The 234,093-nt window shown below is 39.0% G+C and overlaps 2 protein-coding genes and 1 non-coding gene across 3 annotated transcripts; 2 read left to right on the forward strand and 1 right to left on the reverse strand.

Annotated features, from left to right (window-relative positions):
- Nucleotides 1–733: 733 nt before the first annotated feature.
- NIBAN1 (niban apoptosis regulator 1) lies at nt 734–163,813 on the reverse strand. The gene is made up of 14 exons (XM_007166954.3): nt 163,582–163,813; nt 95,334–95,464; nt 91,085–91,216; nt 83,550–83,664; nt 78,776–78,943; nt 32,198–32,313; nt 25,074–25,178; nt 24,601–24,763; nt 18,469–18,656; nt 15,290–15,451; nt 13,598–13,708; nt 10,990–11,097; nt 7,024–7,135; nt 734–5,329 (listed from the first exon to the last, which is right to left on the reverse strand). Exons 1-14 carry the CDS (start codon nt 163,634–163,636, stop codon nt 4,194–4,196), a joined length of 2,802 nt encoding a protein of 933 aa, XP_007167016.2. The 5' UTR covers nt 163,637–163,813; the 3' UTR covers nt 734–4,193.
- Nucleotides 163,814–169,215: 5,402 nt separating this feature from the next.
- Nucleotides 169,216–169,449, forward strand: LOC103012060 (reactive oxygen species modulator 1-like). Its single transcript, XM_057526347.1, has one exon. It carries the CDS (start codon nt 169,216–169,218, stop codon nt 169,447–169,449), a length of 234 nt encoding a protein of 77 aa, XP_057382330.1.
- Nucleotides 169,450–220,602: 51,153 nt separating this feature from the next.
- LOC114235651 (U6 spliceosomal RNA) lies at nt 220,603–220,711 on the forward strand. Its single transcript, XR_003621770.1, has one exon. It is a non-coding gene; the product is annotated as a U6 spliceosomal RNA (small nuclear RNA).
- Nucleotides 220,712–234,093: the final 13,382 nt, after the last annotated feature.

Consider the following 234,093-nt stretch of genomic DNA (forward strand, 5'->3'; position numbering starts at 1 on the left):
TGAGACTGATTCTTGCATACCAGAATTTTGGCATGGAAGGAGGAGCGGGAGTGCTGAAGCTTGTGCTACAGTGTCCCCATCACCACCAAACTTGATTTCTCCAGTTCTTCATCCTCTCTTGCCTGAAGCTGTTGGTGTAGATAAAGTTAAAGCTGAGATCATAGACAACGCTTATGCCAGATGAGGAAGCAACCACCCATTCTGAGCTCTCCCTGGCCGTGTCCACCCTGAGAATTCGAGGTTACTGATACAGGGACCATGTCCACCATGTCCCCCTCTGTTTCTCCAGCACTCACTAGAGCGCCTGCATACACAATCATCGTTTTTTGGATGAATGAATTTATGGATGAATGAGCAACTGTGGATATTGGTGAGTAAATATTGTTTTAATTATAATTATAGAAAGAATAAATATTTTGCTCAGTGTTGCCCACTGAAAACAAATTTGTTTGAACAGCAGTTCAATTACATCAAGAATAATTGCCCATTGCGGTAATACAGACGTAATCCAATTCCTAGAGAAACTAGCATATGCATTTTAAAAGAATAATTACAACTGACATTAAGTGACTTCCCTGTGGCTTCTTTCCTGATGACAGAAAAGTAAAAGTTCCAGAATACAGCAACAGTGACTCACCTTTCTGTCTCTGAGGACTCTTCCTCTCAGCTCAAGTATGACATATGCTTAAAAGATGAAACCAGCCCCATTCCAAATAAATATGACATTGGACACTTCTTCAAGGACAAACATTTTATTGCAATATAGGCACTTGGCAGGGTAAATATGTCGTTACAAAGTGTTTTAAGTTTATATGCTTTCTATAGTGACCAGAAAAATCAATCCACAGTGTAGATTTCTCTGCTGAGGTTGCAGACTTCAGAAGGCAAATCGTAAAACCCATTTGTTTATGGTAAAGTAAGAAGGCACATGTAGCCAACTTTTTTACCTAGTGAAATTGTATTATTGTTTTAGTCAGTGATGTCCTTCTCTTCCCCAAATTAAAATGGCTATGTAGCATATATCACTTACCGCTTTTTATAAAGAAATAAAATCACTTGTCTGAGAGAATTTCGGAACCCTTTGAAATCAATGGCTCCAATCTGAGGGTTACAAAACCAGACTTGAGAATCTCTGTAATAAAATGTAGAAGATCGAGCCTGAAGACCTGTAGTTCTTCACACTCAGCCTCTTTATAAAGCTTTTGGACAAACTGGAATCTTATCCTTGTGCTCTCTAAAATACGTTTTTTTTTGAAAAGAGAGTTTACTCTGCATAATGCAAGGCACTACTGTCTTTAAGCTGCAAAGGAAAAAATGACAAGCTAATTATTTTTCAAGGAAAATATTCTTTCTTTGTGAAAAGTCAATAGTAACATAACTAAAGTCATGGAATTTTTGCTGAAGACCATGTCTTGAGGTTTTATGCATTTCAAACGATTTGCCCATAAGAGAGATCCCCAGAGCAGCCTGCAGAGGCTTTTCGTGCTGCTCATTTAAATCACAATAACCTTGCTCCAACAGGGAAACCACTGAAGCAATACAGATAAGTCTGTATTAAAAGCAAGACAAACTCATGGTAATATGAAGCTATTCCACTCAACATGTTAAAACAAATAAGGAAATTTTAATGCACTTTAATTTCCTGTTCCATCTTCAAATGGAACAATCATCGGACTTAATCTAGTGGACTTGTCTTTTGTGAAATATGTACAGAAAAATTCCTTGTGTTCTCAGCTACATCCTTGCACTTGGTGTCTGGTCGCCTCTGGTCTACGGATGGGTAAAGGGAGGGCACTGATTGATGTTCATCCATCCAATGAAGTGACAGGTACTCTCATTTAAGGTTGGAAAAAATCTCTTAGCTTTCCAAGGTGTGCCAAAAGCCCTGAAGTGAGCAAAGGGAGGAAGCTGGGAAGCTCCGGTGTGGGCTCAGCCTGGGCCCTGACCTCCTCGCTTGCTTGCCACAATTCTCCCGGAGAGAAGGGCAGTCCTTGGCGAGGCTGGGTACTGCTCCTTTGGCTCCTGGCCTTACTGGGCAGCACATCGGACCATCTGGCCACCTGCCCCTTGGACTTTGGACTTGATTTAAGAGAAGACTCCCCAAGGGCAGAAAGCCCAAGTGAAAACATCTCCTTGCCTGACAGCAAGCCCCAAATAGCCTCGGCACAGCGGTGTGGTGGGTGATCAGTTCTCACATTTCCTGAGCAGCCTGACACAAGCAGTTCCTTGTTAGGCACTAAGGATATTAAAGTGACTTGAGAAGGCAGGGAGCCATTATTCAAGGCTGTGTGTGCAGGAAGTACACAGGATGACTAAATCCTAGTGTCTGTCCTTGAAGGAAGGAGCCCCTGGAGAGACAGGAAGTAAACATAATTGTAATATTCTGAGCCAAACGCAAGGATATGAGTGAGCACGGGCACTGCAGGGACCAGGGGAGGAGTGACCTCCACCTTCCTTACCTACAATGAGATCCTTCACAAACGTGAGGATCTAAACACTAAAAAAAAAAGTTGAAACAATTCAATATGAAAGGATACTGATACTGATTATTTTTCATCCCTTATGACCTAGAAGTCCAAGCAATTCTTCATGGAGAGGTGGAGAGGGAGACATTTTAATTCCTGGTTAAATGGTCAAACTATGGGACAAATTCTTTAAAAAACTGATATAAACTACTTGCTGATGATGATCAAAACAAGCTCTTAGGACAATACGTTGGGATCTAATATTAAAATTTGTGGAAGGAAACTTCAAGATGTGGAACTGGGACTAAAGCTTTCAGGAAATAATCTGGTATTTTTCTGAAGGACAAGAGGACACATCTTTTTAATCTTTTACAAGTAAGTCCATTCCACCTTTAACATTAACAGGTAAAGGTCATGATCCATTTAGAAGACATATTTCCGTCTATTTCCATTAAAGTGTAAGTTCTGGGAGAAAGAAGCAGAGTCATTTTCACCACAGTATCCCAGCACCCGGGACATAAGACTCAACTTGCTGAACAACTGAACAAATAATTTCCATTTTTGGTAACATCTTTGGAACTTAATGATCTATAGCTTGGTTTTTCTCTCTCTCTTTCTTCCTTTCTCGTTCCCTTTTCTTTCCCTCTTTTCTTCTTTCTTTCTTTTTTAATTCATTTTATTCACTTCATTCCCTCCTGAGAATAAACCAGGACTGTTTCAATAGAAAGACAGAAATTTGTCATGGTTTGAAAATTGGCATATTTTTTCTTTTAGATTAAATTCCTTTGGGCCTTTTAATTTATACTAGACAAGCACCTTATCTTTTCATTTTTTTCTTTCTTTCTTTCGTTCTTTTTTTGTTGTTGTTGTGACTGTGCCTAACACAGCATATGGCCTAGAATAGCTGTTCAAATGATGTCTGTTTAATTGGTAGGCTTTATGCTCGATAATTCAGCTAAGTTCTTTCTCTGCACAGTCTAAGGCTAATTTGGAATGCTTTCAGGCTTAAACATGCCCAGGAAATTTCCTTGTCTCATCTGATTTTCTCCAAAAAGTGATTAATTTACAAGAATTAACAAGATTAATTAGTAAGAAATTGATAGCACAATTAGGAAGAGGCCCAGACAGCTGCACAGACCACAACCTCCCTCCGTTTCTGCTCAGCTTCCCCTGAGATGTCTCGGGCATGATCTCTCAGGCTCTGTGGGGCTGCACACATCAGGGGGGACTGACGTTCACCACCTCCCTTTCTTGCAGCCTGAATGTGGACTAATGCCGAGTCCTTAAGAGACCGTGAGGCTGGTATAGTAAGTAGACGGCGAAGCTGCATGTACAGTATGCCTTTGCATTCTTATAAAAAATGTAAAAGCCTTGAAGTGCATTAGAAGAGAATGTGCAGAGCGCTCCGACTGTCTTCTCCGCAGCGCCCTCCCTCCCGGGACACCCTCAGCTGCCTCTCACCCCACACACTCTGTTACCTTTGTGATTCCTGTCAAAATGCTAAAGCGGTAATTCATGGCAGAACAGTTCCACTGCACAAAGGTTTGCCTCAGCGCTCATGCTCTACGCCCATTCCCTCTAGCTTCATTACACAAATTAAGGAAGTACTTCATAATTTTTTTTCTTTTTTTTCTGGTAACAACTTGCAGGCAACCCCTAAGTGTATCCTTGAGCTGTATCCTTTTGGCTGAGTTTGTTCAAAGAAAGACTTTTGGCAAATTGTCCCTTTCACTCCTCCGAGGGCCGCTCTGGGGGATCTTCTCTCTGTGAATCTCGGCTATCGGTGTCGGCCTCACTCTCAACCACCCACTGACACTCGTAAACGCGGGCAGCCTTACTCTCCTTTGCCTCCACGCTAGCGGTCGCCTGGGCTGGACTGCGACTCCCTCCCACCGCCTCTTCTTCCAGAGAAACCTGGCTCTCACTGGGGCTGACGGGGTCACAACTTAACTTGCAACCTTCTTGGGGCATAGCCTCAGCCTCCGCAGCGCACCTGGGCCCTCCTCCTTCAAGGGCGTCCAGTCCGGAAGCCCCCGCCGTGAGCTCCCTCTCGGTGGGCTCCCCGACCTCTGCTGGCTCCTCTAAGGGGCCTGGGCCCCTGGCGCCTTCGCTGAGCCCCCCGCAGGCTGGCTGAGCCTCTGGAGACGCCCCCAACTCTACCCCACCAGCCTCAGCCTCCGGAGAGGGAGGATGGGCCTCCCTCTCACTGGCCTCACTTTCTTCGCCGTTGACCTGACTAGAGGCAGCTGCTTGATTGGTCTCTGTGTAGATTTGGGTCGTTTCCTCTTCTTTTTCAATTTCTTGGGGAACAAGGGTCTCCTTACTTGTATCTTTTTCAATCTCAGGCGCGGCAGATTCCACTGGTACTTCAATGGTCACCGCCAACAAATTTCTGAGCTCTTTCAAGGAGCCCAAGGTGGAGGTGGGCTCTGGCTTTTCCTGGGTGGGTTCTTGGCCCTCATGAGTCTCTCCAAACTCCAGCTCTGACGAGTGTTCGCCCAGGGCTCCTGCTGTGTCCTCTGCAGCCACAGGATTCACAACAGGGTCATCTGTGCTTGAAATGATGACCTGCCCGTCCCCATCTGGGGGCGGGCTGGGCACAGGGAAACAAAGGCTTTCTCCTTTGGCCAATGGACTAGGGACTCCCGGCTGTTTCTTTTCCCCTGACTCCTGGAATACCTCGTTACTCAAGATCTCACTATCTGGAACACCTGGCAGAATGGCCGAGGCTCTCCTGGCAGGGCTGGCCTGGTTTGACCCTGCAGGAGTTTTTAGATCAGTTAAGCTGGACACGCTTTCACTGGGCAAGGCCATGTTGTCTTCAAATAAATTGTGTTTCTTCAGGATAGCAGCTTCCTTTATCACTGAGGGATACCAGAAAACAAAACATAATGTTAATACTCTGCCCTGGCCAACCAGGATTTTCTGATTTTTATCCAGAAGCCAGACTCCCCTCTCAGCTTTTCTGGCCATCAGAATTTCCCAATTTCAAGTTCCAGCTTACATCCACCCTCTTCCAGGTAGTCTTCCCTGATGACCAGAGCCTACAAACTTGTTCCAAACCCTGAACCTCTGTAATGTTCATTCATTCATTCCTTCACTCATTTACTTCTTCAGACAGCCCACATTTACTGGACATCAACTATGGGACAGGCTCTGAGAATCCAAAGATGAATAAAATATGGCCTTGGCTTTCAAGGAGCTCAAATCTATAACAGCATGATCTGTATCAACCACGGAGGCCCCCATCACATTTCATTAGCTGCTAGTAGGTGCGGCTCCAGTTTGCCTACTTTGACTGAACTCCTTTAGGGCAGGACGGGCCTTAACTCTCTCTGCTTTTACTCAAAGTCCAGTCCTGAAAGTGTAATGGGTCCTCAGTACTGAGCATGCAGAGAGAGCTCTGTTGACCTGCAGTGTCCAAACCGAAGGCCTATGTACCTCTAACTCAGCCCTAGAGGCCTTGAGAGGAGTAAAATCAACAATCACCATCAGCAGCTGACATTTTTCACAATCAGCTCCACCTCTGGCTGTGCAGGGTGTACGGTGCCCAGTGATCTCACACCCAGGGGGTGCTATTCACATCAGAGACAGCATAGCTGTGGGTATTCAGCGTAGTAATTTTCCAGCAGGCAGCAGTGGCATGTCCTGCTCGAACCAAATCAGTATATCGTGACAATTTTTTGACAGAGAGCAGTCAGGTGTCTGGAGGAAGGGAGCCTTTTTCTAATTTGCCCGAAGGTGCTATGGAGGACTATCAGTGGCCTTGACTGAGCCCGTCCTTTGTGCAGATACTGTGCTGACGTCTTTATACTCCTCGTCTCACTGGATGAGCTCCTTGGCCCTGGGGCTTGTGCTTGGCCAGCTTTCTTTGTAGAGGGGTTTTGGTGATGCTCTTTGTGGAGACCAGGTATGTTTCAGGCCTATAGTTTTAGGGATGGCCCTCTCCAGCCTATTTCTATCACAGTTTTCCTATCTACACTCCTATCCCAAACAAGGGCTGATTCCTTGGGACACTGGGTGCTAGAGTCTTAACAAGACTCACAGAGGACGGAGTCATGGCCCAGTGTCTTTCTGTCCAGCTGAGCGGAGGTGAGGAATGTGCTGAGGGAGCAGAGCAGCTGGGAAGCCCTGCTACTGAATCACCCCCTCCAGGCTCGGGAGGGGTTGTGAGCCTGTGGCTAAGAAGAGCCCTTTTTCCTCTGTTCCGTCTGCAACAGCTGGAGGAAGATAGCTGTTCATGAGACACCCTGGGTTTAATCTCTCTAAGCCTCAGTTTTCTCATCTGAAAAATGAAGCTTAAAAAATCTCATCTCACAGAGTCCTTATGTGGATTGAAAGAGAAATAATACCTAACGGGCCAGTGGAGTGTGAGCCAAATCATGGCTGCTCAGGGGACGTCCCTTCCGTCCCTGTTCCCTGTCTCCCCAGCGCCTCGTGTCAATTTCCTCTTCCCCTTTCATTCCTGTTGATAAAACCTAGCTGGCCTCCCGGGGTCCACTCAGGAGTACTCCCCTCTATCTAGAGCTTTCTCCAGCACCAGGGAAACCTTCCTTACCTTTCAGAGTTTCATCAAGGAGGATCTGATGTAAAATCTCCTCATAGACATTTTCAACATGGATCATATTGGTGTGATCTGCAAAGATGAACTGCTCATACTTCTGAAGCTCCTGTAGAGGAAGAGATAAGAAGACAAAGGGGACAAGGCATGAGATGCCAGTTCTCTGAGGAGCTATGGAAAGGACGGCTGTCACTCACGATCCCCCCTTGGAGTGTGGTGCATTGGTCATTCCCCTTCCCTTTCCCCAGGCACCATTCCCTGTACTGCGGACGTGCTCTATGCCCTTCGAGGCGGCAGACACCAGAGATTCTGATCATCTCAAGGCCTTGTCAGTGGGTCTGGGGCCTTCCTTTTTTTCATCATAACCAAAACATTTCCTCCCTCTTCTGCTTCTGCTTTTTTTTTTTTAAATGCCAAAAGTACTTTACTAAAGTATAAGTTATACCCAGAAAAGTGCACACATTTTAAAAGTACAGCTCAATGATTTTAAATGTATAAATATACTCATGTAACCATAACCCAGATCAAGACAGAAAACACTTCCATTACCCTCATACCCTTTTCCAGTCTACACTCCTCCCACCCCAAGAGATAAGCACTGATCTTGTGTCTATCACAATAGATTAGTTTTTCTTGTTCTTTCAAATTATATAAATGGAATCCTGTATTCTTTTTTTGTGTTTGTTTTTTGAGATTCATCCATGTTTCCACATGTAGCAGTAGCTCATTCCTTTTTATTGATAAATGGCACTCATTATATGGGTAAACTAAAATTGCTTATCTATACTCCTATTGATGGATATTGACTGTTATGAACGTAACTGCTATGAATATTCTTGTGCATGATTTTGTGGATTTAGGACTTATTTATCTTGAGTGTACACCTAGAAGTGAGATTGCTGGGTCCTAGAGTAGAGGTATGTTTAACTCTCTTAGGATGGGACCCCTTTTCAGGTGTGGAGAATCTCTAGTCAAGTACTCTTCAGAAATGTTCTCCTCTTTCCCTCCAACTGGCCCTGGAACTCACTGATTCCATCTAAGGCAATCCAGGCATCATGCAAAATCCTTTAACACTTCTTGCTTTCCAAGAGTCTCCACATGGCTTGCCTGTTATTGGTATGAGGTCAAGGCATGGATCAAAATGAACTAAATCATATCCTAGTGATTAACTCAGTAATCCTTGCACCTGATGGTGCTGGAGGAGGGCTCCTGACACCTGGTTCTTAGAGAGCCAGCGACTTGGCAGTGGGATTCAAAGCCTTTTACCTGGAGGGAGAAGATTTACAGTAGGTGACCAGAAGCCACCACATTCAGACAACTCTCAGCGCTAGGACTTGGGGGTCTGTAGCCCAGGACCAGATCACAGTGGGTAATAATGGGACCCCTTTATACCCACCCTAGGGAAAGCCACAGGACTGAAGAGACATGAGCTTCCATGACCTCAGGAGGGTTTGTGAGACAGGACAGACACACAGAAAAGTGCCACATGGGAAGAGCACTGCCCAGGAACTGGACACTGCCCTGGACTAGCTGTGGGACCCTAGGCAAGCCAGGTCACCGCTCTGTGCCTCTCTCTACCTCTGCAAAACGAGGGGCACAGGCTCGTGTTTGCAACACCTTTCATCTCCCCATGTGGTCTTCCGCTCCTTAGTCCCCTGACTTGTTATTCATACCTCAGGACTGGGCGAAAACATGACTCTGGGAAGTCCTCTCTGCCCCCATAGGCAGAGTTGGGCACCCTCCTCTGAACTCTGCTATCACTCTTCCCCACAAGGCCTCTGCTGTGCTCATTGCAAAGTCCACTGTGTACCTGGCTCCTGCCGCTAGGCTGTGAACCCCAGGACAGCAGGGACACTGTCCTGGCACAGCGCCTGGATCGTGTTTGATACATACTTTATATATGTTTGCTGAATAAATAAACAGTAGACCTTTAAACTTTCAACCAGCTAAATAATTCTGCGGAGAGGAATCATTTCTTGGGGAACTTATTGTGATGCGTACAACTTTACAAAACAGGTCTTCTATACTGAATTGATCAAACCGTGACATATATTTAATTCCCTGGATCCATTAAATTGGAATCCCTGAGGGTGGGTCTGGGAGAATCAGAATTAAAAAAAAAATCTCCCCAGGCAATTCTAAGGTGCAGCTTGGGTTGAGTACCACAGATCTTGGAAGCTGTGACTTCAAGACCCAAGGGAAACACACTTTAGTAAAATAAAGAATCCTTCTCTGAAGCAGATGCTCCCCTAATTTATCCATTCTGTAAATCCAGATGTTTTTAAATTTCTTGACCCTGATACAATATCCTTCATTACTGAAAACGCTGGGCCTTTCTCTTGAAATCAGTCTCTCTTGATTGAAAATCACAAGAGCCTCTTACAGATTGGGTACAACTCTGCAGATTCCTGGAAAAAGGGGAGCAGACTGGAAAGGGGACTTTCCTTACTCTTCTCCCCTCATGGGAGGACATGGCTCCAAGGACCCCAAATTGCCTTTGGAATTGGAAAAGAAAAATAAGCAGAACATCTGCGTGCAGACATGTCCAAGGTGGACTGAGTCATCCTTTGGATGGCTGGACTTTTCCATCCACATCAGGCAAGAGACAATCATATAGACAGATTCTTTACTGCCTTGATTTGATCAAATCCTTTTCTATGGAAGAAATGTACCCTCAGAAATAAGTGCCAGGTACTAGAAATGCCCATGGTTTTCTGAAGAAAAAACAGCATTTACAGAATATAAACATGACCAAAGAAATTTCCGCAGTAAAATAACTCATGCAAAGGATTTTAATGTTCCAATGCTTGGAGACTCTCTAAGTTGCCAGAAAGCCCTTTTTAAATTCTAAAAAGCTCTTCATCATTTGTGCCAAGAGGGAGCTGGCCTTGCAAATGTCCCAGCTCATAGATCATGTAGCAGTAGTAAAGGTAGTAGTAAATACCATTTTCTGAGTACATACCATGTTATCAGTGAGTGGGATCTGGGTTCAAACTCTGGTGGTTCCCAGCTCTGTGACTTTGGGCCCATTACTTAGCCCCTCAGGCTTCCTCATTTGTGCAATGAGGATATAAATAGTACCTCCTCACAGGGCTGTCATGAGTATCTTAGAGACAATCCATAGAAAGTGCCAAGCACATGGCAAGCACTTATCAGATGTTCATTGTATCACCCTAGCCTTCTCAGTCTTAAGAAGGATACTGCAAAGTATTATAATCTCCATGTTCTTGATGAAATCTAGGCCAAGAGAGAGGAAAAGTGACTTGCCCGAGGCCCCAGAGCTCATACACAGAGGATCTGGGACTTGAACCCGGGTCTTGACCCAGCCTCCATAGTTGGCTCATCCACGACCCTGCTCTATAGACTAAGTCACATCTTCACAATCATGGCTGTCACTGGCTGCCTAGTGTTCGTGGCAGCTTTAAATGGTTTCAGTTTCATTGATTTCAGTAAGCATACATTACTGGATTTAACAGAACAAATAGCCTTCTGTAATCGTGTTACTTAAGGTCTCTTCATGGATGTAGAGGTCAAGTTTCAGAGGACACGTTGGACCTATGAGTCACACCATAATGAGGAAACCCTGGTATCCTCAGGCATTCTATGGCAACCTTTAACTTGGCTCAAACTCAGATTATTACCCTTTGAGATTCTGTCTTGTCCAAGGGTCAGCAAATCCAGCCAGCTGCTTGTTTTTGTAAATAAAGTATTATAGGAACACAGACTGCCCACTTGTTCATGTATCATCTATGGCTGCTTCAGTGCTACAACAGCAGAACTGAGTGATTGCAACAGAAACAGTATGGCCGTGAAGCCTAAAATATTTACTATCTGACTATTTATTGGAAAAGTTTGTTGACCCCTCCCTGGTCAAATACTGTTTGTAAGCACATCATGACCAAAAAAATTTGCTTGAACTTCATAGGCAACAACAGCAGGCTCTGGAGTAACCCGTCCCCTTACTGGTTTGCACACGGACGCCAGTGCCTTCTGCACAGTGGGAAGTGTGATTTGAACCAGCGCCTCTTGAAATATCCTCTTCCGGATGGTGCTGCTGTCATAATCATATTGCTGTCAATACAGAGATAGAAACATAGGCTAAATAGCAACATTACAATCTGTTCACTTTTGCTTAAACAAAAAACTCAGCTACTCACTTCATCTCCCTTTCCCCCCCTAATTTCTGAGGACCCTTGTAGCGTTCCAAGGTTTCAGAGATCTTTCTGTGCAATTCTCTCACACTCTAAGTAAAGGTTATGATTGATAACAACCCATCTGACCCTCCCCTCTTACACATGTGGAAACTGAGGTAAGATTTAAAAAAACAGAGTGACTTCTGTGTTAGAAAGTTGAAGACAGAACTGGGGGATGAGTTACTATTTCATCACCCATGTCCTGAGTTGGTCCACGGGAGTCGTAATCATCTCCTTCCTTCACTCTACATCCTGAAAGCAGGATTGGTAGGTTGTAACGATTTCCGCAAGGAAAGAGAGCATCTGGCTCACAGCTACATTAACACCATGGCATGTTAACCAAAGAAGTGCAGTATCTGGAACTGGAAAGATGATGATTCACTCTTTTCCACATGGAACATCCAAACCTAGAGACCAGGGTTTGGTTTTAGGTGTTGCTTTAAAGTGGGGAAGGCACAGACAAACTGGAGCAGAGTCACAGGCATGTGAGCAGAATGGTCAGGCCAAATAAAGAATGGTTAAAGAGATTTATACTGGAGATAATAACTTGGGGCAAAATCATAACTCTATTCAAACAACCAAAGGCTACCATGTGGCAGAAGGACATGAACAAAGAGGGTAGAACTAGAAATACCAGTGGTGAGAACTTTGGCTTAGCATTAGGAAGTATGTTCTTGTAGTTAAAAGTGTCCAGGGAAGAGATGGACTGTCCTGAGAGGTAAAAATTGTGTTGATGTGGGGCTTCCCTGGTGGCGCAGTGGTTGAGAATCTGCCTGCCAAGGCAGGGGACACGGGTTCGAGCCCTGGTCCGGGAAGATCCCACATGCCGCGGAGCAGCTGGGCCCGTGAGCCACAATCACCGAGCCTGCGCGTCTGGAGCCTGTGCTCCGCAACAAGAGAGGCCGCGATAGTGAGAGGCCCTCACACCGCGATGAAGAGTGGCCCCCGCTTGCCGCAACTAGAGAAAGCCCTCGCACAGAAACGAAGACCCAACACAGCCAAAAATAAATAAATAAATAAATAAATAAGTTCTGTTTAAAAATAAATAAATAAATAAAATAAAAGGGCATAATTAAAAAAAAATTGTGTTGATGTGGCAGGTGGCGTTGACATTGAGACTATCTTTTCTTTCTCAATGGCAGGTTCATTATTTTGTGTGTTACCGTGACAAATACTGCTTTTAATCTCAATGATTTGGTTGTCAGAGTTTCCTACTGCCTGTGAGGCATTAAGATCAGGTCTGAAATTCAGGGACCACCTCCTAGGCTCTGTGAGACTTTGATCTTCTGTTCCAAAGCCCTGCTTAGGGAAAGTAGGTAATAAAAAATTAGTGGACTAGGCTTAGGGATAGTTTTAGCTCTAAGCTCACCACGGACTAGCCTGTTGAGCTTACGTAAGTCATGTGATATCTTAGGAAGTCAGTTTCCTCATCTCTACAATGGAGACATATTCCAATGATCTCACAAGTTCTTGTGAAGATCAAATGAAACAGGTTTTTAAAAAAATTTATCTTGGCTGCGTTGGGTCTTTGTTGTTGCGCGCGGGCTTTCTGCAGTTGCGGCGAACGGGGCTACTCTCCGTTGCGGTGCGCGGGCTTCTCATTGCGGTGGCTTCTCTTGTTGCAGAGCACGGGCTCTAGGCACGCGGGCTTCAGTAGTTGTGGCACGTGGGCTCAGTAGCTGTGGCTCGCGGGCTCTAGAGCGCAGGCTCAGTAGTTGTGGCGCAGGGGTTTAGTTGTTCCGCAGCATGTGGGATCTTCCTGGGCCAGGGATCGAACCCGTGTCCCCTGCATTGGCAGGCGGATTCTTAACCACTGCGCCACCCGGGAAGTCCAGGTTGTTTTTAAAAAAGCTTAAAGATATGACCTATATATGTAAGCTCCTATTATTACAACCATTTTAATATACACTTATGCATGAAGCACATTTAAAACAATTTCATACAGCAGGTATCATGTTGGTTAATTTAAATAGGTTTTACTACACTGTAAACTCCTCGAAGAAAGAGGGTGTGCCTTGCCTATTTTTATATTCCATGCAATACCTATCACAATCCTTTGCTTATAGTGGATAGCCAATAAATATCAAGTCCAATTGCTATGCAAGTAAGCCTGGACACGTCACTTCTGGCTGAGGAAGCGACAATGATGCTGAGGACCTGTGGTCCCTAAAGCAGCCACTAGATGGCGGAATAGGCATGAAAGTCGTGGGGGAACTGCCGCTAGGTGATAGTCACAGGTGTCTCAGGGAGGAAAGAGAAGGGGAAAGATTTTTTAAAGGGGAGGCAAGTGAAACAGAGAACTTGGTATTTTCCACTTAACAAAACAAATGGGTCACATTCTTGCTTCGTGCTTCCCACAAATGAGAGAACAATTTTACCTTTAAAACTCGGAGCTTAACCTTCTCAATGACAACTGTGGTTTTGGAGGCCTCTCCTTGGAGATGTGGGGAAAGCAACTGCTCAAAAGTGAATACCGCACTCTCCATTAGCTAGAAACGAAAAGCAACACAGAAACAGACCGCAGTTACAGGCTGGGATCACTACCCTCTCCAAGTCTAAATCAACTTGGAGAGAAGGAGACGATGACCACCAAAGATGGTCACTACCCTGGGGATGACCCAGGGCAACAGGTCCTCATCCCACTACATGGATTGTGAAATGCACAGGCCCATGGCCACAGTGGGATCAGTAAGAGGCTGGGAAGTACACACACACACACACACACATCTATGCATGTATGTACACATGTGCGTATCTTTTCTTCTCATCTCTTCTCCTTCCACCCTTAACTGGGAAACCCAAGACCGTGGGGTTGAGGATATCATTTCCTGTGGTCATCCCCTTCCTCTGTTCTCTGGTGCCTGTGGTCAGGGCTTAATGAAATGAGGTGACTCCTTAGTTCTGCACCTCCACTTTCAGGTGGATGTAAACCATGCCAGCACATCTCTCGCTCCATTTTCCAGCCTCCCACCCTACTTCTCTTCCTTTCTCTGCCAGGCTTGGAAGGCAGGCAGGGTCAGAGCTCAGTGGAGACCGTGGCTGACATGCTCGTGGGTTAGGGAATGGAAGTAGTTCAGATTTCTTATTCTCTGCACTTGTGCCTGTACCTGTTTCACCAGGGCCCAGTACTATCAAAGGGACTTCAGTCAAACCATCGACCAATTTTGTTCCTTGTCTGTCTTTAATCCCTCACAACCCAGAGGTTAGATAATAAAGTGTGCCACTTAATCCTGCCTATAACTTTTAAGAAAAAAATCTCCTTTCTTCCCCAAGCCTGTGATCTGAAAGCATCCGACACAATACCTTTCTCTCAGCACTTTCAACGCTGTAGTGAATCTATCTAAGAATCTGTCTCACTATCAGCTCCCCAAAGTGGAATTTGGCACAGTGTCCAACCCACAGGAAGCTCCCTTCGAACATTTGTGAAGTAGAATTGTGCTCTTAACGGCTTCAATGATCACACCCTTCCTTCATTTAGAAAGCATTAGAATATGGAACGCGTTTGAGCTATTCACTGCTGCCCTGGAGAAAAAGTTCCTTGTGGGAAAAAAAGGAACCTATCAAGTAGACCCAAGAAATCCAAATTTAAAGCTGTGATTGACTGATTGATTGATTTACTTTTAACTAGGTTAGGGAATTTATTCAAGCCACTGGTTCTCCATCCTGGCTGCATATTAAAAGCAGTAGGGATGGGAGTGGAAGAAGTTTTTTTTTAATTACCAAGAAGATAATATCAAAATCACTGGGAGTGTGGCCTAGACATCAGTATTTCTTAAAAGCTCCCAGATGATTCTAATCTGCAGCCAACATTAATAGCACTGATTTGACAAATCAAGTAATTATCAATTAGTGCTACTTTATTTCCCTGAGATATCTCTTCTTTATGATGCTCATCAGCATGGAGGAAAGATAAGCCAGCTGGAACAGCACAAGATATGTCCTCTCTCAACATGGCGACTAAAGGAATGGGCCTCATTTCCCTGAGCTACACTAGTACACCTGTCTCATTTGCCGCACTTGTTTCTCTGCTCCCTCATCCTCATCCACGTGGATGACCTCACCGCCCCTACCTCTTGCATGTAGTTCTGCGTCCTCTGGACCACCAGATCGATGTGGGGGAATCTGAAGCGGCTCTTGAGATCCTGCAGGTGCTCCTGAAGCAGGTGGACTTTACTGTAACAAGGTTCCATCTTCACGGAATCCAATGGAAGATTCATAAGCCGGTCTAGATGCTGCATTTTGGTGAAGGGAAAAATTACACACCTTCAGACTCAGGAACTATATTACATGACTATTACATGATACATAAATTCTAAACAATCACATATGTTATTAGACTGAATCACTTCTCAGATCACTGTATCTGTGACATCTTCCTTGTCTTATTTCCATTCTTGGATGGGTTCCTAGGGCAGCTCTATTGCTAGGATAGAGATTGGTAGAAGAACCAACTGGACCATGGAAGCTCCCAGGGCTGCACTCAGTGGGGCTCAGTCTTCTCAAGCTCTTGATGGACTCCAAGTACCCACTTGCAGAGCTCAAGAGTGCAGGAAGGCTCTTTGGCACATGGAACTGCTGTTGGCTCACGAGCCTCCAAAGCCTTCTCTAATGAGTGACATCCCTCTCAGAAAATCCCAGGGCGTTCAGGATGCCCCCTGGACTCTAAGAGTAAAGCCAGAGTCCCCACAGTTCTCTGAGGCTCTGTCAGTGCCCAAGGGCTTCCCTCTGCTAGTGGATGGGGAGGTGGGTGAGATAGGAAGAGGCCTAGCCTAGAAGAGGTATCCAGTTTTAAAACCTGAGGTCCCCCCTCCTCTAGTTTGTACAAGTGATAACTTGATTGATGAGGCCATACAACTTCCAGCAAGAGGTCAGCAGCTGACCTCATCCACTAAAGACCTCAAGTACTATCAACATAGTCTTACACTATGAGTGTTTTTGCCAACAGAATGCATCTTATTTTCCAAGCTTATTTAAAAGTAATTTAAAAATTGAATATTGGAGATCTAGAATAAACAGGAGGGTGGGTGGAGAAAGAGAAGAGAGAAAGAAAGGTGCTGAAAATGGAGGCCTAGGGAGAACTGGGGAGTAACACAGTAACAGGGTGATTGTGAATAATACAGGATGTGCTGTCTGAGTTTCAGGTCACAGAAAAGAGATAAATCTAGAGTCCTAGATTTCTCTAAATAAGAATTTAACAAGGGGACTTCCCTGGTGGCTCAGTGGTTAAGAATCCGCCTGCCAATGCAGGGGACACGGGTTCGAGCCCTGGTCTGGGAAGATCCCACATGCCACGGAGCAACTAAGCCCGTGCGCCAGGACTACTAAGCCTGCCTGCTAGAGCCCGCGAGCCACAACTACAGAGCTTGCATGCCACAACTACTGAAGCTCGTGCGCCTAGAGCCCATGCTCTGCAACGAACAGTAGCCCCCGCTCACCGCAACTAGAGAAAGCCCGCGTGCAGCAACAAAGACCCAACACAGCCAAAAATAAATATTAATTAATTTTAAAAAGATACAGAAACTTGGTTATTTACTAACAAAAAAAAAAAAGAATTTAACAAGGGCCCACTTTCATTGCGCTTGAGAAAGGAAATTATTACTCCCTTTAAGAAGTGAGTTCTGGAGAACCTCACTGAAGTAGAATTAATGACCAAAAGCATGCTGTCAAACTTGCCCCTTGACATATAATTTGTAATGTGTCTATTTTTTTAAATATCAATTAAACAGACAGGAGAGGAAAAATCACTTGGTTACCACTTTGCTCCTGTAAGATTGGCAGAAGTTAAACAAGTGATTTCCTAATGCTGACAGGAATATAAAGGAGAAAGTCCTCTGTCATGTACAATTGGTAGAATTGTAAAATTTTAATTCTTTTTTTGGGAAGCAAATGGAAACATCAGTTAACATGAGAAATATTCCTACCTTTCAACCTAGCAATCCTGTCCTAGGCATCTATCCCATAGAAATAAAAGCATCAAAGTAAATGAATATATATAACAAGATTATTTATTGCAGCTGTGTTCATGGTGCTAGCGACATTTGGATGATTGAATAAATCATGGTGTATCGGTACATGAAATATTATGCAGTTATTACAAAAAATGATTTAGAGCTAGAACAGTTAACTTAAAAATTGTTTCATGAGGTAGTTTTGAATGAGAAAACTGAAAAGCAGAGCAGTATATATAACATAATCCCATTTTTCTAAGAGCAAACTACCTAAAAAAACATAGCCTACAAAATGTGTGTGTTTTATAGGCTATATGAGCATGGAGAAAAGCACAGAATAGCATATGCTAAGTTGTTAACACCAGTTGCTTGAGTGGAGGGAGGGGATATGGGGGGGAGGAGGGAGAGTAAAGTTAAGTTCAAAAAAAGGCTACAATAACCTCAAAATATTTACAAATGATCTTGTTTATATACAATTTTGTGTATGTATGCATTAAAGAAAAAAGAAAGGGAAAGAAACAGGTGTCCGGTTTTATCCACTGACTTGTAGGGATGTCCATCGTGATATGGCAAGTGTAAAACAAAGCTGCCCAGTTATGTCTGTCAGTGATTCTCAAGTTTTCGGATACATCAAGTCCTCTGGAGGTCTTGTGAAAACCGACTGCTGGGCCCTACCCCAGAGTTTCTGATCAGGTAAATCATCAGTGGGGCCTGAGAATTTGCATTTTTAGCAGCCATATGATGATGCTGGTCCAAGGACCATACTTTGGGAAACATTGGTTTTTATCATGAGTCCATACTTTTGGAAGCAAACAAACCAACAAACAAAATTTATATAAATGAGGATATACGTGTATATATTTGTATGAACAAGGAAAAAGCACGTGAAAACACATACTTAAGCTATTTATATTAGTTTAATTCAGGGAGTTGGAAGTGGAGATGGCTTAGGTGTTGGGGGTGGACTAAAATCAGGTGGGTATGGGTGATGGTGATTAATTTTGCCTTTATATTAGTATTTTTGTATATTGTTTACCTTATACAAGCATGTTATTATTTTTGCAACTTGAAAACCATTAATAAAGGAAAGCAGGTAGATAGATGGATGAATGGATGAATGAATAATGTGTTTGAATGAATCGCAGAAAGGCTAGATGGAAGGGCAGCTGAATGGAAGGACGGAAAGAAGGAAGGAAGGGAGAGAGGGAGGGAGGAAAGAATGAATGAATGCAGATAAAGACCCACAGAAAGGCAGTCCCAGGCAGACCATTCACACTCCACTCCCTGGCTTTGTATCCTACCTCCTTTAGCTGGGCACTGTCTTTGGTGGTCTGAAAGTTCTGGTTAAGTTCATCCACTTCTTTTTCAAAGAGTGAGCGTACTTCACTGAATCCTGAGCTCACCGGTCCCATGAGTTCCTCCAGAATGGATGCCAGGAATGGTTGCACACTCTCTGCACAACTTCTCTCTGCTGGCTGAGCCACCATCGCTGAGGTAGGAAATAGCCAGAAAACTGTGAGTGATGGCAAAATTGGATTCAGAGGCACTGGAGCGGGGCCAGGCTGGACAGTGCCCCACAGAGCCATTTAACAGCCAAGGCAAGTTCAAATGGGCAAGACAGACCAACACAGTGAATCCTGTGCCAGCACTCACCAGAATGGAAAACCATCAAAGAGAATCTCTCTTTGAGAATTGGAACAAGGAGAATCTCTCCCCTCCCCAAGATTACCTCTCCCCTGGGATGAAATGCATTTTTCTGCTTGGTCCCTATGAATATATAATGCCTATTACAAAAAAAAGAAAATGCCAATGACCCATCTATTTCCTATCAATCATCATCATTATAAATTCATAGTTTGTCTTCTAAAAACACAATTTATTAAGTTTAATTCATTTTTCTAAGAGTTAATCAGTTGATATAATTCAATTCCCCTCCCCGCTTCTCAAGGGCCTTTTTAAAAACTCAAGTACCATCTTTTTGTGGGGCAAATGGAAACAAATTCCAATTGGTTTGCCACCCCGCCTCCCATCCCCACCCCCAATTTTAAAACACACGCTATTTTTTCTGATAATCAAGGATGACATGCTTAGTGACAGAAACATAAAGAGTACAGAAAATCATAAAGAGGGATTAAAAAAAAAAAGTAACCATACTCTTACTTCCCAGAGGAAATATTGCCGTTTGATTGATTGATTGATTGATTGATTTTTAACATCTTTATTGGAGTATAATTGCTTTACAATGGTGTGTTAGTTTCTGCTTTATAACAAAGTGAATCAGTTATACATATACATATGTTCCCATATCTCTTCCCTCTTGCATCTCCCTCCCTCCCACCCTCCCTATCCCACCCCTCTAGGTGGTCACAAATCACCGAGCTGATCTCCCTGTGCTATGCGGCTGCTTCCCACTAGCTATGTATTTTACGTTTGGTAGTGTATATATGTCCATGCCACTCTCTCACTTTGTCACAGCTTAACCTTCCCCCTCCCCATATCCTCAAGTCCATTCTCTAGTAGGTCTGTGTCTTTATTCCCGTCTTGCCTCTAGGTTCTTCATGACCTTTTTTTTTTTTTTCTTAGATTCTATATATATATGTGTTAGCATACGGTATTTCTTTTTCTCTTTCTGACTTACTTCACTCTGTATGACAGACTCTAGGTCCATCCACCTCACTACAAATAACTCAGTTTCGTTTCTTTTTATGGCTGAGTAATATTCCATTGTATATATGTGCCACATCTTCTTTATCCATTCATCTGTCGATGGGCACTTATGTTGCTTCCATGTCCTGGCTATTGTAAATAGAGCTGCAATGAACATTTTGAATTCTCTTTTTGAATTCTGGTTTTCTCAGGGTATATGCCCAGTAGTGGGATTGCTGGGTCATATGGTAGTTCTATTTTTAGTTTTTTAAGGAACCTCCATACTGTTCTCCATAGTGGCTGTATCAATTTACATTCCCACCAACAGTGCAAGAGTGTTCCCTTTTCTCCATACCCTCTCCAGCATTTATTGTTTCTAGATTTTTTGATGATGGCCATTCTGACTGGTGTGAGGTTATACCTCATTGTAGTTTTGATTTGCATTTCTCTAATGATTAATGATGTTGAGCATTCTTTCATGTGTTTGTTGGCAATCTGTATATCTTCTTTGGAGAAATGTCTATTTAGGTCTTCTGCCTATTTTTGGATTGGGTTGTTTGTTTTTTTGATATTGAGCTGCATGAGCTGCTTGTAAATTTTGGAGATTAATCCTTTGTCAGTTGCTTCATTTGCAAATATTTTCTCCCATTCTGAGGGTTGTCTTTTGGTCTTGTTTATGGTTTCCTTTGCTGTGCAAAAGCTTTTAAGTTTCATTAGGTCCCATTTGTTTATTTTTGTTTTTATTTCCATTTCTCTAGGAGGTGGGTCAAAAAGAGGAGCGTAGTAAAGATCCCGATTCAGTAAGTCTGGATACAACATGGAAATCTACATTTCTTTTTAAGTGCTAAGGTGATTCTCATGATTAACCAGGTTTGGAAGCAGCAATGCAGTAAAGGAAGTCTGAGTTGGAAGAGGCTTGAGCTCACTCTGTGGATGGAAGTCTAGCTTTGTGGAACTCTTGAAGTCACCTAACCTTGTACGGGATCAAAGAAGTACAAACTCATCTCAGTGTCCAGGCCCTCATTTTACAGATGGGAAAAAGGGGGCCTGGAGATGTTAGCTGATTCAACCAAGGTCACACCCTAATTTTTAGATCCAGAATTATAATTCAAACATATTTCTTTATTTTTATTGGCAAATAACTTGCTTATGGTGAGACAAATGGCCACATTCTTATTTCAATTTGCAGAAACATTTCACAGAGTTACAGAGGATCAGACTGCCTCTTACTCTGAGAATCGGAGATGACCAATACTATTGATACTATGAGTAACTCATAAATATTTGATATATAAAATATTAACCAGGTCATACAATTACTAGGGAAAAACCCCTTTCTATTGTATGATTCAAATATGAAACAATCTATGACTCCTAAAAATAACTTACTTGATACCAAAATGCAAAATCGTTTGCCAGGAAGATAAATGAATTATTTATAAATTAACTCTAAGAGAAGAACTATTTGAAAAGTGTCTAACTGAAATTTCAGAATAATCATGAACACGGCTAATATACAGAAAAGATTTAGCAGCTGGCTGATGTCCCCTGCTGCATGGGGACAGAGAGAGGCACAGGGAGGGGTCATGGAAGGCCATGCTCCTCTCTGCCTGGTCCCCCCTTGCCTATATGTACCACCATGTGCTCCAGCCCCCTCTCTATGCCTTTATTCAGTGTTCCTTTCACCTGTGCCTTCCTTCCTCCACCTCTGCTTGTAAACATCCTACTCACCTCTTCAAGGCCAAGTTTAAATTTCACCTACTCAGGACAGCCTAATGCCCGGAACCACCACACAGCTCCCTGAACTATGGTCTGCTGGTGTTTCCTTAATGATCGAATAAATTTTACAACCCACACAGGTATGCTCTGCTAGTTTTCAAGGATGCAGAGATGCTGCTGTAATGATTCATGTGTTGTGACACATTAATTCAAGAGCCATACATTAATTCAGTTGAGCAGAGTGATTAAGAGAGAAAATGCTGGAGCTGGGGGCTGGGTTTGGCCTGACTGTCACACTCTACCTTTGGAATCTCAGGCAAATTACTTAATCTCTACCTCAGTCTTCTCATCTGTAAAATGGGGATCATAAGAGTAATTACTCTGAGGGTTATGGTGAGGATTAAATGAGTTCACTGTGTTCAAAGTGCTCAGAACCCTATGTGACCCTCTGGAAGTACTCAGTAACCGTTAGCTCTTACTATACCTGTTAGCATTACCATTCTTTCCCATCAACTGACACTAAAACAGTACTCTCATTGTGAGGAGCCCACATGGTTTTTTGAAGTCGAAATGGTTCCTGCTTAGGAACCACTGTGCTCTCTGTTCTTGCCTCTTTTATGGCATTTATAATATTTTTCCTTCTGTTTCAGTATCTGTGACATGCTTTTTATCCTCTTCTACTTGTAAAATCATGTCTTCTTCTTTGACTCTTCATAGACCTTGAATTCAGCAGTAGCAGAATAAATGCTTATTAAATAAGTCAGTGTTTGTGCGGCAGAACTTAAGCCAGTTGCTTCACTCTCAAGAGTCATATGGGAAGAAATGGAGAGATTGCTACTTTAATACTCCCAAAGTTTTTTTTTTTAAATCCAAAGTCCTTTATCAATGCAGCCTGATGTGCACTTTCTTGTTTTAAAGGGAGAGAACCAGAGGCCTGGTTACCATGTGTTTCTGATATTCCGTTTTAAAAAGACCTGATCACGATTTCCTTTCAAGGCTTCCTTTAGGAAACAAAAACTAGTCGAGGGCAGAATATTTCTCCATTTTATGTGAAATATACTGGAGCCACAGAGATTTAGGCAAGAGAGAAAGAGAGACCGGTTTAATTCAGGCCATGAGAATGGCCACTGTTAGGCTCAGCTCAGCTCCAGACAACAAGAATGTATCCGGGCACAGGAGTTGGGTGTTGACAGTTTTAAGCTGTATAAAGCATTTCAATATATAGTCAACTCTAGATCTGTTGAGCTAATAAAGGAATAAGAGACCTGGATAATAGGAAACAGAAAACACTCTGAAGTTAATTTATATCTGGCTTTAGAAGGCATCACCTGAACAGATAAACAACAGACTCAGACACACACTCCTTTGCTCTAGTTATGCCTCCTCCAACCTCCTCTCACGAGGACCTGTTAGAAGAGCCTGGAGCGAGCTGGGCTGCAGTATGAACAGGGCTTGAAGTGCAGAGGATAATCCACCAAGCAGAAAATCCCATTAGGTTCTCAGTCTCTTGAGCACAGGAACTGGGTCTTCCCTGTTCACTGCTAAAGCTCCATCGCCTTGCTCAGAAAGCACTTAGTGACTATTTTTTGAATGAATGAGTGAGTGAATAATTTGAAAACTGACTATATAAGAAGATTGCTGCTGATAAACAATCACAGATGAGCCGGCATGCTTTCCCTCTGAAATGATGTTCAGTGTGGTGTGCTTTCTGGGATGTAGGAATGCAGAACCATAGAATTTTATCCTGTAGGATTCCTCAGAGGTCATCTAAGTTCTCTTGTGTGGAAACACGCAAATTTCTTTCTTTCAAGGGCCAGATACTGAACATTTTCAGCTTTGCCGCCCCTAAGGTCTCAGTTCCAACAACTCAACAGTGCCTTTGTAGCATGAAAGCAGCCTCAGCCAGTACATAAAAGAGTGGGCACAGCTGTCTTCCAATAAAATGTTATTTACAAAAATAGGTGGCAGGCCAGCTTTGGCCCAAGGGCCACAGTTTGCTGACCCCAATCTCATGGGCCCTTGTGATTTCAGAGGAAGACACTGAGGCACATAGAAGTCGAGTGACCTCCCTGAGCACACGTGACCAGCTAACATTAGAGCTGGGACTACACACGGTTCCCTACTTAGGATAGTTTGACTTACAATTTTTCAAGTTTACAGTGGTGTGAAAGCAATTGGCATTCAGCAGAAACTGTACCTCAAATTTTGAATTTTGATCTTTTCTGGGGCTAGTGATAAGCAGTAAGATTCTCTCTCGTGATGCTGGGCAGGGTCAGCAGCCGCAGTTCCCCGTCAGCCACCGCATCACGAGGGTAAACAACCGATACACTGACAACCATTCTGTACCCAGACAACCTTCTGTTTTTCATCTTTGGTACGGTATTCAATAAATTAAATGAGATATTCAACACTTTTTTATAAAAGAGACTTTGTGTTAGATGATTTTTCCCAACTGTAGGCTAATATAAGTGTTCTGAGCGTGTTTAAGGTAACTAGGCTAAGCTATGGTATCTGGTAGGTTAGATGTATTAAATGCATTTTCAACTTATTTTATTGGCACTTAACCCCATCGTAAGTGGAGGAAGATCTGTAGGATCCAGATTTATCGACTCCAAGCCAAAAGTCTTTTTCTTGTTAAAGGAAAATCCATTATTCACTGATTCAAATATTCACTGTGAGTCTGCATATACCAGGCATGGTACTAGGCTCTGGGAATACCTGAGTGAACCAGAGCAGCATGGCCCTGCTCTTAGAGAGCTTACAGCAGGGAGAGGGCAGGAGCAGAGCCATTACAATTTGGTATAAGAAGTGCTACCACGGGAGAGGCGCAGGATCAGGATACACAGGCACCACTACAAGGCAAGCAGCAACGTTTCCTCCACCCTGTGTCGTTGAAGTTTCCATGCGGAGGCCCTTGAGAGCACCACCAGCACGCTCCTATTTCAAGTGTTATCATCTCCTTCCAAGTCCCTCGTTTAATTCTCTGAAACTAGGAATTCTCACTATGTGATGGAGCATCAGATACACAGCTTATTTAGTTTGTAGGAGTATGGATTATCTCCACTGACCTTTGATCTTTCCAATTAAAAAGTTCTTTGAGTTCACAATCTGATCCATATCTGAACGGATGGTGCCTTCCAGGCCTTTCGTCAGAGCCCTGCATTCCTCCTTCAATGCACTTAATCCTTCTGAAACTTGATGCCGAACCAGGTTGTAGGCCTCTTCGAGGAGCTGCAACAGACAACAACACATAAATCGGGGCTCTGTTGTGTGTCAGCACCTGAGGGAGTCAAGTAGAGGCGGGCGGGTTAATTGCAGACAATCGCAACATAAACAAAACGGCACACACATTCTAATTTGGCTTTCAAAGTTTGAGTCTGTTTGGATTAGTCCTCATGTAAGTGAGACTGAGCAGACTGGGCAGTTCTCCACCCAGGGAAGGAATTACGTATTAAAAAAAAAAAAAAAAATACCCTAACAAGAGAAGGGAAAGGAATGTTCATTTTGAGTAGCACAGCTGCAGAGCAAAATCATTGCTTACACCGAACCAGGCCCTCTTTCTGTCGTTCTTCTTCCCCTTCATTTTAGGCAGGATGTCTGTCTGAAGGGTTGGCATGAGCTCCTCCATCACCAGGTTACTCAGGATCTGTCAAGAGGAAGAGAGCCTCAGAGCTGGTTTAGTTGGTGACGCCAAAATCTCAGCATCAGGCTAACTGAAGGTGTCATAACTGGCCACCCCCGTCCTGGCTACATAAGATTGTCCTGTGCTACATGAAATCCGTTAGGTTAATAGTTTAACTCTGGGTCTGAGGCCACAGAAATCTCTAGGAAGACAATCCTAGATGGTAAACGTTCTTAAATATCTGCAAGGAACAGTCACGCCTGTTGACATTTTCCCATCGGAAAGGACAAATTCCTCAATTCAAACTTCTACTAGTCAAACTAGAAGAATCTAGCCCATTTAGGATAAGAGGGGGAACTTCAATTATAGATAAGGGTATCCTTAGCAAAACTGTGAAGGGGGTCAGCCTTGGTTTTGGTGGCTTGAGTTCTTGTCTGTATCCCCTGAGATCATTGTTTCCCCTGGAGCTTTCTTGGGATCTGCTCTTTGTCCCTACTGCACTCTAAATCCCACCTCCATCTTCTTTAAAGTTTAGAAAAAGAAGGGAATAACAAATACTTTGGAACAACTGGACATTGGTGGGATGAGTAGAATAGGGGCGGGGGTTGCCTACACTTTTCAGGGTGTTTTTTAAAAAATATTGGTCCCAAGTCTTTCCTAAAATTTTGCTTGGCTCAATGAAAATGTTTCTTTTGAATGTGAGCAGTGATCTACATGTCCACACATAATGCTCCAGGTAACACTGGTCCTTGCTCTTCATATTCATTCCCCCACAGGAATTGGAGCAGTTTTGTTGTTTAGATTTAGATCTACCATGAGTTTTGGGGCTCACAGCTCAGCTTTCAATATCAGGCTGCAACCCAAGATTTATAACAGAACAAGAGTAATTTGGGGAATGGAGGCAGGCAGAAAAGTAGAGACTCGTCTGACATCTGTTTAAAATAATATTTGTCCAAAATAATTGACCTTCTCATAAAAACGCAAATTAAGCTTTGGGCAAAACTTTCTTTGAGGTCACTGGTCAGCCTCATGCTAGTGGAAATACTCATGAGCTCACTAGATTTGCCTTTCACCAGGGTTCTGTTTACAGCGGGATGTAAGAGTCCAGCTGAACTGAACAGGGTGGAGGCGGGCGAGTCACCCAGTCTCCCTGTGGGCTCCTTGGAGAGAAGGCTGCAGGTCGGTGCAGCCAGTGGGGTTCCATCATCTGCGATGTGGAACTTCGGGTGTGACAAAGATTATAATAGGGGTAGGATTTCCACTAGTCCTAGTAATTCATTGTTGGGGGTGTTTTTACTTTTCTTAACCACTTTTGGGGGGCAGTCAAGAGGTGAACCAGCATTTCTGAGGAGTTTAAGAGGAACTTGACATGTGCAAACTCCATAGAAATCAGCAAGTCCAAAAATTAGGTTCAAGTACATAATCAATAATTCATGAACCTCATCTTGCCCAGTGGAGTAAATTCTTGTTTGGAACACATTTGCCCAAGAGTGATGGAAGTGCTGGCATGGGGAGAGTGGGCTGAGAGAGTAAGGACGCTGAAGCCAGAACTTCAAATCAATGGGAAATATTGTCTTAGTTTAAAAGTATTAAATTCAAGAATCATAATAATTGTCCAAATTCATCCTTTTGCAGAGATTGGCTTGAATCTGAGCATGAGTGTGAAAGGGATTTGAAAGATGAAAATGTTATACCGTCCAAAGAGAAAGAACATTCCATTTGGGTGGGCTTACAGTTTTCTTTTAGTCTTTCCCATACAATGTTCCAAGAAATTTGGTTCTATTTTATAACTTAAGGGATTGGAAAGGAAATATGTCTGGAAAAAAAAGGAGGGGGATGGGAGTGGGTTGAAGCGGGGGTAGGGGGTTGGTGATGAGGGAATAGCTCTGGGGCAGGCAGAGGCCAACTCTGTCTCATCCCAGCAGCTCTTCTTCCTGTAAACGTCAGCCCCACCACATCCTGACCTTGTGAGGATCCTCACCTGCCCAGGATCTGCTCTGAGATTCCCTACCTTGGTCAGCCCTCCGTGAGCAGGGTCCAAAGCCCTGGGGCTATCGGAAAGAAAGTAGCTAATCTAATAAAACCAATCATACTAATGAAGAAGTTTCCCCAACCTTCCCTCTTCAGAATAGAATCCACTGAGTTTTACCATAAGGAATCTAAAGATATCTCTCGTGCTTTAAAAAAGGGGGTGTGTGTAAATTTAATTGCTGGGATTTAACTGGGAGATTTTAAAATTCCACCACACATGTAAGAAACCAAACCTGGCATTAGGTTGATCGAAACCAAGAAACGCAGGCCCGCTCCCTGAAGGCCACACCACGTGTTACCTTCCAGATGCTGCAGCTGTGAGGAAGGTGTGAGGCCCAGAGAGACTGCCCTCCTTCCTGAGGGTGGCCCCATGGTCTGATCAGGTCGTTGGCCCTGTCCCCTTTGTGTTACTCAGCAACCATGGGTGAAAGAATCCATTTAAACGGGTCACATTCAAGGTCATTAGACAAAAGACAACCTATGGACAAGGCCTAAAAAAATGTAGATAGTCTTCTGGTCTTGAAACCACCCTGATCTGTGGGAATTTTGAGTTGTTCTCTTGGCCCATCTGGTTAATTTAAAGGCAAATAATAAGTATACCACATAGCTTGTACTTACATTTTACAAAATGCTTTCCCTCATGACTTCATTTGATACATTTTTTATTAAGTAGAAAATATATTGATGCTTTTACTGGTGTACAAATATTTTCACCTTAATAGTCTGTCAGGCAAGTTATTCTAAGATATTTGCTTTGCCTGGACACTTGCCTAAAATAACCATCACCACGAGGGCATGCCATACTTGCTGTGTGAGTCATTACTATGAAGATAATAATGTAACAATGCTGAAAATCTTCTAAATACAGTCCCCTAGGGTAGAAGGGGTTAGGACAATGTTATGATTAAGTTCTTAGCAGACATGAAAAAAAATGCAAATAAATTCAGTGCTTTAAACAAAAGATGTCATGTTCTCAAACTCAGCTATGCTACGCTATGCCCTTTTCTTTTTTTTTTTTTTTTAAATTTTATAGCTACTTTATTTATTTATTTATTTATTTTTGGCTGTGTTGGGTCTTCGGTTCGTGCGAGGGCTTTCTCTAGTTGCGGCAAGTGGGGGCCACTCTTCATCGCGGTGTGGGGACCGCTCTTCATCGCGGTGCGCGGGCCTTTCACTATTGCGGCCCCTCCCGTTGCGGGGCACAGGCTCCAGACGCGCAGGCTCAGTAGTTGTGGCTCACGGGCCCAGCTGCTCCGTGGCATGTGGGATCTTCCCAGACCAGGGCTCGAACCCGTGTCCCCTGCATTAGCAGGCAGATTCTCAACCACTGCGCCACCAGGGAAGCCCTATGCCCTTTTCTTTAACTACTTGGTAGCTTCTTTGGGGCGCTGACCTCTTTTTTCTGTGGGTCGTAGGACAGACACTGCTTCAGCTCCACGTGCAAGCGGTTACAGTGAAGCTTACCCTCACCAGGCCCCACACAGGAAAGTCTTGAAAGTTATTTCCTTTTACCAGCTTCTTAAAGGATCACCTGACATGGCTCAAAATGCATGTCTGTCACAGACTGGCTTTGTGACTTGGGCCAACTTCTCCGAATGTTCTTTCTCTCGCCTGAAGGGTCCTGGACAAATTATCCTGAAATGTCCTTCCAGTGCTCACATCTTATGAGCCCGTGATTTTCACCAAAGAAACTTAGATTCCTGGGGGAGCAAAACTCCATATTGGGTCACTTGATAACTCCAGATTTTACTGATTTCTTCTCTGGTTTTTGTTTTGTTTTGTTTTCCCCTTTAAGGTATTTTTTTATACAGCAAAATTAGCACCTTCCTGTGACTGCTTTGTGCTAATGCTTTATGATGTCCATATATGAACAGACCCACATATGTGCCCACACACAATTCTAAGGCTGCCTTGTTCTCTGGATGTTTCTAGGTATGTCCTGCTTCACTACCATGGCAAGGGATGAGTCATTTCATTCTTTGACACCTTACAGCAATTCACACCTATCAGCCCAAAGTAAAGAGCAGAAAGTCAACAAAAGAAAACAAACTCAATACTTAACTCCCAGAAAGGACTTAGTACCTGCTTTCAATGCAGTCGTGAAGGAATGTGAGCTGATGTGAGATTTCAAATGAAAGAAAAAATTAAGTACCCTAGCTAAACTCAAGGAGCTAAATAACTGTTTAACTTGGTATAGTCCCATGGTTGATGTTGATCTTTCACTGGACCAGAAGTCGGAAGCCATCATTTCCTTTGCCATTTATCCACTTAGCATGTGACCAAAACAATCAGCTTCACAAGGCAAGGACCATGCTGCCTTGTCCATCTCTGGTTCACTAGCACCCAGCATAGTGCCTGGAATATAGCAGCTCAATAAATAATTGTTGAATGAATAAAACTGGGCAAGTCACTTAATCGCTATATTCCTCCCTCAGTTTTCTCATTTACAAAATGGAAATAATAACTGCTTTACACATCTCATGAGACTGATACAACAAACAGAGTTAGGATCTGAACATAAAAAGTATCATACAATGGCATTTTAATACTGGTATATCTATTAAATATGCATGTTTATATAACAGGCCAATCAATGGCAAATGGTTCAGCCTCCCCTATGCTTTCATTTTTCTTTTTGGCATAAGTATGGCTAGTCCTTAATCCTCTCAGATGTATAAGTGGATGTGCTTCCTCCAAATATCAGAAACCAAGAATTGATTAAAATTCTTGAGTAAGTCTCAGGATGGGAAATAAATGAGTTTAGAATCCACCAAAAAAAAAAAAAAAAAAGAAAGAAAATAAACAAATGGGACCTAATGAAACTTAAAAGCTTTTGCACAGCAAAGGAAACCATAAACAAGACCAAAAGACAACCCTCAGAATGGGAGAAAATATTTGCAAACAAAGCAACTGACAAAGGATTAATCTCCAAAATTTACAAGCAGCTCATGCAGCTCAGTATCAAAAAAACAAACAACCCAATCCAAAAATGGGCAGAAGACCTAAATAGACATTTCTCCAAAGAAGATACACAGATTGCCAACACACACGTGAAAGGATGCTCAACATCACTAATCATTAGAGAAATGCAAATCAAAACAATGAGGTATCACCTCACACTGATCAGAATGGCCATGATCAAAAAATCTACAAATAAATGCTGGAGAGCATGTGGAGAAAAGGGAACCCTCTTGCACTGCTGGTGGGAAATGTAAACTGATACAGCCACTATGGAGAACAGTATGGAGGTTCCTTAAAAAGCTAAAAATAGAACTACCATACCACTCAGCAACCCCACTACTGGGCATATACCTGAGAAAACCATAATTCAAAAAGAGTCATGTACCACAATGTTCATTGCAGCTCTATTTACAATAGCCAGGACATGGAAGCAACCAAAGTGTCCATCAACAGATGAATGGATAAAGAAGATGTGGCACGTATATACAATGGAATATTACTCAGCCATAAAAAGAAATTGAATTGAGTTATTTGCAGTGAGGTGGATGGACCTAGAGTCTGTCATACAGAGTGAAGTAAGTCAGAAAGAGAAAAACAAGTACAGTATGCTAACACATATATATGGAATCTAAAAAGAAACAAAAAAAGGTTCTGAAGAACCTAGGGGCAGGACGGGAATAAAGATGCAGACCTGCTAGAGAATGGACTTGAGGACACAGGGAGGGGGAAGGGTAAGCTGGGACGAAGTGAGAGACTGGCATGGACATATATACACTACCAAATGTAAAATAGATAGCTAGTGGGAAGCAGCCGCATAGCACAGGGAGACCAGCTCGGTGCTTTGTGACCACCTAGAGGGGTGGGATAGGGATGATGGGAGGGAGACGCAAGAGGGAGGAGATATGGGGATATATGTATATGTATGGCTGATTCACTTTGTTATAAAGCAGAAACTAACAGACCATTGTAGAGCAATTATACTCCAATAAAGATGTTAAAAAAAAAAAGAAAAAGAAGGGGGAAAAGGAGGAGGAGAAGATTCTGAGTCATATGGTAAAACAGTAAAGAACAGCCCACTACCATGAGAAAATGTTTCTGGCTTTAGATGTTTAATGACCATACAAAGGCAAGACACCATCTGGCATCTTCCAAATATTGTTCCCTAATAACAAATTTCACACTTGTTATTCTGGGATATGAGGGGAAATTAAAGAATAGCATTCTTGAACCCTGTATGCCTTTAATTAAATAATGCCCATACCCAGCCTCCTCTTCCTGGCTGAATCAGCTGTGTGATTGGTGTCCTTATGGAGGATGAGATCACATCATGAAATACAGTCCCCTTGGAGATTTGTAACAAAGTGCCTGGTACCAAACCAACCAAGACACGTAGCCTATGACTGACATTTAATCAGGGTCTTGGGAAATTATACTGGACCACAGGGAATAGAGTACCAGAAAAGGTAAATGAAACATATAGAAAACTATCTAATGCTTTCAAAATTTGTTTCCTTTAATTACTTCATTTATAAATCATTCCATAGATAAAGACAGCTATTTGCCAAATACTTTTCCAACAACATCTCATTTAATTCTCACAACCCTGCAACACAAACATTGTCATTCCTATTTTTTTCAGAGGAGTAACCTGAGATTAAAAGAGGTTAAATAAGTTTGGCAGGTTTTAACCCAAGTCTTCTGACCTAAAGCCCCACCACACACTTTGCACTATGCCACACTGCTCACATTTGCTTCTAGTCTGGAAGCACGAGGTCATTTGAGAGAATATGCATTTGCCAGAAAGAAACTGGAAGTAGCTCTTCCATTGCAGTTGCAGTATTTTGGGCTGCCCTATTTAGTGCCTGGTCTGGAGGTCTTTAGAGAAGGTGTCCAATAGTTTGCTGATCAAACGCTTCTAGACAATGAGAGAAATGGCCTTTGGAACCACGTCCTCCATGCTTGCAACTTTTTAAATTTGCTTGTTTATTATGACCCTGACCTCCTACCACTCAGATGGAGAATAGGATCCAAAATTCTGAGCCCCATGTTACCTGGACTTCATCCCCAGTGATCATTTCCCACGAGCCATAGTGTCCCTTCTCCTGTCGGAAGAATTGCACAGCTTCTAAAAAGGCTTGGACTTCAAATGTCGTCTGCTTCATGTAATCTAAAAGAAAGAGGCAAGGGCATTTAGCAAACAAAAACACTTTATTTTATATTTTTCCATCGTTCAGAGACCTAGCATTACCTGAATATTACAAGGGATAGAATTATGAGACACAAAAAAGTTAAGCAAGTACTGAATTCCAAATTCATTTGCAGGTGTGTATCACATGACTTGCTCACTATACCAGCTGATTAATTCTATCAGTTACTAGACATGCTGGTTATGACCAGAAGCAAATCTATCCCCCTTTATCTCTCTTGTAAGTATTTCCCTCAGACACCCAGGCACTTAGTGGCTTTATGCCACCAACTGTAACACCTCAGTAAGGCAGACTATTCCTCAAAGTGCCTCATGTACCCAAGGTATCCCCTCCCAGTTACCCAAATAAAACTCCAATTTCTCTGTGACCTGATATCAACTTTCTGTCAAAAGGACATCAATATAATAGGCTGATTTATACAAATGAAGGATAATAATTGCTAACACATACAGCAAGATACTGTTCTTCTAAGCATGTTACATATTTCATTGAAAGCTCACAAAAACCTCTGAGGTGAGTATTATTATCATCTCCAGCTTGTAGATGAGGAGACAATAGCACAGAAAGCACAGAAAGGTGAATTAATTGCCAAAGATCATATACCAATAAGGGTATGAACCCAGATAGCTTGACACAAGAGCCTGCTTCTAAGCACTACACTATACTACCTCACATACTAGTTTTTTGATTTGCCTTTCCAAACATATTGGATTTTTAAAGGTGTTATATCTGAGAGGTAATATCCTACCACAAAGGAATGGATACCTAATGATATAGGATTTTTAAGTGTGCTAAATGGCCTTCCTAGAATTCCACAAATCATACCGTGCATGCATATATCTTCATTTCTGCAATGGACTGAATGCTTGTGTCTCCTAAAATTCATATGTTGAAACCCTAATCCCCAATGTGATGATATTTGGAGATGGAGGCTTTGGGAGGTAATTAGGTCATGAAGGTAGAGCCCTCATGTTGGACTTAGATCCCTTATAAGAAAAGCCTCGCTCTCTTGCTCTCTCTCTCTTCTCTCTCTCTGTCTCTGTCCAGACACTGGATCTGCCACTGCCTTGATCTTGGACTTCCAAGACTACGGTATTTTTGTCAGAGCAGCCCAAACTGACCAAGAGAATTTTCATCACATAAAACTAGCTCATGGAGGACACAGTAATAACCAAATTATAGAAATATTAGCAGGGAAATGAATTTTAGAAATAATCTAATCTAACAATAAAGAAATCAAATCTTAGAAAATGGAAATAAAGTAGGCAAAGTGAAGTGACTGAAAGGGTCAAGTCTCCTGCCTCCTGCTTCTCCCCCAATAGGACACAAAGTTCTCTTGCTAATAGCATATGATCTGTATTAATAGGGCAATATTAGATAGGTCAGTTGAAGGCAGCTGATTCACTGGGGGGGACCTTCAGAGCTTTAAGCCAGTGGGATTGCTCAGTCAAGGACTCAATGGTTGATTTGGGGACTGAGCAGAACTAAAAGAGGATTAATCTGCTCTAAAAGGGGACAATCAATTAATGGATTGTAGATGTATCTTTTGAGATTGGCTTACTAGGTCATAAGCCTCAGGAACTTGGAAAAGAGAAAATACAACTCAAGGAATAGCCTCTATAAGAGTACAAGCAAAATTCTTCACATTGAGGATACCATGAAGCCCAGAAGCTCCACCTTCAAAAATGTGGAACAGTAACTGACATTTCTAATATCAACATAAAGATTTAGTTAAAATCTAAATCAGAAAAAGGGCATGTCCCAAGAATCAGGTTTTCAAATTGAAGTGTTTTCTTCCTTGTCATTTATTTATTTATTTATTTGGTTAGGCAATTGATTTAGTGTTTAATCTTAGAGGTTTGGAAAACACAAGTTAAGGTCTTGGTATAAAATTGACAACAAGGGGGCTGTGATATGGGGCTCAATACACTGGGAGGAACTATACCAATTGAGATGGAAACTATAATTACTACATTGAGATTCAAAACTGACTCATGTGCTCTTATTTTTAACAGCTGTTTTCATTTCCAGCCTAAGGAAACAAAGAGATGGAAGAAAATGTGGTACTTAGATGGAGTGAGTATTGCCAGACCCATGAGCCTGGGAATGAGGTTTAAGTTCTTCAGGTCCTTACAAGAAGCATCAGTTTACTTCTTTCTTCCCTAGCTGACCTCAGTAACCGGAGGAGGTATCTGAAATCATGGCCATACCATCCATATCTATATACATATATATGTAAAGAAAACCATGACACTCCCCCTGATGGTTGCTTTTTCAAAGACCTTAGGAGAAAATAACTGAAGAAATGAGATTTGGAGGCAATGATATGGGAGCCAGAGAGAAGTCAAGGAAGAAGTGGAAGAGCTAGAATGCAGCAGTGGTGCAGGATGAGGCACCTTAATATAGGCGGAGAAGAAAAGTATTAGCAATCAAATGGACCATAAAGGAAATTATAGTCATTGAACAGCAGTAATGAAGCTTAAAAGAATAAGGGCATGAATCTCCATTCTGTACTCTACCATTAAGCCAGACTTACACTGGATTTTAACTACTCTTCTTCCATATGGTAAAAAGGACCTAATCACTGATTTCATCATTAGATTTTTAGATTATAAATGGATTAAAGTAATTTATATAAAACTTTTAGAACACTATCTGTCACATAATAAGTTGCTTTATGGATATTGGTTCTCATGATTATAAACAAATTCCAATAGAAACTGCCAGATCATTAAGGAAATAAAGACAAAGGTTTGCTTTGTAAAGGACAGAACTACATTGTAATGCTCATATGATCTTCACTTCTTCTAAGTTGTTTGCAAAGGCATTGCTGAACTCAGCCAGAATGTACAGGTGTTTGAAAGAAACCAGACTTTCAGTTATTTAATCTACTTCCTGCCACAGATCCCATGGGAATAAATTCTGGGATCATAATCACCCATGCTCCTGCCAACAAGAACTTGAGAGTTAGTTCCATGGCCCCCAGAATCAACAATGGTTTTTGGTCTTTCGGCCCTCTCCTGCAAGCTGACTTAGAAAAATGGCAGGCATCAGCTCAAACTCTACTTTTCCAACATGCTGTAGTTATGAGGATGATCAAGGAGACAGACGTGCTGGGGAGAACTTAGGCATCATTAAATCCAGCTCCTTCAATTTATGGATGAGGAAACTGGAAGAAGAAATGGTTAATTTCTTAGCTGAAGGTCACACAGCTGGTCAGAATCAGAGCCAAGAGTTGAAAAAGTGGCTCTGGCATGTCATAAGCAGCCTTGGCATTCATTCTTACTTAAATCATAGACTATGAGAGTTAGAACTGATCTCAAAGGTCACCCACCCCAAGCTCTTTTCAATGCTGGGAGCCTTCAGAATCCCTGAGACACTCGTCCAGCCTTAGCTTGAATATTTCCAGTGACAGGAGGCCCACAATTTAATGAAATAGTCTTTTTTGTCACTGAACTGTTGTAATTATTTGAAAATTTTTCCTTCTGTTGGGCCAAAATCTGTTTCCATGAACTCTCATTAACCCTGCTTCTGCCTTTCAGAGCAAAATAGACAAGTTTACTCTTCTTCCATATGGTAACTAAAAGATAGCTGAGTACCCTTATTTTCCTGCAATCATTCTTTAAACAATATAGTTTGGGGATTTTTAAAAACTTGGCCCTCCTTTTTCCTTCCTTCCCTTAGTGACCAATTTGAATCTGTCAATATCCTTCTTAAATTTGGACCTAGACTGAATACAACACAAAGAGTATTGTCTAACTAGTGCAAATTATGTAAAGTAGAAAGATTACTTTCCTTTTTCTGGTCCCTAACCTCTTTTTAAATCAACCATAGCATACTGTTGGCTCATACATTTCTTGTAGTCCAATAAATCCCTACAACTTTTTCATAAAAAACCCTTGTCAATCTAAGCCTTTTCTAACCTATACTTCTGCTTTTGATTTTGAAGTGCAGGCTTTAACATTACCCCTGTTAAATTACAACTTACCGTGATCAGTTCAGTGCCCTAGAGCCTGCCAAAATCATTAAAAAATTGTAATTCTGCCCCCAGACTCCCTTTTACCTCGGTATCATTCGAAAATTTGGTGGGCTTAACCTTCTGTGTTTCTATCCAACTCACTGACAAAAACATTCATCAGATCAAAGGTGAGGACAGAGCCCTGGGAAACTCTAAACATTTTAGGAGACATGTGGGGGACACATCTTGGCCATTCACTCAACAGTCACATCCTCGGGACCAAGACATGTCTATTTTCCTTAGTCCCTCCCTAGTCCTCATCTGTGCAGCTGCATGGAAAACTCATATTTGGGAGACATGATTAAGGACTTTTGCAAGGGAAAGAAAGCTTCTCTAGGACCCTTGGGGACAATTATTCAGGGGGCCAGCCAGAGAGAAATCGTTTTTGTTTTTTTTCCACTTATACGGATTTACTGCATGTCTGAGTCAACTGAAACGCCAAAGCTCCAAGGCCTATGTAGTCATTCTGGATTTTGACTCTGGCTGCTGTGTCGGGACTCCCTGACTCGGGCTGGGTTTGGAAGCTGCCTTGTTATTTTATTTTATTGGTAAACGGTGCCAAGCCATGTTAGCTGATCTGCCTGGTGATTTGTGAAAGTTATGTAACAGCATTACTCACTACACTGCTATGGGGTTCATCTCACTAATGTATGCTTCTAAACTGTCTTCAGCTTCAGGTCATATGTCGTCTCTTTTTAGGAGACCTGCAGCAAGGCTGTTTGTCCTATTTTCTCTTCCAGAGCAGAGAAGCAGCACTGGGGAAAGTAACCAACATTTACTGAATACTATCATGGAGTATGAACCATAAGAGATGTTTACACACACTATCTCATATAATCCTTCCAATAATCCCATTAGGTAGGAATTCATATTCCCACTTTAAGGCTGACAAAGAAACTGAGTTTCAGAAAGGTTAACTAATCCGTTTAAGCTAGTATATGGACAAGCAAGACCTATTTGCTTCCAATGTCCTGTTATAACACTCTATGGTTTTATTTTTTTAACTTTTTATTTTGGGATAATCATAGATTCACATTTTTATAAGAAATAATACAGAGATATCCAATATATCCTCACCCAGTTTTCCCTAATGGAAATATCTTGCAAAAACTATAGTACAATATCACAAGCAGGAAATTGACACTGATTCAATCTAGCCACCTTATTCAGATTTCATCAGTTTTACATGCACAGGTGTGGTGTGTGTGTGCGTGTGTGTGTGTGTGTGTGTGTTGTGGTTTAACTTTAAAATTATTTTATTTTTTTATATCTTTATTGGAATATATCTGCTTTACAATGTTGTGTTAGTTTCTGCTGTACAACAAAGTGAATCAGCTATATGTATACATATATCCCCATATCCCTCCCTCTTGAGCCTCCCTCCCACCCTCCCTATCCCACCCATCTAGGTCATCACAAAGCATCGAGCTGATCTCCCTGTGCTATGCGGCAGCTTCCCACTAGCCATCCATTTTATACAGTTATTTTAAATTTTATTTCCTTCTCAAAGTTTAGAATCATATAATTCTGGAATTTGACTATATCACAGGGATCATTTAGTCCAAACCACTCATTTAATTAGTGAGCAGATTGAGGGCAAGATAGAATGTGATATGCATTATTAAAAACAAAACAAAAGAAAACCCTCTCATTGGAATTAAAAATGAATGATGTCTGTTCTAATGAAATGGTAATAAAAGTTTTTATTTTTATTAAAAAACTTATTTATTCATGACCAACTTAAGCAAATATTTATTACCAAATTGTAAATAATAACTCTTATGAGAACTAGCCCCAGGTTTACTTAGAAGTCCCTGAATAGTACTCTGTGAACTGCCAGACGAAAATATTCATCTACTGGCCAAATCATGTCTGTGTTAGTGAGCACAGACCTACCAGGAAGAGAAGAGGAATAAGCCAAGAAAGAATGTACACCTCCTGAAGATCCAGGGACCCCAGAGTGAATTATAATGGTGTTACTCTAGGTGAAAATACAAAGATATGAGAACTCACTCTGAGGATATAAAAGACTTCCTAAATAAATGGAGAAAAGGTGTTTCTATTGTTTTGATAGAATGTTTTAACCACGCAGAAAAGCTGTATGCCTCATCTAGCTAAAAGTGGTACATCTCATGAATTTTTGACTTGTCAATAAATATTAAAAGGCTGTTTGTTAACACAGAAAATGAAGTGGGGATTACCAAAACAAGTGAAGACAAACTAACCTCATTTCCTTTAAATAAATTACATTGGTAGAATAGCTACCATTGACTTTGGAGACATCCTATATCTAGATTTTAGCAAGACAAATATTAGAGTTTTGCATAATTTTGACTGACACACTGAAGAAATTTAGATTAGTTGATAATGCAAATAAACATAATGAAGTGGGTAAACAGCCTAAATGATGGGTGCTGGTTAAAGGGCTGATGTTACTGACATCTTAGAGGAAAACATTTTCAATTACTTGGAAAAGGTAATATATAGACAGACAGACAGATAGAGATAGATAGGTAACCAGGGTTTCACTTAACTGTGAGCTCAGTACAAGTCAGTGGTGTGATACAGTTGTACATAAAGCAGGTGAGGTTGGACCACAGGAATGTGGAATATACCAAAGACAATGACGGTTATAGATAGATTCTGAGATACACTACTCTGAGCTTATCATTCATTATATACTTCCAGCTCATGCTGAGCAACAGAATATTTTACAAAAAATTTAAAAACAAAGAAAAAAAGGTGGAGTATTCTGAAGAAGACCAAGTAAATGAGGAATCTCACAGCCTTGGAAAGAAAAAACCTAAAGGGAAGAATTCTTTATCTGTGTGAAGATCTGCAATGTAAAAGAGGACTGGATTTGTTCCTTGTAGATTCCAGATACTAGAGTCAGGATAGCATGGTCCAAAGTAGAGTGTGGCAGATTTTGACTCAATATTTTGACTCAAAATTTCTAACATTTAGATTTATCTTAGAGTGAAATAGGCTCCAATGAGTTGTCAAAAGTTCCCCTCCAAGAGGAAGTGCTCCATCAGGGCTGAGTTACCTTGTAGAAGATGTACGGACTTGCTTAAATCTCTCTATTATACACTGTCATGACACTGTGTACCTCCTCACCACAGCACTTAGAACAATTATAATTTCATAGTTGTTAGTATAATCACTTAAATATGCCTTTTCCCTAGACTGTAAGCTCTAGGAAGACAGGAGACTGCTGTTTGCATTCATCACTGCATCCTCAATCCCTGGTCTAGTGTCTGGCACATAAGATAGAAAGAGAAAGAGGGAAAAGAAATGAGGGAAGGAAGGCGGAAAGAAAGAGAGGAAGGGAGAAAGGGAGGAAGGGAGGGATTCAAATACTAGAGAGAGGGCTGGATTAAATCTCTTTGTAAATTTCCTTCTAAACTGAGATTTCTTGATTACAAACAAAACCCAAGCACTGCAAATGAATCATATTCTCTTAATGAGTCTTTTCCCTACCGTTGTAAAGAATTTCTGAAGGAATGGATGTCCTCATCCCAATGCTTCTCAGACTTTGGCGAGCATCAGAATCTGCTGCATGGCTTGCCGAAGCAGACTGTTGGGCCCCACCCCAGAGTCTCTGATTCAGCAGGTCTGAACTAGGGCCCAAGAATGTGCATTTCTAACAAGTTCTTCAGGTGATTCTGTTGCAGGTGGTTTACAGACCAGATTTTGAGAAAACAAATTACAGAGAAGAAAGAGATACAGTAGAAGACCGTGGCTCTTGAATGCTTAGGGTCTTAATGAGGGCTTTCCCTCATTATCAGGTTAAGAAATGTCCCCTCTGTCAACTGTTCACCTATTTAACACAAATGAACCCTTCTACTTACTCAAAGTGATGTATAAAAATAGTCCTATGACGAAGGCTTATCAGAGATATGTGGATAAGGAGCCACTTTAGGCAGGTTCATAAGGACATCATCTCATGCAACTAGAACTCTACCTGTGGAAGGGAACTCCCACTCACTTCAGAGGCAATCATCATTGTCTGGACATAAATCCTCAGATGCAACCCTAGTTAAACCTCATTTTCCCTTTTTTGGTACTCAGTGGATATGTGGAGGATATCTTCTGTGGCAGCCTTCTTTTCTTCAGCATATATTATCTCACTTTCTTTATCTTAATTTTTTTCAAAGTCTCAAAGAGATAAAAATGACCTATGCTCTTATCTCTTCCAAAGGTAAGGATAGTGTAATCGAACTCCTGGTAAGGAAGGAGGAAATATTTTATTCTTTCCAAATACCGTGAAGATACTCTGTGCCCTGAAGCTAGGTTCATTGAATATGTCTTCCATGGCCCTGAAAGAGTTTGTCTATCACCCTATGTATCTAAGATACCTGGGCAGAGTCAGGCCAAGAGAACAATGACACAATCAGTCATCTCCCATCTGCCCAGGACAAACATATATGGCTTTATATGGGTGAGATTTATATTCTAAGACAGTGAGTGCAGAACTGTTTCCCAATCCTCTAATAACTATTTGTGGAGATGATGCTGAAATGCCTCAGGAGGAAAAAGTAATTACACCCAAAAACCTAAGCAAAACAAATGAAGACTATCTAATTTACTCTTTAAAGTGTGAATTTTAAAAGAGTTCCCTATGTAATGTTTATAGGCCGTTGGGGCAGTGCACACACTCGGGTAATCTTTCAGCTCAGACCATGGAAACTGGGTCAGGTGCCTCCCACTGAAATTGTGGGGAGTTGTGTGGCTTACTCCCTGCAGGCAAAAACCTAACCACACAACCTGGACACAATTTAAAGCAAGCTTGAGTGTTCAAATGCATAGGGAAGATGCTCCTCTAGCCACAGACTTGTCTTTCACTTTTGATAACACTGTCTCTTATTCCTGGAAATAACTGTTTACACATGGGTCTTGGTGTAATTTGTCACTGCAGAACACAAAAATATTAGGGAAATTCTTCCTGGCTGATTCTCTGGATGACCTTAATATCGTGAGTTCAGAACACCTTGCCTAGTCTGTGGAAGCATGCTTCTACAAGTAAAGGAAGAGGTTTACATTAGGGAACAAATCACTGGTGCTAACTGGCATCACTTCACCATATCCTAGCCTGACACACCCACAGAGTGTCCTGCTGTCTGATGATGTATCTGGGGATTTCTCACTCATCATCAACATTCACCATCACCAGTGATTAATAATAGCATCCACCTTGCACTTGTCAGAAGATTTTACAGTTTACATCTCATTTGATTCTCACAGCAATCTCACGAGACAGGTAAGCCAGATGTAATCATTCCCAGGTAGAAAATGGAAAGAAGTGAAAATCAAAGAAGTTTAAGTCATTGCCCAAGGTCAGATGAATACATAACTCCTTTTATCAGGTCATCAAATGAAAGTTAAAATAATCGGCAGAAAGAAAATCTCTACTCACATACAGACTCAATATCAAAAAGGACCTAAACTTACTTAAAACTTCTAACTACAACAGAAGTTGTAACTACTTTTATCTAGGATAAAATATCTCAGTTTCCTATATTATTTATAACAGTTTTCCAAAGACCTAAAAACTTAAGTTGACCCATGCGCCATTCCCTTCCTAAGTAGGGATGGCAGCCACAGACTCCTGGAACCCATTATCCTGCCCTGATTAAGAAAGTGAGCCTAGCTAATCCACGGCCTCCTCCTTAGGTTTGGGGGGGTCAGTATATAGTTTAGTCCTCAGATTCTTAGGGACCAGATCACTTTATAAAAACTAGGAACTTCAGCAGTCATGTACCAATAAAAAGTGTCCACATGCCTGACCTATTACAAGAAGGGGCAGTGCTGTCAACAGAGTTCTTTTTAATTTCTGGGTTAGCTGAGCCTATTATATGTACCAATTTTGCAAAATTGTTTTAAGCCAAAAGACACTTTGAAAGCATCTCGCTACTGGGGAGGTTGAAGGCCTATGACTCTACAGCAGCATATACTGTGCCGCTAAATGATCCACTGAATGTGCTTTATAGGGTAAGTATGTGTTTTATCATGAAAACTCTTAAGCATTCACAGTGATTTTCAGTAAAGTCCAAGGAGCATCTTGTTTAATAAGTTGGTTAACAACAAGTTTAAGCAAAACATGATCGGATTACTGAATGGAATATCATGCAGTCACTAAAATAACAATTATGATGACTTAGACAAACTGTGGAAAAGCAGTTTGGGGAAACTTTCAATTGCAAAATCCAGATTATAAAAATTACACATACATCCTGATTAAACCATGTAAAATATGCACCCATAGGAGCATTGACTGGAAGGGAATGCATAGGAAGTGGGAAGTGAGTTACGGGGACTTTGTATTTGTGACTCAAACTTTATGAAATGTATTATTATCCTTAGGAAGATTCGTGCTGACCTAATGACTTTGTTTTGTTTTGTTTTGTTTTACCAATCCTCTTATGACCATGAGCAATATTTGCCCCTCCAGAGTCCAAACAGTCCCGTGGCAGTTTGTCTCTTAAATCCTCAGAGCACCAGCAGTTGCCAAATCGTGGCACGTTCCATGATCCCAACATTCAGGGTCCATAATGAAGTGTCTGTCAATTAACTGATGTGAGTGGAACAGCCTTTCTCTCCCTCAGGACAGGTGGGACCCAAGTCTGGTTCCTCATTCAGTCCATCAAGCAGTTTCCAGTGTGATTGCAACTGAAGAGGTCATGCTTTTTGTCCTCTCCTTAACCATATTGTTTAGTGTGGTTCACTCAGAATAGGTCTCTGCTGACTCCTTCAAGTGTTTGTCTTCACAAATGGAGGGCAAACCCTTACATCTTGGAGCCCTTGGAGTTTGTGACAAATATCCTTTGAAGTATTCCTATCCTCAGCTTACCATGAAAATTGAACAGGGTCACAAGATGACATAATGTCCTTGAGGACGAGGACGGTCATATTCATCACTGTATCCTAAGGCCATAGCACAGTGCCTGGCACCAAATGTTCTTTTGAATAGACCAATGAACAAAGAAATGAATGACTCAGTAATTCAGAGGCAGCCTAGAATAGTGCGGACAACCGTCTAAAGGGAATAAAAACTGGATGCTATTTCTACTTCTGCCACTTTGGCTGTGGGACTTGAGGTGAGTTACTTTGCTACTTTGGGCCTAATTCATCTCACTTGAAATGAGAGGCTATCAGGTCTCCGTTTTTGGCTATGAAATAGTGTAATCCTATGATAAACTGCAAGTACAGCTAGTTTATCAACATTTGGATAGTGCTTTCCATGACAGTGTTCCAACTTGGGGATATAAAGTTCCAGCTGCAGGACCACTTCATCCTTTACTTCACACTAAACTTTCTCTCTCTCTCGCAAATAATGTCTTTCTCTGAGCAGCAGAAAGTAATCAGTGTGGCTATTAGAAAATATTAACTTACATATGTGGCTTTCATTACATATTCTATTGGCTAGCACTGATCTAAATTTCTTGGCCCTCGCCTTTCCCCTTTCATTAACCTAAATACCAGTTTAGTTTGTGGTTGTTATCACTGGGCTCCCCACCTGGGCTTTAATTTAATTAATTACGCCAATAAAATGGTGAAAATACTTGTTTGCCATTTCATGATCTATGACAAGATTATAGTAAAACTGATTTGTCTTATGTAGAACATTAAATCATTGACTTAAGTCATATAGGCTTGGTCTCTAAAATACCCGTATTTTTTCTTGAAAAAGTAGAATCTGCCTGATATCTCTTAACTTTTAACAAAAGCATCTTGATTTACAAAATCTTCCAGTTCTCCAGGAACACCATCATATTAGTTTGGGTGTTTATTTAAGTGTAAACTATAAGATCATATAGATCATATAGAAACTTCTCTTTTATAAAATGCTGTAGAATAGAACATATTATAGCCTTTATCCAAATCAGAACTATCAGGTGGGATACAGGTCGGTTCTTGATTACCTTTGTTGACTAAGGAAAGCGATGACAATGACCATTCTTAAAACTTTGTTTGCTTCTGTATTTTGTGTCTACATTTTAATTCAGAAGAGTCTGATGTCCCAGTGATTCACCCTCTATTAAAACAAAGAACAAAGTTGCCTAATGGGGAACTAAGTTGTGCTCGGCTCTTCCTCCTTCCTTACTTTAAGTGGTGGCGTCCCAGACCGATGCTGGTTGAAACTACTCCCTTCTTTTTCCTTCTTTTGCTCCTTATCCAGCTCCACCACCCCTACATATGCACTCACATGTATGCACATGTGTGTACACACACCCAGAAACAAATCTTTCCCTGGGCTGCGGGAAGTAATCAATACTGGCTCTAAAGGCTTCCCCCAGGGTAACAGAAGGGAAAGTGGGCGGGCAAAGAGACTCTAGACCAGCACTGCCCGGTAGGAATATAATGAAAGCCTCATACGCGATTTTAAATTTTATAGTAGCCACGTCATAAAAGTAAAAAGAAAGTTAAGATTAATAATATATTTTATTTAAACCAATATATCCAAAATGTGTAAGCAATATAAAAATTATTAATGAGATAGTTTACATTCTTTCTTTTCTTTTTTTTTTTTTTTTACTAAGTTTTCGAAATCTGGTGAGTATGTTACACTTTCAGCACATTTCACTTCGGACTATCCACGTTTCGAGTGATCAGCGGCCACATGCGGCTAGTGGCCACCATGTTAGACTGCACAGCTCTGAATGTTCATGGTTTAAGTTCTATTGTTTATCTGAGTGGGGGCAGAGGAAGGAGGCAATAAAAGAGGGCACGCCACTGCACGCCTGAACGGTATTCCAGCAGCATGATTGCAAAGGAGATGTATTCAGATGTATTCCTACTCTAGATCAATAAAAAAGGAAGAGACCTGACTTTATCTCTAATTCATCGTTACACACGTAGCACAGTTCATCTACTAGAAGAATCCTAGGAGCACAATAATGCACGAAAATCAGAAATAAGATGACTTGCAACAAGCCCTTATATGGATTAAGGTTAGAGTTTAAGACCCTTGACAACTGTATCTCACTCATAAGCCCCGCCCCATGGGCACTGAGGAATCCTTATGGCTTTAACTTGGAGGGCCCTCTAACAACAATGCCATATCAGAATAGTTCTGCTTCGTGTGGCTAACCACCAACGGACATATGAGATGAGATCATTTCCAAACAGGATACAGCCTTACAGCAATCTGCTATATTTGTAGCAGCAAATTGTTCACCCCTCTCTTATGTCCCACCAAAAAGAAAAAAACAGCTACAATGCTTGGTGGATTTAGGTGCCTCCTGTTCCTATTGTAGACAATCTCAGTAGTTGCTATAGACTTGAATTACATGATGTAATCAACTCGTTCCATGGAACTATTTGGAAGAATTGGCCTGATGAGCTAATTCTCTTATGGTAAAACAGAGAAAGAGGAAATAAAAAGAAAACCTCAATTCCTGTGTTGGAAGTATCAAAGCTTCTGAATGCATGAGAGAGAGAGAGAGAGAGAACATGTACGCACATCTCTTACCTTGATGTGTTAGTTATAAGCAAATACCTCTTGAGTGTTCACAGCTCTTAATGGTATTTTTACCACCAAGGAAGACATGATGGAATCATAGGACTAGAATGGACTTTTAATGTCTAGTTCATTTCTCTACTAGTAGGGGAGCATTTATTTATTTAATAACTGAAATAACACATAAATTATTCCAGACCTATGATCATTATTCATAATAGTAAAAGCTAATACTTATTAAGTAGTACATTCCGTGTGTGGGTTTACAAATCAAAATTAATCAAGTTTAAGTCATTCAGAGGACATTCTCTCGGTCTTTCCATACATCACATTTTAGAACACAAGAGTTTTTGTTCTCAGGCAGTTCTCCCTTGTGGGTGACCTACATTTCTCATGTTACAATTGAGAACATTTGTGCAAGTAGCATCTTCAATGGAGTTAGAAACACCATTGGAAAATCATTATTGTGTCTTCCCAGACCTTTTCTTTCAAGTTGAGTAATACAAGTATCTCTAAGAATCCTTACAGTTTTTATTTTTCAACCCCGTACTTACATTTTTGAATCTCCTCTGATAGCACTCTACAACTCCACATTTCTTAAGTTTTAGGCTGGGCGTAGTTCTCCCTATTTAATTTAATATTAACATAACCTTATTTAATATAACCTTATTATATTTAATATAACCTTATTTTATACTGCAGCCTGCCCTCACCCCTTCACTTCCAGCACCCTTAAAACCCCTTAATCTCCCCTACTATTTTTCCATAGTACTTATTACCTTTTATCATATTTCATAATTAGCTCATTTACTATATTTATGGTTTATTTGCTGTCTCCACCATCAGTCCCTAACTAGAATATAAGTGCACAAGAACAGGGATCTTTGTTTTGCTCATTGCTGTACCCTGAGTTCCTAGAATAGTCCTTGGCACGTAGTATATGCTCAATAAATATACACCTGATCAATGTAAATTCACACAGTTTCTAATTAAGTTAATGTATAAGTATTCATCTAGACACACATTTCTAGCTGATTGGTAAGTATATCGGGCAAGACACAATTAAATGTCTAAATTTAAAATAAATGTTTATTTTATTACAATAGAGAAGAAAACTTGGTTATACTGGAAGTACTCATTCTTTAAAAAGTTTGTTACTCTTCAGTAGCAAGGATTGGGAGTACTGATTATTTCTGTTTTATTCCCATATTTTTCTAATTATGAACACTAAGTCGACAAATCTAGAATATTCAGAGTTACATTCACTCACTTCTCAATTTAAATATAGATATCAAATATTAAATCTATTTTAGGCTCCTAACACCTTTACCTGTATTATAAGTTAGACCTCATAATTTTAGATTAAAAAATATTGTGCCTACGTGCTATCTGGAGAAAACAGACCCAACTTCCATTTTTTAAACAGCAATTTTATTGATGTGGGTTTATATTTGATCCCCATTTTATCCCCAATGTTTATTATGGTGCCTAAAATATAGTAGGGGGAATCTTAAATTATTTATTTATTTATTTTTTAAATGAAAAATAATTCTGGCAAACTAGGAAAAATTTGACCAAAGACATTTGGAGGAAAAGCAACAAATACAGTGTATTCTAAAAAATTTTAAAGTAGGGAAAAAGTGATAACTGATTGATGTAGAACTGAGAAAAATCATATTTCAACCAGAATCATTGCACCTGTGGCCTAATTCCTATCATATATTCACTCACTCACCAAACACTGGTTGAACATGTTCTATGTATGAGTCACTGTGAAGAATTCTCTGAATAGAAGGGAAAAAGATTTGGTTCATGGGCATGAAGTTTAGTGTAGGAAATAACGATAAATCCATCATCTCTTCACCATTGTATCCCCAGCACCCCAAACAACCACAGGGCAGATGTTCAACTTGGTAAAAGTGGTACAAAGAATGGCTAATTATCCATAAGACAATAAAGGGTGTAAAAAATGCTATCAGAGAAAGCGAAGGGCCATGGGAGTTAAGAAGGGAAAGGAGTCTCTCTGGTTTGGGATGGGAACGTTTTCCTGGAACAGGGATCTAAGTGGACAAGGATAGGTTGAGTTGTGGCAGGTGGCGGGTGTTCAGGGCAAACGGCGGAGCACGATGCAAAGCAATGAGGCAAACCACACAGAGCACATACGACCTGTCCTCGCCAAACAGCATTTCCTGTTTTCAGGTATCTGAGCTACGAAATCTTCAAACCTACCTGCAGAAAGGGGTTTTAATTTATATTAAGTGCAGATATAAAATTATGTGGTTATAAAGGCTTCCAAAAGAGTACAAGGCAGTGAGCTCTGGAGTCCAAGAGGCCTAGGGGCTTCCTAACTGTGACCAAGATGCTGTTGTGTTGGCACCGTGCAAAGGACTGAGGACAGAGACTGGCACTTGTGGCTTCTCTACAGCTGCTAGTAGCTTTCCTTCCTCTCCTTCACTCAGTGTCCTAACTGCAGCCTTGAGCTTACTTGGCAGGAAAAGCGCACATTACAGGCATACCTTGGAGATACTCCGGTTCGGTTCCAGACCGCTACAATAAAGCAAATATCCCAATAAAGGGAGTCACATGAATTTTTTGGTTTCCCAGTGCATATAAAAGTTATGTTTACACTATACTGTAGTCTATTAAGTGTGCAGTAACGTTATGTCTAAAAAACAATGTACATACCTTGATTAAAAAATATCTTATTGCTAAGAAATCCTAACCATCATGAGCCTTCAGTCAGTCATAATCTTTTTGCAATAGTAACAACGAAGACCACTGATCACAGATCACCATAACAATAATAATAATTAAAAAGCTTGAAATATTGCAAGACTTGCCCAAATGTGACACAGAGACATGAAGTGAGCAAATGCTGTTGGAAAAATGGCGCCAACAGACTTGCTTGATGAGGAAGAGCCACAAGCCTTCTACGTGTAAAAAATGCAGTATGCGCAAAGTGCAGTAAAGCAAAAGCACAACCAAACAAGGTTTGGTTCTAGTGTATCCCCATCAGTGTGAGTCTGGTCTTTAAAAAGAGTTTTTTAATCCTCCACTGAATATGACATGTAATAAGTTAATACTTTCTAAAGTAATTTATAAATTAATGCGATTGCATTGGAATTCCAGCAGGCATTAGGGGATACTTAGCTACAATGAGTGTGAATTCATAAAAAAGACTATATGCCTAAAGTAGTCAAGAAAAATATAACATGAATGAATTGTAAGGGGAAACTTCTCTTATCAGATATAAGAACATACAACAAAACTCTACCGTAATAGAATCAAAATCGCATTAACATGGGAATAAATAGATCAACGAAAAATAAAAGAGAATATTTAGATAACCTAAAGATTATATATATAATGTTATATGGCAAAGATAGTAGCTTATGCAAGTATTCAGTGGGGAAGGTTAGATTTAATAAATGGTGCTGGCACAACTGGTTATCCACTAATATACATATATACACGTGATTTTCAGGCAGACTAGAGATTTAAATATTAAAAATAAAGCAATATAAAAATTTCAAGAAAAATCAAGGGAAATTACATAATAAGCTAGGGGTAGGGGAAATCTTAACAAAGGCAGGAAATCCAAAAGCCATAAAACAAAAGATAGACACATTTGACTGTATAAAAATGAGACATCTTTGCATGGCAAAATATATCATACTTAAAGGTTAATGACAATATGATTAAATTGCTCCCAAAATTAGATTTTTTCATTTTTCTCTGGATTATCTGGGGGGGGGGGTTCCATTCCAGACACATGTGTGTCTCCTATTGTAATCATAGTTTGTAACTGTAAACTGACAGGTTCCTTTTGGTGTCTGTAATCCTGGTTCATTTAAGAAAGATTACTATTTAAAAAAAAAAAAAGAAAGATTACTATTACAGGAAGTGTAACATTTTCTCAAAAACTTTCCCTATGCCTCTGTAGAGAAAAACATCTTTAAATATATGTGAAATATTCTCATTTTTGAAATATGGGTGGCAAAAAACCCCAATATGATTAGCTAATGACAACAGATAAATGATGAATTTGAGAAAAATGTTTTTAATGAAGAGATAGAAAAGAGTTACTATCTGCAGATGAATGGATAAAGAAGATGTGGCACATATATACAATGGAATATTACTCAGCCATAAAAAGGAACGAAACTGAGTTATTTGTAGTGAGGTGGATGGACCTAGAGACTGTCATTCAGAGTGAAGTAAGTCAGAAAGAGAAAAACAAATACCGTATGCTAACACATATATATGGAATCTAAAAAAAAAAAGAAAAAAAATGGTCATGAAGAACCTAGGGGCAGGACAGGAATAAAGATGCAGATGTAGAGAATGGACTTGAGGATACGGGGAGGGGGAAGGGTAAGCTGGGATGAAGTGAGAGAGTGGCATGGACATATATACACTACCAAACGTAAAATAGATAGCTAGTGGGAAGCAGCTGCATAACACAGGGAGATCAGCTAGGTGCTTTGTGACCACGTAGAGGGGTGGGATAGGGAGGGTGGGAGGGAGGGAGATGCAAGAGGGAAGAGATATGGGGACATATGTGTATGTATAACTGATTCACTTTGTTATACAGCAGAAACTAACACACCATTGTAAAGCAATTCTACTCCAATAAAGATGTTTAAAAAAAAAAAAGTTACTATCTGAATTTTCACAGAGCTCTTACAAGAAAATAACCAAAATAGGGAGTGGGGGTAGAGAACAAAAGAATGAATGAATGAATGAAAATGGTCAAAGAACATCGATGGACAATTCACATAAAAGTAAATTCACAAGGCCAATAAATACTGGATAAGATGCTTGGACTCAATGATGGTAGTCAAAGAAAGGGCACTCTATGTATCAAGGAGATTCACTCCCCCCGCCCACTTAAGCTTGTCACAGCAGAAAAAAGAGCAAAAAGGCCTATTAGTGACAGGAATGCAGAAAAAAGAGTGCTCTCATACACTGTAGAAATGTGAAATTTTACAATTCATCAGAAAATTAATCTGGCAACATCTACTAAATTAAAAATACATTTACCTTTAAACTTAGTAATTCTACTTCCTGTTCACTGCCTCAGAGAAAAAAGAACATGAGGATACATGCACAAGGATATTTATTTCATCATGAATTATAGTGGTAAAGCAGGAAACAAAGTTAAGGCTGTCAATAAGAGAATGGTTGAATAATGCAGGACACAAACCATGAAATATTATATGGCCACTAACAAATGAATCATAACTATGTCAATTGACTTGGACAGATTTCCATGAGGCCCTATTGAGTAAGAAAAACAAAAATGCAGAAAAGTATGTATCACATACTTTTAATACAGTCTTATTAAAAAAAAAGTGACCACAAAAACCCCTATAATGTATGTATGTATATGGAGAAAAATATGGAAAGATACATATAGGGTTTTTAATATTGTTTACAGAGAAATGAAGAGAATAGGAAGGACAGAGCAAACAAAAAAGCCTAGAATTTATGATATGATCCAATTTATGCATTTATATAAACTTATATGTGTCTTTTATATATATATAGATAGATAGATGGATAGATGAGAGAATTTTAAATAAAATAAAACAAAAAGGAGGAAACAACATTTGTCTCAAAAGAATCATGTAGTTCACTAAAGCCCTCTGCTGCCTGCAAATTGGTCCTCCTCCCACCCATGTTTATCAATGCTGCTTTTCCTCCATGTGATCCTGGGTAAGGCACCCAGCCTCCCTGTGTCCTCATCTATCAAACGATGGCGGTGGAGCACATGATCTCAAGGTTCTCTCCAGCTTTGGCATCATCATCTGATGCCTCTGAAAACACAAGTCTATGTTTGTATTTCCCAGGGAACCATGTAGCCTACAGAAATAAACCAATAAGGGTCAGAAAGCAGAAGCAGACTATATCCCACTACCTGATTTCTGTTTTACCCATTCTCTTTTTAAATATTTTTCTTGACTAGGTAATCAGGCCAATGCTTATTTTCACGTTGCTGTGAAACCATCACCACGGTGTGCCAGCAGGCTCGCTTGCTGTACATCGCTGATGGGCTGTGCAGCGTTCACTGAATTTCTGTTGGATGACTTCTGGCCACCAAATAGGCATTTTAAGGGAAGCGCTGGGTGCCAGTTTCATGAACAGCATGGTGTGAACTCCGTTGCTCAGCAGGGAACTGAGGCCTGGAACAGGAGAAGGGACGGCTGAGCAGAGTGCGTGCAAGGCAGTCAGCTTTCACTGTTGTCACCCCATCACCTCACGGTTTTTCAGATGACAATCAATCAGCACCCATGTGCTCGGCACATCAGAGTCATGGGAAACTGGAACCAAAGCTGGAAATTTGGGGCAGAATGGGCTAGGGTGAGATGGGGGGTGGGAGGAGTGGACAGATCAGAACACGGACTATAGACAACAAATAGAGAGAGAGAGAGAGAGACAATAAGAAAAGGTTACAAGAATTGGCCCTCTCTTGAATAGCTGAAAACAAACCCAAGAACTGTGGTGTTGGGTGGGGTTGGACTTAAAGCTACAGGGTTAATACAGGCTGGAGTTGTAGACTGAGGAAGCAGTAGGGAGGAAGACGTTCCTCGATGGGCATTCACAGATCGCAAAGCTGCAGGCAGTTGGGAATACGCAGTGAAGTTCAGTAAGAAGCACACACCCCCTAAATATAGCACTGGGAGAGGGAGATGAGGGAGACATAGTAGGCAAAACCCTCAAATTTCCAGAGTTTAAAAAAAATTTAATTTTGTGAACTTGTGAACATGCTAAAAATTTCAAAATATTATAACATCAATTTCAATCATTGCAAAATTGTGACTTAGATGTCACCTCTTTTATTTATCCTCAGACATCATGAAAAAATGTGTTTATTAGAATAGAAAATAAAAGAAAAACTGTGAATACTGTTTATGGGATGACATTACAAACATTGACGTGTCATTTTATGAAAATGTTTTTGTATCTTAAAAATATTTATAATGTATGATATGTATTCAGCATTTACTGTATGTCAGTCATTGTACTAAGTACTCTCTTGCATTATTATCTCATGGAATTTTCACAGTAACTACATGAGGTCAGCACTATAAGTACCTCTCTCTTACTGATGAGAAAAGTGAAGAGTAATAAGCTTCACAAAAAATAACACAGCACATAAGTGAAGCTCCTAAGTGGTAAAGCCAGTATTTGAATTCAAAATAATCTGATTCCATGTAAAGCTCACAATCACCATGCCATAACACTCTCCACAAATAGAAAATCCACTTGAATTATGCAACATCAAGTTTCAGAGAAAGCTTTTTTGCTTAAAGCCTACTTCATGAAGAGACATACGCCATCACGTCCAAAAAAAAAAAAAAAAAAATTGTGCCCACAAACATTTCAGTCATGCAAAGTCTATGGCCCACATTGTCTGAAAATGCATGGGTCAAACTAAATATCATAGCTCTTATTTTCAAGTATTTTCTAGACCAGGGGTCAACAAACTTTTTCTGTAAAAGGCAAAATAGTAAATGTTTTAGGCTTTGAAGGCCATATGGTCTCTGTCACAACTACTCAACGCTACCGTAGTATTGCGAAAGCAGCCATCGGATCCCTAGGTGAACAGCGTGGCTGTGTTTTACACAAAAACAGGTGGCGGCCAAATCTGTCCTATAGACCATAGTTTGCCAACTCTTGCTTTAGCCCACACGTTCTTCAAGGCTAATTCGCCATGTTACTCCTTCAGACAATCTTTCCCTTGAACCAACCTAAATCAAGCCCTTCTATTAAAATGTTTGGGTGCATCTTTTACACACACATCTCAATCTGTAATTTTTTTCTTTATTATTACTAGTTTGTAACCTCTAAGAAGGCGGGGGTCATATCTGTTTTGTATACCATTGGATTCCCAGAACCTAGCAAGGGTTCAAAATAAAAAAGGTGCTCAGTGAGTATTTGTTGGCAGAAGGAAGGGAGGGAGAAAGAGAGGGAAGGAGGAAGGAAGGGAGGGAGGGAGGAAGGACGATGGCAGCTTCTCATACTTAACCTGCTTCTGCGTTCTGGAGTGGAATTAGTGTGCTTCAGAAAGCCACCTTCCCCTGCACCACTCTGACTAGCACTGTGCAGTCTTAATGGTACCATTAGATATCAAAGTGCCCCAGCATCCTTTTACATGAAAGAAAAACAAATTCTTACCCTTTTATCCACAGGTGCAAGGGCACCCACAGTTATTCTACCATTCAAGGAGAGGAAAGAATGATAAGATTCACCTGGTATTTCCATGCACCAAGCCAACATCAGGCCATGCCAAAGTACACAGTATTAGAAAACTGCAGACCTTCCCTTGGTGCTGCCTGTTTATCCTTAAATTATCCCCCTGCCCAGTTAACATCAGCCACTCTACTGTTATGGGAAGAGACTAGCCAACCCACCAGGCCAGCCAGCACTGGGTTTCTTGATCCTCTTCACATCACTTCCTAGTCAGGGCACAATCTGTCACCAGGTTTTATTCATTTAACATTACATGCCTCCTCTAATGAGCTCCAAGAACTTCATGTTTAGTGGTTGACTCTCACCTCAGCACCACAATATAGCAAGTGTTATTAGTTGACTTGTCCAATGTCCTCTGTCTTACGAAGGCTTCGAGCACTAAGGCGATTCTCCTTTCCTACCTCATCAGTTGACTTTATCTTCCTTTAGAACTATTGACACCTTATTCTTAGAAGGACAAAAAGAAGACAGATGAGATTATTTTTGTTTTCATTCTGGCAGATATGAAACAGACTTGAGGCTTTACCTCCGTCGTTCTGGAAGTCTTGTTCCTTCTAATATAAAAAAAATGTGATGGCATACTTAGCAGATGCATGTAATAGATGCCACTCAGAGCCTTTAACTGAGCTCAAATTTAATTTTTAGTAATTTTGAATTATAGATTCAATGCCTACTTTTAATTAAATAAAACTCCTAGAAGTGAGTAACCGCACTTGTGATTTCAGAATCTGGATTGCCTACATTTACAAGAGATGCTTTTGCCTTCTGGAACAAAACAAAATATGCCTGATCCTTCTTCTTCGTGACAGAAGATAGTTGAAGATTTTTTTCCTCTCCTCACTCATTGTGAGGCCACATACCCAGTTTTCTCATCACACAACCTGGTTTCCTGACCTCATACTATTCATCACCTCTCTGAACACACTCCAATACATTGCAGCAGCAAGAACACAGATCTATGCATGAATCAGGCTGAGCTATTTAATAGTCTTGTGACCTTAAACAAATTTCTTTGTTTTCCATGAGTCTCAGTTTCTTCATCTGCAAAATGGGGCTAAAAGTTAATTCTCCTTAGTATTGTCATGGGGACTGCAAGACCATGTATCAAGCACCCAGTACACTGTCTGGCCTAGCTGACATTATTCCACTAAAGCTTTATGGAGGGGATAGGGGTTCAGAAACTACTTCAGTGTGAGAGAAAAGTCTGTGCAGGTGAAGAAATGTTCTTTGTGTTCTTCTTTTGTTAAGTTACTTATTCAAAAGTGACTCTACCAATTACAATTACCAATGTAACTGTAAAGGATTATATGTAAAATGACCACCGATGTACAAAAATAATTTTTTTAAACAAAAAGAAGGAATATTTAATGGGGCACAACCAGCAAAACAATTAATTTAAATAACAGCACAATGCAACAAATTTCACTTTGCTTGGCCAGTCTTAGTAGTCAAGTAAGATAGATTTTCATGAATTATCCAAATAATAAGCCAAAAGTACTCCTCTATACCAAGAATAAAGACTAAACAGGAATCATAGGAAGTGATAAGGAGCATGAGAAAAAGTTGCAAAGTTGAGTCACCTTTGGAGAAATGGAAAATAAGCAAATAATTCATAGTCAAGTGGATAGTCAAGGAAGAAAGCTGAGTCTTCCAAGGAAATTGTCTTTGCTGTTAACACAAATAAAATGTACCTTCCCCCCAACACTCTGGATAGCTTTAATAGCTACTCATCATTTTCAGACACTTCTTCAAATAATGACCTCCTCCTTAAGGTCATTCATTCAGTTAAAAAAAAAAAGAAAATGTGTGCATGCTTATTATACCCTAGGCCTGGGGCTAGCGCTGGAATGCAATAGTAGATGGGCACTGGCCCAGCCTCCAGGAGCTTCTAATTTTGGGAGCCAGGCAAGTAAGCAGTCAGTGATGATATAATGTAGTTAGTACTGGGAGGAAAGAAGGAAGGACAGATGGATGGACAGACTGGAAGAAGGATATCAGAAGTGCTTTCATTTAGACTTTATAAATTAAGGAAGGCTTTCCAGGGGAAATAACACATAAGCTCAGGCCTTCAGAAAATGAAACTAAGGAATCCCAAGCGAGCTACTAGCCCAGGATTTATTCCTAAGGCAGAAAGAAGCAAAAGGCAGTGAAAATAGTGTTGTAATTCTAGGATATATTCTTTGGAGGAAAATAAGAAGACAAGAAATATAATTTCAAGATTATAATGTGTAACAGTCCATTTATTTCCAATTGTTAGCTCCCTATTATAATATTTCAATTTCAAATCTGCTCTTTTCTCTTCAGTTATGAAATTCACATTTCTAAGAACATCTTAACTAGACCATAAGTGACTTAGATTCCTAACCGGGTAAAAGGAAAATTGTTTGAATAGAGTAGTACCATGTTCATTTAAAATCACCAAATATGGAATTAGAAATCAGAAGAGGAGCCAGAAATGGAAAAACTTTAGACCACCTTCTCTATCCAATGGCAACTTACTCATCTCTGCTGGGAATTTCCCTATACTTCATCATGACCAAAGCCAGCTATAAATGTCAATCAACCTATCACAAAATTAATGATATTCATGATATTTAGAACTTTCTGGCAGTCCTAAGAAGGTTTTGTTTGCAAGGTAGCTATAGAAGAAATAATGGAAGTTTTGCACTTGTTTCAGCCAACAAGAATTCAATTTCTTTTCCATTTTAATGTTGCTCATTGACCAGCACAAATGCAGGTAAATTGATTTATTTTAAAGTCAAACACTAAATATGATGACCTGCATCTGCACAAAGGATACACAGTGCAGCACCTGTACTAAGGCAGCGACATCAGTGAGGCCAACCAGAAAGCTGGGATGTAGCCCCCACTACACACGGCACACACACACACACACACACACACACACATGCACGCACACACACACAGACTACACATATCAAAAGTGGCCCAGCTGTAATACTGAATGCGCTTAATGAATGGCCTTGTTGCAAAATGCTGCGGTTTCTGACTAGGGTACATAGTGCCAGGAAGTACGGCTCACTCTGTGTATGTTAAACTTCTGCTGACAAGAAGTGCTAGACGGATGCAAACTACCTATGTTCTCGGCAAGAATGACTCATTACAATTGTCAAAAGGAGTCTACAACTTTGTGGAAAGGCTTTTGGTTCTCAAAACTTGAAAATATCTAATTTGATGTCTTAACGAGTGGAGGAAAACAGAAGAGGGGAGACCTTCAACTATCATCCTCCTCACAAGGAAGTGAAGAAGGAAAGGACAATGGCTTAGACGTCTTACAAAAGCGCATTTGGGCTGATTCGCCATGTTCTCGGGAACCGAACCACTTCAAGTTGGGCAGGAGTGGCCTTGAAATGAGATGGAATGAGGTAAAATGATGTTCCTCGTCGACTTTCCAATTCTGTTATTCCACCTGTCCTTGACAGTCAGAAGAAAATAATTCCAAAACTCTCCACTATTGATTGAATGGGCTAGCCTTATAATGGAGTCTTGCTTATAAGCAGCAGCTGTATATTTTTGATTTGTTTCCTCCCACCAGCATCTAAGACAATGTTCTGGATATGGTAGGCACTTAATAAGGGTTTTTTGTTCCAATTTTTGCCTACCTCGTCACTTAAGGTGTCCTTTATCCCTGGCATATATGCACAAAACTAGAAGAAAATTGGTTATTCCAGTCCAGGCATTTGGGCAGTCCTCTACCTTCTATGGAAAGCTAGGGAAGGAACAGGGAAGTACAAATGAAGAGAAGTCTCGGTTCTTTTCTTAGTTGGTACTTGCATAGGTCATGCCCTGATCTCCCACAGGAAAGGGAACTTGGTAGGGAGTGGCTTGGTCAAAATGGGGTATTATGATGTCAGTGCTCCTCCCTGACTTCCTTCTCTTTCACTCCCTCTCTAAGCCCCTTAAAATAGGAATGTCCCACTAACAGGCAGATGGTGGTCACTTGAAGCATAATTTGTGGTCTCCAAAAGAAAACACTAAAAACATATCAGGTCAAGTCAGGACTTCCCTTCAGCAAAAGCCAATATAGGAATCCAGCTGGCATAAGAAGATGCTGAAAGGAAAAAAATATATAAAGGCTAAGTACTTAAAACATAAGGAGATGGTAATACAGAAGTACCATGAATTTTCATTTTCACCCCTGCACTATACCCCACAAAATTATTCTCAGCTGTATATTTGCATAAGCCAAGAAAATTCTGACTTTGGAAGAGCATTTTTATAGTACACAGTTTACCATGGGAACACCCATCTGGGTTAGGACACAACTTCATGCTTAAAAGCAGAGAAAAGACTGAACTTCTGTATCTCAATTGCCACCTGAATTTCAACAGATGGACAGAAGTTCACTTCCCTCTTGGACAGATATTAGGAAATTAACCATGCTGGTATGGTGCAGTGAGAAGTGACTAACCTCTAATCATCTGGGCCTGAATAAGGAATTGGACTAGATTTTTTAAATAGCAGCTAGTCAAATAATAAGCACACAATAGGTGCTTAATAAGTACGTGCTCACTGAGAAGCCACAATGGTACAGTGGCTGAGATAGAGCATGGACTTTGGAGTCAGATTGCCTGGGTTTAAAATCTTGTACTAATCACTAGCTGTCTTCCTGGCTGCCTCAGAATCCTCATCTATAAAATGGAGATGTGATGATAATGGTGTCTACCTCACAGGACTCTTGTGAGGGTTAAATGAGTTAATACAGTGGTTTTCCAAGTATGGTCACCACACCAGGAATATCAGCAATACCCAAGAACATGGTAGAAATGCAAATTCTTAGGACCTAAGAATTTGCAAATTCTTAGGACCCAATTCTTAGACCTATTGATTCGTGAACTTTGGAGGTGGGGCCCAGCAATCCGTGCTTTAACAGGCCTTCCAGGGGATTCTGATGCCACCAAAGTTGGAGAATCACTGAATTTATGCCTGTAAGCAAACAGCACAGTTCCCTTTGTTCCCAAGCTCACGGGAGCACTCGGGGAGCCCTCAAGACCATTAACTAAAATTTAAAGGCAACAACTAGGCTAACTCAAGTTTTCAAAACCCAAGGTTCCTCTCCTCTTGTGAGAGGTGCCTTCCCTATACCCGGAAGAAGGAACTTCCTTATCCCCAAAACAGGGGGACACCAAGAAGAATCCGAACAAACAGACCGTGCTAAGGTTCCCCCAGTTTACTGAACTTAGCTCATATCTTTTCATGACTTTCCATTCTTCATCACACTTAAAAACACTCAGGTTTAACTGTTTCTTCAGGTCTTCATTTCCTTATGAAGGCTCCCATGTCATCTAAAACTTATATTAAATAAATCTATAAGCTTTTCTCCTGTTAATCTGTCTTTGTCAGTCTAATATTCAGAGCCAGCCAGGGACCCTAAGAGGGTGGAGAAAAGCTTTTTCTCCCATACAGTAGTTAGAAGAAGACACAGGCAGAAGGGGAAAGAGTCCATCTTTTAAAGGAGATCATCCATACACACATACTCAAGGTACAACTTGGCAGAGGGAGCTTTCATGTAAAATTAGATAATTCAGTAGAAAAGAAAAAGGCTCACATTGGGAATGTAAAACTCAGTAAGTAAATAAAACACATCCCAGTTTTACTTGCTGTTAGATTTAAGATAATTTTCAAAAAGTAAATTCTATGAAGTTGTAGTACCCTAACTGAAATATTATAAATGGTTCAATTTTATCACATAATTGCTAAGCACATTGTGGCCCTTCTCTGCTTTTTAACTATTAATTGAATGTCACTTCAAACACTGATTTCATATTATAAAAATCCTAACTATCAGGAATGTAATTTAAGAAAAACAAAAATTAAGCTGCTTAAAGCAAAATATCTTACATTTTAGAGGAGACCCTAGGCAGTAACCATTCTCTAACTTTGAGGGGATGCTGGTTTAGAATACAGATTTCTGGGCTCCACTCCTCAGAGATTCTCATTTAGTAGGTGTGGGGTAAAGCCAGGGAATCTGAAGTTTTAAGTCTCTTCACCTCCACCCTGATCCCATACCAGGTCATTCAGGGACAAGTGGTTCACAGACCACATTTTGAAAAACATGGCTAAAAATCCTTGTCTACAGATAACCCTAAACAAATAAGAGCTTCAGATTAAGAAAAGCTTTCAGAGCTGAGACTTAACCCTTTAGATACAGGAAAGGTTTGAACTATTTTTAATGGAAAGCTTCGTAAGATGTAGCCCACATTTTTCTGTCATCTTACCCATAGCATATAGGGTATAATTTAATCTTGATGACAGAAGACTTTATGATTATTGTCATGGCTGATATGTGCTATAGTTGCAGACAGCATTCAACATAGAGTTGACCAAAACACTGATTCCTAAAGTGGCCCTAGAACTTGAAAATGTTCTAAGTGTCAGCTTTAGCTTTAAAGTTAGCTACACTAACTTTAAAAAGAAAGTTAGTGTAGCTACATCAATATCAGACAAAATAAACTTGAAGGCAAAAAGCATTAAGATAAAATGGGTCATTTCATAATGATAAAAGGTTCAGTTCACTAGGAAGATAAAACAATGTCAAATATGTATTCATCTAGTTATATATATATATGTTACAAAATATGTAACAAAATATAATTCAACCGTTAATAGAAATGAAAAAAAATCTACCATCATAGTGGCAAATTTTAACATACCTCTCCTAGTAACTGATAAACTTTGCATAATAAAAGATAATTAGTAAAAATACAGAAGATTTGAATGACACAATTGACACACTTTAGCTAACGGGCGTATGCAACTGTTGAATATATATTATTTTCAATTACCTATGGAGCTTTTATAAAAATTGACCACATACAGGGCCATAAAGTAAGGTGCAACAAATTTTAAAGGATTATATCATATAGACTATATTTTCTGTTCAAAATGCAGCTAAACTAGAAATCAATAACAAATACACAATATATATTTAGAAATTATGAAACATAATTCTAAGTTACTTATAAGTCAAAGAAGAAGAAATAATGTAAATTAGAAAATATTTAAATCTTAATGATAATGAAAAATACTGCCTATCCAAATTTGTGGGATTTAGTTAAAACAATATGTAGAGGGAAATTTATAGCATTTAAATGCTTATGTCAGGGTAGAAGGGCTGGTGATTAATGAATATATTATAATAGTTTCTACTGTTGCAAGACGAATTACACCAAAAGCTAATGGTGTAGAACAACAATAAATATCTATCCTCTCTCATAGTTTTTGTGGGTCAGGATTTCAAAAGCATGGCTACGTGGTTCTGGCTTGAGGTGTCTCGTGAGGTTGCAGTCACATCATCTGAAGGCTTGAATGAAACAGAAGCATCCACTTCCAAGGTTGTTAGCTGGCAAGCTGGTGCTGGCTGTTGGCAGGGAGGCCTCAGTTTCTCTCCACGTGGCCCTTCACAGAGGGCTGCTTGTGTGTTCTCACTAGATGGTGGCTAGGTTCTCCCAAGTGGGTGATGCAAAAGAGAAAAAGCCAGGCAGAAGCTATTCTTTTTGTGACCTATTCTTGGAAGCCACATACCATCATTTTTGCCACATTCTATTTGTGAGAAGTGAGTCACTAAGTCTTGTTCACAAGAGGAGGAAAATCAGGTCCCATTTTTTTTTTTTTTTAAGGAAAGGGTGTCAAAGCATTTTAAAACAGTCACAGTGAGCTGAGCACCTATTCATTGTAGAGGTGAGAAAAAAACTCTAGCAAAATAAGCCCAAGGAAACAGAAAAAAGGCAATTTTAAATGACAACATCAGAAATTAACAAAATAGAAAACAGATACACAATGATGTGCAAAGTCCAAATTTGGTTTTTTGAAAAAGTTGACAAAATTGACAAACTTCTAGTGAGACTGAATAAGAAAAAAAGAGAGGAGGTACAAATAAACAACATGAAAAATAAGGAAGGAACAAGTACAGATGCTACAGAGAATAACGGGGGCACTGTGAGTATATTCTTTAAAAACAAGAGGATATGATACATAACTTTATGCCACTAATTTTTTAAAATCATAAACAAAATGTATACATTTCTAGAAAACTGTAACCTACTAAAACAGACTTAAGAAACAGAAAAACTGAATAATCCTATAACAATTTAAAAATCTATCAGTAGTTTAAAATCCTCCCTCAAAAAGCACACTAAATTAAGAAGGTCTTACAGGCAAGCTCTACCAAATGGAAAAATACACTAGTAATTCCAGTCTTAAACAAACTATTCCAGATTATATAAAAGGGAAAAGAAGAGGTAGGAACACTCTAACTCCTTTTCCAAAGCAAGAATAACCTTGATAGCAAAAACTAAAAATGTCAGTGCAAAATAGGAAAATTACAGGTCAAATACACGATGTGAACATTCCTTAAGACGTTAGCAAATCAAATCAAAAGTAAATTTCTATAAACGAGCAGCAAACAGAAAGTGTTCACAGCAGCACTGCTAATAATAAATAATGAAACCAGCCCAAATGCCTATCAACAGTAAAATAGATACTAGAAATTATAGCATATTAACATAATGGAATGTACTCAGCAATGAAAATCAATGAAATACAGCTACAAGCAATAACATGGGTGAATCACTGGCATATAATATTGAAAAAAAGAAGCCATGAAAGAAGATGTAATAAAATTCCATAGGATTAAGTCTAAAAACATGCAAAATGATTAAACACATATGATAAAACTGCAAAATCCAGGATGCTGCTCTCTCAAAGGGAAAAGAAGTTAATAGGATCAGGGAGAGGCACATAAGAAATAACAGAGGTAACAGCAATGTTCTTTATATCTTCTGTAAGCTTCATAAGCTTTCTTTTATAGCTACTCAATATTTAATTTAAAAACCTCAAAACAACTAACAGAATGAACAATAGCTCCTAGGATGGTCTCTTCCATCTCATATGCTCTAAATTTCTTTACAGTATAGGAAGGAGTACTGCAGCTCACCATTCTATAACAATAGGTGAGAATTTTCTCCAAGCTCTCCTGAATGTGGATTTTTAAAAGAAATTTGGAATACATGCCAAATAGAACTCTTTCATAATGTTGATTATCTAGCCACATATTAAAGCAACCACACCATTTGCTCTGTCATTTTAATAAGTGTGTTTCAGTCTTAACCATATTCCAGCTACAAGTAAAAAAACTGGAAAGCTATTCCAGCTTTCAGTCATAATAACGTCAAAAACTGTCCTGTGGTTTTTGAATTTACCCAATCCAAATGGCACAGACAAAAAATTTTTGCTTGAATTCACTTTAACTCTCTGGTTGTTTAATCTTTTCTATTATTGTTCCAATTTGTCACCCTTAACTACCATAATAACACAATTTTTAGACCTTCATACCAAAATAACTACTTGGTTCCTTGAAAGTGGAGGGGGAAGGTGGGCAGGAATCCGTGGTTTCACTGAAACTATAGCGTGTGTTTGACAGGCCAAAAGAAATATTCAAGAGTAGTTCCATGGCAACCTAGCTTTAGACAACAAATGAACCAAAGACTATATATGTACTGGTGGTGATAAATGCTAAATGGCTGAGAGGACCAGTTCTACTTTTTCTGGTCTCTGATGGAAACCTGTTCTTTCAGGTCCAACCCTTAGACTGTTTTGAGAGCTTCAAGTAATTTAAGTAAATCCAAAAGTATAGACACTATGAATAAAACATGTTTAGACCTATTATTTCAGCTTTATTGAGGTATAATTGACATAAAATTACAAGACGTTTAAAATGTACATTGTGGTGATTTGATGTATGTGTACATTGTGAAAGGATTCCACCCATCTCGTTAATTAACACATCCACCACCTCACGTATTTATCCTTTTTGGGGGGAGGTAAAAACATTTAAGTTCTCCTCTTTCAGCAAATTTCAGTTATACAATACAGTGTTATCACTACAGTCACCATGTTTTTCGTTAGATCCTCAGACCTTATTCATCTTATAACTGAAACTCTGTACCCTATTACCAACCTCTCCTTATTTCCCCCGAACCACACCCTGGCAACCACTTTTCTGCTCTGTTTCTAGCCTTCGACTTTTTTTTTTTTTTTTAAGATTTCACATATAAGTGATTCTCTGCAGTATTTGTCTTCCTCTGCCTGGTTTATTTTAGGTTAATTACATTTTTAAAGTATTCCAACCCATGTCCTCAAAAGCTGTAAAATCTTCCTTTACAAATCAGAGTTTTTATTTAAATTGTATAAAAACCATATATGGTTTGCATTTTTCTTATTAGTCATCCATTTTATACACATCAGTGTATACATGTCAATCCCAGTCTCCCAATTCATCCCACCACCACCCCCACCCCGCCACTTTCCCCCCTTGGTGTCCATACGTCTGTTCTCTACATCTGTGTCTCAACTTCTGCCCTGCAAACCGGCTCATCTGTACCATTTTTCTAGGTTCCACATACATGCGTTAATATACGATATTTGTTTTGCTCTTTCTGACTTACTTCACTCCGTATGACAGTCTCTAGATCCATCCACATCTCAACAAATGACCCAATTTCGTTCCTTTTTATGGCTGAGTAATATTCCATTGTATATATGTACCACATCTTCTTTATCCATTCGTCTGTCGACGGGCATTTAGGTTGCTTCCATGACCTGGCTATTGTAAATAGTGCTGCAATGAACACTGGGGTGCATGTGTCTTTTTGAATTATGGTTTTCTCTGGGTATATGCCCAGTAGTGGGGTTGCTGGGTCATATGGTAATTCTATTTTTAGTTTTTTAAGGAACCTCCATACTGTTCTCCATAGTGGCTGTATCAATTTACATTCCCACCAACAGTGCAAGAGGGTTCCCTTTTCTCCACACCCTCTCCAGCATTTGTTGTTTGTAGATTTTCAGATGATGCCCATTCTAACTGGTGTGAGGTGATACCTCATTGTAGTCTTGATTTGCATTTCTCTAATAATTAGTGATGTTGAGCAGCTTTGCATGTGCTTCTTGGCCATCTGTATGTCTTCTTTGGAGAAATGTCTATTTAGGTCTTCTGCCCATTTTTGGATTGGGGTGTTTGTTTCTTTAATATTGAGCTGCATGAGCTGTTTATATATTTTGGAGATTAATCCTTTGTCAGTTGCTTTGTTTGCAAATACTTTCTCCCATTCTGAGGGTTGTCTTTTCATCTTGTTTATGGTTTCCTTTGCTGTGCAAAAGATTTGAAGTTTCATTAGGTCTCATTTGTTTATTTGTGTTTTTATTTCCATTACTCTAGGAGGTGGATCAAAAAAGATCTTGCTGTGATTTATGTCAAAGAGTGTCCTTCCTATGTTTTCCTCTAAGAGTTTTAGAGTGTCCGGTCTCACATTTAGGTCTCTAATCAATTTTGAGTTTATTTTTGTGTATGGTGTTAGGGAGTGTTCTAATTTCATTCTTTTACATGTAGCTGTCCAGTTTTCCCAGCACCACTTATTGAAGAGACTGTCTTTTCTCCATTGTATATCCTTGCCTCTTTGTCATAGATTAGTTGACCATAGGTGCGTGGGTTTATCTCTGGGCTTTCTACCTTGTTCCATTGATCTATATTTCTGTTTTTGTGCCAGTACCATATTGCCTTGATTAATGTAGCTTTGTAGTATAGTCTGAAGTTAGGGAGCCTGATTCCTCCAGCTCTGTTTTTTTCCCTCAAGACTGCTTTGGCTATTTGCGGTATTTTGTGTATCATATAAATTTAGAGATTTTTTGTTCTAGTTCTGTAAAAAATGCCATTGGTAATTTGATAGGAATTGCATTGAATCTGTAGATTGCTTTGGGTAGTATAGTCATTTTCACAATATTGATTCTTCCAATACAAGAACATGGTATATCTCTCCATTTGTTGGTATCATCTTTAATTTCTTTCATCAGTGTCTTATAGTTTTCTGCATACAGGTCTTTTGTCTCCCTAGGTAGGTTTATTCCTAGGTATTTTATTCTTTTTGTTGCAATGGTAAATGGGAGTGTTTCCTTAATTTCTCTTTCACATTTTTCATCATTAGTGTATAGGAATGCAAGAGATTTCTGTGCACTAATTTTGTATCCTGCAACTTTACCAAATTCATTGATTACTCTAGTAGTTTTCTGGTGGCATCTTTAGGATTCTCGATGTATAGTATCATGTCATCTGCAAACAGTGACAGTTTTACTTCTTCTTTTCCAATTTGGATTCTTTTTATTTCTTTTTCTTCTCTGATTGCCGTGGCTAGGACTTCCAAAACTATGTTGAATAATAGTGGTGAGAGTGGACATCCTTGTCTTGTTCCTGATCTTAGAGGAAATGCTTTCAGTTTTTCACCATTGAGAATGATGTTTGCTGTGGGTTTGTCATATATGGCCTTTATTATGTTGAGGTAGGTTCCCTCTATGCCCACTTTCTGGAGAGTTTTTACCATAAATGGGTGTTGAATTTTGTCAAAAGCTTTTTCTGCATCTATTGAGATGATCATATGGGTTTTCTTCTTCAGTTTGTTAATATGGTGTATCACATTGATTGATTTGCATATGTTGAAGAATCCTTGCATCCCTGGGATAAATCCCACTTGATCATGGTGTATGACTCTTTTAATGTATTGTTGGATTTTGTCTACTAGTATTTTGCTGAGGATTTTTCCATCTATATTCATGAGTGATATTGGTCTGTAATTTTCTTTTTTTGTAGTATCTTTGTCTGGTTTTGGTGTCAGGGTGATGGTGGCCTCATAAAATGAGTTTGGGAGTGTTCCTTCCTCCGCAAATTTTTGGAAGAGTTTGAGAAGGATGGGTGTTAGCTCTTCTCTAAATGTTTGATAGAATTCACCTGTGAAGCCGTCTGGTCCTGGACTTTTGTTTGTTGGAAGATTTTTAATCACGGTTTCAATTTCACTCCTTGTGATTGGTCTGTACATATTTTCTATTTCTTCCTGGTTCAGTCTTGGAAGGTTATACCCTTCTAAAAATTTGTCCATTTCTTCCAGGTCGTCCATTTTATTGGCCTAGAGCTGCTTGTAGTAATCTCTTAGGATGCTTTGTATTTCTGCACTGTCTGTTGTAACTTCTCCTTTTTCATTTCTAATCTTATTGATTTGAGTCCTCTCCCTCTTTTTCTTGATAAGTTTGGCTAATGGTTTATCAATTTTGTTTACCTTCTGAAAGAACCAGCTTTTAGTTTTATTGATCTTTGCTATTGTTTTCTTTGTTTCTATTTCATTTATTTCTGCTCTGATCTTTATGATTTCTTTCCTTCTGCTAACTTTGGGTTTTGTTTGTTCTTCTTCCTCTAGTTCCTTTAGGTGTAAGGTTAGATTGTTTATTTGAGATTTTTCTTGTTTCTTGAGGTCAGCTAGTATAGCTATAAACTTCCCTCTTAGAACTGCTTTTGCTGCATCTCATAGGTTTTGGATCATTGTGTTTTCATTGTCATTTGTCTCTAGGTATTTTTCTATTTCCTCTTTGATTTCCTCAGTGATCTCTTGGTTATTTAGTAACGTATTATTTAGTCTCCGTGTGTTTGTGTTTTTTACGGTTTTTTCCGTGTAATTCATTTCTAATCTCATAGCGTTGTGGTCAGAAAAGACGCTGGATATGATTTCAATTTTCTTAAATTTACTGAGGCTTGATTTGTGACCCAAGATGTGATCTATCCTGGAGAATGTTCCATGCGCACTTGAGAAGAAAGTGTAATCTGCTGTTTATGGATGGAATATCCTATAAATATCAATTAAATCTATCCGGTCTATCGTGTCATTTAAAGTTTCTGTTTCCTTATTTATTTTCATTTTGGATGATCTGTCCATTGGTGTAAGTGAGGTGTTAAAGTCCCCCACTATTACTGTGTTACTGTCGATTTCCTCTTTTATAGCTGTTAGCAGTTGCCTTATGTATTTAGGTGCCCCTATGTTGGGTGCATATATATTTATAATTGTTATATCTTTTTCCTGGATTGATCCCTTGATCATTATGTAGTGTCCTTCCTTGTCTCTTGTAACATTCTTTATTTTAAAGTCTATTGTATCTGATATAAGTATTGCTACTCCAGCTTTCTTTTGATTTCCATTTGCATGGAATATCTTTTTCCATCCCCTCACTTTCAGTCTGTATGTGTCCCTAGGTCTGAAGTGGGTCTCTTGTAGACAGCATATATATGGGTCCTGTTTTTGTATCCATTCAGCGAGCCTGTTTCTTTTGTTTCTTTATTTTTTTATTTTTTAGTTAATTAATTAATTTATTTAAAATTTTTTTTTTTTTGGCTGTGTTGGGTCTTCGTTTCTGTGCGTGGGCTTTCTCAAATTGCGGCAAGTGGGGGCCACTCTTCATCACAGTGCGCGGGCCTCTCACTATCGCGGCCTCTCCTGTTGCGGAGCTCAAGCTCCAGACGCGCAGGCTCAGCAGTTGTGGCTCATGGGCCCAGCCGCTCTGCGGCATGTGGGATCTTCCCAGACCAGGGCTCGAACCCGTGTCCCCTGCATTGGCAGGCAGATTCTCAACCGCTGCGCCACCAGGGAAGCCCGAGCCTGTTTCTTTTGGTTGGAGCATTTAATCCATTCACGTTTAAGGCAATTATGTATGTTCCTATGACCATTTTCTTAATTGTTTTGGGTGTGTTTTTGTAGGTCCTTTTCTTCTCTTCTGTTTCCCACTTAGAGAATTTTCTTTAGCATTTGTTGTAGAGCTGGTTTGGTGGTGCTGAATTCTCTTAGCTTTTGCATGTCTGTAAAGCTTCAGATTTCTCCATCGAATCTGAATGAGATCCTTGCTGGGTAGAGTAATCTTGGTTGTAGGTTCTTCCCTTTCATCGCTTTAAGTATATCATGCCACTCCCTTCTGGCTTGTAGAGTTTCTGTTGAGAAATCAGCTGTTAACCTTATGGGAGTTCCCTTCTATGTTATTTGTCATTTTTCCCTTGCTGCTTTCAATAATTTTTCTTTGTCTTTAATTTTTGCCAATTTGATTACCATGTGTCTCGGCGTGTTTCTCCTTGGGTTTATCCTGTATGAGAATCTCTGTGCTTCCTGGACTTGAGTGGCTATTTCCTTTCCCATGTTAGGGAAGTTTTCGACTATAATCTCTTCAAATATTTTCTCTGGTCCTTTCTCTCTCTCTCCTCCTTCTGGGACCCCTATAATGTGAATGTTGTTGCGTTTAATGTTGTCCCAGAGGTCTCTTAGGCTGTCTTCATTTCTTTTCATCCTTTTTTCCTTATTTTGTTCCACAGCAGTGAATTCCACCATTCTGTCTTCCAGGTCACTTATCCGTTCTTCTGCTTCAGTTATTCTCCTATTGATTCCTTCTAGTGTAGTTTTCATTTCAGTTATTATATTGTTCATCTCTATTTATTTGTTCTTTAGTTCTTCTAGGTCTTTGTTAAACATTTCTTGCATCTTCTCAATCTTTGCCTCCATTCTTTTTCTGAGGTCTTGGATCATCTTCAGTATCATTATTCTGAATCCTTTTGCTGGAAGGTTGCCTATCTCCACTTCATTTAGTTGTTTTTCTGGAGTTTTATCTTGTTCCTTCCTCTGGTACATAGCCCTGTGCCTTTTCATCTTGTCTATCTTTCTGTGAATGTGGTTTTTGTTCCGCAGGCTGCAGGATTGTAGTTCTTCTTGCTTCTGCTCTCTGCCCTCTGGTGGATGAGGCTATCTAAGAAGCTTGTGCAAGTTTCCTGATGGGAGGGACTGGTGGTGGGTAGAGCTGACTGTTGCTCTACTGAGAGCTCAGTAAAACTTTAATCCTCTTGAGTGTTGATGGGTGGGGCTGGGTTCACTCCCTGTTGGTTGTTTGGCCTGAGGCGACCCAACACTGGAGCCTACCTGGGCTCTTTGGTGGGGCTAATGGCTGACTCTGGGAGGGCTCACGCCAAGTAGTACTTCCCAGAACTTCTGCTGCCAGTGTCCTTATCCCCACAGTGAGCCACAGCCACCCCCGCCTCTGCAGGAGACCTTCCAACACTAGCTGGTAGGTCTGGTTCAGTCTCCCCTGGGGTCACTGCTCCTTTCCCTGGGTCCCGATGCACACACTACTTTGTGTGTGTCCTTCAAGAGTGGAGTCTCTGTTTCCCCCAGTCCTGTCGAAGTCCTGCAATCAAATCCCACTAGCCTTCAAAGTCTGATTCTCTAGGAATTCCTCCTCCCATTGCCGGACCCCCAGGTTGGGAAGCCTGACGTGGGGCTCAGAACCTTCACTCCAGTGGGTGGACTTCTATGTTATAAGTGTTCTGCAGTCTGTAAGTCACCCACCCAGCAGTTAAGGATTTGATTTTACTGTGATTGCACCCCTCCTACTGTCTCATTGTGGCTTCTCCTTTGTCTTTGGATGAGGGGTATGTTTTTTGGTGAGTTCCAGTGTCTTCCTGTCGATGATTGTCCAACAGCTAGTTGTGATTCTGGTGTTCTCACAAGAGCGAGTGAGAGCAAGTGCTTTTACTGTGCCATCTTGGTTCAGGCTCTATATGATAGCTTGCATTTTATACTACACAAAATTTAACCAGTAAACAGCTACATTACCAAATATTTTATTTCCTGAGCATATCTAAACTAAAAAATATAGTCATGTTTACCTGGTGGACAAAATACCAAGTTATCAGATGTTGCTACTTATGAAAAAAACAGACATATCCCAGGTCTCAGATGACCTCCAATGAATGGTACAGGTTTGCTTCACTTTAGATCATGCAAACGTATCACAAGAGTAACTTGATTAAATAGTAATGTGCTTTAATTGACCAAAAGATGAAAAATTCTTTTAAAAAGTAATGTTGAAAAGACAACATGGTAATGTATAACTGAAACAGAAGTCAAGGACTAGGTGTCAGGACAACTGGTCCTCTACCACTGACTAGCTGGGACCTTGGGCAAGTAAGTTACTATCTGAGCCTTATCATAAATAAACTCTGAGGAGATAGAGTAGGCTATCACTAAGATATCTTCCAAATTTAGATTTTTATGAACAGTAAAAAAGGGTCAGAAAGGGGAAAATGATCACTTCCTAAGAAAAAAAATGACATATTCATATACGTCACATATTTATAATGTGTCGAGTATTACCTGTGTGAGGCACAGAGTACACACTAAACTCAAAGAGAGACTAAACTCCAAGCAGAGAAAATCCTTTTAAAAATGTTTGTTTGGGACAGTTTATGAAAAGTAGAAATTGGTATCTAGTTATTTATTAAACAGTAATTAGCAAACATTTTTGTTTACAATGCATAGAGGTTTTAATGCATTGAAACAAACGTACACTATGAAATACCTTTTATAAGTAAAAGCATTCAAATAGATGTTTACAAAAATTGTATTTGTTTATCTATGTCCAGTCAAACGTTATTCATTTCCAGTAAAGCGTCCAAAAGAGCCCAAGCACTGTTAGCATTTTTTAATTCATAGATATGCGTGTGTATATAAATATAAGTATGTGCCATAAATTCAGAGATATGTTTTCATATATCACAAAAGAAAATTCATTGACTATTTTCAGTTAAAATTTATTGATGCCCACATCAGACACTTAGTCCCTCAAGTAATAAACTTGTTTCATAAATGGTAATGGGTGTTCAAATAAACACACCAAAAAGGATTTGCTCTAGCTAATTTGAATCATACGGCCCTTGTCTGGCTTTTTTTTTTTTTTTTTGACTTCATTTATTTATTTATTTTTTGGCTGCTGAGCGGGGGCTTTCTCTAGTTGCGGCGAGCGGGGGCTACTCTTCGTTGCGGTGCGTGGGCTTCTCATTGTGGCGGTTTCTCTTGTTGTGGAGCACGGGCTCTAGGCACGCAGGCTTCAGTAGCTGTGGCATGCAGGCTTCACCAGTCATGGCACATGGGCTTAGTTGCTCCGTGGCATGTGGAATCTTCCCGGACCAGGGCTCGAACCCGTGTCCCCTGCATTGGCGGGCAGATTCTTAACCACTGTGCCACCAGGGAAGTCCGACACTTTTCTGTTTTAAAATTCAATTTAGGGGCTTCCCTGGTGGCGCAGTGGTTAAGATTCTGCCTGTCAGTTCAGGAGACACGGGTTCCAGCCCTGGTCCGGGAAGATCTCACATGCTGCAGAGCAACTACGCCCGTGTGCCACAACTACTCAGCCTGAGCTCTAGAGCCCATGTGCCACAACTACTGAAGCCCGCACGCCTAGAATCCGTGCTCCGCAACAAGAGAAGCCACCAAAATGAGAAGCCTGCACACCGCAACAAAGAGTAGCCCCGCTCACTGCAACCAGAGAAAAGCCTGTGTGCAGCAACGAAGACCCAATGCAGCCAAAAATAAAATAAATAAATAAAATTCTATTTAATTCAGCAGCATTAATTGAACACCTAAAACGTGTAAGTGTCAAACTCCAATCTAATAAAGGCATTTGATTTGACATGGGATTTCTGGGATAAGAGCTCAAGGCATACAACCCTGACAGCAACCAATTCCAAAGCTTAACCATCTATTATAGCTCCACATTCAGCCTAACTCACTCCATCACATGCACCCTTGAATAACATAAATGTCATAGGTGATTGAACTAGTCCAAGTTAAAGCAGAAGTTTGCAAAGTGTCTTTACATGATTGTGTTCTCTTCATCAAGAAAGATGTGGGTTTTTTTATAGTATCTTTTCCAATGCACGTGCCCTTATGCTTCCCAGATGTTCTACTGTGCCCTATTTCTTAGTGTTCATGATGATGGGAACCACTGGGGTTTGCTTAGTGGCAGTCCTGACTGTCCTTCAAGCTAGCAGAGTACTGCTGAACAAAACTTTGCCATCATTCCACCTTCATTCCAGAATCACCTTCTTCTGGTGATGGATGCCTGACATGTGACTCCTTTATTCCTCAAATCCTTTACGCTTTGTATTGACAATTCTTTCCCTTACTCATGCCAGTGTGTTTATGAATTAGGCCAAACCACAGTTATAATTGTCATCTCTAAAATCACACTTAAATTCTGAAATCAGCTTTACTTTAGTACTAAGTTATTAATTCATTAGTGTCTTCGAACCATTTTATGAAACACAAGATATCTGTCTGAGCACTACAGAGGGACACAAAAGATGACACAAGATTCCCCTTCAGGAATTTGCAATAGAGTTGGAGAAACAGGACAACTAGACATGAAAATGAATAATGTAAGGCAGACTGTCGTGAGCATCCAATCAGTGGAACAGATAATAGGCACTAGTGAAGATATCCCTGTGGCCTTCATGGCAGGGGTCAGACTGAGGCTTGTTCTTAAGGAAATAAGAGAGAATTCGAATAGGTGAGGAGTGGGTGTTTCAGGTGTATGAGAAGGCCAAAAATGTCTAGGTAAAACTTTCATTAAAAGCAGGTGGGTGGGGTAGGGTAGCAAGGTTGGGGGAGAGGAGGCTTGTACTTGAGAATAGTAGGAAATCAGGCACACAATAGCCAGTCTCTTTGGAATTTTCATCTTTTTGAAAATGGCAGTGCCATTGAAGGATTTTAATCAAAAATTGTGTTTAAATATGATTTATCTGACTGTTACACATGGAAGGAGGTGGCAGTAATTGGGAAAAGTAAGATCAACTAAAAGCCTCTGGGAATGTTTTTTAGGAGTCCCAAAACAGATTGGTAGCAATGAACTTGAAATAAAATACAGAAGAGACACTGGCATTTGAGTATTATCTCTATGGAGAGGGTGAGTCAGAGACCCTGATTTACTGAATTTCACACAGACTTTGTATTCCTAGTGAACATGTTGTTTAAACATTCAACAGTAAAATCATAGGCCCATGTAGTGAGTGAAGTTAGTATTTAACACCAACCTATTTTACATTAATGCTTACAGATTTTGGATACAAACATCTTTAATCTACTTCAACGCACATGCCCCATGCTTCTCCCACATGGGCATATTTGCAACTATACATGAGGATGGAGGGTGGACATATGTACAGAGCCTGTACCAGATGCCAGGCCCTCAGCCAATGCCATGACCACTGACAGGTTGCTGACTTCCCATCTGTCTCTGCTCCAGACTGTGCTCCTGCCCTCCAGCCTTGTCCAGGCATCCGTCTCTGAGACTCCCTCACCTGGATGTCCCTAGACTTCTCCAGCTCAACATCTGCAACACTGAACACGTCGTTTCCTTTCCCTGGAGGCTGCTCCTCTTCACACAAGGTTCCCATCTCAAAGAACGGCAGAAACCTGGGCCTCTTCCTTGGGTTCTCCCACTGCCTCACTCCACACATGATCTATCCTTAAGTTCTGTTGATTCTACTTCCGGGATATCTCTCTTATTTAGCCACCTCTTGCCATTTCCAGCGTCACCTCTTTGGTGCAAGCTACCACCATCTGTTGCCTGCCAAAGCTTCCTAAGTTGGCCTCCTGGCATCCCAGCGGCTACCCTCCCATCCACTGCCCACACAGCAGCCAGTACGTGTGACCTTTCTAAAATGAAAATATGTTTGAATTGCTTATCTGCTTAAAACCCTTTAATGGTTTCCTATTGATGCTAGAATAAAGTGCAAACCCCCTCATGCTCCACAAAGCCCGTTATAGTCTGGCTCCTGCCCATCTCTCCATGCTTGCTTGGCATCTCTCTCCTCTCTAAGCACCAGCCACATGAAATTCGTTCAGTTCCTCTAACAGTCCATGCTCTGACTCTCTTCCTGGCCCCAACATATCCTATTTTTCCTGCCAGGAACACTTTTTCCCCTTCCTGAAAATTCTTATGCCAAGGAATGATTATCCTGAGCTGGAAGGACAGATTCACATTGATAATGATCATTATTCCGCATTGTATGTATACAGTCTTCTATATGTGTTAATAGTTTTAGCTATATCCCTGTAACTACAAGAACCATATTTTGCAAACTACAATTCTGAATAGGACTGAATTTTGGACAATAGGACTGTCTTAGAACATTTTGGCTTTAGATAAGTTCCATTTTTTGTAGAAGTGGACATTTAGAACCCTGGACTTCTCCCATCAGGGACAGGGGGCTGCAGTAAGATTCCAAAAGGACAGAGGACAGCAGCTGCTCTAGGTACACGGCACTTGATGGGGTTGAGGGCAGGCTACCCCAAGTCGTGCTACTCCAGCATGAGGATTATTTTGAGCTGAAAACAATCAAAGCCCAAAAGACTCAGGAAGAGCCTCTGAACTACCCCTTTACTGCCTAAAAGAATTTAAGGTAGGAGGACTGTCCCAGGAAGAAGCTATCACTATAGATAACTGTAATGAAGTATTGAAATTAGGACTGGTAGACAAGGAGAAGCCTAGCAAAGCTGTTTGATCAAAGGCTTCTCTGTGTCCCACTGTCTCTGGATGGCCCAGCAAACATTAACTCTTTCTGTCTTCCTGTGAATTATCTTACTTTCCCTCAAGGAAAAATAAGCCTCAGACTCCCAGCTCCTTCTCCTTGGTCCAGAATATATAAAAACCTCACCGTGCCTTGCTGTCTTTGAAATTCTTCATACTTAAGTGAATTCCCCATCCGCATGTAATAAATTTGATTTTTCTCCTGTTAACCTGCCTTGTGTCATTTTAATTGCCAGCCAAAAGAACCAAGGGGGGGAAGGGGAAATTCCCCCTCTCCTGCACACAATGGGCTTGATATTTAGTCCAGTGTGTTGCTAAAGATTAATCTTGTGGAGTTTTCTTATGCCTCAGTGAAGCGATGCCAAAAACAACACACACACACACACACACACACACACACCCCTCTATGCCCCTTATGAGTGTAAATCATCTTTGAGGCACCCAGAGGAAGATCTGTCACTTGAAGGAAGGAGGAGCAGAGAGCCCTCTACTTGCCCTTACCTACCTCAGGATATAGCCTTATTGTCCAAGAGCAGGGTGTAATTAAGCCCTTTGTCAGGGTTAAATAGGAAAAAACTCATTCCATAAGGAGGAACAGGAGAAGTGGTTCCAGCTTCAGAATGAATGGACAAGGATACCTAGACCGATTTGAACCCAGAACTCCTGGGGCAAGTGGCCTGGGCTTTGTGGTGGGATTTGAGCACCTGGGAACCCCAAGTAACAGAAATCGTTGGCAGAACTTACCATGAAGGCAACGAGATGATCTTCCCTGAAAGATCCTTTAAGGGCATTATGCTAAGTGAAATAAGACAGACAGAGAAAAACAAATACCGTATGATCTCACTTATACGTGGAATCGTAAAAAAACAGACTCACAGAAACAGAGAACAGATTGGTCGTTGCCAGAGGAGGTGGGGGGAGGATGGGTTAAAGGGGTCAAACTTCCAGTTATAGGATAAATTAAGTCACAGGTTGTAATGTGCAGCATGGTGACTATCGTTAACAATACTGTACTGTGTATGAAAAGTTGCTAAGAGAGTACAGCTTAAAAGATCCCATCGTAAGAAAAAACTTTTGTTAACTGCGTGAGGTGATAGGTTAACTAAACTTATTGTGCTCATCACTTTGCAATGATCATACATTAAATCATTATGTTGTACACCTTAAACTAATACAATGTTATATGTCAATGATATCTTAATAAAAGTGGGGAAAAAAGATCCTGAGGACTTGTGAATGGACAGATCAATAGCGGCCCAGCATCAGCTGCTAGAATATCTTGGACCTAGTTGTCAACGGCGGCGCATGCTGGCCTGAGAGCCAATGGGGCAATGACAAAGGCATACAGCCCTGGCTCTGGTCGCCTGGGGATGGAAGTCAGCAGCCTCTCCAAAGCCCCCTCAGGGTTTCTGGCCCTTATCACAGCGCTAATTTTACACCTATTTCTAAACTCTTCTGGTTATTATGGAAACAATAATGGTTAACTGGGAGTTTGTGAAACCTCTTACTGGTTTAGTCAAGATCCCACAACGAATAACAGGCAGAGATTGAAACCAAAAAAAAAAAAAAGCGACACAGTAAAGATGGGTGGTAGATTGTGCCGTCAAAAACAAAGAAATAGAGGTGAGAAAGGAGAGACCCATGAGCTCATTGGCCCATGACAGTCAAAGACAGTTCCCTACAATGTTTTGATGGTCTCTGGTTCTGACTGTAGCCACTGGAAGCTATGCCAAATCACGTTAAGTCTGCATAAAGTGAGGTTTCTGGACAGAGGAATGTGACACAGAACCAGGGCAATGTGACTAGACCCCATTATCTCAGTGCCTTTGATAACATACTGGAGAGCAGAGTGGGGTTTTGAATCGACTGAAATCTTCCATAAATGGACTCTAAATGCAGGCTACATAACTTCCAAAAACTCCCTAGAGAAATTCCTATTATGTACACGGAAGGGGGAATGAAGCCAGTCCCATCTGGCTGGGTGGAGAACATTCTCTGCTTAGCGAAACTTCATGGTTCTTGTGTTTAGTGCCAAATGCATGTTCATACTAGACCAAGGCCCTGCCCACAGAGGTGTAAGTGTATGAGTTAGATGGCGCAGGCAGTGCTGGGGAATTCTTTGTCTCTAAAACATCAAAACCACAAGGCAAGATATTAATAAGGTTATCATTTTTATAAAGTCCCTAATGAGTTATGAGCCAATATTATGATGAACGTTGGTCAGGGTTGCTAGAGCAAAATAGAGTGACATTATCTTTTTCCATTAGCCTTCTATCATTACACAAGCTAAAATCAAGAACAGACTGAGATGCATCACGAGTGACTTTTGCTCAGTGGCACTGACACTCTCAGGGAAACCTCAGAACTTTAAAGTAAATGCACAATGAAATTATTAGGAAATACAGTAAAGGCACAAATGGATGAGGTGACTCAACTCAAACGTCACCTGCCCAGAAAGGCCTCCCCTGACAAGCCTTCTCCCTTCTTCCCTACGTAGTAACCTCTAGTTACTCTGTAACACATAGCTTTGATAACTATCAAGTTATCTTGTGAATTTGTACGTGTGTTTGCCCCTCTTTCCTGTTTGAATGTAGACCCCAAAGAGGGGTACTTTGCATGGCTCATTACTCTGTTCCTAATACCTTTATAGGTTGGCACAGAGTAAGTCCTCAATAACATTTGACTGGTTACCTTTCCAACTGCCAAATGACAAAGAGCTCAATTATCTGTACCTGAAGGTTTTTCAGAGTCCAGAAAAACCAGCATTCACATCAATTTATCAAAAACATCACGTACTGGAATGAGAAATCTTTTTTATTATGGACCCAACAGTAATTAAATCGGTACGTAGAGGCAACATGGTCTGAAGCAATGCAACTCCAAGTGTGGTCCACGGGCTAATGGCATCAGTATCCCTTGGCAGTTTGTTAGAAAACCAAAATCAGGGCCCCAGTATCAGTATATCTGAAGGTGGATCCAAAAAAAAAAAAAATCTGTTTAGCAAGTTTTCCAGGCGATTCTTATGTGCCCTAAAGTTTTGAGTAACTTCTTCAGAAATCAAGGTGAAAATAAACAAGAAATGTCATAAGGACTAGGATTTTGCCAGGGACAATTGGTACATTCTTGCTGTCACTGAGATCTTTAAAAATCAGGAAAAAGGAAGAGGAGGAATTATACTCAAAATTCTATGCATGAATATGGTGCTCCGTCTACATGTGCCATCAGATACCTACTCCACGTCCCGTTGCGCTAAGGCTTCCCTGCCCTGACTAAACAACCAGCAAGCTGGCCACGCTCTTTGTGTACAAAACCCTCCCTTCGTTCGATTTCCCTCTCCTTCCAGAGGCAGCACCATCCGTGGCTCTTTCTAGGAATCATTCTAACAGATGACTGAGCAGACCAACTGAGAAAAGGCAGCCTAACTGGGGACCAGAGGGCAGCCGTGCTATACCGTGATTTAGATGTCTGATGCAGTCACTCAGGAGGGCACTGAACTTCTTCTGGTCAGCGGCATCCTGGAAGCAGAAGTAGCCATGTCTGAGGAATGGCTGCCACAGGTACACCGGGAATTCCTTGGGCAGGACCACAAAGGGTTGCGCGTTCTCCTTCTCACTGGACGCTGAAGAAACATGGAAAACGCAAAGATGTTTTAAAACGTGTATCTCTCATTTAAAATATTTATTTCAGGCTGTGAAGGTTTATTTCCGGCTGGCGGGCAGCCAGTGCGATGGAAAGGTGGTGTGAGATGTCTTCACAGGGTGGGGGAAAAGAAGAGTTCCGCTTCACCTGTCTCACTCCAGCAGGTGGCCTCACCTCCTATCCACAGGGACAACCAAGGCCATCAGACATAATCTATCTCAATTTCCTCACCAGGAATGAGCCACAAACAGAGCTCACTCCTCCCTACCCATCCTCAGCAGTTGATGCGTCTACCTGTCAGGCACTCACCCTACTCTCCCCCAGGCTCCCATCCCACCAGGTCTGCTCTCTGCCCTGCACTCTCTCCCGCCTTCTTGTCACTGCTACACTAGCATTTGCTGCTTTGATGCCATCAACCTCTATTCTCACCCTAGTCTTGTTCCTGCCCCACCAGTCCCAAAACCAAATTGCCTGTTACTAATGTCATCCTGACTGCCGGCCTATGGCTTCTTCATTACCCACCCTCTCAACCCGATTGGAAACATCTGCTGCTGTCAATTACCCCTTCTTTTGAAAACATTCTCTTGACTTCCAGGGGCCCCTCTCTCCTCGTGTCCTTCATGCTTTTTAAAAATTGTTTCCCCTTTTCAGCTTTATTGGTTCCTCTGCCCCTTCTCCCCATCTCCCTCTTTAAGTGTCGGTATTTACCCTGTTCTGTGCTGGTTTTTGCTCCCTTCTCACCTCTACTCTCCTGAGGTGTCATCATTCTTCCCGTGACTTTGCATATTGCTTCTGCAATTCATATTTCCTTTTCCTCCTTCCTTTCCACCATGCTTTTGCATGGAAAACTCTCATTCGTCCTTCAAAAGTCAGTTCAAAAGCCACCTCCTCTGGGGTGCCTTTGTCGGCAGCACCCTCTGCCACCAGAGACAGAGCTGGGTGCTCCCTACCTTGTTCTCCCAAAGTAATGTAATGATCTGTTTTCGTGTCTGGTACCCACACTCAGAGTGAGAGACATAAAGTGAGATAAGCCTCCCCAGCCAAATAATTTTCCCTGGGAAGCAGAACCACTGCCCCGGAGCTCCTAGAGGATGGAGGCCTCACCTTACTTATCTTTGTATGCTCAGCCCATAGCAGAGCCATGGGACCTAGTAGATGTTCTACTACAGTTTGCTGAATGAATAAACGTGCTGTGTTGTCCTAGGAAATTTTAAAAGCCTTAAACAATGGGACTTTCACCTCTTCCCTCAAAATCAATTCCAAGAAACTCATGTTAACCCATTATCATTCAGATCCCCTGTCTAAACTTGATTCCCCTCCATGCATTCCAATTCTATGATATTGCACTCGGTTAAATGAGCCCCAGCTTATTTCCAGAGTCACGGAAAACAAGCAGAAGAAAAAATGAGTTCTGTGCTCTCAGCCTACATAATGGGCACAATCTCAAGGAAAGCAAGGGAAGAGGGACCCAGTAAGAGGCAACTGAAAGCACCGGACATACCAAGAAACTGATCATAACCATAAGGAAGGCTCCAGAACTGAGTCTTGCTACGGGCAAATGAATAAATCAAGATTGGCTTCGATAAAGAATAGATTTCCTGGGGCATACATTGGAATTCTGTTTCTGAAGGTAACAGAGTCAAATGCACTGGGAGCACAAACTTTGGCCCACCAGTCCCTAGCAAAATGCCTGGCACGTGATAACATAAGAATGAATCAACACATGAATGACAACAAATGAATAAATGATTGAATGCTGTAGTAGAGACCTCTCAGTTGTAACACATCTCTATTCTCTCCTCTTTCTCAGTAATAAAACCCCTGATTTTTTAGTTGAGCAAGTGCCTGCATACAATAAAGACTACATTTCCAGCCTCCATTGCAGTTTGGTGTGTCACAGCCACTAAGTTTTGGCCAATGAAATGTAACCTGAAGTGGCAGTGAGACTTCCTAGAAGCATCCTTAAGGAGAGGGAATGTGCCTGCCTCCTCATCTTTTCTCCTTCCTCCTGTCTGGAATGAGAAAGCCATGGCTGGAGTTCCAGCAGCCACCTTGGACTATGTAAATCTGGGCCACAACCCAGAGATAAAGGGGCAGAAAGCTAAAAAGTGTCCCTGACATTTATGGAACTGCCACACCAGCCTGTACTGCTAATATCCAAGTATTTTTAGCAAGAAAATAAAAACATGTATTTAATTTGAGCTTTTTGTTGTGTGCAACAAAGTAGATTCTAGCTAATAAAATGCCAAACAAGGGAATCATTTTAGCAAAACACGGGACCATTTTTGAACATCATCTTAGCACACTACTGTGTAAAGAAGACCTATATATATATATTTTTAACATCTTTATTGGAGTATAATTGCTTTACAATGCTGTGTTAGTTTCTGCTTTATAACAAAGTGAATCAGCTATACATATACATGTATCCGCATATCTCCTCCCTCTTGTGTCTCCCTCCCACCCTCCCTATCCCACCCTCCCTATCCCACCCCTCTAGGTGGTCACAAAGCACCGAGCTGATCTCCCTGTGCTATGCAGCTGCTTCCCACTAGCTATCTATTTTACATTTGGTAGTGTATATATGTCCATGCCACTCTCTCACTTTGTCACAGCTTACCCTTCCCTCTCCCCATATCCTCAAGTCCATTCTCTAGTAGGTCTGTGTCTTTATTCCCGTCTTACCACTAGGTTAAGAAGACCTATATTGATAAACCTCCAGTGATTTACCTCTAGTGAGGTTAATTTCTCCCATCTTTATTGTGCCTTTATTCTTTCCAATAAAATTAGAATCACACTGCTGTTAACAGTGTGATTCCTGTTAACATAGTTTTGTGAAAACACTCTCCTTGCCCTTTCCAAGATGTCACAATTTTGTACAAACAATTAAAAGCAACATTCACCACTTATATTTAAAAAAGCCTTCGTAAGCCCCATAAAATTCATTCCTATTAGCTAGCCTCTTGTTATCACTCATTTAACATTTTACAACAATTTTCCAGATACCATTAGTCTGCATTTTTTCTGAGTTGAGTTATAAGGATATCACAAATGATCTACTGTAGAATATTCTATTTTTAAAACTGAGAAGGGCACAACATACAATTTTAAAAGTCTTTGAAATGTCCAGTCTGAAGCCCTGGGCCAAATGGCACTAGTCACACAGGACTTGTGTTTTTTATTCCTTTTCATTCCTTCTGATATATTTCATCAATAAATCAATAAACATATTGTCAGTTCTGATTTCATTGGAAAGTTCTTTTGAAGTGGTTCTAAAGAGTCAGCGTGTTGGCATCCCCATTTCTAAGTGGCAGCTCCAAAGCCAAGATAACACGTGATTAGATGTTAAAATATAATAATATGTATAGTGTACATAAAGTGTTGTTTTAGCTTGAATTACTTAGTAAGAGTTTGTTAATCTAGGTTTATGGTTCATGTACTAATCCTATAACAGTGTCATTAAAAACACTATGCTAAGCATTCTGCACTGAAATAACAATTGATAAAATAATTTTATATTTTCCCCATAAATTCCAGTGAAATGATTATACCTATTAATAAGAACCAGGGCTCTCTTCAAGAAACTAAGTAATTACTGTGCAGTGTGATTCACACAAAGCCAGATGGTGTTATTACATTATCCACAGTTCATGAATCTCTATGAAATGCTCTATTTCATCTGAATATTATCCAACACACTCTCTACATGGAAAAAGTGAAATGAATGAGAATCAGAGTATGTTAGAGCCGGTAATATTCTTCTAGATTTTCAATTTCAAGGCCCTAGAACTGGGAGAAACAGAAATCAGAGAGGTTCAGCAATAGCTGGGGAAAATGCTTGATAAGCATCACAGATAAAACTAGATAAAAATCCAGCCTTCAAATTCTCAGTTCAATGCTCTTTCCACGGCAGCATTCAGCTATTATTAAAGATATGCTAATTAATGCAATGCTTTTTTACACAGTAGCTATGAGTCACTGTAATGCTTGTTAAAAATGTTTTGTTGATTTAGGATATTTTATTGCATATCATCCTAAAATTAGAAAAATAATATTCTCTGACAGGTCTTACTGAAAGATGGGATTATACATTTCACAGACTGGGCCCTACATATTTATTTCTGCTGTCTTGTGTAAAGCTTGCAATATATGCCAAAGCTTCAAGATGCCTGACCAATGGTATATTTTCCATGTGCTAGAAGCACAGTGACTGACTTGTATACTACCAAATATGATTTAAAGTAACAGAATTGTTACAATGTTTACCTGAATTAGAGAAATTATATCTTCCATTTGCCTATGGAGAATGTGTGTCTAGCCCGGGGTTTCTCAACCTTGGCAACTACTGATATTTAATGCCAGATAATTCTTCATTGTCAGGGGTTGTTTAGCAAGCATCACTGGCCTCTACCCATTAAATGCCTGTAGCACGATCCTCCCAAGTTGTGACAACCAAAAATGTCTCCAGACACAGCCAACTGTCCCTGGAGAGTGAAATCATCACCCCTCCCCTTGAGAAGCACTGATCTAGCTAAACAAAACATGTTTAGGAATTTTGTCTTGGGAAGGAATGCTCAGCAACTCACCAATGGGGTCTGGGAAATGCCGATCAGATAATAAACCATATTCATCTTCTGAGGTTAACACCTTGCCACCAGCTGGAAGAATTCGGCTTTTAGGGGGAGCTCCTCTCTGATAGGCCTGGGAAAGGAAAGGCATAAATGAGTGGATTTTTTCCTCATTTGGATTTTTGGAAAATATCAGGAATATTAGAAATAGACAAATATACTCAGAGATAGAAATTCCCACACTATGTCAACGAGTAAGAGCCATTTATTCAAAAACTATGTTTTGCACTGGAAGCCTCTGTCAGAGAGAGCATCAGGACTTGCTCCAGGACCAAAAGGAAGAAAGGCTATTACACTTGCCACTGGCTATGTTTTAGCTGCAGTGATTGGGTCAGGGAAGGTCACATGACCTCAGCATGTCCAATCAGAGTGAGTGTTAGGGTTTGTCCCAGGGGCAGCGAGAAAAGCTCTTATAGTTTCTACTGGCTATATCCTGGCTGCAGTGATTGGGTCAGGGTCAGTCACATGACCTGATTCAATCCAATCAGAGTGAGCTTCAGGCCTTGCAAGAGGGGCTGACAGAAAAGCTCTGCGAGGAGGTGAGGACAGGACACCACCACCATTTTGTTACTGTGGAGGACTCTGAAGGAGCCTGACAATGGAGATTGTGGCCTGTTAGGGAAGTCAGGCTGAATGAAGGCAAAGATTTGAGATGGAAGAAAGAACAAACTGAGTTCTGATATCACTGGAGCCGTGGATCCAAATGCACCTGAAACCAGACCTGTGCTGTGGAGATTTCAAGTCAGGAGCCACCAAGCCCAGCCCCTTTTTCTTTTTCTTTTTTTATCTTAAGAAAAAAAATTTTTTATTGAAGTATAGTTGATTTACAATGTTGTGTTAGTTTCAGATGTACAGCAAAGTGATTCAGTTACATATATATATATTCTTTTTCAGATTCTTTTCCATCATAGGTTATTATAAGATACTGAATACAGTTCCCTGTGCTATACAGTCGGTCCTCGTTGATTATCTATTTTATGTATAGTAGTGTGTATCTGTTAATCCCAAACTCCTAATTTATCCGTCCCTTCCCCTTTCCTCCTTTGGTAACCATAATTTGTTTTCTATGTCTGTGAGTCTATTTCTGTTCTGTAAATATGTTCATTTGTATCATTTTTTTTAGATTCCTCATATAAGTGATATTGTGTATTTATCTTTCTCTAACTTACTTCACTTAGTATGATAATCTCTAGGTCCATCCATGTTGCTGCAAATGGCATTACTTCATTCTTTTTTATGGCTGAGTAATATTCCATTGTATATATACACCACATCTTCTTTATCCATTCATCTGTCATGGACATTTAGGTTGCTTTCGTGTCCTGGCTATTTAAATAGCGCTGCTATGAACACTGGAGTGCATGTATCTTTTCAAATTAGAGATTCTCTGGATATGTGCCCAGGAGTGGATTGCTGGATCATATGATAACTTTATTTTTAGTTTTGTAAGGAACCTCCATACTGTTCTCCATAGTGGCTGCACCAATTTACATTCCCACCAACAGTGTAGGAGGATTCCCTTTTCTCCATACCCTCTCCAGCATTTATAATTTATAGACTTTTTGATGATGGCCATTCTGATTGGTGTGAGGTGATACCTCATTGTAGATTTGATTTGCATTTCTCTAATAATCAGCAATGCTGAGCATCTTTTCATGTGCCTTTTGGCCACCTGCATGTCTTCTTTGGAGAAATGTCTATTTAGATATTTTGCCCATATTTTGATTGTTTTTTTTTCTTTTTTTGATATTGAGCTATATGAGCTGTTTGTATATTTTGGAAATTAATCCCTTGTCAGTTGCATCATTTGCAAATATTTTCTCCCACTCTACAGGTTGTTTTTTCGTTTTGCTTATGGTTTCCTTTGCTGTGCTAAAGCTTATAAGTTTGATTCAGTCCCATTTGTTCATTTTTGCTTTTGTTTCTATTGCCTTGAGAGACTGACCTAAGAAAACATTGGTATGATCTATGTCAGAGAATGTTTTGCCTATTTTCTCTTCTAGGAGTTTTATGGTGTTCGGTCTTATAATTAAGTCTTTAAGCCATTTTGAGTTTATTTTTATGTATGGTGTGAGGGTGTGTTCTAACTTCATTGATTTAAATGTGGCTGTCCAATTTCCCCAACACCACTTGCTGAAGAGAATAACTTTTCTCCATTGTATATTCTTGCCTCCTTTGTTGAAGATTAATTGACTATAGGTGTGTGGGTTTATTTCTGGGCTCTCTATTCGATTCCATTGATCCATATGTCTGTTTTTGTGCCAATATCATGCTGTTTTGATTAATGTAGCTTTTTTTTTTTTTTTTTTGGCTGTGATCGTGTGACCAGCTCTGGACTAGACCAATCACTTCAGTCAGGGTAGAGCTTTACTTGACCTGATGTGGGTCACAGCCCCTCCTGGCCCCAAGGGTGAAAAAAATGTTTTGCGTCCTTGCTACTTGTGGGTAGTACTTTAATACTTCTGTGTGACGGTCACAAGATGGTAAATCAGAGTCCCTAATCTCAGGGAGATTCACTGTAGATATGTTTCTCAAAGGGGGTGAAACATAATCTCAGTAACTTCAGAAATTCTGCACCACACTTATCATTTCAGATGCTAGCGCCTGACTCATTCTAATAACCAAAAGGATGATGACGCATACAGACATTTACCGCACAAAATGCTTGGAGACTAATGACAAATGAGACTGTGGGACATGTAGCTTCAATTATGGTTGCCAAGGACTTTTACCAAAAACATAAAAATGTAACCATGATAAAATATGCCACCACTTTGCCCTCAGGCGTGAAACTGTTTCGCAGTAAAATGATCTGGGATGGAAGGGTAATATCATGACATCAGAACAAATTCCGGCCAGCAGACAAAAAGCTCTGCTGTTTGAGAAATGTAAAAGGGGTGCAGAGCGTCGCTAAAGCAGTGAAACAGTTGGTTAAACACATATACTCACATGGACATGCAGATAAGATAAAATGTAAGTATGTGCATCTGATGGGAGGGCAGAAGTCAAGGGAAAATTTTGAGACTAACAAGCTAAAAGCAAGTTGAGAACTGAAACCACGAAACTGTGGGACCCAAAATCTGGAGTGTACTCTTGGGAATAACTAAAATAATGTTGATCAGGGCCATAAAATCAGAGTAACAATAACACATTCTGCATCAATAAGATAGCGACTGAAGAAACCCAAACAAAACAAACTCTTGTATACCTAAGAAGGTTGTTTTCATTCTTGTAAGAACTACTAATCAACTGCTCAAGCACATCAGGACCCAGAGCAGAAGAGAGAAGAATCCAAAACGATGTGATTTTTTTTTTTTCAAACATCTTTATTGAAGTATAATTGCCTTACAATAGTGTGTTAGCATCTGCTTTATAACAAAGTGAATCTGTTATACATATACAATATGTTCCCATTTCTCTTCCCTCTTGCATCTCCCTCCCTCCCACCCTCCCCATCCCACCCCTCTAGGTGGTCACAAAGCACCGAGCTGATCTCCCTGTGCTATGCGGCTGCTTCCCACTAGCTATCTATTTTACATTTGGTAGTGTATATATGTCCATGACACTCTCTTACCCTGTCACATCTCACCCCACCCCCTCCCCCTATCCTCAAGTCCATTCTCTAGTAGGTCTGTGTCTTTATTCCCGTCTTGCCACTAGGTTCTTCATGGCCTTTTTTTTTTTTTTCCCTTAGATTCCATATATATGTGTTAGCATACTGTATTTGTTTTTCTCTTTCTGACTTACTTCACTCTGTATGACAGACTCTAACTCCATCCACCTCATTACAAATACCTCCATTTCATTTCTTTTTATGGCTGAGTAATATTCCATTGTATATATGTGCCACATCTGCTTTATCCATTCATCTGTCGATGGACATTTAGGTTGCTTCCATGTCCTGGCTATTGTAAATAGAGCTGCAATGAACATTTTGGTACATGACTCTTTTTGACCTATGGTTTTCTCAGGGTATATGCCCAGTAGTGGGACTGCTGGGTCGTATGGTAGTTCTATTTGTAGTTTTTTAAGGAACCTCCATACTGTTCTCCATAGTGGCTGTATCAATTTACATTCCCACCAACAGTGCAAGAGTGTTCCCTTTCCTCCACACCCTCTCCAGCATTTATTGTTTCTAGATTTTTTGATGATGGCCATTCTGACCGGTGTGAGATGATATCTCATTGTAGTTTTGATTTGCATTTCTCTAATGATTAATGATGTTGAGCATTCTTTCATGTGTCTGTAGGCCATCTGTATATCTTCTTTGGAGAAATGTCTATTTAGATCTTCTGCCCATTTTTGGATTGGGTTGTTCGTTTTTTTGTTATTGAGCTGCATGAGCTGCTTGTAAATCTTGGAGATTAATCCTTTGTCAGTTGCTTCATTTGCAAATATTTTCTCCCATTCTGAGGGTTGTCTTTTGGTCTTGTTTATGGTTTCCTTTGCTGTGCAAAAGCTTTTCAGTTTCATTAGGTCCCATTTGTTTATTTGTGTTCTTATTTCCATTTCTCTGGGAGCTGGGTCAAAAAGAATCTTGCTGTGATGTATGTCATAGAGTGTTCTGCCTATGTTTTCCTCTAAGAGTTTGATAGTGTCTGCCCTTACACTTAGGTCTTTAATCCATTTTGAGTTTATTTTTGTGCATGGTGTCAGGGAGTGTTCTAATTTCATACTTTTACATGTTCCTGTCCAATTTTCCCAGCACCACTTATTGAAGAGGCTGTCTTTTCTCCACTGTATATGCTTGCCTCCTTTATCAAAGATAAGTTGACCATATGTGTGTGGGTTTATCTCTGGGCTTTCTATCCTGTTCCATTGATCTATATTTCTGTTTTTGTGCCAATACCAAACTGTCTTGATTACTGAAGCTTTGTAATATAGTCTGAAGTCAGGGAGCCTGATTCCCCCAGCTCCATTTTTCGTTCTCAAGATGGCTTTGGCTATTCGGGGTCTTTTGTGTTTCCATACAAATTGTGAAATTTTTTGTTCTAGTTCTGTGAAAAATGCCAGTGGTAGTTTGATAGGGATTGCATTGAATCTGTAGATTGCTTTGGGTAGTAGAGACATTTTCACAATGTTGATTCTTCCAATCCAGGAACATGGTATATCTCTCCATCTATTTGTATCATCTTTAATTTCTTTCATCAGTGTCTTATAATTTTCTGCATACAGGTCTTTTGTCTCCTTAGGTAGGTTTATTCCTAGATATTTTATTCTTTTTGTTGCAATGGTAAATGGGAGTGCAAAACGATGTGATTTTGAGAAAGTCTGGGAACAGGTTGATTCAGACCGGCCTCAAATCTGAATTGTGTTATCTGTGAAAACAGGCCTAATCTAGGCTTTAATAAACATTATATAATATATTACTTAATCCTCAAAACAGCATTGTGAATTAGACATTATCTCCATTTTATAAACGAGAAAAATGAAGCTCAGAGAGGTTAAATAACTTGCCAATGACCCAGTGGTGAGTAGGTGACAAATCCAGGATTCATACCTGGGTTTGTCCAGCCCCAGAGCAAGTGTATAGGAAGTAGGAAGTGAGAATGAGAATGCTCATTTTTTTCCTCCTCAATTACCAGCCAAAACTGGATTCTCAATAAAAGAATAGGCAGTTTATAGATAGATACTTAATGTATATGTATAACTCTTAGGTGTAATTTTTTTTAAAACCTTCTGTAATTAAAAAACAGGATATCATTAAAACTTTAAGGAATTACGGCACACTGCAAGGGCATTTTTTTCCAAGTTAAAAAAAAAAATTGGTTATTACCAAATTCAGTGACCATATCTTAACAATCGGAACAAGTTCACCTGAAAATGATGAGCAAAGTAAAGAGAGCAATATAGTCCATAAATTGCAAGTTGAGGGAGCAAGCGTAAAAAAATGAAAAGGGGAAAAAAAACACAAAAATTTGATTCAAAGTGAAACTTCCGTTAGTGCCAAATATGGTGAAAACCTTAATAAATACAAGAGTGAGTTCTATGAGTGCTTCCTCCACATTAGTTAGTTGTCATACTGGCAACTGCTCTATATTGGGCTCTGCCAGCACTTGGCCATATGCTAAGGGCTTCAATGCATTCATGTCTTTAATTCTCACAACAACATTGTGATGAAGGAATCATGCTCACCATTTTACAGATGAGAAAACTGAGGCTCAAGGAGATTTATAACTTATGCAAGGACACATATCTGGTAACCGGTAGAGGTGTGATTCAAAGTGCATAATGTTAACCATTAGGCTATACTGCCTCTTCTCAAGCTTCCCTGAGAGGACAGTATAACGGGACGTATGAAATCTAAAGTGATTTGTTATTATTATCATTATTTGTACTGTATTGATCATTTGCTTCAGAGAGCAAATCAAATGTTGACTAAAATCCTAAAATAGATAAAGCAGAGAAGATATTGGCTTAACAAATGTTGGAAAGAATAAGACTACCCAAGAAAGCACTTGAGTACTGCCTGGTAGGTGGTATAATAAGTTTGTATTATATTTTATTTCTATTTTCCATCAAAAATTGGAAGGAGACACATTATCTGTCAGCCTGAAGCCTCTTCCTAAAGGTTTAGCATCAAGGGTAATTACTCAGAGTATCTGCAGAGGACGTCCTGACTAGTTTTGAACTTAGAGTGAAGAGTGCAGAGTTTTAAATATGTTACTAACTTTAACCCATAAATAGTAACTATTCATTTCAAAGGGAGCTTGAGAATCTATGTAGACTGAATATGTGTACAGTATGAGATCTGGAAGGAGTCAGTGGGATCATTCAGCCTCACACTCTAGTTTAATGGAGGCCTGACCTCAACTTTAGTTTTCCAAATTCTCTGCCCAATGTTCTTTCATTTATACCATATTACCTCCCTTGATGGGGAAAGAAATGGGAACCAATAAAAACTAAGGTCCTCTCAGGTGCTAGGCACTGTACATATGCTATCTCATCTCTCCACATTTTACAGACAAGGGAAAAAATGAGATAACCAGGAAAGAGCTAGTTAAAAAAATTCATATGTATAAGTGAAATATAGTATGTGAAAAGTTCTGAATTTTTAGGAACCCATGCAAATCCAATCACAATCTTAACAAATAACTCCTCTGCCACAGAGGAGGCTTAAGAGTGGGAAGACATGGAGACACAGAGCAGAGAGGGAGAGATATCAGGGAGGTGACTAAGACAGACCTCGAGGCCCAATGATCATAGGAAAGGCTCCCGCACTGGCCACTCAGTATAACCTTCTATCTTCACACTCACTTGCAATTACTTGTTCGAAGTCTACGTTGCCCACTAGACTGCAAGCATCTGTCTAATCTACAGTGATATACCTAGAACCTACTATAACCCACAATAAATATCTGTTAACTGAAATGAATACCTGAATCTGTTAGTGCTCATTGAATCAGTCAGTCTCAAAGGAGAGAGCTTGCCAGTCAACCCAGCCAACATTTAAGAAAACGGCAAGAATCAGTGGTAACAAGGAAATGTCTTACCTCTTTGTTCTCATAGCTTTCCACAGCAAAGTCATTTTTAACCACAATATATCTCTCCTTCCATTTCTTTATGTCCTCAGCAAACTGTGATAGCTCTGCTTCATACAAAACAGTTCCAGGCTCCAATGGTGGCTTAAAGAAGATGAATGCAATTAACTGTCACAACAAAAGATAGCATATCATGCTACCACTAAGTCTATTCACGGTATTTCAAGGAATATTTTCAGAAACTATCTTGTGCTGAGATCCTGGGGAAATTGTTGCTTCCCCCCACCTCCCTCCACATTTCCCTTTCCTACCTCTCCTGACCAAATGCAAATATTTGTCTTATTGATATTTTTGTGATTTGCATTCCCTTCATTATGCTACAAGAACAGAAGCATATGCTAGAAGGGATTATAGTAGCAAGGTTATGCCTTGCATACCTGTGGCACTTAATAAATCCTTGGTAAACTCTGTGGAAGAGAGGGAGTGAGCCAGTTAACTGCAAGTTGTGGACATCTATCCCAACACCCTGAATATACCTCAGGGTTAATTCCTGAAAAAACAGGGGAGTTAACAGGCTGCTCCCCTCTTTGTCAACCTTCAGGGGCTGCCTCAAGAGTCAGTGTTCAGTGGTTTCCCCAGACCCAAAGCTCTGGGGACCAAGGCTAAAAACACTTAACCCACCTTTGTGCTCTTCAAGGAGACTTTGTTTACTCTCTAGTTAAAGAACAAGCAGGCAAGCCAGCAAACCTTCATTCTACCTCTTCCACTTAAAGGTCTAGGGATTTCTCGTTCATAACCCCAGCTAAAAGCCAAGTCATCACTGATTTCTCTGTTCTATTATTTGTGCTGTAGGGAAGTCTCTGTTAGATACCTAGTTAGGTCTTCTATTGGGCTAACCGTGTAAGGGGGAATTCCCATCCTGCCTCATGTATTATCTCAAAATATAGGAATGGGCCTCCTGTCTTTCACGTGTCACTGACTTTACATTGATGTTATTCAAACACTATAGTGCCTTTAACACAATATTGTAAACCAACTATACTTCAATCAAAAAAAAACCATAGTCCCTTTAGAAACTCATGCCTCCCCTTTCAAGCAAAATTTACATGAACCATACAGAGAAGAGTGATATGCTAATCTTTTTAAGAATCTGCTAAGGGTTGAAATAAATAGCCTTATAAATTCCAGGGCTTAATACTGAGGCAGATAATGAGGCACTCTCCTATATGGACTCATTAACACGTAAAAGAGGACCTCACTCTCCTCTTAAAATGAGACTGCAACCATATATAAGCTGAACTTTATAGTTCTTACGTAGAGCATTTCTTAAACCTGGGCCACTTTTTCTCTTTTATTTATTTATTTATTTATTTTTAGTGTTTTAATTAATTTATTTATTTACTTATTTATGGGTGCATTGGGTCTTCATTGCTGTGCACAGGCTTTCTCTAGTTGCGGCGAGCGGTGGTGGGGGCAGTGAGCGGGGACTACCCTTCTTTGCAGTGTGCGGGCTTCTCACTGCGGTGCACGGGCTCTAGGTGCGCAGGCGTCAGTAGTTGTGGCATGCGGGCTTCAGTAGTTGTGGCTCACGGGCTCTAGAGTGCAGGCTCAGTAGTTATGGCTCATGGGCTTAGTTGCTCCGCGGCATGTGGGATCTTCCCAGACCAGGGCTCGAACCCGTGTCCCCTGCATTGGCAGGCAGATTCTTAACCACTGCGCCATCAGGGAAGCCCAAACCTGGGCCACTTAGATCAACTGATACGCTTGTTAAAAATGCCGCCTCACCAACCATCCAGATAGTGGAGACTTGGTCAAACTGTGTCCCTGAGTGAGGACCCTGAGCAGCAGAGCAGCCCTCTGCAATCTACGCAGTGGACACGTAGGGCATGTAATATGAGGGAAAAACAAACTACTGTTTTTAAGCCAGTGAGATTTTGGTGTTGTCTTTTTACCATACCATATATTACTGTATCCTGATAGGTTTAATCTTATTAATTTAAGTCCTTCATTATACTGAGTATTTTTTATTGTGGTAAAATACACATGAACACAGGATGCTTTTCCATTTATTTATGGGTTTAATTTCTTTCAGCAACATTTTGTTTTCAGTGTACAATTCTTTCATCTACATGGTTAAGTTAATCCCTAAGTATTGTATTTTTTTTTCCTTATGTTATTTTTTATTGTGGTAAAATAAATACACATGGCATAAAGTTTACCGTTTTAACCATTTTTAAGTGTACAGTTCAGTGGCATTAATTATATTCACATTGTTGTGCAACCATCACCACTATCTATCTCCAGAACTTTTTATCACCACAAACTGAAATTCTGTGCCAATTAAATAATAACTCTCTATTTCCCTCACCCCCACTGCCTTGTTACTACTATTCTACTTTTTGTCTATATGAATTTGACTACTCTGGGAAATTCATGTAACAGGAGTCATACAATATTTTTCAAAAAAAAATGCAGCCTCACCCTAGACTTATATACTATATACTATACTATACTGATACTATATCAGAATCTCTGGGGGTACAGGCCAGAATTTGCATTTTTATCAAACTCCCAAAATTTTGTCAATCATTGTTTTATGGGGATGACAATCAGTTATCCCTACAAAGCCATGCTGCTAAATCTATTGGTCAACTTTCAGCAATATCTGACCTATTTATCACTCCCTCTTTCTTGAAACCCCTTCTTTATTTGACTCTGGCACATTGTACTTTCCTGATTTTTTTTTTCCTACTCCACAGGCTATTTTTTTCGCAGTCCATCTTGCTGAATCTTTCTCCTTTTTCTGATCTCCAAATGTTGGAGGGGCCAGGACTTGGTCATGGAAGCTCTCCTTTTCTCTGTTTATACTTTCCCTTGATTATGTCCCATGACTTTAATACCAGTTATGAGCTAAGAACTCCCAAATTTCTATTCCCTAGCCTCAACCTCTCCACTGAGCTCCAAATCAGAGCATTCAACTACCTAGTCAGTATTTCCATGGGTGTATGTGAAATAAGTATCTTAAACATAACGTGGCCAAAAGTGAAATGATTCCCATCCACCTCTGACTCTTCTGAGTAAAAGACAAGTCCATCTGCTTATTTGCTCAAGCTAAAAGCCAAGTCATCACTGATTTCTCTCTTCTTCTATTATCTCATACCCAACCCATCAACAAGTTCTGTCAGCTCTGACTTGGACTCTTCTCACAACTGTTTCCACTACCACCCTAGTCCAATTGGCCATCATCCTTCTCTTGGACTGCTACAGTGTCTTCCTTGCCAGTTTCCAGTTTCTTCTCATGTCCCTCCCCATAGTCTATTCTCTATAGAAAGGCCAGAAAGATCACTTAAAATTATAAGTCACTCTGTATTCAATACCCTCCAATAACTTCCCATCACACTTAAAAACCTTTATTGTGGTCTATGGGCCTACACGATCTGGTCCCTATTTGTCACTCTGCGTTCCTTTTTCAGCTCTCCTCCCTTGCTTATATGGCTCTCAGCACACTAGCCTTCCTGCTATGCTTCTGACTGCTGCAAGGTCTTTGCACTTCTGTTCCATATGCCTGGAACACTCTTCCCACAGATATTCACACAGCCTACTCTCTTATTTCACTCTAGTTTCTGCTCAGATGTCATCTCCACAGAAGGCTTCACTGACCACCTTCTCTGAAATAAGACTCCTGCTTTATTTTACTTTGTAGCATTTCTTATTACCTGATATTCATTTGTTTATTTGTTTATTGTCTGTCTTCTATTTGAATATTAACAGGAAAGCAGAGAATTTGTCTTGTTCTCAAGTTCTTAGACTAGGGCCTGGCACATAGTGCCAATAAATATTTGTTTAGGTTGTGGATAATTATTAAAATGGAGCAAAGGAGACAGAATAAGTTACAGGTTTAGAAGATAAAATCACATTCGATCAATGATCAAAATAAAAACACCCATAGTATGAGGCACTGAAATTATGACTTTTTTTTTTACTGTATTTCACCACAGCAAGTCAGATTTCTGACGTCAAAGCATCAATGTGGGAAAAACATAGTAAAACTGAAATCATGCTAGTTTTCTTTTTATGTGGATTACACCATCAACAAGAAATCATATGCTCTAACTTCCAGGCAAATAGTTTTTTGAGCATGAAATGATTAGAGAACAGATTTTTTAAACTGTCATTCACATTTTTGTTTATATCAGAAATATTATGAGTTATAAACCATTCTTCAGTGGGAGAAATATGGAAACCAAATTCCATGGGTTACCTTGGTCTTCAAAAATTGTGATGTTAAATCTCTTTGCTGTTCTACTTCACTGCGTACATAATTGCAGAAAGCCACAGAGTATTGGCGACTGTAGTAGGGACTGAAGTTTTTGACAGCAGCCTCAGTTTTCCCTGGAAAAATATGAAAATTAAGAATTTAGAAATGTAGCATCTGTCTCCATAATTCTATATATACCCCTCTAGGCTCCCCAACCCCTCTGCTTCCTAGGGATTCGTTATTAGCCCACAGGCCCTGAGAACTTTGATACCTGCTGCCATGACTTCCTCCCGCTCTGGCATCATCCTGAGAGACTTGGAGGTCCTTAAGGACCATCTATCCAGTAACCAACTTTCTTCATTTTACATTAACAACCCATTGCCATGACCATAAACCCAACCATCCTCCTAGTTCTTCTACAACCACCATTCTACCTCACCCTGTTCTCCACTTCAACTTGCTCTTCATTATCTTCTACCTCCAGTCATTCAACTTCTCCTACACAGCAATGCAACAATAATCCCAGGGTTCACCATTTCAACTCTGCACACACGTCACTCCGTTTGTCTTCAGATCCTGAGGCTCCACTTCTAGCCCTGCTGATCCACAGCCCTGGATAAAATCAACAAACTGTTTCTTCTAGTTCTGCTCCTACGCTTCTGGTTTAAAAAATTTTTTATTTTATTTTATTTATTTATATATCTTTTGGCTGGGTTGGGTCTTCGTTGCTGCATGCGGGCTTTCTCTAGTTGTGGCGAGTTGGGGCTACTCTTCGTTGCGGTGTGTGGGCTTCTCATTGCGGTGGCTTCCATTGTTGCGGAGCATGGGCTCTAGGCGCGTGAGCTTCAGTAGTTGTGGCACGTGGGCTCAGTAGTTGTGGCTTGCGAGCTCTAGGGCACAGGCTAAGTAGTTGTGGCGCACGGGCTTAGTTGCTCCACAGCATGTGGGATCTTCCCGGACCAGGGTTCGAACCTGTGTCCCCTGCATTGGCAGGGGGATTCTTAACCACTGCGCCACCAGGGAAGTCCCTAAAATTTTTTATGATTCAAAGAATGATATAACTACCATGGGGTAGAGGTAAAAACTTTGGATAAAGAGTCTCGAGACCTAAATTCTGGTCCCAATTCTAGAAGACAGAGAAGTGAACCAGCTTTATGACGTCAGTTGTCACTCATTCTCTCTAGGCTCCAGCATCCTAACTGTAAAGGAAGATGCTCACTAGTCCACACTTTTCCTGGAATCTACGTGACAGTGAAATATAACCATGGAAGTACAGCTGCCTCACAACTGTGACCAGCAACTACAATATGACCTCTTAGCACCAGAAGAAAATAAATCTGAGGAATAATCATGTGGGAGGAGCTTGAGGACTCGAGATGGAGGGAGAGGGAGAGTCAAGCACCGGAATACTCTTGAGCTTTTCCAACCTATGCTTAACTTCAGAAAGTAGGGAAATTGCAAAGGCAGGAAAGGAGAAGGAGAAATAGGGGAGAAAGGGCAAAGCAGCATTCTGAAGCAGATGAGAAATCCTCACAACATTTCAAGGACTTGCCACAGAGTATACAAATATATACAGGTCACACTGACTGTGCTTACAAGCTATTAGTCCTTGGAATAAGATATTAGTTTGAGAAAAAATAAACCTGATATAACATTCCAAAATATTTTAAAATACTCTCATGTGAACTTGGCATAATTTTTGTTTTCAAATTTGATATTATAGTCAACAGAGAAATATTAAAATATAATGTACATAGCTACTTATAGCTCTGTATGTTATATTTTATACTTATATTTATTTATAGCTGTTTAGAGCTATTACACATGTAAAATTTCAAAAATAAGTGAAGGGTTCTAACCACATAGATCAAGATACTCAATATGAGAAACTTGAATCCATAGCTGCCAACTTCTATGCCTATGGAATCATTGCCCCAAACACCCACAGTGTATAAATACTCTCTCTATAAGGAAAATCCTTCTTTAGTTCAGGCATTTAGATCTCATAATACATATGAGGTAAAGGGGAATTCTTGCTTATTCCCTCAATAAAATGACATTTTCTGGTTGTATTTATGAGCTTTAATAATTATTACTTGTAAGGTGCTTTGATACCCACTAATAATAGGTTCTGTAGAGATGCAAATAAAAGTTCCTATAATTTGAATCAGGTATACTTTTGCTTGCTTTGTGAGTTTATGGTATTACTATTAATCAGTATTTGCATAATACTTTAATATACTCAGGCTTTATGTGTCTAATTGGTTATTTTCTCTTAGCTTTTATACAGTGCATAAGGAATAAAATTCTATATACTTGTCTATAATTTTCTTGTATAGGCGTGGGACATCTTTGAGAATCCCCACAATGAGAATGAGTCTCACCTCACTGAAACATATAAATGATTAACAAAATTGGCCGTTTAGATCCAAGTAACCACTATTTAGTCTAGCAGGAGAGCAGCCGGTTAATTTCTGATTAATTTTGGCACTCTTGCAAGCAATTGGATTTAAATAAAAGGAGGTGGATGTCATTTTATGACGAGCTCTACAAAGCCTTGAAACCTGACATCCTGCCACATCACCAAGCCCCCTCAAGGATGCCCTGCTTCTACTGAGATGCTGCAATGCCACCACTCCCTCCCAATGTATGAGAAAAATGTTTCTGTGATTTGAATATCTGCATATACTGTCAGCACAGCATCCACCAGGGAGCACTCATAAAAAAGAGGTTACAGCTTCCTAGGGGAATTAACCTAAAGACTGGTTCGAAATGTAAATAAAACAGCTAACAACATCACAAGTTCTAGGAGGAAAAGAACCTAAAGTGATTCCCAAAATGTATCTAGATTTTAGATCAAGCTGATCTAAACCCAAATAAAGGAATGCCCAGTGTAGGGATCTTGACAATTTGAGAAAAGCCTGGTGTTGGGGCAAAATACCACTGTAGTTAGGAGGATGGACTCTGGAGTCAGACAGACATGGGCTGACTCTAAAGAGTCCCATCTCTGCTACTTACTAGTAGTGGGACTTCACACCAGTTACTTTCCCTCATATAAAATCAAGCCAACAAGAGTAGCAATCTCATGGATATTACTCAATCATAAAAAAGAAAGAAATACTGCCATTAGCAGCAACGTGGTTGGAACTAGAGAGTATTATTCTTAGTGAAATGTCAGACTGACAAATACTGTATGATATCACTTATATGTGGAATCTAAAAAGTAATACAAATGAATGTATATGCAAAACAGAAAGACTCACAGATATAGAAAACAAACTTGTGGTTACCAAAGGGGAGAGGGAAGGGGGAAGGACAAATTAGGGGTATGGTATTAACAGGTACAAACTACTATATATACAATAGATAAGCAACAAGGACATACTGTGCAGAAGAGGGAATTATACCCATTATCTTATAATAACCTATAATGGAATATAATCTGCAAAAATACTGAATCACTTTGCTGTACACCTGAAACTAACACAATATTGTAAATCAACTATACTTCAATTAAAAAAAAAAGAGTAGCAATCTCATAGTGTTGTCATAATCACATGAAGCAACACAGTAAAATAAAAGTGCTCAGCACTGCATTTGGCACATAGAAAGTTTTTGGTAATCCCTAGTAATTAAATTGATGATGAAGCACCCAAGCCAACCACCCAGGGAAGGTCCTTAAACTAAACTGAGGAATCAAGGAGAAGCCAAAAGCAAGTTGTCTATTGTAACTCATTAACTGGGGCCATCCTGCCCTGCTGCTTGCAGAACAGCCGTCCTACTCACTGCAAGCTCAAGACAAACATAACCTACATTTTCACAGATGTTTAGGAATGCTTACCAGCACGTAAGCGGCCCTCAGTGCAACCTGAATTAAAACCAACTAAATCAAACGTTAGCCTTAATGAGTCAAAGTGAAAAGCGAGTTAGTAGCTGTGTTACATTGAGCTCCTCTCTCCGAGCCTCAATTTTTTTATACTGAGGTATAGTTGATTTACAGTGTTGTGTTAATTACTGCTGTACAGCAAAGTGATTCAGTTATACATATATATATATACATTCTTTTTTTTCTATTTTCCATTATGGTTTATCATAAGAGATTGAACATAGTTCTCTGTGCCGTACAGTAGGAACTTGCTGCTTATCCATTCCATATATAAAAGCCTACATCTGCTAACCCCATCCTCCCACTCCATCCCTCCCCCAATCCCTTCCCCCTTGGCAACCACCAGCCTGTTCTCTATGTCTGTGATTCTCTTTCTGTTTCACAGATAAGTTCATTTGTGCCATATTTTAGATTCCACATGTAAGTGATATCTATGGTATTTGTCTTTCTCTGTCTGACTTATTTCACTTAGTATGATAATCTCTAGTTGCATCCATGTTGCTGTTGCTGCAAATGGCATTATTTCATTCTTTTTTATGGCAGAGTAATATTCCACTGTCTATATGTACCACATCTTCTTTATTCATTCATCTGTCAATGGACATTTAGGTTGTTTCCATGTCTTGGCTATTGTGAATAGTGCTGCTATGAACATAAGGGTGCATGCATCTTTCTGAATTATAGTTTTGTCCAGATATATGCCCAGGAGTGGGATTGCTGGATCATATGGTAATTCCATTGTTAGTTTTCTGAGGAGCCTCCACACTGTTTTCCACGGTGGCTGCACCAAGTTACATTCCCACCAACAGTGTAGAGGGTCCCCTTTTCTCCACACCTTCTCCAGCATTTGTTAATTGTAGACCTTTTGATGATGGCCATTCTGACTGGTGTGAGGTGATACCTCATTGCAGTTTTGATTGCATTTCTCTAATAATTAGTGGTGTTGAGCATCTTTTCATGTGCCTATTGGCCATCTGTATGTCTTCTTTGGAGAAATGTCTATTTAGGTCTTCTGCCCATTTTTGGGTAGGATTGCTTTGTTTTTTTGTTGTTGAGTTGTATGAGCTGTTTGTATATTTTGGAAATTAATCCCTTGTCAGTTACATCATTTGCAAATATTTTCTCCCATTCTGTAGGTTGTCTTTTTGTTTTGTTTATGGTTTCCTTTGCTGTGCAAAAGCTTGTAAGTTTGATTAGGTCCCATTTGTTTATTTTTGTTTTTATCTATTGCCTTTGGAGACTGACCTAAGAAAACATTGGTACTATTTATGTCAGGGAATGTTTTGTCTATGTTCTCTTCTAGGAGTTTTATGGTGTCATGTCTTATGTTTAAGTCTCTAAGCCATTTTTAGTTTATATTTGTTTATAGTGAGGAGAGGGTGTGTTCTAACTTCACTGATTTAAATGTGGCTGTCCAATTTTCCCAACACCACTTGCTGAGGAGACGGTCTTTTCTCCATTGTATATTCTTGCCTCCTTTGTCAAAGAATAATTGACCATAGGTGTGTGGGTTTATTTCTGGGCTCTCTATTCTGTTCCATTGATCTATATGTCTGTTTTTGTGCCAGTACTACGCTGTTTTGATTACTACAGCTTTGTAGTATTGTCTGAAGTTTGGGAGGGTTATGCCTCCTGCTTTGGTCTTTTTTTTCAGGATTGCTTTGGCGATTCCAGGTCTTTTATGGTTTCATATGAATTTTAGGATTATCTGTTCTAGTTCTGTGAAAAATGTCTGAGCCTTAATTTTGTCACCTGTAAAATGCGGATTATAAGACACCCATTTTCATAGCATTTTGTGAAGATTCAATGGGATACTCTACAGGTTAAAAAGTACCTGTAGCAGTGTCAGACACTTTAGTTACTCAATAAATTTTGAGTATTATTACTATTATTTAATATTCCACCATGAGAGCATTCAAATAAGTGGATCAGCCCACAGGCACCACACAAAATAACTTCAGCTTAAACCAGCTTGTTTCCACAGTTTTCAAGATGCTTGAGTATTGAATTGCCACTATTTAGTATCACATTCCCTTTCTTAAATTGTTTGTAAAACACAGTGCCAGGTCTTTCTCTAAAAGGAAGTTACTCAATAATATAAAGACTAGAGCCACAAAGGGCTTCTTCTGCATTTTCTTACACCAGCGTTTTTGGCACAGGCATATTTCTTCTAATCCTACTCAATTATTGCAGCATACTATGCTGGGTGCGGTGCTGCTACCATTTACTTGACCAGCCTGCTCTCAACACCCTTCAGGGTGATCATCACTAAAGTTAAAAGAAGCCTCCGTGACAGGTCTGTCCACAACACTTAGCTTCAGTTCAACTTTGTAAAAGTAAGAAAAGTATCTTCTGGACCTTTTAAAACCATTTGAATTCATACAGACTCCAAAACTCAGCACTATTATTTGATTCCTTTTCCCTTGCTCCCATATTCAGTCATCAGGTATTGTCACTTCTACTTCCATAGAATTTCTTGAATCCATCTCCTTTTCCCCATCCCAACCCCCATGCCTTCAATCAAGTCTTTATTATCTTGAAACAACATTGTAAAAGTCTCTTAATCTGCCCTATCTCTGAATCACAGCGGGAGCAAAAATGCAAAACAAAACATAGCAAACAAACCAGTAAAACCTTTTAGCTCTCAGTTCTAAAAGAGGAACAAAAAAGTCAAAGCCAGAGTGGGAGGGGGCAGTGCCACTGCCGATACATAAATCCTGGAGGATTATGGGAGAAAGACAAAGCTTGGTCTGTGTTGCAAAGGCAGATTCTAGGAAGTGGCCAGAGTGAGTCCAGAGTTGATGGAGCAGAACAGGAAAGGCTGAATCCTATCTGGCCACCATGTTTCCACTCAAGAGAAAGCTGACACGAGTTATCAAGGCCCAGATGTTAGACTGGGGAACTGGCCTTCAGAACCAAGTCTTGCCATTAATGCTCCCAGGAAACTCTTTTGAAAGCCTTAAGAGACACACCTCATAGTCGTAGAGCCATAATCCTCTGCATCCCGGCCTGACAAGTTTCATTTGACATGTTGTTGCAAGATCACGTTAATTCCTTTGTAAAAACCTTCAACGTTCCCCATTGCCTAGAAAAGTAACCACTTAGCCTGGCAACAAAGGCCCTGTGATCTGGCTCCAACTATCTTTTATTTCCCACCTCTCTACTCAGACTAACCCTCCTCGTCCCCTGTACATGGCCACGACTTCTCCCTCCCTTCAAGCCCAGGTGGCAATCCCAACCCAAGAAGAAGCCTTTTTTGGCTCTCCCCAGCTGGAAACACTCACCTTCTTTCCTATCCTCCCAAAACTGCACCACTTTTGCTACAGCTGTTTAAATATAGTTTATCTCTCCTCCAGGGGTATAGTGTATTTATGTACTCAGCAAATATTTGTTGAATGAATGAAAGAATGGCTAAGTAAATATTTAAGAGTAAAGCAAATTACAGTGCATCAGAATCATGAAACCCATGCTAGTACCCCAAGAAAGGAGAAAGGTCCAGTTCTCAGCTTGACTATTTATTATTAAAACTATGCACTCTCATAGCACAATTCTTTTATTTAAAAAAAAAATCTGACTCTCACAGGTGAACTCCGTTTAAGCTTTTAGATGAATTTTGTCCCTGAAATTATAGGTGGGGAATTATTTACAAACAAAAGCTTTTCTTGGTTTGTTTGTTTTTCTTGACCAGTTCATAGACATGGGAAATATATCAGGGCCTAGGTAAAACATATACAAAGTCCGAAGAACCTGACAGATTTGTATATTTTCTCATTCTAGAAGGTTGTTTGTCAATATTCCAGTCCTTCAGTAGTTTATCTCAATTCTACACTTTATCAATAGTTTTCTTCCTTGAAAGATACTGCTTCTAGTGGATTATTCCTAGTTCCTCCATTATTCCCAGGGTCAAAACAACTATGGTATATTAAAAACTCTTCTCCAAAATATTCAGATTCTATGCTGTTTCAATCACTTTTAGAAATGTAGCTCATAAGTACAGCAAGATACAAAAAATCCAAGCACTATTTTTGCTATATATCCTTCTTATCTTTTTTCAATTATTTTTTAAATAGTTGAGATTATTACATTTTGTATCCAGTTTTATTTACTTCACATTTCACCTTTGGTTTTTCCTATGATATTACAAAAAACAAAAAAATCACATTTTTCAGATGTTACATTTCTATTGTTACTATGAAGGAGAAAAATACAGAAATTAAAAAAAAAAAATAGGTTCCTTTTAACAAAGTGGCTGTTTCCTGAAAACTGAGGCAAATTCACACATGAGAAGAGGGTTAACTAGGCCTTTGGCACACTATCCTTTTTTTTTTTTAACATCTTTATTGGAGTATAATTGCTTTACGATGTTGTGTTAGTTTCTGCTGTATAACAAAGTGAATCAGCTATACATATACATATAGCCCCATATCTCCTCCCTCTTGTGTCTCCCTCCCACCCTCCCTATCCCACCCCTCTAGGTGGTCACAAAGCACCGAGCTGATCTCCCTGTGCTATGCGGCTGCTTCCCACTAGCTATCTATTTTACATTTGGTAGTGTATATATGTCCATGCCACTCTCTCACTTCGTCCCAGCTTACCCTTCCCCCTCCCTGTGTCCTCAAGTCCATTCTCTAGTATGTCTGCATCTTTATTCCTGTCCTGCCCCTAGGTTCATCAGAACCATTTTTTTTTTAGATTCCATATATATGTGTTAGCATACGGTACTTGTTTTTCTCTTTCTGACTTACTTCACTCTGTATGACAGACTCTAGGTCCATCCTGGCACAATATCTTAAAATCTTTCGAGGTTTCAGGTGAAGATTAATTTGGGAGAATGACAGAAGTAGCTCTGAAAATAAAACATTTTTAATATTTATAGAAGAGTATAATAATATCCACTATTGTTTATTTTCCCCAGAGTTTCTCAGATTATAAAAGTTTAAAATTCCTGATGAGTTATAACATCAGCTTTAGTTTCAGGTTTCTAAGCACCATTACTTTGCACCTCAGGGTGGAGATATCAGAAATCCCAATTCACAATACAGAAGGTGCAAAAATCTAATAACACAAAATACTGCCCAAGGGCTCTCTCTTTCTTCTAGTAAATGCCTTAGAGAATGGGGATAAATTGGATTCTCCATAACTGAACTAAATGATGTTTTATTTTTTAAAGCACATTTATTATTGGTGCTTGAGTGACAGGTTTTCTTTTCTTTTTTTTTTTTTAATTATTTGCTTTATTTTTTTATTTAATTTAATTAATTTATTTATTTATGGCTGTGTTGGGTCTTCGTTTCTGCGTGAGGGCTTTCTCCAGCTGTGGCAAGTGGGGGCCACTCTTCATCGCAGTGCACGGGACTCTCACTATCGTGGCCTCTCCCGTTGCGGAACACAGGCTCCAGACGCGCAGGCTCAGTAGTTGCAGCTCACGGGCCCAGCCACTCCGCGGCACGCGGGATCCTCCCAGACCAGGGCTCGAACCCGTGTCCCCTGCATCAGCAGGCAGATTCCCAACCACTGCGCCACCAGGGAAGCCCCGTGACAGGTTTTCTTAACAGACTCTACTACAAACATTCTTCGTGGGCAGCATCGATGCCAGCAGGTCCCTGCGTCCTAGCTGGCAGGAACTCCACTTTGAGTTAAAAATGAGACCTATAAACCAACTGAAGTTCTCTGTGATTTACTTCAGATAGTAATCCACAGAAGAGAAACACACACTTATGCTCCCAAGAGCTTCTATTTAATATATCAGAGTCATGCCAGGACCCTCCCCAGACTCAGAAAGCATTTCCTCGTTTCCAAAACTTACACTCATAGAAATCCTAAACTCTGAGTGTATTTGCTCTTGGACTGTTAGAGACCCTTATTTTTTTCCAATCCCTATTCTAAAAGCAGATGCATTATCTTCAATATAGCCACAAAGCTTAGTCCATTAAGGCATTCAGGGAGTCCACATGTACTTACAGATGCTATGTAAGGGGCCAGGCACCAGCTCCAGTTGGTGAGGCAGAAGCAAAAACAGTGTTTTCTACAAATGATCACAGCCACTGAAATGAATTAAGGTTCCCATCTGCACTACATATTTAGTAGAACAATACTTTGACAGGTTAATATAAGAGAAATGGGAGGAGCTATCTATGGGAGGAAAAACACACTACCATATTATGTTACAATCCTCACTACCTTGACTCTATGGAAAAATAAAACTCCTACTGTGGTCAGCTATTCAAGAGAACAGATTTTTAGAACCTGTAGGATCTTAAGTCTGGTTTCCTCTTTTTTAGGGGAAGAAACCAACTGCAGTGTTAGAAAAATACATATGCCTGTAATTTTATGCACACATTTTTCTTTAGCCATAATTAGATGGAAGCTAACTTTAAATGTTCTTCCATTTCATTTGGGAAAAGTGCTTGGAAATTTTCAAGATTATTTTGCCATTACTTCACAGCATGCCTCCAATTTCCTCATGACACATTTGATGAGAATAAATCATGTTTATTTTGCTACTTCTCTAAATTGTCTAATTTCCCCTAAGAAAGTTGCAGATTGGCTGCCTTTTTTTATTTTTACAAAAAGGAGAGGGAAGAGTGTGAAAAAGAAAATTAAACCAATCTGATACAGCTACTTTTTCAGAAAGCATCACAAGAACTGTGAATTTAGGAAGAATACTAATATTTTGCCCGTTAAACAATCTTTTTTGGTTTTGAAGAAAATATAAAACTGAAATGCAGAAACTGAAAAAATGAAATTCCCTTTGCTGTTTTTGAGTCTAATTATGGTTATTAAAGTTTTTGCACATATTTTATCAGAGGCTCTCAGATTATTCCAAAATCCTGAAGATAATCTTTGCTTTGAGATTGCAGCCATGCAAATGAATACAACATGCACATTAATAGAAGTCAGGCCAGACTTAAACGAAGCAACAAGCTTAGGAATGTTAAAGTGATTCCCCTTTCAACATAATAGGTTCTCTGGTGTCTCCTTCAGATTCTCTTTTATTTTCCTAACTATGTCCTTTCTTTTTTCTTATCTTATTCCACTTTTCTTTTTTCTGCACAGAAGTATGTTTGTCTGAAATGCTTTCTGTTACAGTTTTTACTTCTTCTCTTCAAGAATTTATGCTATTAATGTAAAAAAAAAAAAAAAGAAAAAATTCAAGAAAACTATGTTTGGGACCCAGATATGCTTGTGCTTTGTTAGTCTGGGGAGACAGGTAACAATAAGAAGGAGTGGACTTTGCTATAAAATGAAAGGTGGCAGTGCTAGGTTTGGGAAAGTCCAGGAAAACTTCATAAACTATTCAACATTTCTGCAGGCCAGCTAACTTTCTGAAACCATTTACAAGGTAGATAAAGTACTCATTAGGGAAAATTATTTTAGCATGCTCTAACTTATCCTCACATGAATTTCAGAACTGCCAAAATGGTTCTGACTCCTGTCCACTTGATTCAGTCAGGCACTGAGTCCTCTGAATACAATTTTCTTGATGATAACTCAAACACCTGCAATTTTGCTTTTTTGACAACCTAATGATTGCCAGCCAGTATATCAGTTAATCACTAAATTTAAAAATTCTTGAGTAATGTACGTTAGTGAAAAATGAACTAAAAGCTATTGTATGTGATGCTCTAAAAACAGAAACAGAAAAAACCCCACCAAAAACCCCAACAGTACTATCTAAATAGTACCAGGTTATTTAAAGTCACACATTTTTACTATGGGAATTGCTCTTCCATAAAGTGAATTCTCAAGGCACTTAATAAATGTGCTAGAACCTCAGACGATTAGCTCTGCTTGGAGTCCAAGCCTCACAGGTAATTCACTTACTCTAAACTAGCATTATATGCACCAAGGGGGTTAACTATGAAGTAGAACTGTAAATAACTGAGACTATCTTCCACAATACACGTACAAAAGCAACTTGAGTTCATCTGGACAGTAGCACAGACATGCCAATGTCAATCACATTCCAACTTCCATATATTGATGAAAAGACCAAAGATTACAGACTTCTAGAGCTGGATGGGATCATAAGGGTCATTTCCAACCTTTTCCTATTTTCAGATCAAGAAATTAATTGGCCCATGGTCACAAAACTAGTTTGTAATAGAACATTTATGAAAATTTTTTTTTTAAATGTCAATTTCTTATTAATTTATTTATTTTTATATTAATTTTTGGCTGTGTTGGGTCTTCGTTTCTGTGCGAGGGCTTTCTCCAGTTGTGGCAAGCGGGGGCCACTCTTCATCGCGGTGCGCGGACCTCTCACTATGGCTGCCTCTCCCGTTGCGGAGCACAGGCTCCAGACGCGCAGGCTCAGTAGTTGTGGCTCACGGGCCCAGCCGCTCCGCGGCATGTGGGATCTTCCCAGACCAGGGCTCGAACCCGCGTCCCCTGCACCGGCAGGCAGACTCTCAACCACTGCGCCACCAGGGAAGCCCGAAAATTTTTAAAAATCATTGTCAATGTTTTTAACAAAGTTTTTCTCTCTACTAAGACTACACTGATTTTTATGGAGGAATTCAAGCACTCCCTTTTTATTAATGGAGGAATGTAAGTATTCTTTCGTAATAAAAACCACATTGTCAAGAAGCCTTGTGAAATGCTCTTAAATTTAGGTAAAAAGATGTTGTTATGGTTAATCTTATGTGTCTATTTTAGTGGGCCATGTGATGCCCAGATATATGCTCACACATTATTCAGGAGGGTGTCTTTGAGGGTGTTTCTGGGTGAGGTTAGTATCTGAATAGGTAAACTGAGTAATGAATATTGTCCTCCCCAATGTGGGTGGACCTTATCCAATCAGTTAAAGGCCTAAATAGAACAAAAAGGCTGCGTAAGAGGGAATTTCCTCCTGCCTGACTTTCTTGAGCTTGGACATTTGTCTTTGCTGGCCCCTGGACTTAGACTGAAACGGCTTTTCCTGGATCTCTAGGCTGCCAGCTTTCAAACTGGAGCTACAATATCAGCTCTTCTGGGTGTCCAGTTTGCTGCCCTCAGATCTTGGGACTCGTTAGTCTCCAGAATTGTGTGAGTCGATTCCTTATTTAAAACATCTCTCCTGTGTCTCTCTCTTTCTCACCCTAATACAGATATAATCAATTGAAATACATTATTGAATCCTCACAAAAGTATCAATTTATTTCATTAAATGTATATTAAATTGTTGGGTCAACAAGTTAAAAGTAATGAGAATGTCTAGGGCTTCAATGTAATGAGTTCTAAATTTGTCAGTAGAATCTGCAAGCCAGTGTGTTTCAGAATACTCTCTGAAACACATGGAATCTGTATTTAAAACATTCCATTAAGTGATTTATGAAGGACAGTAAAAGCATTTGACTCAGCTTCATCCAATTGGCAGAGGTTGCCAGCAAGAAGGCAGAGACCCAGCAAAGCTCTGGGTACAGGGGGAACAAGCTGACCTTATCTGAGTACCCCTTAATCTCATTCAGGTGTTCCAATTAAGTAGTATCACTGTCTCAATTAAAGCTGCAGTCTCTATTGGCTAATACCATAAAGCTCCCTGGGAAATACACTAATTAGGTAGATTTTCTTATCTGCTGATTAAGAATCTGTTTTGCACCAAATCAAGGTTAAAACTTACTGCTATGGACCAACCCCATCATCTGTAGGATATTCGAAATGTCTTTAACAAAGTTTCTCTCATCTCTTCTCTATATTCTACTTTATCTGAGCCAAGAGATGAGGTATGTTGAATCATAGACCACTAATAACAAGGGTTTTGTATATGTGTATATTTCAATTATGAACCATTTCAACATAATGAACAATAAAGTGAGTAACATATATTCCCACTATCCATCTAAATAAATTTTACCATTACCCCATATTTACCTCAAAAAAATTTTAAACAAAACACTACAGCTAGAGAAAAACAAATACTGTATGCTAACACATATATATGGAATCTAAAAAAAAAAAAAAGGTTCTGATGAACGTAGTGACAGGGCAGGAACAAAGATGCAGACGTAGAGAATGAACTTGAGGACATGGGAGTTGGAGGGGGAGGGGAAGCTGGGACGAAGTGAGAGAGTAGCACTGACATATATACACTACCAAATGTAAAATAGCTAGTGGGAAGCAGCCACATAGCACAGGGAGATCCGTTCAGTGATTTGTGACCACCTAGAGGCGTGGGATAGGGAGGGTGGGAGGGAGGCTCAAGAGGGAGGGGATAAGGGGACATATGTATACATATAGCTGATTCACTTTGTTATACAGCAGAAACTAACACAACATTATAAAGCAATTATACTCCAATAAAGATGTAAAATAAAAAGAGCATCAAGGATTGCCAGCAGCCACCAGAAGCTACGAAAGGCAAGGAAGGATTCTTCCCCAGAGCCTTCAAAGATCATAGCCCTATTGACACCTTGACTTTGGACTTCTAGCCTTCAGAACTGTAAGAGAATAAATTTCTGCTGTTGTATGACAAAAAAAAAAAAAAAAAGAAGAAAGAAAAGGGAGGAGAATCATAAAGTGCTTCCAGTAAAAGTAGAACATATGTCCAAGTACCTTATTAATTAACCGGAGTAGAGAAATTGGGTATTATCTATAGAGAGATATAAAATGAAGTGAAGGCATTTCTTTCTAACTCTTAAGACAGGGCATATTTGACCATATTTCCATGTTGATGAGAAAGATCCACACTGAGGAATGCTTGCAAATACATCCTTGCAACAGTAGTACACATTTTTCACAGTCTATGAAACATATATTTCACTGTGTCTTCAGTGAAATAAATGAAAAAAATTTAAGAGGTAAAAAGGGGTATGCTAATGACCTTACTTTGCAATTATTTCATTTCCCATGCATCTGAAAATATATGTAGATCTTTTAGCCATTTACTTTATCTCAAATTGTCTGAGTCCTTTGATTTACACAGTAGGATCAGAGAATTTTTACTCCTGATTTTGATTGCAAACTTTCAAACAAAGAATTGGAGTTTTTTAACAAAGTGGCTCTTTGCCTTTTCATTATTTTATGTATGTATAGATGTACTTGAGGAGAAATAAGAGTGTATATAATTTTGTGTGGTCAAATTTATAAATCAGTCATACTGTGTTCTCTCAAAAAAATACTAGGATCAGGGATTTATAAACTGAATTTTAATTGAATACCTACTACACAGTAAATGCTATAATGAATACACTTGATAATTTAAGCAACTTTATCTATGGTTTTTATTTATCTTTTTGAAATTTGGTACAGTTGTCAAAATATTACATCTTGAAATAAACCAGTAACCCTGAAAAATAACAAACAAACAAACAAACACTACAGCTACATTTGTAGCCCCCTTTACCCTGCCTTACAACACTACTAGGCACCACTATGCTCAAAGTGATGTTTATTCCTTTAAGGCATTTTAGACTGTTACAAACATGCGTAGGTATCCACATGAAACTAATAGCATTGTTATGCATATTTTCAAACTTGATTCCACCTGTCATTCTGCAGCTTGTTTTCTTCACCCATATTATGGCAGATAGATAGACATCATATGTCATATACATATATATAAGGTATTTAACTCTAGCTTATTCATTTTAACTGCTATCTATACTTCTAACATATACTACAATTTATATCCTTGTTGATGGACCTCTCACTTGTTTCCTCTTGCTTTGCTCTTATAATCAATGCTGGTGTGAATATTTATGGTGCAAATACACAAGAGTTTCTGTAGCGTTGAGTGTAGAATTCTGGAGCAAAATGTGAGCATCTTTACCTGAGTTGGTATTGCTAAATTTCTCTCCAAAGTGACTGTGGAATTCATATCCCACCAGCTGAGTACAAGAGTTTCCTCCTTGCACGTCATTAGAAACTCTAGGTATTGTCCCACTACACATCTTTGTCTATTTTGATATGTGAAAAAATGGTGCCTTAATTTACATTTATCAGATTACTAGTGAGTTGAGCATCTTTTCATACATTTATTGGCCATTCTTATTCTGTGAATTCACACCCTCTCTCCATATGTATTCTTACTGATGTGCAGGCATTGTTTATCAATTTTAGGTGTGAATCCTTCTCAGATATAAACATTGCAGTTGTTTTTTCCCAGTCTGTGGCTTGCCTTTTCCCATTGATTACAGTGTTGAACAAAAGTTTTAAAGTTTAATGAAGTCAAATTTAACTATCTTATCCTCTCTGGTTTGTAATTTTAGGGTCTGGTTTAAGAAATCTTTCCTTGGGCTTCCCTGGTGGCGCAGTGGTTGAGAATCTGCCTGCCAATGCATGGGACACGGGTTCGAGCCCTGGTCTGGGAAGATCCCACATGCCGCGGAGCAACTAGGCCCGTGAGCCACAACTGCTGAGCCTGCGCGTCTGGAGCCTGTGCTTCGCAACAGGAGAGGCCGCGATGATGAGAGGCCCGCGCACCGTGATGAGGAGTGGCCCCCACTTGCCACAACTGGAGAAAGCCCTCGCACAGAAGCGAGGACCCAACACAGACATAAATAAAAAATAAAAAAAATTAAAAAAAAAAGAAATCTTTCCTTACTATTTTCTTTGTAAGTATGTTTTCCTATATTTTCTTCTAAAAGTGCTTTAGCATTAAGCTTTTACAACCTGGAATTAATTTTTGTGTAGAACATGATTTAGGAATCCATACTTTTCCCTACAGATAACTAATTATTCCAGCACTGTTTATTGAATAGTCCACATTTCTCCCAATATGTATAACCACAAATGATATGTATCAAGCTCCCATACATATCATGGGTTGTTTTTGCACCCTCTACTCTGATCCATTTGTCTATTGTCTATCCCCGTATCATTAGGCTGAAGAGTAATTGCATTTTACACTTGCAATTGCCTTTCCAATTCAATCCGATAAATAATTAGCTCCTTTTATGCTCAAGGTCCTTCCCAGGTACAACTGTTAAAGCCAAGTAAGAGTCCAGGAGGTCAAGGAGCATACAGCCTAGAAAAGAGAAATAAGTTGTATTTAAATGACTATGACATAAGGAAGACTATGAGAAGCATTAAAAGAAAAGCATCAAAAACATGGTTTCTGGCTTCATAAAGGAGGGATATTTGACTGGACCATTTAAGAGTTTTTAGGTTTGGTCAGTGGAGAGGAGATGATGAGATTATCAGCTATGAACTTTGCACTCCCTTTGACATTATACGGAGTTCTAGGGCTTCTATTGTTGTACAACTAGATATCTCCCAAAATGAGATCCTTGAGCCTGGAGTGCCCCATAGAAGGGATCCTTGTTCTACCCTCCTAAGTGCAGAATGTATGACAGCCAGGTGCTTATGAGAGTGTGTAGGAAGAGCTAAAATCATGTTCAAAGAAGTATACGAGCGCTAAGGAAATAATAATAGTTAGCATCCTAAACCCTTTATGTTATTAACTTATCTAATATACCTATTTTACAGATGAGAACATTAAAGCAGAGAAGAAATGCTTATAGTTTGGGCAAAAGTAGAAATTGAATTGTTTTGAATCTTGCACATCTCAGAAATAGCAGAATTCTGAGGATCAAAGGAATAATTCATGGCAAAGTGCCTGGTACATTATAAGCCCTCAATAACTAGTAGCAAATATTTGAAAAAGTGCCATTAAAAAAATTGTGAAATGGCCCTTCTAGTCCCTATTGAGAATCATTGACCTTGAATGATTTCTTTTTTATCATTTTATTTTATTTTTAATTGTGTTTATTTTATTAAATAGGTAATATTCATATAGTTCAAAAATAAAAGTAATATAAAAAGATATACTTTGGGGCTTCCCTGGTGGCGCAGTGGTTGAGAATCCGCCTGCCAATGCAGGGGACACGGGTTCGAGCCCTGGTCTGGGAAGATCCCGCATGCCGCGGAGCAGCTGGGCCCGTGAGCCACAACTACTGAGCCTGCGCATCTGGAGCCTGTGCTCCGCGACAAGAGAGGCTGCGACAGTGACAGGCCCGCGCACCGTGATGAAGAGTGGCCCCCACTTGCCACAACTAGAGAAAGCCCTCGCACAGAAACGAAGACCCAACACAGCCATAAATAAATAAATAAATAAATAAATAAATAATTTTTTAAAAAAGATATACTTTGAGATATCTTCCTCCCACCCCATCCTTGTCCATTCCATTTCCACCTGTCTCTTAAATGCAATCACTTTTATTAGTTTCTTATATATCTTTCCTGTGTGTGTGTGTGTGTGTGTGTGTATTCTGATTTTTACCTATTTATTATGCAAAGATTAGCATATTTATACACTGCTTTGAAACTTGCTCTTTCATTTAATAGCATATCCTGAAGACTTTTCAATATCAATACACAGAAAGTGTCCTCATTCCTTTTTTTAACTTTTGCATGGTATTCCATTATATGGATAAACTAGTTATTTAATTTGATGATTCTTGAAGTGTGGGCCCTAGACCAGCCTCATCAACATCATTTAGAAACTTGTTAGAAATGCAAATTCTCAGGCCCAGCCCCAGACCTACTGAATCAGAAACTCAAGGGGTGAGGCCCAGCAAACTGTGTTTTAGCAAGTCCTACAAGTAATTCTGATACACAGTGAAGTTTAGAACCATCGGTCTATTCAGTCCTCTACTGATGGATACTTGGACAGTTTCCTCTGTCTAGTGTAAGCAATGTGGTAATGAATCATCTTATATGTGTCTTTTGTACCTGTGCAAGAATGTACATTAAAATGTACACTGTACAGTCTCACAAAAGAAGAGTGGTAAATGGTACGTATATGTAACTAACACTGTTTTTATACTTCCTTATTACAATTTTGGTGCATCCATTTCTTTTCTATACATTGCAGATTCTTGTAGGCCAGCCTGGAAACCAAACTAACAGTTATAACGTTGTTTCTACAGGAAAAGGCCTTCTTAAATCCAAATCACTGACTTATAATTGAAACATTTGGAGTACATGAAGGACTAACTAGATATGAGAAGAGAAACTGTTACTTCCACTTTGCAAAAGGGAAACACTTTAAAAGGAGATTCTCTCTTGAACAAGATGAACTTCTGTGGTTGACTGAATGTAGATCAGAGGTGGGCGGCTCCTATGGATGCAAATTTGACTTATTGTGTAATCAGATTAGTGGCTGTCATCTGTCCGCAGTCCCCTAAATATGTCACCATTTGAGGTTTACATCAAGCACTCAGAGGGCTCATTTGGTTTCAGAACTAACGCCCTAAATGAGAGACTTCTGGGGTTTCAGATACATCTGAAGAAAGCTGGCTCAGTCTCAGCACTGAACAGATCCTCAAGCCTTTCCCTTGGGCAGATTCTCCTGAACGAGGCTAGACTTACAGTGGCCAAAAATTCTGTTTCAGAGAGGTGTGCATCCAAATACCCATTAAGATGGTTCTACCACTTATTCATTATATGACCATAGGCAAGTTACTTTATCTCTAGGGCAGTGTCATTTAATAGAAATTTCTGCTACGATGAAGATGTCCTACATCTGTTCTACGTAGTATGGTAGCTACTAGTCACATGAGGCTACTGATTACTTGAAATGTGGCTAGTGTGACTGAGAAACTGAGTAATATTTCAGTTACCTATAGTTAACTTTAATTTGAATAACCGTGGCTAGTGGCTACCAAGAGTATTGCAGCTCTAGAAAACCTTCATGTCTTCATCTCAAAATGGGGATTAAAAACCACCCGTCTCAGTGTTTTCCTTCATCTTTCTGGTCATAAGATTCTCCTAGGCTGCCTGATTAAAACAACAACAAACAAACAAACAAACAGAAAATTCCATTTCCTACATCAGACCTACTGAATTGGAATGCACTCAAGAAAGGCTAGAGATCCTGTACCTTCAATATCTTCTTCCAGTTGATTCTTATGATCAGACGAGTTTGGTATTTAATAATAGCATTATAATGAAGAGTAGATATGGATGCCTGCACAGTACACATCCCAGAGAGAGAAGAATCCGGTTCTGGAGAAGTCAGTTTCTTGTGAAACACATGTGCTCGCTAATATCTACAGTACTAAAGGGGATCAGAATATGCAACAAAAAAATATGCTACTTTGACATAAGGATTATTTTGAGCTGAAAGCAATTAAGAAGCAGCAAACACAGAAAGAGCTCTTTTCCTTTCCCCTATCCGCCTAAAAGCAGGACATAAGTTTCCCTTTGTGAATGTGTTCCCCTTCGCATCTCCCACACAGAGGGAGAAGACAACCATTATCACTGGAGAAAGAAAGTTAGCACCAAAATGAGTCTTATACAAACAAACCTTACTAAGATAAACCTTGGGACTTCCCTGGTGGTGCAGTAGTTAAGAATGTGCCTGCCAATGCAGGGGACACAGGTTTGAGCCCTGGTCCAGGAAGATCCCACATGCCGCGGAGCAACCAAGACCATGCGCCACAACTACTGAGCCTGCGCTCTAGAGCCCACAAGCCTCAACTATTGAAGCTGGCGCACCGCAACGAAGAGTGGCCCCCGCTCGCCGCAACTAGAGAAAACCTGCGTCCAGAAACGAAGACCCAACGCAGCCAAAAATAAATAAATAAATAAATAAATTTATAAAAAATAAAATAAACCTTAATTTTCATTATTTTCCCCCATATATTTACCTTCCCACAATTTACTGCCCTAGAAGCCCAAATCCCTTTTCCTTTGTCTTGTCACTTCTCCACAAATTTATCACCCTTTGTTAAGGTAGTATAAAAGCCCCAAATTCTAACTACCCATCTGCTACTCAATACTGAGTTGAATGTATGTGAATTGCATGCTTAAATAAACTATTTTTTCTCCTGTTATTGTCTCTTGTCAGTTTAAATCATAGGCACCAGCCACCAAATTTAAGAGGGTAGAGGAAAGTTGCTGCTTTTTTTTTTCCTCCCCTACAGCACCCAATTCAAAGCTCTCTGACATATGGTAAGACAGTGTAGTACTTCTGGGGGTGGGGGATATTCCAGAAGGCTGTGAGCACTTTATCAGTTTTCCTTTGTTTGTTGTAATGGAAAGGAATAGAATAATATAAGCAATGAATCTCTTAATGGTAGCTTTAAGGCTGGATGATCTTGACACTATTTGATGGGGTAAATTATTTTGGAAATTTGGTGAAGGAAGTTGGAATGGGGAGGTAAGAGAAAACTAATATGTAATTATACCACCAAGATAATTTGAAAACCAGATGTAAAAGAGGGATGGGGGAGAGAGAAAAGTTGAAAGAAAAATCTTTTATAGCAAAAAGTTTCTTTAATGTCAAAGTTGTTAACTTCATGAAATAGAAAAAAGAAGGATCTCAGTAGGATTAAAGGATGGCTTTTTGTCAATTAGCCTGCATTCTAGTCCATTCCTAAGTTTGTTGCTGTTTCAATGAATATATTACATAACCACCAAAGGGAATTCTGAAATTTCAGTATAGTTCCAGAAATCTGTGAACATTCCCATTTTGCAGATGTGGAATTCATCTGCTCATTTACTTTCCTTAAGGGAACATAATGACATTCTTTCAGAGTACTTGAAGCTCTCCTTATAAAAGATACAAACAGTACAAGAAAGTTTGTTATTTGTAGAAGAAACAGCATAAGCTAATAAACGTGTCTATTATTGCTCTGTGGGCTCTTCTCATCAAGGAGACTGATCTGGAATAGTATAAATAGATACCATTGGGTCTGCTTTATAGTAGATATACAGAAACAGGAAAAAAAGATGGTATTTTGGGGAAGAAGAAAGCTGCAATGAGGTAAATAAATATATATGTGTAAAGCTAAAAGAAGCTCAGGTTGGGAACTTCACTTGAATTTCCATTTTAAATTTCACTTTAATTGTAACATGTAAATTATAATGTTAGGCTAACTGCAAATTTTGACTTTTACTACTACAGTAGATGGGAGATAACCTAGCTATGAGCAAAAATGTAAAAGAATTCATTAATTCTTCTTTATCCCTTTTAAATAATTGATTTATGTAAAAAAACCAAATAAATTATATATAATTTGGTCTAAAGCTTTAAAATGAGGCATTTTTTAAAGTAAAATATTTAATTTCCAAGATAAGATTGGAGGTTGTTTGTTCCATCTAATATAATAACAAAATATTAATATTTTATATTATAATAATATAACAAAAATAAATATTTGTATTGAATGAATGAACTGGCTAAGTATGAAAACACTACTCTTTTGCCCACAACATCCTCTCTTCCTTCTTCCTCATTCATATTCTCTTTCTGTCTCTCTCTCTTTCTTCTTTTAAACCTAATATTCTACTATTCACCTTCCACCCCTTAGGCACTTGCCTGTCCTGATTCTCCCAACCCCTAGGATGCCTCCAAGCTTTACTTCCTGCACTACCTATCCTAGCACTCTGGGATACCATGATTTATCCTTTAATACCACAGTCAGGAACACCTTTTATTTTCTTACCGCTTAACTATCTTCAAAATCTGCCACATCAGTTTCTAGCCCTGGATCAACTCCTCTGCCCACTTTCTCCGGCTGCTTCTTGCAGCCTTCCCAGCAGTACAGAAGACATCACAAAGCCGTGCATTTGGCTCCACTACAAACAAATGAGCTCCAGTCTGGGCCGGACGCATCACTATTCAGCAAACCTTTTCTCATCCTTGGTGACTGCCTCTTCCACTCTCCACAGCCCCTATTGCATCTTCATCAGTATCCTCACTCCCTCCTCCAATTTCCCTTTACTCTCAGACTTCCTTTTTTTAAGAAAATAGAGATAACAAGCGTCATTTCTCTCGTATCCACTTCCAAGTTCATCTCATTGTCAAATATACTTTCTTCCTTCCTGCCTGTCTCAAAGGAAGACATCCCAACTTCTTCCTCCAAACTCTTACTCCATCAACTATGTCCTTTTTCTTGCATTGTCATTATCTTCCTCTCCACTGGTTTTTACCTCTAAGCCCACAAATGTGCTCAAGTCCTGAAACAAAAACAAACCAAAGCAAAAAATCCACTTCCAAATCCCTCACCTCCTATCTACTTCTTAATCAGCCACTTTCCCCCTTAGAAACACAACCCCAAACCACAGGCTATACACCTTGATGACTCCCCCATGTATGTCTATCATCCCACCCTCTCCTGAGCACTGTCATATATTTCCAACTGTCTCCTCCTAAAGACGCCACATGGACGTCCTTAGAGGCACTTCAAACTTGCTTCCTATCTCACTTAACAGATCCACCATTACCTGGGTGCCTGCAGTAGAAATCTCAGTCATCCTTTCCTCCTTTCGGTGCTGCAGACACCAAATCCTTCCCATTTGACCTCAGGAATCACTCCCAATTGCAGCCCTGCTACCAATGATTGTTCAGACCCTCATCTCCTGCAAGAACAATTCCTGCGCTCCTATCTTGTCTCCTCCCTCTGACCTCTCCCTTTTCAAATCTGTTTTTCACACCACCAACAAAGGTAAGGTCATGAAAAGTGCGTGACTGATCAGACCCCTCCCCTGGTAAGAACTATCTTGGGCTCTTCAGGCCTTTCTCAAGTTGTCCCCAGCCCTCCTCTCCAGGCTCTCCTCTATCCACAGAGCACAGCGTGCACTGGCTATGCCACGTTCCCCACTACTGTTGAACATGCGCATCTCTGACCCTTTGGCTCTACCGTTCGCTCTTCTTGGAACCCGTAGGTCCAAACTCCTATTCATCTTCAAAGTCAAATTGAAAACCTACCCTGAAGCTTCTCCTGACTTTCCTTCACCCACCACCTCAGTCAGAATTAATTGTGCCCTTTTTTATATTTACAACCCAAATTGAACCCCCAGTTTGCCCCTTTCCACTGTAGTGTACTGTAGTGTAGTTAATTGTTTACATCCCCTCTTTCGCCAGTACAGTAGCTCAGTGAAAACTCCTGAGAGTCTAGAGAGGTCATCTTCTTCTCCTGAGAGCCTAGAGAGGTTAGTACCAGGCATGTAGTATGCCTCGATAAATATCTGAGGAATGGATATTGTAGATATCAGCTCTATTTTGAATGCATTTTCTGCCCATCCTCCCAACATCCACCACCACAGGACTAAGGAAAAAGCAAGTAGAAAATTAATTTGGCAAACAAATGGAACATTTACACCAACATTTAAACTTGTAAGTACCTCTAGAATTCTTTAGAAAGCTCCATTCCAAAACTGTTCTGTTTCTTGCATACTGTGGGCTTATTTTTCCTTCATTAGAGAACCAGGAAGCCTTCATTTAAATAATAATTTGTCAGAAAGAGTCATTCTAAAGCAATATGTTTAGCTATGCAGGGATTTAGTACGAGACAAATTGCAAACAAACAAACAAACGAAATCAGTAATCTTAAGTGTTTAGATAGCTGGTACAAACTGGACTGTCCTGACCTCCTGATGAATCAAGCTGATCTGCTCCCCACAGCCTGGGGCTCCAGAAGAGGAGCTCACAGAGGGAACATTTTATTCCTTTTCTCCAAATCTGATCTGAAGTTTACTGTTCTACTGGGAACAAATCATCAAAGCTACACATTTACAAAGAAAGTTGTGAGGTAGGAAATTAGATTAAGACCATGCTTAGGTGGCACAAAAATACTTAGTTGATTTAATCCCATTCAGCATGAAGTGGGGGGGGGCAATCAAGTTTAAACAGTGTGAATATTCGAAATTCACTTCTTATTGGAAAAACAAACCCAAATTTACGTTGGAAATAATTTTAAAAGAGAGACCTTTAAGAAGAAAAGAAGTGAGCTCCTCTGTCATCTGTTCTGCTGTTTTCCATGAAAGGTTTCTATGGTGCTTTGGACTTGTCTATATTTGGGTAATGGCAACAGGTGAGGAATAAAGAGCAGCTGCATATTGACTCCCTGGGGGAGAGGGAAATTCTGCAAACATCCTAGGTAATGAGTATAAAATATATCTCTATACACAATGCCTTCTATGAGTCACAGCCTCTTTAAAAATCTCCAGATAAACAAACAAATAAAACAAACACTAAACAATAACCAAAAAAAAAAATTAACCAAACATACTCAAAAATAATTTTCAGATTGAAGGAACTTCCCTTAGGAGGGAAAGAGATGAAAGTCTTCTCTCAGTTACCCAGGGCTAGAAAAAAATCTCTCTCTATATATTTGTTATTAAGGCTTTAAATAAATAACACCTGCCAACCAAAGCCAGGGAAATGAATGCACAGGAAATGAGGCAAACTTTAAAGAGGAAGTGATTTTGAGCTGTCAACTGGAGTGGATTAAGGAGTAGGAAACCCACAAGATGTGTAAAAGTGGTAAATCAAGGACCTCATCTTAAGAGAGAAACTCAAAGCCCAAGGCTACATTATCACAAAGATGAATAATACAACATATTAGACTTTTATGGCTATTTGAAGAGACTATAAGAAGAAAATCAAGAGACATCAAGAAGATAGAAGGTGTATTATATATAAAACCTTCTAAGTTTGCCATTAAAATGTATGTAAATCATCAAATCATTAAAAATCTAAAGGAAACATTTTAAAAGTGGAATAAGAACACCTCTTTTTGATTGTATAATCCTCCAGGATTATTTAAAATTCAGTAGTCTGAACTTAGATATCTTAATGTTATAAAACTTGGTAGTTTATCTGCTGCTTTAAAGTTATAATATAAAAGTTGAAGCAAATAAAAATTTTCTTCCATTGAAAAGCAGTGTATTTCCCTATCTAATTATGCATAATAAAGTATAAGAAAGTGGTACTGTCAGGGAAGTAAAGTATGGTATATTTTAAATTGAATGCAACCACTAAAAATATATTTGTGAAAGGGAACTAACATGTAAAAATGCATGTCATAAAAGTAAGCAACAATAACCAAAAAGTGAACATAGAGTTTTACAGAGAGAGAGTTCACAGAGAAGTAAACAAATGAAACAAAAACAAACAAAGAAACCCAGCTGGACAGAGGGGAAAAAAAGACTGAAAGAAACTACTAAAACGATAACAGTGATTATTATTGAATAATAAACTCATGGATGAGTTTTTTCCATCTATTTATATAAAGGGCTATGCTTGGTAGGTATATTTTATTTTTAAATGGGTAAGAAAGAAAACTTTCTCCAGAGAAACAGTACAAAGTAATAACCTGCTTAGTTAAGGTCTAAAAAACCAGATTAGAGAGCACACAATTGCCCAAATAAAACCATTACATATTATTAAATTAGTATTTGAAAATCAAGGTAAATGGGTGTCCCATTAACTGACAAAGCATGGCATAATCAATTCAATCATTTTAAGAGTAGCAGTAATCAACAGTAATCTCTCAAACAGCATCGATTCTGCCATCATTTTCAAGAATATTTATACAGTTGAAATAAGGGATTGATTTAGCTAAGCTATGATTCTGTGCTCTGGTTATTTTAAGCATGGAGTCCCAATTTTAAAGAACAAGTAATGACATAATAATAGCAATTTTAACTGCTTCTTCTATATTACAATTTTAACACATGATTCTTTCAAAATATATTAAATGTTTATTATATGCACATAATTATAGTAAGTGAATTGATAGGAGTAGAAGGAATGATTCTCCCCACTTTCTACCCTTTTTACCTTCTTCATTCTTTTCACATTTCTGTGAGGCACACCCACCACCCACTCCCTCATCCCCATCCCATTCCACCGCCAGACATACAAATGATTATAATGTCACTGGGGAAAGAGCTCAAACGTACTGGGAAGTATAATAAGCATGTAAAATACAATGGCACTAAATCATTTTTCTTAATAGTTTCATTACATTTGACTTCTAATTAAAATAATAATTTCTGTTGCCATCTATGACCTTGGTGTTATAGTTTATCCATAGAAACTCCCTTCCTTGGAATTCCAGCCAGTCCTTTTCTAATTCCCAAAATACTTAACTTTTTTGGTCAGCATTTTTAAAGTATAATTTGCATACCATAAAAGTTACCAATTTTATGCTTTGTGACCATCTAGAGGGGTGGGTTAGGGAGGGTGGGAGGGAGACGCAAGAGAGAGAGGATATGGGGATATATGTATACATATAGCTGATTCACTTTGTTATACAGCAGAAATGAACACAACATTGTAAAGCAATTATACTCCAATAAAGATGTTTAAAAAAAAAGCTACTAATTTTAAGAGTACAATTCAATGAGTTTTGACAAATGTTTATAATCATACAACTATCACATGATCATGATGTAAAATATTTTTATCGCCCCCAACGACTCAAATAAAAAAAAATTCAGGCCATCCATCTAACAAATAATAACATTTAGTCTCATTTAAATGTTGTAGTACTCTAAAATCATAATTTTAAATGATTCCAAACAGTGTTGTCCTTTGACTTTCTGAGATTTAGTAAGTCTGGTTTCTAAAAGTTTGAAAAGAAGGTCTATGCCACTTATTTTTTGTAAATAACAACCTACTAGAAGATTTCTTTTCAAAAAGAAGAAGAAATATTAAGTTTTAAAGCACTCATTTAGTTTTTAAGAAATCTCACTGATTTAAGAATTTCCTTCTGAAAGTGTAAGTCTTTTTCTCCACCAAACAGATTTTACACTTAAATTTACATTTTGGGGTTTTTCTTAATACAAAAAAAGCAAATGCTGGCTAATTGTATCAGCTCCATTAATGCTTAGTCAAAAATGTTAAAGTGTACTGGATGGATTAGATTATCATGAATGTGAATAGGAATAAGATTTGTCTAACTTTTACTGAACATTGTGCTTGGTGCTTTAAACATTATCACATGTCATCACTTAACCAGCCATAAGACCACACCCAGCAGGTTAGAGCACAAGCAACCCTCCAGAGATAGTAATAGGTATAAGATCAAAAACAGGAATCAAGAACCCCTCCACCCCAAGGGAACATCCAAAGGATCAGTAAAACCAGCTCCCAGCTGCAGTTGTCCTTTTCATGCTTCAGTGACCTTGGCTGCCAGAAACCAAAGCCACTACTGTGTTTTCCTTACACATTGTCTCTCACAGGCTTTACAGGACTATCCGGTTTACTGGTCTTTTCTTTATCCTCTTTCACAACTTCCTCCTCAGTGACTATTTTACCAGTAAGAGACTGGAGAAGAATCGATAGGGTAAAACTCAAACCTATTCATCTTTCAAATAATCAGCAATGAAATAAAAGTCTTTGGAGATTAAACTCCAGGTAGACTACTGAGAGGAAAGTTTGAAATCTGCTCAATTCAAAGTGAAGGCTGCTAAAACACATGTATCTATCAACCTTCAGCCTGGAAGACAGAGAGACTGACAGTCTGATTTCTTTTGGCAGATTTCCCACATATCTATCTGTGGGGCACACTCCTTAGTACAGAGATGGCCTGAAATGAGCATGCTCAGAATAATAAGAATGAAACTGACCCAAGAAGAGCAAATTATATGATTTCAACACACGCTTTCCTGTGTGTATATGAAAAGGTATGCTTTAGTAAATAAGGAATCATCAAGAAGTAAATCAGACAAGAAGTAAGTCAGACAGAAGCACAAAATCATCCATTAAATAACTGCTAACAGGTGCATATCATGGGTGGAAGGAAGCACGGGCAAATATGCCTATGATGACTCTACGTAAACATACAACCACCAACTTGGGAAGGAGAGCTCAGGAGTATGGAAGCTCAGTGCTTTGGCCTCCCTCCTGGAAGAGCCTTTGGTAAGATGACTGCACTCACAAATTTACATTATGGTTTTAGGACACGTGTTAGCACATTTCAAGAAACCAGAACCACAGAGGGATGTGGCTCAACTAATTTAGTCTTTAGTGATAGAGGCAATACTTCAGTAAGAGGTAGATTGGTCCCTGGCATGTTTTAAAGTAAGTGTATTTCATTGCTCCTAAAATGCACAGTTTCTTCATATTTTAACATCTCTAAATTGGGACTGTGTTTTATAATCAATGGGGTCTTATAATTGCCTTCCACGAAGTTGTTATCATGGCATGATTGCATGTACACAAACTTGGTCATAGCTGTTCACACTGCTGTCACTTTAACTGAACTTTGTTTATAGTTAGCATTAAATTTAATTGGCATTTTTATATGTCTTTAAAAGATTATACTGATTTGACATCAAAACAAAAATAATCATTGTACAAATAAAAAGGCATGGAAATGGAGTTGCAGGATAAATTTTAAGTTAGTGGGACAAATATTTACCTTTGGAGAAATGACCATAATTCCTTATTTTGTTGTGAAGCAACAATCAATTTTTAAATGAGATTTAAACAGGAAGTAGAGGAATTTGAGTTGCATGTTGTTACAATGATACAGGCAAAGGACTGTCCACCTCATGCCAAGCAATACAACTGAGAGCAGGTGGAAATGCCAAATATCTCAGAAGAGATGCAAGAAATGTCCAAGCAATGATAATCCAATACGGCCATATCATGTATAGTGCAGGATGATCGTTAAACATAATTGGCAGCACTTTTTTTTTCATAAAATTGTTGTGCACTCACAATTGAGATCATACACAAAGCAGTGAAATACTATAGTTAGATTTGGCTTCAGTACCCTCTCCATGGTTCTCCCCTTCTTCAGGTACCTCAATACACTCCCAGCTGTTCCTGCACATTAGTATTACCCCTCTGGGAGATACTAATATTTGAAACATAATATCTAATTATGAAATAAGTTATGGATACAGCTGGCTAAAGCTATAAACTATTTTGCATTATTCCTTGAAACAATCTAGAATACATGGAAAATCATAGGTTCAAATATATTTGATTCCCTTATTGGTGGTTCTAAGCAGAGTGCCAATTCAACCAAACATGATGAATTCTTCCCTTTTGTATGTTTGGTTTCTTTGACTTGAATTTATGATTTTCTAAAAGCTTGAAAGTTATTAATGTTTAGCACAGTATTTAAGAAAGACAAGGTTTGGGCATAATCAAAGAAAAACTTAACTGCCTCTCTACTCCTTTTCAGTACCAGTCTCTTTATATCTGTTTTCTTTAGCATATAGAAAAATTTTCTCTTTATCCCTACTAAGGACTACCTACAACCCTGCCAACAAAAGGTAGAAACACAACAGATGATCATTATAATGGTGAACTTTCAATAACCCAGAAAGCATGACCAAAAAAAAAAAAAAAAAAATCCCTCCCCCCAAATTTGACTGAAGACATTGAAATTAAAAAGTAACCAGACTGAATTAAGTACAAACTTCCCTCTTTAACATTGGAAACCCTTTAAATACCCATATAAATTCCCAGCTTACATTTTACTCTTACTTCTGCTACTTCCCTACACTCCCATCAAACTAGACCATGTTCTGCCAACAAGACTTGCACCTTCCCATGTCCATGCTGTGCCCTCTGTCTAGAATGCTCTTTCTTCAAGTCCAACTCAACCCTCCAGAAATCCTACCCATCCTTCAAAATCCATTCATTCAATATATATTAAGCACAATCTAAGTGTAGCACACTACGGATTTAAAAAAAAGTAATTTGGAAGGTTCCTGCCCTGAGGAGCCACCAGTCTGACTTATATTAAATGCTACATCATCCACAAAGCCCTTTTGGATCCACTCAACCACTTGCGATCTCTTCTTCCTTTAACTCCTCTTCTCTAGTATTATTTCAATTTAACAATCTCTTACTGATCTCCTGTTCTATACCAGAGATAATACTGGGCACTTGCACATGCATTTACATCATTTAATCCATATAACAGCCTAACTAAATAGTGTTACCACAGACCCACTGGTCATATGAAAAAAACTGATGCTCATAAATTCACATTCATGGCAAGTGTCCTATTAGGGACCAGAAGCAGGTTCTACAGACTTTTGTATCTGGCGCTATTTCCATCAATATTTCAGCAGCATTCACTTGATCTTATTATTTGCATAGTCATCTTACCTTCTCTATCACAATGACATCTTAAAACAAGAATTGAATCTTACTCATTCTAATGTGTAGCTTGACCCTATATGAAATATCTGACTTATAGTAGGCGCTCAAAATGTGTTTACAAGGAAAATTGTGTCCCAGGTATTCTGGTGAATGCCAATGATGGTTCATAATGATGCAAAGATGAGGGTCTTAGGCCAACTGATCTCCTTGACATTGTGAGGAGTGGGGACGTACCAAACCCTTATCAGAAGTTGGAATGAGAGGAAAGATGAGGGTTATGAAGAATCTCAGAGTGTATGTGGGAAAATCATTGGTTCACAAAAGGGAAAATATGTTGATCTGATTAAGACTGGAAGGTCTAAAGTAAGTAACATACTAGAAAAAGTATTAAAAGAAAAAAATGTGAACAAGAGAAGAAAGTTTGTGAGAATTCAGACTGGCTTCATCAAGCTCTGTTCACAGATGCTGAGTAAAATGTAGATCCTGGGGACCAAAGAAAGGCTAGTTGAATAAATTTCAAAGTCTGAATCCAGGGACACCAAATTAGTCAAGAGCTAAGGGTTTTTTAAGCCTTGACTAGGATTGACTAGACCCAGAAAAACAATCTTCCTTCTCTAGGAACTTAAGTAGCTGAGAGACATCTTAAGTTACTCCGAGAGCTCAACTTGAGTCAGGAGGTAGAAGAAGCTACACAGTGAGAAAGAGCTACAGGCTCATGGTTGAAAGCTAATGTAGACTAGGGAGAGACTGACAGGATTTTAGAGCTGGAAGGAACCATAACTGCTATCTAATCAAACCTATTCTTATGATAGACACAAAAACGAGAAAGTTGAGTCTATTTAAAGGTTTACACTTATGCTAAACTAAGTAAGTAACATGAGCTTGCCCACTTATAACTGATCTCATCTAAATATAGCTGTGCTCCCACATTCCATCACCAGGCAGTGAAAGCCATATGCACCCAGAAGGAATGCATATATGCCTTGCCTGAAATGTGATGGATACTGGGATCAGAGGATCACGAGAGAGAAAAGAACTACCGGAGAGCTCACAAAGTCCAGGAGTATAGTTCTGGAGGCAGACACTTTCCATTTTTGATCCCGTGGAAAGTGAAAGTAGAACACTTTCCAAGGGAAGTGGGATGGAGAGCCATCCAAAGGAGCTCTCTGTTGGGACTTCCCTGGTGGTCCAGTGGCTAAGACTCCGTGCTTCCACTGCAGGGAGTGTGGGTTCGATCCCTGATTGGGGAATTAAGATCCCACATGCCATGTGGTGTGACCAAAAAAAAAAAAAAGGAGCTCTCTATTTATGGGGGTCTCATGTTTATCACACTCCCAGATTGCTGCTTCCCAGTGTATACTAATTTCCTACGGCTGCTGTAAAAAATTACCACAAACTTAAAATAACAGAAACTTATTCTTTGCTTAAAATAACAGAAACTCATTCTCTCATAGTTCTAGAGGCCAGAAGTCTAAAATCGGTAGCATTGGGACAAAATCAAGATGTAGCAGGCTCCCCTCCCTCTGGCAGGGTCACACTCCCTCCAGAGGCTCTAGGGGAGAATTTGTTCCTTGCCTCTACCAGCTTCTGGTAGCTGCCGGCATTCCTTGGTTTGTGGCTGCATCACTCAAAACTCTGCCTCAGTCTTCACATTGCCTTCGTGTGCATGTGTATGTGTGTGTGTGTCTAATCTCCCTCTGCCTTTCTCTTATAAGGATACATGTGATTGCATTTAATCACCTCGTCTCAAGATAATTAATCACATCTGCAAAGACCCTTACTTTAAATAATTTAACATTACAGATTTCAGGAGTCAGGCCCTGATATCTTCTCTGAGGGACATTCTTCAGTCTACTACACCATGTTAACAAAAGTCACTCCCACTGTTAACATAAAAATATTTTCAAATAAAGAAACTGATGGTCTCATATGAAGCCACACTAAAGACTCCATCCTGTTTCTAATTCTCCTATGCCCCTTTGTTACTTGCACATTTCTTTGTAAGAATTAATTATAAGTTCATCTAAGGAAGCATGTTAGGCAGTATAAACATTCAAAGAATCTAATAAAATTATCTAGGTATTCATTCCAGACTTCTTTTAGCAGCTGATTTTTAAATCCGTCTTAAGATGCTTCTGGAGATTGTACAACCCTTCTGTTGTCCTCCAATAACCCTTCTACTCTAGAAAATGGCCCTTATTAGTTTTCCCCTTCTTCTGCTTCCCCATACCACCATACAGAAAAGATCAAGTTATATTTTCCTTCACAAATAGTTAAAATTTATATATTGTTTGTATGTTGTTTGTTTCATTCATTACCTCAGTAATGAATTCTTAACTTCCTACCATGATCCAGACACTGTGCTAATCCTTGCAGATACAAAGATGAAAGGCGGGCTGGTGTCCCCAGTGAATGTAGCAGATATGGAGAATTGCCAACACAGTAAACGTGATGAATGCCAGAATGAAAGTAAATACAGGTACCAGGGGAAGCTACAGCAAGGGAGCAACACATTGCAGAAAGAGCTCAGGTTCTTGAAACAGAAAGAACTGGATTCAAATCCCAGCTTACCACTTACTGCCTTACTCTGGGACCTTAGGCAAATTACTTAAGCTCTTTGAGCCTCACTTTTCTTACCTGTAAGATGGAAACAAAGACTACTCACTTTAAACAACTATCATGAGAACTAAATAGTATAATATATATAAGGCAAGGTGCAAGGAGCATCTAAGTGGCCTGAGGGAATTGGGGAAGCTTGACAGAGACGTAAGGCTTAAACTGAAACTCAACATGCATGTAAAGCTTTGTTGGGCCAGTTCAGGCAAAGACTAAAATCTCAAGGTAATTAGAAAGAAGGTTACAAGGTGAGGCTGGAGAGGTGGGCAGGAGTCAGTCATGAGGTTTACAAAGGGCCACTGGAGACCTTCTAAGGGGGAAGTGACATGCTCAGATTTATGCAGACATGTCAAGGATGGTTTGGGGTACACACAAAAATGAGAGTTGGGAAGATCAGTTACAATTTGGTGTAATAATCCTGGAAAAAGTTCATAAAGGCTTGAAGTTGGGCAGTGACATGGAAGAGGATAAGAGAGGAGGAATATTAAAGACACTTTGGAGGTAGAATTTACTATTTAGTGGGGGATTGTCCGTGACAGGTAACAGAGAGTAAGGAGATCAGGATGGCTCCAAGATTCTCAAGTGACATCTGCATATCTGTGTTTTTCTATGTTTTCTTTCTAATAAAATCAAACGAAATCTTTCTTTTTGAATCAAAGAAGAAATTCAAACTGAGATATAAATACAAAAGTATGTTGAACATACTTTTCAACTTTCAAGTGGTTTTGACAGCATGAAGCCACTATAAATGTATTTTTAAATCCCATTAAGCTTTCTTTTCAGAAATGAATTATTCTGATGGTTTTCTTTTTTTTTTCTTATTAGTCATCAATTTTATACACATCAGTGTATACATGTCAATCCCAATCGCCCAATTCATCACACCACCTCCACCACCCCCTGACGCGTTCCCCCCTTGGTGTCCATATGTTTGTTCTCTGCATCTGTGTCTCTATTTCTGCCCTGCAAACCGGTTCATCTGATGGAATTCTTCAGTTAAAGCATTCTCTTCACTAATGGGAATTATAGAGTGCTGAGAGGCTGTAGATGCCAAATGTAAATACAATATTAAAGGTAGAATTTTAGAGCTCACCCTAGTAATCACGACCAACATCCCATGGATGGCAGATAAACTGTAACTTTAAAAGTTAGCTTCAGCAGCTAAATCAAGTTACATTGTAGGTTACATTATCAAACATCCACTGGCTAATTTACTCCTGAACTAAATTGATTACCATTACATCTGGCAAGGATTATGGATTATTTTTGCTTTCCCAGTAATTTTACTTTTCTTGCCCTGATTAATATTCATTCAGTATTCAGTAAATGTGTATTGGGTTGCTATTACATGCAACCCCACAAGAAGCCACAGAATTATATAGAAAAACACAATTTGGTGCCAAGGTAGAGGTGAGATACAGCATGTTCTGTACAAGGCAGAATGCACTGGGCACCACGTAAGTGCCGTAAACAAGGTTCTGAGAGTTCAAAGGAGAGTTACACTTTCAGGGCAAATAACTGAAGGCAGAGACGAAGGAAGAAAAACTCTCAGGCAGAGAGAACCACAGAAACAAAAAGGCAGAAGGTAATAAGCCCAAGGCTTCTCCCCTATTCTTTCAGCTCCTCCAATAGAGCTTGCTCCTTCCCACTGAGGCTACTTTGCCTAAAATGCCTTCCTTCCTTCCTTTCTCCTTCTGCTGATCTCATTTCAAATGTTACTTCCTCTAGGAAGCCTTCTCTGACAATTTTAGGTAGAATTTAAAGTTTCCTTTATAACTCACAAGGCCCCTCCAAACACATTTTAAATGCAAGTATAAGGCATTATTTGAGAATGACTGCCTGATTTTAAGTCCCTCACTTTCGCCACTTGACATCCAAAGGACTTTGGGCAAATTACTCAGTCTTTCTGTGCTTTGATTTCCTCATGTATGAAATGGAGATACCTATATTATTGGTTAGGATTACACGGGGTAAATTATGTCAAGGGCTTAGCACCAAACCTACGAAGGTCAATGCTCAATAAGTGCTTTATCACATACTTATAACTGTCTCTGACACTAGATTGTAAACCTCTGATGGGTAGGGATATACCCTATTTGTCTTTGTAGTTCCAGACTCTTGCACAGCACTTGGAAAATGCTGAATAAATTAAAATTTTCAGTGACCAATACCTGATTCTGGGAGTGTCTCAAGAAGATCTTGAGGAGAAAATATCAAATAAGCAGATAGTGATTCAGAATAAGCACTCAAAAGAAAATCATCTACATTGATGTGTAGATTTGAGTTATGTACACAGTAGTGATATCAAGAGGTGGAATACAAAGACGGAAAGAAAAAGAGAGAATAGAAATCTCTTGCATTCCTATACGCCAATGATGAAAAATCTGAAAGAGAAATTATGGAAACACTCCCATTTACCATTGCAACAAAAAGAATAAAATACCTAGGAATAAACCTACCTAGGGAGACAAAAGACCTGTATGCAGAAAACTATAAGACACTGATGAAAGAAATTAAAGATGATACCAACAGGTGGAGAGATATACCATGTTCTTGGATTGGAAAAATCAGTATTGTGAAAATGACTATACTACCCAAAGCAATCTACAGATTCAATGCAATCCCTATCAAATTACCAATGGCATTTTTTACGGAACTAGAACAAATCATCTTAAAATTTGTATGGAGACACAAAAGACCCCGAAGAGCCAAAGAAGTCTTGAGGGAAAAAAACGGAGCTGGAGGAATCAGACTCCCTGACTTCAGACTATACTACAAAGCTACAGTAATCAAGACAATATGGTACTGGCACAAAAACAGAAACATAGATCAGTGGAACAGGATAGAAAGCCCAGAGATAAACCCACGCACCTATGGTCAACTTATCTATGACAAAGGAGGCAAAGATATACAATGGAGAAAAGACAGTCTCTTCAATAAGTGGTGCTGGGAAAACTGGACAGCTACATGTAAAAGAATGAAATTAGAACACTCCCTAACACCATACACAAAAATAAACTCAAAATGGATTCGAGACCTAAATGTAAGACCAGACACTATAAAACTCTTAGTGGAAAACATAGGAAGAACACTCTTTGACATAAATCACAGCAAGATCTTTTTTGATCCACCTCCTAGAGTAATGGAAATAAAACCAAAAATAAACAAATGGGACCTAATGAAACTTCAAAGCTTTTGCACAGCAAAGGAAACCATAAACAAGATGAAAAGACAACCCTCAGAATGGGAGAAAATATTTGCAAATGAATCAACGGACAAAGGATTAATCTCCAAAATATATAAACAGCTCATGCAGCTCAATATTAAAGAAACAAACAACCCAATCCAAAAATGGGCAGAAGACCTAAATAGACATTTCTCCGAAGAAGACATACAGATGGCCAAGAAGCACATGAAAAGATGCTCAACATCACTAATTATTAGAGAAATGCAAATCAAAACTACAATGAGGTATCACCTCACACCAGTTAGAATGGGCATCATCAGAAAATCTACAAACAACAAATGCTGGAGAGGGTGTGGAGAAAAGGGAACCCTCTTGCACTGTTGGTGGGAATGTAAATTGATACAGCCACTATGGAGAACAGTATGGAGGTTCCTAAAAAAACTAAAAATAGATTTACCATATGATCCAGCAATCCCACTACTGGGCATATACCCAGAGAAAACCGTAATTCAAAAAGACACATGCACCCGAATGTTCATTGCAGCACTATTTACAATAGCCAGGTCATGGAAGCAACCTAAATGCCCATCAACAGACGAATGGATAAAGAAGATGTGGTACATATATACAATGGAATATTACTCAGCCATAAAAAGGAACGAAACTGAGTCATTTGCTGAGATGTGGATAGATCTAGAGACTGTCATACAGAGTGAAGTAAGTCAAAAAGAGAAAAACAAATATCATATATTAACGCATGTATGTGGAACCTAGAAAAATGGTACAGATGAGCCGGTTTGCAGGGCAGAAGTTGAGACACAGATGTAGAGAACAGACGTATGGACACCAAGGGGGGAAAACTGCGGTGGGGTGGGGATGGTGGTGTGCTGAATTGGGCGATTGGGATTGACATGTATACACTGATGTGTATAAAATTGATGCCTAATAAGAACCTGCAGTATAAAAAAACAAACAAACAAAACAACTAATACTAAACTTTCATTGGGTTATTTGTATGGAAATATGTTAATATAAATGTTTCAGACATTACATGAAATTTCTAAAAATCTTATATATTCTGGTATAATGTTATAAGTCATAATTCTAGTTATTACTTTAAAATGTATATCTCAGAAATAAAAAATAAAGATTAAAAAAACAAAAGAAAAAGAAAAAGAGAGAATAGAGCCTAGAATAATCTCACATTTTCCAGTTTGGAGAAGAAAGAAAAAACAGGGATGGTGCAAGAAGGGAACTGACTAGGGAAAGAGGAAAACCATAGGACAGCCTTGTTCATGGAAACCAAGTTGAAAAAGAGATTCAAATGAAAGCAATTATCTCAACAGTGGGGAAGAGGAAAAGGAAGGCAAAAAAAAATGGATTTCATGAATAGAGGTCACTGATAATATGAAAGTAGTAGTTTTAGTAGACAAGTGAAGGTGGGAAGAGGAATATAGGGTGATAAGAAGTGAGAGTGAGAGAAAGCAATGAATACAAAATTCTACTCTTGAAAAAACGTTGGTGGTGAAGGAAAAGAGATTTATGGGATGGCAGCTCAAGGGATAACAACTCAAAAGGTCAAAGGAAGGATTTCCTGGTGGTAAAGGTGGAGGTGGTGATAATGGTGTGTGTGAGATAGGAAAGGCTTTAGCCGGTTTCCAAGATCAGAAGAAGAAACCAGTGAGGAGGGAAAGGCTCCGGACAGAGAGGAAGAGGGAATGGATGAGGAGGTCAGGTTCTAGGCTAACCTGAGATTAAAAGGAGACTCCTCTTGCCCTGAAAAAGGACAGTGTGGGTAAGTGGCCATTCAGAGATCATTATGACAAGAGACCCCAGAAGCCAAAGCCCCTGGATTACTAGATCAGCTCTTCCTGGTGCTGGCCCAACAGAACTGTAGCTGAGACTGTTCAGAGACTAAACAAGAATTCCCACATCCACTGCAGGACACCTGGTTTTGAAGATATCAGCAATTGTGCATGGTAGTAAGGAAGCAAATTTACTTTTGCAGACCTGGCAGTGACTTGGAACTTTGAAAGTTCCTCAAATCACGTAATACCACAGACTACCCCCATACCACTCAGCAGCAAGAAGCTTAAAAATATGGGAAAGAAAACAATTTATAATGTATTGCTTTAAAATGCTTTTCTGATGAAAGCATAGTGATAGGTATACAGGATCCTAATTAGTATAAATTTGGTATACCCTAATTTATTTTAGTAGAGGGCGAGCGAGAGGACTACTATTGTTCTATTGTCTGAAGACCATGTGACAGTAATACAGTTCATATTAACTTACTATTACAGCAGGTGTTTGGCAAGAGAGTTAAGCAAAATACTTGTACAATATTTTTTTATCTTGTCCTCATTAGTTCTGTGAGTAAAAATGCTCAGGCACATTCTGCATTCTAATAGACAAAATAGATAATCTTCGTTAAAATGTGAGAAGGCTCTTTCTATTTCTCAACGGAAAATAAGTGAAATCATCAACATTTTGTCACTTACTCTGCTTGAGATGTGTCGAATGGGTTACTTCCTACATCTCCTGGCTGCCTACATAGATACAACCGAAAAGGTACTGCACCCCCTTCAGTCTACCCTTTCTGTGTTCCAATTATTTCCTGGTTCACATTATGGAAAATGTGATAAACATTTTATTGACTCTGGACCTCACTTACCCAATATCCAAACCACTTTGGGATTTGGCAGACAGAAGAAGGAAGAGGAAAAAGGAGAATTTAAAGGAGAGAAGATATTGAGGCAAGTAAACTAAAGCCCACTGAAGCTCTTCGGCATTCCTTTCCCTCTCAATGCCAACAAGTCTTGTTCTAGATTATGAAAGTTAAACCTCTAAAATGTCAACACTTTTATTTAAAGAATCTGGGAGAGATTCCATGGACCTCCTGAATTCAGATGGGGGTGGGGACATAATACATATATCTTACAATACTAGTTACTTTACTGTGGTTACTTAAAACCAATTAGAAGTGCTTCCCTATGTCCCATGTTAAATGATATCATAGATTTGTGTCTGATGTCATGTTCCTGCAACATTCTCAGAGATGCATCTATAATTTGGCTTAAGGTCTGCTGCTGGGAGATGAAGGAGACTATATTTGCCCTAATTTGTAGCAAAGCTTCAACCATTCATTTTGCAGCTCTCTGACCTCCTCACTCCTAATTCAGGTCTTGTCTTCCCAATTCTATTTAAGAAAGAGGTTGTGTAAACATATTAGTCTCATCATGAATTGTGTCTCTAGGACCTAGAAAGGTGTACAATAGCGTAAGTGATGATAGCCAAGTCTGTAATTAAAGTGTTTGAGGTTACAGCTAGGTTTATGGGGTCAGCTGCTCAAACAGGGAAGTGCAGAGGGTGTGTGAGTCTCCGATAAGAAGGATGTTCATAGTTCTCAGGAGAAGGGGGAACTTTTGAAGTTTTTAACTTAAATTTTTAATAGGGAAGGATACAAAGACAGCTGAAATACAAGGATGTTAAAATAGAGGACCAATCTTGACTCAACTTCCCACAGCTCGCAGCCCAATAACAGAAGTTATATTAAGACAATGCATAGTACATACAAGGCCTTAAGTTTACAAAAACAAATTAAGTGGTACAATTTAGTCTCCTGAGGCCCCGAGTTATCATTGATTCAAATACACAAAAATTATTGATCTGTAGAATAATTTCTCAGGGAGCCTATAGAATTCATAATGAAAGCTGTGTAGGCCAAGAAATACAACAGTAAACTATCAGAAAGAGAACATAGTAACCACTGTATCTTTACACTTCCTGTGTGCATTAAAGTTACGCTTTTTAAAGTCCATTTGGCTGTTTTCAGCTTAAAAAAGGAGACACATTTTGCAGGTTATAAAATACAACAACACTTAGCTTTAGAGAAAATCTGTAGCACAGGAGGAAATAGACAGAAGCCTTGAATTTTATCACGTCTTTGAAGAAATCTTTACAAATAAATTTAATGAAACTTTAATCTCAGACATATGTGCAGTAAAAATATGTTTAAAAGTGCCATTTTTAAAAGAATCACATTTCTCCTGGATGCTATCCAGGGATATGGCTGACTAACTGTCCACATGTAGTACCAAGGTAATGGTTGGTGGGAGCAGTCTCTCATACTCAAACTCTGTAACTCTGTGCACTAACAAAACAGCCAGCCCCCGTGATTTGTCACATCAAATATGAGAAGGCACCTCCATGTGACTTGAAAATCAATGATGTTTTAGAAAAATCCTCAACCCAAAACAAGAAAAAGAAACGTGAAGATAAGAACATCAATGAGAATGTGAGCTGTTTTGTTTATTTTTGAGAGAAAGTGATACTTTTTGTTGTAATCTAACATGTCTAGAAAAATGGTTAAGCTTTTTGGGTCACAGGCCCATTTAACAGTATGCTGAAAGTTTTGGATACCAGAAAAAGGTATATAGACACAAAGTTATGCCACTTTAAATTCCCTGGCTCCAAATCAAGACATTTTGATTTAGATGTCTGAGAAGAATCCTTCTGAAGCTAGCAACACTAATATTCTCAGTTACAAAATTAGACCAGAATGAGTTCTGTGGGAAGCCTGCATTGGCCAACAAATGGAAGAATAATGGGCTTGTCCTGAAAGAGAAAAGGAAAAGAGATTACATCTAAATTTTATTAATATTTTAGCTCAGACTTAAATTCAATATTTAAAATGGTGACTCTCTGGAATTAATATAGGACCCAGACCACTGCAACTTGAATATAATACCAATGCATCAACGCCATTTCTTAGAGAGAAAATTCTATTTTCTTAATGGAAACAGAAAGGTTGTAGTTGAAGTTTGTTAATGAAGCTAGCAAATGTTACTGCTGAATGACACAGAAAAAACCATCCATGCTGTTTAGAAGTTGACCACATATCTTGAGGTTTGAATATTTGCAACCTGCTAAGAAAATGCAATGTAGCAAGGCAAAACCAATAACCCAGCAACTGCAAATAACTGTTCAAAAGTGGATTCCAGGGACTTCCCTGGTGGCGCAGTGGTTTAGAGTCTGCCTGCCAATGCAGGGGACGCGGGTTTGAGCCCTGGTCTGGGAAGATCCCACATGCCGCGGAACAACTGGGCCCGTGAGCCACAACTACTGAGCCTGCGCGTCTGGAGCCTGTGCTCCGCAACAAGAGAGGCCACGACAGTGAGAGGCCCGCGCTCCGCGATGAAGAGCGGCCCCAGCTCGGCGCAACTAGAGAAGGCCCTCGCACGGAAACGAAGACCCAACACAGCCAAAAAGAAAGAAAGAAAGAAAGAAGCTTTCATTTAAAAAAAAAAAAAAAAAAGTGGATCCCAAAATCTTTGCTCATATAGTTAGTGGGCTCTTTATGAATTAATTAACTTAAAAAATCTTTATTAAGTGCTAAATTATCTAGCACACTATGTTAAACAATGCGGGTGATACAAAAGAGTAGAGTTCACTGTGGAAGATTATGCTCCAAATGAAAAAAAGAAAGCTCAGCATTTGAAACTTACCACAAAAAGAGAGGTAGGGAGGGTAGGATGAAATTCCAAAAAGAAATATGCAAAAATCATTGACTACATTTATCTCTACCACATTGTATAGCAACTTCTATATAGTTACCTCTGCAGCCACTGCTGATTTCTGTCTTTGTGTATGTGCAGCATCGAGTCACATCCAGAAGATACCCAAGCACCACTAGAATAAAGAAACCTACTACCACCTTGGGAGGAAAAGGGTGGGTGATGGTTATCACTCTTTGTTGGGGGTATTAAAGGCTCTGTGCAGACAAGATAAAGTCAATCTTGTTTGCTGTCCATCTTTCTGGTGACTAGTTCTGAAATATAATAGTCTACTGAAACATACTAAGCCCCACTAACCCAGGATTCAGTCCTTGGATCTTCATGGGAATGAATGCTTGAAGACAGAGGGAACATCATCATCATCTAAGAAGTCCCAGGCTGGAGACTAAAAGACCCAAGAGTACAAGTGGGATTCTCACACATCTTTCTTTCAATGGTTAGGACTTTGGAAAAGTGAGAATATTAAGGAAGTGAACTTACTAGGAAGAGGTGTTTAGCAAACAGGATGCCATTTTCTGTTTGATGACTTTATGTAGTACAATGATGGACTTTGGGTAGGGCTGGAGTACCTCTCATGAGGACATGGAAGAAAGTCTTGGAGACTATTAAGTGGTCTTTAAATTGAATATGGAAGAAAAAAAGAAAGCAATATTCATGCAAAATCATGAAACCAGTTGCCAGAAATGTCTGCAGTCTTGTCACGGGAAAATGAAGAATAGTTCAGGAGGAGCCATGAGACTCCTATAAGAAAACAATAGGGAAAAGTTCCCAAAATGATACTCTCAAGGGTCTCATAGTTGTATGGGACCAGAACAGAGCATGGGAATTGGAGAGTAAGATGGTAAATACAATCTCATAATAATTCCTGGGAGTTGGTAGCATTCCAAAGAAATATCTGTAAGGAAGGGTGCTAAAGAAATATCACTTATCATCTGTGTGAAAATCCATGAACCTAGGCGGTAAGGGTGATGAAAAAGCATTTGAATGAGGATTAAATGAGAGGAAAAGATATCATCTTGCTGATGAAATCCATATTAACAGACTATCTGGCCAAATGGAAGAAATGGATGATGTGTTCCTAATTTAGTTTACAGTGCTGGCACAGAGGTACAAAAGAGATGTGATGGGAAACTTCAACTACCCAAACATTTGATTGGAGACTCTAAACTGAAAACAGAATGTCTGACAAGTTACTGCCTGTACTGGATAGCAACTTTATTTTTCTATAAAGAGAAGCAGTAACCAGGGGAATTGCTACTTGAATCTTATTCTAAACAACCAAGATATCAGCTAGTGAAGTAAAATAAATAAAGTTGGGTGAAAGCAATGATGTCATTGTATCACATGTAAAGCCCTCTTAACCATCCTTCACTCACCCGAGGCTTTTCACTCTCTTCATAAAACACACTTGCTGATTCACAGAATCCCAGGGCTCAGGTTTGATAGACTACACTCTAGTACCTCCACTTCACCTGCCAAGCTGTGTGCTTATCAAACATCTGTTGTGTTTCCTTCCAAACCTATTCATGCCAGTTGTACTGGCTATTGTGGACAAGTAATTTAAATTAAATATTATACAAACGACTAAATATTAGTACAAAAAGAAAAGAATTGTTGTTAACTAAGTTAAATGTTTGGGAAAGTTTTGATAGAGTTCTAATGAGAATTGTTGTTAAATTAGGTGTAAAGCAATTCAACAGTAAACATTGTTCGAAAACCTAAAAACCATAAAAAATGGACCTAGATGGATTTTGTGATCAGATTTCTTTACAAGATCTTGCCCAACTCAAAGGAACTCAAAATTGAAAATTATAAAAATTATAAATGATACAAAAATTATAGATGATAAAAAATTACTGATACAAAAAAAGACTTTTGCCCTATGTCAAAGATTGGTGAATGAATATATTTGTTTCATTAATATATTTTAAGTTAAAATACAATATTCAAAGTACATGTATCTTGTTATAATTTTCTATTTTAACTGTTTTTGATAATAGTTCCACTCCATTCCAACAGCAACAGATAAAAGGCATTCTGGATAGCCAGGCAGAGGGTGGTTGAAAATATAATGATAAAACCTGGACTTCTGTAAGGCAGACTTCAAAAGGCTCAAAAGAAACAGAACCAAGACTTTGGGGCAAGAGACTCTGAAAGAGGGTTGAGTGGCACCTACGTGTCCACATAGTCTGTAATTCTGTCTATACAATCACAGATAGTGATTCCACCAAGGGAAATGATGGGAGTTCCTACATAGTTCTATCATGACCTCTGATTTCGACAGCCTAGGATAAAAAAATAGATAGACTGAGACCTATAATTTATAAGAACAACAAAAAGGGTTCTTTTAGTTATGTTAGGAACAAAAGGAATATCAGGAAGAGATAAGCCTGATGTCTGGCACCAAGGCCGTGATGTTGCTGGAATAATAAAGAGAAACAACTGCTCCACTATTATTTTTGTCCTAGTCTTCTCTTCCAAGAAGAATGATTTTGGGACTTAAAATAGTAGACTAAATATGGTAAGAGAAAAAGAAAGCCCAAGATTGTTAAAGAGATTTAAAGTGAGCAGTGGAACACTATAAAATAACTACAATCCAGTGTACTGAGAAAATTCACAATTAAGATTGCTAAACTGTTGGAACTTCCCTGGCGGTCCAGTGGTTAAGATTCTGTCCTTCCACTGCAGGGGGCATGGGTTCGATGAAGATCCTGCATGCTAAATGGTGCGGCCAAAAACAAAAGAAACAAAAACAAAAACAAACAAACAAAAAAAGATTGCTAAACTGTTGCAGACCAGTAGAGGTGCTGGAAGAGTTGAATGGATAAATGTAGATCTGATTCTCAAAAAATGAAAAGAGGAAGAATGAATGCAGACTTTGCAATCTACAGGACTTTGAGCTTAATTTTAAAACCAGGAAAGCTAATAGACTCAATATTAATGGGATAGTTTGAAATTTCAAAATTAAAAAATAGATCATAAATAGTATCTGTTTCAAACTAAAAGCAACTATCAAATTTATTGGGGAAATAATAGAAGCACTTCTTTTAAAAAGCAGGATCAAAACCAGAATGACTGCTATGGGGGAGGGGGGTGCATTCTCTCCGTTCTTCATATTTTTATAAAAGGGAATCTCGTACAACAGAAAGGAGAAATTGCCTAAAGATGAGCTTAGAGTCCAAGACAAAGAAATGCATTGTTTCTCCTGCCCTGCTTTCTATTGGAGCAACTGACATGCAGTCAAAACTTTTGAGATCTTTGTAAAAATGCGGCAGCTCTCGGAATTAAATGAGTTTAAGAAAATTTATACAGGCAAAATGCATTAGTAATAGCAAATGATGCTATGAAGTTAGGTGCTGTAGTAAAAAGAAGTCTGGCTTTAGATACAGAAGGACAAATACTGTATGATTCCACTTCAGTGAGGTACCTAGAATAGGCAATTCATAGACAGAAAGTAGAATAAAGGTTATTATTTAATGGGCACAGAGTTTGCATTGGGAATGATGAAAAAGTTTTGGGTGTGTAGATAGGGGTGATAGTTACACAACATTGTGAATGTACTTAATGCCACTGAATTGTACACTTACAAATGTTTACAATGATAAATACTGTATTATGTATACTTTACCAAAATAAAAAAATAAAAGATGTCTGGCTTTGACCAGACAGACCTGGGTTTGAATCCTAGGTTCTTATAGATTGAGAGCTCCCTTCTTTTTGTTTTTTTTTCTTATCAAAGTATAGTTGATTTACAATATTATATGTGTCTGGTGTACAACATAGTGATTCAATATTTTTATATATTATACTCCATTTAAAGTTATTAAAAAATAATGAATAGGACTTCCTTGGTGGCGCAGTGGTTAAGAATCCGCCTGCCAATGCCGGGGACACGGGTTCGAGCCCTGGTCGGGGAAGATCCCACATGCTGTGGAGCAACTAAGTGTGTGCCACAACTACTGATCCTGCACTCTACAACCCGCGAGCCACAACTACGGAGCCCGTGTGCCACAACTACTGAAGCCCGTGTGCCTAGAGCCTGTGCTCTGCAACAAGAGAAGCCACCACAATGAGAAGCCCATGCACCGCCACGAAGAGTAGCCCCCGCTCGCCACAACTAGAGAAAGCCCACGTGCAGCAACGAAGACCCAACACAGCCAAAAATAAATAAATAAATTTATTTTTAAAAAAATAATGAATATATTTCTTTGTGCTATAATATATCCCTTCTTATATACACAGGAGCCTGACTGCTGACCAAAGGCCAAAGACCAGGGAGAACTGGCTGGGGCTGGGCAAAAGAGGTGACAGAGGGCCTGATCCAGGAGCTAAGTGTGAGCCAAGAGGCAGAGGGTGGAAACTAGGAAGAATTCAGTTCTAGCACAATTCACTAAGAAAATAATAATCCAAATATGCATAGATTGGCTTTAGGAGATAATGAGTTTCCTGTTACTGGAGGTATTGAAAGCTCCTCACAGCCTTATAAGGGCATTCAAGCATAAGATGACCCTTAATAACTTTTAAATTCCCTTCCAAAGGGGTAAGCAGGTGATGTTTATTCCTTTACCATAATCTCCTTAAACTATGGGACATATACAGTGATGCCCCCAAATAATGGTGAAGTGGAAAAATAATGGGGATGGAAAAAGAGCTCTCAGATTATTTGGTTATTCAACCTACTCCTGGATAAGTACAATCAAGATATTCAAGAATATGCAGCAAGAAGAAAATATCCTTAAAAATAAGAATTGCCAAATACAATAATTACTATTAAATATGCCTATGGAATTTTTTTTCAAGAGATCTTTAGGTATACATGGTGCTTAGAAAGGTGCTTAGAATGGTGCTTAGAATTCAGATACATTTCTGTCTGAAAAAGGTCTGGAGATTCAGTTAACTCCAGTTCAAAGCAATTATTTATTCATTTATTCATTTCATTCAATAAATAAGTTTTGAGGACATATCATGGAATACAAAGGGGGTAGGAAAATGCATAAGTAAAATTTCTCCTCCCAAGAGCTCGGATTACTTACTGCTAGAAATTCAGTGTGGGTGATACACTGTGCATCTATTATGCCTTTTGTTTTGTTTTGTTTAATTTATTTATTTATTTATCTTTGGCTGTGTTGGGTCTTCGTTTCTGTGCGAGGGCTTTCTCCAGTTGTGGCAAGCGGGGGCCACTCTTCACCGCGGTGCGCGGGCCTCTCACTATCGCGGCCTCTCTTGTTGCGGAGCACAGGCTCCAGACGCGCAGGCTCAGTAATTGTGGCTCACGGGCCCAGTTGCTCCGTGGCATGTGGGGTCTTCCCGGGCCAGGGCTCGAACCCGTGTCCCCTGCATTGGCAGGCAGACTCTCAACAACTGCGCCACCAGGGAAGCCCATGCCTTTTGTTTTAAAGCTATAATTTAAAATTTTTTTCACACTCTTTGACACCCAAGAAGTACTTCTAAGAGAATAATCAGAGATGCACATAAATATTAATGCATTAGGATGCTCACTAAAAATTTATTTTTTTTTTAAATTTATTTATTTATATTTATTTTTGGCTGTATTGGGTCTTCGTTTCTGTGCGAGGGCTTTCTCCAGTTGCGGCGAGCGGGGGTCACTCTTCATCGCGGTGCGCGGGCCTCTCACTGTCGCAGCCTCTCCCGTTGCGGAGCACAGGCTCCAGACAGGCAGACTCCAGACGCGCAGGCTCAGTAGTTGTGGCTCACGGGCCTAGTTGCTCCGCGGCATGTGGGATCTTCCCAGACCAGGGCTCGAACCCGTGTCCCCTGCATTGGCAGGCAGATTCTTAGCCACTGCGCCACCAGGGAAGCCCAAAAAATTATTTTTAATAATAAAAATTTGAAAATGACATGTCCCACAAGAGGAGAATGGTTAAATAAATTATAGGCTATAATTTACAGAAGCTGATATCATCCACAGCCAATAAAACATGCTTTAGAAGAACATTTGGTGATAGGAGAATTGTTTGTGGCATAATGTGGAGTAGCAGTACACAGACTTGCGTGCGCAATACGACCCACAGAGATGGCACACTGCACTTCTCTCTCAAAATGAAGCAGTAATTAATTTTGTGATAATGCTGTCCTTCAGAGTAACTATGAAAACTGAACTAGGATGGTACTAAGGGGCATGAATTGCACCTATTCAAGTGTAAAATCACAAGTTAGAATTTAAGTCTCAGTTCGTAATCTGGAAATTGGGGATGATAATATTTGTAGGAAATTATGTATAACTGAGTTTGGGTCCCTGCTCTGACACAGACCAGCCATATATACGGCTCTAGCACCACCAGGCAGACAGCACCATCACCATCACTACTGCCATCATCATTATTGAGTGGAGGCCAAAAAAGAAGCAATAAAGAGATAATTCAATGGAGTGTTTATTTAAAACAACTCAATCAAGACAATGATTTTTTTTTTTTTTGTAATTTATTTTATTTTTGGCTGCATTGGGTCTTCGTTGCTGTGCACGGGCTTTCTCTCATTGCGGCGAGTGGGGGCTACTCCTCATTGCGGTGTGCGGGCTTCTCACTGCAGTGGCTTCTCTTATTGCAGAGCGTGGGCTCTAGGCGCGTGGGCTTCAGTAGTTGTGGCACACGGACTCAGTAGTTGTGGCTCGCAGGCTCTAGAGCGCAGGCTCAGTAGTTGTGGCGCACAGACTTAGTTGCTCTGTGGCATGTGGGATCTTCCCAGACCAGGGCTCGAACCCGTGTCCCCTGCATTGGCAGGCAGATTCTTAACCACTGCGCCACCAGGGAAGTCCCCAAGAGAATGATTTTTTTATCTGCTTTATCTCCAAAATAGTTTTTTAAAATCAAGGGTTATAGGGGAGTGATCAAGGTTACCAGTGAAGAGGAATCTTCATTAATTTAGAAGTTGATGGTCTCATGATTGACTACCTATTAGCTTGATGCTGAACAAGGAATCTGAGCCTGTTGGTGAAAAGGTGCACAATTTTTTTTTCAGGTCATCCAGCACTGTTTAGCCTTGTAAGATGAAATTTGCAAAAGATAACTGAATAATAAGAAAGAGTAACGTAATTTATTCCCCACTGTAATTTACTCCACATTCTTAAGAAGGCAGGCCATGGACACACTGCCTTTTCACTCCATCATTCTCCTGATATGTACTAGGGGCCATTAACCTAGGTAAGAAGATGAATTACTAGACACGATTATGCATGCCTTCAGCAGCCCATGAAATGTACCCGAGAACAATAAAGATATCTGATGACCTGTCAGGGAGATGTTTATGGAAATGAGAACATCATGATTACACTTTTGCTTGTTCATCTAAAGGCTATCATGATATATAGATGGAAAAATTTCACTTGCTCAGTAACATCACAAATAAGAAGCTGGTTTCAGATTAGGATATGCTAGAAAGGAAAATTTATGACCGAATTCCTAGTTCAGCAGTAAAAGAGGACAATAATGGACATAAATCAGCATCCAAGCTTATTTCCGTGGAAAACAATAATTTCATTAGATGACAGTTCTTACTGCTCTTCTGAAATTATAGTATTTGGCACTAAAAATTATTTGTAATCTCGGAAGTAAAATATATTTAAATATATGTATCATCAGCAACTTTCTGCTCTTAAATAATAAATGATATTTCTGACTGGAATTCAACAACCTGCAAGGTATCCATGAGAATTAAGACAAAAAGAGGATGAAGCAACTGATATCAAGCCATAAAAAGCAAACTCCTTTTGGGAGCAGGAACTCAATTAGGTTATTCTGAAGCCCAGCCTCTTCCTCTCATGGCAATACAGTGACACTGTTAAGAGCAGGGCCTTGGCTTCAGAGGGAATTCCAACCACTAAATAACACACATGTGGCCTTAACCTCAGACATAATCTCCCTGGGCCTCAGTCTTACCATCTGCAAAATAAGCATGATAATAGTACCTTTCTCAGAAAGTTATTGTGACGATTCAAATGAGATAATGTGTATAAGTTCTTAACATAGTGCCTGGCAGGTAATTAAAGGCTTACAAAACAGAAACAGAGTCACAGACGTAGAAAACAAACTTATGGTTACCAGGAGGGTCAGGGGGGGAGGGATAAATTAGGAGATTGGGATTGACATATACACACTACTATATATAAAATAGGTAACTAATAAGGACCTACTGTAGAGCACAGGGAACCCTACTCAGTACTCTGCTAATGACCTATATGGGAAAAGAATCTAAAAAAGAGTGGATATATGCATATGTATAACTGATTCACTTTGCTGTACACCTGAAACTGACACAACATTGTAAATCAACTATACTCCAATAAGAATCTTAAAACAAACAAACAAAACAACAGTTATTATTAGAGGAGACATTCATTGTCTATCTGATATCTCCACTTGGATCTCAAACATAGCATGTCCAAAAATGAACTCTTCACTCTCAAATGTGTTTCCCTCAGTCTTCCCTGTTTCAGTAATTTGCAACTCCATTCTTTATGTTGCTCAGGTCAGAAATCTTGGAGGTGTCCTTGAAGCCACTTTCTTTTCCTCCTATACCATAGACCTCATCAGCAAATCCTAGCAGGTCTACCTTCAAAATGTACTTATAACGCAACTACTTCTCACTACCTCCAGCTACCCCCTAGTCCAAGCCTTCCCTAACCTGGATCACAGATCTAGCTTCCTAATTAACCTCCAGCTTTCTCCCTTTTCCCTCTTACAGTCTGTTCTCTACACAGGAGTCAGAAAAATCAGATTATTTCACCCTTCTGCTCAAAACTCCCCATGGTGTCTCTTCTCATTCAGAGTAAAAGCCCAAGTCCTTACAGTAGCCTGCAAGTCCCTCTGTGACGTTGCCCCACCTACCCCCTGCCCTCCATCTTCCATTAGCACTCATTGCTCATTCCTCTCTAACCACACTGGCTTCCCTGCTGTTCCTAAGGCAGGATAAGCTCCTTTCCAAATTCAAAGCTTTCGAACTTGCTCTTCCCGCTGCCCAGGATGTATCTCCCCGAGATATTCCTGTATCTCGCTCTAGCACTTCATTCAAATGTCAGAGAGGGCTTCCCTGGCCCCTTATCTGAAGTAGCACCCCTCATCACACCCTCCTCTTCTCTGTTCTTATGTTTCTCCAAAATACTCATTACCACATGCCATCTTATTATTTGTTTATTTTTCCCCACCAATACCTCCATGATGAAGTCCCTCAAGAGCAGTTTAGTGTGTTTTGTTCATCTCAGTTCATGAAACAGGGCACATTCTATTTGATGACTAAAAGGAAAGATACACAGTGAATGCCTCACCAGAAGAAATAGGTCTGTTCCGTGACATTTTATAAGTTCATCCTAAGTAAGATTCTTTAGCGAGACTTAATCAATTATATGACTTGTTTCACTAATAGGAAAACTGAGGCCTAAAGACAAGCCCAAAGTCACATGGTAAGTGTTAGAACCAGGACTCAAACAAGTTCTTCTGTACCAAGTGTCATGCACTTGTCCCTAAAGTCCATGCTTTCTATTGAGTATGGAGCATGCCGCAGTCTCAACTCCATGAATTATAGAAAATGTGCATCAGTTCAGTTCTGGTTCTAACTGGCTGACTAAGGATTTTAAGGGAAAAGACTTTATATGCTGTACAGTTTATTTAACACCTTTTACTTTGGTTTTAGAATAAATAAGATAAACTATTGTAAATGATAAAACAGCTAACAGTTCAGAGTCTAAGTCCCTAAGAGTGTTAAGTATTTTGCAAGGATTAGCACAGTGAATCCTTACAACCTCCATCTGGGGCAGTACTATGATCCCCATTTTACTGTTGAAGAAACGAAGGTCAGAGGAGGTTAGGTAACTTTAAAAGCTTGCACAGCTAGAAAGTGACAGGCCAGAAGCTGAACTAGTAGTCTGCCTGCAGAGCCAATGTTCTGTTGAATCACAAAAGTTGCAGAGGTAACATGTTTGATGAAAGTTTTATAAGGATTTATCTGCTCTGTAAGTTCATTTTATTTTATTTTCCTGAAAATGGAACAGATACATATTATAAATACCATTTTGAAAAATTTTATTACAAACTTAGTCTTACACTCATTTGCAAAATATATCATTTCTCCTTTTAATTCACAATGCAAAGTTGAAAAAATATCCCTAGAGAAACAATGAGTTTGGCTCTCAACACATCTCAAGACGTCAAATATTTTCATAAAAACTGTACAGAGACACTAAGAGTTTGTGCTCTCTTTCTCAGACATCCATTGATGTCAATAACTGTGATGATCTGAAATAAGCAAAGTAGTTACGGTGTGCCTCAAGAGTTTCTCATGAAAGTGCCACAGAACAATACTGAAGAGAGGAAGTGCCAAAACATGAAACATGTTGGTAAATGGGTCACCAAGTTGTCATGGGTCAAGAGGCATTCCTTACGGCTCTTCCAGAACTTACAATTCTAGGGACCACTGAAAATGCAGAGAAATGCAAGTTTAGAGACATCCCAGAGTCTAGGTGACATATAATACTTTCCAAAGAGTGTTGAGTAAGAGGACTATTTATTTCAATTGCAACAGCAAATTATATGATTCAAGAAGCACTTACATTTTCTTAAATTCCTAAAAGGGGAAAAAATGATTTATTGGCAATGCATCATTTAAGGTAAGGGTTTTTTGTCTAAACTCTTATCTTAAATATTATTTAAATACACAATGGCCCAAATGTGATCCTATGAAAACTGGTGCATCATAGAGGGAGAAGGAGCTGGAGGAAGGAAAAAACCCGGGGGAAGGAATATTCTGGAACAAAAAGGTCAGTAAAGACTCAAGACATCCTCTTAAATTTGGCTATAGAATCCACAGTGGGAGCCAAGAAGAGAAAACGGGAGAAAAGAAAATGAAGCCCACCATTTAGTTCTTTTAATTGCTCTCCACTGTGCTCCCTCCTGGCTGGAAGAAAGGGGTGATCATGTTAAGTACTAGGGTTCCACATGTTTCCATTCCTTTAACACAAAATCCAGAAGAGATGAGAATAGTGTAGCATTTCTTTATGAGCTTAAACATTCAACAGAGGGAAATACAGGGGGGAAGAATGATCTCAGGGCTCCTTTTATCTGGGATCATGAGGGAGGAAGTCAAGTATGAGCCAGTCTGTCTGCCCACCTGTGCCTGCAATTCTTCAGTAGCAAGAGGAAGCTGTACTTAAGGTTTAAACCTGGGGCTGAACAAGACATCAGATTGAAAGAAGAAACTTGCCATTTTCAGGATTTTATGTATAACTCTGAATTAGAGTGTATTCTGGTATGGACTGGAAACTTAGAGATTTTTGGATAGGTTTGGTTTGACTGAAATACCATGGACTATGAAAAGAGCTCTGTCCCAGGAGTGTGGGGACCTGAGTTCCAGCCCCACATCTGCCATTACTAGCTATGCAGATAGGAGCAACTCAGTCTCTCAGATCACAATAAAGTGATCGGGTTAGATGTTTGTCTCTAAGGTCCCTTGCAGTTCTGTGAATCTTTATTCAAGAGTAGGAGCCTAAAAGAATTATGTGAGCCATAAACATGAGTCTCAAATGTAATTTGAAGTTTTCTAGTAGCAGGTTAAAATTTTTAAACGGATTGGATTAATTTTACTTTATATTTAATGTATTTTATTTATATATGTATTTAACCCAGAAGGACCCAAATAGTATCACTTCAATATGTAATTGCTATTAAATAATATTACTAAGATATTTTACATTCTTTCCTTTGTACTAAGTCTTCAAAACTCGATGTGTATTTTGTACTTGCATCATATCTTTATTTGGACTAGCCATATTTCAAGTACTCAATAGTCAAGTTTAGAGGGCTTGAGCTTTTCTTACCTAAAGATAAAGATATAGCTTATCTTCAAAGTGAGATTACATTGAAAGTAGAAAAGCTATTCATTAAAATGTTAGGGTCAACATATTGAAGAGATGTAAGGGAAGATGTGACCAACAAAGGGATTGGACTTTTGATGGTAATTGCCAAATGGAAAGATACAGAAGGAGGCTGTGTCATGTGGAAATTCAAGGGTTAGACAGAAATGATGTATGCCACCTCCAGGCCTAATAAAATGTTTGCACCTAATTCACCACTGTCCCTCTTCTCTTATCTAGACATATGCAGGTGTTCCGTTAAGGTCTATGTGGACCTCCAGGCATAATAAAATGTTTGCACCTAATTCACCACTGTCCCTCTTCTCTTATCTAGACATATGCAGGTGCTCCGTTAAGGTCTATGTGGACCTCCAGGCATAATAAAATGTTTGCACCTAATTCACCACTGTCCCTCTTCTCTTATCTAGACATACGCAGGTGCTCCGTTAAGGTCTATGTGGCCATAAGAATAATGGAGCCACCAGATCAGGGGTTCCTAATCTGGGGTCTATGGATGTTTATGGGATCTTCAGATAGAATTCAGGGAGTCCAAAAGTTGAATGAGGGTAAATAACAGCTTTATTTTTATTAACTTTCAACTCAAATTCAGCATTTCCTTCAATTATGAATGTAGGCAAACCACAGTAGAATTTAACAGTACTTGTGACCTCATCCTCAACAGAGATCACAGATGTCTTCTTAGCACATTTCATTAACTGCATATCATACAATAGCACTTCATCAAAGTGACAGCAGTTATTAGACCCACCACGAGACCTTGTCATTGACTGCATTAATAAAGAAGCACATATATTATTATGTCACAGATTTTTAATGTATTTCGATATCTGTATTTCAATAAAATTGGTTTATTTTGTAAGCCTGTGTATTTTTTTTAATTTAAACATATTATTCTGAGAAGGGGTCCATAGGTTTCACCAGACTACCAAAAGGCTCCATGGCACAATGCACTAGAGGGAAAGACTCTGGGTCCTTGAATGACCCCAATCCCCTTCTCCATCCCACACCAAATCACACTGGATTGTGTAATGAGTGAGAAATAAATCGTTATCATGTCAAGCCACTGTGATTTGAGGAATGTTAGTTTCAGCAGTTAGCCCACTCTAATGTACAACTGAAATGTGGCTTCAGGCCAATGCCAACTGGTTACAACTGTGACCAGATTCCATACACTGAAGAGACAGGCACTGGCAGTTACAAGCTGGTAAACTGGGTCTCAAAAAAAAAAAAGAAGACCCTCCCATGGCTGATTGATTGATTGATTTTTGGCTGCTTGGGTCTTCGTTGCTGCGCGCAGGCTTCCTCTAGTTGCGGCGAGCGGGGGCTATTCTTTGCTGCAGTGCGCAGGATTCTCATTGCAGGGGCTTCTCTCGTTGCAGAGCACGGGCTCTAGGCACGCGGGCTTCGGTAGTTGTGGCACATGGGCTTAGTTGCTCCACGGCATGTGGGCTCTTCCTGGACCAGGGCTCGAACCCGTGTCCCCTGCATTGGCAGGCAGATTCTTAACCACTGCGCCACCAGGAAAGTACCCCCATGGCTGATTTTAAACTACCAATATGATGTCACTGAACTCTGAATTAGGAAGGATGCCCAGCCAGCGTGAGTTGACTCCTGGAACATCACTGGGACTACTCTCCCTATGACATTTCCTAGAACGGTGTCTTGCTATCACCCCCCCTGGTTGAAGGGGAGAGGTGTGTGCAGAATCTTGAGAATAGTTGTTTAAAGGCTCCTATTTAAATCATCGTATCTGACTTTTTCATGATGAATAAATAAAGCAGAATACCTTAGATGCAGTAATTTGTACATTCAACAAGCTGTTGAAAAGAATCTAATTAGTACTAATTACAATACTAGAGTGTCCCAACAAATTATAATGCCATTGTTTCTGTAGAGGCATTGTGTTTAAACACTCTGAAACATTAATTAGTCTACAGAACAAATGTGGGAGATAGGTATTATTCAGCAGTGTCTGAAAGCCAATTATTTACTCTGGGAAAGCCTGATGCTGTTCCTGATAGTAAAAAAAATTGATTATCATAATAGTAGGATCGGGAAATTCCATAATTATATGACCTTCATTTCTGACCTTCCTTTATTTCACTGGGCATTACTGCTGTCCCCATTTTACATATGAAAAACTGAACACTGCCAGTTGACAGATCCAAAATCTACAGAGAATCCAGCTTCAGATTCAGCAAGTCCTCAGGAGATTATCATGCCTATTTTTCAAATTTGAAAGCTCCATTTATGAGTCTTTTGTGCCTTACTTCCCAAATATAAATATTTTCTTTTATAATGAAGAAGTTGTTTAAAGGCACCATTTTATTACAGTTTTAAAGTGACCTACAATGCCTGCTTTCACCTATTTGTAAATTCCCTACTATGTTTTGCTAACATTTAGACAAATTTTACTTTCTGGATTAAGCTATTTATAATCTCATCCACTAAAAATATTCACTTCAAAAAAAAAGTCAAATCATTTGGGGTTAAGATATGGAATCAAGGGTTTAGTAAATGTTTCAAGGGATAAATTACTGGCTTATCTCATTTAAAGTTAATAAGTGACTGTTCAAATCTTATCAAGCTGATGCTCCTTTCCATCAGAAAGGAGCTATGTGGACAAGAAAAAGCTATGTGGACAAGATTTGTAATTTCTGGAAGAACATTTGATATTCCATTGCTTATTCTCTGAGAAATTTACTTGCCTGGAACATAGTAGGCACTCAATAAATATTAGTGTTTAATGCTGTTATTATTATTATCATTCCTCAGACCAGGAGTTATCATTTTTAGTTAAGAATTGACATCCCAGTTGATATGCACAGGTCTTAGTTATACTCTAAAATTATCTGCTTTAAATTTAAATAGTACAATATATGTATATGTATAGCTGATTCACTTTGTTATAAAGCAGAAACTAACATACACACAAAAAAGTTAATAAAAAAAAGTTAATAAGCATAAAAAAAATTTTAATAGTACATTTCAATTAATGTTACTAATTTAATTCTTCTTTACAATGAAACCATTTAAAATATTTATACTCCAGATATTACACAATATTATTACCATTGCTAGTAAAATTTACCTTTATTCTAACTCTAAGCCTACATCTGTTTTGTTTAGGCCATTATTCAGACATACCTAACTCACTCAGCATGACTTACATAGGAAATAATTTTTAAAACAAACATGTTCACTCGAAATTGGGAAAACTTCTGAGTTCTTTTGAGCTAATCATAGAAATTGTCACTTACCCTATGTGAGCCCCAGAGGTAATGGTACGTGACCACTACTAACAGTGTCCTTTTCAAAAGAAAATCCACAATTTCCCTTCATTTCTGAGTTGATCCTGCTCATCTGTCCCGGCCCCAGACCAGCACCATCTCAGCAGTTCTTCATGAATATCTGCTCTGCTCCTCTCCCAAATCTATTGAGAATGTTGGTAGCAGGTAGTACAGCTACATTCTCCAACAGATGTTCCAACAGACTTCAAAAACACAGTATACATATTGTTCTTTCCTAGAGACTGGAGACAGGAATTATTATTTCTATCTTCCATTTCTCTCCTCATTGTGTTCATGTTTTCCTCTACTTTAGGAAATGGAACATATTTATAAAAACTGTCTTAACATCCTTGTCTGCTAATTTCATCATGTCTGTAATTCCTAAATCCATTCTATTGAAGGATTTATTTCCTTTGAGTTATGAATATTTTCCCGCTTCTTCATTTGCCTGGTTATCTTTGATCAGATTCTGGGTATTGTGAATTTTACATTGTTGAACGTATATTTTATTGTATTCCTATAAAGAATGTTGGACTTTGTTCAGGCATGCAGTTAAGTTACTTAGGATCAGTCTGATCCTTCTGAGGTTTGCTTTTACATTTTTTATTAGACAGGTCCAGACAAGTGTTAACGTCTAGGGCTAATTTCTGTTCACTACTACAATGCCCTATGTAATAGAAGGTCTTTCTGTTTCATTTTGTTGTTGTTGTTGTTGTTGTTTTAAGGTCTTTTTGTTTTGGATGATGGGAACGTAAACTATTCCCAGCCCTGGATGAGCGCCACGAATTGACTCTATAAAACCAGATACACATGATCTTCTATTCTAGAAAATGGTCTTGTATTATTTTTTTGCTAATTTTCTCCTCTTCATTTTCTTTGTTCTCTATTTCCTAGGACTTCTGTGAGTCAGATATTGAAATTTTTGGAATGACCCTTGAATTTTTTTTATTATTGCCTCTTCTATTTTCCATATTTAGATCTTTTTGTTCTATTTTCTCCAAGATTTTCTCAACTTTGTTTTCCAGAGCAACGATTGGATTTTTAAATTTCTTGATCATTAGATTTTTAATTTCCAAGAGATATTTCTTATTCTATCATTGTCATTTCTTCATTGCATCCTGAACTTGTTTTCCAAACTCAATACTTCTCTTATTTTTTAGGATATTCACTATAGTAAAAATTTGTTTTTCTCCTTTCATTCATTTATTAAGCAAATATTTATTGGTAACAAACCATATACCAGACACTGATCTCTCAAAACAAAGACCCTGCTCTCGTGGAGGTGAAAGTGCTGATAGGCAGGCAATAAAAAACTAACAAATAAATATATTTTATGTCTGTTAGTAATAAGTGCTATGAGGAATCCCCTCCATCAAAAACCTTTCCCTCTTGCTCACTACATTCCATCCATACCACCCTTTCTTCAATTCCTTCAGGTTCCTTCTCCTCTTCCCTTTCTATACACTGTTCTCTCTACTCAAAATATTCTTCCCCATCCTCCTGAGCACTATATCTTAAGTATATCTCATCTCCTTGCTCTATCACTACCATCAGTTTTCTGTCTCAATACCCTTTTTACTCCGTTCATAACATTTATCAAAACTCGTAATGTTGGTTACTTACCATTTAATAGCCATTCATGCTTCTTCCTTGCCAAGTGAGCCTTATTTTGTTCAGGTGTCCCTATAGCCATGTGCTTCAGTGAGGATAGGGCCCAGCCCCAGGCAGGGGTGAATCTGGATTAGTCTAACCAAATCATGATAATTCCATACTCTTTCCAGTGATAACTTAGGAAGGAATGTGTGATGCTGTTCTGATCAGTGGGATATAAAGGCAAGTCTGCTTGTAAGGCATCTGGAGAAGGTTTGTTCTTATAAAGAGACTCACAGAATAGATAGTCCTCTTCTCGGCCTCTGGGACATTGCTTTACTTAAGAACGTGATATCTTTTGCTACTCTAGTCATCTTTCAACCATAGGAGAGCTAGCCCACAGAGAGTAGAAAGATAGAAATAAGCTGACCTTTGATGATATCGCTGAGCCACTAAAGTAGTCCTACCTTCATGTTTCTTTATGTTCCCACGAGCTCTACTTGAGAAATCTACTAGATAATGAGCTTCAAACACCAATGAGACATCAACATAAGGACTGATGTATTCAGTAATACTTACTTGGAAAACAAAGATTAAATGAGAAAAAAAGAATATAATATAATGGTTATATGCCCTGATATAGTAAAATCATAAAATAAAATTGGGGGAGAATTGGGATAGCATATACAAAAATTTTGTTACTAATTCTTAAATCAGCTTGTTCAACAGTTTTCTACAATCATAATTGATGGTGGTAGTATTCACATTATTCTCTGAAATAGTTGTATATATTAAGTGGGATAACATAGATAACAATTTGAGGATATTTAATTCTACCATCTATTGTGTCTTTGAGAACCAAGAAAAAGGAGATACAAATATAATGTAGGAGATATACCTTTTTTTCCACAGTTCTGTCCACTAAAAAGGTCCAGAAATGGTCCAGAATGGCCAATCCAGTCATAGCAATGAGCCTCTCTAGGCCCAAACTGTCTTCTTGAATACCATTTTCCACTAAAAGGAACCAGGGATTCTTGTAGATATTGCTTATTCCAAGTATGGAATAGGAAATAAATGTGATGAACCAAGAACATCTTGACCTACTGGAAGGCAAGGAAGCTATCAAATACTACTAGGGTAATTTCAAAAGGACTCAGGAGCCAACTTAAGAGGCTTTCATTGCCAATGATGGGAAATTTGGGCTTCAACAAGGATAAGAATTACAATGGAATTCATAAGTTTACAATGATATTTTTTAAGTTAATTGATCACCTTCAGGGGATGACAGGAAACCAACAAATTATCTTGAAAACTGGTAAATAAAATGAAAGGGTAAAGTTTTTATCCTGCCTTTCCTATATGAACTATCATATGAGGCAACCAAATAGTAAATAAGGAAAGTATCACTCTATAAAACTATTCCAGCTAATAAGTGAAAACAAAGTGACATAATTAGAATATCACCATTCTTCAATCCCAGTGAATTAATGGGTCCTGGCAATGAGCATCAATAACCGCTAACATAACAAAAAGAGACAACCAAATGTTAGGTGCCTCCAAATGAAGAACACAGCACCACCTATAGCCTTGACAAAAGTATTAATCCTCAGTCTGATCACATCTCAGTATCTCTCTGTCGATTTGTAGAAAATACAGGAGAAATGCGTGGAACTGCACCATGAACAAATTTCAGACTGTGGAAAACCCTACATGTCCAATAGCCCAGATCTGTCAACAGATCATTTGCAAGTAAAAGTCAGAGACGTAAGGGAAAACTGTAGATTAAAAGAAACTTAAAAAGATATTTTTATAATGGGCAAGACTAAACTATAGTGTTTAAAAATGCATTGTTGGATGATAAAACTATAGGAAATATAAGAAAGTCATTACTATAAAATCTAGGATGAGTAATGTGGTCATCTGTTACATTGGCAGCCCCTAACGAACCACAGCTCATGGTATTCATGACTTTGTGACTTTGTATTACTCTCCTCTTGCATCTGAACTGGCCCTGCGACTTGCTTTAACCAATAGAATGTGGCAGAGTAATGCTGTGCTGTCCTAAGGCTAAGCCATAAGAAGCTCTGGCAGCTTCTAGAAGCTTTTGCATTCTTGCAAACCCTGACCTAGCATTTTAAAAGTTTAGGACCCTACTGGAAAGACCATGTAGAAAGTCCACCTGGAGAGACAGCTTACCCAAGTTCAGACCAGCCACCAGCCAATCTGCCAGCTGAATGGACTCACAGGACTGACTACTAGGAAATAAGTAGAATCACCCAGTGGAATCCGAGGCAGATAGCAGAACTGCGAGGAAATAAATAGTTCTTTTAGGAACCAGTATCTTCAGGGGTAGTTTTTTTTGGAGAGACAAAGGGGTCTAAGATTGGGATGGGGTACATGGAGGCTTCTGGGATGGCTAGTAAAGTTCTTCCCATTTCTTGACCTGGGTGGTGGCTACAGGACATTTGCCTTGTAATGATGCACTAAGCTATGCATTTGTTTTGCATGGTTTTGAAGCCTATGTTTTATTTTTAAATAAAAGAAAAAAAAATCCACATGGTTTGGCATAGAAACTTTTACTCTTTTTCCAAAATTCCTTTAGACTATGGACCTTTTAAAAAGGACTTCAAGGCTCCTAGTAAAAAACTATTGATTTGTTCTGATCCTATCTACAGCAATATCCAAACAACATCAAGCATAGAAGTATAAACTGCTTTGGGTCTTAGACCTTGCAATTTGCAAAACTGAATTAATTTCTTTCATATATCTAAATCTTTTCTTCTCTCCTGTAAGTGAGAAAAAACATGTAGTACCAAAAAAAAAAAAAGAGGCACTTTTATAAGCTGGCCTGCAATTTCTTATTGGCAGCAACTTGCTAGTCTCTTTTTAAAATGAATTTTCCAGTTTCAAAGGAGAAAATCTGTATTGCATTTGGGACTGTGTGTGTGTGTGTGTGTGTGTGTGTGTGTGTGTGTGTGTGTGTTTTAGTTTGGAACTGTTAGAATTTCAGCCCTCATGTCATATGTCTTACTAAAGTGCTTTTAACAGACTGTGCCAGATGAATTGTGCTCTTTTATTCTTTTGTCTTCCTTTTCATTATTATCCTCACCTCTGACTTCATTTTCCATTTCACAAGGCAAACTGCTGCATGTACCTTTTTTCTTAAAATGGTGTTAGTTAGCTTCACTGACCAAAAATATTAAAATTTCTGATTAGGAGTTTAAAATTCACTGTCATAATGCACGTTGCATATTTTGTAAAACTTTCACAGTGCATTTGTTTTAATTAAATTAGAAACTACTGTCACAAATTGTGCTCCTCCTGTTGCACTTTTTACCTGGGAACCCAGTTCAGATCTTTCCAGAGAACAACAGAGTAAAACCATAATCAGTTCAGTAGTCCACAGCAAAAATAAATAAAAATCACTATTGTCATTTTAGGAGTTACTATTACTAAAGCACCGGTGATGAAGTGATCCTCTTGTAGCCAATGTCCATAGGCAAAAAAAAAGTGTTTTATCAAAACCAGATCTTGATTTAGCATCTGACTCTATGCGTCATCAAAACACAAATTGGGACCAAAGAGGGAAGATCAGTCTTTCTTCCAAAAGCACGGTAGAAAATATTGAATTGTCTCAGCCTAGGGTCTTTATTTTTGATGAATCTAAGAACCTCAATTCACATTAAATTCCCAAAGTCTTGATTTCCATTCGCAAAGACTAAAGGTAGTAAAAAGTAATAGTTGCCACCAGAAATTCCTAATCTGCAATAGTTTTCCTAATGCAAAACTCCTGCCAGCTTCATTAGTAGATTGTCATTTTTTAAATTAAAACATAATGTGGTCAATATACCTTTGTGCATTATTTACACTGGGCCCTCTCCTTCTTCTTTTCTCCCGTCCCTGCTGTTCCCACCTGAGGCACTGCAATTCCTCACTTCTTAGGAGAACCCATTTATTTCTACAAATTAGGAACTGAGACAAATACTAATGGTATAATTCTGACCCACTTCCTACTTTCTTTGGATTAATTTTTCTTGAGGGGGACCTAGTAAGGCAGCACTTAGTGTACTGGCTAGAATGCTTTGGGCCATAAATAACAGAAGAAAATTATATTAGTTAGGATAAGTTTGACTGTGGATAACAGTAATAGCACAGATAACACTAGCTTAAGTAAGATAGAAGTTTATTTCTCCCTTATTATGGTCCAGAGGTAAGTAGTCCAAAGCTGGTATGTAAGTTCTACTACATGAAGTCCTCAGGAACCTAGGCTCCTCTGTCCACTTATTCCACTTTGCATGAATTCCTTCTTAAAGGACAAGCCACAGTCCAAGATGGCTGCCCCAGTCACGTTCGCAATCTAGCCAGCAGTATGGAGGACAGGACAAAGAAAGGCACACCCTTTCCCTTTAAGGTCACTTTCTGGGGACTGCATACAGCACTTCTACCTACATCCCATTAGCCAAAACTCAGTTATATGACCCTATCTAGTTGCAAAGGAGGCTGGGAAATATCTTTATTCTAGGAATTCGTGTGGCCAGCTAACATTTGGAGGTTCTATTATTTTAAAAAGTAAGAGAGAATTATATTAGGGGATAACTAGCAGTCTCTAGCAGCCCAACTCAAAGAGGACTTAGTATCTATCATAACAAGAAGTACTCAAGAGTAGGGCAGGCAATCAGCGAGGTTTGTTGGGCTCCAGCTTCTCCTCTCTGAGACTGCCTCAGCCTGGCACTGCTCCCGGTGTTGCCTATGTCTTAAGCTAGTGCCCCTCCTGCTCATCAAGATAAAAACAGCAGTTCCAGGCATCACATTTCAGATGCAACAAAATCCAAAAGAAGGAGAGAAAGAATACATCTCTTCCCTTTGTCTCCTTTTGAAAAGGGAGGAAAGTTTTCTTAGAAGCAGCCAGCAAAGTTCCCTTCAAGCTTCAATGGACAGGGACTTCCCTGTTGACGCAGTGGTTAAGAATCCACCTGCCAATGCAGGGGACACAGGTTCGATTCCTGGTCCAGGAAGATCCTACATGCCGCAGAGCAACTAAGCCCATGTGCCACAACTACTGAAGCCCGCACGCCTACAGCCCCTGCTCCACAACAAGAGAAGCCACTGCAATGAGAAGCCCATGCACCACAACGCAACTAGAGAAAAGCCCACACGCAGCAACGAAGACCCAACGCAGCCAAAAAAAAAAAAAAAAGCTTCAGTGGCCAGATTTCATCACAATCCCATGCCTTGTATACAGTTGACCCTTGAACATCGGGGGGGGATGGGTGTGAGGAGCGCCCACCCTCTGCACAGTTGGCCCTCCATATATGCGTTCCTCAGTAACTGCAGTTCCTCCATATCTGTGGTTCCACATGCCCAGATTCAACCAACTGTGGATCATATAGTACTGCAGTATTTACTATTGAAAAAACCCTGCATATAAGTGGACCCATGCAGTTCAAATCCATGTTGTTCAAGGGTCAACTGCAATCACTGACAAGAACACACCACCATGATAGGCATGGACCAACCAGCACCCATCTCTCAGAAGCCATAAGTGGGGCTAGCCTCTCTGAAACAGAGGGCTGCCCTAAAAAAATTGGGGCTCTGTTATGAAAGAGGAATGGGGAAAGGATGCTGGGTTGGCATCTAATAGTGTCTACCACACTCCACATCCTAAAATTCCATTACAATATACAGTTGACCCTTGAACAACATATGGGTTTGAACTCTGTGGGTCCACTTACTTTTTTTAATAGTAAATACTACAGCACTACATGATCCACAGTTGGTTGAATCCGTGGATTTGGATCCATGGATAGCAAGGAACCGCAGTTATGGGCTTACTATAAGTTATACACAGATTTTCGACAGTAAAGGGGGTCAGCACCCCTAACCCCCATATTGTTCAAGGGTCAACTGTACTTTTACTAGAGATAAATTGAACTCTAAGATTACATCAGACCAGTTCTTTTGCCCATCTCCTACCAACAAATTACAGCTGAAGAACAAGCAAATGTGTGGACTAATAACTACGCATCTAGGTTGAGTAGACTGCAAACTCCCTATCTTCCATTCACCTGGTCTAGGGAGACTTCACTCCAGACACTATAATCAGCATATATTTCACATACAGCCACCTAAGTTAACCCTTATGGTATAAATATGAGAAAATTCCTCTGAGAGAAATACATGTTGTTTTTAAGCTGAAACTCATTTCTTACTTTATAAGCATCAGATCACTGATGAGTACTTCAGAGGAAGCCGCTTTACAGGTTAGGTGTGGCTGACAATGCGACAGTAAGTCTAGGAGAAGAACAGTTTTCCTGACTGCTATTTGCTGCCACCAGGCCTAGAGGTGTCCTCCAGCATCCCCCAGCCCACTCCAAGAACCCAAGTATCCCTCAGTTCTCAGCCGCAGCATTGATTTTCCAGTACTTTTCCGGCCCTCCACAGGACATATGTGAGAGTTTTCAAGTTTGTTTTCTTTTGATTCATCAACAGTTCAATGGTAATTTTTTAAAGGAAATAAAATTATTGCTTTAACAGGAAAACACTGTGTTTTTTGAAGCTGTAGTTCACTTTTAGGCATACCAAAAGTTTAAAAGGAAAAAAACACAGGGCAGAAAAAAGAGATAAGTGCCCTAAATTGACCACTGATGCCGGGATTGTATGAGCTTTCTTTCTCATTAAAGCAAGATCCTTTTAGGCCACTGCTAAAAGCATTCCTGACGGCTAACAGATGACACTACCCATGTGATTACAAGTTGGTCTTAGTATTGTTTATTAATAGCAACATCTCATCAAGGGAAGTTACCGAAAGACTTCTAGACACATCCCCAAAATGTATTCTGTTGTTAAGAAACATGAGCGCGGTACTAATTTTCAAAACTAACATCTTTAGAGATGAAGTAACTCCTTTAACACTTCTGATGCCCCTTTACCTAGAGATTTACCAAATCTTAAGAAATAATGTACTTTCAAAATATCCATGGGACAAAGATCACTATTAACACAAAGTTTTGAGGCACACAAACCAAATGGCAGCTGTTAAATGATTTGGCCAAAAGTAAGTGCTGATACAGAATCATTAGCCTACTAGAAATACAGCTGCTCATAACACGTACAAGATTAAGTTAGCAAAATTCACACCAAAGGTATTGACTAGTTATTCTCCATGTTGGCAAAGTTTATAAAGCTTGAAAGAAAGTAATTTTCTCAGCTACAGGAGCTTTCAAATCTATAATATTTCACTGGCGGCTGCTTTATGAGAAAGGTCATAAAATCGTGCTTAAACTTTACTGTCATACTTTCAATTGTTCTGCTTACAATTAAATCAAAGTTTGAGAATATTTGTGGGCTAACGGATGGGCAAAGCAGTGAAGACAGGGTTATGGTTTTTTTCAGGGATCTGGGGCTTCAAAACCATCAGGAAATCACAGCCTCATGAACTTCTTTTGCTCATGCACTAACAATTCACAACACCATGCATTTTTCCAGTGCTCTTTTCTCTTTTTGGCAAGACTAGTATTCTCAAATGAGGCAACTTCTCATTTTCTCTGGAGGTATTCTGACTTTAACTCTTCTCTTCCCTCCACCCCTACATACCTTGAAAGTGCCCTCCCAAACAAATAATGAGGAGATATAACTGAACAAGACTAGAGGATACAATGACTGTCACACAATCTGCTTATAGTATTATGCATTCGGAACGCATTTATTACAAGTCCTTCCTGCGTACTAGCTAGCTCATATTTTTGAATGTGTCATAATTTAATTTCAGAATGAAAAAGGTAACACATTTTCTTATCACATGAGTACAATGCTTGTGTCAGCAGCAACATCCATAATAACCATGAAGTCTTCTTCAAGCAAGTTAAACCCCTCACATTGTGGGACTTCCACTGATTACCGTATATGGCCCATGCTGCAACTTGATGTGTTTCTATGTTTTTCAGTGAAACAAAGTTTTATAAAATAAATGCCATAAACATATTTTGCTAATAATTAAATGCAAGTCCCTTCTCACAACGTTCTAGTACATTGTTCTTTCAGTCCCCTGCACATTGGTGTAAATAACAAGCATGTAGCCAAATTTGTAAGATTAAGGCAGACTTGGTTTAGCTCTTTTTCTAATACAAATAAGTCATCCATCTTTTCCCCATCTTAAATAAACGACAGCAAAGGGATACTTGACCAAGTTTTATTCCCTGACAGTATGGGTTGTTGATGATCTTCTACCTCTCAAAGCACCAGAGCAGAGGTCTGGAAAATCAGTTAAATTGCTCTCAAGTGCCCTAATTTGATATCCTTTTTAAATGGTTTTAAATGTTGTGGTGACTGAAAGCAAATTTGGAATAAGGACACTAAATAAATGCTTTCCTCTTAGGAAATGGTTCAGGGGCCAGAAAGAGGTACCAGAAAGAACTTTTTTTTTTTTTTTTTTGCAGAATTAGGGTAAAACCTAGAGTATAATACCTAGTTTAGAAGGTATTTCTAAAGCCAGAAAAACACTAAACTCACAAGATAACCAACTGTTAGGTAGTGGTTGTCGGCAAGGTTTGCGGGGGAGGGAAGAGAAAGAGGCCAGTTACACCTAGGAGATAAAGAATCATGATTTCCTGCAGTTTCAGCTCAGTTTGGGTTTTGTTTTCTTCTGCCCCACACTCTTTACTGTATCACTATATCCCAGAAAGGCTCTCGAATGAGTTTCTCCGCATCAACAACTTTAGCAACTGTTACCCAATATGCCAGTGTTCCTCTTTCAGTTTCCCCCAACCTCCCACCCCCGGGAAGAGAAGGGAACCGCACAACCTGGGAGCCTGATGACACTGTCCTTTCTGCCTCTGATGAAATCATCCCACAAGTGACACTATGAAGCTCAAGTAAAGCTGTGGCCGACGCTGCGTCTTACAAAACCAGGCCAGGGAAATTCTGCCTTATATGCCGGGAATCCCCAGGGGAATCTCTAGAAGCGAGGGGACATCCCCACTGTTCTCTCTGCGGCAAGTTCGGAAAGAGCTCAGAACTGAGTCCAATGCCAGGTACAGGACGGCGAGGTGTTGCTGGGCCGGGGGCGGGGTGTGCAGAACAGACACCGAGGCGGCCCGAGTGGAGGCAGCTGGGTGGTCCTCCTCTCCGCAACCTGCACCTGCGTCTCCCAACCGCCCGGCGGCGCTTCCCTAAGCACCCCCAGCCCCTTCGCCCTGGCTGCCCCGCACCCCACCCGGGGCAGGGCGCGCGGGCCGAGCTGCCGTCCGGTTGCGGGAACCCTGGCTGAGCGTCCGGTGCGCCCCTGTCATCCCCGCGCCCGCCGCTGGAGAGCGGGCCGTGGCGGGCAGGGGCGCCGCGGACGCCGCTCGGGTCGCCCCCTCTGGGGCCAGTGCCCGGGGGCCCAGCCTGGCCCAAGGCTCCGGGTGGACGGGCGTCGCGCTCCGGGAAGCCCCCGGCGGGCGTACCTCGGATGTAGGCGCACTTGCCCTCGTCCAGCTGACTGGAGGCCGAGCCGCCCATGGCGACGGTGCGGGAGAACGCTGAGCGCCGCGGCTGCCCGGCCCAGTCCCCGGGCGGGAGAGACTGACACTCCCGTCGGCGCCCGCTGCCCGCTCCTGGAAGTTGATGCGACGGAGATCTGAGCTCTGCAATTAAAGGGCAAACTTCCTCCAAGAGGCGCGGCCTGCTGGGGCGCCTCCTCCGGGTCCGCGCCCTCTGAGGATCTGTGGGCTGGCCCGGGGCTGTCTTCCCGCCTTCGCTTCACTGGGGAGCTCCGAGGGGATGTCTGGTCTGGAAGGACTACTTCCCGCTTCTTCTCTTCGCTGCCTTCTTATTTTCACCTTGGGGTAAGAGGTCAATTTCCCTAGTGACTGGAAACCTCTGTGAGCTGGAACCTTCCCCCTCACATCTCACGAGGTGGAGTTCCAGAGCTCCTTGCTTTGCACGCCCTCCTCTCCGGTACGGAAGCAACAGTTCTTCTCAAGTATAACCTAAGAACTTGTTAGTAACGCGAAATCTCCGGCACCTTTCCTCTCTACCCCTCTACACACACACACACACACACACACACACACACACACACAGAGCGCCCCAATTAGAAACTCTGGGTGTGGAGCCCAGCAATCTGTTTTCACAGGCACTCCAGGTAATTCTGATGCCTGTTGACGTTTGAGAAACCAGTGGTAAACTGTCCCTTCCTGCAGCCAAGAAGTTGGACCAAGGAGGGAGTGGGGGATGAAGGAGAGAAAAGAGAGAAATAGAAAAAGCTAGGGAGAACCGAAGGCTGGGACTTGATCAGAGTCTGCTCTTCACATGTTTAGGTTCGGTTCCTCCCCTCCGCAAACCAGAAATAGTTCATTAGAAAGGGCACTTGTTCTTTTCCCACAACCACTGTTTAGCTTGGCAGCTTCTCCCAAACAAGAACCAGCTTGGTAGAAGGGTCACCACTCATTTCTTCCTATTCTTAGCAGTCAGATTTTAGAGATTCCTGTTGACTTAACCTCCAAGGTCGAATGGTCTGTTCACACAAGAACCAGGCCTGTGGAGGACTTTGAAGGCTTTTCCCTCCAAGGTTAATTATCTAGCATTTTAGCACAAAGATTTCTCATACCTCACACCCAGTCTCTCACACCTTACGTTCCAATCCATCAGTAAATCCTTTCAAATCTACTTTCAAAATACATCCAATATCCAACCATTTCTCATCCCCTCCACTGCTATCAACCCCATCATTTCTCACCTGGATGATTACAATAGCCTCCTAACTGGTCTCCCTCCTTCAGAGAAAAAGCCACAAAGTCTATCACAGACACTCGGCGGGACTTCCTCTCTGCCCTCATCTACCACACACTCTCCCTTCCCCTTGCTCTCTCTATTCCAGCCCTACTGGCCTTTTTGCCTCTTCTAGGACACACCAAGCTCAGGGCCTTTATTGCATATGCTCTTTCTTCACCTAGATTTCTCTTCCCTCGGGTAATTCACATGGCTTACTCTCCAACTCTCTCACTTCATTCATATCTCTACTTAAATGCTAACACCTCCGAGAGGCTTTTCTTAACCCCCTATTTAAACACCAGCCTTCATCTCTCTGCCTCTTACCCTTTCTTATTTCTATTCATATCACCTAGCATCATCTGACATGTATTTCATTGTCTGTCTCTCCCCACTGAGATGGAAACTCCATGAGGTCAGGGACTGTCTTTGTTGATACTGTTGTTTCTTGGGGTTTTTAAAAAATTATTTCTTTTCTTTTTTATTATTATTATTTTTCTTTAAGGGCAGGGATTTTTATGTTCTCTGATATATCTTAAATGCCTAGAACAACACCTAGCACATAGTAGGTGCTCAGTGGATAGCTATTGAATAAGTGAATGCGTGAAATATAAAATGTAAGAATCTGCAGTCAATGAAAGCTGTGATCTCAATGAATAAAGAGCATTTCCAGATAACTATTCAATGATTTAACAATTCAATGTTCAACTCTGTTCTCAATATTCTAGTTGGCTCTATTAAGTATATTTTCTCAGAGTAGTAATTCCTTTCATTATATAAATTGCTATAATTATGCCTCAGAATACTGTTATTGTTATTAAAGAAAACTAGTTTGGATCTCCTGCCAGAGTATAGTTTTAGCTTGTCACCTCTTATTTGGGAATACACTGAGAAAAGACTGATTATACTGATCTATCATTCTTTGCTCATTTGTAGCATTCACAGAATGAACAAGGTACAAGGAAGGACTTTGTATGGTGTAGTTATTAACAAGCTTTGTAACCACACAGTTCCAGCTTGGAATCCTAACCTGATAGATAACTTAATAGCCATGTGACCTGGTCAAGTTTCTTAACTTACCTGTCTTAGTCTCCTTATCTGTTAAACGGAGCTAAGAACACTTACCTCATAGTATAGTCAAAATTAAATTTGACTGGGTCTGTGAAGCACTTAACATATTCCGAGGAACATAAGTGTTCAGTAAATGGAAACTAGGATTGTTATTATCAGTAAGGACAGAGTGGTCAAAAATGCAATTTTCTAGAGAAAGTGTATTTTAATTGGACCTTGAAAATCATTCATGTTACATTAAGCAAGAACTTCTGCTCCCTTTTTTCCCCAAATTAAAGCTCTTTTTCCCCAATCGGTTTACAGGAAAAATTAAGGAATTCATTATTTTAGTCATAGTATTTAATATTTGCAAATCCTATGTGGGAATCATTTTATTAATCACACACTAAAATGAGTCTCCAAGCAGTTCAATAACTTTATGAACCAGATTCAACTTCATATGATTCAAATCAGCTAGTTTAGAAAATTTCCTTTGCAATGTTAGCTTTTTGTATTGCATCAGTGTTTTTGGTCTTAAAATACTCTTGAGACCATTTCTTTCAGGTAAGTTTCACATACTATAATGATTACCTTTTTTTAACATCTTAATTGAGATATAATTCACCCATTTAAATTACTTTTAAAGGAACAAATTAGTTTAATAGACATTTAGCACGTTGAAAATGTGACTGTGTTTTGGGATTTCCTTGCATATCATAGAACTTTGAACCCCTTGTTTGCCATGTTCTCATTTGAGTTAGTAACATCTGTCTATTTGGGAATTTAACTGCCTACAGAGCAGGGACAATCTCAAACTGTGCATTTCCCCAAGTACCTTGTACTGCCCTATAATATCGGAGTAGAAACTCTGTAATTACTTGATTGACTGGTAAGTACAAACAGTAGGTCACATCAGCTGTCTAATTTAATCTTCACAAAAATCCGTTGAGGTAGGCACTATTATTATCACCATTTTACAGGTGAGGAAACCAAGATTAAGAAGTTTAAGGAACTTATCGAGGTCACCCATCACCTGGGCTTATCTGACTCCAGAGTTCATCCTCTTAACCACGATACTGCTTCTTTTATTTTGAATCTTGCTTTTGTTTATTTACATAAGTAACCAGGTTTTACTATAGAAAAATTAGACACTACTGATAAACAAAAAGAAAAAAGCTGGAAAATTCACCCAAATCCCAACATCAATATCTTTAGATAACCCCAACTACCAGTTTGATGTAGATTCCTACAAATTTACATACAAATGTATATGCAATTATAATTTATAACTATATATACATTTATTTATAATTACTTATTTATCAAAATGAAATGATGTTCTATATGTATTCTGTAATCTGTATCATAATTTTTCATCTGGAATATTTCCATCTAAATATTTAGATGTAGGTCCATGATAGTTCATTGTATAAATGTAAATTAATTCACCTATCTACTAGCACTGGATGCATACCTATTTCCCTACTCCTCAATCACATTGGACATTGTCATATCTTTTATTATTTATTATTATTATTTTCATTATTCCTTTTAATATTTGGCAATTTGGGGAGTTGAAATTGGTATAACGTTCTATTGTTTAATTTTGAAATTCTTAACGAGAAGGTTAATTATTTTTTCCATGGATTTTCTGGCCATATGTGTTCCTTTCTGAATTGGCTATTGTTATACTTTTCCATTTTCCTATTGATTTGTTATTCTTATTGATTTGTAAGAGCTTTATATATATTAAAGACATTTACCTGTTTAACACACACTGCAAATTAAACATATTTTGCTTATTAAAACATATTTCCTTATGTTCTTTATTGAATAATCTTCTTTGAAGGTTGTGCTAAACATAGGCAAATTGTTAAATCAATTTAATTTGTCTCTGACCCTCTCCCATCTTTACTTAACACTCTCTTCCCCTCTCCTCTTTATACAATTTCTAAAGAAGGCCTAATCTTATCAACAATATCTGTTATAGGTTGTTGTACAAAATAGGGTTAACTATTGAAAGTCATTTTATGAACTGTTTTTGTTTTTTTTAAATGAAGCTCCTTCACTTACTAACAAGATTGTTGCAGTACTCTAATATGTTCTGTCTTTTTCAGGGGTATAAGCTTTAGAAGTCCTCATTCTGATACTGACTTGCCACATGACTTGGGGAAATAGTTTTTAAGCTTTATATTTCTTTTCTTCAAATTGGGTATCTGAAAATTAAATGAGATCATATATGTAATGCACTTATTACATATGAATATGTCTAGCACATATTTAGCACTCTCTAAATGACGCTAGCATGGTAAGACGTAATAAATGAAAAGGTGTTTTACTAACTGTTTGGTTATTAATTGCTTTTATTAACATATCAATGTTAGTTCTTTTTATTCTTGTGCTTATTATAGTACCTTTAATTTGTGACCAGCAAATCACACTTTCCAGGAGGCAGGGCATTAGGATCAATTTTGAAAGGGAAAAAATGCCCATTATGTTTTAATTGTATATTTGAAAGACACAAAAACCTATTTTTGTAATACAAACTGTAGAAAATTAACTGGATAAAATCTTTTCTAGAAAGAATATGTAGAAGATGGAATCCAACTTCTCATCAGTGATTCTTTTTTTTTTTTTTATAAGTAACTGCATTTTTTTTTTAAAGAAATTCACGTTCTTTTATTTATTTATTTATTTATGACTGTGTTGGGTCTTCGTTTCTCTGCGAGGGCTTTCTCTAGTTGTGGCAAGTGGGGACCACTCTTCATCGCGGTGCGCGGGCCTCTCACTATCGCGGCCTCTCTTGTTGCTGAGCACAGGCTCCAGACGCGCAGGCTCAGTAATTGTGGCTCACGGGCCCAGTTGCTCCGTGGCATGTGGGATCTTCCCAGACCAGGGCTCGAACCCGTGTCCCCTGCATTGGCAGGCAGATTCTCAACCACTGCGCCACCAGGGAAGCCCTCATCAGTGATTCTTGAGGGGAAGTTTCAGAAGCTCCAAGGATGTGTGGAATTTTTATTAGAAAAATATATTTTTTTAATTGAGAAACATCACTTTTGCTCAACCTGCTTGTCAAATATGAATCATCACAATTTTACGTAGACCTCCAGCATTGTGCAAGACCTTAGACATAGAGTAGAAGTCAAAGTATTTTAACAGAAACTGATAAAGGCTTAAAACTAAGGATGACAAACTCTAGACCCAATGGGGCAGTTAGATGTGTATGGACCAATCTTCAAATCTGACAAAGACCAAAAGTGACCAAGGCCACAAGCGAGATGCTGGTGGCCTTGAGTCCCTACGCACAGTTCCAGCCAAGCTGCTTCCACCTCGTGAAGATGGGTTTTGTGATGGGTTACACCACGGGCATGGCGGCGGGGGCGCTCTTCAGCATCTTTTCCTGTCTCAGGATAGGAATACGGGGTCGGGGTTTGATGGGCGGTGTCAGGAAAACCATGATGCAGAGCGGTGGCACCTTTGGCACATTCATGGCCATTGGGATGGACATCTGATGCTAATCAGGGCAGTGGTTGCCCACTACATCCACCCCCTCACATCAGTCCCAGTCCGTGTACTATAATAAAACAAGTCTTTGATTTAAGAAAAAAAGTTGACAAAGACCAGACCAACATAGTTCCCCTTGTGAAATCTATGACCATATTATTGCCATAGATAAACAGATTATAGGGTTCTTCTGAAGGCAGGACTCTAAACTACCTTGTACTTGGCCAAGTTGTTAGTTTAGTACTAGTGCACAAAGAAAAGAGTGCCACCTGCTGGACCAGCAATGATACTCCCTCCTGAGCCAGGGCTACATGGCAAGGAAGACAGACACAGACTCTGATCCAAATCAAATTCATATGCTTGCCTTTAAATTAGTTTAACAGACATTTGGCATTATTCAGCTATTCCTTATAAGCTTCTTTTGCTCAGCTGACAAATGAATTGTTCTTCCAGAATAGACTTTTCCTGTCGAATATATTTGGGGGGCTAATTCAATTATTTTATATTTCAAGATTATACTTACTGCTTATAACACACAGTTTGACATTAAGTATAATCCATTTTGTAAAGCACTGTCTCTTGACTATTTCCTCTTGCAGTCTCAATTCACTCTTTTCTTTATAATGCAAGTCACCAATACATTAATTCCCCTAGTCATGTATCAATAGTTGTGAAAAGTAATATGCCAGGGCTCTGACTTCTATTCTGGCATGCTTGAATGGGGAGATGGGAGGAAGTATTGGCAAGGAACCCCAGGGGGATGCAGGAACAGTGGGACTGGTCCATCAAGGTGGGGATGGATATTATATCACTGATATTGTTTAGAATTTCTGCACATGATGATAAAAAAAAATGCAAGCTGACTTAGTTTTATTATTTCTTTTCTGTTCTCTACAATGTATCTCTTATTGCCTGAACCAAGGACAGACCATTCTCACAGCATCTTCCCAATACACCGCCAAATATTTGCACTCACAAATAGTGTGAGGAGTAGGGCAGAGATGTCCAGATTTCTATGCCTTGTGTATGAAAGAATGTATCCTTCTATATTGGCATGATTTAGTGAACCCGATTAAAACTGTCTTTATCCAAACTGACTTAAGTCCTTTTCTTATTGTGACATTGTACCAATTATCAGTTCATTTATTGATAAGTTGCAAATGATAAAGCTATCATTTTAAATACCTTAAGGTGAATCAATTTAACCAGATTACATTCTCCTAAAATTCAGCTAAGATCAGCTCACTGCAGGAATAACAGTTTTGAAGGAGAAAAAGAGTAATCTAGGAGTGTGAGGACCTTTGAAATACATTTTGTTAGTTTGTTTCCAAACTGGGCCAGTCAGAATCTTGCCTAGGATTTCTCTATTGTAGCTATTGAAGAAGAACCGTTTCTTTCCCCTTGGGTTGATAAACTGGTAGGATCTGAATTCTGAGCTGCTAGTGAACATTAGTTCACCAGGAGAGCCCCTGATTGAAAGAGAAGAATCCTCTGATGACATTACATTAGTTGAGTTCTGGCTTTCCCAGTTACATGAAACAATAAATATTCCCCATTTTTGTTTAAGTAAGTTTGAATTGGATTTCTGTCTTCCTTCCCAACCAAAAGCATTTTGACCAATATATAGTGCTTTAAATATAGTGCTTGTATGCAAGATTAAAACATTATATAGCTATTTATATATAGCTCTTTATATAATTGATTAAAGCAAATATAAGTAGACATTGCTTTCTATGAGTGATCTGTAGCCTATGCCAACAAATGGCAGTTAGCACAATATATAACAATTTGCTTTTCTTTTCTTAATCATTTTTCATTCTCTACAGTTTTGAAAGTGATTTATTTTCATTCTAGACATTTGATTAATGATTGGCTCTACATATACACTAATTCCAATTCAAATTTAAAACCAGCTGGCTCAAATTTTGACAAGAGAATTAGCAGTCCTCTGCACATCTCGACCTGAATATATACAAATTTAGTTCCTTATTAATCTCTTTTTTAAAAAATTAGATTCATAAAATTCAAAATTTTAGTTTAAGTCAAGGTGCAATTAAATTTGGAAGCATGGCAGAGTTTGGATTAAAACTAAATCAGATTGGCAGGAAATCTGCAGCCTTAATGGCTATGTTTTACATCATGTTATTAAAGTTATAGCCACATAAATTATGTTACTTTATCCTAGAATTCTTGAAAATTAACTATGGTAATAGCGATAATAACTTTAACTTAAAGGGAGCCCAGTGTAGATAAACTAAGCAAAATTGAGAAAACTGTTGTGAAAGTGAAGTATCAGTAGAAAATCAGCTGGAGAACAAGGATAGCATTAACCTTCTAGGTTTTCTGTTTGTTGAGACTGATGTGCTATAATCTTGATGGTGATGACTTGGCCTCCAGTGCCTAGAACGGTACCAGGCTATAGTCAGCACTCAGAAGAAGCTTGTTGAATGAATGAATGAATGAATGAATGCTCTTCATGGGACTTCCCTGGTAGTCCAGTGGGTAAGTCTCTGTGCTCCCAATGCAGGGGGCCTGGGTTAGATCCCTGGTCGGGGAACTAGATCCCGCATGCATGGTGTAACTAAGAGTCCACATGCCGCAACTAAGAAGTCCACATGCCGCAACGAAGATCCTGCATGCCACAACTAAGACCAGGAGCAGCCAAAATAAATAATTTTTTTAATTTTAAAAAAAGAATGTTCTTCAGTAGATACAAATCTTTGATGCAACAAGATTTTTCCTGTAATTACTGTAGGTTTTAAGACATAGTCATTGCAGACTGAGCCAGAAGGAATTTCAGGTATCCTTTTCTTCAGGCTTCCTCATCTTAATATTGAAGGAACTGAGATCAGAAGAGGTAAAGTGACTGCCCAGAACAAAGATGGGGTAATAAATCAGTTAACAAACATTTACCGAGTACCCACTACTTGATAAATATTTGGAACTGTTTCAAATAATGGGAATACAGCAGAGCATAAGACAGCCCAAGTCTCTGCCTTCAAAAGAATTTATATTCCAGTGGAGAATGATAATTAACATGTCAATGAATAAATAAGATTTCAGTTCCTGATAAATGATGCTTTGAAAATACTAAAATAGAATATTGTGGTGGAGAATGACAGAGGGTGGGGAAAGACACAAATGATTTAGTAGATTACTCAGCACAGGACTAAGAACTCTCATGTGAGCTGAGCCCTGAATGATGAGGACACACCCACACAAATGTAAGGAGGAAGATATTCCAAGGGCAAGTGCAAATGTCCTGAAATGGGAACAAGCTTGGTGTGCTTGATGGAAAGAAAAATAGCCATAGCGCTTCAGCTGGAATGAAGAGGGGATAAAATGGACAGAGATGAGGTTAGGTGGGCAAATACCACACATTGTAGAACCCTGAGTATCAGGAAAAGGAGTTGAGTTTTATCACAGAGGGTGATGAGACACCATTTAAAAAGTTTTGAGGAGGGACGTCATATAACTTAATTTTCATTTTAGAAAAATCACTGAGACTGCTGTGTGGAGAATGGACCAAGATGAAAAAGAGAGGAAGCTGGAGACTGATTAGACTATCCTAGTAATCCAGGCTGGATGGTGGCCACTTGGACTAGGATGTAGCAGTGGAGAAGGGAGAGCAGTAGCCAGACTAAAGACATATTTTGTAAGTACCTATAGGACTTGCTGATAATTGCATGTGGGCAGTTGGGCAAATGAAGATGCCATTTACTGAGATGGGGAAGACTCTGGGAAGAATAAATTGGGAGGAAGGGAAAAATAATTGGTTCTGCTTTAGACATGTTACGTTTGACATTTTTATTAAACACTTAAGTGGAAATGCCAAAAGGTAATTAGATAAATAAGTCTAGACCTCAGGATAGAGGAGAAGAGGTGTGGATTTGGAAGTCATCCATAAATAGATGATATTTAAAGCGTGGCTGTAGGAGAGAGTGCAGGTAGAGAGCCTGGAGCATTGCAAGAGGTCTGCTGGAGGAAGAGGAGCCAGAAAAGGTGCTGAGAAAGCTACCAGGCCAGTCATAGGAAAATCAGAAGAGTCCGACTGCATGGACATCTACACTGGCAGCCTTAATAGGAACTGTCTCTTATCAATGTGGTCATGGGAGAATGGAGTAATGAAAGCCTGACCGAAGTGTGTTGAGGTGGAATGGGAGGCAAGGACAAAAAGGTAGCAAGTTAAACTTGGCTTTCAGAAATTTTTCTGTGGAGTGGGGAAGAGAAATGGAGTGGTGATTGCAGGAGGCTGGAGGACCAAGAGACATGTTAGATTGCTAATGGAAAGAGTGCAGTAGAGAGAAAGAATCTGATGATAAATGAGAGCAAGGGAAGAACTGAAGATACACAGCCATGTGGGAGGATTGGCCTTTGGCCTTGGCTGGAGCAGGGATGCTTCTTTCACTGTAACTCAAGGGAAAAACAGATGCCTAAGTTCAGAGGCATGTGAGCTGCAGGATTTGGTAAGGAGCTGAGGCAGCTCTCAGCCAATTCCATCAGAGTTGCATCCAGTTTTCTCAAATCCCACTCCAGAGGGTAGCCACATACACAGCCTCCATTAGAATGATAATGTCATATTCCTTGTATTGGACACAATAGCTGAAACTTTTGATAGATGTGATTCCTACTTCAATTAATTTGCAGTGTGAAAAACATTTTGCAAATCTGATAATAATATGTTCACTGGTACAAAAGCGTCATTATTGACATAAATGGAATTCTTATAGCACTAACCTTGTTTTGAAAACAATGTAGAAGAGACAAAGCCCTCAATTTTTAGTTTGAATAAAGGAATGAAGTCAACGCACTGAAAATGTGGAAAGAATCTGGGTCCTTGAAATCATTGTTGAACCACTGAATTCACCAACTCTGAAACAACTGTACCCCAGATTTCTTGTTGTGTGACTTGGTAAATGTACCAACTGCTTAAGCTGTTTTTCGCTGGTTACAGGCACAGCTGAAAGCATTTTAACTGATACAGTATTTTATTGGGACAACTGGTAGCCATCTGGAAAAAAATAAAGCTCAAACTTTACACAAAATCCATTCCAGATAAATTAAAATATAATTTTAAAGGTACTGGACAAAACTATGAGGGAATTCTTCTATAATCCTGGATTAGCAAAAGCCTTTCCAAGCATAACACAAAATCTAGAGGCTCCACATGGATGGAATCATGATTGAATAAGCCATGATACTTTAAGATATGTTGCAATGTTTATGTGAACAAAAAAAAGAGTAAACAACATGTACAGAACATGTACACACTATATATACCTTATATAAGAATATGGCTCTATGTTCATTGGGTTCTTTTTTATTTTACTATAAAGTTTCTTAGATTTCTGATTTGTTTTAAAGATGTTGATTTAATTATCAATATAATGCCCCACCCCAAAAAAATCTAGAGTCCATACAAGGAAAGATTAATGTCCATATAAATATTTTTAATTCTTCATTTAAAAAAATTACAAGTCAAATCTAAAAAAAAATGGTTCTAATGAAACTAGGGGCAGGAGAGGAATAAAGATGCAGACGTACAGAATGGACTTGAGGACACGGGGAGAGGGAAGGGTAAGCTGGGACAAAGTGAGAATGTGGCGTGGACATATATACACTACCAAATGTAAAATAGGTAGCTAGTGGGAAGCAGCTGCATAGCACAGGGAGATCAGTTCGGTGCTTTGTGACCACCTAGAGGGGTGGGATAGGGAGGGTGGGAGGGAGACACAAGAGTGAGGGGATATGGGGATATATGTATAAATATAGCTGATTCACTTTGTTATACAGCAGAAACTAACACACCATTGTAAAGCAATTATACTCCAATAAAGACGTTAAAAAAAAATTACAAGTCAAAAGACAAATGAAAAGTTGGAAAAATTTGCAATGTGAACCAGAGATGAAAGGTTAATTTACCTAACATATGAGGAGTTCCTTTAAGTCTATTAGAAAAACACCACCACCAAAATAGAAAATGACAAAGGATATTGATAGAGCGTATGTCAAACAAATGGTTCTTTTCTTTCTTTTTTTTAAAAATTTATTTTATTTGTTTATTTTTGGCTGCATTGGGCCTTCGTTGCTGTGCGCGGGCTTTCTCTAGTTGTGGCGAGCAGGGGCTACTCTTCATTGCAGTGTGCGGTGTCTTCTCTTGTTGCAGAGCACGGGCTCTAGGCGTGTGGGCTTCAGTAGTTGTGGCTCGCAGGCTCAGTAGTTGTGGCACGGGCTCTAGAGTGCAGGCTCAGTAGTTTTGGCGCACTTAGTTACTCCGCAGCATGTGGGATCTTCCCAGACCAGGACTCGAACCCATGTCCCCTGCATCGGCAGGTGGATTCTTAACCACTGTGCCACCAGGGAAGCCCCACACAAATGGTTCTTAAATATAGGAAAAGATGTTCAACTTACTCATAAAAGATAACTTCACATTAAAACTATACTGAAATACTACTTCCCAGGTCATATCTTCTATTCAGGAAAGTATGGGAAACAGGCCCTTTCATAGGTTGCCGGCCAAAGTGTAAACTGATACAGCTGAAGGGTAATTTGGCAATACCCATCAGCATTACAAATGTGCATGCTCCCAGAGGTAGCAATTCCACTCTGGGAATGTGCCCTACGGAGTTATTTGTACACTTGTAAAATTATATATGATAAGGCTATTCTTTGTAGCATTATTTGTAAAAACAAAAGATTTGAAGACCAGGTAAAGGTCCATCAAGGAGCCAGTTAAATAAATTTTGGAGCAATTGTAAAATTGGACACTATTGTAGCTGCGAAAAAAAAAAGAATGAAATTTTCCTTTAAATTCTGGTATGGAAAGATCTTCATGATTTAGTGTTAAGTTAAAAAAAAACAACACAAGATATAGTATGTATAGTATGCTACCATTTGTATAAAAAGAGGGAGAAATATATGTACATACTTGCTTGCATATGCCTATCTGGAAGAATATACAAGAAACTAATAACGTAGACTGCCTATGGCAGAAATGTTGGAGACAGACAGGAAGGGGAAAAAGACCTTTTACAATATTTTTTTACATATTGGATTTTAAAGCATATAAATGTATTATATATTTTTAAAATAAATTTAAAGATGCTGTGCAGATTAGACAAACTAAATCTCTGTTATTAAATACTCATGATTTGAGAAATACAAAATTATTTTTGTTAAAACAAATGTTTGGAAAAAACTTAAATGTCCATTAATAGCAGACAGATTAAATAAATTATGGGACATTCATTCCATAGAAAACTAGGCAAGCATTAAAAGAGAAAGAGAAAGCACTTTATGTAAAAATATAGAAAGATCTCTAGGATGCATTTTTTAATATAAATTTATTTATTTATTCATTTATTTATTTTTGGCTGCATTGGGTCTTCGTTGCTGTGCGCGGGCTTTCTCTAGCTGCAGCGAGGGGGGCTACTCTTTGTCGCGGTGCGCGGGCTTCTCATTGTGGCAGCCTCTACTGTTGCGGAGCACGGGCTCCAGGTGCGCGTGCTTCAGTAGTTGTGGCTCGAAGGCTCTAGAGCGCAGGCTCCAGAATGCAGGCTCAGCAGCCATGGCGCACAGGCCCAGTTGCTCCGTGGCATGTGGGATCCTCCCGGACCAGGGCTCGAACCTGTGTTTCCTTCATTGGCAGGTGGATTCCCAACCATTGCGCCACCAAGGAAGGGAAGCCCCTCTAGGATACATTTTTAAGGGGGAAAATAAAGACATGAGGTACTTCCCTGGTGGTCCAGTGGCTGAGACTCCGTGCTCCCAATGCAGGGGGCCCAGGTTCGATCCCTGGTCAGGGAACTACAGGGATGCTGTAGAACTCACATGTCGCAACTAAGAGTTCGCATCCTGCAACTAAAGATTCCTCATGCCACAAGGAAGATCCTAAGTGCCGCAGCTAAGACCTGGCACAGCCAAGTAAATAATAAATTTTTTTTAAAAAAGAAAGAAAGATATGAAATGGGTCACATAGTAGCCTACCATTTATGTAAAAAGAGGGAAAAATTAATATATGCATGAAAGCTTATTGGTTGCCTGTGAGAAGGGGGAGTAGGTAGTTGGCAGATGAGGTTTGGAGCGAGCTTTTTTACTGCATATCCTTTTATACCTTTAAAATTTTGAACCACATAAGAGCATTGCCTACTTTTTTAAATAAAATAAAATGTGACTACATGCATGCTCATAGTGATGTCTCAGTATTTTAGGACAGTTAAAAAAAATTCCCTATAAGATGGTAGTTCAAAGGATTCTGGAGTCGGGTTTTCAGGGTTCAAACTCTGAACCTACCAGCGACCTTAAGTAAGCTACTTAAACTCTCTGTGCCTTAGCTTTTCCGTTTCCCAAGATGGGGATCATAAAGTCATTTTGAGGACTGAAGGACAGAATGCTTGCACTGCTTAGCACAATGCTAAACCCATCATAAGACCACACCAAAGGTTAGCTAGCACCATTCCTAATTTGCTGTGATTATCAAAGCAGCAGAAATTTTAAAGCAAAACCTGTTCTCCTAAGTCTTAATTTTGTTATTCTAAGTGATACTTAAGTAATTTAAACCGGTCCATTTAACAAATAGAACATAATGGATAATATAAATGCCAACACTAATTAATAACTGACAAATATTTTGTCATTAAGATATTTTTTCATCATCTATTGTTTTCTTTTTCTCTCTTTTAGTATGTGGTATTTTTCTTAAGCTATAAAATATTATTTACTGGATGTTTACAGAAGACAACATTATCCTTTCCACAATTAAATATGAAACTATCAGTAGACCCTAAACCTACCTCTTTCTGTCCTCTCTGGTTTTTTGTGTCAGCAATCCTGGTCACCCTATCATCTTCTGTGAGCCCCTGAAGAAAAAAGACCACAGTAAGTGATCAGTGTTGTATCCCCAGTACCTGTCATGATGCCTGGAGCATGAAGGCATTCAGTAAAGGTTTGTTGAGTGAATGGACAAATGAATGAATGCATACATGCATGCATGAGAGAAAATGGAGGGAAAGTAATCTTCTTTCTACTTCTGCAGCCTTGCAGAGTCAAAAGAAAGAGAATGAGATGTTGAGGGTTCATGGAAAGTTCAGCAACAGAGAAAGAGATTTCATCTTCTTAGCTAGTGCATGAGCTCAAGGAGCTGTTGCTCGGAGGTTCTCCCTGGTGGCAGTTATGAGAACTATTGTAGGACGAGTGAAGAAAACAATTATGGAGCACCGACTGTGTATGAGGCACTGTACTAGACACTTCAGTACATTGTTTAAACTTCTCAACAATAATACGAGGTAAATGTTATTCCTATTTTGTAGATAAGGAAGGTGTTATCTAAAGGAAGTACACAAACTATTCAACCATGGAAATTAGCAAATCCTAAAACATTCCATCTATAGCTCAATAGCCTGAACTCTGCCTATCTAAGTTCAAAATTAACTATCTTTCTCAAGCATATGTTCTAACTTGGAAGCCAAATTGTAGGGTAAGATAAAAATAATACAGCAATACCTTTTTAAATAAAAACATTATACAGCTCCAAGGTAGCTGCTCAAAGGGTACTTGTAACAAAGTAGTCAAAAATTCCACTAGGACTACCTTGGTAGACTTCTCTTTGAGTTTCTATCCAGCTGTTTTGTGGGAGAAATTAGAGACACAATGAATGATTATACTATGGCTTTTTGTCATCCTATGCTAATGAATATAACTACTAGGGTAGCTGTGATGGTTAAATTTTATGGATCAATTTGGCTAGGCTATGGTATCCAGCTGTTTGGTCAGACAGTCTAAATATTGCTGTGAAGTTATTCTGCAAATGTGATTAACATCAGTAGACTTAAGTAAAGGAGATTACGCTCAATGATGTGAGTGGGCCTCATTCAATTGAAAGCCTTAACAGCAAAACTTGAGGATTTCTGGAAAGGAAGGAATTCTGCCTCAAGACTGTAACATAGAAGTCTTTTTGGTGTTACCAGCCTGCTGGCCTGCCCTGTGAATTTTTTTTTTTTAATAAATTTATTTATTTATTTTTGGCTGCGTTGGGTCTTCGTTGCTGCACATGGGCTTTCTCTAGCTGCGGCGAGCGGGGGCTACTTTTCGTCGCAGTGTGCAGACTTCTCATTGCGGTGGCTTCTCTTGTTGCAGAGCATGGGCTCTAGGCGCCCGGGCTTCAGTAGTTGTGGCTCATGGGCTCAGTAGCTGTGGCTCGCGGGCTCTAGAGCTCAGGCTCAGTAGTTGTGGTGCACAGGCTTAGTTGCTCCGCGGCATGTGGGATCTTCCTGGCCCAGGGCTCGAACCCATGTCCCCTGCATTGGCAGGCGGATTCTTAACCACTGCGCCATAAGGGAAGCCCCTGTCCTGTGAATTTTAGACTTACCAGCACCCACAATCAATTCCTTAAAATGAATCTCTTTATATTTATTTACATATTTATGTATATATATATATTTATATATAAAATAATTTGGGAGAAGAGCATTCAAAATACTCAGCTGTAAGAATTAAAAGCATTCAAAAATTTTGTTTGTTTGTTTGTTTGTTTTTAGCCACACCTGGAGGCTTGTGGGATCTTAGTTCCCCGACTAGGGATTGAGTCCGGCCCGGCAGTGAAAGCGGGGAGTCCTAACCATTGGACCGCCAGGGAATTCCCTAAATACTTTCTCTTTTGATCAGAAGTTGCACTGATATTTTTTAAGCTTTGGGGGTAAAAATATTAATATGGAGGCTGTGACATTGTGATTTATAATAGGAAATATATATTTGGTCTTCATCCCCATTTCTGGCACAGAGCTCCTAAAACCCCTGGAATTTCCTAAGTGTGAGAATGATAAAGGTGTCTTTTTTATGTTAATGAGTGACTTTTGGAAAGCCCTAGGTAACCAAAGGAGGTGAGGGGGCAGGGGGCGGGGAGCTGGTTGCCAGGGAAGCCAGCTCTGTGATTAGAGGGTTGAAACTTTGAATCCCACCCCTCTGACCTCTGGGAGGGGAGAGGGGCTGGAGGTTGAATCAATTGCCAATGGCCAACGATTTAATCAGTCATGCCTAGGTAATGAAGCCTCCATAAAAAACCAAACAGACAGTGTTCAGAGAGCTTGGAGGTGCTGGGAGAATGGTGCTCAGAGGACATGGAAGCTTTGTGCCCTTACCACATGCCTTCCACCTGGCTGTTCCTGATTCGCATCCTTTTATAATACACCAATGATCTAGTAAGTAAAATGTTTCTGTGAGACACTCTGGCAAACTAATTGAATCCAAAGAGGGAATAGAGGGAGCCTATAATTTTTAGCGAGTTATTCAGAAGTACAGGTAACAACCTGGGCTTGACATCTGCATCTGAAGTGGCGGATGGGGACAGTCTTGTCAGACTGAGCCCTTAACCTGTGGAATCTGATTCTATCTCCAGGTAGATAGTGTCAGAATTAAGTTGAATTGTAGGACACCCTGCTGGTGTCCAAGATGTGTGGGGGACCCCCTGCCCACATTGAAACTGGGTCCCAGAGCACTCTTTAGGGGCAATCAGAAATAACAGTCAGGTGCCCCAACTATCTGGCACAAATATTGGGGGACCTTGGTCCTGTACATCCTGACTCCCTTTGCTCCAATTACTTATTTCTCTTGGATTCACTCCTGTTGTCTCTCCAGTCTCAGCAACTCTAAATGAAGCTGCCCTGCTCACACAAACATTATATAAATATACATATGTATTAGTTCTGAAATATATATTAATCGTGTTTCTCTGGAGAACCGTGACTGATATAGAAGCTATGCTATTTGCAACAGATCAAAAATAAACTAGTATTAAGAAGATTGAAGTAATTAGGAGTCTGTGTCTCTCTTTTGGTAGCATTTATTCAGAAACATTAACTCCAAATCTGCTTTGGAATCCTACAGTTTCTAATTGTAGTACAAAAAGACCCAAGATTAAAAAAAATAGAATTAATTGCAGGTCATTTTAATTTTTAAAACACGTGATTTATTGCCTTGATAAAGTGCTAAGGTCATCCTTAAATCAGACAATGAAAAAGTGATGCAACTTTAAACATCCTGAAGCACTCATTTTAGGGATCCCGTAGGATTTTTTTTCAGTCCTTACGTTGTATCCAGGTTGTGTTGCAATATCCATATTTAGATGTGCCCCTAAACTTTTAAACTTTCCTAAGTTTCAAACCACTAAAATATGAAATAAGAACTATCAGGAAAGCATCTGGAGCAGCCACAAAAAAACCGGAGGGAAGTACACTTACGAGAAGGCTCTGAGCGGTTAGGTGATAGTCACTTAGCAATATCTAACAGCAAAGAGAGAATAAAACATAAAATGGATTGACTTTTCTGAAAAGTGTTTGAATCTCAAGTGTTGAAAAAATGTCTAGTTCTCTCAAGTTTATAGAGGCAGACACTGTAGCTCTTTAAGGAGCACCTACCATGGACCAGGGTGCTGGCTGGGAGCTGGACACAATCCCCACCTCTAAAAAGATTAGAGTCTAGTGGAGGAGACTGTCAGACAAGTAAACAAGCAATTGCGATGAATTGCAACATGCTTTATAAAATTATTTCATGTACACTGATTTGAGAGAACACTTTTCCCAGGCAAGAAGAACAGAAAGATGATTGTGCTAGAGAGAAGGGGATTGCAAAGAGAAGATAACAGCCTTCGAGAGGAGAACTTTCACCCAGGTCTTGAAGTAGAAGGGGCAGAGAATTTGAGGGTGAAGAGAAAAGAGATCAAAGCAAGGAGAGTCATTCTAAAATAGTCCAGGCAGGAGATTTCCAAAGCACAGAATTCAGTTTGGGGCCAGGCTAGCAGCCTAGCCTTGCTGTAGGGTACGTGGTGGGACATTGCACAAGGTAGAATGAGAAAAATAGGGCTTAGTGAGAGACTGGAGGTGGGAAAAGGGGAGAAACACCTGAATGTCTGGTTTGGGAAACCGTGGCTGTAGAAAACAGAAGGCTAAAAACAGACAGAAGGATAAACTGCTCCGGGAGGAAGAGGATGAGTTGAGTGGGGGAACGATGAGATCGCAGAGCTAGTGGAATATCCAAGTGGAGATTTCAAGTAATCGTAGTAACCTGGGTCTGCCACTTGGGAGAGAGTTTAGGCTAAAAATTTAAGTTCAGTCCTCATTAGCAAACTGAATGAGATTCCCCAGAGGAAGAGGGCAGGACAATAAAAGGAGAGAACCAAGGAACAAAACTGCTGAATCCTAATATTTAAGAGGCAGACCAAAAGGGAGCAGCCCTGGAGAACACTGAAGAAGGTCAAGGAGATATTATTGTGCCTTTTTGTTTTATTGTGGCAAATTATACATGACATGAAACATATCGTTTTAACCAATGATAAGTGCACAATTCAGTGGCATTAATTACATCCACCATGTTGTACAACCATTAGCACTATTTATTTCTGAAACTTTTTCATTACTCCAAACAGAAACCCAGTAACCATGAAGCAATAATTCTCCATTGCCCCTAACCCAAGCCCTGGTAACTTCTAATCCACTTTCTGTCTCTATAAATTGGACTACTCTAGGTACCGCATATAAGTGGAATCATTCTTTTGTGTCTGGCTTATTTCACTTAGCTTAGTGTCTTCAAGTTTCATCCATGTTTTATCGTTCCTTTTTAACAATTTTTTTTTTTTACTAGCAGCCTTTTATTTATTTATTTATTTTTTAAATTTTATTTATTTATTTATTTATTTATTTATTTTTGGCTGTGCTGGGTCTTCGGTTCGTGCGAGGGCTTTCTCTAGTTGCGGCAAGTGGGGGCCACTCTTCATCGCGGTGCGGGGACCGCTCTTCATCGCGGCACGCGGGCCCCCCACCATCGCGGCCCCCCCCGTTGCGGGGCACAGGCTCCAGACGCGCAGGCTCAGCAGCCGTGGCTCACGGGCCCAGCCGCTCCGTGGCACGTGGGATCCTCCCAGACCAGGGCTCGAACCCGTGTCCCCTGCATTAGCAGGCAGATTCTCAACCACTGCGCCACCAGGGAAGCCCTATCGTTCCTTTTTATATATTGTGCCTTTCTAAAATCAGGAAATAGAAACAGGGAGAATAGTCATTATGGGTGTACTAGGACTGTTATTAAGGCTCACATGCTGGGGCTTGCCAGAGGGAGAAAGGAAGGAGATAAATCAACTGGGAGGCCAGAACTGAAAGTTGAGTGCAGAAACCATGATTCGTTAGCTAAGAACTCTGTGGTAGAGCAGACAGGCATCTGGGAGTCGGAGGTTGCTGGGTAAATCTTCATCTGAGAACCAGATAGCACAGTGTATTTGGACGGATGACTGAACCCAACACAATATTCCCCTCTTCTGATGGGAAGCCCTGGTGGAAATACTTCTGCCTGAACAGTTCCACAGGCCCTGGGTGGAGGGGGTAAGGGGTGGGGAGGGGGCTGTGACCTACAGTTACTGTCTGAAGGATGGTAAAGCGCATGAGCCAGAGAAGCACATCAAAAAACAGGTCACTAAAAAAAAAAAACAAAAAAACCGGTCACTGAGCAAAGTTAGACAGAGGAGCTGAAGGGCAGGCTCAACCCAGGTGAAAGAGGATAAGGAATATGCAGATGCAATGAGTGAAATACTCAGAAGCTAACATCAGAGGCTAAATTCTATTAACATAAACTTTGTGTGACCAGGGCAGCTTCATTTAGAAGTGCTAAGACTGGAGAGACACAGTGAATTCAAAAGAAATAAGTAATTGGATCAAAAGGAATCAAAATGTACAGGACCATGTTCTCCAAATATTTATGCCAGATAGTTGGGGCACCTGTGTATCATTCCTGATTGCCCCCGTGTTAATATTTTTGCCCCCAAGGCTTAAAAGATAACAGTACAACTTCTGACCCCCCGGAAAAGGGTATTCTGAATGCTTTTAATTCTTACAGATGAACATTATAAATATTCCCTCACTCAAATTATTAAATTATTGGTTGAGAAATTAAGTTTCTCATTATATAGCATCTATCTCAAATAATGTAATTTTGTCATATAGTGAATGTGCTCACTGGGCTTCTGAATCCATAAATCTATCAATTTTGCTGAATAACGAAGCCAAAGATTATAGAAGACTATAGAAGATCTAAATAACAGTAACAAACATAACAGACATATACAGAACACTGGATCAAACAACTATAGACAAAAAGTTATTTTCTAGGACACAAGAAACCTTTACAAAAATTCTCCATATACTGAGCCATAAAGCAAGTCATGACAAATTTCAAAGGACTGAAATCATATATGGCTGTGCTAGAAATCAATAATTTAAAAATGATAACTAGAAATTAAGAAATATACTTCTAAATAACCCATGGATCAAAAAAGAAATAAATATGGAATTTTTAAAATGCCATGAATCAAAACTTAGAGGATACTTCTAAGTATCCAAAAGAAAATTTACAGATTTAATTGCAAAAATTATAAAATTTAAATTGCTGAAAATGTATGAGCTAAGCAGACTTCTCAACATGTTGGAAAAAATTACAGCAAAATAAACCCAAAGAAGGAGAAGGAAGAAAATAATAAAGTAACAACAAAAAAAAGGAACTCCAAAATAAAAATATAGTAGAGAGTATCAACAAAGCCAGATGTTTCCTTGAAAAAATTAAAAATTGATAAAATTCTATTGATATGGATTAAGAAAGAACAAATAATCATATCAGGATGAAAAGGGGGACAAAATTATAGTTACTACAGACATTAGAAAGTTAATAAAGATTTGAATAGACATTTCTCAAGAAAAAGTATGCAAATGACTAATGAACATCAAAGGATGCTCAACATCATTAGTCAGTAGGGAAATGGATATCAAAACCACAGTGACATACAATTCACACCCAGTAAGATGGCTATAATCAAAAACGATAGATAATAACAAGTGTTGGTGAGGATTTGGAGAAATGGGAACCCTTGTTTATTGCTTGTGGGAATGTAAAATGGTACAGTCACTTTGGAAAACACTCTGGCAGTTCCTCAGTATGTTAGACATAGAGTTACCATATGGTCCAGCAATTCTTCTCATAGGTATCCAAGATAAATGAAACCGTATGTCTACATGTGGTACATCCATACAATGGAATATTATTTTTCAATAAAAAGGAATGAAGTGTTGATTCTTTCTAAACCTGGATGAACCACTAAAATGTTATACTGGGTGACAGAAGCCAATCACAAAAGACAACACATTATATGATTCCATTTACATGAAAAATCCAGAATAGACAAATCTATAAGAAGGAAGTAGATTTGTGGTTGCCTAGAAGTGGGGTAGAGGGGTGGTGGTAGTCAATGAGGAGTGACTGCTAATGTTACAGAGAATCTTTGGGGTGTGATGAAAATGTTCTAAACTTAAGATTGTGGTATGATTGCACAATTCTGTGAATATACTAAAAATATTGAATTACATGCTTTAAATTTTATGGTATGGAAATTACATATGAGCTGCATTATGTCTCTCCAAAATTCATATATTGAAGCCCTAGCCCCCAGCACCTCAGAATGTGACTAGATATGAAGACAGGGCCTTTAAATAAGCGATTAAGTTAAGTGAGGTCATTAGGATGGGCCCTAATACAATCTGACTGCTGTTCTTATAAGAAGAGGAAATTTTGATGCACCAGGGATGCATGTGCACAGAAAAAGACCATGTGAGAAAACAATGAGAAGCTAGCCATCTGCAAAATAAGAAGAAAGGCCTCAGAAAAAAAAAAAAACACCAAACCTGCTGACAGCTTGGTCTTGGACTTCTAGCCTCCAGAACTGTGAGAAAATAAATTTCTATTGTTTAAGCCACTCAGTCAGTGGTATTTTGTTATGGTATCCCTAGCAAACTGTACATATCTCAATCAAGTTTTTTTAAAAGTATTTTGCCAAACATACTTGGTTCTCCCCAAAAAGAAATTGTGTATTCAGCTCTCCAAACTATTAGAACTATTTAGGTCTCACGTAGAAATTTCCCTTTTTTTTACCTTATTTCCTAAAATTCTTGCTTGGATTCTTTATTCTTCCTTCCTTCCTCATGATAATAGACCTCATTAATATTGGCTCTGGTTTTCAGGGAATGGCTTATTGATTTAGTAAGGGGCTGGGGAAAAGGTACACACAAAGACATGCAAAATCACTCTACCAGAGCAAGGCAACAGATAATTCAGAAGCTCCCCTTGGTGTAATATATACCCAATCTAATGTGAAAATCCAAGTTCAGGCAATATAAAGTTACTGACCCAGGCTTGGGAACTAATACTTTCTTACGTTTACATTTCCTCAAAGTAGAAGAAATAGTTTAAAGAACATAATTTGTGCATTTGTCTATTTTCCATTAAAATAGCATCACACAGTAAAAGTTGTATAAAAAGCTATTTTAGAGGATATAAACTTTGTGAAATAAAGGCCATTTGTGAATTTGAAATATAAAAAATTAATAAGATAATATTATGAACAACTTATGACAAAAATTTGAAAGTTTAGATGAAACGGACAAATTCATAAAATATTACAGAGAATTAAGACAAATAAAATTTAATTATGTAAGCATACTAATTTAAGAGGATTATTTCTCCCAATAACTCTTCAAATATGTTGCAGTGTATTACCTATAAACTTAATCAAAACCAGGAATACTTTACATGCACAGGATATGTCAGTTGGGATCATCCTGTCCATTGAAATATGGATTGGATTAGCTCAAATATTCACTGCACTATTAGAAAGTCCCATATCTGACTTCCCTGGTGGCACAGTGGTTAAGAATCTGCCTGCCAATGCAGGAGACACGGGTTCAATCCCTAGTCCGGGAAGATCCCACATGCCACAGAGCAACTAAGCCCGTGCGCCACAACTACTGAAGTCTGTGCACTCTAAGGGCCTCATGTTGCAACTACTGAACCCATGTGCTGCAACTACTGAAGCCTGTGCACCTAGAGCCCGTGCTCCGCAACAAGAGAAGCCATCACAATGAGAAGCCCGTGCACCGCAATGAAGAGTAGCCCCTGCTTGCAACAACTAGAGAAAGCCCAGGCGCAGCAATGAAGACCCAATGCAGCCAAAAATAAATTAAAAAAAAAAAAAAAAAAAGAAAATCCCACACCTTCCTCAAGATTCCTGAAAATTTCTAGGGAGATCATATTCATGTCGTTACCTGGCTCTGATAAAATTTGACCAAACTTTAGTTAAGCACCTCTGAGCCCTCTTCTCAACAAGGCCTCAATCTTGGCCTATAAGAACTGCAACTTTTAGTACAATTTCATCCACCCCTGTGCCCTTCACCAAAAGACTTTAAGAAATGCTAGCATAGTTTCTGAGGTAGAGTTTGTGTCCCTAGGACGATGACCCCAGCCCCCTTAAGTTCCTGCCTAATAAAGCTCGATGCTGCCAAAAGAATTTACTATTTGTTCCAGCCAACACTTGACTATAGGGCCCTGACCTCCTTTTTCTTAGAGCATTTACTTTAAAAAAACCTTGCAATCATAAATTCTTTCTCTGTCTCTTTGAGACCTATCTTCTACACTCAAGAATGTGTTTCTCATGGACCTGGGAGCCATCTCTTTGAAATGTAGTCATCAGGAAAGATACAACCCCTGTCTCCCAGTTTCTGGAGGGTAGGAGCCTAAGTTCAATAAGCATCACTTAGCAAACTGATGACCTCATCATATTGACTAAACCTCCTCCACTGATGTCCCCCAGTACTTTTTCTTTCACACATTCCAGCATTTTAAAGCCTCCCACCTTTTGTTTTGTTGGAGTTGAGCTCAGGATATACAGAGGTCTCTCCTCTACTGCAGTGGTACCAAATAAAATCAGTCTTGCTGTTTTTAACAAGTGTTCAGTACAAAGTTTTTCCTTCATTTTTGCTTTGAATTTTTGCTTCTGCTGAGTTAACTTAGGTAAAGGAAGTTCTCACTGTCCCACGTGTGCCATTTCTTTTTCACATACCACGTGGATCCTGTTGCAAAACCCAATACCTCTCCCTAATTTCCTTAAAAACAAAACAAAACTTCTACAAGTAATTAGTGTGAACAGCCAGTTTTACTGAAACATGAGGGAGAAAGAGGTAATTTACATCACAGAAAAGTAAATGCTTAAAATAGAATATCATAGATCCTTTTACAGAGCCCTTTACCTTTTTGCTATATTGTTCAGCCATCCTCTCTCCTTCCTCAGCTCCTCTTCTCCTAGCTTCTCTGGACACCACTCCTTTCTTGTACCAACCAGTCTGCTACCTCTTTTGTTCCCATGTCTCCTGCTGACTCTGCTGAGATTCTCACTTTCCACCCCAAGAAGTTGATTGAAGTATTTCCTAAAGTAAGACAATTCCCTCCCTAAGATAAATTCCAGCGCCACTTATAAAGAGAAGTTTTTACCTTGATACAATTCATAAAAATCTTCATATTTACCTATTTGCATATCATTATTGAATCCCTTATCACCATGCTGATAAAAGATGATTGTAATACCTATAGGTACCAAGAAGCAAGTAAGTATTCTCTGCCTTATCAGAGAAGCAAAACCATCAACACACAGGGGAGAAATTTCACTAAATTAAAGACACTTACTAGTGGCAATTAAAAAGTCCATTACTTCACACATCAAAAAGCACTTAAATAGCTATTTATTTTGCTGCATAAAATACATAAAAATAAAAATCATGTAGCTATTTAACACATTATGAGTCTATTAAATATAATACATGAAAGGCTTTAGCACTAAACTATGTCCGCCCAAAGTACAAAATTCCCTGCACGTATCTAATGCTATTTCTCATTTTTAAATAAATGTCAGCCTTCAAATTGATTGAAAGAATCAATTTCCTCAAAATTCTCCAAGAGTTATTCTTTATTCTATTGCCCATGGACCTTTAGTCTCCATTTTCATTTTTCATCTCTGGAGACTGGCTTGGATAACTATTAGCTGAAAACCACAAACTACAGATTGTTTACTTCACACCTAGTAGAACCCTCAGTGAGAATGACAACTTGTTATAAGTAAGCAAATTATGATGAGTCTGGAATGGCTACTCTATCTACCAAGAACATGCTGAATGATAAAGGTAACACTTATTAGCTATCTATTATGTCTAGTCATTTTAGATGCATATTCTCTTTAAGTTTTACAATCTGGTGGCAGGTGAGTATAAGCATACCGATTTTATAATTTAGGAAATGACGGTGAAGGAGGTTAAGCAACTGCCCCTTGCCCTCAAATTAAATAGCTAAGACGTGACAGAACTTGATATAAATTCAATATTTTTTTCTGACTCAAAAGCCTATGCCCTCAATACAATAAAATTTTGTCATGTGCTACTTTTCACATTCTACACGCATTTGCACTATGGGTATTTTTATCCAAAATTAGGAATTCAGTTAGCTCCACTGTAGATACTGTGCCTCAGTCTGTTGAACAGATACAATTAAGGTAGCATTGCACTATTTACAAAAAATGTGCCACTTGTTTTAAGTAATTTTAATACCTCCAAGAAACATTTAAATTGCTTTTCACATAATAAACTTATTTGTGTTTTAGCTGATGAGCTACATCTATTTTCTAGAAATTACTTTAAAAAATCCTGGCAGGTTTTTATTTCTCCAAAAACATACAGAAATATACAAAATATTTTTTAAATTTTATTTCTTAACAATTATTATTAGGAAAAATGTCACTTTTTGGAAGTATAGTGAATTTGCAATGTTTCAGGTGTACAGCAAAGTGATTCAGTTATATATATATGTATGTAATATATATGTATTCTTTTTCAGATTCTTTTCCATTATAGGTTATTATAAGATATTGAGTATAGTTTCCTGTGCTGTACACTAAGTCCTTAATTTATTTTGTATATAATAGTGTGTATCTATTAATCCCAAATTCCTAATTTATCCCTCCCTATTCCCTTACCCCTTTGGTAACCATACGTCTGTTTTCTATATCTGTGAGTCTAGAAAAATGTCACTTTTCATCATCACTCCTTCCTTTTCCTAAATCTCATTCATATTTTACAATAGGTCACCTATCTTCTGCTCCTGCCCATACACACATAAGCACATATTCAGGACCACAAACACAAGAGTCCCTGATGACTTCATGTTTACAAAGAAGTTAAAGAATAGTGCTTTTTGGAGAGATAGGTATGCTTCCAAACTCATTCTATGAGGCCAGCATAACCCTGATACCAAAATGTATCACAAAAAAGAAAATTAAAGGCCAATATCATTGATGATCATAGGTGCAAAAATCATCAATGAAATATTAGCAAACTGAATTCAACAATACACTAAAAGAAAAAAATACATTGAAAGAATCATACAAGACTGGTTCAAGATGGCGGAGTAGAAGGACATGCGCTCACTCCCTCTTGCGAGAGCACCGGAATCACAAATAACTGCTAAACAATCATCAACAGGAAGACACTGGAACTTACCAGAAAAGATGCCCCACATCCAAGGACAAAGGAGAAGCTGCAGTTGGACAGTGGGAGGGGCGCAATCACAATGAAGACAGGTCCCATCGAAAACCAGGTGGGTGACTCACAACTGGAGAACACTTATACCACAGAAGTCTACCCACTGGAGTGAAGGTTCTGAGCCCCACGTCAGGCTTCCCAACCGGGGGGTCTGTCGATGGGAGGAGGAATTCCTAGAGAGTCAGACTTTGAAGGCTGGCAGGATTTGATTGCAGGAGTTTGACAGGACTGGGGACATGGAGGCTCCACTCTGGAGAGTGCACACAGGGAGGTGTGCACATGAAGACCCAGGGAGCGGTGACCCCATGGGAGACTGAACCAGACCTGCCTGCTAGTGTTGGAGGGCTTCCTGCTGAGGCGGGGGGTGGCTGTGGCTCACCACGGGGACAGGGACACTGGCAGCAGAAGGTCTAGGAAGAACTCCTTGGCATGAGCCCTCCCAGAGTCTGCTGTTAGTCCCAACAAAGAGCTATTAGGCTGCACTGCGGGGTCACCTCAGGCCAAACAACCAACAGGGAAGGAACCCAGCCCCACCCATCAGCAGAAAAGTGGATTAAAGTTTTAGTGAGCTCTGCCCACCAGAGCAATACCCAGCTCTACCCACGACCAGTCCCTCCCATCAGGAAGCTTGCACAAACCTCTCAGATAGCCTCATCCACCAGAAGGCAGACAGCAGAAGCAAGAAGAACTACAGTTCTGCAGCCTGTGGAATGAAAACCACATTCACAGAAAAATAGACAAAATGAAATGGCAAAGGACTATGTACCAGATGAAGAAACAAGAAAAACCCCCACAAAAACAACTAAATGAAGTGGAGATAGGCAACCTTCCAGAAAAAGAATTCAGAATAATGATAGTGAAGATGATCCAGGATCTCGGAAAAAGAATGGAGGCAAACATCGAGAAGATGCAAGAAATGTTTAACAAAGACCTAGAAGAATTAAAGAACAAACAGAGATGAACAATACAATAACTGAAGTGAAAAATACACTAGAAGGAATAAATAGCAGAATAATTGAGGAAGTAGAACAGATAAGTGACCTGGAAGACAGATTGGTGGAATTCACCGCTGTGGAACAGAATAAAGAAAAAAGAATGAAAAGAAATGAAGACAGTCTAAGAGCCCTCTGGGACAACATTAAATGCACCAACATTCTCATTATAGGGGTCCTAGAAGGAAGAGAGAGAGAAAGGACCCAAGAAAATATTTGAAGAGATTATAGTTGAAAACTTCCCTAACATGGGAAAGGAAATAGCCACCCAAGTCCAGGAAGTGCAGAGAGTCCCAGGCAGGATAAACCCAAGGAGAAACATGCCGAGACACATAGTAATCCAACTGACAAAAATTAAAGACAAAGAAAAATTACTGAAAGCAACAAGGGAAAAATAACAAATAACATACAAGGGAACACCCATAAGGTTAACAGCTGATTTCTCAGCAGAAACTCTACAAGCCAGAAGGGAGTGGCACAATATATTTAAAGTGATGAAAGGGAAGAACCTACAATGAAGACTACTCTACCCAACAAGGATCTCATTCAGATTCGATGGAGAAATCAAAAGCTTTACAGACAAGCAAAAGCTAAGAGAATTCAGAACCACGAAAGCAGCTATACAACTAATGCTAAAGGAAGTTCTCTAAGTGGGAAACACAAGGGGAGAAAAGGACCTACAAAAACAAACTCAAAACAATTAAGAAAATGGTAATAGGAACATACATATTAATAACTACCTTAAATGTGAATGGATGAAATGCTCCAACCAAAAGACACAGGCTTGCTGAATGGATACAAAAACAAGACCCATCTATATGCTGTCTGCAAGAGACCCACTTCAGACCTAGGGACACACACAGACTGAAAGTGAGGGGATGGAAAAAGATATTCCATGCAAATGGAAATCAAAAGAAAGCTGGAGTAGCAATACTCATATCAGATAAAATAGACTTTAAAATAAAAAATGTTACAAGAGACAAGGAAGGACAATACATAATGATCAAGGGATCAATCCAAGAAGAACATATAACAATATTATATATATATATATATGCACCCAACATAGGAGCACCTCAATACAGAAGGCAAATGCTAACAGTTATAAAACAGGAAATTGAGAGTAACACAATAATAGTGGGGACTTTCACACCTCACTTACACCAATGGGCAGATCATGCAGACAGAAAATTAATAAACAAACACAAGCTTTAAAGGATACAATAGACCAGACAGGTTTAATTGATATTTATAGGACATTCCATCAAAAAACAACAGAAAACACTTACTTCTCAAGTGCTCATGGAACATTCTGCAGGATAGAGCACATCTTGGGTCACAAATCAAGCCTCAGTAAATTTAAGAAAATTGAAATCATATCAAGCATCTTTTCTGACCACAACACTATGAGATTAGAAATCAATTACAGGGAAAAAAAACATAAAAAACACAAACACATAGAGGCTAAACAATATGTTTACTAAATACTAAATAACCAAGAGATCACTGAAGAAATTAAAGAGGAAATCAAAAAATACCTAGAGGAAAAAGACAATGAAAACACGATGATCCAAAACCTATGGGATGCAGCAAAAGCAGTTCCCAGAGGGAAGTTTATAGCAATACAAGCCTACCTCAAGAAACAAAAAAAATCTCAAATAAACAATCTAACCTTACACCCAAAGGAACTAGAGAAAGAAGAACAAACAAAACCCAAAGTTAGTAAAAGGAAAGAAATCATAAAGATCAGAGCAGAAATAAATGAAATAGAAACAAAGAAAACAATAGCAAAGATCAATAAAACTAAAAGCTGCTTCTTTGAGAAGATAAACAAAATTGATAAACCTTTAGCCAGACTCATCAAGAAAAAGAGGGAGAGGACTCAAATCAATATAATTAGAAATGAAAAAGGAGAAGGTACAATGGACACCACAGAAATACAAAGCATCCTAAGAAACTACTACAAGCAACTCTAATGCCAATAAAATGGACAATCTGGGATAAATGGACAAAATCTTAGAAAGATATAACCTCCCAAGACTGAAACAGGAAGAAACAGAAAATATGAACAGACCGATCTCAAGTAATGAAATTGAAACTGTGATTAAAAATCTTTCAACAAACAAAAGTCTAGGACCAGATGGCTTCACAGGTGAATTCTATCAAACATGAAGAGAAGAGCTAACACCCAACCTTCTCAAACTCTTCCAAAAAATTGCAGAGCAAGGAACACTCCCAAACTCATTATATGAGGCCACCATCACCCTGATATGAAAACCAGATAAGGATATTACTAAAAAAGAAAATTACAGACCAATATCACTGATGAATATAGATGCAAAAATCCTCAACAAAATACTAGCAAACAGAATCCAACGACACATTGAAAGGATCATACACCATGATCAAGTGGGATTTATCCCAGGGATGCAAGGATTCTTCAGTCTGCACAAATCAATCAATGTGATACACCATATTAACAAACTGAAGAAGAAAAACCATATGATCATCTCAATAGATGCAGAAAAAGATTTTGACAAAATTCAACCCCCATTTATGATAAAACTCTCCAAAAAGTGGGCATAGAGGGAACCTACTTCAACATAATAAAAGCCATATATGACAAACCCACAGCAAACATCATTCTCAATGATGAAAAACTGAAAGGATTTCCTCTAAGATCAGGAAGAAGACAAGGATGTCCACTGTCGCCACTATTATTCAACAGAGTTTTGGAAGTCCTAGCCATGTCAATCAGAGAAGAAAAAAAAATAAAAGGAATACAAATTGGACAAGAAGAAGTAAAAATGTCACTGTTTGCAGATGACAAGATACTATACATACAGAATCCTAAAGATGCCACCAGAAAACTACCAGAGCTAATCAAATGTGGTAAAGTTGCAGGATACAAAATTAATGCACTGAAATCTCTCGCATTCCTATACACTAATAATGAAAGATCAGAAAGAGAAATTAAGGAAACAATCCCATTCACCACTGCAACAAAAAGAATAAAATACCTACGAATAAACCTACCTAAGGAGGTAAAAGCTCTATACTCAGAAAACTATAAGACACTGATGAAAGAAATCAAAGATGACACAAACAGATGGAGAGATATACCATGCTCTTGGATTGGAAAAATCAATATTGTGAAAATGACTATACTACCCAAAGCAATCTACAGATTCAATGCAATCCCTATCAAACTACCAATGGCATTTTTTACAGAACTAGAACAAATCATCTTAACATTTGTATGGAGACACAAAAGACCCCGAATAGCCAAAGCAAACTTGAGGGAAAAAAATGGAGCTGGAGGAATCAGACTCCCTGACTTCAGACTATACTACAAAGCTACAGTAGTCAAGACAATATGGTACTGGCACAGAAACAGAAACATAGATCAGTGGAACAGGATAGAAAGCCCAGAGATAAACCCACACAACTATGGTCAACTAATCTATGACAAAAGAGGCAAGGACATACAATGGAGAAAAGACAGTCTCTTCAATAAGTGGTGCTGTGAAAACAGGACAGCTACATGTAAAAGAATGAAATTAGAACACTCCCTAACACCATACACAAAAATAAACTCAAAATGGATTAAAGAGATAAATGTAAGACCAGACACTATAAAACTCTTAGACGAAAACATAGGAAGAACACTCTTTGACATCAATCACAGCAAGATCTTTTTTGATCCACCTCCTAGAGTAATGGAAATAAAAACAAAAATAAACAAATGGGACCTAATGAAACTTCAAAGCTTTTGCACAGCAAAGGAAACTATAAACAAGACAAAAAGACAACCCTCAGAATGGGAGAAAATATTTGCAAATGAATCAACAAAGGATTAATCTCTAAAATATATAAATAGCTCATGCAGCTCAATATTAAAGAAACAAACAATCCAATCAAAAAATGGGCAGGAGACCTAAATATACATCTCTCCAAAGAAGACATACAGATGGCCAAGAGGCACATGAAAAGCTGCTCAGCATGACTATTTATTAGAGAAATGCAAATCAAGACTACAATGAGGTATCACCTCACACCGGTTAGAATGGGCATTATCAGAAAATCTACAAACAGCAAATGCTGGAGAGGGTGTGGAGAAAAGGGAACCCTCTTGCACTCTTGGTGGGAATGTAAATTGATACAGCCACTATGGAGAACAGTATGGAGCTTCCTTAAAAACTAAAAACAGAATTACCATATGATCCAGCAATCCCACTACTGGGCATATACCCAGAGAAAACCGTAATTCAAAAAGACACATGCACCCCAATGTTCATTGCAGCACTATTTACAATAGCCAGGTCATGGAAGCAACCTAAATGCCCATCGACAGACAAATGGATAAAGAAGTTGTGGTACATATATACAATGGAATATTACTCATCCATAAAAAGGAACGAAATTGGGTCATTTGTAGAGACGTGGATGGACCTAGAGCCTGTCATACAGAGTGAAGTAAGCCAGAAAGGGAAAAACAAATATCGTATATTAACACATATATGAGGAATGCAGAAAAATGGTACAGATGAGCTGGTTTGCAAGGCAGAAATAGGTACACAGATGTACAGAACAAACATATGGACACCAAGGGGGGAAAGTGTGTGTGTGTGTGTGGGGGGGGATGTACTGGGAGATTGGGATTAACATATATACCCTACTATGTATAAAATAGATAAATAAGAAACTTCTGTATAACAAATAAATTAATTTAATTTAAATAAATCCTAATATCAGCAGGAAATGACAGACACATGTAAGTGAAAACTAACTTTATTTGAAAAATAATTACACTGAATTCCTATAATTGGATGGCTCTAAAAATCACCGAGTTTCAGTTACTCAAGGATTGTGATGGAATTTCACCTCGTGAAAATTCAAGAACATAACCAAATTATTTATTTCTTTTAAATGGTGTATACCATGAATAAATGTATCACTATGTTATTTAAATCTAATTTTAAAACATTAAAAAAAAAGAATCATACATCATGATCAAGTGGGATTTATCTCAGGGATGCAAGGATGGTTCAATATCCACAAATCAATCAATGTGGTACAACACATCAACAAATTGAACAATAAAAAACCTATGATCCTCTCAATAGATGCAGAAAAAGCTTTTAACAAAATTCAACATCCACTTATAATAAAAACTCTCAACAAAGTGAGTATGGAGGAAACATACCTCAATATAATAAAGGCTGTATATGACAAGCCCACAGGTAACATCATACTCAATAGTGAAAAGCTGGAAGCATTTCCTCCAAGATCAGGAACAAAACAAGGATGCCCACTCTCACCACTCTTATGCAACATAGTATAGAAGTCCTAGTCAAAGCAATCAGAAAAGAAAAAGAAATAAAATAAATCCAAATTGAAAAAGAAAATGTAAAACTGTCACTGTTTGCAGATGACATGATACTCTCTGCAGAAACTCCTAAAGACACCACCAAAACCTACTAGATCTTATTAATGAATTCAGTAAAGTTGAAAGATACAAAGTTAATATATAGAAGTCTCTTGTATTTCTATACACTAACAATGAACTATCAGAAGGAGAAATTAAAACAATCCCACTTACACCTTGAGGGCATTATGCTAAGTGAAATAACTCAGAGACAGAAAAATACCATATGATGTCACTTATATGTGGAATTTAAAATAAAACACAAAAAAGCAAACTCATAGAAAAAGAGATCAAACTTGTGGTTAACAGAGACAGAGCGTGGAGGGAGGGGAGATTGGAGGAAGGTGGTCAAAAGGTACAAACTCCCATTCATAAGGTAAATAAGGAGAGGACCTTCAAGATGGCAGAGGAGTAAGACGTGGAGATCACCTTCTTCCTCACAAATACATCAACAATACATCTATATGTGGAACAACTCCTACAGAACACCTACTGAACACTGGCGGAAGACCTCAGACTTCCCAAAAACCAATAAAATCCCCATGTACGTGGGAAGGCAAAAGAAAAAAGAAAAAACAGAGACAAAAGAATAGGGATGGGACCTGCACCTCTGGGAAGGAGCTGTGAAGGAAGAAAACTTTCCACGCACTAGGAAGCCCCTTCACTGGTGGAGACAGGGGTGGTGGTGGGGGGGGAAGCTTTGGAGCCACAGAGGACAGCGCAGCAACAGAGGTGTAGAGGGCCAAGCAGAGAGATTCCCACACAGAGGATTGGTGCCGACCTGTACTCACCAGCTTGAGGGGCTTGTCTGCTCACCCGCCGGGGCAGGTGGGGGCTGGGAGCTGAGGCTCGGGCTTGAGAGGTCAGATCCCAGGGAGAGGACTGGGGTTGGCAGCGTGAACACAGCCTGTAGGGGGCTAGTGGCCACAGCTAGCCGGGAGGGAGTCTAGGAAACAGTCTGGAACTGCCGAAGAGGCAAGAGACCATTGTTTCAGGGTGTGCGAGGAGAGGGGATTCACAGCACTGCTTAAACGAGCTCCAGAGACAGGCGCGAGCCACGGCTATCAGCACGGACCCCAGAGACGGGCATGAAACACTAAAGCTGCTGCTGCAGCCACCAAGAAGCCTGTGTGCAAGCACAGGTCAATATCCACACCTCCCCTCCTGGGAGCCTGTTCAGCCCGCCACTGCTAGGGTCCCGTGATCCAGGGATAACTTCCCTTGGAGAACACATGTTGCGGCTCAGGCTGTCACAATGTCATGCTGGCCTCTGCTGCCACAGGCTCACTCTGCATTCCGTACCCCTCCCTCCTCCCGCCCTGAATGAGCCAGAGCGCCCTAATCAGCTGCTACTTTAACCCCGTCCTGTCTGGGTGGGGAATAGACACCCTCAGGCGACCTATGTGCAGAGGTGGGGCCAAATCCAAAGCTGAACCCCAGGAGCTGTGCAAACAGAGAAGAGAAAGGGAAATCTCTCCCAGCAGCCTCAGGAGCAGTGGATTAAATCTCCACAATCAACTTGATGTACCCTGCATCTCTGGAATACCTGAATAGACAAGAAATCATCCCAAAACTGAGGCAGTGGACTTTGTGAGCAACTGTAGACTTCGGGTTTGCTTTCTGCATCTAATTAGTTTCTCGTTTTATGTTTATCTTAGTTTAGTATTTAGAGCTTATAATCATTGGTAGATTTGTTTATTGATTTCATTGCTCTCTTCCTTTTATATATATATATATATATTTTTTTCCTTTTTCTCTTTTTGTGAGTGTGTATATGTATGCTTCTTTGTGTGATTTTGTCTGTATACCTTTGCTTTTACCATTTGTCCTAGGGTTCTGTCTGTCCTTTTTTTTTTTTTTTTAAGGATAGTTTTCTGTCTGTCCTTTTTTTTTTTTTTTTAAGGATAGTTTTTAGCACTTGTTATCATAGGTGGATTTGTTTTTTGGTTTGGTTGCTCTCTTCTTTCTTTCTTTTTTTTTATTACATTTTAGTTTTTATTTCTAATAATTAAAAATTTTTTATTTTAATAACTTTATTTTATTTTATTTATTTATTTTTCTTCTTTCTTTCTTTCTTTCTTTTTTTTCCTTCCCTTTTCTTCTGAGCCATGTGGCTGACAGGGTCCTGGTGCTCTGGCCGGGTGTCAGGCCTGAGCCTCTTAGGTGAGAGAGTGGAGTTCAGGACATTGGTCCACCAGAGAACTCCCAGCCCCACGTAATATCAATCAGCAAGAGCTTTCCCAGAGATCTCTGTCTTAATGCTAAGACCCAGCTCCACTCAACGACCAGCAAGCTACAGTGCTGGACACCCTATGCCAAACAACTAGCAAGACAGGAACACAACCCCACCCATTAGCAGAGAGGCTGCCTAAAATCATAATAAGTTCACAAACACCCCAAAACACACCACCAGACATGGTCCTGCCCACCAGAAAGACAAGATCCAGCCTCATCCATGAGAACACAGGCACCAGTCCCCTCCACCAGGAAGCCTACACAACCCACTGAACCAACCTTAGCCACTGGGGACAGACACCGAAAACAACGGGAACTACGAACCTGCAGCCTGCGAAAAGGAGACCACAAACACAGTAGGTTAAGCAAAATGAGAAGACAGAGAAATATAGAGCAGATGAAGGAGCAAAGTAAAAACCCACCAGACCAAACAAATGAAGAGGAAATAGGCAGTCTACCTGAAAAAGAATTCAGAGTAATGATAGTAAAGATGATCCAAAATCTTGGAAACAGAATGGAGAAAATACAAGAAACGTTGAATAAGGACCTAGAGGAACTAGAGAGCAAACAAACAATGATGAACAACACAACATATGAAATTAACATTCTCTAGAAGGAATCAATAGCAGAATAACTGAGGCAGAAGAATGGATAAGTGACCCTGAAGATAAAATATTGGAAACAACTACTGCAGAACAGAAAAAAGAAAAAAGGATGAAAAGAATTGAGGACAGTCTCAGAGACCTCTGGGACAACATTAAATGCACCAACATTCGAATTATAGGGGTCCCATAAGAAGAAGACAAAAAGAAAGGGACTGAGAAAATATTTGAAGAGATTATAGTTGAAAACTTCCCTAATATGGGAAAGGAAATAGGCAATCAAGTCCAGGAAGCACAGAGAGTCCCATACAGGATAAATCCAAGGAGAAACACACCAAGACACATACTAACCAAACTATCAAAAATTAAACACAAAGAAAAAATATGAAAAGCAGCAAGGGAAAAACAACAAATAACATACAAGGGAATCCCCAAAAGGTTAATGCTGATATTTTAGCAGAAACTCTGCAAGCCAGAAAGGAGTGGCAGGACATATTTAAAGTGATGAAAGGGAAAAACCTACAATGAAGATTACTCTACCCAGCAAGGATCTCATTCAGATTCGATGGAGAAATTAAAACCTTTACAGACAAGCAAAAGCTAAGAGAATTCAGCATCACCAAACAAGCTTTACAACAAATGCTAAAGGAACTTCTCTAGGTAGGAAACACAAGAGAAAGAAAAGAACTACAGTAACAAACCCAAAACAATTAAGAAAATGGTAATAGGAACATACATATCGATGACTACCTTAAATGTAAATGGATTACGTGCTCCAACCAAAAGACATAGACTGGCTGAATGGATACAAAAACAAGACCCATATATATGTTGTCTACACGAGACCCACTTCAGACCTAGGAACACATACAGACTGAAAGTAAGGGAATGGAAAAGATATTCCATGCAAATGGAAATCAAAAGAAAGCTGGAGTAGCAATTCTCATATCAGAAAAAATAGACTTTAAAATAAAGAATATTACAAGAGACAAAGAAGGACACTACATAATGATCAAGGGATCAATCTAAGAAGAAGATATAACAATTGTAAATATTTATGCACCCAACATAGGAGCACCTCAATACATAAGGCAAATGCTAAGAGCCATAAAAGGGGAAATCAACAGTAACACAATCATAGTGGGGGACTTTAACACCTCACTTACACCAATGGACAGATCATCCCAAATGAAAATAAATAAGGAAACACAAGCTTTAAATGATACATTAAACAAGATGGACTTAATTGATATTTATAGGACATTCCATCCAAAAACAACAGAATACACTTTCTTCTCAAGTGTTCATTGAACATTCTCCAGGATAGAGCACATCTTGGGTCACAAATCAAGCCTTGGTAAATTTAAGAAAACTGAAATCATATCAAGTATCTTTTCCGACAACAACGCTATGAGGCTAGATAGCAATTACAGGAAAAAATCTGTAAAAAATACAAACACATGAAGGCTAAACAATACACTACTAAATAACCAAGAGACCACTGAAGAAATCAAAGAGGAAATCAAAAAATACCTAGAAACAAATGACAGTGAAAGCATAATGACCCAAAACCTATGGGATGCAGCAAAAGCAGTTTTAAGAGGGAATTTTATAGCAATACAATCCTACCTCAAGAAACAAGAAACATCTCAAATAAACAATCTAAACTTACACCTAAAGCAATTAGAGAAAGAAGAACAAAAATACCCCAAAGTTAGTACAAGGAAAGAAATCATAAAGATCATTTCAGAAATAAATGAAAAACAAATGAAGGAAATGATAGCAAAGATCCATAAAACTAAAAGCTGGTTCTTTGAGAAGGTAAACAAAATTGATAAACCATTAGCCAGACTCATCAAGAAAAAAAGGGAGAAGATTCAAATCAATAGAATTAAAAATGAAAAAGGAGAAGTAACAACTGACGCTGCAGAAACACAAAGGATCATGAGAGATTACTACAAGCAACTATATGCCAATAAAATGGACAACCTGGAAGAACTGGACAAATTCTTAGAAAAGCACAACTTTCTGAGACTGAACCAGGAAGAAATAGAAAATATAAACAGACCAATGTGATTGGTCTGAACTGAACTGTGATTCAATTTCAACTGAAATTGACACTGTGATTAAAAATCTTCCAACAAACAAAAGCCCAGGACCAGATGGCATCACAGTCGAATTCTATCAAACATTTAGAGAAGAGCTAATACCTATCCTTCTCAAACTCTTCCAAAATATAGCAGAGGGAGGAACACTCCCAAACTCATTCTACAAGGCCACTATCACCCTGATACCAAAACCAGACAAAGATGTCACAAAGAAAGAAAACTACAGGCCAATATCACTGATGAACACAGATGCAAAAATCCTCAACAAAATACTAGCAAACAGAATTCAACAGCGTCTTAAAAGGGTCATACACCATGATCAAGTGGGGTTTATCCCAGGAATGCAAGGATTCTTCGGTATATGCAAATCAATCAATGTGACAAGCCATATTAACAAATGGAAGGAGAAAAACCATACGATCATCTCAGGAGATGCAGAAAAAGCTTCTGACAAAATTCAGTACCCATTTATGATAAAAACCATCCAGAAAGTAGGCATAGAGGGAACTTACCTCAACATAATAAAGGCCATATATGACAAACCCACAGCCAACACCATTCTCAATGGTTAAAAACTGAAACCATTTCCACTAAGATCAGGAACAAGACAAGGTTGCCCACACTAAACACCATTATTCAACATAGTTTTGGAAGTTTTAGCCACAAGAATCAGAGAAAAAAAAGAAATTAAAGGAATCCAAATTGGAAAAGAAGAAGTAAAGCTGTCACTGTTTGCAGATGACATGATACTATACATAGAGAATCCGAAAGGTGCTACCTGAAATCTACTAGAGCTAATCAATGAATCTGGTAAAGTAGCAGGACACAAAATTAATACACAGGAATCCCCTGCATTCTTATACACTAATGATGAAAAATCTGAAAGAGAAATTAAGGAAACACTCCGGTTTACCATTGCAACAAAAAGAATAAAATACCTAAGAATAAACCTATCTAAGGAGACAAAAAACCTGTATGCAGAAAACTATAAGACACTGATGGAAGAAATTAAAGATGATACAAACAGATGGAGAGATATACCATGTTGTTGGATTGGAAGAGTCAACATTGTGAAAATGACTCTACTACCCAAAGCAATCTACAGATTCAATGCAATCCCTATCAAACTACCACTGGCATTTTTCACAGAACCAGAACAAAAAATTTCACAATTTGTATGGAAACACAAAAGACTCTGAATAGCCAAAGCAATCTTGAGAAAGAAAAACAGAGCTGTAGGAATCAGGCTCCCCAACTTCAGACTATACTACAAAGCTACAGTAATCAAGATGGTATGGTACTGGCACAAAAACAGAAATATAGGTCAATGGAACAGGATAGAAAGCCCAGAGATAAACCCATGTACATATGGTCACCTTATCTTTGATAAAGGAGGCAAGAGTATACAGTGGAGAAAAGACAACCTCTTCAATAAGTGGTGCTGGGAAAACTGAACAGCTACATGTAAAAGAATGAAATTAGAACACTCCCTAACACCATACACAAAAATAAACTCAAAATGGATTAAAGACCTAAATGTAAGGCCAGACACTATAAAACTCTTAGAGGAAAACATAGGCAGAACAGTCTATGACATAAATCACAGCAACATCCTTTTTGACCCACCTCCTATAGAAACGGAAATAAAAACAAAAATAAACAAATGGGACCTAATGAAAATTGAGAGCTTTTGCACAGCGAAGGAAATCATAAACAAGACAAAAAGACAACCCTCAGAATGGGAGAAAATATTTGCAAATGAAGCAACTGACAAAGGATTAATCTCCAAAATATACAAGCAGCACATGGAGTTCAATATCGAAAAAACAAACAACTCAATCCAAAAATGGGCAGAAGACCTAAATAGACATTTCTCCCAAGAAGATATACAGATTGCCAACAAACACATGAAAGGATGCTCAATGTCACTAATCATTAGAGAAATGCAAATCAAAACTACAATGAGGTATCACCTCACACCAGTCAGAATGGCCATCATGAAAAACTCTACAAACAACAAATGCTGGAGAGGGTGTGGAGAAAAGGGAACCCTCTTGCACTGTTGGTGGGAATGTAAATTGATACAGCCACTATGGAGAACAGTATGGAGGTTCCTTAAAAAACTAAAAATAGAATTACCATATGACCCCGCAATCCCACTACTGGGCATATACCCTGAGAAAACCATAATTCAAAATGAGTCGTGTAACACCATGTTCATCATGGCACTATTTACATTAGCCCAGGACATGCAAGCAACCTAAGTGTCCACTGACAGATGAATGGATAAAGAAGATGTGGCACTTTTATACAATGGAATATTACTCAGCCATAAAAAGAAACGAAATGGAGTTATTTGTAGTGAGGTGGTGTAGTGAGTCCTAGGTGGACTCTAGGTCACATATAGTAGTGACCTAGAGTCTGTCATACAGAGTGAATTAAGTCAGAAAGAGAAAAACAAATACCATATGCTAACACATATATATGGAATCTAAAAAAAAAAAAAAAAAGTAAGGGTTCTGAAGAACCTAGGGGCAGGACAGGAATAAAGACGCAGATGTAGAGAATGGACATGAGGACATGAGGTAGGGGAAGGGTAAGCTGGGACGAAGTGAGAGAGTGGCATGGACATATATACACTACCAAATGTAAAATAGATAGCTAGTGGGAAGAAGCCACATAGCACAGGGAGATCAGCTTGGTGCTTTGTGACCACCTGGAGGATGGGATAGGGAGGGTGGGAGGGAGACTCAAGAAGGAGGTGATATGGGGATATATGTATATGTATAGCTGATTCACTTTGTTATACAGCAGCAACTAACACAACAATGTAAAGCAATTATACTCCAATAAAGATGTTAAAAAAATAAAGATAAATAAGTACTAGGGATGTAATGTAAAACATGAGGACTATAGCTAACACTGCTGTATGTTATGTAGGAAAGTTGTGAAGAGAGTAAATCCTATGAATTGTCATCAAAAGGAGAAAGTTTTTTTCCTTTTTTCTTTCTTCTCTGTTTATTTTATCTATATGAGAAAATGGGTGTTAGCTGAACCTATTGTGGTAATTATTTCATAATATATGTAAATAAAACCATCCTGCTGCACACCTTAGACTTATACAGTGATATATGTCAATTATTTCTCAATGAAACTGGGGAAAAAAGAATTTTAAATAAACAAGAGAGTTAGTTTACATTGAAAATAAAATCCCATTTTCAGTCTCATCAAAAAGAATAAAATACCTAGGAACAAATCTAACTAAGGAGGTAAAAGACCTGTACTCTAAAAACTATAAGGCACTGATTAAAGAAACTGAAGACAAAACAAATAGATGGAAAGATTTACCATGCTCATGGACTGGAAGAATTAATATTGTTAAAAAGACCATATTACCAAAGCAATCTACAGATTCAATGCAAAACCTATCAAAATACAAATGACACTTTTCACAGAACTAGAAAAAATAAGTCTAAAATTTGTATGGAAACACAAAAGATCTGAATAGCCAAAACAATCTTGAGAAAGGAGTACAAAGCTGGAGGTATCATGCTCCCTTATTTCAAACTATAACACAAAGCTAGTCACCAAAACAGTATGGTATTGGCACTAAAACAGACACAGAGATAAGTGGAACAGAATAGAGAGCCCGGAAATGTACCCACACCTATATGGGCAATCTACAACAAAGGAGGCAAGAATATACAATGGGAAAAGACAGCCTCTTCAATAAATGGTGTTGGGAAAACTGGACAGCTACATGCAAAAAAATTAAAGTGGACTACTCTCTCACACCATGCACAAAAATAAATTCAAATGAATTAAAGACTTAAATGTAAGACCTGAAACTATAAAACTCCTAGAATAAAAAATAGGCAGTACAATCTTTGACATGCGTCTTAGTAATATTTTAGGGGATATGTCTCCTCAGGCAAGGGAAACAAAAGCAAAAATAAACAAATGGGACTACAACAAACTAAAAAGCTTTTGCACAGCAAAGGAAACTATCAACAAAATGGAAAGGCTGTCTACTGAATGGGAGAAGATATTTGCAAATAATATATCCAATAAGGGATTAATATCCAAAATATAGAAAGAATCATACAACTCAAAAGCAGGAAAACAAACAACCCAATTAAAAAGTAGGCAGGGCTATATGGGAAAAGAATCTAAAAAAGAGTAGATATATGTACATGTATAACTGATTCACTTTGCTGTACACCTGAAACTAACACAACGTTGTAAATCAGCTGTACTTCAATAAAATTTTAAAAAAATAAATACAGTGGTATTTCATTGTTTTAAAAAAAAGTAGGCAGAGGATATGAATATACATTTTTCCAAAAGAAGACACACAAATGGCCAACAGGCACATGAAAAGATGCTCAACATTACTACTCATCAGGGAAATGGAAATCAAACCACAGTGAGATACTCCCTCATACCTGTTAGAATGGTTATTATCAAAAAGATAACAAATAACAAGTGTTGGCAAGGATGTAGAAAAAAAGGAACCCTTGTGTGTCGTTGGTGGGAGGGTAAATTGGTGCAGCCACTATGGAAAACAATATGGAAGTTCCTCAAAAAATTAAAAACAGAACTACCATACAATGTAGCAATTCCACTCCTAGGTTTTTATCCAAAGAAAATGATAACAGTAATTCGAAAAGATATATGCATCCTTATGTTCACCGCAGCACGTTTTACAACAGCCAAGATATGGAAGCAACCCAAGTGCCCATCAATAGAGGAATGGACAAAGAAGATGTGGTATACACGTATGCAATGGAATATTACTCAGCCAGAAAAAAAGAATGAAATTTTGCCATTTGAGACAACATGGATGGACCTAGAAGTCAGACAAAGACAAGTACCATATGATTTCATTTATATGTGGAATCTAAAAAACAAAACAAATGAACAGACGTAACAAAAGAGAAACAGAGTAATAGGTACAAATAGGTGGTTGCCAGATGGGAGAGGGCACTGGGGAGAGGAGAGAAATACATGAGGGAGGTTAAAAGGTACAAACTTCCAGTTGCAAATAAATAAGCCATGGTATGAAATGTACAGTGTTCGGAATACAGTCAATAATTACATAATATCTTTTTAGGACAGATGGTAACTAGATATATCATGGTGAAATGTATAGAATATTGAATCACTATGTTGTATAACATAGTTGTGGTTCAAGAGGAACTAACATAGTGTTGTAGGTCAATTATACTTTAATAACGAACAAAGAAACAAACACAGGAAAAGAGATCAGATTTGTGGTTACCAGAGGTGGGGGGGTGGAAGGAGGGGAAACTGGATGAAAGCAGTCAAATGGTACAAACTTCCAGCTATGACTAAGTACTAGGGATGTAATGTACAACCGGATCAATATAATGAACACTGCTGTATGTTCTATATGAAAGTTGAGAGTAAATCCTAAGAGTTCTCATCACAAGGAAAAAATTTTTTCTATTTCTTTAATTTTGTATTTATATATGAGATGTTGGATATTCACTAACTTATTGTGGTAATCATTTTATGAGGTATGTAAGTTAGATTATTATGCTGTACACTTTAAACCTGTATAGGTCAATTATATCTCAACAAAACTGGAAGAAAAAAAAAGAATAGTGCTTTTTTTTTTTCTCTCTCCTTTATAAAAGGAATTTCAGATATGGATTAGTCAAAAGTCTCCTGATGGACGAGTAATTGTCTTTGGCTGAGCAATGCTGCTGACCTGAATTAAATAAATTTCAGGAACTTAACATGAAATTCTTAATATAAATTTGTTTTTTCGATTCAAGAGGGGCTAACGTTAAATATGCAAATGGGTTATAATTAATTACTGCATCATTTGTTATTACGTTAAATACTAATACCAAATGAGGAACACCTAGGGCTTCTAGAAGACCACAGATCTAGCCAATGATTGGGGACTCTGAGTTTTTGAGGTTTTGCTGTTAGATCGACCAAAAGATACAGTCCCCATTGTGTGAAGATTTCAAGGAAACAGTAACTTTTATACACTATAGGTGAAAATATAGTTGATAAAACTTTTCAGTTGGAAAATTTTATTATGTTATCAAAAACTTTCAAATGTTTAACCTCTTTTGATGAAAAGTATTTCCTCTTTAAGGAGTTTGTCCTACAGAAATATTCACTGTTAAAGAGATTCAGGTGTAAGGATGTATGTAAATCCTATGTACACAAGATTATGTGTAAGGATATTCACCATAGATTATTGATACTAAAAAAATTTGAAGCAACTTAAGTGCAACAATAAGGATTTTATTTTATTCACTGATGGCACATCGACATGATAACATACAGTAGCAAAGGCAGTACAATATGCTAGTTAGAGGTTTCCAAATCAGACAAACTAAGGTTTGATCCTGACTCAATCAGATACTTGCTGTGTGACTTTAATATTTTCTAGCCTCATGTTTTTCGTCTACAAAGTGGTGATAATTATACCTACTTCATATAGATATAAAAATTAAATGAAAGAACATATGTGGGCTTCCCTAGTGGCTCAGTGGTTAAGAATCCGCCTGCCAATGCAGGCGACACGGGTTCGAGCCCTGGTCCGGGAAGATCCCACATGCCGCGGAGCAACTAAGCCTGTGCGCCACAACTACTGACCCTGCGCTCTAAAGCCTGCGAGCCACAACTACTGAGTCCAAGTGCCACGACTACTGAAGCCCGTGCACCTAGAGCCCGTGCTCTGCAACAAGAGAAGCCACCCAATGAGAAGCCCGTGCACCGCAACAAAGAGTAGCCCCCGCTCGCCACAACTAGAGAAAAGTGTGCGCAGCAACAAAGACCCAACACAACCAAAAATTAAAAAAAATTTTTTTTTAATTAAAAAAAAAAGAAAGAATGTATGCTTCTAAACACTTAGCACATTACCTAACACTTGAGAAATACTATTTTCTGTCCATTACAAATGATATTTAAAGTAATATTTCAGAATATGGGAAAATGCTTACAATACAATATTAAGATTTGAACTATATGCAGATAACAATTGCAACTGTAATATAATCCAAATATACCTGTAACCTATTGGTATGACTGTGTTAATGTCCAACATTTTTTTCTCATCAGCCCCTCTCTGGGTAACTGCAAGACCTCAGCTCTGTCTCTCCAGTATTCCTCGGGATTTCTGGGAAGCCCCAGAGTATATCTTGTGTACCTTACATTCCCACAACATCCAGGCTACTCCTGGTGTAACCTAGTCCATAGCAACTGGGTTGAAATTTCTTCTGCCTCCGAGACCAGTCGTGTTATTAAATATGATCTGAAATTCTTTGCGCTTCTTGGCTTTGGTACCTGAAACTAAACTGAAATGTTCTTTAACTGTCCACAGAGAATTAATGCTGCTTGACTTCTACTAACTTTCCTAGTAATTATTCTCTCCTTTCATTTACTTTTTTGTCATTTGTACCTCTAAATCAATCTTATATGCTGCCCTACTTTTATTTTCATTTTTTAAAATTTTATTGAATGAAAGATTCTTTAAATTCTACAGTGCTTTCCAATCTTCAGAAGTTTCACACACATGATTTCATATAATCCCATAATAACCCTTTTTCAAAATACCCTATTCCTATATTGCCCCTCTCCTCTTCCCTCTCCCCACTGGTAACCACTAGTTTGTTCTCTACATCTTTGAGTCTTATGTTGCCCTATTTTTAAATTGTCTTTCTTTCACAGTATATATTTGCCCTTTATTGAGTTGACTTCTTTACTGTTAGTGACTTAATCTCCTAGATTATAAATTCCTTATGAGAAAAGACTAGGATTTCTTTTTCTGTAACATCCCCCATAGCACCCAGTGTAATTCTACCACAGACATAAAGTAGGAACTCAGGAAATTCTAATTAATGCAGCCCCAAAGATGCAGTAAGGAATAAATTATGTAATAGGTAACTATGACTCAGCAAGAAATCCCTTTATGCTAACAGAGTGGGCCTTTACACGTTGACTTCTCCCGTCATTCATCATACTACCATGATCCAGCACAGCCTAAAACAGTGGAAAGGCAGTAACCCTCTGTTCTGGGCTCCTCTGATCTGACAAATTCCTCCCCTTCATGGGCTGCTGAGACATGAGCTGAATGTGAGACATGCTTCCATAAGGAACAAGGCAGGTTCAACATGCACTACCCTGTATTCTTGATCAATTTCACATGTATCCTTTCTTCTGCTTCTTTGCTGGTTACCGGTGAAAATGAAAACGATCTCAACCAACTCGTCATTCAAACCAAGCTTTAAACCTGAATCAGCCTTTGTGATCTGACCTGCCTCATCAGGTACAATTGTAAATATACATCATCTCATCGAATCCTCACAAAACAAAGGGTGATGTGGCGAAGACAGTGCTCAACAATGGCTCTATAACCTCCTCTGCATTTCCCAGACTCCCTTGCAGATAGGTTAGGGCCATGTGACTAGTTCTGGTCAACGGACTGAGTAGAAATAACATATGTCTCTAAAGGCCAAGGAAGTTAAAAAGCCGATATGGAGGTCCTCCATACCTCTCCTGCTATAACATTCCTGGATTGGAAGCTATTAGTCACAAGAGGAAGCACAGCTGTCACATCCACATAGGAATCTATGAAAGCAAAAAATATAATTTGTTTGTGTTAAAACACTAAGATCTCACAATTTGTAACTTCAGCATAGCCTATCCTGTCCTGACTAACATAGATAATATTCAGAGTATTTAATAACTAGTACAGAATGGGCACTGACATATCAGAATGAATGTAATGAGCAATCAGAACAGACATTGGCTGTACACAGCTGGTATGGCCATATGAGTCCATACCAGTTGAACAGCCCGGAAAATAACTCTACAAACTTATCCCAATTTCATAGTTGATGAAATTCATGAAGTTCAGAGAAGGTCAAGTGGCCTGCCTAGAATCAATGATTTCTAAGTGATATTCAATCCAGCTCTTCTTGATATAAAGTCTGTTCTCTTCTATCTCTACATTCTATTCCCTACTTGTTGAATGCTTAAATTATCTCAACAACTCATCACAAGTTGTTTTTGATGCACCAGTAGAGCTGTCCAAATAGTTTAATTGTTTATCTAAACCATGGTGGTATGGTCCAAGAGTATATGTTTATTATTGCTGAGTTTTCTTGAAATTGAGCCCCTTCTTGTTGCCTATAGAATGTCAGCATTATATTTTGCTTTTCTTTTAAATTTTCTTCTGTCATTATTCTTAATTAATCCTGAAACTGTAGTATTTAAGTGGATACATCCAACTTTATGATATATATTTAAAAGGTGAGAGAAAATTAAATTGGATGAAATGCTGGCTTTTGGCATAGTTCTTTTGCTCCTGCAGCTCATTCTTCATTTAAATTCATAAGTCTCTTTTCTCCATGACAGGATAATCATCTCCACAGCAACTAACTATTATACCACAAAGGAAGATGCCTGTGAGTGAGAACTGATCAGCAGGAGATGAGCAACACTTAGGCAACAGAGATTCTATTTTCACACAAATATCTCTAATTATAATAAGCTAAGGAAGAACTATATCATTCCCTCCATCCCACCCAAATACAAGCAGAGCTATTGCTACATAGTTTCTCACAAAAATATGGTACTTTCAACCACAGAGAGCTTTAATAAGCATATTCCTATGTAGAGATGATATCACCTATTACTGCAAGGCAAGCACGTATCTAGACTGAAAAGCAGGCACTAGTTAAATTAAAATCACACAGATTATGGCATGATTCAAGAGTAGAAATTAAAGCAGGATATGCTTTACAGATTGCTAATAATATTCAAACAAACAACAAGCCAAAAGTGAAAGGAAAGGTACAGAAATGGTTACTGGCCAAGCAATAATTATTACCAGGGCTGCTCTTTCCAAAGAGGAAATTTGGAATGGGCATGGTGGTGGTCAGGGGCTTGTATGGGTGCTAATCACAGCAATGATAACACGCATTACATTTGAAATGGGTCTGAACACTTTACAACACAATTTCAAGGCAGCACTTTCACTGGCAGGCAGAATTCTCTAGGGAATCTGAAACCATAGTATATACTGGTGATGGAGTCCAAGAGGACATTGGATGATTACTAGACGCTGCCTACTACCCACCGTTTTTACATTGGTTTCATAGAATTTTAAGTCAAATCATATTTATAATCTATAATACACAATCTTACAAGTGACATATGTTGTTTGAAGAATATCAATCTCTTCTCTCCCACTAGATGATCAGCATCTTGAGGGCAGGCACCATATCATATGATTATGCTATTTCCTATAATGTTCAAGACAACCCACGATAAAGAGGTTCTGTCTCAATATAATATTGAAATGACAAGTTCCTCAGATGTGTTATAGCAGCAAAAAAAAATCGTTGAAGTAGACACTACCTCTCTGCCCTTTTAGCCCCAAAGCTCAGATTAGTTGGGTGGTAGGTTGACCCCCATTCTGGATTCTCTCAACACCAGAGCCCTCCCAAGGTGGCTAACCTGTTAGTCTCCTAAGAACATGTAACCCTTAAGCTGGATTCCATTATCAACCATGCCAAAGAAGCTTCCTCCCAGTGCCTTAAATCTCTAGCCCCTGTACTCTTCTGACTGCATCTGACCTTCCTGGATTATCTCTGTTGTCACTTTCTGCATGCTGGTCCCCAAGCTGACAAATGTTGCTGGAAAAAGTCAGTGGACTTTCTTGATGTTGCTTTCTCTAAATTCACACTTGTCACCTCCACAGAGCCCATACTGCTGCCCAGGAATCTTTTGGGTCATCTCTTACTGATTCCTTAGCACTGTCTATATTGGGGATAATATTCAAAAATTTTGATTACTGTAGCAGAGGCACCATCCTTGAACTGATACAGCAAGGTCTGAGAGAGAATCCCAGCTGCACCCTGTATTTACCTCTTTTTAAAAAAAGTTATTTTTATTTATTTTTTTGGCTGCACTGTGTCTTCGTTGCTGCGTGAAGCCTTTCTCTAGTTGCGGCGAGCGGGGGCTACTCTTCGCTGTGGTGCGCGGGCTTCTCACTGCGGCGGCTTCTCTTGTTGCGGAGCATGGGCTCTAGGCACGTGGGCTTCAGTAGTTGTGGCGTGCAGCTTTCAGTAGTTGTGGCTCACAGCCTTCAGTAGTTGTGGCACGCGGGCTCAGTAGTTGTGGAGCACAGGCTTAGTTGCTCCACGGCATGTGGGATCTTCCCGGACCAGGGCTTGAACCCATGTCCCCTGCATTGGCAGGTGGATTTTTAACCACTGTGCGACCAGGGAAGTCCCTGTATTTACCTTTTAGTTGCTGACTGAGGCAACTTGGGAGAGAAGCGAGGTTGCAGGAGCAGCAGATATTTACCAGCTGATATGAAAGCATGTCAATATTTTAAACAACCAGTACAGCTGTATGGTTTGAACCAACTGAATATCAGTCCTGCTTTCAACTATGACTTTTCCAAAAACTGTCTCTCCTTTTTTCCTGCCCGCATTCAACATCAACCTTTCTATTTATTCATTCAATAAATATTTATTGAGCACCTTGCATCATTTTAAGTAAACAAGAGACCCAAAAAACCCCCATCCAAGTGGTGTTACATTCTAGTGGGAGTCATAGGTAAGAGAAAACAAATACAGTAAGTAAAATACATAGTATGTTTAAAAGTGAGAAGAGCTATGGAAAAAAAGAAAAAGAAGAGGGTAATGGAGTTCAGGACTGCAGGGAGCAGGTGAAGATTTTACGACATGGCATGAGGGTTGGGCTCACTGAGAAGATGAGGAATGAGCCATTTGATGGGGAAAAGCATTCAGGACAGAGGAAACAGGCCATACAAAAGCTTACATTCTAGCAACTCCTCATTATGCAAAGATAATTTAACCTCCAACCTCCTGCTGTATAGAGATCAAAGTTATTGGTAAATGATCTTTTTGGCTTTTCTTCCTTTGCATCTCTAACACATCCTTACATTTTTTCTTTTCCTTCACATCTTAGATGAATAAGTGCTCCTCCTTCCAATGTCTTCTGCTTTCCTGTGTCCTCCTCATCCCCCTCACCTCATTTACCCTTATTTCCACCATCTACAATCTCTTCCCATTCTGTCCCTTCAGATAGGCAGAAGTCTTTTCTAAATTAAAACACCATTGTCACTTAACTAAATGTTTCTTCTAAGTATAGGCTATTTCCTCCATTTAAAATCAAATACTTTCAATTTCCTCACCACAGATATTCTCTTTGGCCTCCGATTTCTGCCTTCTGCCCCCACCAGACAACTTAAATTAATCTCTTGACTCCTAAAGTCAAATTGCTCCTGGACCCTGTTCACAGTTCTGTCAATTGATAATTATCACTGCCCAGGGAAGATTGATTTGGAAAGGAATACCCATCTACAATTACTTGTATTAAAATCAGGATTCAATTTGTTAAAGTTGTAAATCTTAAAACCCTGTGGTTTTTAAAATGTAAATTTATTTTTATTGTGGTAAAATACATGCAACATAAAAGTTACCATTCAATCATTTTCAAGTGTAGAATTCAGTGGCATTAAGTACTTTCATGATATTGTATAACCACCACTGCCACTATTCACTTGCAGAACTTTTTCATCATCTCATGCAGAATCTCTGTACCCATTAAACAAGTATGCCCGCTCCACTCTGTCCCTGCTGGTAAGCTCTATTCTACTTTCTGTCTCTATGAATTTAACTATTCTAGGTGCCTCATATAAGTATTTGTCCTTTTGTGCTTGGCTTATTTTACTTAGCATGATATTTTCAAGGTTCCTCCATGTTGTAGCATTTATCACAATTTAGTTCCTTTTTAGGGCTGAATAATATTCCATTGTGTATATATACCACATTTGTTTTTCCATTCATCTGTTGATGGACATTTAGGTTGTTTCTACCTTTTGGCTATTGTGAATAATACATCTGTGAACACTGTTCTATAAGCATCAGTTTGAGTCCCTGCTTTCAATTCTTTGAGGGTATATACCTAGGTGTGGAATCGCTGGATCATATGTTAATTCTATGTTCAACCTTCTGAGGACCTGTTAAACTGTTTTCCACAGAGCTGCACCATTTTACATTTCCACCAGCAATGCACAAGGATTGCAAGTTCTCCACATTCCTGATGACAACTGGTATTGCTCACTTTTTTTTTTTTTAAAGATTTATTATTTTTTTTAAAGATTTATTGATTGATTGCTATGTTGGGTCTTCGTTTCTGTGCTAGGGCTTTCTCTAGTTGGGGCAAGCGGGGGCCACTCTTCATCGCAGCGTGCGGGCCTCTTACTATCGTGGCCTCTCTTGTTGCGGAGCACAGGCTCCAGATGCGCAGGCTCAGTAGTTGTGGCTCACGGGCCTAGCCGCTCCGCGGCATATGGGATCTTCCCAGACCAGGGCTCGAACCCGTGTCCCCTGCATTAGCAGGCAGATTCTCAACCACTGCGCCACCAGGGAAGCCCCTATTTCTCACTTTTTGATAAACGACGTTGTAATCGGTTAAAGTGGTATCTCATTGTGGTTTTAATTTGTATTTTCCTAATGAGTAGTGATGTTGAGCATCTTTTCATGTGCTTATTGGCCACGTGTATATCTTCTTTGGATAAATGTCTATTCAAGTCCTTTCCACTCCTAAAACATCTTTATACTTTCTAATTGGGTTTTTGTTGTCGCTGTTGAGTTGTAGGAGTTCTTTACATAGTCTAGATATTAATCTCTTAACAGATACATGATTTGCAAATATTTTCTCTAATTCTATAGATTCTTTTCACTTTCTTTTTTGATTGAAGTATAGTTGCTGTACAATATTATATGTTACAGGTGTACAATATAGTGATTCACGATTTTTAAAGGTTATACTCCATTTATAGTTATTATAAAATACTGGCTATATTCCCTGTATTGTACAATATATCCTTGTAGCTTATTTTACCCCTAATAGTTTGTACCTCTTATTCCCCTACCCCTATTTTGCCCCTCCCTCCTTTCCTCTCCCCACTGATATCCACTAGTTTGTTTTCTATACTTATGAGTCTGCTTCTTTTTTGTTATATTCACTAGTGTCTTGTATTTTTTAGTTTCCACATATAAGTGATATCATGCAGTAATTGTCTTTCTCTGTCTGACTTATTTCACTAGGCATAATGCCCTCCAAGTCCATCCATGTTGCTTCAAATGGCAAAATTTCATTCTTTTTTATGGCTGAGTAGTATTCCGTTTTGTGTATATATATATATATATATATATATATATATATATATATATATATATATATATATACCACATCTTCTTTATCCATTTATCTGTTGATGGACACTTAGATTGCTTCCATATCTTGGCAATTGTAAATAATGCTGCCATGAACATTGGGGTGCATGTATCCTTTCGAATTAGTGGGATTTTTTTTTGTTTTTTCAGATATATACCCAGAAGTGGAATTGCTGGGTCATATGGTAGTTCTATTTTTAGTTTTTTGAGAAACCTCCATATAGTTTTCCACAGTGACTGCACCAATTTACATTCCCACTAACAGTATATGAGGGTTCCCTTTTCTCCACATCCTTGCCAACATTTGTTATTTGTGTTCTTTTTGATGATAGCCATTCTGACAGGCGTGAGGTGGTATCCCATGGTGATTTTTCTTTTCACTTTCTTGATAGTGTCCTTTGATGCACAGAAGTTTTAAATTTTTGATGAAGTTTAGTTTATCTATTTTTTCTTTTGTTGCCTGTGCTTCTGGTGTCCTATCTACAAAATCATTGCCAAATCCAATGTTATAAATATTTCACCCTATGTTTTTTAAGAGTTAAACCTCATTTTTAAGTTCAACATATTCTATTTATAAATCGAATAATTTAAAGTATAAAAGGTCACTTTTACTTGTTATTAGGCTAATATTCAATTAATTATGTTTAAAAAAGTTAAATTCCCCTAAAATATTTTAAACTATGTTTTCAAATTTTATATAATCTTCAAATACTTCAAATATCTGACAGAATAAACAGCATGATTTATCTAAACATTTAAATAATCAACAAACACATATGGATTATCACAATATTATAAAACATAGCCCTAAACTACTACAAAAATGGGAATTCAATACTTTTGAGCTATATCATAATTTTCTATATATTCCCAGGGTTACAGAATCACTTATCCAACCAAAGGTAGCAGATTTTCCATCCTACTTGGCTTAAAATTTGGGGCACAAAAATGCCATAGATTTAGGTCTATCAGAGATTATGAAGTTAGGGCTCTTTCCTGAGCCCTTTCTTGCAGTGATGGTCATTCTCCTGCCTGCCCATTTAATTCCAACCTAGTAAATAGATAGCAAACACAGAATGAAATCAGAAAGGAAGTTAGAAAAAGAAATACAGATTGGAAAGTCCTAGTCAGAAACTGAGAGAGTTGCTGAAGATCCCAACAGACAGAGGATATGCCCTCAGACCCTTTTTTCCTTTAAAACAAGCAACATATTTTACAACCCTAGTTGTTACTGTGACTTGGTAAGAATCTCCTCTCTGACTAATTGAATTCTATATTATTTTTTTGTCTTTCTTTTGGCCTCCCTGTTATTGGCAAACCCCTTAAACTTAAAAAACTTTAACCAATATGGGCTGTGATCCTCTTTTTTTGGAAACTGTTTCCCTTGCTTTCATGAGGCTACAGTCTCCTGGATTTTCTCTCATCTATCTTCACTGCCTCTTTTGTTCTTGGATCCTTTCACTCTTTCTTCCTCCCCACACTGCATAGAGGTGACCAAGCGCCAAGTTTCACAGCAGAGCCCTCTGGCTCTCTCTATAACACTTTCCACTGGAATCTTCAGCAACTTTAACTCTCAGCTTTTGACCAGGACTTTGCAATCTGTACCTCTATTTCCAATTTCTTTTTTGAGCTCAGATCTGTGTTTTCTATCTACTGCTGGAAATTTGCACCTAGATTTCTTGCCTTTAGTTCACACTCAACTCATCTGAAATAAAATTCTTTATCCTTTTCACAAATGAACACCCTCTCTGACCTTCCCTTATGGGTACTAGTATTCTCTCAGGCACAAGACGAAAAGTGGTAGCCTTATAAAAAGAGAGGATTGGGAATTGTAAGGGCAAAGGGGGCAGTAGGAATGATAGAACAGAATTAACATATCTAGAATAGAATCTTCAGAGGGAACAAAGCAAAACACCAGGGCTTAAGGGTTACATTCCCGATCCCATTCTGATTCATGGCTACGTGTCTTGCTAGGTTTAGTTGCTATGGAACAGAGTTGCCCCGGACCCAAGTTCAAGCTTTGTAACTCCATCTGTTGGGGAAGGACAAGCTTCCTGGTGGGCTAAAGCTTTCTCCACTAGTTAAAAAAAAGCTGTTTTAATACAATAGAGCTCAAGAGTTTTTCTTTTCAGAGGCATCCAAGCAAATCCACTGACTTCAGGGCCATAGCTCTCCCTGAACATTGACTCTGAGGATTCTGTTGTACTCAAGCACCCTGTAGAATTTTTGAACTCCTTCCTCTCACTTCTCACATTCAGTCTGACACTAACACAGGTTTTCTTTCTCAAATATGTCTCTCAAATGTGTGTATTCTTTTCCACGCCCTCTATTACCACCAGGTCCAGGTTCTCATTACCTTATTCCTGAAGTACTTTGGCCAGTATTTGCTATCTCTTTGCCAATTGTCTTTCTCTCTCCAACGATCAAGTCTTATGGTCAGAAAGCACCTTGGAGTGAGCTAGTCCAAAGTCCATCTAACTCTTGTATCACTTCCCCAGTGTCTCTTACTGTTCCTCTAACCTAGGATAATTAATCCACCTCAAGCACAGTGATGAAGTCGAGTACCATATTACTTCCTGTTTTCAAAAACTTCCAATGGGCTTTCCAGAGTAAAATTTGAACTCCAGAGCTCATATTAAAGTAAGGCTCACACGACATAATAGTCATCGACCTCTTCAGTCTCACACCTCACTGCAGCCTCTCCACCACCCACATTAGACCACTTACTGTTCCTCAAATACACCGTGCAGTTGAACTCTGCTTATCTGCCCACTTGGTTCCCTTTATCCAAGAATGTTTCATTCTCTGCTTACCAAAATCCTGCTATTCTTCAAGATCCAAGACTCAAATTCTCCTTGTTTGAAATTGTCTTCTCCTCTCTGCTCCCACACTATTTCATTTATATTAAAGAGGAGAGTGGCTTTACTAGTAGTTGTGCATGTGTTTCTTTCCTTCAGAAAACTGTGAGCTCCTTGAGTATATATATTACGTGGTATTTTTGTTTTCTTGAGAAGTTCTTGAGAAATTGAGAATTCCCTATTCTCCTGACTTTCTGCTTTTCAGACATTTTGGTTGGTCTTATATGTGTCACAGTGTTTTTACATAATTATTAATGAAACATTCAGTCTCTCACTCTGTGCTAGCAGTACAGGGGCTGCAAGATTGAATTCTTGGCACAAATAATACATTGGGGCTAATGACTATAGCAGTAAGAGTACAACTGCTTTCCTGGCACAGAATTGCAATGGGGTAAACTGTAACTTCTAGTGCCTGGTGGTGGCAACATTTTCCTCATTAGACCTGCTCATGGAATGTGGTTTTGGGCATTCTTCCTAAAAGCTTAGCCTTGAGTCTAATGTTCCAAATATTCCAACCATTCTGTGAACTACTTCGTAACTTTTAATAAAACTCCATTCCCACTCATTCAGCTAAAGTCAGTTTCTGTTGCTTACAACCAAGAACCCTGACTGATAAAGACATTTTCCTTAATTCCCCATAGACCAACTAAGTTAGGATCATAATATTTAAAAGACTTTACTGAAGGGTCAGGGATAACACAATGAAAATACTGTATTAAAAGTAACCTATCACAGGCTACTAGATAATTGCTGCTCTCGGGGGCTACAAGCCCAGCCTGCGCTCACAGAGAAATTTCATAGGTCCCTCTGCCTAGTCTCTGACATGGCTATGGGTGCAGAAGCTAGCTTTATCCCTACCACAGCCAATTATCCTTAATCACAGTGCACAGTGCCTAGGGACCACAACACTTTTAGGAAGCCATGAAAATGTTTTTGTTTTAGTTTTTTAAAATGGAATTTTTAAATGAATATAATTATAATAAATATATGTAAATTATAATAAAAATATAATAATGAATTCAGCCTGGATTATACAACACAGTCATAAAATAAAATGTGTGTGTGTGTGTGTGTAAAGCAGAATAGTGAAATAAAAAATAGACCCACACATTTACGATTAATTGAATATTTATCAATACAAAGGTGCCAAGTCAATTCAATGGGATAGGAAAGTCTTTTAAACAAATGGTGTTGGAACAACTGGAAAAAATGTATGGAAAAAATAAATCTTGAGTACTCATTTCAGCGGCTTGTATACTAAAATTGGAATGATACAGAGAAGACTAGCATGGCTTTTGCACAAGGATGACATGCAAATTCGAGAAGCAGTCCATATTTCTAAGACAGTTGATTTTAAGTATCCTTACCACACACACACAAAATAGAAACTATGTGCAGTGATAGATACATTAATTAGCTTGACAGTGTTAATCTATTCACAATGTGTGCATATACCAAATTCTTTAATTAGAACAATCTAATTAAATAATGGGCAAAAACCTAAACAGACACCTCATCCAAGAAGATATACAGATGGCAAATAAGCATATGAAAAAGATGATCAATATTATGTGTCATTAAGCTATTACAAATTAAAACAACAATGAGATACCACTACATACCTATTAGAATGGCCCAAATACAAAATACTAACAACCGAATGCTGGTGAGGATGTGGAGCAACAGGAACTCTCATTTACTGTTGGTGGGAATGCAAAATGATGCAGCCATTTGGAAGAGAGTTTGGCAGTTTCTTACGAAACTAAACATACTCTGATCATATGATCCAACAATTGTGCTCCTTGGTATTCACCCAAATGAGTTGAAAAGTTATGTCCACACAAAAACCTGTATATGGATGTTTATAGCAGCTTTATTAATAATTGCCCAAACTTGGAAGCAAGCAAGATATCTTTCAGTAGGTGAATGGATAAATAAACTGGTACATCCAGACAGTGAAATATTATTCAGCACTAAAAATATGAGCTATCAAGCCATGAAAAGACATGGAGGAATCTTAAATGCATATTTCTAAGTGAAAGAAGCCAATCTGAAAAGGCTACATACTGTATGATTCCAACTATATGACATTCTGGAAGAGGCAAAACTACAAAGACAGTAGGTAGATCAGTGGTTGTCAGGGGTTCAGGGAAGAGAGAGATGAATAGGCAGAGTATACAGGAATTTTAGGGCATTAAAACTACTCTGTATGAAACTACTCTTTATGATACTATAATGGCGGATGTATGTCCAAATCCAATGAATGTACAACATCCAGAGAAAATCCTAATGTAAACCATGGACTTTGGGTGCAGAATGTTGACACTGAGGGAGGAGGTGTAGGGGCAGGAGGTATATGGGAATTCTCTACACCTTCTGCTCAGTTTTGCTGTTAATCTAAACCTGTTCTAAAAAATAAAGTCTATTAGAAAACTGAGAGAGAATATTCTTATACATATACCTGATAAAGAACTTATATCATTATACCATTATATCTAAAGGACTCCTACAAATAAAAAATAAAAGGATTTAAAAACCCAATTAAAAATAGGCAAAAGACTTGAACAGACATTTCACAGAAGTAGACATACAAGTGGTCAATAAGCTCGTGAAAAGATACTTAACATCATTAGTCATTGGGGAAATATTAATTAAAACTACATTGAAATTCTACTTCACACCCACTAAAATGGCTAAAATTAAAGATTGGCAATATCAGTTGTTGGCAAGTGTGTGGTATAAGTGGAACTCTCATACAATGCTCATGGGAGTATAAAATGGTACAGCTTTTTTTGGACAACAGTTTGGGAGCTTATAAAATTATACACTCACTTAATGACCCAGCAGTTCCAATCCTAGGTGTTTATACAAGAGAAGGAAAATATAAATTCACAAAAACTTGACCAAGAATATTAATAGCAGCTTTATTCCAAAAACTGGAAACAAATACAAATGTCCATCAACAAGATTATGGATTTTTGAAAAAATGTTGCATATTTATACACAGAAATATTACTCAGTAATAAAATGGAATGAACTACTAATACAACAATATGGATGAATCTCTAAAACATTGGACAGAGTAAAAGAATCAGACACAAAAGAATATGTATTGTATAATTCAATTTATGTGACTTCAAGAGCAGACAAACTAATCCAATGTGATAGAAATCAGAACATGATTGCCTATTTGGGAAGGGAGATTGACTGAAGGAGGACATAAAGGAACTTTCTAGGGGTGATGAAAGTGTCTTCTATCTTGATTGGGGTGTTGGTTACATGGTTACATTTGTTAAAGCTCACCCAGTTGTACACTTAACAGGTATTGCATTTCACTGCACGTCACTTTTACCTCCTTAAGAAACCTTAAGCTTGTTAAGCAAGACATATCATTTATACATCTTTTTCATTTTCTTTCCCCCTCATGCCTAGAAGAATGTCCAGAACACAATGAGTGCTCAATACATGTTTGAGGAAAGTTAAACAAATGAACAAATCGTTTTGGCAGTTTATAGACATGCAATGAGAAATTCAGGTAGCTTCTTCCAGGCATGTGTCTAGTTTCCTTAGATAACTTCTTACAGGGAGAGGGACCTTCCTTCTCTGCTTTTCTTAGACTGTCAATGATCACTCTAGCTTTGAGCAAATTAACTCTCTTTGGTGTTCAATATACATGTATGTATGCACGTGTGGATGTCTCCACAGTATGATCAACTGTCTTTTCTCCTGTCATAGAAACTGTCTAAATTGATGAATTATTTTTAAAATTTTATCTGATCATATAAATGGATAGTAAAAATAAACTGAAAGCTAAATCACAGGTACTTTTGAGAAAAGCATTTTTGCTTAACTAATGATTTTTAAGATAATTTTCCCTCAAAACTAGATGAATGACTACAAAGTTATTCTACATTGTGCATTTTTTGTCTCAAGACTGTTTCCAAACTAAAACACTTATTATGAGAAATCTTTACTAATAATTTTGAAGTATTGAAAAATAGAAAGTTTATATAACTGTAGGTAGATATGTTAGGCTAATGTAGAAAACAATCTTTTTTTTCCTTAGATATAATCTTTAAAATGAAATTACTTTCAGTACTTAAATGTGATCTGAAAAGAACAGACTTCTTTATAGCTTCAGTTAAAAAAAAAAGCAGATGTCAGACAAAGATGTGTTATTGAATTCTAGCTATTGAAATGTGATGTCTGAAATTACAGATGAGAACAGAGAAAATAGGGATGTGTAAATGTTAATATTTACATATCAAAGCTGTATTTTCCAAGGATATTTTGCTTTAGATTAAGTAAAAGTTTCTCAGAAAATCTTAGATCTTTGAAATATTTTTCAAATATAATTGCATTTCAACGAAAATAACTGCATTTCAAAAGCCAGAAGTTTCAACAAGTTCCAGATTAAGAAATGAAGTCCCAGTTAATTTGAAAAGATGATTGAAGAACTTTTATTTCATTGTATGACTAGCATAAAAGGAAACTTCTGAACCACGTACGAGTTCTGATTCTTTACTTTCAAGTTGAGGTCACATTCCTCTCCCCTGTCATGGGATAGTCTCCTCCACAAAACACACATCTGTTTTAAATTCCCGCCACATGTGATAAATCAATGCATAACAGATAATACATTTGGAAGACTGTATTCCTATAGGCTTTGGCTTCTATTCTTTTAGCCTTTGCAAGTCTGATGATTTTTCCATTCTTAGCTCACACAGAATGTGCTTTAGTACTCAGAACTTGTCTCCAAAGGCAATCAGTGGGAAACTTGAAATGATCAATCCTTGCTGCTGTGTCTCTATGAGCTTTGAAAAACTGAACCACCATTTCACAACTTCCTATGCTATAGTCTTTTTTATCCAGTTATGTTTAGTAATTGGGGATTATTACTGAAGTGTAACGGATATTCACTATTTGGATTATTCATACGTTTATTCTCTTATTTTAGTACAAATATTCAAAAAAATGTATCCCCATTTTTATTAATTAAAGCAGGACCACCAGTTGTGAGAGGGCAGTTTAAAATAATGGTTAAGGACATGAATTTGCACACCCTATTGCTTGAGGTGCCTTAGGCAAGTACTGAAATGCTTTAAACCTCTATTTTCTTTTCTTTTTTTTTCTTTGGTCAGGCTGTGTGGCTTGTGGGATCTCAGTTCCCTGACCAGGGATTGAACCTGGGCAATGGCAGTGAAAGCCCAGAATCCTAACCATTAGGCCACCAGGGAACTCCCTAAACTTCCATTTTCTAATCCATAAAATGGTAGTTATGACGGTAGTAACTTCCTCATAGGTTTGTTATAAAGATTAAATGAGATGATGCTTATAAAATACTTAGCACAGTACCTAACACATACAAAGTTTATGAGGTTGTTGGATATTAGCACAGCTGTGACTCTACCTACACCTCTTCCAGCTTCTAGGACTAAAGCCAGTATTGCCAAGAGTGGAGTCTTATGAGAGAAAATGCTGCTCCACAGTGTGTAATTAATACTGGCGGTCGAGGGAGAATTATTTCTGTGGCCTTTCTCTTATTGGCCTCACCACATTTAGTATGTGTCTGTTTCCCCTACTAGATGCTGGGTTCTTTGAGGATAGGGTCTATGTCTTACGTCTCTGAATTACTGACTCTGGTTAATTGTCGACTCTTGCTAAGGGAATGTATAAATGAACACGTATGTGAATATACTTGAAACATTCACTTTAAATTTGAGTTATTTAAATGGTTTTAAGTAATTAGAAAGAAGAATTTCTTTTAACTGGGTCTAGTAGAGCAATATAGATATTACAGCTACAAATAAAAGGACAGTTATCAATCACATTTTTCTTTGTTCACATTTCAAAGATGAAGTCCAGTTTAGGCATTTTATGTGTGAGATGCCCATTGGACATCCAAGTGGAGAGACTGAATAGGGAGGTGGGCATAAGTTTGGAGAGGTCCTCAAGTTTCCAGAAACTTACAGAAGTTCATAAGTTTGGAGAAAATGGGGAGTTGTCAATATGGGTAGTACTTGGAGCCATAGGATAGGCTGAATAGGATCACCAAGGGAGGGGATATAAATTAAGAGGACATAAGGTCCTAAGACTAAAGCCTGGGACATTCCAAAACTTAGAGTTTGGGGTAATGATGAGAAGCCACAAAAGAGACTGAGCTAGAGAGGGTCAGAGAGATTAGAAGAACCAAGAGAAAACCAGTCATCACATGTTCAGCTCTCATTGTCCCTGGCTCTTTTCAACACGCACTCTGATTCTTCTCATCTATCTCAGGAGCTTCTTCCAACTTCAGGGCATTATCACTAATTTTCCTATCTGCCCCTCTGCTTCTCATGACCCTCACTCAGTAATTCTGTTTCGCCTTTGTCTTCAGATTTGGCCCACCTGCAACTTGAGGACATAGGGTCGGGGTGTCCATTTGCAGCCTCAGCTCACATAAGCCATGTTGTACATTTCCCTTATTCCTCACCTCACCTGTCATCTTCTCCACTGAAAGAGACAGAGAGATAGCTACTCTTGATGTTCTTCGCTTCAGACCCTCTGATTCAGCTTTCAGGTTGGGTGCCTTGCACCCCCTTAAACTTATCCTAAGCCCTGTTTTCCTGGACTTTCTCCTTGCCTGTGTATTATATTCTGGCTCCAGCTCTGGGCATTCGGCCACTTTGGAAAAACAACCTGTACTTTCCAGTCAGTCCCTGAGTCCCTCTATTTCTGCACAACCCCATCCCCACTCTACCCCAACTTCAGTGGACAGCACTTTTTGCTGTCACCCCTCAGGTCATTTGAGCCATAGTTGGAGGGAAGTCAAGTCTCCTGAACCCACCCTAATATATTGCCCAAGCTTTTTACTATACGGTGATCTCAAAGAGTCTGGGGAAAAAATTCCCTGGAATAGAGATGTATAAGATGGAAAATTCAAATATTTGATTCTCAGCCTACAATTTGTACTTGCTTCCTGCAATCACATGCTAAATCAGTAGGAATTTCTTGAGGGAGAACTAAGGAGTCTAATTAGCAAACGACACCTAACATTTGCCTTAGAGACTGTGGGATATAAATTAGTAGGAGGAGAAGAGAATCCCAAAATAATTATATCGGTCCTAGAACTATTTTTGAGGGCTCTATAAGCATTGGTTGGTCCCTGTTTAGCTTAAATTCTTATCAAGTAGGGTTAGGAATGTTTAGGGGAATAGAGACTGAGGTCTAGTAACAAGTCATTTGAATTCCTGAGTTTCAAGGCCACTACACTACCAGATCTCTTAGAAAGTCAAGAATTCCCAAGTTCTAGTTTTCTTATTTGTTTTATTGATGATGCCTGATCTAGAACAATTGTTTTCTTTACCTCAGTCCTTCAGTTAATAATAGGTAGATATGTGCTGAAATTTTCACTCATTTTTAACAGATAAGCATGTAATTGTACCTTTACTACTGTTGGGATAAAACACGTTCTATTCCATTGTGAAACATTCAAACAATGCAGAAAGTAAACAATTTAGAAACTGAAAGTCCTCTAAAGTCCTCCTCTCCTTAAATATACTCAATCCCTCCTAATAGTTTGCTGTATATTTTAAAAATATTTCTGTATTACAAAAATGGGATATATGGAACATATCGCTGAGAACTATTTCATTTGATAATATACCTTTGATACCTTTCTACGTCAGTACTTGTAGCTCTGTCTCATTTTTAACGGGTATATGATGTATTACTGTATGGATTTACCAAAATTTGTTTAGCCAAAAATGTAGGTTATATTAAGTTTTTTACAAACACAATCAATACAAAAATTAACGTTCATGTATATATTTCTTTGTACACTGTGTGAGTACTTCTGTAGGATATATTCCTGGAATTGGATTTCTTAGGCTAAAAATATACACATTTAAAATTTTGAGAGATAATGACCAAATTGCCTTTTTAAGAGGTTGTGTCATTTTTCATGAACATCAACAAAGTGTGCAATATCTGTGTTCATAAACATTGACCAACAGTATTATAGTTGCCTGAACATGGTAGGTAGAAAATTATATCTATTCAAATTTGCATTTCTCTAAATGTTATGGTAATGATTAAGTTAGATACTTTTTGTAAAATATATAAAGTATTTTTATTGACTGCTTTTACAAAACTGTAGTTATTATCATTAATTAAAGGTATACCAAATGTATCTTAGGAGCAAGGCAGAAACATATATGTATATATATATATACATATATACACATATATATTCAATATCTACATCTATATCTACATAAAATATATAAAACCTTGTTTCAAGTGCTGAATAATGACTGGTGTTGAAAGATGAGTAATGACATTTTGCCCTCCTGCTACTTTCACTCTGGGGGGAGGGGGGACATACTTGCACACTGCTAATCTAAGCAAGTGAATGGGGGAGAAAAGACACTAAATGTGGTTTGAGAACTAGTCAAACTTTGAGTCCCAATTGGAATTTAGGATTAATATATAGCATTTTAAACTTTTACTCTTGGTATGAAATGTTACTGTATTTTGATAAGACTTTAAAATCAACATCCAAATGCAGTTCTACTTGAAAGTCCACCAATAACAAACTTTCCTGTTGGTCATAATTTTTCTTTGGGTAGCTGCAATAACATCACATGACATTCCTAACATGGGTTCTCCTGACCCAAGATCATTCCTGGAGTATTCATTTCCAAAGATAGCAACCTCATTGCTGCTCTGTTCTTTTCCACTGAAGAGGTCTGTATTTTCTGTTTGTTGACAGAGATGGCTCTTTTTCCATACCATGAATGACATGGTGTCTACGGGTTATATTTGTGACATCTTCTTGTAATGTAATTTGCATTCACTATGTGTGAAGCCACAAGCTAAAGGCTTAGATGAGAATATGGCCAAGCCTAATTAAAGAGCCAAGTCAGGAAATGAATAGGTTGCCAAATAGCTAAGAACTGGATCATGTAGAAGAAAGGACAGCTGTGTTGAGCTCAGGCCCAGAGTAGTCTTTTGAATTTTAGGAAAGGGACAGTCAAAACAGGGCAGCTAATGTGATGAAGTCCAAAAGTGAAACTGGAGCTAAGGATGTATGAGTCAAGAAGTCAAGGAATTGGAAATCCACTAACTCTGAACATCAATACTGTTCTAGAACAAAAGCTGATTAGATCAGAGGATGAGTGAGTATTGGAGAGGGACACAACCAGGTGAGTTAGGCCACCCGTATATACCTAACAGGATACTATGACAAGAAGATTCATTTGCAGCTACCTGTATCTTATCTTACTCCACATGTGGCAGAACTCATAATTCTTAAGGAACCACAGTCAATTCTGATCTCATAAGCATGACTTATGAAATGTGTTTATTTAAAAATGATGAAACAATATATACAATGGAATATTAGCCATAAAAAAGAATGAAATCTTGCCATTTGTGACAACATGGATGGACCTGGAAGGTGTTACGCTTAGTGAAATAAATCAGACAGAGAAAGACAAATACTGTACGTTTTCCTTTACGTGGAATCTAAAAAACAAAACAAACGAACAAATATAGCAAAACAGAAACAGACTCACACATGTACCAAAATGTTCATTGCAGCTCTATTTACAATACCCAGGACATGGAAGCAACCTAAATGTCCATCATTGGATAAATGGATAAAGAAGATGTGGCACATATATACAACGGAATATTACTCAGCCATAAAAAGAAACAAAATTGAGTTATTTGTAGTCAGGTGGATGGAGTTAGAGTCTGTCATACAGAGTGAAGTAAGTCAGAAAGAGAAAAACAAATACAGTATGCTAACACATATATATGGAATCTAAGGGAAAAAAAAAATCATGAAGAACCTAGTGGCAAGATGGGAATAAAGACACAGACCTACTAGAGAATGGACTTGAGGATATGGGGAGGGGGAAGGGTAAGATGTGACAAAGTGAGAGAGTGGCATGGACATATATACACTACCAAACATAAAATACATAGCTAGTGGGAAGCAACCGCATAGCACAGGGACATCAGCTCTGTGCTTTGTGACCACCTAGAGGGGTGGGATAAGGAGGGTGGGAGGGAGGGAGATGCAAGAGGGAAGAGATATGGGGATATATGTATATGTATAGCTGATTCACTTTGATATACAGCAGAAACTAACACACCATTGTAAAGCAATTATACTCCAATAAAGATGTTAAAAAAAATAAAATAAATAAAGATGCTAAAAAAATAAATTAAAAAAAAAAAAAAAGAAACAGACTCACAGATAGAACAAACTAGTGGTTTCCAGAGGGGAGGGGGCGGGGGAGGGGCAAAACAGGTGAAAGGCTTAAGTGGTACAAACTAGCAGTTATAAAATAAATACGACACAGAGATGTAATATATAGCACAGGGAAGATAGACAATACTTTATAATATTGTATAATATTTGTGGTGTGTAGTCTATAAAAATATTGAAATACTATGTTGTACACCTGAAAATAATATACTATTGTTAAGTCAACTATACTTCAATAAATTTTTTTAAAAACATAAAACCAAAAATTTTCTACAGACTAAAATCCTTAGGAAAAAATCTCTTCCTGGATGTAACACATAAAACCTTGGTATTCTAGGTTGACCAGAATCGTTTTCAGATTTACCTGAATTGTAACCAACTTCAGTATGTTATTCAATGTATATTTCAATGGTTTACTTTTGTGGAGTATTAAATGCTAATGGATACTGCAGGGTTTTCTACATCTTGATGTAGTCTAAAATAAAACAAAATTTTCTTTGTATGGTTGGGATCTGGCAGTTCTTTTAAATTCTTTACTGAAAAACATTTCCAAGAATGTTAGATAAGAGATGTCTTTACCCTCCACTCTCTCACCCACAAAAACTATTCTTCCATGCTTGTTTTAAGTGGGAAAAATTAAATTGTCCACAAGGGCAGTTTGAGCAAGCTGTAACTTGATTTAAATATTTCACACTCTTCAGCTGTACTTTCCCCCTGGGATCTTGCAGCCTTCTTTTCCAGAGAAATTTCCATTTTAGTTCTAAGTTTTGATCTTAATTATCTATTCCTTGCTAGTTTCCAGGATTATTCTTGGTGTTCCTAGATCAATGCCAAGGCACAGTTCTCATCTCTTGCAGTAAATATTTTAAAAGGAAAAGACCTGCAAAGTTTGTTTGAACAGAATAAACTTACTTCACATTAGAAAACTAAAGCCACTTAATTATTAAATCATACTTCATTGTATATATCAAGTTGGATATCACAATAATATCCTCCATTATTAACTACAAAGAAACAGTTGGCTATTTGTGCTGCATCAGAATGAAAACTTTTATTCTTTTGACTTTTTTCAAACACATGCTAGTTCATTATTTTACTAAAAGGCACTAACAGATGTTAGGCAGAATGTGGCCTCATCTGGGACATATAAAATACCATTCCAAGTCTCCATAGAAGGGAAACAGCAATATTGTTTAGTTCTCCCCAAAAGCTTAACCAGCCCATCTCATTTAATCTGTTTAAGGTGAACAGTTAAGAGTAGCACCAATTATTTTGGTTGTCTCAGGAATATAAAAAGGAACAATGAACTAAAACACCAAAAGGAAAGTGTCACAAAAAGAAATGCACTATGTTGAAATACAAATAAAACTTCACTAAAGCTTGTGGCTAGAGCTATATTTTTTCAGCTGAAGAGGTAGTAAATCTTGAGTTGCCTGCTTCCTGAAGCCACCTTGAATTATAGGTCTCTTTAGGCCTTTCTACAATGTTTCTACTTAATTTGACCCTTTCAAAGAAAGCACAACACATCTAAAAGATGGCAAATAAAGATTCTGGTAGAAGATATATTTTGACAGTTTTATATATATATATATATATTTTTTATATATATACATATATATAGTGATTAAATCCCAAGATATTCCAGTCTTTTAACCTACCTTTTAGTTTTAATTTTGTTTTGTTTTCTTAAAGTAACTTTTCTAAGAAAACAAAAACAAAACCTGATGGTTTTTGTCAACAGATCAGGTTCATATACTATTATATTTAGCATTATCTCTAGCTTCTTGAAAATAGACCACATTGAGGACTGGAATAAATACTAGTGTTGAGAGGAAGCTCTGGAGATGTTTGCCTCAGACTGCTTACCCATTAGAAAGAAGAAAAATGCTGGAGTTGTGTATGCAGCACAGAGTGGGAAGGCACATGTGGCATAATGGAATGTATCCTGGACTTGGAGTCAGATGACCTAGGTTTGAGCCTCAGCTCTGCCACTTATGAACTCAATGTTTGGGAGAGTTAGTTAACCACAGAAATCACATTTCCCTCCTCTGTGAAGTAGGAATAATACCTTGGAGAACTGTTCTGAAGAGTCAGTGAAATAATGGATATAAAAGTGTTCTGTAAACTGTGATATATACATAGCTTGTTATTAAACTATTGGTGGCCTGCAATTTTCATCTCAGATAAGCAGATAACAATTAGATATTTGGAGCACAGCTGAAAAGAAATCCATGGAGTGGATATAGAATAGGCAGGTGTGAATTTCCATTTGAGACACACTGCCTAAACAGAAAGCCTCTGGGGGACTAAATGCAATCTTGATAGGAATGTCTGCTTTTAAGCGGTAAAGTGAGGCAAACCAAGCTCATATGAACTATTTCTATTTCATATAAACACTGGGATCAAAGATTCCCAATCTTTCATTCTCTTAACACCTATTTAAGGAGCATCTATTATATGCCAAGCATTGTGCTAGGTATACGCTGGTGAACAAGATTTCTGCTCTCAAGGAACTTGTGTCCTAGTTACATTAATATCTTTATTCCAAGCACTCGGCAAAGTGTTAGCACATAGTAGATGCTCAATAAAAGTCGACTGAGCTGAACTAATCTAATTTTGTAGCATTACCATAGCAGAAAGCCAGTAAAGAGATGATTTTTGTGATCAGAGATGTCTACCCAATTCACCATGTGATTAACAGGGTACTACTTCTGAAGTTTTGAGGGAAAAGAAACTTTCTAACTAGAGTTCATCTAGTATTATATAGTATTAATTTAATGTCTTCCTGCTTAAAATATAGTTATCACTTCCAATTAGTAGATTTAACAAGGGGGCAGGGTGTTAGTAGAAAATGTTTTTCAGGGTGGTATCCCTTATGTCAGGTCAAAAAATTAGCAAAAAGAATATAGGCTGGATATGTCAAATCACTATTGACAGGCTGACAATGGACTTGACATTGATTTAATACACAAAACAAAGGGGAAGAAAAATGGAAAGTCCATTCTATTTATATGATAATCAACTCTTAACAAGTGCAGAGAGTTTATGTTTTGAAAGCATACCTTTCTTGAAGCCACTCAAGAGAGCTAGTGTTATGAAATAAAACTTCTTAGAGTTTTTTCATAACATCTAGAAGCTGACTGGTGGGGTCAGGGTGATTGACGTCAGTATTGTCCACCAATATCACCACTTCTTCTGAACTCGGTTCAGCCTCAGTTCAAGGACTCAGTCCCCTTGCAGATGGAGGAGGCTATGTAACTAGTTTTGGCCAATGACATGTGATCAGAGATCTGTTTCCTTCCCAAGCTAAGGCTGTGAAAAGTTCATAGGGATTTTTTACTCACTTTTTTCCTCTGCCACAGAGACTCAGTTGCTGTGCTCTGGGTGATACAGCTACAAGATGGTGAGCCCTCTGTCAATCTGAAGCCCTCTGTCAATCCTGGAGTGACTGAAATAGAATGAGTCTGATTCACATGAAGCATGAGCAAGCAATAAACTTCTGTTGTGTTAAGGCATGGAGATTTGTTACTATACCATAACACAGCCTTTCCTGATTAAGGCAGTCAGGGAAGGCCTGTAATACTCAGTCCAAGTTTCTGAGTAAGAGATAAAATAGATAATATGAGTTCCATTAATTTGTCAGTAGTGTCTTTCATATTAAGGCTGCTAGCCTGAGGTCTAGCTTTTTAATCACATTTAATCCAGATATCCCATAAGTTTTCCATCAATTGTCCCGTGAATTTTTTTAAAGTACCATATTTAACTTTTATCCATAAAGTTCCTGTGCTTTTTACAAATGATCACTTTCCTCAACATCAATTGAATTTCTTAACCTAACCACACATTATTTTCATAAGCATTTTCACTAGAGCAAAACGTTCTGAATTATGAGCAGCATTAATTGAACGACATGTGCAGTTGTGAACAAAGAAGGGAGATGCTTCTGCAACTGCCCTGTCTCTAGAAAGTGGACCTTGTAGAAGCAGAAGCATTCCTAATTATTTTGATTTTTTTTTTTTTCCCACATTGGAAAAAGACCTTAACCTTGAAGGGCTGGTAGAATCTGAGAATTGTCATTTCTTATTTAAAGCTTTAGGTAGTTAGTGAGTTTTGAAGTCACTGTCTTTGCTCTTGTTTACCTTAATGGATTGTTAGGTAGGGCACACAGTGTGTTGTGTTTAATATTTTAATGCCTGTCTTCTTTCTTTCTACCTATCCAAAGCTAACACTCACAGTCCTACTCGACTCCGAGCTCCTCAGGAAATCTCCCCTGAACACACCAGCTGGAACGGTTCCTTTGCTTTTCCAAAATCTTATGTAAATTCATACCATTTATTTGGCATTGCTTGTAGAGAGTTTTACAGAATTCAAAAGCTGGAACGGACCTAAGAATCATTCAACACAATCCTCTCATTTTGCAAATGAGGAAGAGCAATTATATAATTTAGTTAAGTCACATAGTTA

Source organism: Balaenoptera acutorostrata, chromosome 1, assembly GCF_949987535.1.
Source record: "Balaenoptera acutorostrata chromosome 1, mBalAcu1.1, whole genome shotgun sequence".
Taxonomy (NCBI): Eukaryota; Metazoa; Chordata; class Mammalia; order Artiodactyla; family Balaenopteridae; genus Balaenoptera; species Balaenoptera acutorostrata.

Excerpts from the sequence above, each read along its gene's own strand:
- LOC103012060 (XM_057526347.1), top strand. The coding sequence starts at position 169,216 with ATGCTGGTGGCCTTGAGTCCCTACGCACAGTTCCAGCCAAGCTGCTTC.
- NIBAN1 (XM_007166954.3), bottom strand. The coding sequence starts at position 163,636 with ATGGGCGGCTCGGCCTCCAGTCAGCTGGACGAGGGCAAGTGCGCCTAC. Across the intron at positions 32,314-78,775 it reads CATCAGACATCTAAATCACG|ATTACATGAAGCAGACGACA; the intron begins GTATAGCACGGC and ends TCTTTCTTTTAG. Across the intron at positions 24,764-25,073 it reads GAAAGAGGGCCTGGTTCGGT|CTCCTCGAAGAGGCCTACAA; the intron begins GTAAGCAATGAT and ends TGTCTGTTGCAG.